This window comes from Miniopterus natalensis, chromosome 12, assembly GCF_054644295.1.
Source record: "Miniopterus natalensis isolate mMinNat1 chromosome 12, mMinNat1.hap1, whole genome shotgun sequence".
Taxonomy (NCBI): Eukaryota; Metazoa; Chordata; class Mammalia; order Chiroptera; family Miniopteridae; genus Miniopterus; species Miniopterus natalensis.
Window position 1 is genome coordinate 49,795,704 of NC_142092.1, and position 288,358 is coordinate 50,084,061.

General features: G+C 44.5%; 7 protein-coding genes and 2 pseudogenes across 9 annotated transcripts; 5 read left to right on the forward strand and 4 right to left on the reverse strand.

The window, feature by feature from the left end:
• Nucleotides 1-16,476: 16,476 nt before the first annotated feature.
• Nucleotides 16,477-67,028, forward strand: TMOD1 (tropomodulin 1). Of its 2 annotated transcripts, XM_016222967.2 has the most exons (9): nucleotides 16,477-16,639; nucleotides 33,853-34,009; nucleotides 38,896-39,015; nucleotides 47,259-47,348; nucleotides 48,222-48,352; nucleotides 50,049-50,156; nucleotides 52,296-52,439; nucleotides 59,781-59,925; nucleotides 66,123-67,028. In XM_016222967.2, the coding sequence occupies exons 1-9, from the start codon at nucleotides 16,520-16,522 to the stop codon at nucleotides 66,185-66,187; spliced, it is 1,080 nt and encodes a 359-aa protein (XP_016078453.1). In that variant the 5' UTR covers nucleotides 16,477-16,519; the 3' UTR covers nucleotides 66,188-67,028. The 2 variants fall into 2 exon arrangements, with proteins under 2 accessions (XP_016078453.1, XP_016078452.2); XM_016222966.2 differs by lacking the exon at nucleotides 66,123-67,028 and having other exon boundaries at nucleotides 59,781-60,140.
• TSTD2 (thiosulfate sulfurtransferase like domain containing 2) lies at nucleotides 66,219-84,377 on the reverse strand. Its single transcript, XM_016222965.2, has 10 exons — nucleotides 84,115-84,377; nucleotides 81,125-81,327; nucleotides 80,277-80,590; nucleotides 79,089-79,209; nucleotides 74,428-74,553; nucleotides 73,345-73,450; nucleotides 72,329-72,447; nucleotides 71,728-71,886; nucleotides 71,002-71,140; nucleotides 66,219-69,196 (listed from the first exon to the last, which is right to left on the reverse strand). The coding sequence occupies exons 2-10, from the start codon at nucleotides 81,284-81,286 to the stop codon at nucleotides 68,856-68,858; spliced, it is 1,587 nt and encodes a 528-aa protein (XP_016078451.2). The 5' UTR covers nucleotides 81,287-81,327; nucleotides 84,115-84,377; the 3' UTR covers nucleotides 66,219-68,855.
• Nucleotides 84,378-84,556: 179 nt separating this feature from the next.
• Nucleotides 84,557-120,461, forward strand: NCBP1 (nuclear cap binding protein subunit 1). The gene is made up of 23 exons (XM_087822775.1): nucleotides 84,557-84,750; nucleotides 91,380-91,468; nucleotides 92,043-92,143; nucleotides 94,154-94,310; nucleotides 94,979-95,086; nucleotides 95,421-95,542; nucleotides 96,952-97,021; nucleotides 97,509-97,724; nucleotides 100,280-100,377; nucleotides 101,077-101,140; nucleotides 103,986-104,096; nucleotides 105,080-105,144; nucleotides 106,488-106,550; nucleotides 106,795-106,869; nucleotides 108,223-108,326; nucleotides 109,351-109,473; nucleotides 110,660-110,762; nucleotides 111,582-111,675; nucleotides 112,388-112,491; nucleotides 114,363-114,477; nucleotides 117,944-118,072; nucleotides 118,647-118,760; nucleotides 119,929-120,461. Exons 1-23 carry the CDS (start codon nucleotides 84,717-84,719, stop codon nucleotides 120,040-120,042), a joined length of 2,373 nt encoding a protein of 790 aa, XP_087678901.1. The 5' UTR covers nucleotides 84,557-84,716; the 3' UTR covers nucleotides 120,043-120,461.
• XPA (XPA, DNA damage recognition and repair factor) lies at nucleotides 114,336-138,581 on the reverse strand. The gene is made up of 6 exons (XM_087822776.1): nucleotides 138,410-138,581; nucleotides 136,869-136,979; nucleotides 135,189-135,294; nucleotides 132,556-132,721; nucleotides 130,697-130,814; nucleotides 114,336-122,151 (listed from the first exon to the last, which is right to left on the reverse strand). The coding sequence occupies exons 1-6, from the start codon at nucleotides 138,579-138,581 to the stop codon at nucleotides 122,003-122,005; spliced, it is 822 nt and encodes a 273-aa protein (XP_087678902.1). The 3' UTR covers nucleotides 114,336-122,002.
• A 61,107-nt stretch (nucleotides 138,582-199,688) lies between these two features.
• On the forward strand, nucleotides 199,689-199,855 carry LOC107544898 (small ribosomal subunit protein uS14 pseudogene; annotated as a pseudogene).
• A 23,944-nt stretch (nucleotides 199,856-223,799) lies between these two features.
• Nucleotides 223,800-225,434, forward strand: LOC107544846 (melanoma-associated antigen B16 pseudogene; annotated as a pseudogene).
• Nucleotides 225,435-235,370: 9,936 nt separating this feature from the next.
• FOXE1 (forkhead box E1) lies at nucleotides 235,371-236,492 on the forward strand. The gene has a single exon (XM_087823215.1). It carries the CDS (start codon nucleotides 235,371-235,373, stop codon nucleotides 236,490-236,492), a length of 1,122 nt encoding a protein of 373 aa, XP_087679341.1.
• A 27,268-nt stretch (nucleotides 236,493-263,760) lies between these two features.
• TRMO (tRNA methyltransferase O) lies at nucleotides 263,761-275,316 on the reverse strand. 2 transcript variants are annotated; one of them, XM_016223071.2, is made up of 5 exons: nucleotides 275,142-275,316; nucleotides 270,518-270,692; nucleotides 269,527-269,684; nucleotides 266,267-266,929; nucleotides 263,761-264,189 (listed from the first exon to the last, which is right to left on the reverse strand). In XM_016223071.2, the coding sequence occupies exons 1-5, from the start codon at nucleotides 275,215-275,217 to the stop codon at nucleotides 263,930-263,932; spliced, it is 1,332 nt and encodes a 443-aa protein (XP_016078557.2). In that variant the 5' UTR covers nucleotides 275,218-275,316; the 3' UTR covers nucleotides 263,761-263,929. The 2 variants fall into 2 exon arrangements, with proteins under 2 accessions (XP_016078557.2, XP_016078558.2); XM_016223072.2 differs by lacking the exon at nucleotides 275,142-275,316 and adding an exon at nucleotides 275,039-275,104.
• Nucleotides 275,317-279,262: 3,946 nt separating this feature from the next.
• Nucleotides 279,263-287,717, reverse strand: HEMGN (hemogen). The gene is made up of 4 exons (XM_016223085.2): nucleotides 287,639-287,717; nucleotides 285,829-285,922; nucleotides 280,759-281,996; nucleotides 279,263-279,438 (listed from the first exon to the last, which is right to left on the reverse strand). The coding sequence occupies exons 1-4, from the start codon at nucleotides 287,715-287,717 to the stop codon at nucleotides 279,317-279,319; spliced, it is 1,533 nt and encodes a 510-aa protein (XP_016078571.2). The 3' UTR covers nucleotides 279,263-279,316.
• Between the last annotated feature and the right edge of the window lie 641 nt (nucleotides 287,718-288,358).

Here is a 288,358-nt window from a genome sequence, read left to right on the forward strand (position 1 = left end):
CCATCTGAGCCTCGGTTTTCTCCTCTGTACAATGGGATAATAATAGTACCCATTTCATAGGGGTTGCTGTGGAGATTAAGAGTGATGATGCAGGGAAAGCCCTCCTCCCAGTGCTTGGTAACTGCAATAATATTATTAGTGTCAGTGAAGGAAAGAGGCAGAAGCTAATGGGAGCTGAGGAAACGGAGACAGCATAGGACTCTTTCTAAAAGCTTGGATGAGAAAGGAAGGGAAAGGGAAGGTGTTAGGAGATGGAGACAGGGCACAGAGGGGAGGCAGGTGTTTCTGAGATGAGGTATGTGAGAAAGGGCAGAGAAGGACCAGGAGAGGGGAAGGGGTGAAAGGAGAATCTAAGGGGTGTGCACACGGGAGTGAGGACCTTCCTTAATAACCTGCTGGTTGTCACAGGCTCTAGAACTACGTTCCTCTAGAATCAAGCTGAGCAAAGAAAAGGTAAAATGAGGCCCGTCCTGGCTCAGATTCCTGTGTCCCCTTGGCAGACTTCAGTATCTGCAAAGGAGGGTGGTGATGGGCCATGAAGGGTAGTTTGACTCTGCCCAGGGGCCTCGTGACATTGGCCTGCTTATTTCTGAAATGACTTCATCTATTGATGACTCCTGCTGAGCCCAGTCATAATGGCATTTTCCAGTCAATGTTTTGATTTTTTCGTCTTACTAATGGACCAGCCAGGCTGCCAACATTTCTAAAGAGGCCAGTTCACTTTTTACTTAAAGCCAGAACACCAAATAGATCAATTATCTGGCTGCTAGGAGCCATTAGCAGTTTAAAGCCACAGACCTGTTTCTGCAGAAAAACATGAATCAGACAACATGATTCTGGGACCATTTTCTCTCTTTTGTGTTTTGTAAAATCCACCTTTGGTTAATCATGATAGAAGCTGACTCTCTTTGCTTTTAATGATAATGAAAAAATGAGCTCATTGGAGTCAACCTTGGATGTGTCTGGGAGGTTTTCTTCCACGTTAGGCGGTGCCAGGTCCATGTCTGATCTAAAAAACTGAACAAACTCAAGCATTTCTTTTGTTTCCCCTTTTCTTACATCCTCTTGGTTTTTTCTCAGAGATAAAGAGATTTGTGAAAGGGCTGGACATGACTGTGTATGAGGAGGAAAGTGGGAGGGGGAGTGAGAGGGAGGCTAGCGCGGCCCACGTGTCCCTGTCTCAGTTCTTCTCAGGATCCTTAGCCGAGCCACTCATCACTCCGGGACTCCTAAGGCAGTGACCCCAGGGCCGTTCCTGGAGATGACTCTGGTGCATAGGAGCTGTGGCCACTGGGGTGTTCGCTCTCCATGCCCACGGGAACCGGGGAAGCAGAAATGCCTCTCAGCCTCACTCAGCCTCCTTCATGGACTCATCTCTCCTGCCTGTCCTTAAATGTTGGTGCCACTCTCAACCCTGTTCCCTTTTCACCCCACACCCTCCTAGAATCCCACTCACTCCTGTGGCTCCAAGCACCCCTCTAAACTAACAACTCCCAAATTCATGTTTCAGGCACCATAGCTAACATCCCAAGGGCACTTCACCACCAGCAGGCCCAGACTCAGGGTTGTCATCACCCAGTCCCCCCTGGTGTTCCCCATCTTGGTCAATAGTAACACCATTCACCCAGGCACTGAGCCAGAAACCTCCCTTCCCTTTCCCCGCCTTTCTTTTGGTCAAGAGTCCTGCCAGTTCTACCTTCCTTAATACCTCTTCTGTTCATTTCTATTCCAGTCATATCCCCACCATCACTACCCCAATCCATTACTTTGCCATCTCTCCCCTGAGCTACTGTCCAAGCCCCTCAAGTCTTTGCTTCTATGCTGCTGTTAGATCTTTGTGAAACCTATCTATGAATGTGCTGTTCCCCTCCCTTGAGGGACTCCCCATTTCCTGCCAGATTCCTTAGCATTGAACACAGGACCATCTGAGGTCTGGCTCCAGGCCACTTCCCCAAACCATCTCTTGGCACCCCCACAGATTCTTGTCATGGTGCAAGCATACACGCCTTCGTAGCTCGCTGCCTGTGTCCCTGCCGGTCCTTCTGCCTGGAATGCTGTTCTCTCCCTTCTGAACATGGCGAGCTTGTAATTACCCTTTAAAGCAAAGCTCTCATTGCCTCACCTTGCGCCCACAGCCCCCTGCGTGGACCTCAGAGAAGCACCATAGTGTGCTCTCGGTGTAATCATCCACCTGCATCCTTACCTTGGACTAGACTAATAGCTCCTTGAAGACAGAGTTGTGGCTCATTTATTCCTGCTCAGAGCTCAGTCACTTGGCATAGTGCAAGCACTTCATGTTTTAATAAATGACTGACTGTTGAATGAATGAGTAAAAGATAAGCATAGGAAAGCCCTGTGATAACCATGTCAGTCACACAACATCAACCAGCATCTACACATGTTCTCCCATCCTACCAACCATCAGCCCCATAAGGGCAGAAACCACACCAGTATGTTCCCCACTGACCCTTCGGCCCCTGTCAGCCCCAGCGCAATAAATAGAACAAATCCATCCATGATCTCATTTGAAACTCTCAGTACTCCTGTAAGGAGGAAAGGCAGATCTTACTACTCCCTTTTTGTAGATAGAACAGTGAACCCCAATAAGAATTGTTCCAGGTCATCCAGTTGGGGTATATATTCCAGAAAAAACAAACATCTCCAGAGTTTGGTAAACTTGAAAAATGAGAGTCCTTGTGTTCTGTACTAGTGCTTCTCTAGCATTTGAGTCACTCGAGATCTAGTTTAAAATGCAGAGCCTGGCTCAGTAGGCCTAGGAGGGGTCTGGGAGTCTGAATTTCTAATAAGCTCCTTGTTTTTAATAAGCTTAATAATTCCCAATAAGTTCTAATGAACACCAAATAATGTGAGGCTCACCCTGCACACACATTCACACTTTGAGCACCAAAATGAGCGCTAGTTATCCTAAAGTTTCCCCGTTGCCATTGCATTAAGATAGGTTCTTATTAAAGTCTACAAATGAATTCATTTACTCCCTGACTCAAAATCAAGGTCTCTTTCTGTTCTTTGTTTTGTTTGTTTGTGGGGGGTTTTTTAATGTAGCTCGTGTGGGCACAAAGAGCATGCAGGGGCACACGGGGGAGATGCACAGACCAGGTGGAGCACTTGGGTGGCCCTGCGTGGTCGGGCACATGACGGAACAGAGGAAGACTAGGATGGTGCACGTGCTTTGTGGGAGGGGCATGCAGTGGGGCACGTGGCTGGGAGGTGGCGACAGGCAGGTTGGCAAGGAGAAGGCTAAGGAACAGCATGGGCTTCCCTCTGGAAGGGTCAGGCCTTGGACCAGTGGGATATTTCCATCTTCTTCCACCTTCCCTCCTTCTTTGTATCCTGACAGGGGTTTCAAGTTAGACTGACCAGTTCTGTCCAACACAGCACCTCCCCTAAGCACCAGAGCTCCAGGGCCTGTGTCCACTTGTCTTTTTCAGTGCACACTGCCTACAACTTTGTGGGTACAGGATGAGTGCCTGGCTCACGCTGGGGTGGAAACCCCGACACCTGCTTCAAAACCACTCAGAAGACAAGTGAGAGGGAGCAGTGAAGACAGACTTCCTCCATGCAAACCCAGGAATATTGGAAAAGCCACACTGGTTGGCAACATTGCGTGCTTTTGTTTGTGGGTTTTGTACTGCATTCCACTTATTCCATTAAAAGACTGTGAAGGGCTTAAAATAAACGTGCACAGGCAACATAACTGGTAAAAACAGAAATTTTAAAAAGAGCAGAAAACTTGAAAATTAGGGTCATGAGACTCTGAGAATCTGATGGGAGGTAAGGACTCTTGCTCCAGAAAAATGAATTTGCCCACCCACCCACCAGTCTGCATATCGTTTCAGCGGACGTGTGATCCCTCTGAAGCCTGCTCAGAAGCCCAGGCTATAAATGCCCGACACGGAGTAGAGACAGAGAACTGTACCATCAACTGAGCTGAAGGTGGCCGCTGTATTTGGAAGCTCAAATCAGCTCTGAGGTGGACCCTGACAGCCAAAGGAAAGGGGAGCCAAGATGAACTGGAGAAACGATGCTTCGTGTCTGATAAAAAAGAACACCAGTTTTTCAGGAAACAGAAATGCTTTTTTAGCCCCTGACTCTCAGAGTATATCGTCATGATGAGACACGAGATGGATGGCAGTTTAGCACAGTGGTTGACAATGTGGTCTCTGGAATTTACCTTCCTAGGTTCAAATCTGAGGCCTGCCAGTTACTGGTTGTGTAGACTCGGGTGGTTTTTAACTCCCTGTGCTTCAGTTTCCCCATCTGTGAAGTGGAATTGTCGTGAGGACTAACTTAGTCACTATATGGAAAATGCCTAAGGCAGCCCCTGTTGGCGTTCTGCGTGAGCTATGATGACCACATGCGGAGACCCCGTGGAGTAGTGACGTGAGCACAGTCAGATTGCTTGCCTGCCTGGATTCAAACCCAACTGTACTACCTATTGACTCTGTGACCTGCCCCTCCCAAAGTCATGTCTACCCAGAACCTCAGACTGTGACCTTATTTGGAGACAGGGTCTTTGCAGATATAATTAGTTAAGATGAGGTCATACTGGATTAGGGTGGGCCCTAAATCCAATGACTTGTGTCTTTATAAAAGAAGGAGGGGACATAAGCAGGGAAGAAAGCCAGTGACAACAGAGTCAAAGACAGGAGTGATGTGGGTTCAAGCCAGGGATGCCAAGGATTGTCAGCATCACCAGAGGCTGAGAGAGGGGCATGGAACAGATTCTCCCTCAGTGCCTCCAAAGGAACCAACCCTGCTGATATCTTGATTTCTAGTTTCCTGCCTTCTGAATTGCAACAAAATAAATTTCTGTTTTTTTAAGCCATCTAGTTTGTGGTGATTTGTTATGGCAACCCTAGGAAACTAATAGATTAGTGCACTTCCATTTCTTCATCTGTAAAATGGGAATAAAAAAGCATCTACTTCACAGAGTTAAGATTGCATGAAATAATCCGTGTAAAGAGCTCAGCACGATGCCTGTTACGCAGTATGGACAGAATAGTGTTTGCTGTTATGGGTCTAGTGAGATAGTGGGAAGTAATAGCCTCAAGGATGGTGTTAATAGCACTGTACTCTATTGTACGTCTACACTAAAATTTATTTACCCATTGCCCTATTGATGAACTTCTGTGTGGTTTCCAGTATTTTTGCTAAAATAGATAACCAGGTAATTTGTGTATATATTTTGGTACAATTCAGTGAGTAAACTGGTAGGATAAATTCTTAGGAGTGGATTGCCGATTCAAGGGCGTGTGTGTTTGGATAGATACGGCTTCACTTGCCTTGACAGGGTATACCAAGGTCGACTTCTCTTCTGTGCGAGAATGCTGGTCTCCCCCCATCTGGCGGACACTGGGAAGTCTCAGACTTTTATCTTTGTCAATCTGATAGAGGAGAACTGATGTCTCACTTCTCAATTGACTTTCCTATAATTATGAGTAAGCTTCTTATCTGTTCATAAACTTATTCGCCATTTGTATTCTTATGTGAATTGCCTATTCCTTTTCTCTTCCTAAATTTTCACTGGGCTGTTCATTTACCTATCATCTATCTATCTATCTATCTATCTATCTATCTATCTATCTATCTATCTATCTATCAATCATCTATCATCTGTCTATCTATCTATCATCTATCATTTATCTATTTAGCTTTCTTTCTATCCATATCTTTGTCTATTAAACAAATTAGCCCTTGTTCAATGTGCAGCAAATATTTTCCCCCTGATTTGCCATTTACCTTTAGGCATTGTTAGTGCTAGTTTTCATATTGGCTTTTCAGAAAATATAAAAATGCTCTTTATAAAGGGATGCCTGTTAATACCTGCTGTGAGGCAAGGTGATAAAGCTTGTGCTTGTAAAGTGGAAAACAAGAACAGGTGTGAGCTCCATGAGTTTTTCTAAAAGCTAATTTTATCTGCCAATGGTTTTGACTTATGACTGTCAAAACAAATAATCCCGCTAGGCGTTCATTCATTTATTCAACTAACCTGGCTTCAGCCCTGAGAGGTGCGGGGCTTTGTTTTGGACCAGGGGACACAGAGGTGCTTGCCCTTGAGCAGCCTTGAGTTTTAGGTGGGGAGTTTCGATAAGACGACGCCTCTGATGGCAGAACTCTGACGACCTCTCCCATTTGTGTTAAGACATTTGGTTGCCAGGACCCTTTTAAGTGCGTGTGGAGAAAGATGACACAGGAAAGACAGCGGCTGATGAGCGCATGGCGGCCTGAGCTGGGGGAGCCGGAGAGATGTGGGGAGGAGCTGCAGCGTGGAGCAGGGCATGGAGCAGGGCACGGAGCAGGGCACGGAGCAGGGCATGGAGCAGGGCATGGAGCAGGGCATGGAGCAGGGCACGGAGCAGGGCATGGAGCTCAGGGCATGGAGCAGGGCATGGAGCAGGGCATGGAGCTCAGGGCATGGAGTTCAGGGCATGGAGCAGGGCATGGAGCAGGGCATGGAGCAGGGCATGGAGCTCAGGGCAGGCAGGCAGGAGCTCAGTTCAAAGTCTTTCCCTGTGACCCTGCTGCTTCCAGTGACGATGCACTGGCTCAGCTGCCATGATGACCTCAAGAGATGCCAAAGAAAAACACTCTGGGCCTTTCTTGTTTAACCCATTGGAGAACTTTGACGGACCTGTGGACCTTCGACGCCCAGTGTGCCCTGGAATGGAGCTTGTAGAGGCTGCAGAGAGTGATGGAGTCACTGTGTTTAGTTTCTCTGATTTTTCAGAGGGTACTTTCCCATATGACTAAGAGCATGAGATCAGCCACGGAAAATAAGTGCACACAGGCCCGAAAACAGTCTTTTAAAGACTGCTGGTCTCTGAGTCCCCGTGCTGTCCACTCAGTGGCCCCAAACATGTTTTTCATAGTAGAATCAGGTCTTGAAGGGCCTTAAATCTCATCTTGTCAACTCCCCAATGGCCACATATCCGCTGTACTTTTCCATTTATGTGATGTTCAAAAACAGACCAAGCTAATCTATGGTTTTAAAAGTCAGAACAGTAGTTACCATTTAGGGAGATGGTTTGGAAAGGGGCTATGAGAAAGCTGGGAATGTGCTGCATCTTCATCCCAGTGGTGTTTAGATAGGTGTATGCATGTGGGAGAATTCAGCCAGCTGTCCCCTTACAATTTTCACACTGGGCTGTATGTAACCAATTCCTTATTTAAAAAGACAACTAATAGCTGCCCAGTGAAAGAGTAGGAGCCCAGAGCTGAGCTCCAGCGTGAAACCCAGCAAGACCGTCATCGCCCTTGCCTTGGCCGCTGTACTTTCATTCGTGCAGCTGAGATAGCGTCATGACTTTGGGGACCAAACCTCACACTGTTTGACTTACATTTGACTTACATTTGGGTTGTCAAGTCACTTGAGAAGCCCTAGATCTTTCTCGTGGCTGCTCAGCCCATCCAGTGCTTGTGGGGTTGACTTGTTGGGCTGTTTCCTTGTGGGACTGAGGCAGGAGCATAAAATCCAGCAAGCTGAACCTCGTCATCTTTTATCTCATTTCCTCTTCATAGCACCTATTGCGCCCTCATTTTACAAACGAATCCGTGGGACACTGAGTGACGTGCCCGAGGCTGCCGAGCCAGTAAGAACAGCCCAGGTCCGCATGACCCTGGTCCAAGCTTTCACCTGTCACCAGGCTGACCCGACAGGAGGCTCATTGGTAAAGTTGGGCTAATGACCCAGCTTGTCCCCGCTCTGAGGATAGTAGATGAAGAGACAATGTCTGTGACATCTCCCCAGGGATTTCTGTGTCTTAGCCCCCCAACATTAAATGATAAATTTTAAAAACACCATGACAGATCAAGAGAGGGACATGAGAGAAAGGAAAAACTTGATGTCTCAGTACTTTAATGGCACTTTTCGTGCCATTTTTGAACAAAGGACCCCACAGTCTTATTTTTGCACTGGACCAGCCGCGCCGGGGGAGTCGGCAAGGCAGGAGGAGCAGCGCGGGCCTCATTCGGGACTCCCTGGGGAAGCGAGAAGGCGGGGGATCGGGACCCGGGTGGCTGGGGGAGCTTGGCCCTCTCCGTCGGGCTGTCTCCCTCTCCTTGTCTGTGTGGATGGCGTCATGGGTGACAACACGCCCAGGCTACAGAGGACACGAATCTGCAAGCCTGAAAGTGATTGTTGTTTTATAAGCTGCAAACATTGGAGTGGTTATTGGTATAATGATTGCGTCACGATTTACGACCCTGTTCTAAAACATAAACATTGAGGAAGCCCCCACCAAAGCTTCCATTACCCGCTGCTACCCCCTTCACACGCTGCCCAAACCACCGTTGCCAACTGAGGGCCAGTTGCCCGTCTCCGCTGCAGATCCCTGGCCTGGGGTAGCATGTGGTTGCCCACCCTGCTCCTGGGGGACTGGCCCCAGGACTGTATTCCGGGCTGACCTGCAGTCAGGGCGCCTTGAGCGAGGCCATGAGGGGGAGCAGGCCAGGTGTGACTGCGGCTCTCGCCCACCCAGCCTGGGGGCCGAGAGGTGTGGGGCCACAGTCTCCTCTGCGGGGCGGGAAGCACAGGAGACTGTGGGGGGGCCACACTCACCAGTAAGGAGCCTGGGGCGCCCTGCGGACTGGGTACGACTTCAGGCCGCGTGGAGTGGGAGCCCAGGCTGGAAGGGCAGCCTGAGCACGGCCCGGAGGACTGGAGTCCCAGGGTGCTCAGGGGGGAGTGGGCTGAGGTGCCTCAAACCCCGGGGGGGGTTGCTGTCTGTCATAATGGGGACTATTGAGGAGGCTTTCAGCTTGAGAGCAGCACCCGAATTGATTTTCGGAATGATCACCTGGAGGCTGAGCTGAGTGAGGACAGGAAGGTAGGCGAAGGGAGGCAGGGAGACCGGTCGGGAAGCTGTGTTAACAGATTTAAAGACAAGCACCGTGAGTGGGAGAGGAGGGGCCGACACGAAGGCTGTTTAGGAGGTAGGAGTCTAGTCACAGGAGAACAAATAATGTCTGGCTCCACTCGGATGAGGCAGGGGGAGCAGCCAGGAGGTGGAATGGTGGCTGCCAGGGGCTGCGGGCGAGAGGAAGATGGGGAGCTGGTGCTTAACGGGGACAGTTTCAGTTGGGGAGATGGCTGGCGGCGATGGTTGCACAGCAATATGAATGCACTTAATGCTACAGAAATTTACACTTAAAATGATTTAAATGGTAAATTTTATGTTATGTATATTTTACAATTTAAAAAAACCTGTAATACTCAAAAGAGAGAGAGCCGGAGAGAAAGGAGTGACAGGCCTGGGAACCTACCGGAGCTGGGGGAGTGGGAAGAGGGGAGTGCAGGCTGACTCCAGGCCTCTGGCCCGGGCGGCAGAAGTGCCACCACCCAGGTGAGGACATGGTGGTGGTGGTGAGGTGGGCCCTGCTCAGGGTTGGGCACGTTGAGCCTGAGGGACTCAGGAGAAGTGCCCAGCGGGGAGCCTTAGCCGGAGAGAGACCATCTGAGTCATCAGCTTATCGCTGGTAACAGACCTCACATGGGAGATAAGAAGCCCCAGGGGAGTGTGAGAAGTGAGAAGAGGGCAGAGCCCAGGGGAACATCTGGGCAAGAAGAGTTCGTCATCAAGGAGACTGAGAGGAGGGGCCGAAAGGGAGGAGGGGAGCCGAGAGCCTGAGCTCTGCTCTTGGACTGTAAGGAGCAGGGGCTCACTCAGGGTCCCCGAGTGCTGTGAAGGGTGGGCCTCCTGAGGACTGCGGGAGGACAGGGGCCTCGTCGGAATCCAGCATGAGCCACAGCAATGCCGGCCTGAGGGAGCAGGGACCCGGCGCTTCTGGGGACATGACGTTCTCCTCTCTCAGCCCCATGAACTCACCCCCCACCTCGTGAGGACTCTCACTCCCCACACGTCTCTTACCTCATAGTCTCAGCTTCCACACGTCCACCTCCCTTCACCCCAGCTTCCCCTACCACCTGCCCCATTCTCTCTCTGTCCCAATTCAATGCTGGTATGGGTTGAACTTATCCCCCCAAAAAGGTGTACCTATAAATGTGACCTTATTTGGGGATAGGGTCTTTGCCAGATGATCAAGTTCAGATAAGGTCGTGAGAGCAGGCCTTCATCCGAGATGACTGGTGTCTTTATATAAAGGGGACATTTGGACACAGACACGTACAGAACTGGGAGACGGCCAGCTCAAGCCTCGGGACACCTGCGGCTCCCAGAGCGGGGAGAGAGGCCTGGAACAGGTTGGCCCTTCGAGCTCTCAGGAGGAACCAGCCCTGCCCACAGCTACATTTCAGACTTCTAGGCTCCAGAGCTGAGAGACATAAGTTGCTGTTGTTTAAGCCACCTAGTTTGCAGTAGGACAACCCCAGGAAACTAATACAAATGCCAGACAGTAACGGAGCTCATTTCATCCAACTCCTCCTTTTTCCGTGCCCCAGGCCACCTCACGGTCGTTCATTGGCTTGAATCAGGCACCTTTTCTGTCCAGTCTGCTGGGGGTGGTGACATAAAGCATGGCTGCCCCTCAGAGGTGCCCCTTGAAGGAGGGCAGAGGGGAGACAGCTCCCTCAGGAGCAACAGGGTCCTCTCAGGAGCTCTGTGTCCCTGAAGCCAACGGAAGGGAGAAGCGCAGGCTTCAGGGTGAGGGCTCATGGCATCACCGGTTAGCCAAAGTGTCTTCCAGCCCTGGCCAGTGTGGCTCGGTTGGTTGGAGTGTCATCTCTCACACTGAAAGGCCCTGGGTTCTATTCCCAGTCAGGGCATGTACCCAAGTTGTGGGTTTGATTCCTGGTCAGCAACTGATAGATATTTCTCTCTCACATCGGTATTTCTCTCTCTCTCTCTCCCTCTCCCTTCCTCTCTCTCTTAAAATTCAGTTAAAACATATCCTCTGGTGAGAATTAAAAAAGCAAAACACAGTGTCTACCAAAAGAGAAGAGACAAAGACAGGAGGAGATGGGATATGAAAAAAACTTTGTAAATCACCCTTTCTTCGCCCACTATCCAGACATTCACTGTGGCTGAAATAAGAAGATGGTATAACTGGAAAATATTCATTTGAACTTGTGACTCAGCTCCTCCTGACCTCAGGGAAGTGTATTCCATAAATCAAGATGCTCCTCCAGCACCTCCTCCCAAGTGTTCCCACAGTGGCGGAGGCCGGAGGAGCCATTAGCAGAAGTGACGGGACCCACTTCGGCGAGAGATTTAAAGGCTTATTTGGTTCTCCAGGAGCGTCCCTCTCCAAGCTCTCATTTCTGAAGCTTCCTGATGGATGACCTCAGCCCTTGACCCATTAATTTTTATTGTCTAACCCGCCTCGTTTTATTTCCTGGCACAGCTTGTAAATTCTGTTTTTATTTCATATGTAGCAGCAGTAGCTTAAGGCTGCTGAGAAGCAGTGTGGCCAGACGTGCTGTTAGTGTAATATACACATGAGCTTTGAAAGATTTAAGGTTTTAAATTTATTGAGCTGCCCCTTATTTTTCTCACCAACTCCTACTCAGGACCCAGTTTAGAAAGCAGGCAACGGGTGCTGTTCCGCTTCGGGTGGGCCACGCTGGGAGCCCTGGCAGCTTCATCACCCCTCCTCCCTGGCCATCCCCTCTTGGGCCCCCAGCCCTCCCAGATCTAGTCGCATCTTTCCATTTTAAAGGTGAGAAAAGAGAGGATCCAAGAAGAGAAGGGACTTGCCCAAAGTTCCAAGGACAGGAGACCAAAACCCAAATGTGCTCGTTCCCTACTAGCAGGTTCACCAGGCACAGGGCTGGACACAGGTCTACCCGAGGGAAGCTACCGTCTGATGTGTGCAGGGGAGCAGGGTTGGGGAGAGGTGGCGACTCAGGCAGCAGCCTCACAGTGGCTCCCATTTGTTGAGCCTGCCTTGACCACGCACCAGCCCCAGGCCTTGTACCTTATTTGCTTATTGCCAGTTAATCCTCACAGCACCCTAGGGGGTGAGTACTATTACCCTCCCACTATATAGAAAAACAAATCCAGTCCAGTGATTTTCAGCTTTTTATTTTAGCAGCTGAATCCTCTTTTCGAGGGAACTCTTATATGAAACCCCAAGTAAACAAATCAGGTAAAATCAGGGTTGAGCCCACTCGGCTAGTCTTTCTGTCTTAACCTGACCTCCCTACCCCTGCCCTCCCGCAAGGGCCCTGGAGAGGCTTTCTCAGAGCCTGAGATCTCCCCTGGCACAGTTTAAAGACCATTCATGTGATCTAGTTCTTGGATTTCTCCAAGAGGGATGGGTTACGTGCAAAATTTCCCAGTCCATTAATGCTCATTTTACAGATGAGCAAATGGAGGCCCAGAGGAGGAGAGTTACCACCTCAATTCTAACTCCAACTCAAGTCTTAGGAATCTCAGGCCTGTGTCCATCCATGACAACTCTTTTATTAGGAAACAAATGCCTTTTATTAACAGGTGTAACATACCATGTCTTCCAAGCCATATTTTAAGGCTGAGCTTGCAGTGGGCCCCCCTTTTCTTCCCCACTTCCAGTTCCCCCACATCACCGACCACAGGAGGAGAGTCTTGCTTTAGAGAAACCATCCTTGGGAGCCAAGTAGATGAGTGTGGCTTGAAGCCGACAGCTTGAAAGTTTACCTTAGGAGTTCTCCACTCCTCTCAGCTTATTTAATGAAATGCCTCATCGCTCTATAATATTCACAGGACACTTGACACTAGAAAGGGCCTTTTAAATCCTCTGGAATCAGATTTTTTAATTCAACAGCACCTTTGAGTGTGTAAGTGGATCATTAACTTTCTTGTGTGTGCTAAGAGAGACTTGATCCTCAGGAAATTTAATGATTGCACCCCTCAGCGTGGCCTCCCCCTGCAGGTCCCTCCTTCAGCAGACCCCATAGTTCCCATCTACTTCTCTCTTCATGCCCCCTCCCAGTTCCTTTTTTCCAAGGTGGCTTTGATATGGATTCCTTTCTCCCCTGGCCCCTCTTCCTGCCTCATCCCTCTTCTGGGGTCTGTCCATGACTTTTTCTAAGGATTTGAGTGCAAATTATCTAGGAACTGAGTCAGCTGGCAAAGATAACAAGCAGGGGAAGCTCCCTGGGTCCCAAACCTGTCCTAGTTGTTCCCATCCCTATGACCCTTCTTGAGTGAGTCTCAATGGCCCCCTCTTGTGACCCAGCGGTGAGTCTAAGGCTGTTTTCCCATCTTGGTTTTATGAGATTCCAATTCCAGGAGCAGTTTCTCAGACACATGGTTTCATGGTCAAAAAGGATAGGAAATTCTGCCTGTAACCTCCCCCTCTTGGAGATATTGGCATATGGAACATACCAGAATTTTTGAGAAGTCCTGCAGCCCAGAGTCCTGTGGAAAGTTCATGTAACCCAAACCTGTTTGAGCACCCAAAACATGTTTTGCAACCCACCTAAGAGACGCTAGTTTGGAGGTATCTCTGGGAGTTGGTTCTGAAAGATTCTAAGCCCTTGACTAGGGTTCCTCTTGGCCCTGAGATGGAGAGCTCTCCTGACTCCACTTAGGAAAAGCCAAATTAGGTTGTTCTCTGGGAGCCTTTAGGAAGGTTTTTCCATCTATACCAGACCACTGTCAGCTGCTTGTGCTTTCTTTGGAAGTAAATAGAAATGAATTGGGGGTTGGGGGCACTTATGGTCTGAACATTGCATTCTTAGGGTCTGGTTAAGGGAAGACGTCTGGTCAGGCAGAGCCATTCTTAGACAAAAGGATGGCACTGGGGGTTTCTGTATTTGGGAAGCAAGTTCTTTCTTATCAAGCCAGCTGTCACACACACTTGGATTTCTTCTACAAAATGCCCACACATGCACAAACCTACATTAATAACACGTATCTCTGCCTGCTGAAATGGAGGCTTTCTCTGTTAGCTTAGTGAACTTCAGTTTTAGTTTATTTTTATTTCTTTGTTTTTAATTAACAATTAATCCCACTTTTTTGATTGATTAGTTGGTTGTCTTTTCCTAGCTTTTATTTCTCTCTACTCTGAAAAATTCCCTAAGTCATTTCATAGATGAGTCATGGGTTTTGTTTGTTTGTTTGTTTGTTTGTTTGTTTGCATGGGAAGGGGGTGTCTAAAACACAAACTGCTATGAAAAAGATGATACTGACTGTATAAGTTTGCTAGGGCTGCCATAACAAAGTACCACACACAGAAATTTATTGTCTCAAAGTTCTAGAGGCTAGAAGTTCAACATCAAGGTGTCGGCACGGTTGGTTCCTTCCAAGGGCTGTGAGGATCTGTCCTAGCCTCTCTCCCAGCTTCTGGTGGTTTGCTGGCAACCTTTGGTGTCCTTGGCTTGTGGAAGCATCACCACAATCTCTGCCTTCATCATCTTCACATGGTGTCTCCCTGCATGCCTGTTGGTCCAAATTTCCTCTTTTTATAAGGACACCAGTCATGTTGGATTGGAGGCCACTCTTCTCCACCATGACCTCATCTAAACTTAACTAATTATATCTGCAAGGACCCTATTTCCAAGTAACGTCACATTCTTATTTGCAATGTGGTACTGGGTTGCTGAAGTACTGGAGGTTAGAACTTTAACATATGAATTTGGGGGCACCCAGTTCAACCCATAGCCGTTCTGTGCGGCGTCCCACACCGTTTAAGGAAGGCCGGGGCCGCGGCCTCACCTGTTGGCCGTCAGCCCAGAAGGAAGGCCGATGCTCAGCTCCCGGTAGGCTGAGGGTCAGGTGGGAACAGGCTCGCACAGGGATGCCAGCGGCTTCTACAGCAGGCTGGCGTTTCTTTCTACGTGGAGAAGAGCCCAGAGTCTCGTTAAGCCTGTCTCACTGGACCACCAATGGCAGGTAGAGAACTGGAATTGGGCTCATTTCAGTAAAAAACTTTCTGCCATGCGCGTGGCCCTGGGTTGGGCCCTGAGGAGAGCGGGATGGAACAGACCCAGGCCGCGCCGGGTGGAAGCCCAGGGAGTCAGGCGCAGGCCGTGCGGGGAGGTGTGGACCCAGTGCTGTGGCCAGGAGGAGCTTTGCTTGGTGAGGGGACACTGAAGCTTCACAGGGAGGGAGGTAGCATGTGAGCTGGCCTTGTCATGCTATGAGACAGTTGCAGCCAAGCCGAAGGACAGAAGGGCCTTAAGACGTCATTGGGTCTCTTAGGTTAGGCCCAAGACAGTGGGGTATAGTGGGGAGCACCTGGGGCCCAATGGTAGGGATCCTGAGTCAAACTCTAAGCCATGCCTCAGTTTCTTCATTGATAAAATGGTTTTAGTTAAAAGACTTGACCTACGGGGAGTGACATCGAGATCAAATGAGTTCACAGGTGTGAAAACATCATGGTAACAGGGAGTAGCAGCAACAGGATCCAGACATAGGTTTAGGCCTCATGCGTGCCAGGGGACGTGAGCAGCAGCCTTCTCTTGCAAAGGAGAGCAACCTGGGGCATGGCAGACCTGGACACGGGTCTCCCTGGGGCCCCCTCCCCCTCTCCAGGCCAATGACTTTCCCCCTCTGCGCCAGCTCCCTCAGGAATGAAGGAAGGGTCTGAATAAGGTGTTCTCCTCTGGCCAGGACTTAGGTGATTCTATGAAAAAGGTGTCAGCCCAGCAGGCGTGGCTCAGCGGTTGAGCATCTATCTAGGAACCAGGAGATCACAGTTCGATTCCCGGTCAGGGCACATGCCCGGGTTGCAGGCTCGATCCCCAGTCGGGGGCGTGCAGGAGGCAGCCGATCAATGACTCTCTCATCATTGATGTTTCTGTCTCTCCTTTCCTCTCTCCAAAATCAATACAGATATATATATTTTTAAAAAGGTGTTGGGATACAATGGCTGGAGCAATGAGGGTTCAGAAAGCCAACAGACCTGGGTTCCAGTGCTGGTTCTGCTGATTCTTGACATGTGATTTCTGGGAGTCTCTCAATGTCTTCATCAGCAAAATGGAGATAACAGCTAATACCTACCTCAGAGGTTAAATTAGGAAATCCTTGTGAGTTGCTTAACACGTGGCTTGACACACGGTAGGAAGAGTTAACATTACTGTTGGCTGCTGCTTGTGAGGATTGAATGACATGTTGTAGGTGAAGGGCCTGCAGGGAGCAGGCACTCAGTTAACCAGTGATACTCCCCCGCTTTTAAGAACAGCGTTGGCAGAGTTTCCAGCATTCATGTTGTCCATCGGGATGTGGGATGGAGGGTGGAGGATTGTACAGCAAAGTATTTAAACTACTTGAAGAATAAAATAGTTTTCAGGCACTCATAAGCCATTTATAATCACCTCTTTTACTCATAATTAGTGGTCATGCCAATACAATAAATTACGATTCATTCAGTCACATGCCCTCGGGACTTTTATCTTGCATGGTTTTATTATGGAATTTATTAGTCCAACTTTGTGCAGTATTCCACAATAGTAATCGTTACCCTGACGATTCATAAAACATGGCCAGGCCACCATTTGAATGACGAGCGTTTATTTTTTCTGAGAGCAAATCCAAGAAGGGTCTTTCTAAGATCATTCTCTTTCTGGTAGGTCTTAGATCAGCACAGAAATTCAGAAGACAAAGACAAGCTCTTCACAATGTCCTACAGACGAGAGCTGGAGAAGTACCGAGACCTGGATGAAGATGAAATCCTCGGAGCCCTGACGGAGGAAGAGCTCAGGACCCTGGAAAATGAGCTGGATGAGCTGGACCCTGATGTGAGTAAGGCACTAAAGGGGACCACCTTGTCACAGTTACAGGGACAGCAACTATCACCACCTGGGGGAGGGACAGGTGCAGACTTCCTGAAGCTGCCACTTCCCCTTTCCTTCTATGGCCATCACGTTGGAATAACATTGCCTTTGCAGGTGTGTGTGTGTGTGTGTGTGTGTGTGTGTGTTGTGTTGTGTTGGTCAGAGTTCTCTAACAGAACCAAGAGGATGTATATACATATAGAAAGAGATTTATTATAAGAAATTGGCTCACACGATTATGGAGGCTGACAAGGCCCAAGGTCTGCAGTCGGCAAGCTGGAGATCCAGGAGAGTGGATGGTGTAGTTTTCGTCCAAAGGCTGGCAGGCTGGACAGCCAGGAAGAGAGAGCCGGTGTTTCAGTTCTGCTCTTCTCTTTGATATCCCATAACTTAGGTACTATGATGTAAAATGAACAATACTTAAATGCTACAATATAAATTCAGTACCTATGTTACACATTAAGAGACTAAGAGGGAAGAAAACAAAGATATTTACTTAACACACACACCTGCAAATATATTTATAAGAAAATAGGAAAGAAATACTCATGATAATTATAGTCCTTGTTTCTCTAACGAGTCACATGGTTACAGCTGGTATTTATAACTACTACCTTCTTCCAGTACCTATTCTGTATTCCCTTTGTCTTTGGCAAGCACTTAGCTGGTCATGGTTCCTTGCCTGGTTGGATGACCCAAACCTTCATTCCTGAAGGGTCTGGGCCATTAGTGGTCCTGCCTGGATTGGGTTGTAGTTTTCCATTGACTTTAATCACGGGCATGGTAATAGTAAGAAAGCCCTAAGCAATCTCCTATTGCAGACATGTACTTCCTTACCTCCACTGTGGAGCAGCAGTCCGATTTCCCCTTGGTAATTAGGGTCAGTCACCCCAGCCGATACGGAAACTCCTTCTCAGCCTATTGTTCTGACGTATGAGGAGCCAAAGTGGCCGGGCGTCAGTCTTGTCTTCCAGTCGGGTGGAATCGTTGTGCCACCGGGAGGAGGCATTTCTCCCTTTGGAACTAAGTCCTCTAGGCCAGCAGAGCATAAGGTCACAGGAACAGGCAGCAAACATTTTGCTGGACGGGTGGATCCTGGCTGTGGGAAAAGCAGCTCCACGTGCTGGACGCTGGCGCGGAGCGTCTGCAGGCGCCTGGAGAACTGTGGTCCGGCCTTGCGGGGTACTGCCGCCTAGCTAGCACTGTAACTGAGTCTGCAAAAGCCCTCCCACCATCCCATCCAGGCAGCTGCTTCGGGACGGTGGGGGACCGTGTGTCATGCAATGAATTAACTAAGAAATAAAGGACTAGAAGAGCCTCTTGCACTTGTTTGATGTTTTTATCACTGCATTTCATAGTTGGCACACTTAAAATTGTATTTCATGCTCAGAATTTGCCTCTGCTGTTAGAATCACAGCATCAAAAGGCAGAGGCTCCTGGTCACGCCTGTGGTTTGGCCAGGTACCATGGAGCCATGGGCTGGGCTAGGGAGGATTCCTAGGTGGCCTGCTAGACAGGAGCCTTCATTCCACATCTCTCTCAGGGACGCAGGTCGATGACCAGCAAGGAGAAGGCAGATAGTGAATGTCACTGAATTTAGTGGATTTTCCATTTAATATATTTTTAAATTATAAATGGAACATTTTGCACCTTTTAAAAAAACTTGTCATTGCTCAACTCTAGTTTAACAGTGACCGTGAAAAAGTACACTTCTGTACCATTTCACTACCCTCCAGCAGCCAGCTGATGTAGAGGCGGTGTGGGTTGGCGGGAGAATGCGGGACTAGAGGCTAGATGGCCCAGTTCCACCCTTGGCCCTGTCTCTTACACTCCATGTGGCTTGAACCAGTTGCTGTCCTTGCCTAGGCCTTAGTGTCCCCATCCATAAAATGATGGAGTTGGTTGATTCCTTTCAGGACCAAGCTTCCATGAGCTTATCACCTCGTCTCTAGATTTGATTAAGTGGCTTCTTTGTAGATAACCCAGAATCCTTGTCTAGGGGTCCTGAGTCCCAGGCCCCATAGAATGACAACTCCTTCCAGCAGCACATGCTCGTCCTGCTGTTTGCGGCTCCTCCTGCCCAGCTGTGAGGAGATGGCTCCCCTGATGAGGTTCCTCAAGTTGATTAGAAAGCAGCATTGGTGGGAGAGCCTTGGGTTCCCCCCCTTCCCCTGCATCATGGCTCCCTCTTAGCCTGGGTTTCATTATAAAGTAGCCATGTGGGCAAGAAACAATCAAGCTTCCAGCTTTGCTGCTATAATATTATTCTGTTCTAATTCTATCCTAGATCATTGCCGCAAGAACAGCTTTAAAAAGTGAGGACAAAAGGGGCGGGGGGTTGCTACTCGTAGTCAACTCTGTAAACGTGGCTCAGCTACCTGCCAGGCACCAGGCCCTGCCCAGGCCGCTGCCAGGGGAGCTGGTAGGGATTCTGTCCGGTGGGCCAGGCGCAAAACAAACTCCGATCTAAATGGGAGCAGATGGGGGCTCAGGGAGAGGATTCATTCTTACTGGCGGGAGGCTTCACAGAGCAGGCGACATTGGAACTGGGCCCTGGGCTTTTCTAAGTCAAGAATAAAAACAAAGAATTCTGGGCCTAGTGAAGGCCATGAGCAAAGGGTCTTATACAGAAGGTAACCGGGGACAGGGAGTCTCATGGTTTCTGTGAGGGTTAGACGGGCCTGGAAGGGCTAGATAAAGCAGGGAGGGGGCTACGAAGTGGGTGGGCTTTCTCAGTAGGCCCAGGGAGCCTTTGAGGGACAATGATTTGGTGGGCTTGCTGTCTTAGCACAGATGGACTGGAGGAGATGCCGGGGAGATGAGTGAGAGGCCGAGGGGCTCATGTGGGAACCCCATTGTCCTGCCCAGCCTGGGGTGGGAGAGTTCTTTTCTGACAATAAGAAAGGGCTCCTGCCCCTCTCCACAACCCTCCCAATATGTTGCAGAATCTTTACTGTGCCCAGGGCGAAGCACAGACCGCAGTGGCCATCAAGGCCTGGCTGCCTCTGGCCTTTGGGGCTGTTGGAGTTGCCCTGAGCCACTGGACGAAAATGAGGTTAGGTTAGGCTGTGACCGCAAATCAGGCAGATTATGACAGGGTCAGATGCAAGTGCCCAAGCTGGGAGTGGGGAGGGGACAGGTGGAAGAGCCCTCTCAGAACCCAGGGTAAAGCCCCCAAAGACTGCTTGATTTCCAGCTGGGAGCTCTGTTTCACTTTTAGACTGGCAGAGAGCTCCCACAGTGCCCCCACCCTAACTTTCAGGGTATCTGGCCCCAGCAGCAAGTTCCAGGGCCTCTGTACCTCTCACGCAGCCAGCTCCCCAGAGCCCTTCTCCCAGGTGATTAACAGGAAGGGATCCTTGTGTCTGCTGGAGGGATGGAGACAACTCGCCTGGTGTCACAGGACTGGGCATGGAGACTCAGATTTCTAATAGGGAGGAAGGTAACTGTGTATTTGGATTCTGGAGTGGGGTTGGGCAATCTGAGACCTGTGCTTCTCACATCACTGTGGTTTCGAAATGAACCTTTTCAAACACCCCTTTCTTTCTAAGTTCAAGGACAAGAAAAGAGAAATAAGAGAGAGGATAGGAGATAACAGGCCAGGGGTTTTTTTTCCCCCGGCCACACAATCAACCCCTTCACCGAGATGTCTCTGTTACCTGATTTGCAAGTCAGTATGTGAGTTTTGAAAAGATCTAGTGGGCCTCCCTTCTTTCTGACAGCACAAACATTCCAGCTCACATTTCAGCCGCCCTTGGCCCGTGTTCTGAAATCACAGCACAGGGAGAGGCCAAAGGTATGCAGACCTTTGTGAGAGGCCCCGGAGCCGGCTGGCCTGGAGTGGGCACAGGGGCCGGCAGGTGTCCAACCTTCCCACTTGCAGAGCAGGAACTGAGCCCAGTGAGGGGAAGGAACTTGCTCTAGGTCACACATCCAAACAGAACTGGACCAGAACCCAGGTCGACTGGCCCTTCTCTTATACTCTGTATCCTCCTGTTTTAATTTTTGTGTCACAAGTACTTATGTGACATCTTCTATGTGCAGGCACTGTTCTAGCACAGTTCAAAAATATTAAATCATTCAACCATCACCATAATCCTATGATGCAGGCACCATTTCATCCGCATTTTACAGGCAAGAAAACTGAGAGAGGGCCCTAGCCCAGTAGCTCAGGTGGTTAGAGTGTAGTCCCAATACGCCAAGATTGCAGGTTCCATCCCTGGCGAGGGCACATATGAGAATCAACCAATGAATGCATAACTTAGTGGAACAAAACAAAATCTATGTTTCTATCTCTTTCTCTCCCTCTCTCCATCCATCCATCCCTCCCCCTCTCTCTCTCCAATCAGTAAATTAAAAAATTATACATATATATTAAAAAAACAACAACTGAGAGCTGAAGTAACTTGTTCAAGTCCCATAACTAGGTAGTGGATGAGCCATGACATTGTTCTAAGAGGTCACGTCTTAGCCACGCCACTAGAAAGCCTCTTGGGAGTCTCCAGGAAGGCAGTTTGAGGCACAGATGTGCCCTGGTTTTGTTGTTGGGGAGGGTGCTGTATATAAATCATCTTCCTTTCTTCCTGGAAACAACCCGAGATACAGATGTTCATGTTCACTCCTGGCTTTGCTCTCAGCTTGGGAATGTGCCGTTCCCTCTCCAGATCTGTCTTCCTCTCTGTAGAGTGGCTGCAGTCAGCCTTGGTGCCCTCAGACACCCTTCCAGCTCTCAGCATCCATGCCTTTTTTTTTCTTTTAAAAATTGAGGTATAATTGACATATAACATATTAGTTTTAGGTAGACAGCATAATGATTTGATACTTGTATATATTACAAAATAATCACCACCATAAGTCTAATTAACATCTTTCCCACACAGTTACAATTTTTTATCTAACCATCCACGATTTTATGAACAATTCCTGGCAGTCTTTTTAAATTATTTTATTTTATTTTTCAACTGCAATTGACATACATTCTATGTCAGCTTCAGGTGTACAACATAGTGAATAGACATTTATATAACTTATGAAGTGATCGCCTCAATAACTCCTGGCAGTCCTGTTACTTGAATTCAGGCTCACGCTTCATGGGGGTTATGTTTTCAGTGATGCAATTGTTAAGCCCAGTGTCACATGACAGAGTAGAGTACTCGGAGTTGGAAAGCAGCTATGTTTGCAGCAGAGGACTCTAGGCTTGTGCTCAGTTGAAAAAAAAGAAAGTCCCTGAAGCTTTCTATCTCTCTGCGGCCTGGAAAAACTCGAGCTTATCATGAGATTGTTGCATTTAGACTCCCTCGGGAGAGGAATGCTCCATGTGCTAAAAGTATCCGCTGCTGACCGATTCCCCAAGAGGATCTGCCCTTTCTTGTCTCTCTGGAGTTAAGTGGATGCTGCTCTGAAGCCGAGCCAACTCCTCGGTTCAGATTGCCTCTGTACCAGGCAGTGGGGGAACGGGCGGTGCACAGAGACGGCGGAGGATGGCAAGTCACACTGACTTGCACAGGGACTTACAGGAGCAATAGGTAGTTAACATCTACTGGGAATGCAATGGGCAAAGCCCTGTGTGGATTATCTCATTTAGTCCTCTGAGAGGCTTGGTCATCGGCCCCATTTTAAATATGGGGAAACTGAGACTTAGAGAGATGAAGTTCCCTGCCCAGGATGCAGTGCTGTGGTGCTGGGATTCCAGCCCGGCCGTGACCCAGTAGCCTGTCCTGTTGGCCACCACCTCCTACGCACACATGTGGGATGGGCCTGGACATTATGAGCAACTAGTTTTTTCAATTTGATTTCCTTTGAAGTTACGTTATTTTTACTATAAATACTAATCATGAAAAAAAAAAGAAAGAAACCACTAACAAAGAATTTAACTATAAATACTGCTTGTTAATGAGGCTTTGGGGAAAAGGAAGAATATTTTTTAAAGTGTTTCAGTATAAAGATCAAAATCTTCGCTGGAGAGAAGATAGTAGAGGTAACCCCAACCTCGTAAAGAAATTGGGTCCTAAGAGTTGGCTTTGAAGTCCGCCATTGGGACTGTGTGTGACACATTATAACCACAGAAACAACAATGGAAAACAACAGGCCTCCTGCAAATCCTGAAATAGTAGGAATAATAATAATAACAATTATTCTCTCTTGAGGTCTTCTTACATGCCCGGTGCTGTGCTCCGTGTTTTATGGGGATCATCTCATGAAATTTCTGCAAGGATCCTATGAGACGGATCCTCACAGGTTGGGGACAACACCACTCTAAAACAAGGAATGGATGCCCAGAGTCGCAGAGCTAGTAAGTGATGGACCAAATTCAGGCCGACCTGCCTTTCTTAGCCCATCATGTGTTGACAGTTCTGAGAACAAGGGGCGATGAACCATAGGAGGAAATTATGGAGGAGAAAACCTAGAACTGTAGAATCTCAGAGCTAGAAGGACACTTAGGGACCACTTAACACGCACGCCCCCGCATATACATACACAAAGCAAGTAAGAAACCCTGACTTCAGGAGTCCCTCTTGGACATGTGCCATTTACTCAGTGCTTCATATATCCCATCGAGTCCTCATACCAGTCCTATGAGGTAAGTATTATCATTACCGTTTCAGTGATGAAAAATCAAAATAACAACAAAAACCCTGAAGCCCAGAGAGGGGAAAGGACTTATTCAAGGTCAAACAGCAAGTCAGCCACAGAGCCGAGATGAGGACATGGAACTTCCTGTCCTGCCACATGGCTTCCCACCAGACTCCGCAAAATAGTGAAATCCTCCGTACTCATGCCCCAGATTGTAACCTGTGAGCAGGAGAACACCCTTGGCCATGAAGGAAGCAGCCAAGTTTGGCCCACAGGGCCATGGCTCCCTTCCCTTGTAACACAAACCGGCAGATTCACAAGCCCTGGGACAGAAGTAAACAGTTGAAATGGAAAGAAATAAATCTCTGCTCTAAAAATAGGCGCATATCCTTAGAAACACTGCAGGCTATTCACAGAGCCAAGGATGGGCCGGGGTGCAGGGACAGCGAGGGTGAGTGAAGCCAGGTGTCAATGTGTCCCCACCCGAGCTTCTGGCACCATGACCACCTCCCTGTACCCCCTCCCCAGCCTCCCCAGAATGCTCTCCTTTCCCCGCCATCCCCCTCCTCTCTGCTGCTGCTGGCTGGGGGACCTCTTGGACCTGGAGCCCTTCATTCAAATTGGAATCCTTTCATTTTTCAAGGCTTAACCTCCCACCCCTCCCTTGCAAAGCCTTCTCCACACCAGCCCCCCTCCAAGTCCCCAGCGCAGCACCTGCCACAGAGGATGCTGGGCTGTTTCCTTTTTGATTTTGACATTTTAATAGGAAACATTCTAAACATATCGGAGAGTATAGAATATACCTGTATTTCCATCATCCAAATTTAACAAATATAAAAATTTTACCTCATTTGATTCAAATCACCCTTAAAAAGAAAAAAAATCATTATAGATAAAGTTCAAACCCAGCCTCCCCCACACACCTAGTTTCTTCCCCATCTTCCCCACTCCAGTGAACACTTTCTACTTGAGGAGCCACAAACCAAAACCCACATCATCGGGTAGGTAATAAACACGGAGGAAGGAAGATGGACCAGTTTTCTTGAGGCATGTGGCCGTCTTGGGTCATCTTTTACTTTTCCACTCTTGAATGAGATATGTACATAAGAAAGTTTTCACTTAACCTTCCAGGAAGTAAAGCAACACCAAAGCCAGTAATAAACGATAACCGTTTTTTAGCCTCTATGTCAGAGTCAATAGAGAGTAGTGGGGAGTGAAGCAAACGGGAGAGTTTGTGTTTGACTAAAGGGCACTTCTATTCAGTTCCACCAATTGTTGACAATGTGAAAGTGGTTTATGTATCCCTCAAGTAAAAATTCAGAGGTGGGCAGTCTCAAGCTGGTATGGAGCTCAGCTCCCCAAACTTCCCCTAGTCCCAGATTCCATCCAGCTCACTTTCCTGTCATCCCTAGGGTATAGACCTCATCTTCATGGTCCAAGGTGGTGTCCATGATCTCTGCATTTCAGGCATTGCAATAGAGGAACAGGGCAAAAAGAAAGGAAAGGAGAAAAGCCATTACTCAAGTGCTTGTTTTAAGGGAGGTTACTGGACATTGCCTCTGGACACTTCTCATATCACTGGCAGGACCTTAGTTTCATGCAGGGTTCAACCTAGCTGCAAGGGAGCCTGGGAAATGTAGTCTTTAATCCGAGTGGCCATGTGCTCAGCTAAAAGAATGGAGTGCTTTTATCACTAAAGGAGTGGAGACATGTTATTGGGGACAATTTGGTTTTGCCAGTTTCACGGCCTGATGCTCTGTTTTGCCAAAAGCTCTGAGGGGTGAGAGGAGTTGGTAGGGGTTTTACCAAATCCAGACCTCCAAAGAAAACATTACAAAGGACCTACTCTCTAGCTTGGCATTTCCCCAAACCTCCGTCAGGGAACTCTGGTCCCATTTTGGACACCCCCACTCTGGCACCTTTCATAATATGTCCCTTCTTCCAAACCTGCTCGGGACAGCAGTTAGGTGGCCCGGCAAACAGCTTGAGGCAGCAGGTGTGATGTCGACCTGAAGGGTGTCCAAGTAATACCAGCCTTTTCCTAGCAGGAGCGTCAATGTCATGTGACTGGATCATTCCAATCACATTTTTCTAGCGCCCAGTGCTTGGTGCTGGGGATTCAGAGGACTAAGATGCATTCCAGCTGGCCTTTAAGGGGCACCCAGTCTCCCCAGGGAGAGAGACATGGTATAAATGTGCCCCCGGATGAATTAGGATGAGCATTATATAAGACCTGGCAAGATGCCTAGGGGAGTTTGGAAAGAGAATTGCCAGGTCAATGTGGAGAGCACTGCAAAGGCTGAACGGGGTGCCCAAGGGAAGGGCTTTGAGAGGTGAATGCAGGGGAGAGGAGGGATGGCATTCCAGACAGAGGGCACCGCCCGAGCGAAACACAGAGTGAGAGGCAAGACGTGGCTGCGGAATGCGGAGCAGCCGTGGTGGTTGGAATGGGCACACTTGAAGTCGGGAGCAAATCTGGAGGCTGAAGTGCGTTGGGTCAAATCATGAGGAGCAGTCCGTGCCTGGCTGATGAATTTGGACACGATCCTGTAGGTCAGCGGAGGCGCTGAGCGTTTGAGTGTGTTGGGGAGTTTCACGGTCAGGTGCTCGTGTTGGTGAGGTCTGGCCGGCTGATGGGAGGGAAGGGAGTAGAGGTGGAGAGGCCCAGAGAAGGGAGACCAGCCAGGAGGTTGATCTGATGGTCCTGGGAAGGCATGGCAGATGGAACGAGGGCGGTGCCATGTGATGGAGACCGTCCAGAACCCTACATCGTTGGACTCACCCAGACTCCTCCCCCTAGCAAACCAACCCCCTCGCCCTGCCAAGCCTTTGTCTGTGCCACGCTCTCCATCCCACTGTACCACCACTTTCCTCTTCCCTCTCCATCTGGCTGGTTCTATCTGGTGCCCTGGGACACAGCTCAGGTACCCCCTCCTCCCAGAAGCCCATGTGGGTGGGGAACAGAGTAAGCCCCTCTCACGTGGCTGTGTCTCCCCTCTGGCTGCGAGCCCCTGTGGAGCAGGATCACACATTCATTGCCTGAGGGCACCCAGTGCTGCACAGCAGGGAATGTGCTGAAAAGGAGGGTCAGGGGAAAGCCAGGAAGGGAAGGGTTGGCCACACCTTGTGCCATGAATGCCAGAGAGAGACAAAATGTGTTGTTACGACCAGCAGGCCCCACTATCAACAATTACAGGGCTTGGGCCACAAGGATGCCTTTGGAAGTCAGCACTAATGCCAAATGAAGTTGACTGTGTGTGGGAAGTAACGGTCCTGCAATGAGGTCATGATGGTTGAGCCAAAGGCCTGGATCTTTCTGGATAAAAAGAAGATTCCCAGTGTGTGTCTGTTGGGGGGGGGGGAGGCGTACGTTTGGAGAAAGAGGGGCTCTTAGAGGTTTGCACCTTGCTTGTCCCCTCTGTGACGGGCACGAGTGGTGCAGCCCCTCTAGCCTTCCACACTGTCAGGTTAAGTCCCCCCATATGTGAGAAGAAATCTCTGTTGAAGCCACCGAATGATTTCTAGTGGGATCTGGGAGCTGCAGGTCAGCAATGCAGAGGCTGAGCGCTCCTTATCTGGACGGGGCCCTGAGGGACTAGAGGGCTGCATTTCACGCAAGGGGAAACAGACCCGGCAGATAACCGGAAAAGAAAAGTTCTCAAGTTTGGAAAAAACCTTTTTGGAGGGCATCAAATACCTTGTGAAAGGTAAGTGGTGACTGACCGCTCTGAGATGTTGGGCCTAGCTGCGGAGGTGGGGGCGGCCGTGAGGACAGAAGTCCGTGGGAATTCCGAGGGCTTCAGCCTCCCGATTGCTCTGAGCCCAGGACAGCTCCTCCACACCTCTGGGCGTCAGTTTCTTTACCTGCACGGCAAGATTAGCTCGATCAGGAGGGGAGCTCTGGCTCTCTAACACTGGGGGAGGCAGCAGGTTGTCACAGGGTGCCACATCTGGCTTCCAGGATCTGTTCCTAGAGGAAGGCAGGCAGTGGGATGGAAAGTTTGCTGTGGCTTGGAAGTCGAGGGCCCTGGCTCTCAGTCCAGTGTGACCTCAGGCAAGGCCCTGCCCTCGCTGGCTCGAGGCTGCTCCCCGTAGCCAGTGAGGTTGTAGCACAGCCCATCCTCCTCTTAGCAGTTGTTTGGCTCAGTCACAGGGCAGGAACCCAGGACTCCTGGAGCCAGACCCAGGGGCACGTTTTACATCCCCTTGTTCTTAGACATGCCTGCTTATTTGGGAAAAGTGATCAAATTGCTTGTATTTTGTCACTGTGAAGAATCAGGTGAGGGGACATTTTATGTATGATTAGCCACCAGTCTGAAACATGCATACTGACCCTTGGGCATGCTATTTATAAACAGTGTCATCTCTACATAAGCTCAGGCTTCCTGACTGTGTGGCTAACGACCTGCTTGACTTTGGGCAAGTGGCTTCAGTTGTCTATGCCTCAGTTTCCCCAACTGAAAATAAAAGAATTGGCCCAGAGGCTCTCTAAGGGCTTTGAAGCTTTCAGCTGCCAAGAGTCTATGCTTCTTTTAGTAAATTGTGTGTGCGTGTATGTGTGTTGCCTGTGTGTGCACGTAGTATGCATGTGAGCACATCTGAACAAGCCTGCAGTGGTTCTAGCTGGAATGGCTTCTCACGTAGCCCTGACTATCTATAGCCATGATAGCTGTGCAGATACTTGATATTTGGCCTTCCTGGCACCTGTTTGCACGGTGTTGGAGCTCCTAACAGCACGGTTGAGGATTTGTCAAAGTTTCCATCATCCTTTGGACAACTGGACTCCAGAGTGTGGGTGGAAAAATTAGACTAAGATGTTAAGCTGTCGGGCTGCACAGCCCAGTTTTAATTTTACAACATTGAGAAGGAAGTCACCATTTAAAAATACATGATTAGTAGGGCACATAGGAAGAGATTGCTTAATTTCCCCCATGATTATTTCCAAGATCAAATTAAACTTTTAATGTGTTTTTAACATTAAAAAACCTTCTAAATAAAAAACCCAAGTATATACCCCTTTCTTCCTCTAGTGCAAAGCCCAATATGGGCAAGACACCCACTAAATATTTCTGGAATAAATGAATGAGTATCTTGACTTTCTCTACAGAGAATTTTAGTCTGATAGGAACCTTAGATCAGATGTGGCAAAATGGACGAACTCTTCCCTGCAGATGTGTTTTATTTGGCCTGAACATTGTTTTTAAAATATTTGGATCATGTGTCAATATTTGAAAATCATAAAGATGAGTAGGTCTAATAACATTGCCCACATTCTTACATGACAGTAAATTTCTGGAGCATTGAAAGCTCCAGTGTACCACAGTCCCCACCACTCCCAAGTATATAACAGTTATTTTTAGGCTAAGATCAGAGAGCATCTAGAAATTCCTCCTCCTTAAAACCAACACTAACTTTCCTCTCAGGATATGATAAGATCATCCAAGCATTAGTCACTGCCTTGCTCACACAAGTAAATTTCCAGTTGTAAGTAAGAATATGAAGACATGTTTCATGTAAGTAAGGACATGAAGATGCTCAGAATCCTATATACGAGAGCTTTCTCCCAAAGCAAATGTCACCCATAACCATCCTGCCCTTGGACTGAAGATGTACGTGTGATGTGTGCATGTGACTACAGATTCCCCTAATGACAACTGATGGCTGCCCTGAAGGAACCAGACTGATACTTCCCTTTGAACTAACTATAAAGAAAGCATGTGTCCAATAAATTTACTCTGTGCACATTTTAAGATTAGGAGACCACGATTTAAATTCCTTAAAGGTTAGATGGTTCTAATTACCCACAGGCACCATAAAAATGTACAACCTTTACAGGCAACATGAAAGCTAGTTATGGACTATTCTTTGCTATTCAGTAAAGCAGACCCCCTTTAAGATCTTGGTTAACTGTAAAATCTAAAGCCATATATTGTTTTCCACACATGCTGTCATTGCAACTTTTCTTTCATTTTACTCCCCTTCCCCCATTGACTACCCATCTCCCTGGGTATTCCAAATTAGAGAACTCTTTGTGGGGTCCTGGCCCTATCTGTTAGCACTCTGACCAGACGCACAATACTCGCTGCATGGATGTTTGTTGAGTAAGAAGAAATAAAGGAAGGAAGATACATTTCTACGCATCCACCAAATGCTCTCCGGTCAGAGCTCCCATGGTTGGGGGAAATCTCTCTTCACTTGCTGGATACCTGGGCCTGAGAGTCAGTTTTAGGTTCTAATAGTCATGAAAGATCCAAGTCAGTATTTTCTTACCTATTTAACTCCTCAACAACTAATTCACATAATAAGGCACATTGCATCATAAAACAGGACACCATTTTAGGCTTGACCAGCTCTCGCCGGGCCAATCTCCGCATCACTGCTGGCCACTGGCACACACAGAACCTTCTGTCCTCAGCAGTCCACAGCCATTTAGTTTAGTTATTGCACTAGCCATTTTCTAGATAACATATGCCATTTTTACTAATTTTTTTGAAATGTAATTCATATACCATAAAATTTACCTATTTATAGCGTGAACCTCAATATTTTTAGTATATTCACAGAGTTATACAACCATCGCCGCCATGAATTTTAGGACATTTTCATTACCTCGAGAAACAGATCCGTTAGCTGTGAATCCCCATTTCCCCTCAACTTACCCTACTCTAGGCAGCCACTAACTTACTTTCTGTCTCTCTAGATTTGACCCATTCTGGACATTTCATATAAATGGAATCAGACACTGTAGTCCTTTGTGACTGGCTTCTTTCACTTAGCACGATGTTTTCAAGGTTCCCTCTGTGTTGTAACATATATCAGTACTTCATTTCTTTTTATTGCCAAACAGCATTCTGTTGCCTAGATACCACCATTTATTTATCTGTTCATCATCTATGGACATTTGAGTTGTTTCCACTTTTGGGCCATTATGAATAATGCTGCTACGAACTGGAGAAGTTTTTGTGCGGGCATATGCTTTCATTTCTCTTGGATATATGCCTAGCAGTGAATTGCTGCATCGGACGATAACTGCATTTTTAAGCTTTTGAGAAACTGCCACACTGTTTTATATTCCCATTAGCAGTGAAGGGAGGTTCCGATTTCCCCACATTCTTGCCAACATTTGTTATCTGTCATTTTTATGATAACTATCCTAGTGGGTATAAAGTAGTATCTCTTTCTGTGTTTGATGTTCATTTCCCTGATGACTAATGATATTGAGCATCTTTTCATGGATGTATTGGCCATTTTTATGTCTTCTTTGGAGAAATGTCTATTCAGATCCTTTGCCCATTTTTAAATTGGGTTATGTGTCTTATATTTTGAATTGTAAGAGATCTTTATGTATTCTGGGCCAGTCCTTTGTCAGATACATAATTTGCAAAAATTTTCTCCCCATCTGTGGGTTGTCTTTTCACTCTCTTGATAGTATCTTTTAAAGCACAAGCATTTTTAATTTTGATGATGTCTAATTTATCTATTTTTCTTCTGTTGTTTATTATTTTAGTAGCATATCTAAGAAACCATTGCTTAATCCAGGGGTCACAGAGATTTATGCCTGTGTTTTCTTTTAGAAGTTTTATAGTCTTAGCTCTTGCATTTAGGCCTTTGATCCATTTTGAGTTAATTTTTGTTATACCACGTGAAGTCACATGCCATTTTTGAAAATAAATTAAAATGAGAAATAATCAGAACTTTAAAAAATATGCAGCTGTCTTTGATTTTCATTGAAAATCATGTTATGTTTCATTAAACATGTAATGGAAAAAAACTAACGCCTAATAAAGCTGACATTCTCAATATTTACTTGAAGAATTTTATAAGCTAAGAATTGTTAGAAAAGGCCTTTGACATTTTTTTAATCAATTGCTTTCAGTAAAGATTTAAACAAATGAAACCATATTTTAACAAGCTATGTAAGTAATATTTTTAAAACTATTAAAAACATCTTTATTTTCCTCCTAATTATATGGGCTCTGTTTAACACAGTGGTTCTCAATCAGGAGTGATTCTGCTCCCCAGGGGACATCTGGCAATATTTGGAGACATTTTTGTCTGTTACAACATGGGGAGGAGGTGGTACTGGCATCTACTGGACAGAGATGCTGCTAAACAGTCTACAATGCATAGAACAGCCCCCAACACAAGTAATCATCCAGCCCCAGATAGCAGTTATGCCAAGGTTGAAAACCCTACTTTAACTAGATCAGTGGCCTCTATCAGATATATCCGAGAAGAGGTGTGAGCTTACAAACCCTTTTCCTCTCATTTACAACCTCATGGTTTTCTCCCACCACAATACTGAGCCTTTCAGAGACCAGAATGTGCCCCAGAACCTTAACGTCCATCGCAACCCTTTACAGACAAAAATCTATCAGGTTTTTCCTTGTGAGGGTCGTTGGGAAAACACTTGTTTTTGTTGCTTAATTTATTTCATACTTATATGTTTTCATTTTTTGAATCTTGAGATATATTTTGATAATTCATCCCCTGTTCAACATACATATTTAGGTAACCAAACTTCCTGTTAAAATGTATTTTAGCTGATCATAGGACAATAGTTATAATAAATGGTTGTGTGCGCTAAGCACTGTTCCTGCATTATCTAATTTAATTTTCTCAACAACTATGAAAGAGTGACTAATATTCACATTTTACAGCCATAGACACTGAGACACAATGAGATGAGGCAACTGGCCCAGGATCATATGTATCATCACTACTCCAAGGCAGAGCATGCGCCTGGTGGGGGTCCACTGTGAGGGGCAGGCGTGTCACAGAGCACTTGATTACTCATTATGGGTAATCGCAGAGAGACAGTGAGGTGCTTCTCTCTCTTAGTTAAGCCACAGTTAGTGCCCTGCCATGGGACAGAAGGAATGGACACACACAGCCATAGGAGAGCCCATCGCACCTGGACATGCCCACAGATGCGTGGCTCACCTGTGACCATTGCCAGTCCTTCATATCACAGTGGACAGCGTCTGAGGACTGCTGCTTAAGGAAAACTGGGGTGTCTGTGACATCACTTATGTTCTTGACATTCACTCCCAAATCAGTCAAGGCTCATTTTTTTACCTATTAGCCCTCTTCTCATAACATGCTCCAAACCGCAAACATCTCTCCTGACTTGTAGCTTAAATCCACTCGCATGTACACCGGCACCACTCCTCGAGCCCTTAATACGCACCATGCACTGAGCGAGGCCTGCTCACCTTCAGCTCTCCCAGTCAGGGCCACACTCCGGTCCCCTGATCTCACAGCCGCTGCTCTTACTGGAACAGCACTGTGGTGTTTAAACTGTGGTGAAACGTCTTGTAAAAAATACACTGCAGTTAAACAGAAGTATTTCCTTCCTAGGCTTTATCCCTCTTTGTGCACATAGCTGTCTTCATATGTCTGATCCCATTCCCCTCTCAGGGGCTTTCAGCAAAGGAGCTGAGCTGTGGGTGACTGAAGATACGCATTTTGATGGTACAAAGATCGAAGATGGAATGGCTGTGTGGTTAGGCCGTTTTGGGGGTGCAGCAGGAAGTGAGGTGACATTCTGCTCACACCTGCCTTCCAGGTGCCCTCCACCACCTCCTTGAATGAAAGGGGGAGAAAGCAATGATTAGAACAGAACATTGCCCTCCCCCCCTAATCTAAGGAAGAACCCTGGCTGTTCTTCTAGACCTGTCCCTGAAACTCCTTGGGCAAATCTTTCCTCGTTCTGGACCTCAGTTTCCCCTTGAAGGAACAGTGTATGGACTAGACAATCTCTGAGCATCTTTGCAAGTATAAACTTGGAATCTCTAAGGTACTGGAGGCTGCATTAAAGGGAAGCCTGTGGAATTCAAATTCTCCCTAATTAGGAATCTGCTTTGTAGGAAGCCCTCACCTAGAAGCCTGCCCATGTTTGAAGGAGACACCGCGATGATTGGTTGATGCTATCTTTCTTCTGAGATCCATCTCCAGGGGCGACGTTCAAAATATTTAACAGCCAGTATGGCATGAGCACAGCCGTCAGAAGGGGAGAAGACAGCTGGCTGGGCCTTCGGGGGCTGCAGCCTGAAAGCGTGCCTTGCCCGCCTCGCCCGCCTCGCCCACCTCGCCCACCTCGCCCGCCTCGCCCGCCTCACCTCTGCTGAGCCTTCACCCGCTTGTTTTGGGGTGTCTTCTTCCTGCCTGACTCTGCACCCAGGGCCTAACTCAAACCCCTTCGCCTTCTTCTCTCCCCGATCGCTTTATACACAATAGCTATAAATATCCTCCTGCATCCAAACACCAGCTTAATCATATTTGTCACTCAGCAGATGCTCTTGGACTGTCCCTCTGTGCTCAGCCCCATGTTGGCTGACTCCTTGCCCCTCATCTTCAAAGAGCGTTAGAGGCTGAGAAATGCAGGGAGATCAAGAGACTAGCTCTGCCCCTCGTCTGCTGTGTGACCTTAGGCAAGTCCTGCCCCTACCAGGTGTCAGACTCCTTACATGTAAACGAGTGACTTGAGCCCCGTTGTCCAATGATGAGTTTCTGGAGAAATGCATGTCTTCAGCAGCTGACCGCTCTCTCTCTCTCTCTTTCTCTCTCTCTCTCTGTCACCCGGGCCACCACCTCCACTGTAGAATGCACTGCTGCCCGCAGGCCTGAGGCAGAAGGATCAGACCACCAAGGCGCCCACGGGCCCCTTTAAAAGGGAGGAGCTCTTGGATCACTTGGAAAAGCAAGCAAAGGAGTTTAAGGACCGAGAAGATCTGGTCCCCTACACAGGGGAAAAGCGAGGTACTGAATCATGTTGCTCTTATGAATATGTCACTCCCCGGGCATTGCTGAGTGCCAGCTGTGTGCCAGGCCCCATGTTGGGCCCGATGTGACTGGGCCTCCTAGCCTGCATCCCTGCCTGGCCAAAAAGCATAAACCCAACTCTGAAAGCATCGATGATGTAGATTTAGGGAAATTTCTGGATAAACCAGACCAGAGAAACTTCCCCCTTAATCTCCTTTAACTGGGATGTCCTGCTTAGTTTTGTTTTTTTTTGTTTTACAAACCTAGACACTTTTGAAGGTGAGAGAAGTAAGTATTAATCATGATATCAGGACACAAGACCTGAACTAGGCCCGTCCTGTGCAAACCAAGAACAAGAGGCACCCTGCCTCTGCCCTACCCATCGCTGCTCTCCCAGAAGTTCCTCTCTGGCAACTGCGTCATTCCTGCCTTCACCTGTCCCTCTGCCACCCGGCCCCAGCCTAAGGCAGGCTTCCTGGAGGAGTGTGGGGAGCAGAGAGGCAGTCTCCCCCCTTCCTGTTGCCCTCCAAACCGCCCTCCTGCCCTCCTCTGTCCTGCTGCCTTGCCGGAGCGCTGCGCCGCGGGCCTGCCGAGCTCTGCCCAGCCCCTGGCCTGGGCAGGCGCTCATCCCCTCTGCCTGGAGTGCGGGCCCTGCCGTGCGCCTCTGTGCTGTCTTTCTGCCCTGCGAGTGGCATGACGCTCGGAAACAGCCTGCAGCAGGGCGCGTTCGGTTGCAATCCTGGCACTACCACGTGCTAGCTGGGTGAGCTCGAGGGAACTGTTCAACCTGATGTGCCTCCATTTCCTGGTCTGTAAAATGGGGCTGATGAAAATGGTATCACCAGTTATGAAGACTGAGTTAAGATTTATATTAAATCACTTAGAAGAGCGCCTGGCTCATAGGGAGTGCTATGCAAGCATTAGCTGTTACTGTCCTTTTGGTCTCAACTGTCCTGTCTCCTGTTCCAGGGAAGCCTTTCCTGTCTCCTTGGTTCAGGACACGCAGTCCCTTCAGTTCCCCCTGGTAATTCTCCATCTCAGGAGCCTGTGGGCTTCTTTCATCACAAGTCTGATTTTATCATTCTCTCTTTATTTATCATTTGTCTCTCTCACTGGCCTGGAAGCCCCATGAGGGCAGGGACGCAGGCTGTTTTTGCTCACACGGCACCCTCAGTGCCTGGGGCAGGGCCTGGTATACAGTAGGGCTCAGTAGAGAGTTGGTGAATGAATGAGTGAGTTCAAGTTCAATAAATGTATAATGAAGCTTGTGGGCTGCTCCCTTAGCCGGGGTGGCTCAGTTGGTTGAGTGTCATCTCATACCCTGAAAGGTTCCCAGTTCAGTTCCCAGTCAGGGCACATGCCCAGGTTTCTGGTTCAATTCCCAGTCGAGGTGTGTACAGGAGGCAACTGATGGATGTTTCTCACATCGATGTTTCTCTCTCTTTCCCTCTCTTCCTTCCTCTCTCTAAAATTAATAAAAACATACTTTTCTTAAAAAGAATATAAGCCCCATGAGTACAAGGACCACAGCACTACATCCTCACCTAATAAACGCTAGCACATAGTTGACATGCAATATATATTTGTTGAATTAATTAGTTAATTGCATAATTAATTGCTTATTTTCAGTGTCTTCCATTCTACCTGCCCCTAAGAATGTGAGATGAGCCAAGGGTCCCAGCCTGTGTTTTTATCTTTGTATCCATGTTGAATTAGCACAATACCCTGCGCAGAGTATTTGCTTGATAAATAGTAAAATGAAAAAGCCAGCAGGAGTAGGCATGGTGGGGAGGACATTGAGCCATCCCAAACCCTGGTGTTGGAGCTCAGACCAGATTTTACTGAAAACTTGGAGACTCGGGGAAGCCCAGGGGCATCTGGAGACAGAACTCTGGAACGGCTGTGTAATCGGAGGCATCCTGAGGATGGTGGCTGGGCAAGAACTCGGAATGACTGGGGCCTTGACCATAAGGGCTAGGTGTGCCCCGCTGAGAATGTGGGCACGAGATGTTCTTATGCAAGGCACTTGTGCCATGAGGAGCAGTTTCTGTATAGCAAATAAAGATGATAGGATCCCTGGATTTCATGGGCCCTTAAAACTTCCAACATCCCAACTGCACATTTGAAAACGGGTAAACCGAGGCTGTGAGAGAGTCAGCAGCAGGCCTGGGTGGACAGCTGGTGGGGCATTGCTGGTGTCCGTTTCGTCAGGCACCCATAGCTCTCCCTGGGGAGGAGCTGGAGATGGGTGGGGGTGGGGAAGGGAATCTAGGCCTTACGCAACCAGTCCTGCCCCTCCAGAGAATGCCAGCGCTCCAGGCTCCCGGAGCCTGACTGCCTTCATGAAAAACCAGGCCAACCCAAGGAGAGGAGCTAGAATTTATTCTATGGCCAGGCCACATAATGACAAAGCTAAAAGGTTCATCATCATCATTGTCATCACCAGCATCAATGTCATCTCCTTAAAGTATATAAGGGTTCCCCTTTCTCCACATCCGTGCCAACACTTGTTATTTGTGGTTTGGGTTTTTACTATAGCCATCCTAATGGGTGTGAAGTGGTATCTCACTGAGGTTTTGACTTGCATTTCTCTACTGACCAAGGATGTTGAGCATCTTTTCATGTGTTGTTGGCCATATGTATATACTCTAAAGAAATGTCTATAAATCTTCGGCCCATTTTAAAATCGGGTTTTGTTGTTGTTGTTGAGTTGTAAAAGTTCTTTATATATTCTGCATACCAGACCCTATCAAATATATGACTTGTGAACATTTCCTCCTTTTCCGTATGTTGTCTTTTCACTTTATTGGTAATATCCTTTGGTGCACAAAAGTTTTAAATTTTCATGAAGTCCAATTAATCTATTTTTTTGTTGTTGTTGTCATATCTAAGAATGCATTGCCAAATCTAAGGTCATGAAGATTTACACCTGTGTTTTCTTCTAAGAGTTTTTATTTATTTATATATAGTTTTAGTTATGTTGATGCCATTTATTTCCAGTTCATTTTTATATATGCTGTGAGGTAGGGGTCCAACTTCACCCTTTTGCATGTGGATCTCCGGTTGTCCTAGCACAACTTCTTGAAGAAACTATTCTTTTTTTCATTGAGTGGACTTGGCAACCTAAAATAAATTTGCCATAGGTGTATGTATGGGTTTATTTCTGGACTCTTAAATATGTCCCATTGTTTATATATTTACCCTTATGTCAATGCCACATTGCTTTATTTTGTAGTAAGTTTTTGAATCAGTACATCTGAGTCCTACAACTTTGTTCTTTATCGAGATTGTTTTGGCTATTTGGGGCCCCTTGCAATTTTATATGAATTTGAGGATCGGCTTTTCCATTTCTGGGGGGAAAAAGGCCATTGGAATTTTGATAAAGAGTTCATTATATCTATAGATTGCTTTGTACATTATTGCCATTTAATATGGTCTTCCAGTCCATGAACTCAGGGTATTTTTTTTTTTTCATTTAGGTCTTTTTTCATTTCTTTCAGCAATGTTTTATAGTGTTGTATGCACAAGTCTTTCATCTCCGTGGTTAAATCCATTTCTAAGTATTTTATTCTTTTGGATGCTATTGTAGATTAAATTATCTTCTTAATTTCCAGTTCAGGTTGTTCATTGCTGATGCACAGAAATACCACATATTTTTATGTGTCGATCTTGCACTATGTAACATTGCTGAATTTGCTTATTAGTTTTTTTCTGGAATCTTTTGGGTTTTCTACATATAAGATGTCATCTGCAAATAGAGATTATTTTTCTTCTCCAACCTGGATGCCAGGTATTCCTTTTTCCTGTTCATTTACTCTGACTAGAACTTTCAGTACAGTGTCAAATGGCAACAATGGAAACAGGCACCCTCGTCTGGTCGCTGTTCTTAGGGGCTCATTTCCTCCTCATTTCTCCCCAGCTCACAGGCCGTCATCTCAGGGAGGCCTTCCCTGACCGCCTGACCTGAAAGAGCAGCTCCCACCTCACTCATGCCCCAGCCTCAAACTTCCTAGCCATTTGCTCTGCCTCATTTCCCCCCCACAATACCCTCTAATAGCTTCACATGCTTGTTTATTATCTATCTCCTTTCGCTAAATTGTAAATTATTCATTGCTCTTCTCCTAGCCCCTAGAAAGGTGCCTGGAACATAGGAAACACTCAATAAATATCTGTTGCGTGAATATATATGTGCAATTTTTCATGCATGGAATTAAATTATTCATGCCATTCTGCAAACTTGCTTCTGCCACATTTTGTCTTAGCGTCTTCCTTCTTAGTAAGTGGAGACCGCCATCATTTTTTTAATAAGAACTGCTGGAGCTCCATCGCCCCGGTGCCCAGAATTTCTCCAGCAGTCCCTGCTGGTGGACACGGCAGCGACCGTCCTGTGTGTGCCGCGTTGCTCCCTCCTTCAGTTATGAGTCTGACACTGTTAAAATATCACGTCCCATGAGGCAAGGAGACATTTCTTGCTCCCTTGTCCTCTTTTAATAATCTTAGTATATTTTATTTGTTTTGTTTAGAGATGTTTCTAAATTTTTCTCTCCTATGAGAACCCTTGGTTAGGATATCCCAGATCCTGGCATTCTATTTTTTTTTATTTTTATCTTTTTCCTTCTTGCAGGTCATCTAAAGTAATGACCGATGTTTTCAGTAGTGAGCAATCTAGTTTGACCAAGCAATAAAGGTATTATTTTCAAATGTGAAAGGCGCTCTGTTGGAAATCTTCCATTCCTGTTCTTGGGGAAGTTTGGCACTGGGCCCCTTCAAGGGACTCTCAGCATCGAGGGATCACAGGGCTCTGGGATGGTCACCCGGGGCTGTCGCCAGAGGTTGCCCTACTACCACCACACTCCTTGTAAAAGGCACTCATGTGTTTGCAGGAAAAGTCTGGGTCCCCAAGCAGAAGCCGATGGATCCTGTGCTGGAAAGTGTGACACTAGAGCCGGAGCTGGAGGAGGCCTTGGCGAACGCCTCAGATGCCGAACTCTGTGACATCGCAGGTGAGAGGCACTCTGGAAGCTCCCCCAGGTCCTCCAGAAGGAGTTGACCTACATCTGCAGGGAGCTTTGGACGGTTTGTTTCAACATGAACAATCTTTCTCTTTCTAACAAGGACTAGAGGAGACCAAGAATATTAAAATACAAGGTGTCCCCCAAAAATGTATACACACTTTAATAGCTGATAGTTCAATTTTGAAAATGAAATGTATTTTAACAAACACTGCCTTTATAATTATTCAAAGTGTATATATACATTTTTGGGACACCCTATAGAAATCTGTCATCAAAAACCAAAATGAGAAAAATAGAGATAAAACCACCCAAACCCACTACACCACAGGGCCATCTGTTGTTGCCTTGAAGGATGTGGAAGCATCCTGGGGGTGAGGGATGGGGGCTGCATGGGCTCTGTACCCACCCTGCATCCAATCCTGCCCACACCACCTGGGAAGAGAGAATGGGGGGCTGTGGGCAGAGGGCTGTGGGCATCTCAAGCTTGGGAGGTTCACAAGGACTGGAGCAAAGCCATCTTATTTTTCCACTTTGCGCAGCTCAGAAAAGCCCCCTATCTCATATTTGTACAACACCCTCCATCTTCATGTATATTTCACAGTCAGCCCCTAAAACTCCAGGAGGTGGCCTAATCTTTAGAGCCCTTCACCATCTCAGCATCTCTCCTTATTACGGTCCAGTCCCTGCCCACAGCCTGAGATCCATGCCCAGCAGGAGTCAGGTCTGACCACAGAAAACACTGCACATGCCCCCATCCTGCTGTGCTCCCTGCCAGTGGGATGGGTGGTCTTTTTATTCTGTAGACTTGGGGGCTATTGACCATCACCCAGATGATGAGAGGAGGGTGGATAAGATGGGGAGAGACTCAAGGCAAGTGGGAAGGGGAGAGGAAAGATGGGGTTGCCTCTAACTCTCTGGCTGCGACAGTGAGGTTGGGGAGGAGTCAAGGAAGGTTCCAGATTGCCCAGCTCCAGAAACTAAGTGGATGTTGGTGCCATTAATGAATGTGGGTATATTAGTCTGCTTGAGCTACTGTAACAAAATACCCCAGGCTGGTGGCTTAAACAATAGAAATTTATTTTCTCATAGTTCTGGAAATCAGAAGCCCAAGATCGAGGTGTCAGCAGGCTTGATTTCTTCTGAGCCCTCTCTTGTTGGCTTGCTGATGGCCACATCTCACTGTGTCTCTCTGTGCATGTGTCCCCTGTTGTCCCGTAGTATGTCTTAATCTCTTCTTATAAAGTCACCAGTCAGATTAGATTAGGGCCCACCCTAAAAGCCTGATTGTAACTTAATCACCTCTTTAAAGATCTCATCTCCAAATACAGTTACAAATTCTAAGGTACTGGGAATTAGGACTTTAACGTATGGGATTTAGAGGGATATAATAGCCCATACCAATGGGAGAGGAAAAGGCTCAGAGGAAATGCCGAGTTCAGTTGGAGACCTTTGGAGTTTGAAGTGCCGTGGGCCACCCAGGGGGGAACAGTTGTACATGAAAGTCTTGAGTTCTGCAAGGGATCCATGGTGTCGCCCTTGTGGCATCACTAGCATGGAGATGTGGGTGTCATTAGCATTGTCAAGCTCCAGGCCTTCCCTCCTATCATCTCCTCTGCCTAGATGGAGTAAGAAGCCTTTGAGAGATGAGGAATGGAAATGGGGCACCGCCAGCCACAATGGGGGCCAGTTAGCCACGAATGGACTGGGAACCAAAGGCTGAATCAAATTGGGCAGAACCTAAGACGAGAGCTAGGGAGATAGAATGAGGGTTCAGGGCTGGCCTGAGACTCAAAGGTAGGTGAGGTCAGAGGCCAGATGAGGCCACCAGTGCTGGGGGACTTGGTCTCCTGCCTCATCACATCTCTGGCTTCTGGTAGGTTTTGTGCATGAGTTGGGATGGCATTTGTCGCAGGGGATGGGAACGGGGGAGGGGACTGCTGTCATCTGCAGTGGGACCATGTGGGGAGGAGTAGTGAGAAGACGCCAATAAGCAGGAGGGGCGACGCTGGGTGCTGGTGGCCAAAGCCAGGTTGTAGGGACCAGAGGAGTGAATGTGGAGAGCCAGTGTGTAGACTGTGAGTCCAAACAGCCTTTTCCTCGGGAGGGAGAAAATTTGGGGAGGGCCAAAGGACAGTGGTGGAAGGGTGTCAGGGCTGAGAGAGAAAGATTTTCGTTTTCACTGTGAAGTACAGAAGCAGTGAGCATCCCACCCAGCTGGAAGTGGAACACTTACCTTGGGAATGTACCTGATTTGCTTTGAAGTTCAAGTTTTGTTTTGTCAAAACCACACAAGTCATATTAGATCCCACATCATGCTCATATATTTCAACCAAACGGTTTCCCTGATGGGAGAGTCCCCTTGACTTCTGGTTAATCTGAGCAGCAGGGAAGTGGGCGGGTGACACCCCTGTGCAGCTTCTCCACACTGACTCACCCTGGAGCTGTTTTTATCCTGGTCCTTCTCGTCCCATCACCCTCCGTGACATCACTCCCCTCATTAGTCAGCTCAGAAGGATTATAAAATGACTCCACTGTCAGATCCGCCAGTTTCTGTGCCAAAATAGAACTGCAATATTGGGCTAAGTTTCTGTGTTGATTTCTTGAAACTATTTCTCTTTATTTTTGTTGGCGTGGCTAATTATTATTTTCTGTTCATGATACCATACCCTTCCGATGTCTGGAAAGGAGAGGGGGAGCTGTAAGTCGACACTAGAGTCATCAGCTAACCTTGGGCGCCTGTCACTGTGTATCAGCCACTTAAATGTGGCAGTGTCTCTGAGGAAGGAGGGACTAAACATTTGCTGACCTCCAACTGCATCCCAGGTGCTGTGGGAGTTGCTTCCAAAGCCTTGCTTTTTATTTATTGATTACAACAATCCTATGAAGTGAGTTTCATTGTCCCCATTTTACAGGTGGAGAAAGCAGGCACAGCGAGGTGAAATGCCTTGCCTAGAGTCAGCCGGGGGAGCATGGGGCCACAGGAGGAAAGGCTCTGGACGCCACACTAAGGCACAGACACCTGGGATTAGGGGAGTGTTGAGAGAGGCAGGTGAAAGCAGGTGTGTGGGCAGAGAGAGGCAATGGTGTTTAAAGGATGGGGGGACATAGAAGGCAGGCCCCAGGTAAGGCCAGTGGCCAGATAGAGCTGTGGGACTGCATGGAAGATGTGGCTCCACCGAGAGACCAGCTGTTCCTCGTGCTGGATCAGAGGCCAGAATTTCAAAGATGCTGCAAGGGATGGAGGCAGCGGGGGCAGGACATCCTGTCGGAGTGCTGGGTGTGGCAAGCCCACCAGGAGCACGGGTGGGAGAGTGGGGGTGGCTTGGCCTTTCTCAAGGAGGCAATAGATGGAGCCAGGAGTGTGGATGAGTCTTTAGAGATAGAAAAAGTAGGGAGAGGAGGGCACCACTTGGAGCTTTCATGACTCAGCTCCCAGGCAGAGCGTTTCCATGAGGCTCACCTTTTCTGGTCACTCATTCACACATTCAGCAGCCATTTATCTGGCCTTCCTTCTGTGTGCCAGGCTCTGGACCAGCCCTGGGGAAAGAATCCCAAGAAAGCAGCCTGGTTCCTGCCCTCGCAGAGCCACGTAAACTAACACTGAGGCCCAATGTGAAATGATAAGTGAGAGTGTGTCATGAAGGACAAAGGACAGGGTGGGGATGGAGGCTGGGCTAGGGGCTGGGGCCAGGGAGCTAAGGCCAGAGAGGAAGCTGACCCTGAAGGAGGAAAGGCAGGGTGAGCCAGTGGAGCGCGGGGGAGGAGGCAGCCCCTCTGAGCCGCTTGCTTTGCAGATGCACATGCAGCAGGCTTGATATTTGGTGACGATAGGAACATGTAGACCCCCAGCAGATGTGTCACACTGACTCAGGTGTGACGCCGGTAAGGCAAGGCCTGTGGACTCTCATTTGTTTTCATGTTTGTGCACCATTCATTCATTCATTTGCTCGTGGAGTCGGCGTACATGGTTGAACTCCTGCCGCGTGAAGGAATCAGATGCAGTCCCTGCCCTTGTGGGCCCAGGATGTGATGAAAACAAAGCAGAGGCATGTAAATTTTAGCATGAAAAGCGTCACCACAGGGTGATGAACAGAACGCACAGGCCTCTGACAATATGAAAGTTTGGGCATGTGGCATTGGGTTGTGGCTTGGAGGCCACTGGGAGTCATCTGCAAGCATTTGGCATTATCAGTGCCTCCCCTCCCCAGGTGGGGATGTGATCCTGGCTTGCTTTTAGGGCCCCTTCAGGTGGTATAGGACCCAAGAAGGAATTGAGGGTAGGGAGACACCCTTCAGAAGGGCCAACCCCCAGGAAACCCCCAAGGGCAGCTGGCACCCCCTGGCTCTTGTGACTCTCCGAGGCAGTTGTAGGCAGAGTCCCCCGCCCCCGGCTTCTAGTGCACTTTCGTGCCTTAGACTCCTGCTCTGCGAGAGCCAGGGTGCGGCTTGTCTAGGAGCCATTCAGCTGCACCCAAGGCCTGGGCCTGAGCCAGCCTCTCCCACCTGTTCCCGGGATGCCTGCCGTCTGCCCTGAGCCAGCCCAGCAGTTGGCAGCTGGAGAGGCCCAGGATGTGCGCGTTATCTCTGCATCCTTAGTGGAATTACGGACTTTGCGAACCCTGCCAAGGCAGAGAGAGGAAAGAGAACTTGATGTTCTTTTTCAGAGTTCAAAAATAGTTCTTTTTGAGTTTTGAGGAAGATTTGACTTATTATTTTTAAAAAATCACATTCCCCAGTGCTAAATTCAGCCTTGCCAGTATCTACCAAGAATGAGGCAGCAGGCAGTGTCACTGTGCGGTTTCCCTTCGTCACTCACGCCTCCCTCCCCTGCCCTCTGCCCTCCCTCCCTCTCTCCCTCTTTCCTCCCTTCCTTCCTTCTTCCTTGGAACCCTAGTTTCCTCAGAGCTGCAGAATGGTTTTATTTCGTCTTAGACCTGCTATTGACATTTATTACCTCTGTGTTTAGAATTTCAAAGTAGAGGGGAAGTTTTAGAACTTTAAAACTGCTGGTGACCTAGTGTGTGGAGGAGTGTGTGGGAATGAATACTAACTTAGGAGCCAGACAGTCCTTGCCAAATGGTCTTTGACAAACCACTTCCCTCTCAAGCCTGCTGGAAAAGTGGAGGGCCCATAGCACCTGCCCTGGAGGCTTGTTGTAAAAAGCCAAACAGGATAAAATGATGAGATGTGGTGTGGCTGTTAAGTCCTATGTGAGGGTAAAAGATCAGCTTTCAAAACACACCCCGTTTTACAGATGAGAAAACTGAGGCCCAAAAAGCAGAAGTAACCTGGACAGGGTTACCCAGCACATTAGTACTAAAGCCAGGCTGGAGCCCAGGTCTCCTTCGTCTGGCCCCTGGCACTTTCTGTAACCTTCCTGCCTCTGCACCCCTTTCTGGACTGTTATGGGAAGCTATCATCCCAGCACAGAATGCATCTTCCATTTTCTACCGCTCTATATACTCTAAGCAAGACCAGCCAGCCACGTGAGGTCACGTCTTTCCTGGGATTCCAAACTGATTTTCCAAACCTGCAACCACAGCAGCAGCAGCCCAGGGCCACCGCGAGCCGCACCCTGTGTGGCAGCTGGAAGTGGCGGCTCCAGAAGGTGATGCACGACCACCCGATTCACCTGCCGCTGACTCAGGCCTCAGCTCCCACTGCCCACATGGCCACAGCCTAAATAAAAGCCCAGAGAGCTTTTAAAAATGCAGATGCCTCTCGCCCTTCTAGTTCTCCTCAGAGATGAGCAGGCAGGTCTAATTTTAGCAGAGAAGACTCTTAGAATGTGAGAAACAGAAGGGACTTTGAGATCATCTCGCCTTGTGGTTCCCAGCTCCCATGGAGCATCAAAACCATCCAAGGACGTTAAAAAATATACCTCCAGGGGTTCATATTAGTCAGTCTAGGGTGGAGCATGGATATTGTCTCAAAGTTCCCAGGTGAATCATATGACCTGCCATGATCTCATCTCACCCCGGCATTGGACAGAGGAGGCTGAAGCCTGGAGAGGGAGGGGACTTGCCCAAGGTCTCACAGCACTGGGGTCATAGGTAGGACTCATCCCTGACTCTTCGCTAAAAGATCTGGTGTTTTTTCTCTAACTAGAAACCATGTCTAATGAAATAGCTGGGGGGGGGGGATCATCAGCAAGTAGTATTTACCAAATGCTTATCGTATTCTGGAAGAGGTAGAAGAGAGAAAGATGATATTCTTTCCCGGCCTCTGGAAGTTCATAGTCCAGTAGGGGAAGCACACAGGTACCCAGATATCTCAAAACCATGTAGACTATATGCTGAGATAAGGACACCAGGTCCTGTGGGAGAACTAGCAGGGGAGAGGGAGGAATCCAGGAAGACTCCCTGGGGAAGGAAGTGTTATTCTAAGTCCTGAGGGATGGAGAGGTAGAGTTGTTAGGTAAAGTACAGGATGCTAAGTTAGATTTGAATTTCAGATAAACAATGGATAAGTTTTTACTCTAATTAGGTTCCAAATACTGAATGAGAACTACTTATACTAAGACATTTTTCATTGTTTACCTGAAATTCCAATTTAACTGGATGTCTTTAATTTTATGTGCTTAATCTAGCAACACTACTAGGGGCATTTCAGCAGAGGGCACTGCAGATGAAGAGAGGACCGCCAGCAGAGGGGCGGCGGTGGCAGAAGCAGGAGAATCTACTCAGCAGTGACTGTGTCCCAGAAACAGGGACAAGGCTGTTGAAGCAGGGCCAGCCCAGGGAAGGCCGGTGAAGCCAGGCTCTGGGGGTCACAAGCCACCGTCCACCCACCCCAGTGGCTGCAAGAGCCTCACGGTCCTTCCTTCCCTCTGTAGTCAGTTTTCCAGGCAGCCAGAGTAACACACAGAATCCAAGTCAGACCATCTCATGCCCTGCTCGGACCTTCAGTGGCCTCCCAGGCTGTACCTAAAGAAGACATCCAACTCCTTACCTAAACCTTGCAGGCCCTGCAGGATCCCATATTGACTATTTGAATAAAATCTACTCCCAAGCATTGTTGGGAGGATTCAGAGGGATCGTGTCAGGAGGTGTTCCTCGTCTTGAGGGCCCATTGAAACCACCTGGGGAGTTTTTAAAAATTAAGATATCTCTGCCCCAATCCCAGAGATTGTGGTTTCATTGGTCTGGGGAAGGCCTTGGGCGTCAGGAGTTTCTCAAGATTCTCCAGTGATTCCAACGCGCAACCCAACGCGAATCATGATGGACAGCGGATTCTCCCGCCCAGAGAGAGGGCTCGGCGAGCGGGGTGCTGTGTTGTCCACAACTTCATCTCTGTCTTCCGTGTCCCCCTCCCTCCTGGCCTTCCAGTCCCTGAGCCTGGGGCTTTCCCACCCGCCGCTCCCTCTGCCCAGAATGTTCCACCTCCCCCCTCTTACCTTGGCCAGCACTTAGTCATCACTCCCAGCCACGACCTTCTGTTCCGTTCTCCCAGGACACACTGAGCTTCTCCTTCACAGCACCTGCCACACGCTGCGCCTCTGTTTCTATTGATGGAAACTGCTTAGCGGCTCCATCCCCCAGCAGACCGTAAGCTACCTGGGCGGGGATCCTGTCTTTCTTCTTCCCCCCTGCCCCCCTCTACCCTGCAGCTGGACACATGATGTCGGCACTCAGTAAACGTTAAATAAGTGAATGGATGAAAGAACAACTGAGCATAGGAGTGATGCGGTCAGATTTGCTTTTCCAGAAAGACCTTTCTGGCTGCTCTGTGCTGAAACTAGGGGGGTGGGGCCAGGATGCCAGCGACTACACAGCCGTGACAATACAGCCAAGATATGATAGGGCCTCAACCAGGACAAAGGTGAACAAGTGGGAGGTGGGACAGACGAGAGGCACTGTTTAGAAGGGCGAGGACTTGGTGAAGGTGCCATGGAGTGAGGTCCCACCGTGAGGGACAGGCAGGATGACAGGATAAAGGTGATCCAGAGGAAGAGGCTGTTGCTGGGGAAGATGAGTTCTGTGTTGGCCAGACTGGGTTGGATGTGCCAGGGGGACATCCGGGGACATCTAGGAACCGGAGGCCAGGGACTAGAGAAGTCTAGGCTGGTGATAGAGAGTTGACATTTGCTTAAATAATCAAATTTAAAAGTTTTCAAGCAAGCATTTCTTGCCATTTATGGGAGCAAACATTTCGAGGGTGTGGAATGTCTGTGCTCGGGAGGCTCTTCTGCCTGAGAGGGGCGAGTCACGGCCCTCCCCGTGTCCCCGCAGCTATCCTGGGCATGCACACGCTCATGAGCAACCAGCAGTACTACCAGGCCCTGGGCAGCAGCTCCATCGTGAACAAAGAGGGACTCAACAGTGAGTACGCAGCCTGACTGCGGCAGCACCTCTCCCGCCCCCAGCGAGGACCCCGGGGAGGGAAGTCATCCCCACACTGCTTGCTCCCCCCCTCCCCCCCCCCAGCTCATGCTCCCTGGCTCCTGGCAGGACTTTTACATTTTTATGTAGCCAAATCTATGCAGCTTTTCCCTTCACTCCTCTGGGATTCGTGTCTTGTTTACAAAGGCCGTCTCCATCCCAGTATTGTAAAATCCCTCCTATATTTTCTTCTAAAGTTGTAAAAGGTTTACTTCTTATTTACAACTTCTTAATCCACCTGGAGTTTGTGTTTTGTGTGGTGTGAGATGAGATCAAATTTTCATTTCTTAATGGATATTGAATCGTTCCAACACCACTCTTTGCAAAGCGTGTCTTTCCACCGCTGGTTCGGGACTCCACCTTGCTCATAAACTTCACGCATCCGCGCGGGTCTGTCTCCGGGCACCTCTCCTGCTCCACGAGTCTCCCGTCTTTCCTGTGCCAATATTGCATTGTCTCTGCTCAGGCACGTTGTTCCAAGCTGGCGTTTGGTCCCAGAGAGAAAGGGGGGTGCCAACAGAATCACTAGCACCCCCCTCTAGATGGGTTGAATATTTCTTTCCCGCCCGGGCTTCCTTTCATCCTCACAAGAGCCGCTGGTCCCAGGCTACCAGATGAGGACACCGGGGTTCAGAGAGTTTAAGGAAGTCACCTAGTTCTTGCAGGACGTCAAGGACAGAATCCAGGCAGGGCCCACACCCCCTCCACGGGTCCCTGAGCTCCCTCGGGTCGCTTCCTTCCCGAGGGTGCCTGTGTTGAGGGAAAGTGGCCTCCGTGTTTCTGTGAGACACCCCCTTTCGTGGGCCACTCTAGGTGTCATTAAACCGACACAATACAAGCCTGTGCCCGACGAAGAACCCAACTCGACAGACGTGGAGGAAACGCTGGAGCGGATAAAGAGCAACGACCCGAAACTTGAAGAGGTGAACCTCAACAACATCCGGGTAAGGCCTGGCCCCCCTCAGCCGGGGGAGGCCGTGTGCGGGCGCTGAGCGGGCAGCAGGCTCAGCAGCACCGAGGGCGCGCCCGCCTGGGCTGCAGGGGCTCCTGGGTCAGGAAGGGGCAGAACCTCTCCGGGGGGCGGGCAGTGTTCACAAGTGTGCCCCGTGGCCCTGTTCCTTTTGGGGGGCTGACGTCAGGCCCAGATGGTCATCTGGGGCCAACCCGGCTTCAACTTGGGGAGCGCGCCGTGTCGTTCAAACCCCAGAGCTTCTCTGAGATCAAAGCGTGAGACACGCACACCTGGCTGCGCGGGACCTGAGGCTGGGAAAGCCCGGCGCCCAGGCTCGAGGGGTGGCGCGGCCCTGGGAGCCGCCACCCGAGCCTCCGCGTCACGCACATGCTCAGCCTCGTCCCGCAGCTGGGACGGGGCTGTCGGCCCAGGTACCGAAGGCCTATTCCAAGCTGCCGGCCATCTCTCTCCGGACGTTTCCCGTGTGACCACCACGGGCACGGGAGGGACAGACGGACAGGCCGTCCTACGCCGAGCAGGCTGCGGGAGGAGTTCAGAAGCAGCCAGCTGCCTGCCCACCTGCTCAGCCCGGAGGCCAATGGGATTAGTGCCGGGAGGGGGTGGCAGTAAGGCAAGAAGCAGGCCCCTCAATCCCCGGCTCCTCTTTCCTTTCTTCTCCACTTTCTTTTAAGTGACTGCCAGCCCCACGGCACAATCAGATGGGAAACCTGCGTCTGAAGTGTCCTTCTCCACCTGGCCTCCCAGGCTCTGTTCCCACGGGGAGCTAAAGTGACACTCTGAAATGAGAGATCCATTAAAACACAGCCCGGGGCCTCTCTCTGGGGCCTCCATTGCCTACCATGTGCCTAGAGGTAGACACTGGCACAGTTCAGAACTGCACAGCCTGGCAGTGAATGCCAGCTTGGAGGGCATAGGGGTGCGGGACCCGGCTCTGTGCCTGCATCGTGGGTCTCAGCCAGGGCTCACCCTCTCCGGGACTCAGTCTCCCCTCTGCACATTAGGCAGTTGGGCTAGATCAGTGTTTTTCACTAGAGGAAATTAAAAACTATAATGCCAATGCCCAGACCTACCTTCTCCTGAGATTCTGATTTTATTGCTCTGGAGCAGGCCTGAGCATCAGCATTTTGTAAGAGTTCTCCAGGAACTTCTGATGTGCAGCAAGGTTGAGACCGTCTGGGACAGATGTCTCTTAAAGAGCATCTAGGGCAACCCCCGCTCCCCCACATGCACACCTCTGTCTTCCAGAATCAGGCCCAGAGACGGGGAGAGACCTCCCCAGAGTCCCAGAGCAAATCAGAAACATTGCCCGTTGCTGGGGCAGAGGTCAAGCCCCCACCCACCCCCACAGCCCGGGCCCGAGTTCTTGGCCTAACACTCTTCTGCATCCATCGCCTTGATTCCCTTCTCCTCTGGCCTCTGTTTGCACACAGAGGGAGTGGTGAGTCCTATCTGAACTTTTCAGGGAGGATTTTCTCAATCTGTTTACCAGAAAGTTCTCTCCAAATCCCAGCCATTTGGAGCAGAGCTAGAATCCTTTGCCCCTTTAGGTTTTTGGTCAGAGACTTGCCACAAATCAGGCTGCATGTGTGAGAGAGTTACCCCCCATCAGTCTGCCCAACCTGCTCCTGGCAGGGGCTATTGGTCACTGCCCGCCTTTCTCTCTGCAGAATATCCCCGTACCTACCCTCAAGGCGTATGCAGAGGCCCTGAAAGGCAACTCGTATGTGAAGAAGTTCAGCATCGTGGGGACACGGAGCAATGACCCCGTGGCATACGTATGTACCTTTCTGTTCTGCTGCATGGAGGGTGGGTGGCACATAAATAGAAGGGTTGATGCTTATGGCCTGAGGACTGGCCATATCCCACTGATGAAGAACCTTGGGTGGTGTGGTGAGAGGCACTGGGCTAGAGCCAAGAGAGGGTGTGGGCAGAATGGTTGTTACCCAGGCACCACCTGTACAGTATCCTAATTAATCTCCACAACTCCCCCTGATCCCAGAAGTGCAGGTCTCACCACTTAGCAGGGAGCTCAGGAAACCTGCTTTGTCCAAAGTTGCAGAGTGAGTAGGAGGTAGAGCTGAGATTTAAATGCAAGTCACGTGGACCCTACAGCTGGGTCTCTCTGCATTCAGCATGTGAGGTGTGACAAGGGCCAGCCCCATACTGGGCCTCGGTTTCTCCATCTCTAAAATCATCATCTTTATCAGCAGGTCCTGATGACCAAGTTTAGCTGTTTTTCATTCATGTCTTAAAAATATTGCTGTTCAAATTAAGTTGAACTTATCATAAAGTAGCCATCCATTCTTTTTTCTTTTTAAACATTCCACACAAATGTTGATGGCACATCAACTCTGTGCCAGGCCAGCCGCTGATGTCAGCCCGTCCACACCAGCATACCCACTGCCGCATACTGAGGTGCTCTGGGCCGGCCAGTAAATCAGACTGGCAGAGCTCTGTATGTGCCCCACTGCCTGCCCCAGCTCTGCTGCTGCGCACCCTCTACCCCCAATTCCTTCACTCTGGTGCAGCAAACAGAGTTGACTCCTGGCATGACAGTGCCTCTGGGACCTGCTCAGCCACCAGCATGTCCGCTTGGATCAGCCTGCTGGACTTGCCTAGTGGTTGTTAAATATCTTGATTATCAGGCCCAGGCAGGCCTTTCCTGGGGAACAAAAGGGATGCTGTGCAGAGAATATAGACTGGGTCCCTCCCCTTAGGAGGGTCCAGCCTACTCGGGGTCACAGAGAAAGCTGACATGTCTTCCTGGGGGTATAGAGCAGGGCGAGCCGAGGAGGGAATGATGATTTCAGTAAGGAAGGCTCCCTGGGAGGTGAGCCTTGTGTGGGGTTTCAACAAGCAGGGGATGGTGGAAAGGGTCTTCCTGGCTCCGATCAGCATTTCACACAGCCGGGCCCACAGATTGTACGTCCTGGCCTATCAGCTGCTGGAGTCTCCTTTCCTCCATGACACACGGTTTCCACCAACTGCTAATTACTTCATTTCCTCCAGAGGCTCTGATTGTCATCTACACCCCTGGCCGTATTCCTCCCAAACGTGCTGGGGGCCACCTGAGCTCCTCTCCTCCCATTTGTCCTGGTCACTTGCCCAGTGGGGTGGCTTCCCAGGCTTCCCTCTCTGCTCAGTTCTGCTCAGACCAAGAGAACAATGACTTCATGGAATCCCAACAGGGAAATAGAAGAGACAAGTGAGAATATTTGGGGAGGTTGGGACCCTACCAGTCACTCAGTGGACAGTGACTGAGGACCTACTAATGTGCTGAGCACTGCAGGGTCCATGGGATGATAAGGTGGCTTTCAGCCCACCCAGGGGAGACAGGCTAATGGCAGAGACCCCATCAATATAAAACCAACCTAAACCAGGGAATACAAGTTCCGTGAAGGAGGTCATGGATAAATTCTATGAGGTTCAAGAAGACAGGCCAAGCTAGCTGGGGGTGTCAGCAAAGGCGCTCAGAGAAAGGGGCACTGAGAATGGCCTTGAAGGAAGGACAGGGTTTGGATGAGTGAAGCAGAAAGGAAAGGACATTCCAGGTGGCAGGAATAAGCAGAGGCTAAGCACTGGGAGAGCACTGGGCGTGCATGGGGAACTGAGAGTAGCCCCACCATCAGGGAGCAGCGAGAGTTGAGGCTGAAGAAGAGAGTGGGACCTGCATCCAGCAGAGGCTTTGGGGGAATAGTCCAGAGGCATGGCAGGTTGGAGAGGAGGAGAGATATAGAGCTGTGCTTGGTGAAGGAAGTGTGCAGATCATCTTGCCTGGTCCCTAGCTCGAATAGCATAAGTGAACAAGGGACTCTTGCTCCCAGCAAGGTTCCCTCAGTGGATTAGGTTCTACCCAAGAGAGGCTCCACTCAGGGTGACTCATGAGGACACTTGCTTTCCTCCTGTGGCTCAAGGCCCTTGCTGAGATGCTTAAGGAGAACACAGCGCTGAAGACACTGAATGTGGAATCCAACTTCATTTCCGGAGCTGGGATCCTGCGCCTGGTGGAAGCTCTTCCATACAACACTTCGCTGGTGGAACTGAAAATTGATAACCAGGTAAGACGAGCAAGGGTCTCCTCGTGTCCTTTGCCATAGGACACTCACTGTTCTGCACTTTCCTGCATGCTGCTGGATGAAGTAGATGCTGCTGATTGGAAAAGCTCCAGAGCCCAGCCTCAAGGGACCATGCTCACCTTCCTTTTTCATTCCCACCAAGTGTTCTTGCAGCTTTTGCTTGTGTACCCCTAGTGATGGGGAGCTCACTGCTTACCCTTCTATTATTAGTGAGGCTATCCTTTCCGATATCCATTAGAAATTAGCTCTTTAAGTCCTGTTTGTTGGGCTTAATTCTGCTCTGTTCTACATGCAGGGCACATCTGTTATACAGATCTTATAAACCATTGGAATCTTCCTCACCAGGCTAAATGTTCCATTTTCTTCAATCACCACCACCACATACACACACAATGGATGCTTGAGTCTCCTTACCATCTAGGTTATTCTCTGGGAAAATCCTAATTTGTCTTTATCCTTATGGGGCTATTGTTTCTCTATGACTTCTGTGATTCAGTCATTTATTTTCAGGGCAATTCTTTCAGTTCTGACCTTTTAAAACTATGCTAATAACCATACCTTGCATATAAGGTATCTTGTATGTTACATGTATTGAGGGTCCATTGTGGGCTAGGCTCTGTGCCATGCACCTGACACACCAACTCTGATTTTCCCAACCTCTCTGCAGGATGTGGGTATTATCTCTCCCACTTTGCGGAAGAGAAAACTGCTCAGAGAGGCTAAGACAAGCAACTTTCTCAGGGCCACCAAGTTCGCACTTTAGGTGGCAGGATTTGAATCCAGGACTCTCTAACCCCAAAACCCACATCCTTCCATTACACCACATTATTTTCAATGTTAAAATGCTTTCTTCTTAATGGTGTATGGATAGGGAACGTTTTTCCTACATGAAAATTTTTGCTGAATGGTCATATAAATGTATGCAAAGGAAAAAGATGGGAAAGAAATATAACAATTATAACTAGAGGTTATTCCTGAATGAGATATTTATCTTTATTGTAAAATATTATAAACATACAGAAAAGTGCATAAAATGTACAGTTTAACTTAAATGTACAGTTTAACAAATAATACTGGGCTTGAAACCCCTGTCTAGGTCAAGAACTAAAACATCACCAGCTTCCAGAAGACTTCTGTGGTCCCTTGTCAATCAGAACCCCTTCAAAGCTCTTCACAGTTTGCTCCCTACTTACTTTCATACCTTTCTGTCTTTGCTCTTGGTTTTCTCTCCTGCTGGAATGTCCTCCCCTCCCCCTACCACTTCTCTGCCTGGAGAACTCCTTCTCTTCCTCTGGATTCAGCTGAGGCCTCTCCCTCTCCCAGTGCTGTTCTAGGAGCCAGCTGGAACCAGCTTGTAGGAGCTGACTGCACATCTCTTCCTGTCTCCCCTTCAGTGATGGCACGTTGGAACCTTGAAATTGCCCCTAGTGGGAATATTTACACTATGGAAATTGGCCTCCCAGAGCAAGTTAGGTGGTTTTTCCCTGTGTTCTCCTAGGACCCTGGCTTCCCTGTGAGATTCTGAGAAGCTGATGCTGCGTCTGAGTCATCTCCATATCTCAGAGCCGAGCTCAGAACTTGGCCCCACAGTGGAGATTGGTAGACAGGGCTGCCCTGGGTGGTTGTGTATGTTGTTCACTGCACACGAGGTGGCAGGTGTTGAAGTCCAACCCACGTTCCACTCTCCAACAATTGGTGTGGGGCTTTGTTCCCCTGAGAGGGTACTTTTTTCTAATTCATCTGAAAAGGCTACATGAGCCTGCAGCGGCCCTGCCACGTGAATTTGCTGCATTGGGCTTCTTGCATCTCTCAAATGCCAGTGGTCTTGTTGCTGCATCGCCCATTCCCAGCTCCTCCTCACCCTCACCCCCACCTTTTATGGCCCTCCTTTGGCATTGCTGACCCTGCATTATTGGAGGCAGGAGGGGCACAGCAGATGGAACAAAGGCATAGGGCAGGCTTGGCAGCAGCCCTGGGCTAGGCCCTGGGATCAGCTGGTCATGTGACTTCAAGCCTGGCCTTGCAGGGAGTCAGGGTCTACCCAGGGCCAGCTGAAACCTGACACTGGGGCAGAATGCTTGCCTCAGGTCACTGGTGGCAGCTGTCAGGGAATGAGCTGCCCACCTTCCTTCTCACTGCTAAAGCCCAAGAGCTCAGACTTGGAGCCAGTGCTGACCTTCACCCTCACCCTGGCTGACCACCTGGTGCAATGATCACTTCCCTGAGCCTCAGCACCTCACTTGTAACTGGGGCTAAAAGAATTCCCACTTCTGAGATGATAGATTGAACTATGTGGTCGTTAACTTCTGCAATTACTCCAGAGGTGATCTAGGGAGTTCACACATTATTCTGAGTTAATTTCCTGAGAGGTACCATGAATCTGTTATATCATTTAGTGCTCACACAGACTGGGAGTGGGTATTACACCCATCCTGGTATTGTAGATGAGGAAACTGAGGCCCATGCAGGCTATGTGACCTGCCCAAGGTCATACAGTAAGTAAGTGGCAGAAGCAAGATTCGAACCCAGATTTGTGTGACTCCAAAGTCCGTGAGTTGTGCCTGTCTGGGCTCTTGAACCCTACTGTAGTTTCATGTGGACCTCGCTTGGCTTTTCTCAGCTGTCCTTTTCCTTTGGTGCGAGGCCAAAGCATTATCACCATCTACTCCCGCATCCTGGAAGCCCCCTTTATGGTTCATCTCAGCGCTTGGTGAGTGCCAGCTGCACCTCAGAGGAGTGCTGCGCACTATGTGTGAATGAGGCTCTGCTCTGCCCTCCAGGGATTCTTCACTGCATAGGAAGACACCCAAGTGCAGAAATAACCATCAGATGAGGTGCTCCAGCAAGCCACAGGCAGTGGGCCCTATGGTCCATTGGAGTGAGCAGTCTCGGTGAGGAACAGGCATCAGGGAGGGCTTCTTGGAGGAGGTGGAGTCTGAGATAAACCTGTAGGGTGGACAGTATCTCAGAAGGTGAAGTGGAGGTCATGGCATCTCAGGTGCAGGGAACCACACAAACAAAGAGAAGGAGAAGGGAAAGCCAAGAAGCCCATCCAAGCATGACTAATGGTACCCCCAGAGGAAGGCCAGAAAGGGAGTTGGGAGTCCAAGGGGCTCTGAACCGGGGTTGAGGGAAGGTGGGTTGAGGACTGCCCTGTACACTAAAGTTGTGCTCTGGGAACATGGTTTCCTGCTGGATGGGAGCAGGGAGAGGGCATCGGGGCCTGGGAGACCAGAGGGGTATTATGATCTCCTAGATGAGGGGACCTGTGGGGAAGTGCTCCCAAATGCCTGCAGTCTACAGACTGAATGGGGTCTGGCAGGAGAGGAGGCGGGAGGGGAGGAGGCCGGTCTTGGGGAGGGGGCTGTGCCACCCAGGCTCTGGGGAAGGCCATCCGTGCCTCTCACAGTGCGTCCTAGGAGGTCTGGGCATGGCGACTGCCTCTCACCAGGTGCCCCAGCCCCTAGGCTTCTGGGGAGTGTGACCGAAAGGAGGTGGTGAGTGGCATTTCATTTATCTCTCATTCTTGGTTAGTCCCCGAGGTCTTCAGAGGCTGCAGCCTTCTCCTCAGCTTGTGCCTGTAACCTGTGCCAGTGAGTCTCTGCTCTCCTTTCTCCTTATATGGCCAAGGAAAGGGACTTGGGGCATTCTACCCGGTGACACGGAGCCTCCCAGGCTGGCTCAGGACACAAATTTGGGAGTCAGGACTCTGAGGCTCTTCGTTTACTCAGCACGTCTTTCTTTATCTCCAAACACTGCTCTGTCACTGCCTGAAGTTGCCCAGAGACGGCAGTGAGGATGGGAGGGGGCAGAGGGGCGCTGACCTGGAGCTGAGGGCACTGAGAAAATGGCTAGTCCCACCCTCCTTTTACAGGTGGGGAAACTGAGGATCAGAGAAGGGATGAGACTTGCCTGAAGTCATGGATCAAGTAAGAGTCAGAGCTGGGTTGGAGCTGAGATGTCCTGCCTTTCAGATAGGCCGCGTGTATGGATGGACGGGGGAGGCCCGCTCAGCCCCAGGGCACACACCCTGCAGATGGGGTTTCTGCAGGCCCCATCCATCCCAAGCAGATCATTCCCAGTGGCGGGTCTCTGGGCCTCTAGTTCACCCTCCTCACTCCCAGCAGAGCTCCCTCCAGCAGGCCCTTCCCCAGGACCCTCAGGGCCCAGGGCACTCTCCCTGCCCCTCTGAACAGACGAAGCCTGAAAACATGACCCCCTCCCCCAGTGAAGACATGTGCAAGGTCTGGGGGTATTGGCTGGATTTACCACATTTCATTCCAATGTCTGACAGTGAGGATGTGCTTAATATTTTGATAAAAGGCTAAAGAAAGTGGAGGCACTGCTGATGCTAGATCACAATCCTGCGCACATAGCCAAACTCCATCTGCCTCCTTTCTCCAGCCCTACTTCTGCTTTCTGAGCTTTTAGAGGCCCCAGTGAGGCGAGAACTAGCACAGACTCCGGAGCAAACTTCTCCTGGTTCAAATCTGGCCTGAACCTGCCTAGGTCCGTGACTCAGGGGAAATTCCTTATACCTCTGTTCTTCATGTCCCTCACCTAGAAGGTGAAAGGTACAATAGGACGTAGTGAGGAGCAAATGAGTTAACATGTGTAAGGTGCTTATGACATTGTCTGGCATACAGTAATCCCTAAATAATAAGTATTTGAAAAGTAATTAAGAGGCCAGCTTTTTTGTCCTAATCTCGTCCACACGGCCTTCTGGTCTCAGAGTCCCCGGAGAAAAGGGAGGGTCTGGGAATGAAGCAAGTACGAAGCTTGTTAAGATGCTCGGCATTTCCTATTTTACTCCTTCGTGTTAAAATAGTGGTTCTGGTCCGAGATTAACACACCAGGAAGACTGGCCACAACTATCTAAAGGACTCCTGGATCCTCTCACACACACCTAAGAGAGACATCTGCGTGTGCCTCAGGGATAGTGCTGGTTCGAGAAGGCGGGCCTGCGGGGTCCTCCAAAGCCCTTCCAGCCCCAGGCCAAGGTCTAGTCTTGGCTCTGTCATTAAGCAAAAGGAGCCCAGTCCAGCTTCCATCTATACGTGGGCTCAGTTTACTCGTCTCTAAGCCGGAGGTGCTAGTTCCTGGCCGCCCAGCCCATCTCCTTGGGATGTAGGGAGGCCGGATGGGGGCAGTTTGCACTGGGGTGCTCTGTCCTCTGGACTGAGCGACAGGACGTATCAGCTTTGCAGAAGCGGCCCTGGCCGCCCCTCCACTCAGGAAGGACCTGTGCCTTCTCAGACTCCCATCCTGAGTTCTCACAGCGCTCTCAAGGAGAGGCCAAGCTTACCGCTACGTAGGGTGGGTGGGGGACCTGCCAGTTCCTTCTTGGGACCTCAGATGGTCTCTGTTTCGTCTACCAGGCCAAGCCACCCAGAATGCAAGGCTGGTCTGAGTCCTCCGAGTTCAGGCTGGAGTTCTCAGCACTTTCAGGAGCCTTGCCAGAGGCTGGTGGAATTTCACCAATGTCCCTCTGCCTGCTCTAGTCAGTGTCCTCAGCCCCATCTGAATCCAGGTGAGCTCTGGTGAACTCAGAATAACCTGGGAGGAGTTCTCCATCAAGATTTCAACTGCAGTTCCATGCTTGTCTCTTTGGACGCTGGGCTGATGTATCTTCTCAATCAACCCTCCTGTGCACCAACCCTGTTCCTTTGTCCTCCATCCAATTCCTTGACTTTGACCTAGAGATACTGGGTACAATGTGCTATCCAAGGGCTCACAGTCTAGGGTAGCACGTCCACAAGAACCTTCTGTGATGATGGAAATGTTCTGTATCTGCACCAGCCAACATGGTAGCCAGTGGCTGTTGCATATTTGATATGTGGCTCGTGCAAATGAGGAACTGAATTTTAAATGTTATTTAATTTTAATTATTTAAATTTAAAGTTTAAAAAAATAACCTAGTTAAAAAAATGGGCAGAATATCTGAATAGACATTTTTCCAGAAGAGACATACAGATGGCTAACAGGTACATGAAAAGATGCTCAAAATTACCAATCATCTGGGAAATACAAATCAAGGCCACAGAGAGATATCACCTCACACCTGGTAGAGTGTCTACTATAAAAAAGATAAGAAATAACATGCTTTGGCGAGGATGCGGAGAACATGGAATCCTTGTGTACTGTTGGTATGAATGTAAGTTGATGCAGCCACTATGGAAAACAGTATGCAGCTTCCTCGAAAAAATATAAAACTAGCATACGACCCAGTAACCCCACTTCTGAGAAAACAAAAACACTGCTTCGAAAAAATGTAGTGTGCACTCTCGTGTTCACTGCAGCATTATCAACAATACCAACACATGGAAGCAACCTAAGTATCCATCAGTGGACGGATGGGTAAAAAAAGATGAGTGTATTTATGTCTATATATACACAATGGAATATTATTCAACTATAAAAAAGAAGGAAATCTTGCCATTTGCAACAACATGGGTGGACCTTGAGAGCCTTATGCTCAGTGAAAGAAGTCAGAAAAAAATACCACATGATCTCACTTATATGCGGAATCTAAAAACAAAACAGACAAATAAACAAACAAAAACATCCAAGCTCATAGACCCAGAGGACAGATTGGTAGTTGCCAGGGGTGGGGTTGGGATGAGTGAAATGGGCGAAGGGGATCAAAAAGTGAAAACTTCTAGCTATAAAATAAATAAATTGTAGGGAATGTAATGTACAGCATGGCTATATTATTATAGGTAATAACACTATATTGCATATTCAACATTTTCTAAGAGTAAATCTTAAAAGGCTTTCCCTTTTCGTCTTTGCCAGATGATCACTATGGGTTTGGGGGTAGGGGCGTAACAGGCGTAGGAAGCTGACTTTAGCATTCCTGCTCCCTGTGTGACTTGGGGCAAGTCCTTTTTCCTCTCTCGGCCTCAGTTTCTTCATTTTTAAATTGAAGATGAGTGTAAATGACTGATTATGAAACCTGGCTGTACATTGGAATCACCCGGGAGTTTGAAAAACCAGACACCTGAGCCTCACTCCCAGTAATTCTGAATTAATTAGGATGGGGAATAGCTGGGCAGCAGGATTTTAAAATTTCCTTGGACTAGATGACTACAAGGTCCTTCCTGCTCAGACCTTCTGGGTGGCTGCTGTGGGCCAGTGGAAGGATCTGTCCTTGGTGTCCAGCAGCTGTGGGTTCGAATCCCAGCTCATTTCCTCTTGGTCGTGTGGCCTTTCACCGCCTCCAGGCTTCCGTTTCCCCGCCACTCAGGGTTTCTGCCGGGTACAGAAGGGTTAGGCCCTAGGCAAATGGAATGAGTGGTGACTATTGTTCTTTCCTGACCAAAGAGCCAGCCCCTGGGCAACAAGGTGGAGATGGAGATCGTGAGCATGTTGGAAAAAAACACAACGCTTCTGAAATTCGGCTACCACTTCACCCAGCAGGGGCCCCGGCTGCGGGCGTCCAACGCCATGATGAGCAACAACGACCTGGGTGAGTGGAAATGTGCCCCCACCCACCCACCTGTCGTCTTTCCACCTGTCCTGGGGGGAATGGCAGGGACATTTTCACTGATGCCTTCTTGGAGTCCTCTTGGTGAGCCTGACTCCCAACTTTCACGTTGGTTGCATTTGTTTTCTGTGTTTGTGCCTTGTCTCCTCCCTCGGCTGTGAGCAGTCTGTTTCAGGGAGCCAGGCCGGGCCCTCTCCTCCCAGCAGCAAAGCTCAGCTCAGCTCAGCCCAGGGCTGGGCCCAGAGGGCACCCTCAGCTCACTAGCTGAGTGAAATGACATGTGGAAGAACACAGGCTCACTGCGAGTCTCCTCTCCCCAACACCCTCCTCTCCCCAACACCCTCCTCTCCCCAACACCCTCCTCCCCCCAGCACCCTCCTCCCCCCAACACCCTCCTCTCCCCAACACCCTTCTCTGAACTCAAGAATTCTGTCCAGGTCACAGTCTGGCTCTGGCCCCGGATCCCAAAGCCCCCAACCAGCTCTAATACCCAAGCCCCAAACCTAGGAGACTTCTCTTCGCTTTTAAGATAAAAGTTGAAAATGTTGACTTCATAGTGAACAGGTTACAGTAATTGAATCTCAGTTAAAGGCATAGTTTGTCTTTTCTAAAGAGAAAATGAAAAAAGAAAGTGACACAGTCTTCCTTGTGAGCACACACCCAGTAAATCGGTTGAGTGAAAAGTGAGATCAATCATCAGCTTTTCCAGATGTCAGTCGTTCTCAAGCTCTATGTGTAGTTATTTACCATGTGTGCTCCTGCCGGCTGCTGAAAGGACTCGATAGAGTCTCCAAAAAGGAGCGTGTCTGAGAAGGCTGTAGGAAAATTAGAGAAGGGGAAGAAGATCAGTAGGTCTGACGCGTTACCGTAATTGATCACTGTGTTCAGCCACGAGTTCGCTAGAGCCAAGGCAGGAGGAAGACACACTAAGTCACGCATTCTTATTATAGATGAGAAGGAAGCATAATGAGCTTTAAAAAGAAATAAAGAAAGCTGCTTTCTGGGATTGAATTATGTTTTCAAAAGGACAATGTCTTCAGTGAGCTTTTGATCAAATTCAAGCCTGCTTTACACGTGGCTTTTGTTGTTTGCTTTGTTTCTAACACTCAGTAAAATGCAAAGCACCTAATGCTAGAGCACATGGTGATGAACCTGAGGCGAGGTCTTTTTTCCGTGGACAGAAGAAGGTTCCAGATGACTAGAGATGGAGGGTGCTGTGGGGGAGGGGGAGGAGACACCAAAATCAGCTGGAGGTTTAAGAAAATGCCCTGGAGGACTCTCCCAGTCCTGAGAGTCTGTGATTCCAAAATCCAGGCCCGACTCCTATCACCAGGGATCTTCCTGGGGTTATGGCAGGACCCGAGAGTGCCAGGGCTGGAAGGACTTCAGGCCCATCCCTCCATTTCCCTTATGGAGAAAGTGAAGCCTGGGATGGGCTGCCCTTCTAGGCAGTGGCCCAGTCAAGTCACACCAATAGTTAGTGACAGCAAACCCTTTTGGAGCATCTTTTGTGTGCCCAGGGTTATGCTCGGTGATGTAAGGGGTAACAGAAAGGCTAGTTCCCTGACTTAAGAACCCTTATACCTTTTAGGGGAGAAAAGACTCAAAGGTGCGCCTAAAAATTCAAGAACGCCTGAACACTGTTTCTAAATAAAGCCAGTTAAACAAAGCATCCTGGTTGGGGTGGGCCTTCAGCCAGCCTTGAAAGGAAGAGGGAGGTTGTGGGGAGGTCAGGAGGCATTCTTGATGGGAGTACTAGCACAGGCAAAGGCAAGGTGGTAGGACCCGGTGCACAGGACAGGAGAGACAGAAAGATCTAAACAGACTGAGGAGCCATTATGGGGAGTGAGACCTAGAACGAAAAACAGGAACTCACAGAGGAGGGAGGAAGGGCATTTGAAGCAGAGGGGACGGCGTGGGCAAAGGCAGGATGATTCACAGGTATACGAGGTGTTCGCAAGGAATGGGGCTCAGTAGATGTGGGGAGGCTGTGAGCCAAAGGCCCTTAATACCAACCTGAGGAGTCTGGTGATGAAAGCAGGTGGGAGGTGGCACTGTGGCAGTTTCCTGGGCAGGAGTGAACAGCTGTCCCCTCGGGGTTTCCCACAGGAGAATTCAGAGCAGAATCGGCTCATTGATTACACACTACATGCAGAGCACTAGTTGGTGATGTGGGATTTCCAGCTGTAAAAGCAAATTTGTGGCCATCTGCTAATTTTTATAAAAGAAATGCTTCTGATTCTGACAGTGCCTCAGCTTCCCTCTGTAAGACAGAATCCCTTTTTTCCAACACAGTTGTCTTATCTCGCTCTTGATGCTCCAGCGAAGCAGACAGGCTTCTGTGTTTTCCGGCTGAATATTTTTATCCTAAAATCCTCCTGCGGGGCCCGCCCAGCCACCCTAGTCGTTAGCAGTGTCTGAGCCTCTCCCATTTCCTTCTCACTCTGACCTGCCTCTGTGCTGGCTCCTGGCCCATGGCCGGGCCTCTGTGGTGCCTGGGCCTTGCCTGCGTGTGAGGCAGGTGGGCTCCTCCTGGGAGGACATTCAGTCCCCAAGGCCTGCCTGGGACCCATCCTGACTGGTGTGCCTGATCCTTCCCGCCCTGTGCACTGAGCTTTTACCAGAGTGCTCTGTGGGAGAGACAGGGGCCGGGCATGGTGGTAGCTGGGAGGAGCCCTGGATCCCCACCTACATTTCCCCATGGTGATCTCAGATGACTCCTATCTCCACACTATTTATAGCTCAGACCTAGGCTAAGCATGGCTCTCAGGTCTTATAAATCTACCGCTGAAGTTCTCTCCACTTAATGAAATCTGAATTGCAGCCTTCAAGTAAGGACAGTGTGTGTGTGGGGGGGATTAACATGTTTAAAAGCAGAAAACATCCCTTCCTGGGAAAGTCACTCTTTTTCTGTGTTCTCAGGGAAGACCTTTCTAACAGGCACCCCAGGCACAGCTCACCCCAAATCAATTTCATCATCTCCCCCGGAAACCATCTCGGGAAAGGGCATTACTTTCCTCACAGCCATTCCAACCAGAAACCTGGGCCTCTCTGCACAGCGAGGCGTCACCCCCTCGCCACCCCCTCGCGCTGGCTCATATCAAGCCCTGGTTGCATTCACCTGGCCTCCTGCAGCTTCCTCCAGCCCTCAGCTCCTCCAGGCCTGGCACGTGGCATAGCAAACATCCCGAAGCTCGTCCTGTTGTTCTGCTTAGAACCCTTCTGGGCTCCCAGTGCTCACAGCTAAACTCCTTGACATGACTCACAAGTCCCTTAACAATCGTAACTGATACTCATGATGCCCGCGGCATGCCAGGCACTGCTGTGAACACTTCCCACCTTACTCACTCCTGCAGGCTGCCAGCAACCAGCCTCGCAGGCGCTCTTGTATCCCCACTCTGTGCTAAGGAAATGAGGCCTGGAGACCTAGGTGAGGTTACCTGTAGTCAGCGGGCAGAAGTGGGCTTTTAACTGGCTGTGCAGCCCGAGCCTGTGCTCTCCACCTCCTCTCTGGGTCAGGCGCTGCCAGACTCACCTCTGGACACCCCTAATGAGCCATCCTCTTGCCATATTAGTACCAACCAGTCCAGGTAGCTAGAGTGCCTTCGAGTGACCCAGGCAAAAGCATCCCTGTAGAGGGCCATTACTCCTAATGCTCCCGCTCCCTTCCCACCATCTGCCCCTTCATCCTATAAGATTCAGCAGAATGTTACCTGCCCATCCTCAGAAGATCTGACCACTTCATAAATTATGCCTCATTCCTAATAGAGACCTGCCAGGGTACCTGTAATATTATGAAACTTATTGTTGGTATATCTTGGTCCCCAGTTAAGCAATATATTTAGTTCTGATTCTTGTGCTTGGTAATAGCATCAGTAAATGCTGTTGCTTCTACAAATAAAAGTAAAATGCTTCCCAAAGACATGAAGGAGGTGTCCAGCCTGTAGAGGGAGCTCAATCCACCATGGAGGTTGGTCTGGATGACTCAAGATTCCTTTGGGCTCTGACAATAAATGTGTCCCTGGCTGTTGCAAGGATAAGCAATATGGAGGAGTTTGCTTTAATGGAAGAAGCAGATTGAATTGAAGGGGAGATATTGGAAGACCCAGCTTCCACTCTCAGTGTTGTCACTTATTCTCCGTGACTTGGGGCATGTTATTTCCCTCTCTTGAGGAGGGAAAATCTCCATCATTAAAACAGGGGAAAAGCCCAGCTGGCGTGGCTCAGTGGTTGAGCATTGACCCACAAACCAGATCATGGTTCGATTCCCCTCAGGGCACATGCCCGGGGTTGCAGGCTCAAACCCCAGTAGGGGGCATGCAGGAGACATTGATCAATGACTCTGATCATTGATGTTTCTCTCTCTCTCCCTTTCCCTTCCTTTCTCTGAAATCAATAAAAATATATTAAAAACTCCGTTTTCTTTTTAAAAATGGAAGGAAAGAATACCTGAGTAAATGGCTGCCTCCTCCTTTGCTCATCTAGTCCCTGTGACATCAGTGCAGGGAAACTGGGACAGATCCAGCCCAGTGTACGCAGTGAGGGCATGCAGGGGGGGAAAGAAACATGGGATCCCTTTCTGTACCCTGAGACTCAGGCTGGGGACCCAGGTTCCAGTCCTGACTCTGCCTCCAAGAACCTGGCTCTTTTCTTCTCCAGGGGAAAGGAGCTAATCCTCCTTGAGAACCAGATGAGCTGTGGGTATGTAAAACCCACATAGCAGGCCCCAATTGTACTGAGGGAGGCGCTGCACTGAGGCACAAGCCTTGGTTCTCTCTGGTGCCAACTGCATTGCTTTGAGCAAAAAGCGTACCCTCTCTCTGCCCTTCTTTCCCCATTCATAACATGGGGATGGAAACAGCATGGACATTCCAGAATTGCTGGAGGGCTGCGCTGAGGTGTTGAGTGTAAAAGGTGTAAGGAGGGCCGCCCTGCTGGGCATGCTCGTACAGGTAGCGTGGACATGCCTAAAGGTCTGGTTCACCTTTGGTGAACCTCTTCTGCTCTTTGGGTTTCGTTTCTCCACATGTACCCCCAAGCTGTTGGACAGTCTGATAGTTCCAGGAATCTGGCCACAGTGTTTTCTCACCAGGAGATTGCCCGCTGATTTGCATTTATTATTATTCTAAAGGGGGTAAAGGGCTGCGTAGGAGCTCAGGCACCAGCTGAACTCTGGCTCGGATAGTGGGTGCCCTGTGTGCCCCACACCCCTCCCTGCCAGCTCCCAGCCACAACCTGAGTATTGCACCTTCCTGGGTGGTTCTACTTTATATACTCAGTGTTTGCGCAAGCTGATTCGGTTCTTGTTGCAGCATGTATGCAACAATCTGGTGGCCACAGTTCTACTCGGCTCAGCTCGGGAACTAGAAGACGTCTAAGTCTAGACAAACTTTTCCCCTCTGCTTCCTGTCTCTACCACACCAGCAGCCCTGGCTGCCACCTTCCAGCTCCACAGGCTTCTTTCTCTTGTGGCTGATCTAGCTTGCTGCTTGGTCTTCATCTGCGGACACTTAATTCATTTTGAAAATATTCCCTTGTTACAACAAAGGGAGCCCCCTTCCCTGTCCCGTCATCTTGTAAGCAAGCTAATGCCTCCAGCCTGCAAGCTCCTGGCTAGTGCTTTCTTCTTTCTTCTTCCTGGCATTTAACTACTCTGTTCTGTGATCGATGTTTGAGCTTGTAATGTCTTGTCCCTGGGAAATGTCAGGGTTAACCATAAGGGGACAGACAATCCAGGGGATTCTCAGGGCAGAAACTGTTTAGAGGCAGGAGCAGGCCAGGAGCTCTGAGAAAGCTGAGGAAGTTTCCAGCAGGGTAAGACCCTAGTCTCATTAAGATCAATTGATCTTAACTCTTATCTGAACCGAGAGAGGATCTTTAGCTGCAGGGCCTCTGTACACAAAGGAAAAACAGTGGAGCTGGATACAGGGGTTTTATGCTATGAGGTCAGTGATATAGAAGTAATTTATGAATCAATCTACCCTACAGACCCTCATCAGTGAACGCTGACAACTGGAGGTCTGTTACACAACCCACACATAACTGTCCTTTAGAAACAACTGGCTTCAGACTCTGCCGACCCACGTTAGTGAGCAGCTTTGCAGCGCTTGCTCTGAGCCACAGGGGGCTCCTGGGGCACAGGGACGAGGGGCTCACATCTCATCTCCATTCCTTTCCAGTGAGGAAGAGGAGACTCGCGGACTTGACTGGGCCCATCATTCCCAAGTGCCGGAGTGGAGTCTAGCGCGAGGCGGTGACAGCCACGCCTCTGAACTGGACATGTGCTACTGATGATCTGTGCTCTGCAGTGGAGACCAGGGGGCAGGATGCCGGCACAAAACCCTTTCGTGGTTCAGTTCTTTATGCACTAAGGTTTTAGGTTGACTAGTGGTTATAGCTGAAGTTTTATAAATTATGATTAATGTGAAGTTTTTCTTTAGTCACAGAAGTTCAGTCTGGTTATTATTTAAAAACTAAGAAGCCTCTGAACCGGCAGATGTTCCTCAAGATGATGTTACAGCAGCAGTAACTTAACCCCAAGAGCCAGTTCTGGTGGCCTTGCTATGTGGTGTTTCAGGTGTATTTATGATGCGTAACGCACGAACAAAAGCATACTCTTCCGCACAGTGTAGAAGCATTATCCAATACTTTATTACAAATTTCATCTTAGCTATTTAGCAAGCAGAACAGATTCTTTATTAACCCTCCTTTAAATTTTAAGAACCACAAGATTAAAGTTGCCAAACTGATTACCGGATCAAGAACACAATTTTTCCCCTCAAGAAAGAAAAAGACTGAGGTCACAGAGCTCTGCCAGGCGTCAAAGAGCACAAGATTTCCTTTGCTGGATATAAGGAAATGACAGAAAAGCCAAAGGGGAAATTCCAAGTTTCAAAAACCATCCTTTTCTTACCAATCCCAGGCAACAAACAGCTCCTTGAGTGTTCTTTATGACATCTGGGATTTATTTACGATGTAATACCAGAGTCAGAAAGAATTTTTTCCTTCTCCAATGCAAACCTTATGATGGATGTGAAAACCTATGGCCAAATGCTTGAAAACACCTTTCTATATTGCACAGTGGGCTAATGGCTTATGTGAGGTCAAACATTAGAGAGATAAACTTCTAGTCCACTGTGGCCATGCTGACAGACTTCAACTACCTGAGGCAGCACTATTATTAGACAAGTCACTGCTAATCTCTTAACTTTTAAGAGATTAAAAATGGTGAAGACCTAGATAGTAAAGAATTAGGAAACCCTGGCTAAACCATCACAAGATGATTATTCTGAAAAAGTAATTTTGGTACCTCTGCCGCATCCCTTTTTAACATCATGTGCACCTCTTGGGAATCCAGCAAAAATGTGAAGCCACATGCCCTTGTGCCTTTTAATGTACCACAGTGCCAGTCAAGCTAGTGTTTCTGTTGCTTGGGGAGTTACTTTTATGAGTGATTGGACAAATCTTATGACAAAGGACAGGCCAAAGAACTGACGAGCACAGACTGCTGCAGAGCACTGAGCAGAAAGGCTTTCAATGAAAGAAGAAAAGTCTTGCACACTGAACTGTAATGATGTGGACAGTGCAGGGTAACCAGAGGTGGAGCCAGGGCCTCACCACTGTGGAAGAGTGTCTACGGAGGCTGCAGATGGGCCCAGGAGTGGCACCACACTGCAGGGACAGCCATCCCCACCGGCTTCTCCTTGAAACACAACTGCAGCTGTTTTCTGCATCACTGGAAACTGCAATATAACATTAAATCTGTTGGTCTATGAATGGCTGCGTGTTTCTTGGGACCTGTGTGACAGGGACACACACCCAACAAGGCCCGGAAACCACAACAATGCTAAATGACCACACTCAGAAGGTGTCTTGTGTCACAAGGCACTCATGTAAAAACCGCCCAAATGTCAGCGTCACTGAGCTGACCTGAATCTCAAAATACTTAAAAGCTAAGTGTGGTGGGTGCTGGGGAAAGCAGAGACTATTAGGGGAAAAGCTCTGTTAGAAACCAAATCAATAAAAAATGAAGGTGGGCCACAATTTTAAGACCATCTGTTCCATCAGATGAGCTGTTGGCCTAGACCAGGGGTGGGGAGTGTCTAACCTGTGGGCCATACATGGACGGTGAAATCATTTGGTCTGGCCCTGCCAAGGCAACCAAAGACAGGGTTTAAAATTCAATAAATGTAGGAGCTTTTTTCATAGCTAATTTTTAAGTTGATAATTTTGTATGGCCACAAATGATGTTATAAATATCCAAATGGCCCTGGTTTAGACCATGAGGTAGCAATTTTTTTCTGTAAAGGACCAGATAGTAAATATTACAGGTCTTATGGGCCATAATTCTTCTGTTGTAAATACTTAATTCTGCCATAAATCATACGTAAACGAGTGGGTGTAGCTATTCCAATGAAACTTTATTTACAAAAGCAAGCAATGGGCCAAATGCCATAGTCTTCAGATCCTGGTCTAGTGTGCCCCGGCTAACAGAGACAAGGTGACAATATGGGTGGGTGGCAGGTGGCCCAAGAGGACTGGTTCTAAGGAGTCCACTTCCAGGGCCACAACTTTCATGTCTATCACTGGTACAGACAGGTTAGGTGACAAGAAAAATGACTACTACCAGCCCTGATGCATGGCACAGAAAGGGCATGACCTGGTTCCCAAGCTCAAGGCTCTATCCCTTAGCTGCTTTGGGATCCCACACGGCTCACCTTTTTCTGTGCTCTAGCATCTTGTGTCAGAATGTCTTAGGTAAGTGGTCAGCACCAACTCCCTCTTCCCTCCTCTTATGAAGTATAGGTGGCCAATATGGCGACCAGTGTGCCACGCTGGAACTGGCCAGCAACGAAGTTCCCCATTTCTCTGTTGCTGCAGCCTTGATATTCTCCAATACATGGTCACCTCACCTAGCTTTGTGAAGGCTTAAGGAAATGCTGAAGGTGCTGCTCACACAAGCAGGGCCCGTCCTCAACATTGGGCCTTGGCTCTGGACTCACGAGGGGCTGTGCCTGCTGCCGCTGTGAAAGTTCACTGGGTATGCGTGGCCGTCGGGCTGTGCACTCACATTCTTCTTTAAAGCTGTTCTGGGTAGGGCTTGAAGCGGGCCTGCTCCCTTTGTCTTGACATGTGACACAACAGGCTGTGAATCCCTGTCCTTGGCAGGAGGGGCAGGCCAAGACAAGCTGGCGGCACTGGGGAGTGGAGCAGAGTTTATACTGGTCCCATGGGGCCCCACAGTATGAACATTCTGGGGAAGCAAGAATAATCTTTGTTATAAACACACACACACAGAGAGAGAGAGAGAGAGAGAGAGAGAGAGAGATAGGCACTTCTCCAGTTCCTAAATATAACCCTCAGCTGATTAGAATCGAATAGATCCTGTTGCGCCTGGGGAAGATTTGTAAATAGTACCAAAAAAATGCTCCTCATCCCCCCTTTTGCAGGGAGTGGTTGCTCCTGGAAATTGTCTCCCTAATTCCAGCATTCACTGGTCCATATTTTCTTTCCCCACTTAGAAATCAAGTAGTAATGCTTCTCTTTCATTCTGTTCCAAAGATAGCCAAACACCCCTTTGGTCAGCGATCTTTTTCCTTTAGATCACCCCCTTTTCACTGGGAGACAACACACCTGAATGCAGATGACCCCACATCTACATTCAACTTCTGCAGCCACAACCCTCTCCCCCGGGCAGGCCTGAGGTTCTCCTGCTGTTTGTTGCTAGCAAACACTTGCCACCGGGATTCCTAAAACTCATATTTACCTACTTTATTCCTAAAACTCATATTTACCTACTTTCTTAGCGGGTTTTTCCCTGCTGACTTCTGTTACCACTGGTAACATTCTTTTTCAAATCTCTTTACCCAGCTTATCTAAGCTGCCTCTGGGCCTTCTCCCCATTATACTCCAACTAGCTCCAAAGCAGATGTGAAATAGCTTTCAGTAAGACATAGAAGACCATCCAAACGAATTAAAAGATCAAGAAGGGGAGAGGAAAATCCAACTCACATCCTATTTATTACCTGAGTAGTAATGCAATCTCAGTCTGACCCCATTCTAGAAAACTGCAGTAACCACTAGGGTTGTTGGCCCGTGACCTTTCCTACTCAAGACTGGTATCCACAGGAAAGAGCTTTTTTCTAAAGGATCATTTCCATCCTTCTTCAGTGACGGCCCTCATTTGGTACATGTTAGTGTGGACTCAGAACTACAGTCAAACCACACACTTCCTGTGGCCACCCCTGCCTCTGGCCTTGGCCCTAGGTTCAGCTCCCACCTAGGAATGCCCCACCCACCACTCAAAAGTGCATACTACATGTGCCCACAGACCACTTAAACTAAGGGTTCTTTTATTTTGTGCCATGGATTTACTTAGCAGTCTAATGAAAACTATGAACTCCTAGAAAAATATTTTTTAAATGTATAAACTACGTAGGATTACAAAGGAAACCAATTATAAAGAAATACAAAATATTAAAATATTTTTTAAAATCTGGAATACAGTAAGGTATTAGCACACTAAGTAATAAGATTTAGTGGTGGGCTATTTCCATTTTGAAGCAATGATGAACATAAATACTATTTTGTAATCTGAAAATATCGTGATTTCTGTTGACAAGGTTACAGGTACATCTAATACTACTGATGTGTTGCTTACATTCACAATTGATGAAGTGTTACATTTAGCGAAGGGTTATGAAAATAAAGGTAAATTATAATTATTTTCCCATCCAAATTCACAGAATCCCTGAATTCTACATATTAACCCCAGGTGAAGACCCCTGACTTAGCCTATTAGTTCAACACCGAGCAGGTAGAGAGAGCAAGGGACACTATCCCCATGTTAAGGACTTCCTTAGCGAGTAAGTGGTGATGCCAGGATCCCAATACAGGCCTCCTAACTCTGCTGCACCACTGAATTTCCCACTGCTGGGCAATGGTGGTGCTATGCACTCCTCCATTTTACTCTTCAGGGGATCAGTGCCGGCTTGCCTTCCAGAATGGTTCATACAGTGTACCTGATGGAGTTTAGGTTCTGGGCCTGTGCTGACCTACCTGACACTATGTCACTGTTGTAGGACAAGGCATAACGCTCATCAAAAACAAACAACTTCCCTTTGTAAAAACCGTCAGGAAACTCTTCCAGGTACTTGTGGATGCCACCCTTGAGCTGGAACACTTCCGTGCACACTCCCTATGTGTGGAAAAACAACAGATCTGAGGAGATAAGCAGAGGCCAGGAAGAAGCTCCATGGAGGAGGGGCGCAGGGCGAGGAATGCCCAAGTGTGGCTCCTGGCTCCCACTGCAGGACACTGAGAAACTGCTGACCAAGGGCTCAAGGAACCAACTGGCCAGATCTTGCCTATAGGGGGGTGGGAGGGGGATGGGTGACGAAAGCAGTCAGGGCCTTCACTCTCTAGATCCTGAGAAGCTCAACTATTTTTGCCGCCCCCTAAATATAGGAAGACACCTGTTGGGACATGTAATGTTACTGAATTTGCTCTTCTCGGGATCAAGCAAAAGTATTACGCAAAGGGAGATGTTAACTAATCTTTCCCATTTGTACCTGATGAGCCTCTAAGACTGTTAAGTGTTTTTTACATCTTAAGATTTAAGAACTTCAGATTTTGTACTTACAAAACTCTAAGCTGAAACCATACAAGGTGAAAAATAACCCCCCGGCTGGCTGGGGTGGGAGAGGGAATGAAGGGGGGGCAACGCATGCTGGGGTGGCGCCTTCTTCACCACCAGGCCTGTGGTGCCCGAGGAGGATGACTCACCTTGGCTTTGAGATAAGCTGAACCCCGCTCACAACGGATGCCCCCAGTGCAATACATCAGTACCCTCTTCTCTCTGAAAAGTTCTAGATTCTTGTCCACGTAGCTAGGGAAGTAACTGAATTTCCTGATGTCTGGGGCCAAGCAGCCCTGGAAGCGGCCCTACAGTGTGGGAGCAGAAGGAAAATGAACCAAAAGTCTACCTGGTGTGCTTTTCTCTGTGTCAAACACCCCCCACCTTCCCTTAGCAAGGAAGCACCAGCTAGCTGCTGTTCTCATCCCACACTCTGACCTTTCAACTTCAAGATCTGGAACTCAGAGGCAAGAATGGTAGGCTGCAGGTCACCTTCCCAGAGTCTCCAGGAGAACTGGAGAGGCTGCCCAAAGCAAACTTTACGAGAGTAGGGTAGGCACACAGGGACAAGAGCCCACATTATATGCCAAGATGTCTTAAATTCTTATTTTCTTAGACTTTCTCACCAGATCCTGAGTTCAAAGGCTTGGGTTTTCTCTGAAGCTGCTAGCGGTGACATGACCACAGGTGGGCACACAGTGTCCCCTTTAGGAACATGCCATACTGTGGGGACTCAATTCTGGTTCTTACTATTTTGCTTTCATAGAAGTTTCTGCAGTCCAGTAGGATAGTATCACTTTGTTCTTGATTTCCCTGAGACAAAAACTTTTCTACTTCTTTATGAAATTCATCTGGGGATAAGTGGATTCCTAAAACCAAACCAAAAATTAGTTAAAACAAAGCAAGAACAAAGAAACAAAGCCCAGTCACAGCTGGCCCAGGCTAAGGACTAGCATGTTGCTTTGTTTCTTTCTACCCAAACATTTTCTCTTTATAATTACAGTTTATGTTTCCAAATAACACTATCTGGTGATCATGATGAAATAATTTAGTAATTTCAGGTGTCCTCACTCTCCCTCCTCCTAAGATGAGCACTATAGAGACCTGGCAGTTTAGAAATAACTAGTCAAAGAGGTTTACATCCTCAGACTTGGTCTAACCCCATGACAAAAACCAGACTGTCGGGATCTAACTGCCCTGTGGGTTTGCGGGTCCATTTTATGGCCAGTCTTCTATTGTCACTACACATGAGGAGCCTAGACATTTATATGCTTGACTACAGGCTTTCTTTATAAACTGTTCTAGCCCAGGTCAAGCCCAAGTTCAAGGCAGGTGAGAGCATAAAGTTGTGGGGAAATGTTAAAATAATGGTTTTTTTTTAAATACAAAAGGGTAGGAAGAATGTATCTAAGTTTGTGTGCATGATTAAAAGAGACAGGGGAAGGGGTCCACAGCAGGAATGATATACAAGATGGAGGGCGAGGGGAGAAAGGAGATGAAATAAGACACGGAAACTAAAAAGAGAGAACCTGTCTGTTGGGGCCCTTTGCCTTCTCGACTCTCCAGGATAGGAATATTCCTGTATCTTTCGGGGTTCAGACATCTCAGTAGGTTGTGAGGGACTTTTGGTGACTCTGGCAGTGAGTAACCACACCACAGCCACCACTCATGATAAAGCTTGGTAGCACCACAGGAGCCTCATTCTGCTCAGGAATGAATTCCAACATTGTTTCGATACTGTTTTGTCCTTCTAAAAGCACACATACCAGGCTTCTTGTAGGAGATCTTATTGGGACTGATCCCCATAGGCACAATTTCTTCAAATACACCAACACGCAATTCTGGAAAACAGCAAGCTCCTCCTTTGCTGGTCTAGCCAATGAAAAACAGAGCAGAGTAGTCTTCCTCTCCATCTTCAGGTGTAAGACATTTAATGATGCTGAATTATCTGGAACAGTCTAGGCTGCAATTCCCTTTTCCCCATTAAAACAGGTTTCCTAATTTGAGACATTTTAATACTTCAGCTATTATATTATTAAAAAACAGGTGTAATTCTTTTATTTGGTACTTATTTACTGCATGCCTACCATGTGCAGAAAGTTACACTGAAACGGCATTTTTCTATAGCAATAACTGAGCGATTTCAACATGTAAGACTACATCCCAGCTTTTGTCTGGGGCAGTGACCTATGTTTACTTTTTTTTTTTTTTTTAGATATACCTTTATTGATTTCAGAGAGAGGAAAGGAGAAGGAGAGAGATAGAAACATCAATGATGAGAGAGTCATTGATTGAGCCCGCAACCCAGGCATGTGCCCTGACCAGGAATCGAACCCCAATCACCTGGATCCCAGATCGACGCTCAACCGCTGAGCCACGCCCGGCCGGGCAACCTGTGTTTACTGAAAACCATCAGCACTAACACTAGCAAGGTATTTCCCACCACCTTTATCACCTGTTATGGTAAAGCAGCTCCGCTGTAAGAGCAACCTTGTTCCCTGGGAGTGTGCTGTAAAATGCTGATCTGATCCTCCCAGGTTTACTGAAAGCGCCAGACATTCTCCCAAGTGAGCAAACACATCTAAGTTTTAGAGTTTAGATTGTGTAAGTTGTATCAACCTCATTCTTTAAGAAGGGAGACTGAGGTCCAGAGAGGGCACTAACTTGTCCAAGATCACATGGCGACTTAGTGAAGAACTGGACCAAGCATATGGCTTTGTAACCTTGTAACGGGGAAGGGTTACTGCTTATTTCTCTACATTGACCTCCTCTTCATAACCTACAGCAGGAAGAGGCACCAAGGTAGAAGCAAATAGCTCTAGAGCCATTTTCTTTTCAATCTCTCTTACCTTAAAATCATCCTTACACAGATAATCCTTAAACAACGGGCAGGAAAGCATGGCTTCCACATAGAGTCTGGTGGCCAATTTGCTTCCACCAACTGTCCCGTTGATTCCTTCTGTAGCAATGCGCACCTGAGAGAGATGGTGAGAGAAAGGGAATGCAGTGTAAATCTTCCCAGGGTAGAACAGGTGCAGGTGTGTCAATGAGTTGAACAGGAGATGCAGAGACACTGCTGTGGACACCAAAGTATTACCACACAAAGATACTTGTCGTTTTCTAAAGTGGCACTGCCCACAGTTGGAATGAGGTACTCAGCTACTGTGCTGAAAAAGAGCATGAGAGGAATGAAACTATTGGAAAGCCCCACTTGCTATGGAGCTCAAGTTGTCCAGTGGCCAAAGAACCACATTTTGAGTTTAATCCGGGTCAACAGATCTAGAATCAAAATTCAGCTTTGCCACTTACTTGCAAAGTGCCCGCAGAAAATTAATTTACTTCTTTGAACCTTAATTTCTTCATCTTGATAAAACAGTGATAAAAGAGAACCAACAAAGAAAACTGTTGCTGGGGAGACATTACCCAAGTCCTAAAACAGAGAACATACCTGAGGGCTGGGAACGGTTTGGGGAAAGCCCACCATTGCAGACCCACCCACTAAAATACAAAGTTCCAGGAGGAGTATGTGTCCGCTCTGTTCACTGTTGCATAAGCAGTGCCTAGAACAGCACCTGCCTCATAGTAGGTGTTCACTATGTATCTGTTGAACAAATGAATGTGTATCCACATCTGAGGCTCTGTGGCTTCTCAAATCTGTATTCTCTTTGAAATGCTTCACTGGTTAGGGGACTAATATTAGAGACTGGATTAAGTCCCCTACCCTAAGAGGCAATGTTCCGGGGACCCTGCAAAGTTCGTTGTTTTGGTGCTACAAAATCCTTGGGTGAGTTTGAAGATGGATCATCTTTAAAGGGAGCTGAGCTCTCTAGAGGAAAGTGCTAGAGAGAAAGTGCACCACTTGTGTCATGATATTCTCTGGAAAGAGAGGTGATTTAAAGTCCTATATTGTTACTACTATCTATGTAACAATGACACCTCCCAATACATTAGAATTTGAAAAAATTTAAAGGCTCCCCTTTTTCAGAGCCCAGAGAAAATACTTCATTGGCTGCCACACTTGATTCTTTTAGGGCATGGATATAAATGGGATTCATTTCACAAGCCCATGCCAGCTCACTGGTAATGGCTCTGCAGAGTTCCATGCTGAGCATTCTGGATCACATCCAGACTCCCTGAGAAAGAGCACTGCAGTCTAGTGAAGCCTGTTCTTGGCATGGAAGGAGAAAGTTGGAAGTATATGTCATCTCTGCTGTACAGACTACAATATCTATTACCAACTGATATATACACATTTTTTCCAATTTAACAAAGTTCTTTATTAATTAGGCTTTATTTCAAAATTGAGATAACTATAGGTATTACTAATAGTAATACAAATAATACATTTTTGCTACCTGTTATTTTAATAAACTTATGCAAAGGGTAGAGATCATTAAAAATGAATGTCCATTTCTCTGTATGTCTAACAATATTGATGGGTCAATGTTTAAAGCTTATCTTTACTATAAGTAATATTAACTATCTACTCTCCCACTAGTCCTGAAACTTCCCTCTAAAGCATGTTCAGAAAGAATTTTTTGGTTAGGTGTTTCAACTTACATATTTTTAAGGAATTACAAGGAAAAACAGAGCTGAACCAGTATAAGGGTCAGGAACTCTGCCCTAAAACTTTGACTGTGACAGAAATGATGAAGAGGTACATACTTCTACATAACTGTCTTTTGGGTAGATCAGTAGACTCTTTCCTATGTTATTTTAATCTCAGAACCCAAATAAAACAAGCACATCCACTCCCTATAGAGTTGAGGCAGAGCAATTTCTAAACTCATCCACTAAATTTTCAATGTCTGGGATTCTTCAACAGAAACCTTCAAAGTAGCTCCTCGGTGAGGAAAGCCTTAAACCTCAGAGATGAAGAGCAGTTGTTAGCACTTACTGAGCACCTACTATAACACAGAAACTTTATATTATAGTCCTGAAAGGTAGCTGTCATAATTCCCATTCAACAGAAAAGGAATCTGAAGCTCAGAGAAGTCAAGTAACTTGACAAAGGGCACAAGTTGGCAGGTGAAGGTCTGGGATTCGAAACCAGATCTTATTGGCTCTAAATCTCGTAATTTTTTTTTTTAATCCTCACCCAGGGATACTTTTTCCATTGACTTTTTAGAGAGCAGAGGACAGAAACATCAATGTGAGGCACATCGATTGGTTGCCTCCCACATGCGCCCCAACCTCGAGCCTGCAACCGAGGTACATGCCCTTGACTGGGAATTGAACCTGCGACCCTTCTGTCCAAGGGCTGACACTTCAATCACTCAGCCAAACCGGCCAGGGCCAAATTTCGTAATTTTTCCTTTCCAAAGCTTCCAAGGCATTCCCTTAAGTATCTTCAGGGAATAATGAATGTATAGCAATAGGAACAAGAAGCTTTCTTCCTTAAGCTTCCAGAATTTTCAAGTTCTCCTCTTTCCCTACCTAAATGCCAATATTCTGAAAATTTCCTGCCAGCAGAAAACTCTCAGTCAACTGGACATGTTTCATTGAAACCTAAGAATTTAGACCTAAGATCTCGGCAGGTACTGCCACCTTGTGGTTAGGAACCCTCACTGCTAGCTCGCCTTAGGTTGAGCCAAGAATAAAAATCTGCCCCTGAACCAACGAAAGGGATTGATTTCATATTTTGTACATTCAGGTTTACTGTGAGAATATCCATCTTTTAAGACGATCGCTAAGTAGAGATGGTGATAAATGTATTAATTCCACAAATGTTTACTAAGTTTTTTTTACCAGGAACTGTACTAGGAATTAGGGATACAGTGGTTGAAAAAAAATAATTTCTTGCCCTCTTAGAGCTTATAGACAGACTAAAGGTCACAGATATTAAGATAAAAGTTACAAACTGACAAATGCTATAAAAATAACTACAAGATGCTATAAGAGAGTATATTTGGAAAAATGAAACTGATGAAGGTCAAGAAAGATCTCTCTGAGAAGTGAAGACTGAGGGAAAATTAGACAGGAGAAACCAAGTGGGTATGAGAGTTTCTTGAAGGCTTTTCTTGTAAAAGGGACCAAAGACATAAAAAGACTTCATGGGCTCCAAGAAACTAAGTAAAGAATGGTATCAGGTAAGTGGAAAAGGTAAGGGGCCAAATCATGGAGGAACCTAAGGGCATGTTAAGGATTTGGGTTTTATTCTAAATGCACTAGATAGGTGCTGAAAGATTTTGAGGAGGGAGTAATACGATTTTATTGACTTTGGGCAATCATTCTGGCAGCTGTGTGCAGAATGGATTAAATGGTGGGCAAGGACAGACAAATGGAGAGTAGTCTGGAAGCTAATGAAATGGACTAGGTAAGAAAGGGTGCGGACTTGGTCTAAGGTGTGGAAGTGGATGACAGAGGGACATTTTAGAGGTACAAATGGCAGGACTGGGTGATGAATGAGGTAAATGATGCTTTCAATCACTGTCTGTTAGGAAACATGGATGTGGAAAATGTCACTGACTGATCAAATGACTGCCAAAGGGAATTAAAACCTGGGACGTGTATGGGAAAGATCAGGCATAAATAGTACAGTGTCATAAACAGAGGGGATTCCAGAGGGAACCTAATTCACTTACTTTTGAGTTTAATTTACACATATATGTATAGTTATGTAATCAATGATATTTTTTTTAAAAAAAAAAAGAAAAACCATCCATAATCCTCTCCTAAGGAAAGTCATAATTAACATTTTGATATCTACTGTCCTCTATCTTTATACAAACACACTTGTGGTTTTGTTACAAGCACACATTCATTCCTTTATTCAACATTCTCTAAATATTTATGTCTACTGTGTGCTAACCCCTGTTCTAGCACTAACAATACATCAATTAAGACAAAGTTACTGTCTTCATGAAGCTTACATTCTACAAGGGTCAGAAATAATAAATTAAACAAAGATTATACTTTCAGATAGTAGTGAATTCTTTGAAATTCTATGAGCAGAAGCGGATAGAAAGTGATGAGGCTTACAAAAAGGACCACTTCAGATTAGAGTTCTGAGGAGATAACATCTGAGCAGAGATTTGAAGTGAGGAATGAGCCATGTGAAGATCTAGGGAAAAAGCATTCTAGAGGGAAAGAAAACAGCAAATGTCAGTACCACAAAATGGTGAAGGCCCTGACATGTTCTAGGAAAATTAAGAAGAAACTTGGAATCGCACCTATATGTATAGTTCTGTAAAATGTTTTTCCAGTCACTATATCAGGAACATTTCCCTATGCCAGGGGAAATTGCCTGCTTTTGTATACAGTTTTGTTGGAACACATGCATACCTCATCCTTTTATATATTGTCTACAGATGTTTTCATGTTAAAATGACATGGTTGAGTAGTTTTAATATTCTTATAAAACACGTTAATAGCTATCCAGTATTCTACTTAAATGTCTAGTAGGAGTTCACTAATTTCTAAGAACTCAGTAAATCCTTCTGTAATGAGCACAGCCTCCAAGTTGAAAGCCAGAGGAGCTCAGTGAAGGATGGGGTGTGGGAGGTGTTACCTTGCCTGTGAGGTGCAGGTGCCGACACAGAGCTGTCTGCCAGGCACAGATCCAATGGGGATCCTCCAGGTCACGGTAGCAGTAATAAAGTAGCACCTCTCCTTCATCACTGCCCTGGCCACTGTCAAAGAAAACCACAGGGAAAGAGCATAAGCCACAACTCATAAAGTATATACCCAGGCAGTGTTGGAGGGAAGGCCTAGACGAAGCAATTCATGCCTTCTTCTCTATTTTAGAGCCTATTTCCCTTTCTCTAAACTCCTGTAACAAATGATCTGAACCATACAATTTAACTGACAATTATACAGCCTGTCTCAGATCATCTGCTAATTGTTTCACGCCCTTTTCTCTGTTTCTCTAACTAGAATGCAAATTCCCTGAAGTGGAGGACCATACAGAAATGAAAAGGCCACATTTATATAGCACTTTATAGTTCACAAGTGCTTTTACCATCATTTTATATAATTCATATAGCAATACTGTGCGGGTAGGCTGGGCAGACATTATTATTCCAATTTTAAAAGTGAGGAAATGAAGGCACAACAAATTTTAGGGACTAGCTCAAGTCTGATTCCAAGTTCAATTCTCTTTCTTCCTCCTTTTCTTTCTGATAAACAATGTGAATTTGGCACTAAATACTAGTCATAAATGTATATCAAATTTGGATATTTTCTACTCACCAAATAGTTCAGGTATTGCTTAAAATCAGAAATCTGTGCTCTAGAATTCTGTAGTATGATTTGCTAAGTTTTTCAAAGGCAGACTCAAAACCTCTAATCCTATGCCTCGGTTCTAAAAGTTAACATCCTTTATTCAGCTCAGAAAACCACATTTGGTAACAAAAAACCTTTTTGAAGCTCTGGCATTCTTCAGGGTAAAGGAATCATTAACATTTCTAGGCCTTCCAATTTCTCTTTGAAAATAATACAATTTTCTACTCTTTACTTCTCCCTAAAGAAAAGGTGCAGTATGGCTTTCAAAAAACCTGGCGACACTGCTAGCTGTGTGGGTCTATGCTACTGCATAGGCTATAATCTCCTATTACACGGGCTATCGGCCTAGCTTAGGCCCACAGAGAAATTCTGTGCCTTTAGGATCTTGACATTTTAGTGAATGGGTAGTGATATCTCACTGTGGCTGGAAAAACATTTTTTAAATTAAACCAAAAGTACACAATGAAATTCTTACCTTATCAGCTCATCAGGGCTAAAGCAACTAACATCAGGGAGCCATGTAGACACTTCATGGTTTGGAGTAAGGTACTCTTTTAGGGAGTTCCTTTTGTCGGCAGAGTTAAGACTCTTTGAGGTGCTCAATGTCACAGCCAGCTGCTTTAAAATAGAAGCAGTCTGGTGGCAAATCTCATCAGCATGTTGTGTTGCCACATGTTTGTGGATGCTGGTCTGGTCCGTGAACAGCTGCTGACAGCATTTCCACCATAGTTCTTTACATTTATAAGAAGGTGCTGGAACTTCTTTGGTTTTGACAAAAAGGGCAAATGCCTGCAATTATATTTCAAATTGTCACTGTTAAATAGCCTTAGGTTTAAGACTAATGGGAGCCTCAGTGAAATTCCTTCTATTATTTTTCCACAAGGGTTTCTAGTTTTATGTCCTACTCTTCAGTACAAGAACATAGGAGAATAACAGCTTTACTAGTAAGCATTATACCAGCTCAGGTGCCTTAGCTAGCAGCTGCCCTACTGCCTGTCTATTCTCTCTGACTAGGTCTCCCGGGTTCCTGGGATCCCTCCCATAACCCTAGGTGGGGAAAGGAATCCATCCCACCTGTCTGGGATCTGTACCCCATCAAACATGTTCAGCGCCACAATTTGCCTAAGATTCTCCTTTGCCTGGCACTGAGTGAAGATAAACGGTAATGGTCCTGACTAGACCTTACCCTGAGCACAGCAGCACTCTACTGTCTCACTATCTCTCCACTCCCTGGAGGACAACCTTGATGAGCTACTTCTGGATCTACCTGCATTAACTATACACTATACACACATGATCCCGAAACGTCAACAGCAATTTTACCTTTTTCTTTGCAAATGAGTATTTCTTCTTTGTATTGACATCTAGCTCTGCTTTGAGGCTGCTACTGGGATTGGTAAGACTTGTGTCTTTCAAATCCAAGTCTGAAAATCCTAAAACACAGGCCTCCAGGTCATCTCCTTGGTCTGGTGAAATAGAAGGCATTTGGTTTGGTTGCAGCAATGGGACAGATTCCTTTTAGTTAACTAGGAAACAACAAGGGAGAAACAACAATGTCCACGTCTTTGATTACTACTTGAAGTAAACTTGAAGCTAATCAATCATGCAAATGAGCATGGGCCCAGTAGCCCAAGCTATCCATTCATTCACTCATTCATTCAATAAATAGTATTTATTTAGCAGACACTGTTCTAGATATTGGGGATAGAAAAGTGAATGAAACAGAAAAAGGCTCCGTTTTCTTAGAGTTTACATTCCAATGGAGAGAGAAGGTAAGCAAATAATTTGATTTTTTTTTAAGTCAGATGGTAAAAGAGGTTATGAAGACAAACAGAGTAAGGAGTCAGAGTGATGGAGGGGGCCCTTTAAAACACAGAGGGTAGGTAAAGTCTGAGGCAGTAGCATTTGAGCTAAGACCTGAATTAGAGGGCAAGTCACACAAACATTTAAGCTAAGTGATACCAAAAAAGCACGGGGTACAACCACACTGTGTACTAGTAACTTTAGTTATAAACACTTTGTTCTTTTTTGTCCCCTAAATTTTTGAGCAATGCAAATTCCCTTTCTTAGAAGAAATAAATACCAAGAAAGCCCCATTTTAGTGAGCCAGAAGAAACACACAAATTGCTACTGTGGCCAAATCTGGTCAAAATGGACACAATACAACCAACATACTGCATTCTTTCTTTTATAAAGCAAATATTGCAGGTGACAAAGAGGCAACATGAAACAGAAAGAGGGAACATGAAACATCGGGAAAGGTGGGAAAGGAGAAAGGCACTGGCTTTGGATTGTGGTGTAGCCGAGTGCAAATATGTGGAGCTGGGCAAGATATTAAACTCTGAGTTCTAATTCCCTAATTTCTAAAATGAGATTGAAAAGGAATATGTAAAGTGTCTGGCAAGTCCTTAATTCCCCTACCACTCGAGGCTCATCTCAAAAACACTCTCCCTCACGTGTCCTACTCTGGCCACAATGGACTTCGCCTAGTTCCACAAATGACCCATGCCCTCCCCTGTCTCACAGTCTCCACCCATACCTTACCCACCACCTCAAAATGACCTCCCCTCACTCTAAATCCTTTTCAGGTCTCACTTTAATGTAGATCTATTCTTAACTATTCTATGTGGAGACTGTTATGTGCCTGGCACATAGAAGTGTGCTGCAGATGCAGGTCTTATTGAAACAGTTAACGCCCTTGCTCTTTTGAAGCTCATATTCTAGTAAGAGAAGAGAGACACTAAATATGTAAACAAATTTAAAAACATGAAAATATCAGTGATAAGAGCTGCTGCTTCTCAATTTCCTTTGCTAGGGATCTTCCTTACCATCTGTCACAACCTTTAAATGTTGAATTGCTTTATCTACACTCACCCTCTACGTGATCTCATCTAGTCCCAAGGACTTAAAAACTAAATTCCCTCAGAATCACTGTGCAAGGGGGGATAATATATGTGAAATTAGATTGGCCTTTAGTTGGGAATTGCTGAAGTTGGTTGATAAAGTACATGGGAATTCATTACATAATTTTCTCGACTTGTATAAATATTTGAAGCTTCCATGAAAAAAGCAAAAAGGTAAGCAATCACACATAAAGGGAAATTTATGTTTGAAATACTATACACTAACTGATTCCAAGTTTATATCTCCAGAGTGGGCCTCTCTCCGGAACTCCAAATTCACATAACCAACAGTCTACTGGATAACTTCAGCCGGAAGGCTAACAGGCTGATCAAGTGCAACTGTTCAAAATCAAACTCTTGCTCTTCCACAGTCTTCTGCACCTGTGTTAACGACATTTCTAGTCTTCCTGTTACTCAGAGAAAAAACTTGGGGCTGCTTCTTTCACGCTATCACCCAGCCCTTCAGAAAATCCTATCAACTTTCCTTTTGAAATACAATCAGATCAGATCACTTTACACCACCTTTGCAACCAGCCGCCTTCAAGTCACCATCATTTCTTGACCGAATTACTGAAGGAGACTAACTGGCCTCCTCATGGAAGAGCCAGAGAGGGTAACTATTAAAAAATTAAGTCAGCTCAGTCTCCAAAGGCTTCTCAACTTAAAATCCAAAGTCCTTACAAAGCCCTTCCCACCACCTCTCTAATCTCCTCTTGTGCTGCGGTCCCTTTGCTCACTACCTTTGAGGCTTGCCCATCCCTGAATGGGTCGCCAGCACCAAGAAAGCAGGGGTTTTCTTTTGTGCACCTCTGCATCCTCAGCATCTAGAACACTGCCTGGCACACACGAGGTGATAAATATTAGTAAACACAGTATTTGTTCAATGAAATAAAACAGTGATTGGGTAGCCAGAGAAGGCTTCATTAAGGACCTGATGCTTGAGCTGAGGCCTAAATGACAAGCAGCCATCCACGCAGATTCAGCAGCAGAGCTCTACAGGCAAAGGAAACAGGGAGTATCTTTCCTAAAGTGGGAGCAAGCTTCACGTACTGGATGCACAGGAAGAAAGAGTGGCTGGAGCACAGGGACGAGAGGGCAGAGCCCTGGAGGTGAGGGGCTGGAGTTCACAGCGCCAAGGCACAGGAGAGTTGTAAACAAACCAGTGACGTGGTCTGATTCTAGATGCGTTTTGAAAGTAGAGCCGACACGGTTTACTGACCCATTGTTTACGTAGGAAGTGAAGGAAAAGGAGGACCCAAAATCCGACTCCTATCTACTATTTTTGGATTAAGCAATCGGATGAATGGTGGGTGCCATTTACGGAAATGGCGCGCCGGCCAGACCCAATCTCTTCGCCCAGCTTTCCTGAGGAGGCAAAGGCCCGGAAGTGGCAGTTAGAGGAGCACGTACCTGCCTGTCCCGATCCTCTCTCAGATCTTTTTTCATCAAAGAATCTCCGCCTAGAATTTAACGCCGCTCACCGCCCCCGAACCTGCAGGCCCCGCCTGGAGTTCACGCCGGAACGAACGCTGGAGACGTCACCCCGCTCCGGAAGTCCTCGGGGCTATCAGCGAAAGGCACGCTGGGAAAAGTGGAGCGCCCCCTGAGGGAGGGTCTGAAGTGAGGCTGGGACTGCAGCGTCCCTCCTAGGCCGCCCGCCTCCCAGCGTGGCTCTCAGCCCCGGGCTTCGGCCGGCTGAAGAGGCGGCGCTACCTACTTGGCCCCGGAAGGACTTGAAGCAAACGGCGGGCGAGGGAAGCTGCTGAGAGGCGGAGGAAGCCCGAGGGGGCGGTTGCGCGCGGACCTGAAGCCCGTGGCCTGGGTTGCACTTAGAGCCGCTGAGTCCACCCGGCTGCCGTCCCTGGCACTTCCGGGAGCCGTCAGGAGCGAGTGCGCCTGCGCGCCGGCCACCCCGCGCGCCTCGCCGCTGTCCTCGCGCCGGCCGGCGTTCCGACGGTTCCTTCTGGGCTTCCCGCCCGGCCGCTCGGCCCGGCAGCGCAGGGGCGTGCAGCATGTCGCGGCGGCGGCACAGCGACGAGAACGACGGTGAGCGCCCTGGTCCGGCCGCCGAGGCCGCGCCCGGGGGGGGCGAGGGCTGGCTCCCTTGGTCTCTGGGTCTCGAGGGAAGACGACGGGAAGCCTTTCGCCGGAGGGAAGGCGGGCGGCCCGGCGGGCGGGCGGCCTGGAGACTCCTAAAAAGCTCCTGCTCCCCCCCGCCCCGCCCCAGCTCCTTTAGTCGTTGTCTGATTGGAGGCCTTGAGGGCCCGGGTCCCAGCGGGATGTGGTCCTTAGCCCCGCCCGGCGGGGAGGGAAGTACACCTGTGTCCGTGCGGCCGCCGCTTCGGGACCGTGACGGGGACCCGCTAGTCCCAGGGTCTCATTTTGACCCTGAAAGTGCCCCCCGGAAAGGGCTCTGGGCAGACTGCTGAGGGGAAGGAACAAAGCAGTGACAGAGATCTGATGGGTCAACGTGAGCTCCCTCCCTGCCGGAGGGGGAGAGAGCTCTTGTCCACGCCCAAGGTGTCGCTACTAAAGAGATGCGTGTTGTGAAGTTAGGCTCTGAACTCGCTGTCGTCGTAGTTCCTGGCGTGAGTCCTGGAAACCCCCTGGAGAGCTCTCAGAGATGGAGCTCAGGGGTTGCCGTCTCCGTTTGGATGGTTGTGCTCGTGCGGATCATTGTGCATCATAAGAACCAAGAATAATTTTGCTAGTTAAAAACAGAAAAAGGTGATCACATGGCGTAATCAGTCAAGAACACACATCCACCCAAAAAAGACTAATGCTATTAATATTTTAGTGTATTGGTCTATGGAAAGAATGTAGTGCAGCGGTTCAGTGGCCAGACTTTGGGATGGGGGGGGGGGGTTAAGATTAAAGCTAGGCCCTACCATTTACTTTGTGTTCTTGCCCAGATTATATCACCTTTTTAAACCTTAGTCATATAGAAGATGATACGTGTTTTGTGATGGTCAAACGAAATAATACATGTGATGAATGGCATATGATGATGTCTGTTTTATCATCTGTTAATGCTTAAGAGGTGATAAACATTGGCAGATGTCAACGATGTAAGAAAAAACAGAACAAAAAAATTTAATTGAATTCATTTTCTCCACTCAAATGTTGGTGCAGTTAGGGGTAGGTAAACCAAATCACGTGTGCTTAGTTTTAACAATGAAACATCAGATTTCTGCTAGGGCATGGCTGGAGAGGATATTCTAGTCCAGCCTTCTCATCCGACACCTGACGGTCTGGAGTTGTAGTGTGATTAACATGAAGTCAGAGCTAGCAGTGCCCAGATATCAGTGAAAGCAAGTCCGGGGTTCTCTTCACTACACAGGTATTATGCTCATAGTTTTTGTTTGTTCTTTAAACATAGGAGGCTTTTTGTATGACATTTGGGCAAAGAAAATGCAGTTTTCATATGCTTTCAATTTGATTAATCAAAAGCTAATATTACCATTACTAATATGAAACTATTACTTGGGGTTTAGAGCTGTTTAAAATTCTTCCATTTTCTTTGCTTTTCTCTACTTTTCTCCATACCTAAAGGGGGAGAAAATGTTTCCAGAGGGCAGCCTGGAGAATTGGATTTGAATATGTAGAAATGCAACTTTTGCTTTGGTTATTGGGATGCTGGCATAATTTTCTTGGAAGTTAGTTTCTTTTAATACCAGCTGGCAGCTAAATCATTGTCTATTTGGGTCTTGCTGCAGGAACCTCAGAATAAGTAAGTAAAGACAAAGTAAAATAAGGAGTTAATTAGTCAAAGTTTACTATGGCGAGTAATTTAGTAGTGGGGGGTAGTTTATACTGCCTCTTGGATACTACACCAAATCTGGAACTTTCGTAATTTGCCACAATTTGGGTAATGATTAGCTAGGGCTTACCTTAACCAGTGATCTGAATAAAGTATTTTATATACTTTTGTTTTAGTTGAGCATCTATTAATTTTTAAAAATTAAAAATATTAGAAGCTTTATTATTTTAGACTATAGTATTATAATTATAGGCTAAGTTATTATAGTCTAATAGATACATCAGAACATTTCTGGATTATTGTCAGCTCTTAGTCAGTGACTGCCATGACTTTTCATATGCTTGATAAGATATAATCATTTATTCAACAAATATTCAACAGAGCCAGGCATTGTCCTAACTACTGGCAGTACAGTAGTGGACAATATAAAGATGGAAAACAGAAAACAATCAAGTAAAATATAGTGTATCATATGGTGATAAGTTCTATGGAGAAAAATAACACTGGGTAAAGGGTAGAGACTGCTTTGAGGGAGGAGCTGCTGTATTTTCTATCGGTAGATTGCTCAGGGAAGGCCTCATTAAAAATGGCATCTTTAGTAGGTGAGGGAGCAAACTAGGTGGTTCTGTGGGGAAAAGCAGTGGTCTATAGCCCAGGGAACAAGTGTGAAGGCCTTAAGGCTAGAATAGTCCTGTCTTGTTCACAAAACAGCAAGGAGGCCAGTGTTGCTGGAGCAGAGTGAATGGGGGCGGAGGGGGGTAGGTATAGGAGGTAAGATCAGAGAAGTAGCAGAGGATCAGCTCATAGAAGTTGACTTTAAAACTGTATCTCTGTGTTGAGACTAAAGTATCCAGGATCCAGGGAAACAGGAGACTATACCAGTGAAGTTCACCTAGAGGTCAATTTATAGACAAGGAAAGGGAAGTCCTAAGTGAAAATGTGTATGGATACTGGTCCAGTGCTAAATTTAACATTTCTTAGAATCTCTTTAAGAATATTTCTGAAGCTTCTCAGTTATTAAAGGATAATAACTGTTCAATATATTGTTTTCTTTTAAGAAAGTGTTTAAATTGTACATAATCTTAGCCAAAAACCCACATTTAGACGAGGGGTGGGGAACCTTTTTCTTCCAAGGGCCATTGGGATATTTATATCATCATTTGTGAGCCATACAAAATTATCAACTCAAAAATTAGCTATGAAGAAAGCTTCTAGATTTATTGAATTTCAGGTCTTTCCTGCAGTTGCCTTGGCAAGGCCAGACCATACAATTTTGTGGGCCTAATATGGCCCATGGGCCAGACTTTGCCCAGCCCTGCTTTAGACTAATTGGTTTTTTACTTAACTATAGAAAAGTAAAATGAATACAAGTGAAGGGATTTGTTACTTTCAGGAAGAGTATAGTTTGTTTCAGAAGTGATGGTTACCTCTGCTTTAAATCTGCAAGATCAGGGTACTTTATTTTTCCCTTTTCCCTTGTAGGTTTTTGTTACTTTACTGTCTCTTTTACCTTGTTGGTTTTGGTTTTTGACTTTGTGAGTCTAAAACTTCTTATTGTATATCTACTTCTAAATAAGGATATAAGATGTAGGACAAAATATCCATATAAAACTAGAATCACCTACAGGGGAAAAATTATTTGGTGTATTAAGATCCTTTTAATAGAGACTTGTGTCTCTGTTCTATACTAGCCAAGGGTGTCTTTCGTAAAATGGCAACATGTAACTTTAATTTACATTGCAAAACTTCTACATAGTTACATTTTAATATAAAATCTGTTCTTGCTTTGGGAGCTACCATAAATATGTTTTTTGAGGGTGTGTGAAAACATTCAGTAACTCCCCAAATTTTGTTCTAAATTAGGGTGTTTTATTCTACTTCCTCATACACTTGACCAGGTTCTCTTCTGAGTTCAATATCCTGTTACTGTCCATGAGTTCATATTCTCTCCAGTATCAGGTGAGAGTGGAGCATCTCTTCTTAATACTTCCTGCCTCTTTCCATTCTCCAGAATAAGTTTTTTGATATAGTCAGTGGGAAGAAGAGAAAAAAGGTGTAGGTCAGATACAGGACTGTGTACTTGCATTATCTAGCTTTTCGGAAATCCTGCTTTCTCTCCCTACAGCGTCATTTCCTCCTTTTCGGGCTTACAACACAGCCTAGGAGGGTTGCTTTAAAGACTAGGATATGATTTCAAAGTGGTATGGGAACAAGCCAGCTCGGTAGTTAGTTTAGGGAGGTTGTGGAATAAAGGATTTGCAAAGTAGATGGGCCAGAAAGAAGAGAGCAGTGGTTTAAGGTTTAAAACAACAACAGACTGCTCTCATTCAGCTAGTTTTTCAGCCTGTACATTCCCCCAACCTTACTGGAATCCGGTTCTGAAGAACATTTAGTATGCTGCTTTCTAGAACAGAATTTTCAACACTGTTAACACTTCAGGCTGGGTTATTCTTTGTGGTTGGGAGTTGTCCTGTGCAGTGTAGAATATTTAGCAGAATCCCTGGCCTCTACCCACTGGATACCAACAACACTCCCCAAATTGGGGTGACTAAAATTGTCTGCAGAGATTGCCTAGTGGCCCTTAAGGAGCAAAATCTCACCCAGTTGAGAACCACTGCTCTAGGAGAAGGCTGTTTTTAATGTTCTTGCTAACAGCTTACATAAACATTGCATCAAATAGACAATTTTTTTTTTCAATGATTGAATCTTAGAAATAGAAGACCTTTGTATGAAAGTTGGCTCTTCAGGTGGTGGAACCTTTATAGAGCCTGTGATTTAGGTTTGATGTGTACTTAAGAATCAAGGTCACTGATCCCACAATGTCACACGTGTCTACAACTTTACACAGGAAGATGTCTCCAAGAATATATGTCCGCTGTCTCGCCGCATGCATGTATTTTTTATGACATTATCTCTTCAGATCTATATTCAGTGATTATTTAAGCCAGATCATAATGATATCTAAGGGGTGGAGGGGTCAAGGCACAGAGTGCTTTACCTGTGGCCTTTACATCTGGTCCTACCTGGACAGAAATAGATTGATCTTATTCTTTACATTCAAGTGGGGTGTGAAGATCATTTCAGTCCCTGGGGCGACTTTAACACCCCAGACTTCAGATAGCCAGGTGCTGTGTTTCATGATAATCACCATATATTTCAAGGGAAATATTCCAGTGGCAAGTAAGTGATTATGAACTCTGTAAAAATGGTTCAGCTCTTTAGGACATACAAGTCTGGAGAAGATTGAAGTTATATATAACTTGCTCCTGGGTAACCCCATATCCAACTGCAGATTTTCATTAATACAGATCCCCAGCACAGTTACAGACTGCTGCTTCCTTGTCCACATGCTGTCCTAATACAATCGTTGGAAGTAAAAAATTAAATTATATTGAGACTAGCCAGCATTGTATGTAGCAACAGCAATTATGTTCCATACTTAATATTATTTTTTAAAAATTTAAAGCCTGTGTTATTCCACAAAAGGATGTGAGTTCAGTGTGTTACGGTTTTATTTTAATCCTCACCCAAGGATATGTTTTATTGATTTTTAGAGAGAGAGAAAAGGGGGGGAAGAGGGAAACAATATGAGAGAGAAACAGCGATCAATTGCATCCCATACACACCCCAACCAGGGATCGAACCTGCAAACTTTTGGTGCATGGGATGACACTCCATCAAACTAGCCACCTGGCCGGGGCAGCATGTTACAGTTTTAAACAAAATAGTAAGAGATCATCCACAGCGAGAGTCTGAACAGTAGACAGTCCAGGGCTTAAGTTTGATTTGTAGCACAGCTTCATTCAACTTGAATTCTTTAGCAACCAAAAGGACAGATAGATGATTGGTAATGATTTCAGAATGGAAGAATTTTTTAAAGCAGCTTTAAATAATACACTTTTTAAAAACATAATAGGATCAGTAGTTAAAGCAGGGAATCATAAAACGTATACTGTTCCCCCCACCAGTTATTTGGTAGAGTGCCGAGGACTTTCTTTGAGTCTGTATGTCTGCTGATTGTAATTCCCATTGCTTGGAGTAGACTGTACCTTAGAGCTACATGGTCTACAGAACCAAAACTATTAATTGAAGAGTTAAGAGCTCTTCAATTAATAGATACTTGTAACGCTAGTGAGGAATTCTAATGTTTTATGCTCCTTTTCTCATCTACTGAAGTTTTCTCTTTATACCTAACATAAAAGCTTTCTTTTCTAATCAAGTCTTTCCGAAGCTTCAATTTGGTTTTGCACCATATTTTATCAGCTTACATAATAATTTTCATTATTACAGTGAGTGCTGCTGGCATTAATAGGTTTGAAGAATAGGCAACTGAAGAACAGTGAACAACTCAGATTTAAAGAATGGAAGTAGCAGTACCTGATGTTAGAGAGTGTTCTGTCTGCCAGTGGTTAGCACCTTTCCTGTCTATCCACAGAAATGGAGAGGGCTGCTGCATTCATCACTTGTAGGGCACCTTTCCACAAAACTTAACATAAATAATGCCTTCTAGAGTTATAGTGGTCCTGGGTATGGAGACTGTTGGTTAATCCAGCCTAGTCTGAGAAGTGGAGGGTCAGTTAATAGCTTCCACTATGTGTAAAAAGTTGGGCTTCTGGTAGAAAAGAGGCTATAGTATAGCATTTAAAAAGTTAAATATTGCCCAGCTGGGTGTGGCTCAGCGCTTGAGCATCGACCCAGGATCCAGACTATCAGGGTTCGATTCCTGGTCAGGGCACATGCCCAGGTTGTGGGCTCGATCAGTGACTCTCTCATCATTGATGTTTCTATCTCTCTCTCCCCCTCTCCTTTCCTCTCTCTGAAATCAATAAAGATATATTGGGGGGAGGGGAGTTAAATAAAATTTGTGACAGTGAACTTATCATGTAATATTAACTTTTTTACATTGTTGAAACAGGGGGACAGCCTCACAAAAGGAGAAAGACCTCTGATGCAAATGAAACTGAAGATCATTTGGAATCTTTAATATGCAAAGTAGGAGAAAAGGTATGTACCAAAATAGGCACAAACTGTGACGGGCTTAGGGCTATAGTTGACAGTGCTTTGATTAATTTCATCAGCTGAAAACTTCATGGTCTGTTTTAGGCAAAGTTTGTATTGCCATGCATCTGTATCCCAGAGTATGCATGTTAAAAACCTTTGGATGCAGATAATTGAGAATTAAATATTTTTAGCACTTTTCATAGAATATGAGTCTTAAGAGATTTTTAGGGAATAGCCTCTCAGTTTATAAATGAAGAGTCAAACAAATCCTGGATACTTAAGGTAATTTGCCCAAAGTCCTATAGTGAGTGAATAAGAGAGAGAGAATAGAGCCTGTGGTGTCCTCATTTCTAATCCTTATTCTGCTTTGACTGCTAACTTTTAAAATTTTATTCATTCTTTTTTCATAGATTTCTAAAAAAAAACCAAAAGCAGTACCTACCAGAATTGATTTATATTAAATGTGTCTTAGTGCTTTGTGTGTGTGAGACTTTAGCTTTATTTATGGTCAGCTAAAAAATTTTAACTTACTACTTGCTGAGTACTTGACAGATATGTAATATGCTGTCTTCCACAGAGTGCCTGCTCTTTGGAGAGCAACCTAGAAGGCTTGGCCGGTGTTTTGGAAGCTGATCTTCCTAACTACAAGAGCAAGATCTTAAGGCTTCTTTGTACAGTGTATGTATGCAAAAGATTTATGAATCCAGGTGATAATGTATTATCTACTCTAAATGCTTTGGGAAATGTTCAAAAGATGTGTTATGCTCTGTATGTGCTCAGCTTTCCTTCTATTGGGAAATTCGTAGGAATAAAATGACCTGTGGCCCTTTGGTTAACTCTTCAGAGATAAATAGAACTAAAATTGAGCATTTTCCTTATGTTTTGTTCCTTGGAACCTGAGACTGATTTGAGTTGACTATTTTTAAGTGTGAAGGTGGACACTTTCCCATTCAGAGATTTTCTTTTAAGCATGTACATTTAAATATATACAATAGAATTTAACTTCTATTTTTAACCAGTGCCAAACAAATTTAGAATTAGTCAAAGTAATAATCTTTGGAAGACTAAAGAAGCTTTTGAAGCTATTAATAGGCATAATCTTTCTGAGTTAGATTAGCTAGAACAAGTATCAGCATTTAATTTGTGAGGAAATTAAAGTGGGAAAAGTCTCATGGGGGATCATGAAACAGTCTCTCCTAGTGGTGGAATTAGCAATCTAGACTTCCTCGTCTCTCAGATAGACTGAATTATATGCCTTGCAAGAAGTAGCTATGACTTGTGGATTAAGGGATCTTTGTACTTTATATGAAATTATAAATTACCAGCTAGGTATTTTTAAATTTAGAAGGTGACTTTTAAGTTGTTTTTTCTGTTATTTTAAAATAATGTTTTTAATGCTTAAAGTTCATTTTTTAAATTCAAAAAATGTACATACAGATTGAAGCTGTCAGTTTTCATTTTAACCACTCATAAAGTAAAAATAATTTAGGTTATAATTTTTCAAAGAAATCCGATTAATATTCAGGAAGACATGTTCAAACTAAGAAACTACTAAGCAAAAATCATTTTGCTATAGTTATCTGTAAGATGTCTTCTGTTTTGCAAGCATTTATTAGAATGGAGTAGGTTTATGCTTAGACTCCGATGGAAGTCATGACTTTTTTAGGAGTGCAGGGCTTACTATCAATGGAAGGATTTTTTTTTTTAAAAAACCTAAATTGCCCCTAACACTCTGCTAGGTACCTTGGAAAAACAGAAAAAAATATATGAGAATGTGTTCCTGTGTGGTTTTCTTTTTGAGCTAATTTCTAAAAGCTGCCTAAATTGGAAGTAACATTTATTACTGTAGTCCTCTTCCCTTCTTTTCAAATGTCTTTACTGAAAATTAACACTTGAAATAAACTGGGATGTAAAGAAATCTTACTATATCAGAATACCATTTAAAAAATTCAATAATTGCCTGGCCGACATGGCTCAGCGGTTGAGCATCGACCTAGGATCCAGGAGATCAAGGGTTGATTCCAGGTCAGGGCACATGCCTGGGTTTCGGGCTCGATCCCCAGTGGGGGGGCCTGTGGGAAGCAGCCAATCAATGACTCTCTCATCATTGATGTTTCTTTCTCCCTCTCCCTTCCTCTCTGAAATCAACGAAGATATATTTTTTTTAAAAATTCAGTAATTTAACTTAAAAGCTTAGTTGAAGCAAGCTTTAGTTCTGAATAGTGTTTCTCAAAGTGGAATTCTGATCTTATGGCATTCATTTAGCTAAGTTTAGAAATGCTGAAACTCCCCATTAATGGTTCTGCAGTAAAGAAAATTGTTTCACCCAGTATTTCCCAGATACTTGACCATGAAAACCATTTTCTGTAGAACTGCTATTCAGTTCCACTAAACACATTGGAATAAAAACTGGTTATATTTTTTTTCAGTTTGGTAACTTCGTAATTATGGTGCTTTACTTTTTTAACTCTTGGATTAACTAATTAGAATTAAAATGAAAAATTGTGGGGGCCATGTCTACAACTCTTCTCACTATTTATGCCTTTTCTGAAGTAGTTTTGAGTACAGCTAAAAGTAACCCTGTTCCAAAGTTAATAAAATAATAAAAGGTTTATGTGATGCAAAATTCAGCAACTTAACAATGCTTTTGTTTTGGGATTTTCTTCTTGTACTGGGTTTTCAAATCAGTGCACGTCTATTACCTGAGAAGCTGACAATTTATACAACATTAGTTGGACTGCTGAATGCAAGGAATTACAACTTTGGTGGAGAATTTGTAGAAGCCATGATTCGTCAACTTAAAGAATCTTTGAAAGCAAACAATTATAATGAAGCTGTATATTTGGTAAGTTATTATTATTGTTATTATTTTGATATATTAAGGCAGAGATGGAGGGGAGAGGTGAACTACAACCAAATAATGTGTCCTTTCTCTTGAAATACAGTTCCCCACTCACCACAAGAGCTGCCTTTTTGAAACTATTCTCATTAAAGTTACCACAGGGTTCATAATCAAGTCCAATGGTTTCTTAGTCCTAGTTCATCTCCCTGTAGTATGTGATTCTTTACACTTAGCTCTTGGTTTTTGTAGCACCACAGCCAAATAGATAAGAAGATTATAGGTGGAAACCTATAAATGCACGGACTCCTGTCCTTCATAAGGCCCCAGTCACAACTACTGAGCTCTGCAGTTGTAGCACAGAAGCATGTAGACATGAGAGCATGGCTGTGTTCCAGTAAAATTTTACTTATGGACACTGAAATTTAATTTCATATAATTTATATACATCACAAAGTGTTCTTTTGGATTTCTTCAAGCATTTAAATATGTAAAAATTATTCTTAGTCCACAGGCTATGCAAAAAAACCCACAAAAACAAACAAAAAACAGCAGGCTACATTAGGCCCTTAGGCTCTAGTTTTTCAGACCTTTGGCTTGACCCTTACAAGATTGTTTATTTTGTAATATTATAAGAGACGTTTCAATTTAGTAAAAATTGTTCTCCTCAACAGGTTCGTTTTTTATCTGATCTTGTGAATTGTCACGTCATTGCAGCCCCATCAATGGTTGCTATGTTTGAAAACTTTGTAAGTGTAGCCCAGGAAGAGGAGGTACCTCAGGTAAGAAAGCTCCTCATGCTGAATCTTATCCATGTCGTACCAGGAGTTTTTCACTGGTAACCCTTATTATTAAAAAACAAGAAGTAATAGCAGATGGTCATGTTATAATTTCTTAATATCTAAAAGTTAACTAGTATACTGGTGGGTTCTTATGACATCTGTATGTTAAATGATTCTGTTTAGTAAAACTAAAATATCTAGAAAGGCTCTGAATGAGCCAGGTGTGTTACTTAAGCCCTGTTAAATAGCTTCCACAGGATTTCATTCAAGAATATAGTATGAGTGAAAATTAACTAGCATGTATTTTAAACTTACCTTTTAAAAAATTCTTTAGGTGCGACGGGATTGGTATGTGTATGCATTTCTGTCATCTTTGCCCTGGGTTGGAAAGGAGTTGTATGAGAAGAAAGATGCAGAGATGGACCGCATCTTTGCCAACACTGAAAGCTATCTTAAGTAAGGGCACAGTTCATAGTTCTCTTTGTTGTTTAAGTAGAGGATATCTTCCTGATACCATAAATGTGTTATGTTTTATCTGTTTTAGTAATACCGTTTGAATTGTGTTTCTCAAAAATAAGCTGTAGAGTTTCCTAAGGCTTTCTCTAGATAATCTCATACCCCTACTGTTGTAATTTACTGAGACCTCAGAGTAATCAAATTTGTTGTTTACTTTGAGCAAAAGAGGTGGTAACATAGCTGCTTTTAAGCTGTTTTTTACATATTGCAAAGGCATAAACCATCTTAACACTGTGGTTCCAGATATTAGTGTGCATAAGAATCACCCGTGATACTTAAATATGCTCTAAACCCAGCCCCCAGACTTACTGAATCACAGTATTTTAGAGGTTTGGACATCTGTATTATTTATTTATTTCACAAGTGGAGAACATAAGAAATATTTATTTCAGGTAGGTTTATCCTAAACCAAGTCCTTAAAACAGTGGTTCTTAACCTTTAATACTAACAATAGGTCTTATTAGTAAACTTTTGTTTAATTACCCAGTAGCTACGTAATGGTTTTGTGTCCCCTTAAGTTTTTCAGAATAATTTTTGTTACAAATTTCATTTTTTTATTTATTCATAGATACTTCTTTGGATATCGTTAATATCTACTTAGTTACAAATAAAGCTAAAAGAAGTCTAAAAACAGAAGTTTGCTTTTTTATTATATTAAGCTAACTTTAAATGTTAGATTTTACAAGAGTTTTAATATTTTTGAAAAGTTATACTGGTTTTCTTAAAAATGTGGATGTTTGCCAAAGAATAAAAATAAAAGTGTATGAACATCCCAACATTTGAATACTGGTGCATGTCCTTCCCCTTTTTTTATACACCTGGTAGTCCATTGTGCACACTGTTCTTTACGTATTTTCCCTCCTTAATACAATTTGGGATTTGTTGGGTAAACACATATAGCTCTACCTCATTCTTCTTAGCAGTTGTAGAGTACTCCGCTCTTTTAATGTGCCATAATTCCTTTAGCTTGTCCTTGGTTGGAGTATTTAGGTTATTTCCAGGTTCTTGCCGTTGTAAACAATGTTTCAGTGAAAATCCTTGTACAGAAGTGTTTGTGTACATGTGAATTTTTAGAAATGGCATTGCTGGGTTGAAGTGTCTTAATTTTAATCTTGATAGATTTAGTCAAATTACTTTCCAAAGACATTATACTCTTCCAAATCTTCTCAACAGATTATATCAATGTTTGAAACTGCATATTTGCCTACATTTTGGTAGTACAGTAAATTATCAAAAATTTTGATGGTAAAATATATTTTACTACTTAATTTTCATTTTATTAAGAAAGCAACTGAACATCTTTTCATGTTTTTAAAAACCTAAATGTAGATTTTCATTTATATCTTTAGAAGACGCCAAAAGACTCATGTGCCCATGTTACAAGTGTGGACTGCTGAGAAACCACATCCACAAGAAGAGGTAAATTGATTTCTCTCTTGTGATACAGGCACAGTCAGCTTTTGAGTAGATTCTTACCTCTGTAGTGTATTCAGATCATTCCATTTGTATACCTTAGCTAGGTTTCCACCTTTCATGTCGGGCCCCACCTCCTCATAGCCCTAGGCATATAGTGGATCTTTAAGAAATGTTAGAATGTAATTGAAGCATTCCCTGTTCTGGGCGATTCCAGATGTCATAGAGTTAACATATATATATATATATTTTTTTTTTTTTACTTAAATGCCCAATTTGAAAAAGTAAGAGGTAATAGCCCCAGACAGACTTTATAAAGTCATTGAAACAAAAACTTAGTGCATTCCTTTGTACTCTAGTTAATTGTAAGTTAAAATTAGCTCACTTCTGTACCCTGTATTTTAGAAGTAATGATTTTTGGTTTTGTCTTCTCAACATGTTATTTCTTCTAGCCTCCAAATATATATTAATTTTTAAAAATTAATGTCTTTAGTATTTAGATTGCCTGTGGGCCCAGATTCAGAAATTGAAAAAGGATCGCTGGCAGGAGCGGCACATCCTAAGACCTTATCTTGCCTTTGACAGCATCCTGTGTGAAGCATTGCAGCACAATTTGCCTCCTTTTACACCACCTCCTCACACTGAGGATTCAGTGTACCCAATGCCAAGGGTCATCTTCAGAATGTTTGATTACACAGATGATCCCGAGGTATGTGGCCAACTATAAGTTCCTGTCAAAGGGCCTGTGTTGTATTGTACTTGTGATTTAATCTTGTTTGGATTGTGCCTGTGATACATTTTAATTTTGAGTTTGTTATCTAAGAGGGTCAATGGCAATGAAGTTAACAGTTTAATTCAGTGAATTGTATCACCTCATTATGCAAGAAATTCTATTTAACATGAATATATAGATTAAGAGACAGCACAGTGTGCAATTTAAGAGAGTAGGTTTGAGCCCTGGCCAGGGGGCTCAGTTGGTTGGAGCGTTGTCCCACACACCAAAAAGGTTGTGGGTTTGATTCCCAGTCAGGGCACATACCCAGGTTGCTGGTTCAATCCCTGGTCGAGGTGCATACTGGAGGCAGCCAATCAGTGTTTATCTCTCACATCGATGTGACCCAGATCAGTTTGGTTTTAATCCTGGTTTAGTCAGATTTTAGCTGTGTGATCTTGGGTAAGTTACTTACCCCTCTATCTTAGTCTCCAAACAGAATAATAATATTAATAGTGTCTCATAAAGTTGTAAGAGGATTAAGTTGTTAATAAAGAAAATACATAGGACAGAATGTAATACATTATGAATGCTCAATGATTTTAGCTATTTTTTTTTTAAAATCCTCACCCAAAGGTATGCTTAAATAAAGTATTTTTAATTAAAACAACCCAAAGATGAGTATAAGCTGACTTTACAGTTTTTAAATATCTGTATTCTTTATTATGAAGTTAAGTTGTTGGCAGCCATTATACTTGAGCAATTAAGAAAATGTATAATTTTGATATTAGCATTTAGTATAAAAATTTACATTGTAACTGTGCTTTAATTATTTTATACCTCTGCTTTTGAATGACTGCCTTAACTTTAATATCCAAGCAATGGGTACTGAGATTACTGGATTTGTTTTGACTAGAAACTCACCTAGCTAAAGCACCATACATGTTGCTTAGTGCAGCAGTTTTCAACAGGTGTGCTGCAAGCATTTTTAAAACATGCACTATTGACTATTTTAGTCAGGGGCATTGACCTCTTTTCCCTTAAGTTGTCAGATTAAAAAATGGCAACAGCCAACACAACAATAGCTGTCCGGTATGAATGAGTCTAAATTACACCTTTTGTTTTTGGTCAGATTGGCAAAAAATACATATTTTTTGGTGTGCTGCAGAATTTTAATAATCAGTTTATGTGTGCTGTGAGATGAAAAAGTTTGAAAATTGCTGGCTTTAGTGCACCCTGGTCAGCATAGAGCAGAATTTCTCTGGCTCAGCTCAATTTACATTTTGGGCTAGATAATTCTTTGTTGTGGGGGGATGTCCTGAGAATTATGGGATGCTCAGCAGGATTCCTGGCCTCTAACTCCCTAATTGCCAGTAGTACTTAGAGGCTAAATGTCAGTTGTGGCATCCAAAAATGTCTCCAGCAATTGCCCAGATGTCCTCTTAGGGGCAAAATTGCCTCCAGTTTAGAACCATTGGCATAGAACCAGTATTACTCCCTAAGGTCAAATTTCAGTTTCCCTTTTCCTGTCTTCTCTTTTCTGTCCTGCCATAAATTGCTAATGACCAGTGAAAATTTGGAATATGTATAATCTATCTCAGAGTAAAGAGTTGTCAGATAATTGGTTACATATATTAAATTACCAACTTGTAACCCATCTGCTTATAATATATATATAGTAAAACACTTTCAGCCAACATTATGCAATGGGCTACCTAGGTATCTCTAATTAAAAGTGCAATTTACATTTAAGACTGCTAGAATCTGTGATTAGCTGTTTATTTGTGCAAGGGGAACTGGAATGGGACCTCAAATTTTGTTTCGCCTGTACTGCTTACACTTATTTGGGATTGCCTCTATAATGTGCCCATCATCCTTTGCCAGAAGACATAAAATACAAAATATTTGTTCCTCTCAAAAGGAAGAGGATTTAGGTTTTTTTCTGGCCTTTGGGGGAAAAGATGTTTATTTAAAAAAATTAGAGATTATAGAGATTGAAAGTCACCATTAAGAGTCTATAATAGTAAATAAGTAAATAAAGGTAAACTCTTTGAACCTGTTTGCTATGCATATACTTTTTTAAAAAAATGAAACAATATGTAGGTAATGTTTTCTAACCTTTTTTAAACAATATAATGTGGGTATCTTACAATGCATAGGTGATTTTGTTATGTCTGTATAGTATTTGAAACAAAATTTTCCCTCATTTATTATGGGAGTAGCCCACCCTTATGGTTTAAAAGAATAGATGAAACTGTATAGGGCTAATGATGTGCAAGAATTATTTTGTGTCATGTAAGAATTGAGTTGGGCTATGATAGTTTGGTCTCAGATGTGTAGAAGAAACACTGAGGCTGGCAGTCTCACTCTGCTGTAGATGTAAGCGAAAATGACAGTGACGTTTGCTGAAAATACAGAGCTTTCACACTTTCGAACTTTTCTCCAGCACCCAGTATAGTATCAAACATAATAATCTCCCAAATATTTGTTGAATAAGTGAAAGAAAATATCTTTTTTAGGTCTGTAGCATATACATTTGGTTTTCTTTCTAGGGCCCTGTAATGCCAGGGAGTCACTCCGTGGAAAGATTTGTAATAGAAGAGAATCTTCACTGCATCATTAAGTCTCACTGGAAGGAAAGAAAGACTTGGTAGGGCTCTTTTCATGTTACTTCTAGAGTGAAGTGGGAAAAAGGTAGCAATTTTGATAAGTTGATAAGAGCAAAACGAATGTTAAGAATATAAGAAAATCTCTCTTCCTGACACACTGTCTTGCTAAGACCAATCTATTTTGCTTTCTCAAAATAGTCTCCCTCAAAGTAGTACTTTTCTGAGTGCTTTATAGTAATGCACATGATGCCAGCTTTCTTGTGTGGACGTTTGTTAAATGCTGTGGACAAATTAACTTGAATGACAATATTTTTGGTGCAAATGTTATGGAAATAAATGAATACTAATGGTTTTGCTGTGTTTTCTAGCATTAAGACATCTAGCTTTGAAAAAGTTTACTTTTAATATTTTTTTAAACCTTGGAAAGTTTGGTTTAGATTTTAAGGTGGAAAGAAATAACTTTTGGGAATGGTCTACCCTATTAAAACTTTTTACTTAGTAGATTGAATATGCTTCCTTAGTATTGTTACTTAAACTCCTGATCTTTCAAGGAATATTTTATGCATTAAAGAGGTTTTTTTTGTGGCAGACAAAATAATTTGTGCTGTAGTGAAGTAACTGAGCTCTAGATTTCAGAAAAGATTTCCTTTCCTTATATCTAAGCAACTGCTTTGAAACTACTTATTTGATCATTCGTGTGTCTTTGTGTACTGACTGAACTTAAATTATACCTTTTATAGTGCTGCGCAGCTGGTGAGCTATCCAGGGAAGAACAAGATCCCCTTGAACTACCACATAGTTGAGGTATGCATTCCACATGAAGCTTGTTTCTCAGTTTCAGAATCTTTCTGTTGACTTGAAGTGTAATCTACTTTTGGCTGTTTTTTCTTGCTACTTGTCAGGTACTAAAAGTTAACAGAGGAGCAAGGATATTGGTGTTTGTTTTGGTGCTCTCTTAGCCATGTTAGTACAGAGAAAAGAGGAGGTTGAAACCAATAGCCAAATGGAATTTTGAGTTGCCTATAAGTTATTTATATAGTATGTCTTCATTCAGGAATACTTATGGATAATGTAAATTACATCTAGCCCTCTCAATACATTGTCCACTTAACATGTATAAGTGGCTGTAATACTTTACAATATTGTATTACCTTCTGCAGATAATCTATTTTTAACTGTTTAACTGGCCTCTTACTAGTAGTATACACCTGACAAGTATATTATTTGCTGTTTCACAAGGTAGGGTTAAGTATAAATCTTTATTCTTAGACATCAAGAGCCAGCTGTTTTGGAAGTAGGAACAGTGAATAATGCTTTTGACCCCATATTAAGTCATACAGAAGGATATTAGTAGTATATTTGAACCTTGTAAGATTTATGTCCCAACAGAGTGTTTTCACTTGACACATGGGTCAAACTGACAGTTACATATTCATTTAAGTTAAAATACTCATGAACATACTTACTTTTTATGTATATATATGTATATATCTGTATTGATTTCAGAGAGGGGGGAGAGAGAGAGAGAAACATCAATGATGAGAGTGTCATTGATCTGCTGCCTCCTGCACGCCCCCTATTGGGGATTGAGCCTGCATCTGGGGCACGTGCCCTGACCGGGAATCAAACTGGGATCTCCTGGATCATAGGTCGATGCTCAACCGCTGAGCCACACCGGCCAAGCCTACTTATGTATTAAGATCCACTTTTTTTTCATACTAGTGTGCTTTCTTAAAAGTACTGCATCTGTCCAATTTTTACAAAACTTGAGAGTAAGCATAGGCCCTGAATTTGACTCACTGGCATGTCAATTGAAGTGTAAAATATAAGTCATATCTTTAAATGTGCAAAATGTGTAGAAAGTCATCAGAATGAAGTACGGAAGTCTGGGAGACAGGAGTCAGAGAAAGGAATGCAAATCAGGCTTTAGAATTCTAGGTAGGTGGTCTACACACTACATAGGGAGGGTGGAAACAAGTTTCTGAACAAGAGGCATGGCAAAGAATCCCTGGATTATAAAAAAGGTTTGTGGACACCAGTTTCAAGTAGCAGAGTGGAATGACTTGACTATTGACTGTTTGCATCCTCAGAGTCTCATAAGGATTTTTACTTCTTAATGTATAATAATAAAGTTGATATATCTATGCCTCAGTAAATCAACTCCCATACTTCCAGAGTTGGAATTTAATTGCATGGTTCTTTGGGAGTATCAAATAAGCATTAATACCGTAAAACCTTGATATAACAGACTAATTCTAGCAAGGGGGTGTCTGTTACAGCCAAAAGTCCATTATGTAATAAAGTAGGTTTTCTGAATGTGTATGTTAAAAAATTGACACATTCGTTAGTTTACCTGTTTTTACTGTATAGACACGTTTGTGTAATTAAAATTAATAAACTGGTGACAGAATAGATTCAGCGATGTGGAAGCATGGATCAGACTGACGAATCTCAGAGGGACAGAGGAGGGCGAGTGGGTAGAGGGGGAGAGATTAACCAAAGAACTTATATGCGTATATGCACAACCCAAGGACACAGACAATGGTGTGGTAAGGGACCGGGGAGGGGGATAGGACGGGTGGAATGGGTCAAAGGGGAGAAAAAGGGACATCTATAATACTTTGAACAATAAAAAATATATAAATAAATAAATAAAAATAAGTATGTATGGAAAGTTTAATTTCACAGAGAAGTTTTCTATATGTATTACTGTAATTTTAAATTTATACTGAATAGGTCTAATAAATGCATGCATGCACATGGCTGGGTTGTGACTTAGCACACATCAGCACATTGGCCAGCACAAGTTGAGTTAAAACTGCTGCAGAAAGTCATGCCCTGGGGCAACAGATCGGTTACCTAGAGCGATGCCATGTGATCCCATGCTAATCATTCATGGAGCAATGTTTATGAGCAGTGACTCTTGGATTTAATATGTAGGCTATAGTTGTAGATACGTAATATTTATGTCAGCAAAATTACTATAGTGTTTTTTCCAACATATGGCCTATTCACTAAAATTTGTTACAAATAGCCTCATGGTTATTATGAATTAATAGCAAAAAATAACCTGTTTAATTATAAGCAAATCTTGGTTAAAAGCATTTTTAAATTAACAGGGTGTTAATTCTCACATATGACATACAGACCAGAAATTTTGTCAGTTAAATCTGGAGTCCTTTAAATCTAGGTCTAAAAAATCAGGGTTTACCATATTTGCATATTCTTAATTTGTTTGAGTTAGAGAAGAAATTTTCATTAAAGATTAAAAGGTAATTCTTCTTGCCCTGGCTGGTGTGGCTCAGTGGTTAGAGGGTTGGCCCTTGCACCAAAGGGTCTTAGTTTCAGTTCCTGGTCTAGGGCATGTACCTGGGTTGCAGGTTCAGTTTCCAGCCCTGGTCACGGTGGGTGCAGGAGGCAACCAATCAATGTGTCCTCTCACATCGATATTTCTCCCTCCCTCCACTTTCTCTAAGAAAAATCAATGGGAAAAATATCCTCCGGTGAGGATTAACAACAACAACAAAGTAATCCTTTAATTATAAATGTCATGAAATTAGAGTTTACATTTAGAATGTTGAGATCTTTCTAATAGTAGATGTGCATAGGTAGCTGTTGAATTGAGTTCTGAATCCTGACTCTTTTATAGGTGATCTTTGCAGAGCTGTTTCAACTTCCAGCACCCCCCCACATTGATGTGATGTACACAACACTTCTCATTGAACTGTGCAAACTTCAGCCTGGCTCTCTACCCCAAGTTGTATCCTTTCCTTTGTTTTTAAACTTATTCTCGTTGGCCTAGCTTTAAAAGACTATTAAATATTTCTGCTTATGGGTTTAAATCACTTCATGAAAACAGTTTGACGTTTCTTTAAAAGTTAAACATGTGTGTACCATACAGTTCAGCCATTCTACTCCTAGGTATTTACCCAAGAGAAATGGAAGCACTGTTCATGGAAACTTTATTTGTAGTAACTCCAAACTGGAAACAATCCAAATATTCATCAATACATGAGTGGATTAACAAATATTCTTTTACCTCTACAATGTAATACTGCTCTGTAATAAAAAGGAACACATTTTTTATGCCAGCAAAAACATAAATGAATTATAAAATAATTATTCCGAGTAAAAAATGCCAAACAGCCCTGACCAGGTGGCTCAGTTGGTTGGAGCATCCTCCCATGCAACGGGGTTGCAGGTTCAATTCCCTTTTGGGGTACATACCTGGGTTGCGGGTTCGGTCCCAAGTTTGGGTATGTGTAGGAGGAGGCTGATTGATGTTTCTCACATCGATGTTTCTCTCTGTCTCTCAAATCAACGGGAACATGTCCTTTGGTGAGGATTAAAAAAAAAAAAAAAAAGCCAAATAATTCATACTATATGATTCCATTTACACAAAATTCTAGAAATGCAAAGTAATCTAGTGACAGCGGACCCCAGTATTTGCTTGGCGACATAGGTGGGGATGGGGAGAAGGAAGAATGGATTGCAAAGGAGCATGGGGAAATTTTCGAGGTGATGTAAATAAATGTTCATTATCTTGATTCTATGGGTGTATATAGGGTAAATTTATTATACATTGATACCTCAAAAGCTATTTTTAAAAAGGCCAATTACATGAAAAGATGTTCAACATTATTATTCATTATATCGACTTCTAGGAGATGTTACTTATTTTTTCTATCACAACTTATTTTGAAGGAGTGTGGAGAATAGTTTTCCTTATCCTCAAATTCACAGCTTGCACAGGCAACTGAAATGTTATACATGCGTTTGGACACGATGAATACTACATGCGTAGACAGGTACAATAATAGCCTTATTTCTATACTGGTTGTTACCTGCTTCTACTCCCTGTACTCTATAAAAAGAATTTGATTTGCCTTTTTAAGAATTTCCAACTTGATTATTCTTTCTTGCCTCCCCCAAATAATTCTTTGTATAAAAATAAAACTCATGTAAATGAAAAAAAATTTTTCATAAATAAAACCCCTCATATTTGTTGTAAATATCACATTACACTTTCTGGTCTAATTTTCAGCATGAAATGAAGCCTATGGTGAGGTTTGATGCTAACCTCTATGTAGAAATAGAGTTTAATACTGTATATTATATATAAACATATATTTTTGTTTAGACACAATATCTGCTTCTAAAATAATTAGCTTCTATATAACTCCAGCTTCAAGACTGTTTATACAGAAGACCATATTGGATTTTTATTCCTGTAGTCATTGCATGCCCACTGTCTTTTGAGTGAGACCTATGTACCACCTTTATTAGCCAGTATTATTTCTTACCTCTCAGTTTCCCAAATCAGATCAGGACAGATACTGAATATTTCTCCAATTTCCATTATCTTTTATGTCTGTTATTCAAATTCCATATCTGAAAATTATCAGTAAGGGCTATTCTGTGTCATTGACCTGTTATCTTGATTAATTTCAGTGATTGAAATTATAGGTACATGAGGGATGTACTTTAAGAAAGTGTCTTCTGACTTTTTCCCCCAGTCTAATTAATAAAACTACTAGTTGTATTAGGCATCCCAGTTATGCCATTCATTCAGCAAATATTTATTGGGCTCTTAAAATTTTCATAGCATTATACAATTTGCTAAGGTGATCCCTGTCTAGTTAGATCAGATGTCTGATTAGGGGGAATGGAGGCTCCAGTGGTATATTTTGCTGTTTGTAGTGAAAGGGCATGGTGTGAAGATGAAAAATAATACTTTGGCTCTGCCATTTTTAAAATGTTTTATCTGCAATTTATTTAATCTCTTTTTTGCCACTGTTTTATTGTAAATTAATAGGAAAAATAATACACTCCACAGAAGTTATTAAATTATATAAACATATAAGGTGCCTGGCACAAAACAGGCACTCAAATCATATCTCTTATTCACTTAAAAAAGATAGGACTATTAAAAGGAATGGGATAGGAGATTGTTATTTTTTGAAGTAGAAGATGAGGTACAGGATTTGCAGAGCAAAGGGTAAGAGGCAGAAGATACCGCTATAGGCAGGGGTATATGCTTGTCATTTTACTCTATAGCATAGTTCTATTTGTCTGAAAGATTACATAAGTTCCTGGTATAAACCGTAACCGTTCATCTTTTTGTGTTCCTTCCTCCTACTTCTCTGTATAGGTTTATTAATTGGTTTTCCCATCATCTAAGTAACTTCCAGTTCCGTTGGAGCTGGGAAGATTGGTAAGTGGTATTATGTTTTAGTTTTCCTTTCTCTATAGTCTACCATAATTTAAAAAATACTGGTAATATTTAAAACTATAACATAAAAACAGCCTTCATGGTCTAAAATATTTAGTTTATTTTTTTTATATTTATATACGTAAATGAAATAATTTAGTAGAAGGAAACTGTTTGTAGCTAAGTACAAGTTAGGTATAAGTGCAGATTCTGTGTAAGAACTCATAAAACTACGTTTCCTCATTAGGTCAGATTGTCTTACTCAAGATCCTGAAAGTCCCAAACCAAAGTTTGTAAGAGAAGTTCTAGAAAAATGTATGAGGTAAGTTCTTTGTGTTTTCTCCTTAGCTTAGGTCTCCTAATTTCTGTGGGAGGATTTTTCTCTTCTCTGTATTTGTGGTATATGCCCAGAATATAATTTTTAATTTTTATTTTTTTAATATCTCTTTATTGATTTCAGAGAGAGGAAAGGAGAGGGAGAGAGAGAGATAGAAACATCAATGATGAGAGTCATTGATCGAGCCCACAACCCGGGCATGTGCCCTGACCAGGAATCGAACCCCGATTGCCTGGATCCTCGGTTGATGCTCAGCCGCTGAGCCACACCTGGCAGGGCCCAGAATATAATTTTTAAAATCCAACTACCTGCCACTCTTCCTTGTTAGTTTTAATCAAAATTAAGGCTGAAAAAATTAGGCAACCATGACATCTGGATTCTGTGTGAATTAAGCCAAAAGTGTGGGTTTTTTTATCAAATATACTTTAAATAATTTCAGATTTCAGTAAAGTAGCCAAAATAGTACAAAGAACTCCATCCTGTTCATACAGATTCCCTCATTAACATTTTACCACGTTTGTTCTAGCTCTCACTCCCGTTTCCCTCTGTATGTATGCACCACTACATTGGTCTTTTTCTGAACCCTTTGGAAACCAGCTGCAGATAACATCTCGTCACCTTTCACAATCCATTGCATAGTTCCCCAAAACAAAGACACTGCCTCACAGTCAGCATACAACCCTCCAAATCAGGAAATCAGCTCTGGTACAGCAATATTACCGTACAGTCCATGGATGCTGCTGAAATTTTGCCAACTATCCTAACAGTGTTTTTTCTTTCTGGTTCAGTCCTATCCAAGAACAGGTATAGATAGCATTTAGTTGTCATTATCTTCACATTCCTCAGTCGTGAACAATTATTCTTCTCTGTTTTTCATGCCCTTAGCAGTTTTAAAGAATCTACACCTTACTTTCTTGGGTCACCAGGCTGTGTCCTCATGACCAGACTCAAGTCTTACGTTGTTGGTGCTCTTCCCAGTGCATCCAGCCCCTGGAGATGTTAACCCTGACTACTTGGTCATGTCAGTGTCTGCTGGCTTCTCCACCTAAATTCATTTTCCCCTTTGTAATTGATTATTTTGTAGGAGACATTCTGAGGTTTACACTTGTCCTGTTCATCAATCCTCCACTTCACCTATTCTTCATCAAACCGCCACTGACAACTCCTTTTACCTGCCACCATTATGATAATTGCCAAGTGATGTTTCTTTTTCCATTATTCCTTCTTTTATGAGTTGGCATAAAAGTGTTGCAGATTGTGACTTTTTGGTTAAGCTGGATGTTAACAAAGAATGGAACTGATGAACACTATTTTCTGAGGCTCTTATTTGTATTGTAGGTTGTCTTACCATCAGCGTATATTAGATATTGTTCCTCCTACCTTCTCAGCTCTGTGTCCTGCAAACCCAACCTGCATTTACAAGTATGGAGATGAAAGTAGCAGTAAGTAATAAAGCAAATCCCTCTGTCTCTAAAAGTAACAATGCAAGTATTCGCTGATACCAGGTATTTAAGGAGGAAAAAGTTAACTCTTTCTTGCATTTATATTTTCTCTGTTTGAAAGGTCATCTGCTACTGGCCACTGTTGTTTTATTTGCCCTGTCATCATTTGAAGATTCATTGTGATCTACTTAGTTATTACTGACTTGTAAATTTTTTTCGTTTAACACTGCTTATCATATTATATTCATGACATTATGTTAAGTATTTGTAAGCATAACAAGAAGAATTTATAGCCAGAACTTACTAAAATGGAGATGTATATTTGTCATAGTGATGGAGACTACTTTATCATCTGATACCAGTTCAGGTGTGAGAACACAGGCATATATAGACTATATTTTGGCCAATGAGATTGCACTCTAAACCAGAGGGACTATAATTTGATATGCCATTTTGTGCTTTACACTTCATATTAACTGGTAGTAAACACGTGGAGTCATAGCACACGAGCATCTGGTTTATGTATGGACTCAGAAAAAGAGACAAGCAAAAAAAACCTGTCTTACGCTGGCAGCCTTTACCTTGATCAAACTGTTTCCACTATCTCAGGAAAGGAGGAGGAAAGGGGAGTTGGCAAAAATAAAAGAGAAATACCTTGATTCTCAGCTTTTCAGCTTACGGAAGCCTAGGGATTTGAGGATTGTTCAAGGACAGTTTAACTGTATTCACAGTTTCCTTCGCCCTCATCCCTGAGGAGGCTCACACCCCTTGTACTGTACATTTCAGTAAGCCAGCTGTTCTTAAGGAAGTGTTGAAGTGAGAATTATGCCTTATTTTTGGTGAAAAGCCATCGACTTACTAAATGTAACTTTCACGTGGTTTTCTTTGTACAGATTGATTAAATATTGATCTTGGAATAAAGAGTATTCTATTTTGAATGAAAAGAATTTTTTTTAATTTCCTGTTAACTATTTGTAAGAATAATCTTAAAACCTGATCTCCTGCTCCCTCATTCTGTCCTTAGATTCTCTTCCTGGACATTCGGTTGCCCTCTGTTTAGCTGTTGCCTTTAAAAGTAAAGCAACCAGTGATGAAATCTTCAGCATTCTGAAAGATGTACCAAATCCTAACCAGGATGATGATGACGGTAAGGGAATTAAATGTTTCTTGAGTGGAACTATATATAGGCCAGGTTAGAGCATAAACATAACTCTGGCAACACAAGCGCCTCTTAAATGTCATTGATGCTCTTAAAGCATTGTATTCCTTTGACCTGTTCAACTTGTCAGTTGTTGCTAGAACCCCAGGTATTTTCTCCCTTGTGTAAAAAGAGCTCCTAACATCCTTATGAAACAGCTTGCATTATGTATATAAATTAAATACAAAGTACAATATACTGCTATCATTCAAAGATTTTTAAATTAGTACTGCTTTCACTTTAGAGAGGTTCATGAACAGGAAGATTTGGTGTATTATAAAGTTGGGTGTTTTCTCCAAATTAAACTATTATTATAATAATGTTTAACACTATGTATCATGTAATTCCAATGAAAGTCCCTAGGGTTTTAAAAGGCGAGAGTGGAAAAGTTGGCAAAATAATTTGTAAGTTTACTTGAATCAATAAACGGATTAAGACAAGTGATGAGAAGGACTTGCCTTATCACATGTAAAACATATCCTGAAAACCACACTACCTAAAACAATGTGGTATTGACACACAGAGAGAAATCAGTAAAACAGATGAAAGTCTACTTCGACAACTAGGTAACCATTTTGGAAGAAAATTTTTTTGTTAGATCTGTGCATAAGATGTGCCTAGAAAAAGGGCTAATGAAAACAAAACATTAATGGTCTTTGGATTATTTTATTACTGGGATTTTGATTTTTCTAATACACAGGATTTTAGAGAAAATTAATTAGAAAGCCTAAGTCAAAAGTATGGTATTCAATTTAGACATTGTCAGACATCTTAGGACATAAACTTGAGTGTTTAGGGTTTACTGTATTTTTTGGTAATACTATATTTATCTTGCTACCATATTGAGAGATCTGAACAAGGAAATCTATGTGGTATTTGTCGAAGAAATGGATCATATAGAAGAATTAGGGAAACACGCAAGAGACAAAGAATTAAGATTATGCTTAGTTTTATAATTTGAGTATTTGAAGTCAGTGGTGGTCTTTTATTGTCTATTAGTACTCACAGTTGTTACATGAATGTCTGACTTAATATCTGGATGTGAGCATGCCACCTGTTTAGCACTCCAGGTGAGGGACCAAGGAATTGCTACACTTATACTGTTCTATTTATCTTACTGTGTAATATTTTTCAGATGAAGGATTCAGCTTTAACCCATTGAAAATAGAGGTTTTTGTGCAGACTCTGCTACATTTAGCAGCCAAATCGTTCAGCCACTCCTTTAGTGCTCTTGCAAAGTAAGTGCAACAAGAACACTCTTTCTTTAGGTTTTAGAACTTTGCTTTGAATACCAACGGTATAGTCATTTTTACCTATAACTGCTGAATATGCAGATCTTAATAATAGTATTATGATGTAACTTGATATAATGGGTTTTGTTTTGTGGTAGCTAAAGTCCTCGCCCTGCGGCTTCTATCCGTCTGCGTGTATAGTTTGCATATATACATGGAATGTATATTTTGTTTATATAAACCTTTAGAGAAACCAGCAAAAAATTTTGGGTCCTTAGAACAGGCATGTATAAGTCAAGAAGCTCCCACCATGTCTAGGCATCTTCCTAAAGGAAGTTAAGCAGAAATGAGAGTCCACTACATTTTTTAGGAGCCACCCAAAGGTTGGCATCTAAAGAAAGAGCTTTCTAACTCGTCAGACAGTCCAGAATTAGAAAGAACATATAGATATTCCTCCAGCCAAGCGGAGAATTGGCGCTCCTCACCCCATCTCAACTTTCAAGTCTATTACTTGCAGGGCTCCCACAGAAGGTGAGTCACGCAGAATATATCACCTGTGTTTGAAAATGGTTCCTTAGCCCTCATCAATTCTTAGATACACAGTAAGCTGTAGTCCTGGGCTAACAATGATGTATTGTAAATCTCTTATGATTTTGTGACAAATTCCATACATACTGTGAATCCCTAATCATTCCTCTTATAGCCTTAATGGTTAACATTCAGTTATTTTGCACTATAGATTAAGTAATACTGAAAAGGCTTTGACACATAAAAATGCTTAACAAGTAAGTTTTATGTGGTATTTTTTTCTCCCACTGCCAAAAGGTTTCATGAAGTCTTCAAAACTCTAGCTGAAAGTGATGAAGGAAAGTTACATGTTTTAAGAGTTATGTTTGAAGTCTGGAGGAACCATCCACAGGTAAAAACTATTTAATTAGACATGTTGAGGCTCTAATTTTATAGGTATAAAAACAAGGCTATTTATTACTATTGTTTTAGTTTGTAAAACATGAAATTTGTCTATAGAATGGTTTTAAAATCTATAATTTGTTAAATGCTATGAATTAATGATGTTTGATTTTTTTTTTAAGAGCAAGTATTATGATTTGGTTTAGAACAATAGTATCTTAACACATTTTAAATAGTAAGAATGTTTGTTGCTTGAAGATTCTACCAATTGGGTAGGAGATGGTTGTGTAGTCTACCCAATTTCTGCAAACACGCCCCAGATTTCTCAAATCTCAATATATTGTTTTCATACCATGAGTTATAAAGAGGTATTTAAATAAGTTTTAGAGTATATTTAAGACTTTTTATGATAAAACACTCATTTTTAAATTTTAGGATTCAGTGGAAAATAGGTTTTGAAGGTATTATCTAAATTTTTTAAGTTTGTGTTATCTTTCAGAATTGTTGGTTTTTTCTCAATCTTTATTGTTGTTATAGTATTTTTGCAGTAAGTACCAGAGCAAAGAAGAGGGCAGAATAAATCTTAAGGTCTAATGGTCAAATTAATTGTTCCATAGCCACTGAAAATGAATTTTACAACCCTCTTATTTTACTTTTGTAGCATTGGGATTATGGCATATTTATAAGTGTAATTTACTGTAATAATTCTTCCCTCATTGTAGATGATTGCTGTACTAGTAGACAAGATGATCCGTACACAGATTGTTGATTGTGCTGCAGTAGCAAATTGGATTTTCTCTTCAGAGCTATCTCGTGACTTTACTAGGTAATATGAATTATTTTACGAATTTCATATTCTCTAAGAATTGGTTTTTGTGTAGTCTTATACATCATCTCCAAATTTTGATCCAAACCAGGTTATTAATATATACTAATGGTCCAGTCTGGTAAGATTGAACTCGGCAGATAATTGGACAGTGGAAATACACACAGCCAGTCAGGTTGCAGCATCTCTTAGGGACACACATGTAAGTCCTGATTAAACCAGTCAAGAAGAAATGCTGACAAGGATCTATACTACCAGGAGAGAAGATCAGGCTGTGTCAGGGTCTCAGGTAGAAAATGGACCATGGAAAAAAATTCCAGCTCCACTGGGGACTTAGAGTGCACACTAGGAATGGGGAGAATAGTCACAGATTAAATACACATCCTTGGAGAGATGGAGGGAGGCCTGGTGGGCACCCGGATGCCTGCGAGGAAGGGAAAAAATAAAAATCCTAGATTTAATGTAGAAGATTCATTCTAGACCCATTCCCCCTAAAGGAAAGAGACGTTTCATTAAGCTTGGTTCTTATTCATGAAATTGAATCCTCAGTCTCTACAATGGATCAGGACTGGGACAGGAGTTGAAACAAAGGAAAATTACTTGCAAAGACATAAAATTTAAAAACTAAGCATTTATCCTCTTCATTGTGTCTGTTATTGACAGAGGACACTGGTCTGAAATAAACTGAGTCCTTAGGGTGTGAGGGTGTGATCTAAGGTTATCATACTGGCTACTTTGGCATTCACAAATGAAAGCTACAGAGAGACATTCTCAGATTTGCAAACTCAAAACACTGGCCACCCAAGTACGTGTTAGCCATTACCCTGAGCGATTCACTTTTGCAGCTCATTTACACCACCACTGCAGAGGGGGTTACATTATCCTCCTTATTTTACAAAGTAGATGTTTCAGAGTGCTTAAGTAGCTTGCCCAGAATCGCACAGTTAAGTGCAGAGCCAGAATTCAAACACATGCATTCATGAATAGATAAATTGTGCAAGAGCTCCTTCTGTTCTTTAACACCAAGTTCAGCCATTTCTAACTGCAAAGTCTTCTCTGACAGCCCCTTCCAGAGTAAAAGACCTACAAGGTGATCCTGGTACTTTAGCAATTTGCTTATAAGGTAGTTGACATACAAAATTTATCTCATTCTTAAAAGCCCAGTTTACAGCTATTATCAACTAATGAGTTTCTTAAATGTTCCAAGAGAATTGGCTGAGTGTGTGCTAAATAGTATAATCTGAGGCTTGAAATGGAACCTCAGGTTAGGTTTCCATTTCAAGAAAATTCCAATACTTAGTGTTTAAATAAGAGAAAACGTGATTTTGTTCTTAATGTTTTTTCTGGTTTACCATTTCACTTCAGTGAATATGTACACATTCCTTCAATGCATGTCTAGTAGGCGATGGAAATAAGTAAAATGACAAGGACTCAGTATTGCCTTCAAAAAGTTCACCTGAGTCTAATGGGTATAGATAGATGCTTAAATGTTGATGGAGATACTACTATTAATTCTGCCTAAGGAGTGGAAGGCTGTACCAGACGTTAAGAATGAGTAGGTTATAGCCCTGGCTGGTTTGGCTCAGTAGTTAAGAGTGTCAGCCCATGGGATGAAGGGTCCTGGGTTTGATTCCAGCCAAGGGCACGTACCTCAGTTGCAGCCTCAATCCCTGGCCCCGGCAACCAATTGATGTGTCTCTCAAATCAATGTTTCTTCCTCCCTCCCCCTCCACTCTCTCTGAAAAGCAATGGAAAAAATATCCTCAGGTGAGGATTTAAAAAAAAGAATGAGTAGATTATAAAAGTTGAGAGGTATTATTTTCCGTAAGCATAGTTTAGCATACAGTAACCAAATACCATTTTATTTTAAGATTGTTTGTTTGGGAAATCTTACACTCCACAATTCGTAAGATGAACAAACACGTTCTGAAGATCCAAAAAGAGCTGGAAGAAGCTAAAGAAAAACTCGCAAGGCAGCACAAACGGGTAAGTTTTGTTTCAATTCATAGAAGGTCAGAGTATTCCAGAAACTCTTGAATATTCAGAGTTCATTATTTTAATGGGAACTTATTTTTTCTGAGGCCAAGTTATGTAGAGCTGCTTGTAGAAGTGGAGGAAGAGCGTGGGGTTTGTTGCTCTCTGTTGTACTGCATGGTGAGCCTGTTTAGGAAGCCACACCCTTACTTTTCCATAGTTTACCATCTCTGAGTCAGATTCACGTTTGTCTTTCACAAAATGGGAAGAAGAGAGTGAAGGAGAACACTTGTATTTCTGTTAGTTTCTGCTGCAAGAGGGGAGGGGAGAAAGATTGTCGATGTTTTCTAGTCCACCTGTACTGTGAGGGGTGTGGCAGTCATTTCCAGGTTTATAAAATACTTCTAATTTTAATAAGTTTAGTACTTTGCCATTTTGGGGTGAAACAGTGAGCTGGCTGTATTCTGTGATTTAGTGTAATAGTGCTGGCTTTCTTCATGATGGCATTTTCCAGTGTTACACATATTTACCAGAGTAGAAGGTGAGAGCAAGTTTAATGACTTGTACAAACCTATAGCAGGTTCAGGTGCATGTATGTATGTATGTATGTGTAGGCATGTATGTATGTATGTATGTATATAAACAGTCTCTCACAGACCTAAAATACTGCAAGGTAAATGGTGTAATCCCCATCTTATACATGTATAAATTGAGGCTTAGAAAAGTTAAATAACTTGCTCAAGACTACATGGCTTGTAAGTGACAGAGCCAGGATCTGATTCAGGTCTGTCAGACGCCAGAAACTCCCTCATGCCACACCGTTTGTGGATATGTGGTGTCCAATACAGTAACCAGTAGCCTCATGTAACTTGAATTAAGTACAATTTAAAACTCATTTTCTTAGTCACACTAACCACATTTCAAGTCCTCAAAAGTCACATGAGGTCTAGTGGCTACTGTGATAGGCAGCATGGGTGTATGTAACATTTTCCTCATTGCTCAGTGGTGTATTGGGCAGTGGTGCTCTAGAACTTTGCCTTAGTATAGTGTTAGGGAACGACAAACATGTAGCCAGTTGGCCTAGAATGTAACCAGGCAGGCCCCATAACAGGTGGTGTGTGAGAGATAAAAGCAGAATTCTGTAAATACAGAGTGAGGGAGGTTCTGATAATTTTGTTTGAAGAGAAGAGGCTGTCATAGATGGTGCCTTACCGGTAGAGTGTTATCTAGAAAGAAATGGGCTTTCTACATTTGGTGAGGCCTACCTTCTTGCTCAGAGAACTGTGGTATATAACACACCTGGAGTGAGGTTCTGGCTCTTCTGCCTTTAAAACCACCACCACCTTAGTGAATGCTCTAAGTTCTTCGGGATGAGCTAGAAGGGAATTGTTAAATCTTAACAGGTTTATTGAGCACACCACTGCCAGCAGAGTTTTTAAGTCTGCTGTGAGTTATTGCATGTCAGTCATAGCCATTTCTAAATTATTACAAGGATGAGCAGCCTGTGGCTCTTGAGCTACTTAAGGGCCTGCCAAGTTTTTCTGCGTGGCCCACTAGACAACAAAAGATTAGCAAGCTACCCCTCTGTTACTGCTCAAATGGTCAGGTAGTAGTTTATTAATGACTGGAGAGCACTGTTAGTTTTTTCATCAGTCATCTTTGTTGAATAAAGAATAGCAGAATTATGAGAATACACAATCTATCCTCATTATTTTCAAGTTCTAGTTTTACAAACTCGCCTACTCACTAAAATTTATAACCTCAAAATCACTATGGGTGCTTTCCTGGTCATTGGCAGACATGCAGAGCAGTGAACATTTGGAGTTGCCCAGTGAGCCTGTTTCCCAGCTGAGGTCAAACAGGCCAACTCTCTGACTTCTTGGTTCAGTTCTCCTGTTTAAAAAAAGTGTCCTTTAAAAAAAAAAAAGCCCTAGCAAGTTTGGCTTAGAGGTTAGAGCATTGTCGGCCCGTGGACTGAAGGGTCCCAGGTTCAAATCTGGCCAAGGGCAAGTACCTCGGTTGCAGGCTCAATCCCCAGCCTGGTTGGGAGGCAACAATCAATGTGACTCTCACATCGATGTGTCTCTCTCTCCTTTACACTCTCTCTAAAAAGCAATGGAAAAAATATCCTCGGGTGAGGATTTAAAAAGTGTCCTTTCCATGGTGTTATTTAGTGCCACGTTATTTGTGCTTTCTGTTTTCACATTCTGTGCTGGCTTTTTTGTTGGTTACTTCACTGTTTAAAATGGTCCCCAGGGAGGGGGAAGGAACGGGGTGGAACGGGTCATTGGGGAGAAAGGACATCTGTAATATTTTAAACAATAATAAAACTTTAAATAAATAAATAAATAAATAAATAAATAAATAATAAAATGGTCCCCAAACATAGGACTGAAAGACTGTTCCTAAGCACAAGACTATGATGTGCCTGATGGGAAAAATACACGTTAGATAAGCTTTGTCCAGGCATGAGTTACAGTGCTGTTGGTTGTGAGTTCAGTGTTCATGAATCAACAATATACACCCAGAAAAGGGAAGAGGAAATTCACCAATCTGTGTATGAGGCTGCTCCATCAAGTACTAAAGTAACATCTGTAGTATGTGATAAAGCTATGGAAGAGTAGCTAAATTTATGGATTAAATGACCAATTTATTAAAAAGTGTATTGGACAGCCCTGGCCAGTTTTGCTTACTGGTTAGAGTGTCAGCCTACGCACCACAGGGTTGCAGGTTCCTTCCCTAACCCCAGCTGGGGCTCATGCAGGAAACAACAGGCAACCAATGTGTCTCTCTCACATTGATGTTTCCCTCCCTCCCTCCCTCCCTCTAAAAATCAATGGAAAAAAATATCCTCAGGTGACGATTAACCAAAAAAAAGTGTAGTGGACATCACTGAGAGGCTGAAAGCCAAAGAAATTTAGTCATGTTACTGAGGGTCAGGAAAATGTATTTAAACACAAACACACATAAAGCAAAGTTATAATTGATCATGTGACAAGAGGCTCTCCAAGAACCTATCCCTCTATTTTCCCTAGTAGTGGTGGTTCAGTATTAACTAATTCAGGGTTCCAAGCTGCTTCAGAAAACATAGCTATGATGAGTAACAGGAATCAAGTACGTTTTCCAGGAGCTCAAAGTTGTTTTTGTTTTGACTGGAGGAAAAATATATGACACACACTTCCTCCCTAATTGGACTATTTGTAAAAGGCACAACTTACTTCTGCTTGATAGAAAACACTCCCACTGCTATTATCCAAGACAGGTGCCACTAAATGTCTCTGGCCCTAGGACTTTTAGGGTGTGTGTGTGTGTCTGTGTGTGTCTGTGTCTGTCTGGGGTGGTGGAGTGCTTTCCCTATAGAATACAATGCTTCACATGGTATTTGACCTGACAGAAGAAAGTATCTCCCCTGCCTGATGGGGTTTAATACAGTAGAATTCTAAGTCGCATCTTCCTTTCATTCCTTTGCATCCTGTAGAGAAGTGATGATGACGACAGAAGCAGTGACAGGAAAGATGGGGCTCTTGAGGAGCAAATAGAAAGACTGCAGGAAAAAGTGGAATCTGCTCAGAGTGAACAGAAAAATCTCTTCCTTGTCATATTTCAGGTACGGTGGCTTGGGACATTGATATGTGAAAAGAAATAATACATTTCTTTAGTTTAAAAAAAATGTTATTTTTCGTTATAAAAGTAATACATGCACACTTATAAAAGTTAAAAATATAAAAATTTACAAAGGAAAATAAAAACTGAGCACTTAGAGGTAACCATGTATGCCTCCAAATTCTGTGTTGTTTGCTTAGCATTCTCCTATGAGCATGTCTCCATGCTTTAAAAAACTGGGAATGTTTATTAAATACCTACCTCTCTCATTTAATTATTCCCAATTTTTGATCATTTAGATGACTGTTTTCCTTCCTGATGAACATTTTTGTGCATAGATTCCTCATAACATTTCTGATTATGTCCTACATAATCTAGATATTAAAGGTCTTTACATATTGCCAGAAGATCTACTAACTCACATTATCACTGGTGAACCTTTCTAGACAGTATTTGTTGAATTATGAAAGTTACATACCATAAAGACAGTAGAACAAACAGCACCTTTGAGGTCTCTTGGTCAAAAGTGGGACTGTTTCTGAAGAATTCACTCTTTAACTTTGTACTCCCTCTTCCAGCGCTTTATCATGATCTTGACTGAGCACTTAGTACGATGTGAGACTGACGGGACCAGTGTATTAACACCGTGGTATAAGAACTGTATAGAGAGGCTCCAGCAGATCTTCTTACAGGTTTGTGGGAAACTTTTAATTAAATAATAAACATCACTATTCTCAGCTGCAAAGATACTCCATTTTTAAAAATCATAAAATTTTTCAGGAGGTTATATAACACCCATAAGCCATTTAGTTCATGTCCATTTGCTCCCACTATTGCTTATCAGTTTATTTAGGCTTGAATTGGTTCTGTACCAGACTCCTAATTGCCATTCTTTGCTAGAAAGCCTAGCTGTAATACAAAATGTAGAGAACAAATGCTCAGGGAACAGTAATTTCATTAACAAAGGTCCTTAAAATCTGATGTTCAAATGATAACAGTGCCCTCAGAAGCAAGGTTACATTAAAGACTGGTAGGAAAGTGGAACTAATTCTTGTATCTTCACAAACTAACAGCCCAAGTCCTCATTTATTCTAGAAAAGTTCTTTAAGCCTCCAAATAAAAATTCTCTCTAGATTTAGTTACTGTCAATTAAAACAACCCCTAGTCCTTTAGTGGTCTCTGAATATATTCAAGTTATATGGGTGCACATGGAAGAGTTTATTCATTTCCTGATACTTTTTTCCATGTATGCTCAACAAGTCACTGATTTCCAAAAAGATTAAAAAATGAAGTTTGGGTTTCTTATTTTGTGGAATGCGTAGATCACTGGCTTATTCTCTTAATTTTTTCTTTTGCAAAGAAATTATTTTAATGCTCTAACCCAAAAAAGAGAAAATGATTCCAAATATTTCTTCTTACACTTCAGGACCACGGTTTTAACAGTAGCAGTTGTGCTATTCCTATTTGTAACATTTACCACCTTTGTTTTAAAAAAAATCTTCCTAGGTCATTCCCTGTCTGGGCTACTTTTAAAGTCATACTTGTGTCTTGTCATCATTAAAGGAGAGAGACCCGGCTTAACCTAGTCTGTAATAGTGGTAGCAGCAGGCCCTGCCTTGAAACGTCAGTGCATTTACATAGAAGCTGGTTATTGAACATCCTTTCTTCCCCTCATTTCTGTCTACATTTTCTTAATGTTGGGGCTTTTCAGGGGCCTGTTATTCCCATCAGCATAACCACCACCACCCCCCACCCCCCATCCCATCATTTCACAACATGAGTGGGCTGCTGAGGGGAATGTTCTGCAAGATGCTTATGTGCTCTTTTACCTGACCTAAATATCCCCTTTTGTGTCCACAGCATCACCAAATAATCCAGCAGTACATGGTGACCCTGGAGAACCTGCTCTTCACTGCTGAATTAGACCCTCATATCCTGGCTGTGTTCCAGCAGTTCTGTGCCCTACAGGCCTAATGGTCATTTTTCCCCCTCATGTCAAGATTTTTTAAAAAATCTAATTTGTCTTATTTTTGATGGTTTGAATGCCTGCTTTCTTGTAGTATCCTTTCACTATCTAAAGGAAACAGGGAGGAGGACAGTGAATATGGCATTGGTTACCTATAATTACCCCTAAAAAGCAAATATTCCCTAATGACAATGTGACGATGACCATAGGATGTATTGTTATATATGTGACAGATACAACTTTTCTGATTGACATTTTTTCTCTTTAAGGCACAAAAGATAACTGATCTGAGGTATGTGAACACTAGAGGTCAAGCTTACAAAGTAGTAATATAGAACTGATGGGTTTATTACCAAGTAGCATAGCTTTTCACAGCTCCTGGATAACCTAACATGGCTAAAATAAAACTAAAAATATGTTTTTTAAACTTTGGTACTTCATGATTTATCATCTCAGTTTACTTTAAAACTAGTGATTTCCTTACTGAAGGTATACTTAACTCCATTTGAAATTTTCATTAAAAAAGTGTTATGAGGATTAAATATGGGTTATTATGCCCAGCTGACAGATAAAAACAGGCCTACTTGAGTAACTTACCCAAGGTCCACAGCTAGTACGTGCCATTTGAACCTAAATCCATGTCGCTCAAGGGCTCCTTATCTCCCAATGCAGTAATGCTGTTGTCAGCAGCCTAAACACCTAGTTACTTTGTTGTCATGAAGCTGGAAGTTTTTTTGTCCCAGGAAGATCTTGCACATTCAGAATCAGTTTTTATGAGCTGTAATATTTAGCATATAGCACATTTTTTTAAAAATCAAAAAATAGAGAATTAGTAATTATAGTCAAGCCTCTTTGAGTTTGACTTGTTTTAACTTTTGCCTGTCTTTAAGCATAAGCTCCAACAGCTGATTTAGAAAGAAAAATGAAAATGTATAAAATTCCTCTCTTTTCCATTTGTAGCAGTAGGATAAAAAGTTATATCCATCACTTAAATTGAAAATACCCAGTTTATCTTGATCTAAATTTCTTTTTGTCAAAAAAAATAATGCATAAACCCTGTAATCAAGCACACTGGATCAAATCCTCTTACTAGCTGTAACTACCTTGCAGTCCTTTTGAGATGATAGAGGAAATTCTGACTAGCTAAACTTGATCCAGATGTCTGGGGTGATGTCAGGTTGTAGGTTATCATTTCCTTTCCAAGTGCTAAATAAGCACAGAAGCAAGCTGTCTTCCCTCCCAGGATTAAATTAGAAACTACTTAGCACAGTGTTTTCCTGGCACATGATAAGTAATCAGTAAATGTTAGCAAGTTACGATAAACTTATCATAGTTACCTTCTTTGCTGTTTTTTCCATTTTAATCCAGATTTGAAAAGGGCTATCTAGTGACTACTACTAGGGCCTATAGTAAACCCTACAGACACAGAAAACATGATCGGACTCCCACAACTCACTCTTTATTCTTTTTGTTAATCAGGACTTGTCCCAGCAGTAGCTCCCTGCTCCCTGACTTGGAGACAGAAATAGTCCAGAAGTCCTAACCCAGCCTCTGGAGTGCAGGGGCTACCACCATCCCTGTTGTTTCTTAAGATAAGAATCTAGTGCAGCCAGCTTTTGCCTTTACTAAAAAAGCTCGTCCTCCTACTCCAATCTAAGGTTTGCCTTGGTTTCTTATTTCTCAACTTCAGCTCTCACCTAACACTTTTAAACCTACCATATCACTCAGCTCCCATCCTTGTTCCAGTAAAAATGATCACAGACCCAATATTTAGCCCACAGCCAGGACCTGCTGAACCTTAAGTGAAACTTGCTCTTAAGACATAACATACATACTTATTACTGAAGCATTATTTATACAACTGTTTCATCTATAAAGACTTTCTTTTTGGTGAATTTTGAACAAGATCAACCTAAATTTCCTTTATCTAAACCTAAAACTCTGTAAAACAGATCATTTAACTAAAAATCACATTTTCTCATACGTTAATTCCTGGCCACACACAGTACAAATCTTCCGGTACATGTCGTCATCTAGGTTTTCTTCTGGTCCATACTCATGTTGGTGGGCAACCATTTCCCTTTTCCATATACTGCTTCTTACTGCTCGCCGTAATTCTAAGGGGGGGAGAAAAAAAAGCCAGTTTTTCAGTAGTGCTGTTAAGCTGAAATCCATCAAGTGTGTGTTTAAACCAAATATGGTTTACCTTAACTTTAACAAATCAAAATTGATTATACAAACTCACCTCACCAGGTTGGCCTAACAAATCATTCATGCCATTATTGGAGTAGTATGAAATGGGAGAGTCAGAAATGGGGGGTGTGGCTTAGAGATAGAAAAAAAAATTAAGATGAGTAAAAGAACAGGATTTGTTCGAGCAACAGACTATGGAAGATAGGCTGCCACAGCAGGAAAAGGGGGTCAGCTGGGATGACCTGAGGACAAGGAGCATTTTTAAATTCCATATAAGTCAGGAACTTCTTTTCTATAAAAAGCAAGTCAAGCTTCGCTTGCAAGAAAATGAGAAAGTCAAGAACCCAGCCACTGTGCTCACGTATCATCTTAGAAAAACTCTTGCAATTAATAGTCTATTAAATTCTTTCTCCTATAAAATGAGCAGTATTTAGAAGATTGCTAATAATTATTGCAAAGTATAATCTAAATATAAGAATCACAGACTATTAAAAGCTACAAAGAACCATAGAGTTTTTATTTTACTTCATTTTATTTTTCAGGTAGTGAAACTGAGCAAAGATAGCATGTAAACCCAGGTCATTTGTTCAGTGTTTAGAAGTCTTTCCACTTGGAAATTAACAAGCTAATAACGTCTCAGTTTCTAGTTCAATAAATAAAAAGCAACAGTAACTGTTTGTAATTTTTCTGTGCTGACCAGTGATCAATCCCAGCACTGTCTTTGACAGCAGCACAACCTAAGGGACAGTATGACAAAGATCAACATCCACCAAGTAATCACACATTTTGCTCACTCCACTTGACTACCTGAATCTTTGTATTTTCAGCCTTTATTACATCATGAAGACAAGCAAATATATATACAGTGCTATGTATCAGGCACTGCTCTAAGCACTTTATAAAATACATTTAACCCTCACAATCCTTTGAAATAAGTACACCTATCAATTTTACAGATGAGAAAACTAAGGCACAGAAAAGTTACATAACTTGTGCTGTGGTTCAGACAGCTAAGCTGATGGCACAGGCAGTCTGGCTCAGGTCTATGTTCCTAACCACGCTGTGCTGCCTTTTCATTCCTCCAGTAGGAAAAGCACTTTATCTGAGATGATTCAAGCTTCAACATGCACATCTCAAGACAGTTTATAGACTAAGGAAAACCATGTTCATCCAAACCTATATCATTTCATATTCTGAAGAATGCTAATTTTTCCAGACATGAAATGCCCCTATCCTTTTATTATTTTATTTTACCTTAGGACAGTTTATAAATAAATAAATGAAATGATGAACTAACCAGAGCTATAAAGGTGCCTCATGGTTTCAGATGACAGGAAGATGTCTCCTGTTTGAGTTAATACCTACTTTTCAACTTTGTTCTGATGTATCTCCCGGCCACTTTTCCTTTCCTGCCCCACTGAGAAAATCTCAAAATCTGACTGCATTCCAATCACTGCTAAGCTAACCTCTGCCTAATTTGAGCATTATGTGAACGTAGGGAGAGAACATTATTAATACTAAAAGAATACTTAACAAAAATGTAGCTTACTAGCCATAATTTGTCATACCTTTAGTATTTACTAGACATTTCTGGGGAAAAGTGCTAAAAAATAAGCAAGTACTAAAAATCTGGTGTTTGTCATTTTCTTGCCCTTCTTTTCCTTCACGAAAACATTCCTAAAACCACTGCTAAGTGGAACAAGTAAAGCAGGCATCCGTGGTAGGGTGGGGAAGCCCAAGAAAGGTGTAAGGAGTGTCTTCCTACAGAGAAGGCAGCAACAGTGATGGGAGATTAGTTACATACAGGGGTATCTAATCTACTAGCATAGTAAGGATAATGGGAGTCAGGTTTCTCACTGTCAGAGTAAAATAAGGGAGAAAAATAGAATGAACCCTAAATTTTTGGATTGAATGGGGTTTATCAGCGTGAACTCAAGGTTTTAACTTTTATGCATGTGTGTATATGGGCAAACATAAAACTACATGTGTTTTGTTTAGAAAACAGGAAAGAGTACTCAACAAGTGATGAAGACACATCAAGGATTCAGGAGCTAGTCTGAAGACACGCCTCCCTGGCCAGGCGGCTCAGCTGGTTAGAGTGCCATCCCCTACACCAAAAAGCTGCCAGCTTGAACTTCCAGTCAGGGCGCATACCTAGGTTGCGGATTCAATCCCTGGTCAGGGAGTGTATGGGAGGCAAGTGACTGATGTCTTTCTCTGCCCCCCTCCCCCAAAAAATCAATAAAAACATATCCTTGGGTGAGGATTAAAAAAAAAGATTACTCCTGCTGGCCCAAATCCGAGCACCAAAATAATTGACAGAAATGAGCCGATTACATTGTAAAGAACAGGAATTCATGACCCCATACCAATAATAAACAAATGGGGGAAAGGATGCTGTAGAATGCTGGCTTCTAATTAGTTAAATGCAGAGTGCTGAAGTTAGAAAATGTTTGCTACAATCATACTCAAGACTGGTTCAGGAAAGAACCTTCATCCATGGATGGATGCTAAATTCTAGAGAGCAGTGTTAAGGATATTTGCAAGGTCTTACAATTTTATTTATTTATGCTTATCAAATCAAAAATAAATATTAACATCACCATTGAGGACAGGTGGACATCACATGCCTCCAGATGTGATGCCCTGAGAAAGATAGATCATTTATGTGCTATCCCTGAAATGCACAGCGTGAATCTAACCATCAAGGACAAGTCAGAAAAGCCCCAAATGAAAAAGATTTCTAAAAAGTGTTCTTCAAAAATGTCACTGTCATAAAAGAAAAAGGCTGTGGAAATGGTGTAGAATAAAAAACTTTAGAAAGACGTGGTTCCTGAGGCCAATACCTGATCCTAGACTGGATCCTGTACTAGAATGAAAAGTCATACAGTACATTATTGGATCAGCTAACAAAACCAGAATATGGGTAACAGATTAGATAAAAATATCAGCATTATACTTTGATTCCGTAAGAGAACAGTCCTATTAGGAAATACTGTAGTAAGCTAGGAGTAAAGGGTGATGGATACAACCAGTTCAAAGAGTACAGAAAAAACTGTACAGAAAAAGAATGCAAATGATGAAGCAAATGGCATAAAGCGTTAACAAAAGGTAAGCTGGGTAGAGGATATATGGGCATCCTTTGTACTATTGCAATTTTATGTAAGTTTGAAATTATTTACAAATAAAAACAAAAAAGACAGGAGCTAACTTGAAGGGGCTTCCACTGGCCAAATTTGGGACAATAAGCATCAAAATAAATGATAGACTATAACACTGATCTGATAATAAAAATTCATGAATCCAAATGGTACTAAAAATGCTTTCCTTTCCAAAGGAAGCCAAATGGTAATTATAGGAAGGATAACAAATAGAAAATCGCCATTTACATCCACCCTAATAACTGACTAATGCAAGAACCATCCCTGTGTACTAAAACCACTGGGTAAAACTTATGGAACAAGATGTTCATATAGTGTCAAAAAGTCACCCCACAGGGAAGTGTCTGAAGAAATCTGGCAGACACTGCCTTAAGCAATCAAATTGAGTAGCCCTCTCTCAGAAGAGAACTGGTACATGTGTCCTGATATGTGGCGCACTCAACCACACATCACCTAGGAAGCATTCCTACCAAAACTGTTCCACCCTAATCTAAGAGGAAACAAGCTGGGAATAAACCCAAATGGAAGGACATTCTGCAAAACAGGTGGCCTGGACTCTCAAGAGAGGGAGCCTACCCGTTTATGTTTGTTCTGTCTACTTCACCAGGAGACCATGGTGCTGTAACTATGGGTGTTTTCATTTTGGAGGGGAGCAGTGGGACCAAAAAAGCAATTTTCATTTGTACTGTGAAATGTAAAAACTGTCAATTCTTAGTTTTAAAAAATGTCAGTATCATGAAAGATAAAAAGGCTCAGGAACTAAGACTATTAGATATGCATCATCCTTAAATGGCCCCTGGATCCGACAACTAAAAAGTTGATAAAGACATTGGAACAACTGGGAAAGAGATATATATACTAGATAATAGCATTATGTTAATGTTAAACTTACTGGGTGTGATCATTTTTAGTTATGCAGAAGAATGTCACTTTTTAGGAGGTAACATGTTGACATAATGACATAATCACAGTGTCACCCTCGCCGGTTTGGCTCAGTGGTTAGAGGCTCAGCCCTTGGATTCAATTCTGGCCAAGGTCACTTACACTTGGTTGCAGGCCCAATCCCCGAACCGGGTCAGGGAGCATGTAGGAGGCAATCAACCGATGTGTCTCACATCGATCCTTCTCCCTCCCTCCCTCCCTGAAAAGCAATGGAAAAATTATCTTTGGGTGAGGATTAAAAAAAAGCATCCCAGTGTCTACAAGTGATTCTTAAATGGTTCAGCACAATACATGTGTGAAGGGGAGAAAAGCATGTATCAGCAGACTCAACATAATTAAAAATTTGTTTAAGATTAATATATTTTTCACATTACTTCACTTTAAGCAAAACTTTGGGAAGTAGAGATCAACTACCTACTGCTGAGAATGAGGAGAGGAAGGCAGAAAGGTCAGAGACTTTAGAAGAGGGGAGAGAGTTGGTAGGACTTGGGGACTGAGAAAACCTTGGAGGAAGGACGGGAGGAGACAGCCTAGCAGCACTGAAAGCCTAACTGAAGCTGGAGAAAACAGTGGTTTCCCAAGTTACAACCTCCTGGTCCCAATGGCTTAGAACTCCACCCCAAGAAAGCTGTGGGCTGCCTCACCTGGAAATCGACTCAAGTGCATAAAATGTTGTCTTGCTGCTGATATCTTCAGGGACTGCTTATCCTTTTTACCAACAAAAGCTTTCCCGTAAATCCTTGTTTCAATAAAAAATTTATTTTCTACCACTCTAAAACTTGCATTTGATTTGACTTAATATGTTAATTTTGCAAAAGAGGCAGCCTGTGTTCAAAGAAGTTGAATGCTGCTTATGAGGTATACTTAATGAGAAATAAGAAATAAAGACTTCTGAGGGAGACCAGATGCTTTTAAATCCTTGATGGGAAGGCAGGGAGTTTTGACATACCGTGCCTCTTGTTAACTAGAGAAGAAAAAAAATCACCAGGAAATGATGAAGCAACCTAAGCAGCTTCTATCTTATTTTGCCCTCCGTAAACTGAAGCAGAGTACAGGGACTTGTGTCCTTCACACTCTCCTGAGAGAAGGCCGAAAACAGTCATGTATATAACCGTACGCCCAATATGTAAAATGGCCACCAACTCAGAAGGGGCCCCAAGTGGAATTTTCTTACCCACTTCTTTTGGGGAAAAGCAAATAGTAAACAGTGAAAATTTGTTTCTTTTTTTTTTGAAGGCTAACCTCTACCAGTACTAAATAAGAGAAAGCTGAGTATAACTTTAAAGAAAAGCCTTCTCTGCCTATTTGTGGAAAGGAGGCATGCAAACCCAAAATGTTCTGTGTATTTGCACCAATGAAAAGTTCCCGTCCAAAATCAAAGCCAACACATACTGCCTTTTTTGAAATCCACTTAAGCTGAGCAGCAGTGATGCCATCATTTCTACTTACTGCCTCCTTGGATCTGAGATGTATAACAATTTGAATTTGCTGACAAAATTCTTTCTTTCACTTTACATTTGCACATACCTTATACTACTTATATTTTTAATTTTCTTCTGTAATAAAATCGATTCTTTCGCAAACTGCTAAGTAGATAATATTCTAAAAGCAGGCAATATAATCTCTTACCTTTCCATAAAGAAGTGAAATTTGTGCCAGCTTCTTTGTGGATCAGAATCAGAAGGCCAAGAGGGAACCAGGTTCCAATTTCTTTTCAACTAAAAAACTTTTAGACTTGCTTCTGTTCCTCTCTGTTCTGAGCCTTCTGAGCCAACTGCATAGTAAGCTCCTTGTTTCTAATCTCTACAGTGTCTACTCCACTGTCCGCCCTTTGTGGCCTAGTCAGGAAGGCAGGAACATATCCACCAACCTCAAAAGCAAATCAGCAAGAAGAAGCCATAATTAAAGAATGTACCACACTGGCCTCTGCACATCAAATACCAAAAAACAATGGAGTCATGTTCATACAACAGAGAGAACTTTGGTTTCATATGCAAAAGAAACAATATTCTTAGATTTGCAGGGACTTGGAAAATACACTACTCATATAACCACTTGGAAAAATTTCCTCAAAAGACATGCTTCATCCAAACAAGAAATGAACTGAATTAAAGAAACCAGCCTTAAGAGAGCTAAGAAAAAACTCAGGACAGGTTCAAACTCTTCAAGGATGAGGAAAATCCATAGCAGTTTATCTGGTGATTAAAGCAACTTAACATAGTGAGAAAAACAATTTTATAAGTTGGGTTTAAAAAAATATATATATATATGAAAATTGTGTAAATCTTAAATGTTCTATCCATACTATTTAAACTATATTACCTTAATAGAATTTTTATAGAAAACATAATGCAATACAACAGATGCCATAATCTTTTATTGTTAGTCAAATGATAAAAATTTAGTCAACTTTAGATGACATCTTGACCAACCTACAGAAATAGTATCTAAGACAAATATTACAGATAGCCTTTCTTTTCAAAATATTTCATCTCTCTGCAGGTACAAATTTCTAATTCCCTTATCTGTGTATTACTGTCTGCACTAAAATACCATCAGGAAAGGGGTTTAAGGAGGCAGCAGAGAAGAACTGAGATTCAGGTAACTGGGATTAACAAAAACCCGAGACTAACAGGTAGTTAGTTTATAAATATGCCCTCCTCTTTCATATCTCTTAAGATGCCTTTTGTTACTTTATCTTTCAAGGCTCCCCTTGATGCTGAAGAGAGAAAAGGCTAGGGCAGAACAATGAAAAGATCAAAGAAGTCTCCAAATCCTCTTAATTAGTCCTTGCAGGTAGTTTTGAAGACTAGTACAGCAGGGGCTATTTGGAGAAGATTCTTCAGTGAAATGCTCTTATGTGGCATAGCTGCTATATGAAACCTCTCTACAAAGCCATAAAAGTATGCTTACCTTACCCTCTGATTCTGGAATTGATACTTTAAGTTAACTGTAATCTATATAAAGATGTATATAAGGATGTTCATAATGGCAATACTTGTCCTGATAAACTTATGATAAACTTCATAAATGTCAACAGTGCTTCCATTTTTATAAAAAATATTTTTAAGGCATCTATGCATTGAAAAGAACTGGAAAAACAGACATGGAAATGTTAGTTATGATTGCCTCAGGGTAGCAGAATCATGGGATAGTTCTTTGTAGTTTTCTAACTTTTCTGCACTGAAATACTTTTCTGCATTGAAATGAAATACTCTTGTAATGAAAATAGGGGGAAATCCCCTCATAATAAAAAGAAACAAGGCAGCTTCTTTTTTCTTTTTGTTTGTTTTTAAGACATCTGAGCTATTTTCATGCACCCTCTAAAGCCTCTTCTAAATTCTAAAAACATAAGCAAAATTATTTGTTATGGCTAAGAGACTAATTCCATATGGATCGATATAGTATATGTATAACCCTGTATACACATAAAATACATGCTCTCTATATACTTTACACCACATGGGACTCTACAAATACTGTATGAAGAACATTTATGCCTGCTTTTTAAGACATTTTAGGGATTCTGTGATATAGCAAAAAGTGTTCTTTGTTCTCTTGCAGCATGCCATGTTCACCACTATCACAATACTTATCACACTCTATCAAGATTTTAAGTTCGCTGGTCTTTCTCTTCTGACAAACTGTGACTGCAGCATTTATACTAGCACAGTGTCTGGAACACAGCTGAGCCATTAATTATTGGATGCACTGATATGGATAGAGGGAGGGATGACACGCATACACAGATGAATACATGGACAAATAAATAGAAAGATGGGCAACAGAATGGATAGTCACATGGATAGATAGATAGATGGACAGAGAAATGAATGTGTCAATGCAGACTTTCAGTCATGAAAGCCTGGTTCCAGTCCCAACACTAGTAATTATGTAACAGGTCACTCTACCTAAGTTTTTTATTCATCTATAAAATAAAAGTGATTAGACTGACTGACATTAGGTTACTCCTAGCTGCTAAATGAGATAAGACTTAGTCATGATTTTTTCATTTCAGCAGTTAGGCTTGTTGGTGAATATTTTGCTTTTAATAACCCTCTTGGTCATATTTAAGATTAAATTGTTGTCAAATCTTTGACCAGGGATACACCCAATCCTATATAAAAACACGATTCACGTTAAGATGAGGGTTTACATGCTTTTTAGAGTTGCAATACTGTGAAGTTTGAACTCAGAGCCTCAAACACCAACCTCCTGAGGGCAAAAGAGTTTTTTCTTCAATGTATGTATGACAAAACATATTCCAATCTACTGGTGACATTACATGTTAAAAAGGAAAAAATTAGCTAAAGGTTTTTTGCAAAGCAGTAAAACAGTCCTTTATGATATAAACGTAGCCACTTACCTTTTACTTTTTTATCAAACTTCTTCTGTTTCATTTTTTCTCGATTTTTCTGTCGAACTTCTTTCGCTTCTTCTAATGCTTCCTGACTACCCCAAACTTCAAGCGCCCTCTTCACAATCTATAACACAGGATCCATATTTAAATTAGTTGTGACTCAGAATTGTAAATTAAGTTATAATTATTAAATCCATAGGCACCAAAGAATTATCTAATTCAAGTGCAATTTTATACTTATTTGAAATTTAAAATATTTAAAATATTGATAAGAAACAACTCTATTAATACCTGTATCTAAACCTATGAGACCCTCAGTAAATGTATGCTGACCTCGATTATAAATAGAAAAGTTGTCCTCTGTAATTGTTTCTCTGTCTCAGCTTTTTCACTTGAATCCACATAAGTACATGTAAATCAGGGGATTTGATGAATTTTGGCAAGCTCAACCCCCCAAAATTTACTTATCAATTAGTCACATCAGATCTAAGTATAAGGTAACCTCCAAAAATCTCCCACCACAGGAAATCAATCACTATTACTCTTCTCCTCTTGAATCAATAATAGTTGCCACCTACTTTACTAACTTCTGATCTTTAGAAGATGCTTTTTTTTTTTAAACTTTGGCAGCTGAATAAAGAAGTCTTTATTCTAGTTTTAAAACTTTGGATTATGTATCTTTACTTTTTATAAAATTTATTCATATTTAGGAGAGTAACATATACACTAAGAATTATGCTCAGGATATTGCTTGCAATATGTTAAGGGGACCAAAATATCAATCAATGTAGCAAACTCAAATTTCTTGACATAGTAAAGTGATATACTCTTATTTCAAAAGTTCTAAAACATCACATTTTCCACAATTTAACCCTCTGAAAATGTTGCATCACCAAACAATTCTAAGTCAAAAGTGGTTCAGAATTAGATGCTCAATGTAAGGAAGTTTAGGAATACCTTAATAAAGCTGCTCTACTTGCACTTCCTTTTTATGTACACACAAGCATGATATATAGCAAAAAAGTACAATAAGTGCAATGGCACTATTACAGTAAGTATAAAATAAAAACACCAAATGATAAGGAAGCATTGGCACAGTTTAATGAGCACTTTTCCATTTTTGACATATATAAAATAATAGTGAATCTTCTAATTGATAATTGTCCTATGTTCAATAAAATTCAGTGTGTTTGGTTTTACATGTGGCTTCTTAATTTTATTTAAAGATACTAGGATTTTCCATTATATTCTAATTCAAATTGCTCTGAAGTAATGCCTCATTTTTTTATATAATGGCACAAAAAGAACATTACAGTATCTGTACCATTCTGGGATAGATAAGGAGGCTGCTTGTGACTCAGGACACCCAGCCGGGGCACTCTAGCAGCCCCAGGCGCTAAGAGTATTAACTATCTTGGCACACCTGTAACACAGTGGCAGCAAGAGGAGTTGAGAAGATCTGTTCTGGAGCATACTAGAGTTATATGGATATCTGATAGGGTTTCAGATGAGTATTTCCCAAGTAGAGTTAGATTTTAGGCATTTGCAAAATTCCTCTTTTTTTTAAATTTTCGGGGGGCGGGGGCAAGAATACAGGGTCTGACTCTTAGCCCAAGCTTTTTTAGTTTCCCAACTATACTCGTAACATTACTCAATGGTAATACATTTGCTCCAAAGTGCTGTGCCAAAAAGCAAAATAAGAAAATATTATTGTCATTATGAATATGATTCATATGCAAAGCAACGAAATGCAAAGGACCTTTTTAACACTCTCTGAGCAAAAACTACACTAATTAGGATTAGCTTCCTGTTAAAACTTCACCTGTCCCAGGGTATAAAATGACTGAATGTAACTCATTAGAAACCTGTGATTTTAAGTAGAGTTTCATATCACCCCACTGTGAATGATGAGGGTTCTTCTTCACAATAAATTTAAGAGGTGGCTCTCTTTTTTCTAAGTCACAGTCTTTCAGCAGGTATTCCTGTTTTGCTTCTGTTTTAGTTATAAGTTTGTGTTTATCATCAGCATCTCTGAAAACAAATTAAGTCCATTATGTACGTTAGTTATTTAAAATAAACTAAGTTTTCAAATAGTCCAACAACCTAGGGGTATGCATGCCAAAAGGAACAAAATACTTTTCGTGTAGCTCTCACAGTTAAATGGGCAACATAAAAATTCTAACAGAAAAACACTTTTATCTTTTACATATTCTGAGAAGCTATATTAGCAGCAAATCCATGTTAATGAACATGTTAAGAACTTCTTTTCTACTTAAAGTCCCTCTCTTCCACACAGGATTTGAAATGACTCAGATATAAATGAGAACTAAGACTCATTGAGTAAGAAAATATAAAGCATGTAGTCAGGATGGGCAGGATATAAGGAAAATAAATATGCAAGGTCCACCTGCCCCAACACAGTTAAGTCTCCAGTTGGCTCTGAGCTTTTCAAAGTCAAGGTAAAAATGGAGACATAGTCAATTACATAGTTCTTCTCATTCGTTTGTTCTCTGTGTACACGCTGGGTATTGTCTGAGGCATGAGGAACACAGCAAACAAAAAGCAAAGCCTTGTTTTCATGAATCTCACATTCTAGTAAAGGAGAAGACAGTTATTAAGCAAACACAGTGACAGATTAAAGTGCTGTGAAGGAATATAAAGAGGGTAAAGAAGAGAAATTTCACATAGATTGGGTAATCAGAGAAAGACACTTATGGTAAGGGGACATTTGAGCAGAGCCCTTAAGAAGTCAGAGAACATTCTGAATAGCCAGAGAAAGAACATTCCTAGCAGAGAGAAGAGCAAATGCAAAGGCTCTAGGACAGGAGTGTGCTTTGCAACTGCAGCTCACAGCAAGAGGGTGGCTGTGGCTAGAAAGCTTAAAGTGAGTGATGGGGAGGAGTGATGAGAGAGAAAGACAGAGATAGGCAAGGACCTAGTAAGCAATGACGAAGACAACAATTTTATTCTAAATGGGTTAGGAGCCATTAAAGAGTTTTGAGTAAAAGGCTATATGGAGAAGAGACTAACAGTGCAAAAGTAGGGGGAAGAGACCAGTTTAAAGATCACTGCTGCGGTGGTTCAGGCAGAAGCTGATGGTGGCTCAGTCTAAGGTAATAGTGGGAGAGAGGGTGAGAATACAGTTTGAACATAGAACCAAATGGATTTGAACTTAAACATGGGATACTAGAGAAATAGCCAATGAAGGAAATTGGCCTTTACTGAAGTAAAGAACACTAAAGCAGAGGTACAGGTCAGGGAAGAGAGGCTTAACACTGGAAATACCTTTAAGAAGGCTAAATAATTTGGAAGTCTTAACTAAAGGAGGGGACAGGTAAACTACATTGTATAGTACTGAAATTATAATCTTGGAAGATGTTGAAACAGAATGGAGGACTGTGTTCCTAATTATGTTTAAATTTTTAAAAGTACATTTTTTACTATACAACTTTCTTTAAATTGATACATTAGTTGCTTTCATTTTCTCATAGAAATAAGATTATGTGTGCTAATTCAGTTTCCAAAAGCTATCTATACTTTAAGGAGAGTGACAATACTGTGGACCTTAACCACTGTGTGCATTAATGACACTGTGTGTCCATGGAAACAGAGTTTATAACAGATATTCCAATGGGTGCCAGGACATTTCCAGTCACCGATGTGATCATGAAACCAGAAACACCTCCATTCTCTCCATCTTCCAAGGATTCTATTCAGCAAAAGTCAATGGTGATGGCTCCCAGGATCTGTAGCAGGGATGCTGAAAAGGCGGGCCTCCAGGCAGGTTGGGAGTTGATCTAGGGCTGTAGGTATACGAAGTGGGAACAGGTACAGACAAGAGGGCAAAGTAAGATTCCAAGACAGGATGTTGGGTGTGAAAGACACCAACAAGGACTTGGCTGAGGTAAACCACAGGGAACAGGAGACCCAAGTGGAAAGGAGGATTATTCCAGGGTGATATAAAAAGAGGGTAAGGGCCAGGGGAAGAAAAAGCATGATAGAAGAATGTGATTTTTCCTCCTCTATTCTCTTCCCTGACTGTTCAGGAAAGTAAAAAATGAATGGGAAGAGATGTTCTGAGAGAACCAGGAGAGTGGCTGGGGAGCTTTTACTCCCCTCCTCTCATTAACAGCCCCAGTCCTCTGACCAAGGTGTCAGCACTCACTGAGACAAGAAAGAAATGGAGACCCTTAGAGAAGGGGTATGAACCTGCTACTGGCAGATAGTTAAAACCACCCAGGCCAGCAAAAAGAGAGAAAACTATCCATGGCAGGACCTGGGGCATTCCTATTTATGTGACCTATAATTCTGAAAAGCACAGGCTTCCTGTATTTCTTTGGCAAGATGGAAACCATAGAAATGTTAGGAAACTCCTACAGTAAAAATCGTAATTATTAAAGAACATTAAATCCAAATGGAGCAAATTGTTTTACCCTAAGCCTATATGTAAACATTAAACTTTAGCAATTGAGAACATTGTTTGAAATAAATTAAGTACCTGCAGTTATCACAAGTTGGCAAATCAAAGTGGTTCATAAGGTAAGAGTCCATAAATTCTCTACCACACTCTTCGCATGTTGCATAATCAAATTCCATAACAGGGCCTAAGGAAAAGATTAATTCTTTAAGTTTCCTTTTTTGTGACTAGAACAATACATTTTCCTCTATTTTATCAGCTTCTCGACATGTACTTTATGCCTCACACAATTTACATAAAAGACAAAACCTTGATTATGTAATCATATTTATCTAAAAAAAATTTTTAAGAGGAAAAAGGAAATAACATCAGGGTGGGAAAACCCTATCAATTCATCAAGTATTTATAAACCCAAACCATGTGTAAGATATTTGTATTAGTTTTATATTGCTAATGTAAAAAATCATTCCAAATTTAGTGGCTAAAATAAAATTTATTATCTTACAGATCTATAGTTTATAAGTCTGGTACAGGTCTCAGTGGGCTAAAGTCAAGGTGTTGGTAGGGCTACCTCCCTTTCTAGAGGTTTTAGGGGACAATCTATTACCTTGCCATTCCCAGCTGCCTGCGTTCCTTGCCTCATAACAGAAAAGAGCAACGAACAGCAAGGCAACAGAAGAGAGACAATATAGACTTTACTTTCAAATGGGAAACTTTTTCTCTCCCTCCATTTCACCCCCTACCAACAGAGAAAACTGCTTCCTCTGCATCTGTCTTAACCACTAGACTACAAACTTCTTGAGGGTATAGACTGCACTTTGCAATACAGTCTCAACACCCAGCACAAAAACTACTCTAGGTAGAGTAAAGCTAGATATTTTAAGGATTTCAAATACTCAGCTAGCTAAGGATCTTTACCCTAGGTAAAGAAAGTCTCAGCTTCGGAAAACAATAAAGACACAGAAAGAATAGAAAAGGACTATTATCTACCTTCAATATGTAACACTTCTGTTGCTGCAGCTAAAACTGGAATAGGTTTTTTAAGCTGTTATATATTACACCACTGGCTATCAAATTTATGATCGAATAAAACTTTAACTTTCTCAAAGAGTATGAAAGTATCCTCACTCAGAGGATATTATATATGGCTATATAGAAATGACTGAAACTTTAACCTTAAACTATATTTTTTTTATGCCAGATCGCCATATCTTATACTTTGTAAACTGCTTTTTTTCTCCAAACATAAAAGAATGTCCTAAATTTTATCTCTTGAGTTTTAGCCTCTCATTTCAACCTATCAAGGTAATTTTATTTTGAGTATTTTTTCTATGGGTCAATATGGCTGTCTCTGCCCATTATAAAACAACCGAATGTCAACCGTAAGTACAGCAAGTCCTCAAATAACATTTCTTTCAACATCATTTCATTGTAACATTAGTGAAATGCCAAAGGGACTTAACTGTTGTTTATATCAATTAGCCTACGATAAAACTGGTTTTGTTTTACAGCGTTTCACTTCAAGACACAGAACCTATCAATGGTGTTAAGTGACGACTTACTGTACACAAACAAGTTATATTAATCACTGCCAAATTTGTTTAATTTTTAATCTACTAGCATAACTGCCAAACGTTATCGCTCTTATAAAGCCAACCTACTCACTGCCTAACTTAATTATTTAACACCAATTTGCAAAGAATTATGGAAATTACTCAAAATGACCAACCTAGACACCTATTTTCTGAAAACACACTTTACCTGGCTGATGAACAACTTTTTCAATTATGTGTTCCTCTTCTCCTTCCTCTTCCAGAATGAAACCTCCATGTGTGTCAATTATCTTTGGGGCTACTTTTACATTAGCCATGCCTATAAAAAGTAAGTAAAAGTGGTCAAGAAGTGAACTAGGTAAGCCCATATGTTCCCTTGTGCATAACAGAAATTTTCCTTAAATTTAATATATATCAAACAAAACAAGGAATATCCACTATTACCACTTCTAGTCAATATTATATTAAAGGCCCCAGCTGGTGCAATATGACAAGAAAACAAAACAGGCATAAAGGTTGGAAAGAAGTAAAACAGTCTTTATTCACTTCAAATACCTAGCTAGCTAAGTAGATGATATGATTATGTACATAGAACAGGCACAGGAATCTACAATTAAAAGTTAAAAATAGCACGTAGGGCCCTGGCCAGTGAGGCTCAGTTGGTTGGAGTGTCCTTCCCTACTCTGAAAGGTCACGGGTTCCATTCCCAGTTGGGGCACATGCCTACATTGCAGGTTCCACCCCCGGTTGAACAGATATTGGTAAAAAAAAAAACACAACTAAACAATTGCTTTCTTATACCGTATACAAAAATAAACTCAAAATAGACTAACAACTTAAATGTAAGACCCAAGGCCATTAAATTCCTAAAAGAAACATAGGCAGTAAACTTTTTTATTGACTCTTAGTAATACTTTTTTGGCTGTCTTCTCAGACGGGGGTAAAAAAGAAAAGAAATGGAACTACATCAAACTAAAAAGTTTTTGCACAATGAAGGACACCATCTACAAAGTGTAAAGACAATCTAATGAATGGGAGAAGATATTGCCAGTGATACATCCAATGAGGGATTAATATCCAAAAAATATAAGGAACTCATACAACTTAACACCAAAAAAAACCCCAAACAATTCAATTAAAATACGGGCAGAGGACTTGAATAGACATTTCTCCAAAGAGGACATACAGATGGCCAACAGACATGTGAAAAGATGCTCAACATCACTAAATCCTCAGGGAAATGCAATTAAAACCACAATGAGATACCACGTCATGCCTGTCAGAATGGCTGCTATCTATAAATCAACCAACAAGCGAGTGCTGGCGAGGATGCGGAGAGGGAGCCCTCATGCACTGGGGGTGTGATTGCAAATTGGTTCAGCCACGAAGGAAAACAGTACGGAGGTGACTCAAAAAAATAGTAATAGAACTATATGACCCAGCACTTCCACCGCTGGGCTCCGGTGAAGCCGCGGGAAAGGATCCGAAAGGGGCGGCCGCGGGCGGGCGGCTCCCGCGGGCCGGCTGCCGGCCCAGGGCGGCGAGGCGAGGCGAGGCGAGCCGGGGCGCGCGAGGCCCGGGCTCCACCGCCGGCCGCCCTGCGGGCTGGGACAGCTCGCTCCGACCGGACCCGGCGCGGACGCCCCCGGACGGCGGGGGGTGCGCAGACGCGCGGGGACTCGCCGCCGCAACGGGCGCGGCCCCGGGTCCGCCAGGGGAGGGAAGGGGCAGCGCCGCCGGGACCCAAACCTCCGGTAGCCGCAACCTCCGTCGCCGGGTAGGGCCGGGCCGCCAGCCGGGCCTGGCGCAGCATCAGCGCCCGCTGCCGCTTCCGCTCGATGCTCGCCCGCACGGAGGCCGGCAGCTCCGCCGGCTGCTCCGAGGTCGCCGGCTCCGGCGAGGTTTCGTCGGCCGCCGCCATCTCCACTCTCAGGGGCTATTAGTGCTTAGTCCCGCGCACGCGCAGGCTCCCCGCAGCCTCTGAGAGGGAGTGCGCCTGCGCGACTTTGAGGGCGGAGGGAGGGGGCAGGCGGAGTCTGCACACCTGTGGGGGCGGGGCATCCCGGCTGCCCGCCTGACTCCCCCGAGTGTGCTACGTGGAGCAGAAGAAACATTGCCTGCTTTTCCAGAAATGCATGCTTCTTATTACAAATAACATTGACTGAAACCGGGAAACATTAAGTTCTAATTACATCCACCATTTAGGGGTAGTTTTTAGAACAATCTGGCACACCGAAGTTTCCCACTAACATTCAACGGTTAAGGTTTGAGAAGCACAACCCTGTGGTTCTAATCTATTGATTATATATTTATTTAAGCTGGGGAACCTACATAAAGCAGACAAATGTTCAGATCTACTAGTTGAACTGGAGATAGAAACCTCAAGCCATTCTTATTGCCCTTCCCCTCAGATCTCTCTTGCTCCCTATGTATTGATCTTGTGCAGGTGATAAAATCTCAGATTCTATGTAACACCAAAAGCACAAGCAGGGAAGTTAAAAATTAGATAAACTGGATAAATTGAAAACTTGTGCATTAAAGGACATTATTAAGAAAGCGAAAAGACAACTTAGAGAATGGCAGAAAATATTTGCAAATCATATATCTGAAAAACGTCTAGTAGAATATACTGGGTGTCCCCAAAAAATGTATACACACATAAAGTCAGTGTTTATTAACATACAGTTAATTTTCAAAATTAAGTTATCAGCTGTTAAAGTATGTATACATTTGGGGGGACACCCTATATAAATAACTTACAATCCACTAACAAAAAGGCAAATAACCAAGTTTTTAAATGAACAAAGGGCTTAAGTAGACACTTTTCTAAAGAAGATATACAAATGACCAACAAGCACATGAAAAGATACTCATCATTAATTTTTAAGGAAGTGCAAATCAAAAGCACAATGAGAAACCACTTCTCACCCAATAAGATGACTAGAACCAAGAAGAAAAAAAAAAAACACAGAAAATAGTAAGCTGACAAAGATGTGGAGAAATTGGAACCCTCATGTGTTGCTGGTGGGAATGTAAAATGATGCTGCAATAGAAAAGTTTGGCTATTCTTCAAGAAGTTAAACATAGAAATACCATATGAGTCAGCAATTCCACTCCTGAGTATATACCCAAAATAACTGAAAGCAGGAGTTAAAACAAAAACTTACACACAACTTTTCAGAACAGCACTATTCATAATAACTCAAAACTTGAAACTACCCAAATAGCCATCAAGTGGTTAATGGATAAACAAAATGTGGTATATCCATTCAAAGGAATATTATGCAGCCATAAAAGGAAGACAGTACTGAAACATGCTACAACATGGATAAATCTTGAAAACATGCATTCCTTTTATATGAAATATACAAATAAGCAAACTCATAGTGACAGAAAGCAGATTAGTGGTTGCCAGGGCTGAGGGAAGAGGGGACTGGGGAATGACTGCTTAATGAGTATAGGGTTTCCTTTTGGGGTAATGAAAATGTTCTGGAACTAGATAGTGGTGATAGTGGCACAATACTGAATATACTACATGTAACTAATAGTGAATTTTATTTTATAATAAATTTTAAAACAACTCAAATTGTGAATGGGCCCAGGCAGTTAATGAAAGTTAATGAACCTGGCCAGGTGTGAGACTTGGGCAAACTGGAGTGTGAGGGCGCCTCTTAAAGGGGTCAGCTACTACACAGCTCCCATGGGCAGTTGTCAAGACAGAATTTGGGCCCAGTGTTGCCAGATTGCCCAGTGCTTCAAGAAAAGCAACTGCTTCTTAAACTTTAATGTACATATTAGTCATCTGGTGATCTTGTTTAAGTGCAGATTCTGATTCAGTAGGTCTATGGTGGAACCTTAAGAATGTGCATTGCTGCCCGGCCAGCGCGGCTCAGCAGTTGAGCATCGACCTATGATCCAGGAGATCCCAGTTCAATTCCCGGTCAGGGTACATGCCCGGGTTGCGGGCTCAATCCCCAGTCGGGGGTTGTGCAGGAGGCAGCCGATCAATGACTCTCTCATCATTGATGTTTCAACTCTCTCGCTTTCCCTCTCCCTTCTTCTCTAGGAAATCAATAAAAATATATTTCTTAAAAAAGAATGTGCATTGCGAACAAGCTCCCTCATGGGACTGCAGCTCCACTAACCACACTTTGAATAGTAAGGGCCCCGCTCACAGGTTCTCAAATTTGGCAGCACATTGGAAGCATCTGGGAGTTAAAATAGCACATGCTTAGGCCCTACCCCCAGAGATTCTGATGTCATTGGTCGGGGATGGGATCTGGGCATCGGAATTTTGTAAAGCACCCTCCCTACCCCTACCCCCTTACCCCTAGATAACTCTAATGGGCAGCAAAACTTGAGAGCCAGAGGTAACCTTTTGAGAATAATTAGCCCCTAGAGCCTCCTCCCCAACCAAGCGTTCGGAGCTTGAATACTGAAGGACTCGGACTGCAGCCCGGACGCTGTACAGGCCCTAGGATTTTGTAACTCTTGACAACCTGCTGGGTCTCCTCTTACGGGTAACTCCCTCTTCCTTGGCTTTCTGACCTTTGTTAGCAAGTTTCATGTAACAGGGTCTGAATTGTTAGCTGGGGCCTCAACCAAGCTAAAACGAGACTCCTCCTCTAGAGAAAAGAAGAGTGCATGTCCCGATCTGTACACCTCCCGGTGACAGAGGCCGTGGGGCTTGCCCAGAGCGCGGCGGCATGAGTCATCTCGATGGGGGCACAAAAGGAAAATCGGCGAGGAGAACAGACGGGTGAATGTACCCTTGCCTCTCCCCATTCGCAGTCTCGGGGAAAACCTGTAACTACATCTATCCTCCTGCTTTGTGCCTCTCATCTCCCAGGCCGGCTGGATCCCGGCTGAAAGAGGGGTGATTAACAAAGCACAGAAAGCAGAGAGCCCTAACCCAGGCCTGAGGAGCAGCAGGCAGGTACAAATGGGAGCCAGGAAGGGGGGTGAGAAACTTGGCAGTGTTTCCTCACAGGGCCTCCTGTCTAAGAGCATTACTACGGTTATTCATGCTGAGATGACAGGATGTGAACATATTTGTCTTTATTATCTAGTAAATAGTACATGTGTGTGGCTTTCTTTTTTATTTTTATTTTCACCCTGATTCCCCCCAGGCTTTACCCCTTAATGTGGTCACTTTGAACATCTCTGAACATTGTTGGCATCAATTCACAATAGGAGAACATCTGGTGGGAAGCAGCATGCCAAGGGGGAAACTGTCTAGGACAAGGGTGCAGAAACACAGAAATTAGTCTGATCCTGTTGACTTAGGCTGTATTGATTTAGTAATCCAGGAAATGCAGTCTCTTTTTGCTGTGATTGACCAGGCAAACACTCCCAGAGAAACTTAGATTTCGACCTCCATGAACCAAAAGATAAAGGGATTAAGAAGAAAAAAAAATCATATTGGAAATCTGATCAATAAAATGTCTGTGTGTGTGCAAAGGGATTTAGGAAACATCTTAAAGCCTCCCAAGAATTTTCTTTCCAAAAGCAATAAGGAGTAGGAGGGTCCAAATGGTTCAGCTAAGGACAGGGCCTAGAAAAAATGACCACCAGCACTGGAATTCCAAATCCTTTGTCACTCATAGACCTTCCTTACTCTGCATTCCCCAGATCCTGAATGTGGCCCAGGGGACCTTGCTTCTTACTGCCTCTTCCAGGAAGCCTGCCCTGACTCCCTCCTCTGGCTGCCTATGAACCTTCTATGTGCTGGTGCTGTGGCACTTACCTCACCAGAGGTGATACATACCTGCTATCCTTCCTGAATTATCAGGCCCTTGATTGCTGGGACCATCTGATTCATCTCAAATCTCCAGGGCCCTAGCACAATGTCTGGCACAGAGTAGCTGCTCAGTAAATGCTTGTGGAATTAAATAGAATGATAACACTGAATAAACCTAGTTGAATGTTTCACCAGCACTGAAAACTCAAGGTCCGGAGCTGAACCCTACAACCACCTTGGTTCTGCTTATACACCTGTAGTGATAAAAAAAATACTTCAGAACAGCCTATTCCATTGTCACCTAGCTGTGGCCACTACTTACTGCAATAATAATTGCAACAATAATAACTAACACATATTGTGCTTGTGGTTTCTAAAGCATTTTAAATTTATTGATGTAATTTTCCTAACTACTCAATGAGCATTTTCACTAATCCCAGTTGATAGATGAGACAACTGAAGCACAGCGATGTTAAGTAACCTGTTCAAGGTGACAAGAACAAAAACGGTGTCTGAGCTGAGGGAGGTGTCCTCACTTTCGGGGGCTGTTCAGACCACATCTGGAGCTTGTGTCACTTCTGGACACCACCGAGGGAATTTGAGCCATGGTGTGGTCAGATTGGAGGGAAGGGCTAGAAACCCTATCATAGGATGAAAGTGCTGGGAGGGAGGCCAGTTCAGAAGGTTCATGATCAAGGGGCCACATCTCCAAAGGACTCCTGAGGCAGAGGACACAGAGGTGGGCTGCAGGCATTTATGCGCTCACTTAACTGGAGATTCGCAGCAGTCTCACTGGGCAGGATTTCCTCTTACCTCAGGTCACCAGGGTCAGGACCACATTCAACAAAAATGGCAACAGGATGAGAGCCTGACCCGAGGTCCATGCTGCTGGGACAATAAGCACCAAAGACCCTGCAGGGTAGCAAATTCAAGTCTTCGTGGGGTCCAAGCTTGTAATGAAAAAAAAAATGAAGCTAGTTGGGCACTTGCCTTTTAAATGTATAGAAATAGCTTTACTCCCACAGATAAATATGTTGAGCCTATTTTCCTGGTCTTTTCTTTTTCCTTTGGGACAAAGACCTGATAAGAAAAATGTTTTTATTTTTGTTTTTATAATTTAAAAAAACCCACACAGCATATGTGCAATGAGAAATAGTGTCACCAGTCATCCTTGTTGCTGGAGAGACACTAGGGAGCTGAGGGGGGCAGCTGTGACTGGGCAGCGGAGCCAGGCCTAGTGAAGCCAAGCCTTCTGCTTTGTTAAAGAGGAGCAGCTAAAAAGTCGGGTTTTTATATAAAACCTTCCAATTTCTGTTGACACTGATGCTTAAAAAACGACATGCAGGCTTGACTGAAATCCCTCTACAGCATCTCTGCTGTGGTCCCCTTAGCTCTGCTTATCCCGGGGACTGGAGCTCACACCTGCGAAAGCTGCCATCTCTGTCCTCGGGCTGCTCCCACTGCTAGGAATGGATTCCTCAAATTAAGCTGAAATCCATCACTTTCTGGTACACTGGCCCGACCACCCTGACCTGTCCAGCCTCTGCCAATAGTCTGGACCCTAGCCTCTAGGCAGCTCCATTCATTCATTCATGCAATCATTCATTCACTCGTTAACACACACACACACACACACAACCAGAGACTGATTGCTCAGCATCTGTTGAATCTAGTGAATCTGATGTGAGTTACCCGTGAATAGAAAATGTGTTTTCTTCATCTCTGAGTCTCTTGCAACCTCCTTCCCACATAAGGTGGAACAGAGGGAGGCCCTGGGACGCCCTAGGTGGGAACGCTGTGTTCCCCTGCCTGGGAACACTGCAGCCTCCCACTTTCGCTCCTGGATTAAGGCTGTCCAGGAAAGAAGTTCCCTTGCAGACCTTGTGCGCACCTCTCCTTCTGGGCCGCAGCCTGGCACAGTGAATAAAAACACAGTATTTACTGGCCCTGTGGCCCTGGGACAGTCGCTGATGTCCCAGCCAGCCTTTCCCTGTTAACACCTACTCCATGGACTATTTGGAGGTTATCTGTAAGTCATTTTAAGGGGCAAGTGCTACACTGACTCGAAGAAGTGGAAGGAATTTGGAGTCCCACAGGGATACGACTTTGGACAGACTATTGAATATGAGGCTCAGTTTCCTCATCTATAAAACTGCCTACTCCACAGGCCTGTCCTTTGCATTGGAAATGAGAAATAATGGCGCGTGTTGAATGTCCTGCGCTGGAGGAGCAAGGAAGGGGTAGCGGTTGTGCTGTCACTGTACCGATAACCAGTAGAGGGCGCCAAACTATCCCGCAAATGAAATGAAACCTGCCCGGGAGCGCGGCCACTAGGGCAAGGAAGGGCGATCCACCCAAGCAGGTAGGTTTGCACACACACACACACACACACACACACACACACACACACACACCCCATACTCCCTTTTTATTGGAAACTTAGAAATTACTATTGGGGGGGAGGTAGATCACCTATTAACAAAAGTAGCTTGGAGTCCCAAAGAAGGCTCTCCTAGCAGGGGTTCTTGTCCTTGCCCTAGTCTTTGTGCTGTGTGACCTTGGACAAGTCCCTACCTGTGTCTGGACCCTTTCTGAAGCCCAAGAGAGTTGGGCCAGGTGTTAAGGGACCTTCTAGCTGTCTATGTCTAAGATATGGGGACAAGTACATTTCATGAAACATGCAGGTGGTGGGGTCGGGGAGACAAAGCATCCTCTGGATGCCCTTGCTGGGCTGAGATGCGATGATTTATGCACATGCAAGGGGAGCCACGTATGCCTAATCCCGGCCTCACAAAGGCGCGTGGTTAGAGTTGGGTGGTGGCATGTTTTTCTGCAAGTGCACATGACGCTTATCATCTTTTGTGCAGGTTGCTGTCGAAGCCGCAGAGACCACCCAGCCCGACAAAGAAAGGAATTCTTGTCTGCAGTTGACAGCCCTCAGGTTGACGGCTTTCCATTTGCCTCCGAGGCTGTCACTGGCAGAACAATGGCAGCGAGCAGGGTGGCTCTCACCTGAGACGGCGCTGCCGCCAGGAGGGGGAGGAGGCCGGCCAGCATTGGGGGGAGGGCTGGGGGGGGTGTCTCTCCTCCCGGGATATGCAGGCCCTGCAATCACCCCAGCCCACAGCACACGTGCTTGGAGAGGCTGTGGAGGATTATTCTGCACGTAGATGGTTGTGTCTCACTCTACAGATTGGAAAGCAGCGAGCACTTAAGATACTACTCATTGAAAGAAATGATAATGAATTGCTGATACACACAAAATATAAATCAATCTCAAAAGAAGCCATACACAAAAGAGCACATACTATATAACTCCATTTCTATGGACTTCTAGAGCACACACTAAGCTCCGGGGATAGAAACGAGAGGAATGCTGCTTCCTTGGGAAAGGGAAAGGTTGACAGCACAGGGACATGGAGGAGCTTTCTAGGGGGTAGAATCATTCTAGGTCTTGGTTGCAAAGTACCTTTGCAAAACTCTGAACTGTACACTTAAAAGCCAATGCATTTTGTTGTTTGCAAATTATACTTCAATAACATTGATAAAACGAAATTGCAAAAAAGTTTAATGACTTTCCTCATTCTCAAAATAAATACATGTTCACACTAGAAAACTCAAAAAACAGACATGTTTAAATAAAAAAAAAAAGAAGGAAAGAAAGATCATTCATAATCCCATTATCCAGAGGTAAACATGGTTATCATTTTGGTATTGATAGTGCCACAAAAAAATGAAATCCTATAGGTTTGTAATCTGCATTATCATTAATTTATTTATGCATTGAATTGGCAATATAGGTACATAGTTAAAACTTCAAAAGGTACAAAAGGGCATAAGTTAAGAACTAAATCTCTCTCCCAGTTCCTCTCTCTGGAGCAATTGCTCCCATCATTTATTTGTATTTTCTCCTAAAGATATGTTATGTATTTACAATCATATATGCATGGTGATCCTCAAGGGAAAAAATAGTAGTTTACTGTACACCCAATTTGCGCCTGTATCAACCTATATTTTTAATATAATGTAACAACTTGAATATCTTTTCATGTCATTAAAATTCTTCTACCATGTCATTTTAAGCAGATTTTTGATTGAAGTAGAACATAAAAACAGAAATATGCAAAAATTATATCTAAAGCTCAGTGTTTTCATAAATTGAATCTACTTTTAAAGTCAGTACCAATATAAATAATAGATCATTTACCAGCATCCCCAAAACCTTTTGGACCCTCTCCTAGTTATTGTCTCCTCTACCCCAAAAGTAACCACTATTCTGACTTTTAATTTTTAATGAGTTTTGCCTGGTTTTTGAACCTCTCGAATTATCCAGTATTTATTCTTATGTCTATATTCTTTCACTCGACAGACTGTGAATGGGATTAATTCCTGTTGTAGCATGTGGCAACACTTCATAAACACTTGTTACCATATAGGATTCCTTTGTATAAATATATCACAATTGATTGATCCAATCTCCTGTTGATGGACATGTGGGTTGCTTCCAGGTTTTGGGTATCACAGCTGCTATGAACATTCTTTAGCTGTCTTTTGATGAACATATGTATACATTTCTGTTGCATATATGCTTAGGAAAGCAATTGCTGGGTCAAGGGGTCTGCATATGTTCCGCATTAGCAGAAAAAACAAATCGTCTTCAAAATGGTTACACCCACTTTCACTCTCTCCTGCCTTTGAGAGTTCCAGTCGCTCTACATTTTTACCTAAAACTCAGTGCCAAGGGCTGCGACCGTCACCCCAGATGGGCCACGCCTTTCTTACCCGTTTCCCGCAGCTCGGGGATTCCTGACTCTTTTTGCGCCAAAGACACACTGGCCCTCTGATCAAGCTTGAGGACCCCTTTCAGAATATGACATAGTAAACTACTAACTTCATCATTAACACTCTGATAATATCTAGCAGCAGGTCTAACAGTCCCTGTAACTTTGAAATTCCAAGATGAACATAAACATAAAAATGTTTATTGACCTTTAGTGGTGTTTTCCTATGAAATGCATGTCCAAGCTGTTGCCAATTTTTAAAATAACCTGTTTGTTTTCACATGTTATATAAGAACTGCCTGTGTGTTACAGGTATTAATCGTCTGTGTGCAAGTTTTTTCGTTTGTCATTAGCTTTGCCATTTTATTTTTTTAATAACAGCTATTTGTTTGTTAAATAATAGCTTTATTGAGAAATAATTTACATATCATAAAATTCTCCCTTTTAAGTGTACCGTTCAGTGGTTTTTAGTGTATTGACAGAGTCATGAAACCCTCACCACCGTCTAATTTCAGAACATTCTCATCACCCCAGAAAGAAACCTCGAACTCATTAGTAGTCACTCCCCATTTCTCCAGACCCCATCTCCTGGCGCCACTAATCTGTTTGTGTTTCTGTTCTGGAGAGACTGGTAAGATCAGCCCACTCTGTCCATACACGAACATACACGAAGTACACATGCATGTGGCCTCTCAGGGCCGGTGCGCTCGCTCAGCATGATGCCTTCGGGGCTTCTCCATGTTGTAGCCTGTGGCAGTCCTTCCTTCCTCTCTGCGGTCGGGTAATATTCCATTGTAGGGGTGCACCTAATTTTTTCATCCATTTCTCAGTTGATGGGCATGTGGGTTGTTTCCACTTTTTGGTCATTGTGAACAGTGCAGACACGTATTTCATTTCTCTTGGATAGATACCTAGGAATGGAGTTTCTGGGTCCTATGGTAACTGTTTAACATTTTGAGGAACTGCCAGACTGTTTTCCAAAGTGGCTGCATCATTTAAGATTCCCACTAGCAATGTGTGAGGTGTTTATGGTTTTTTAATACATACAATTTTTTTAATTTTACCTAGTAAAATAAAGCAATGTTTTGCTTTATGGTTTCTGTCTTTGAGCCAGTCTTACAAAGCCTTTCACCATTCCAAAAGCATAGAAATAGTGTTCTTCCTTTTTGTAATTAAAAATTGTAAACAACCATTTGGAGTCTCTATTATGCAGTGCCAGGCCCCCCTCTTTCTGCCACTTTCTGCCCGCTTGATCATTAGTGGCCACCTTCCCCAGATTCTGGCAGGCTAGTCTTCAGAGCTCTGGTTAATTAGTTCTTCAGAAGTTTTTATGGCTTTTTTCCTCTTTTCTTTTAAAGAACGTGCTCATTTGAATGAATTGTTCAGTGGCATGGACATTTTATCAGAGTTGGGAAAGGCCGTGGATGGTGGTCTGGACGCTTTATTCCGCGTGCCCCGTCTTTTCCTGCTTTCGTTTGCTTCGGAATGAACGAAGCCTGCGTTTGGGGAAATGCACAGACCAGCTGGACAGGTGGTGAAGGGAGCAGGGGGCCTCAGAGAAGTTTGGGGGTCTTTGAGGAACATCCATCAGGTTTTCTCACTTTCCCCACCACCTCAGAAGCAGCAAGTGGACTGTTTGCACGTGTAATGGTACAACCAGGCCTCGTGTTTCCAACTCCTCATAGCGTTTTTATTCTGGTTTATCCCTACTACGATCAAGGGCTCATTAGCTCCATTTTACAGATGAGGAAAATGAGCCCCCGAGCCCCTGCGAGGTAATCACGAGGCTGGGCCACGCAGAGCTGCATCTCAGCCGTCCAGGCCTGACTCGAAGCCTCGAAAGCCCCCGTTCAGGGAGAAGGAGGGTCAGAGGCCCGGGCGTGCGGCCCCGGGGAGGAATGTGCGGCTGTGGGCTTGGGTTTCAGTCCCCTTTCCAAGCGCGGCCCGCATGCCAGCGAAGGGCGTGCGCCTGTGTGCTGGGCGGGTGGCCGGGAGCCGCAGGGCCGCCTGTCATTCCTGACATTTTATAAGGACGCCAAGCGCTGAACTGTGCGGAGGCTCGCGGGCCCTCTGGTCTCCTGCGGTCCCAGCCCAGCGGCTGCGAGCGGCTGGTGGAATGAGATGCAGCCTGACGCTGGGAGCTGGGCTTCGGTTCCATGTGACATGGCTCATTAAATGGCTTACTGGGATCTGTGCGTGCGCTTCAGATTCATAAAACACCCCTCCTGTGACAACAGAGGTACACAAACTCGGCTTCGTGGGCTCACAAATAAAAATTGAAAAGATAAAGACTTTGCATGCGGGTGACACCGATTATCTCAATGTGAAGTGTCCTTTGTGGGGGATAGAAAAGATTTTCTGGTCAAATGTTTTGAGCAAATGCTACTTATTGCACGCCCCTCTTTGGAGATTCACAATGAAAATTAGTGTATTGGAGGCTCCAAGAAGTGGGGCAAGGATGAGACCTGTTGAACACTTAAAACTAAGGTTTACTTCATGTCTCTAACCACCGAATCCTTTCCTAAGTAACATTCAAGACTTGCTGCCAAATGACAGCTCCACGGGACCCGACTTAGCATAGAGCTGGAGCAAGACTAACGCGTTTGAGCCTAAACAAATGCAGGTTAAATTCTATTATAACAAACCCCAAAAGGCTGCCCAGATTCTTTTACATTTATGCTGTGCTTTTAAATGTATCAAATAATCCTTATTATAATTGTACTATTTTCAGAAATGATGTTTTTCTGATCACACAGATATTTTTATTGTGCAAGAAATTTATTTTAATATAATTTCATCTGTATTGCACATATTGAGTGACTTGGAGTCTGTATTAGTTTTCATAAAATATCTTATTTTCAATTTTTTTCAGTATTATGTCATCATTACTTTTTATTGAAGTTGCATATGTAACTTTTGTGAAAATATATAAATGGATTTTTCCTTTGGGGCATTAAAATACTTTTGAATAGAATCTTTTATTATAAGACTAATTGATAAGCCTTTTAACTTTTTAGGAAATATAGAAAAGCAGAATAAAGTCCATTATCTATTCTCTCAAATATACCACTATTAACATTTTCATCAAGTCTTTTCTTCTATGCATGTATAGTTTTCATATAGTTGAGATCCCACTCTGTAATGCTTTCTCTTACTTTATTGATTTAACATTATAGCAAGACTATTAGCATTTGTTTTTATCTTCAATGAATGTAAAAACAAAGAAAACAATTTAAGAGAAGACTCTGTCTTCCAAGAGATGTTGGTGGTTTATGATTATTTGGTGTCCAGAAGGAGTAATTAAATGTTCCTCATAGAATGCAGAGTATTGCAGGGCTGTCTTAGCTATGACCTTGAGCATCAATGAGGTTGCATCTTGGCCCCCAGGTGGTCCCCCTACAAGTCCTCCAAGCCCAAATAATCCCTTCCCTTGGTCAGACTTAAATCAAAGGGCCAAGGTTAAGAGGGATGGATGAATTCTCCATTTACATTGTGAAGAAAATGGAAATAAGTGACCTTCCCTCAACCACCAAGTTTTGCTGTTCCTTTTCTCCCAAGTTGGTGATAATATGATCAACTGCACAGTCTGACCTCAGGGTAAAATGCATACTCTAATGAGGTAGCTGAGACTCAGGGGGCTTACTGGTTTGGCCAAGACCCCTTTCAGCTCTAAGTGATAGAGCAGAGCCCCAGCCTGGCCTCTGGCCCTTCCCAGCTCTGTGCAGACCTGCATCCCTGCTTTCAGGCGGCCATAAAAAGCCATGGAAAATGTCAGACAAGCACGGCTGTCTTTGGCCATGTGGAACTGGAAGATATTTCAATCCGATGGAATTAATGGGTTTATTACAAAATCCTTCTAATTCCTCAGTCAACTCGTCTGAGCCCTGGTTCTGGGTCCTCTGTTGCTGGGTTTTCATCTGTGGCTGACAGGTGCTATGAGTACAGAATGAAAACCACATGGGGCTGGGAGGCGTCTGTGGTTTTCATAATGGCCACAGGTGCTCTGGTCTGCTGCTCTGCTCCCCCCTTTTTACACTTTGCCAGACGACAACAACAGGACCACGGAGGCTGGTTCACCTCTCTGAGGTTTTACACAACTCGGAGGACTAGCTGGCAGGCGCTTTCATTGGCCTGCCTGTGTCTCCCCGGGGAAAGTAGGACTCTCAAAAAATAGCTCCAAAACCTTGGGCCTGGAGGGTAGTTTAGGCTTAAATCTGAAAGGAAAGATTTTTTTTAAAATCGGAGTAAAGTTAAAAGAACTTTCTAACCAGGCCATGTGTGAGACTAGAGCTGGAATTTGCTGGTGACAGCCAGAGAATGGTGAGGAAGGAACCAAACTGTCTGTATTTGTTCCTTTAAAACAGATAAACATCACCATGAAAGGCATGCCCTTTTGCCGTTTGACATCATTACAAATAGATAGTTTCCCAAGTCAGAGGCTAAGAGGGCCCCAAATGGAACCTTTCGATCTTTTATTCTAATCCCTCAAGTTTTCCAGAAAGACTGGGCTGGGAGACAAATAATTTCCCAGCCTGGGTCTCAGTTTCCTCATCTATAAAATGAAGAATTTTGAACACACAACCCCTGAGGACACCCCTGAGGGTACTTCTAGTATCGTTTCTATTATTTTTATATAATTAAACTTAACAAAGAGCATTGACACTTACCTATGGCAGGCCTTGTCCCCAGCTCTCGCAGTGCCTGGGAGGAAGTTCCCTGGGCGATGAGGCCGGCCCAGGGCCTTATACCACGAAGCCAAGCCTGGCGTGTACATGGCGCTGGAGATGCAGGAGCCAGAGGAGTCCTGGAAGGGGAGCTTCCGTCCAGGTGAAGGGACAGGAAAGATGTTGTGGGAGAGGTGGCATTTTGTTGGGCCTTGAAGGGTGAGAAGGATTTCAACATGTGGAGATGGGGAGAAAGGGATTCTAGGCAGGAGAAGAACATGAGCAGAGGCAGGGAAGTTGGAGAGGGCAAGGCCGGCCGCCTAGTCACGAGATGAAGGCGCCTGGGACACAGAACCTGAGCAGGGAAGTCGTTAGGAGGCCCTGAACGCCAAGGCAAGGGGTGTGCCGTTCATTTGGTGGGTACTGGGAGCCAATGGAGACCTAAGGAGGAGATGTACCATAATTAGCATTGTACTTTAGGAATACTAATCTGGCAAAATGAGCGTGTTGTTTTTCCCCAAGTGGTAAATGGAGGTCCTGAGACTAGAACCCGCCTGGACTGATTCCCAAGCTTGTGCACATAACTCTCCATAGAAACACTCTAAACGAGCTTCAAATCCACAACTGCTGTGTTTAGACACCAGCGCCCTATCCAGAGGGAAACACTGGGAGAAAAACAGCATCTGACAGGAAGGAGTGGAGACTCACTGCTAATTCCTAGGTTAGTGGGCTGAATGGTGGTTCCCCAAAAGATATGTCCACATTCTAAGCCCTGCTACCTGTGACTATTACCTTATGTAGCAAAAAGACTAAATCACACCTTCAATGGCAAAATATGTGAATAAGTTAAGGATCCTGAGAAGAGGAACTAATCCTGGGCTAGTCGGGTAAGCCCTACATGCTATCCTTGTAAGACAGACACAGAGAACAGGAGGAAGCAATGTGACCACAGAGACTGGAGTGATATGACCACAAGTTAAAGTATGCCTGAGGCCGCCAGAAGCTGGAAGAGACAAAACATGGATTCTTCCCGAGAGCCCTGGGAAGGAGCGTGGCCCTTGGGTTTCAGACTTCTGGCATCCAGAAAACTGTGAGAGAATACATTTCTGTTGTTTTAAGCGGTGAAGCCTGTGGTAATTTGTTATAGCAGCCACACGAAACTAATACATTAGGTTACCTTTGTTAAATTTAATGAATTCATTTAAATTGGTACTACATGCATATGGTTCAAATATTTTAAAGGGTAAAGGACATATGCAGAAAAGAAAATCTCCCTCCTTTCTATGCCCATGAGCCACCAGGTTTCCTCCCCAGAGGTACCCACTATTATTGGCTTTAAATGACCACTTAATCTTGTGCGTGTGTGTGTGCATGTGTAATTACAGAATTTTGCAAATTGTCCCAAAATAATCTGGAAGGTGGCATGTGGTGATGGGGTAAATGAAAACAGACCTGTTCCTGCAGACAGGCAGACCTGGTTCAAAGGCCACCCCAGTTTCAACGCATATACAGAGACTCTCTGGGCAAGCTCCCCCACCTCAGGGGGCGTTGGTTTTCTCCTCTGTAAACGGGGATTATCCTTCATGTTTCCCACCTCTAGGACTACTATGAGGATTAAATGAGATGATGTGGGTGAAGCTCGCAGCAGACAGGCAAGAGGCTGCATAGGAAGTTCCCATCTTGTGAACTAAGTCACTGCAGTTCACGTGGCCTGCTGGGGGTGCTTCTCAGCGCAGCATTTTTCCACTTGGAAGCAGCCAGCTTGTCTTTGCTGACATGCCTAAGTGATGACTGCATTCTCGTCATTCCGGGGTTATTTCTGACTGTCGGTGGTATCTTATTTAAGTGTTGATGGAAAACCAAAGTTATATAACATCAACAAGCCAATTTTTTAAACTCCAAAGAGAAAATAGAGAGCAAAGGGGAAGCACATGTTCCTGGGCCACAAAGATTCTGGGTCTTTGCCCACGCTCTTCCATCCCCCCCAAGGACTTTTGTTCCAAATACAAAAATTCCAATGGCAACTTTGCAACGGGGTCTTCAATGTAATAGAAAAAGCACAGGAAGTAGGGGATTCAAACCCACTTATTTACACTGCAACTTGGCCAGGACTCTTCCTCTCAATGGGCCTCAGTTTCTTTTAATCTGTAGAATGAGGATAATGCTCTTTTCCCTGTCTCTGAGTTGTCATGTGGGTTACAAAGGAAGAATCAGGGACCAACTGACACATTGCCTACTTCATCCCTTATTTTACAGATGAGGAAATTGGGACCCAGAAAAGGCAAGTTACTGCCCAAGATTACCCAACATGTCAGTAGTTGAGCCGGGGCTGGAATTCACCTTTCTCTTAAGCAGACTGATAAGATGTGTGTGATAAAAACCATAATATACTATGTAAATGTCATTTGAGGTCCCTTATCTTAATGATGGCTACACCTTGGTCTCCCTGTTATTTTTTCTAAAGTTCTGTCCAAAGTGGATACAAGCCCCAATCTTCTGCCTTTTGGTCTCTGAAGAAAGGGTGTGGGTATTTGAATTACCCCCACAACTATGGGCGTCTGGCCCCAATCCCCTACTGTCCATCGGCTGCTCCTGACAACAATGACTTCACCCACCCCGCTGTGCCCCTTGAGCAGGAATGCAGGGAATTAGTCTTGTGCATAAGGCCACTTGACCTTCTGCGGGGTGACATGGTGATGGGGACAGGGTGCAGGGAACCTTTTAGTGGCAAATGATTCTTACCTGGATTGGGTAAACATTCTTTAAACCCACACATAAAATTCTCAAATATTTGTCTCCCTGACTTGGGCTTTATTCTTTCCAAGTTGTATGAAGCTGGGAAACAACTTGGGAGGTTTCTAATAAATGTTTACCACCATCCAAAACGTAATCTCTTCTTTCTTTTTACCTAGCATTAAAAACAAAACAACAAATAATACTGTCTGGAGGAACAAGGCTCTTTACATTGTGTGGGGGGAAAGTGGTATTTGAATTAGCAAGAACAGGCAGAAAGGAAATTTGGCCACATTACAGCAACAAAAAACCCCAACACTCTATTTCCCTTCTCTCGTATCTATGGAGACACCAAGAGTAAACAAATAAACAAACAGCAGGATTTAAAGGAATCAATTTGTTTTCACTTAAAACAATTAAATAGTCTAGAATGAAATGATAACCGTAGAGGGGTCCCCTGAGAACTATATACTTCCCTTTACCGGTGTATTTTTTTTAAAATATGTTTTTATTGATTTCAGAGAGAGGAAGGAGAGGGAGAGAGAGAGATAGAAACATCAATGATGAGAGTCATTGATCGGCTGCCTCCTGCACACCCGCCGCTGGGAATGGAGCCCAAAACCCAGGCGTGTGCCCTGACCAGGAATCGAACCATGATCTCCTGGTTCATAGGTCAATACTCAACCACTGAGCCACGCTGGCCAGGCTACCAGTGTATTTTATACTTTCATATGTTTTCCTGTGACTAATTAGCATCCTGTCATTTCAGCTTGAAGAACTCCTCAGCATGCTGATTCATCAGTGGCCCCATCCCCACAGTCACCTTCCTTTCTTGAATTTGTCCTACACAAAGCACCAAGATGGATTGAATCACGACTTTCTGAACTCCATAAAGAGATGCCTGTGTCTCAGATACAGGGTGGCCCGTGTCCTGGCTGCAAAGACATTATTAGTGATTTGGGGAGAGTCAGTTAGATAAACAGGTACCATCCCAAACAAAAGACCTTGTGAAATCATCTGCTTGTTTCTCCTTTATTCTACTTAACGGAAATTTCCCCACATCCTGCTTTCTGAACATGAGCAAACATGTGAAGGAGCCAGACACACAGGAGCTCAAGTCACGCAGACCTCACATCTGGCTATGGAGCAACGGCCCCGAGCCCCAGTTCCAGGGCTGGCCCTGCCACACCAGCTGAGGGACCTCAGGGAAGACATAATCTTGTCAGGTCTGTTCATGAAGTGGTAGGGCCATACCTGTCCTGTAATGGTACTGTGAGAATCTATGACATATCTATGGGGCTCCATAAAGTGTCAAGCCCAATGCACATGTGAAGGTGCTATAATCCACATTTGTTCTGCAGCATGATTCTTATAAACCCAAATGCAGTTGCTCTGCTTTCTCGGGATCGCTGATCCAACATCCTCAGACACCGGCCAAGAGTTAGGCTATAGACACCGGCCAAGAGTTAGGCTATAATTTGTAAGGCCTCCGGGCCCCTGCACCAGGTGAGCTGAACCCATGCCCCTTCCCCACAGGGAAGCAACCGCGCTCCGGTGCCCAGGGTGTTTTCTAGGCAAGTCTGCCGAGCTCCGTTGCCGTGTCTGCTCTTTCAGAGGACTAGCAAACGGAGACTCAAGGAGTTGGCCCACTGACCCCGGCCAAAAGCAATATTTAACAGCCTGACAGGAGAAATGTCCAAAAGAGTATAAATGACAGCTGCATTCACTCCAAACCATAGTCTGGGGTCGAAAGTCTCCACATTCCAGGAGCCCCTGTGTCAGTAACGACGCGAGGCATGAAGAATAGGTCTCTCTGTGACCGGTGCTCTCCATTTAAGAGTGTGGGGCCAACGAGTAGAAAAGTCGACAGAAAAAATGCCCAACAGCACTAGAAATGAAAACAAAGCACACTGAACAATAACAGTGCCTGTGATGTTTAAGCAAGCATGTATTTTCTGAAATGAAAACACTCGATGCTGGTGATGGTGAGGTAAAACTGGTTCCAGAAAAACAAAAACTACACAAGTGTCTCAAAATAAAGGGAAGGTAAAGTGAATTTTAATTGAATAATACGCGACATTTTACATCCACTAATAGTGAAAAATTTGAAAACTATACAGGAATGTGGGAAATTGCTTCTATTACATGAGAAAACACAAGACATTAAATTGCATGTACAGACCAAATACAGTTGCCCACAACTATATGCCTAAGAAAGAGAGACTGGAAGGAATATCACTCTGTGTTCCTTCTTTCCATCCCCTCTTTTCTTAGCACTTTACAGATAGGGAAATCAAGGCCAAGTAGCTGTCCCTGCTGCTGAGAATCTGTCACTACAGTTTCCATGTGGCCTGCAGGGATACTGAGGGGCAGGTTGGAGGGGCCAGCGACCATGCACCGAGAGTGTTAGGTCATAGAAGACCTGGGTGTGAGGTGAAAAGGGCTGGTCCAACACATGGCTGTGGCACATGCTTCCTAAGCAGTGGAGCCTGCTCAGGGACAGGTCCTGAGGGACAGAGGGCAGTCAGACCTGGTTCCCACCCTCATGCAGCACCTGGGAGGAAGGATGGCCTCTGCTGAAATGACCAGTGAAGGCATCAAAGAGGAAGTATCATTGGAGCTTGAAGCAGGGTGAGGACATGTGGCATGCTGGAGCCAGTTTGTGCTGATTCAGGAGAGCTGTCTGCTAAATTTTCAGGAATCCTGCATGCCGGTGCTTACACCGGCCATTATTAAAAATAAATTATATAAGCTTACAATTTTATAAATAATATTTGAAACAAAGGTAAAACTCAAAACTCATCACATCTTAAGTATTTTACTTTATTTTACTGTTATCTCTGCCCTTGAGGTTGTTTACATGTATTGTATCAGTGGTGGGAATACTATATAATGGTGTGCTACCTCGCATCTCTTCCCAACTCCTTGTTCAGTGACATCATGTCAGGAGCTTGAAACTGGCGATGGTGGTAGTACTTACACCATGGCAATGGGCAAATGCTACAAATCAGGACTTGCTTTAATGTTTTGTTGATTGGCTAGCGTTTAGACTCTGGACTAAAAAGTGATGGAGGAAATGTTAATAATGCAGATTAAATTTAAAAGTCTGTCATGTCTACAGTTTTTTATATTATGAATAGCATCAAAATATGAGGAAATTCTTCTAGTACTTGAAAACTAATCTGATTCAGCAAAAATATTATCTTGGTCATTCATGAATGAAGTCCCATTATATGTCTTTCATTATGTCATTTTTGTCTAACTCTAACTCTAACATTAATAAAAATGAAAGTATCAGTCGACATTCATGAACTTCACCCCATGATGCGAGTGACTTCTTTGCTGAGTCCTATAGTAACAAAGCATTTGTTTACAGTTTGATTTTGTGACACTGTTGTTGGTGATAGAATTATAAAAACTGATAGTGGATTTTACAAGGAATAGCAGCACTGAAATTAAAGGTGTATGGAATTTGCAATAAGGAGTATTGTATGTTATTATTATTTGTAAATGTTATGCTACACATTCTTTATGTCAAGAAAATGTATATTAAACTTACATACATGTATACCCATCTTATATGTATCTTTTCTTTTTTAAGCCTCCCCCGAGGATTTTTGTTTTCCGTTGCTTTTCAGAGAGAGTGGAAGGGAGAGAGGGGGAGAGAGAGAAACATCAATGCAAGAGAAACACATTGATTGGTTGCCTCCTGCACATGCCCCTACCCAGGCCACAGATGGAGCCTGCAACCAAGGTACAGTCCCTTGGCCAGAATCAAACCCTGAACCCTTCAGCCATGAGCCAAAGCTCTAACCACTGAGCCAAACTGGCTAGGGCTATGCATCTTTTTTAGGAGACCCTTGTTAAACATTCCAACATACCACTGGTAAGGACTCAGGCAAGAGAGACAGGGCAGAAGTGGGTAGAGAAGGTTACAGTAGGGAATGTAAAATGGGTTCTATACCAGAGTGACACTAAGCGATGAGGTGGCTGCTGTTTCCAGAGGACCAGCATCCTCACTGCCCTAGATTCCTCTGGCCCCAGTCCTTGGCCCAAACAGCATTCAGGAGGAAGGAGGAGGCCGTGGGTGGGGCAGCTCCCGACCTCCCAGTGAGTGAGCCTGGCTGGAGCTTGTACTGAGCCCCGACCACCCCAGGAGGAAATGCCTTGGGGCCATTGGAGAGAGGTGACCCTGCACATTCAAAGCACCCCAGGAGTGAGACAACCAGAACTGGGAGGGCCCAGTGATCTACTCAAAAGAGTGCCAGCTCTCTTGAGGTCAAAGAGGAGACAAGACTGGAGGTCTGTGCAGGCTGAGCTGTCTCCAGGGGCCCCTGCATGTCCAATCTGAGACTTGAGGCTTCTGCCCTTCAAAGACACACACCGCAGTCCCTGACTGCATGGTTGTTTTTTGTTTGTTTGTTTGTTTGTTTTTGTTTTGTTTTTAATCCTTACCAGAGGGTATTTTTTTCCTTTGCTTTTCAGAGAGAGTGGGGGAGAGAGAGAGGGAAGAGACACATCAATTGGTTGCCTCCTGCACCCCGAGCCTGCAACTGACATACGTGCCCTTGGCCAGAATCAAACTTGGGACCCTTCAGTCCTCAGGCTGACACTCTAACCACTGAGCCAAACCAGCTAGGGCCACCCCTGGCTGTATTGTTTTTCTGCCTGATGCTACCATTACTTTGAGTCCTAGTGAAACAGGAAACTCCAAGAAGTTCTTTACCCTTTGTTGTGCATGCCTGTCCTTATTTTCCTTTTACCATGGTTTCCTCACTACTTACTTTTCCTGTCTAGTTTATACTCTGTAGTCAGACTTCCCTGTCAAGCCCTGTCTTTATTTTTGTTCTTGATGTTGTTTGTGCCCTTTTCTCCTTAATTATTCCTAAGGTTGGCCTGTTTTATACGTTTTTCAAAGAACTGGCTTTTTGTTTTGTTGATCATCTGGACTGTTTCTTTCCCCTTGATTTGGTTGTTTGTATTTCAATAATTTCTCATTTTAATTTTATCAGTTTGTTTCTTCTACTTCCTCTGGGTTTATTTTATTCTTTTTCTAGCTTCTTGGATTGAAAGTTCAGTGGTCCCACTTCTTACTTTTAAAGTTTTCTCTTTTAATAGTGAGGACATTAAAGTTATTAATTTCCCTCTGAGTACTGCTTTGGCAACATCTGACAGATCTGATATCCACTCAGTCAACAAATATTTATTAAGTATCTATGTACCAGGAACTAAGAAATGGTGCTTTCACTGTCATACAGTTCTAAATAGTGTGATTTCCATTTGGATTTCTTTTTAACTCAAGAGTCATTTACAAGTGTATTTTTGTTTCCATGTGTATGGATTTAGGAGAAGAAGCTATCTTTCAATAATTGAATTCTAGTTGCTTTGCATTCTAGTCAATGAATATGGTTTACTTAGTGGCAGCATTTTGGAGTTCACTGAGATTTCCACTAACTATTTTTTTCTTAACATTTAAAAAATAAGTATAATACACACTCAGTAAAGTGCATACATATTAAGTATACAGCTTGATGAATTTTCAAAAAATATTTATACCTATGCCTCCATCCTATGGATCAACACATAGAACATTACAACACATAGAAGATTTCTTTCTCCCTCCTAGTCAATATACCTCAGAGGTAGGTAGCATCATGATTGGTTTTTCAATTTGTAAGTTTTTGAAATTCTTGTAAGTGAATAAGCAATTTTTTCCTATACTACTATAAACCTTCTTTGGATCAAGGTAGAATATAAAAATATATTGCCCTGTATGGCTATGTCAAATGAATTAGGACTTTAACTCACAGTAGCATTGGCCTCTCCCTCGCCGCCCCAATTAGCTCTCCAGCTCCGTAGTGTTCCAACTTAGAGGAATCCTAGACCCCAGATTGCTCAGACAGTGGCTCTTAAACTTCTGCCTCAGAATCATCTGGAGTGCTTGCTAAAAATCCATAATCCTGTCCCTGTCCCAAACGTATCGCCCTGGTTCCTCCAGGAGCAGGACCCAGGAATCTGCATTTTAGTATCTCCAGGTGATTCTGCTGCTCATTCCTGTGTGGAAACCTTCCTGGATCCCATGTTTCCAGGGGCTATGAACCAGTGAGGTGAATTATCACCATCCCAGGCAGCCCAAGTCGTTCTCTGTCCCCACCTCAGAATAGTAGTTACAATCGGGTTCTCCCCTTGCCCCATTTCCTCCTTGTCTTTGCTCCTAAAAGCCCAAGTAAAGAATGTGATGGTTTATCAGAACTATCAATAAATTTGGGTGGATCTAGTCCCTTTCCTCACTACATCCATGAGAAAACTGAGGTCAGGGAGATGGCCTCACACAGAGGCAGGGTCAGGGAAGATCCTCCAGCCTCCCTAGCTCCACAAAAAGAAAAAAGCCCTGCAGACGGAAATCCGTTAATCCCAAGTCTCCTGAGAGGATCAGTGTTCGGGAAGAGGCTTGTGTTATCATAAATGAGTCTGGCCTTTGGAATCAGACAGACTTGAAGTCGAATCCTACTCCTCTACTTGAAGCAAATAGATGGAGGTTTCTGAACCTTGGGTCCTAACCTTGAAAATAGGATTAGAGTTATGTTAGGATTAAAGCTAACATATAAGAAGTACCTGGCACATGGTATACACTGAATAAATGGATGTGATTGTTATTAAGGGAATCTAGGTCACCAAGGCAGTCCTGTCACACAGCCTGGACTATTATATAGGCTGGTGGCAGAGGTGGAAAAGGAATGTTGGCTTCCCCAGTGCTTTGCCTACTGTCCTTAGGTTCTTCCTTCCTCTTGTGACCTGCATCCTGAACTCCAAGTTCACCTGGGGGTTGTTCCACTGGACAAATATTTCCCGAGCAGCAACTGCGGGCTGGGTCCTACAGGGTTCCTACCCTTGAGGAGCACCCAACGTGATAGGCAATGAGCGTGTATATGGAGAACTACAGTATGGAAGGCAAAGTGAGAGCCTGGCTGAGGGAGTGGGGTGTGAGGTGGGCCCAGGGGCAGAGGCAGGCACAGTCAGGGAAAGCACACGGGATGAGTGCAAGCCTGCCAGTGTACAGATGGGCAAGCAGAGGGGCAGGGGCTTGGGCAAACACTCCCAGGAGCCCTGAAACCAGGCTCCCCTGCCTCTCCATCTATTTTAAAGTTTATCTTTTAGGGAACCCTGGACTGATACAGTGTCAATAAAGAGCCCAGCAGATATGCAGGAGCTTAGTATGAACTTGTAGGCATAAAGCAAACCAAATATGTTAAGCAAACTGAGAGTCATAAAGTCTTTGTATGTCTTTCTAAGCTAATATTTCACAAAGAAGGATACTTCCCACCCCCGGCAAAGTACATGTGAATTTGTGTTAATAAGCGGTGTTTACAAAGTATTTTGGTCTCAAAATCACATCCACATCCACATGGATGTCTCAGGCAAGAGCAAGAATTCCCCTGGGACAGCACTTTCCTCTTTCAAAACCAAAGCTTGAACTTGGTGTGTGGGACCAGGGACTCAGGCAGCCTGTGTTCTAGCCAATCTGTGCCTGACTTGCTCTGGGATCTGGGCAATTCCTGTCCCTCTCAGGACCTCAGCATCCCTGCCTGTGAAATGCAAACATTCGGCTAATGGTCCCCCAGGGCTCCTTCAATCCAGAGTTCTTAAATCCTGCCATCTTTTTGTGGATTTTTGTAACAGCCCTGGGAAGTAGACAACATCATGCCCATTTTACAGATGGAGAGTCACAGCTCATAAGAGGGAAAACTCAGGAATCTCCAAAGAGTCAGAGGCTGAGCCAGACCAGAATGCTGACCCCCACACCTTTTCCGAGTATAACTCCTGGAAAGCTATGCATTTCCACGTGTGCATGTACATACATGTGTGTATGTCAGGGTGCATGCTTCCACACGTGCCCCAGAGCTGCCCTGCAGTTGTTCCTGGGTGCTGCATGTGCAGACTTGCTGGCTGGGCCCGCCTGTTCCAGGCAGCTCCACCCTGTGGGGGGGGAGATGCAGGGAAGAGGGGGGGAGGGAGGGAGCTGCACCTACATTTTTGCGCTGCCCACTGACTTCAGCTGCTGTGTACTTAGCTCAGACTGAGCGACTCCATACAGGGGCAGTGGACCAGAACGCTCCCCTCCAAGCATCACGACTGACAAGCTCATCTCACAGCTGGGATTCAGGCCCATGGGAGCGTTCGTGGCCCTTCTTGCACACGCTCACAGAAGCACACACACATACGCACACACCGAAATGCCCGCTCACGCACGCACTGAGCAAATGCTTTCCCCTCTCTGACCCCCGTTTCCTCATCAGTTAAATGGCAGACAACTCTCTTTCCCTTGGATCCCCTGAGTTCAGAGACACTGAAGGTGGTTTTGCAAACTATAAAGTACTGGGAAGATCTTGCTGAGATACCGCTCCTCCAGTCTGTCCACACAAATGTCAGAGAATGGGCCCTTTTCCCTTTTCTTCAAAATAAAATAAGCCACGTGAGCTGCCGTTAAATGAGATTAATTCACTCTAGTTTTATCTTATTGCAAAATTGGTACTTTCAACCTCAGAATCACACTGTCTGGTGTGCCCTCCCCCCCCCAAATCTGGAATGGTTTGATTGCAGAGAACACCAATTCACAATTCAACGAGATGCTGATGTAACGAGGTGGTTAACAGGATGGACTCAGGAATCAAGCCCCCTCGGTTCAAATCCCAGTTCTGCCACTTGCTGTGTCATGTTGCCTCGGATGTGCTGTCAGGTGGGGTGACTATAGTACCTATTCCATTGGCTAGTTACGAGTGTCTGCACACACAGAACTCAGTAAGAATGGTTGTTGTTTTTAACTTGGAAGCAGGGTAGGTGGTGATGGACGTATTCAAGGTCACTCCAAGATTCGCTGTCAGTGCTAAGGCTGGCTTGGGGTCTCTCATGCCGGCTTCCAGTCTACACTGGTTTTGGGGGAACCCTCTGTTGTTAGAGAGAAGGGCAGCTACTCTACCCCAACTCCCTGCCCACAGCCCTGTCTGGGAAGTTTTAATGAAGGAAACTCAGGCTCTAGCTGGTTAAAAGAAAAAGGTAAGGGTCTTTTCGCCTCTCTCTGCCAGCACTAGCATCAGCTTCACTGTCATCTGTACCGGAACATGGGGGGCTTGCGGAGAGATAAGAACCTAGAGATTTATCAGGAAAGGAATAAACTCAATAAAGAATTGGTCTCCCATTTCTTCTCTGCTCTGACAAGCTGGGTGACCTAGGCAAGTCACTTTACCTCTCTGAGCCTTTGGAGACAACAACACTGGTTGCAGTTCTTACGGAGAGGATTTGATATGATCAGCAATGTCTCGCATTCCAAAGGACGTCAACAAAAAGGTATGAGGAGAGATCAAGCGTGGAGGCCCCGGCTCTAACCCACTAAGCTGCTAAGAGCCAGCAGAGGAGCTTATTGTTGAACTATTGCTCATGGGAGCAATTTTATTTGCAATACAAACACAGCACAAGAAGTCAAGACACAAAAGGTCCAGTCATGGAAGCTGTGTCTGTTCCGAAGGCGTCGCCCAGAGGGGAGGCGTGGAGAGGCTCCGCTTTGGTGAGAGTTGAGCGCGTGGGTTTTGGTGTTGGGCAGACCTGGGTTTGAGTCCCTGCTTTGCCACTCGCTACAGCAGAATGGCCTTAGGAAAGCCCCTCAGCTCTGGTAGGATGATGTAATGCGATGTAGTGAAAAGCTCCTGGCACATAGCTCAATACATGGAAGATGTTGGTCTTCGTTAGGATCCTCTTGATTTGGGGCGATAGAAATAAAGCTGACACCACCTAAGAAAGCATTTTATTGTTTTAAGTAGCCAAGAAGAGCAGGGATGAAGCTGGCCTCAGGGGAGTCTGGGGCCAGGGCCTCAGACACCAAGACACTTTCTTCTCAGCTTTTCCTCTCTGACTGTTGGCTTCATTCCATCCCGACAGCCCTGGGTTCACATCTCCATGGCTTCAGGACAGGAGTCTTTTCCTCCAGCTAAAAATACCCAAGAAAGGACACTGATTTGGCTGGGTTGGGTCCAGTGACCACAACTGGACCAATTACAGTGGCCAGGACGGTGGAGTCCTGATTGGCTCAGCCTGGGTCATGGGCCTAGGGCGTCAAGGAGCATCTTCCTAGAAGTGGCAGGGAAAGGGGTGCTGTTCAGTTTCCTGAGTCCACCACGCGGATGAGGTAGGAGAACAGTCCTCTACTCTGGGTGCCGGTGACGGCATGAAGCCACTTCTTACAAGAGCTGCATCCTCTCAGTGTGCTTTCGGTACCATGTTTATCCTAAAACCCACTCTTTGTAGAAACAGCTCCACTTAATACAGCTTAATGCTGCCTAAATCCACCATCTTCAGCTGCTGTTTGCAGAGCTTACCCGGCGCGCACGGGTGAAGCCGGGCACAGTGGCAGGCTCACTGAGGCCCAGCGTAGGTCTTTCCCGCACCGGCCCGTCGTCATCAGCCACAGCAGGACCCAGGCCTCCGTTTCCTCTACTGACCCTCGGCTGCAGATCTCAAGGAGATTGGGGGCGTTGTACTTAAAGCAAAAAAATGATGTGCTGGAAGGGACCCCAGGAACCACCTGACCCATTTCACAGGTGGGGAGACTGAAGCCGAGAGAGGGCAAAGGGCCTGCTTACCCAAGGACACAGAGTTCCTTTGGGCACTGTGTCTTCTTCATAAAACACCCTCAGCCTGTGGTTATTAATTAATATTAGGTGACTGAATGAACTGAGATTTGAATCCAGGCCTCTTGATTCTCAGATTATTATTAATATTATCAGATTTCCGTATTATTTCTGCTGTATCATTCTGTTTCCCCTTGAACCTAAAAATCTTAATTTCTAGATCTAAAGCCCTTTCCCACTCTAGGGGGATGGGTCCTTGGCCAGGAAGGGTAGGAGGGGTGTGTAGGCACTGAGATGACCAAAATGCTTGAAATCTGAGCAAAAGTGAATGAGAACTGGAACGTGGTAATTGGAACAGACTGGAGAGGAGCGGATATATACTCACCAGCTTTTTACAGTTTACGATTTGGTCCTGTGTGTGACAGGCAGGGCAAGGATTCCATTTCTAGAAACTGAAGCTCCAGGAGGGCAAGTGGCTCACTCAGCCCCCCCCCACCCCCCTCCCCTGCAAGCTGTGGAGGAGCGTGGGCCCCTCCCCAGGTGTAGCAGGTGCTCTAGTCTGGCTCACCCACCCTCTGTGGCAGATACATCGGCCCCTTGCCCACATGCCCTCGGCACCTGCCACCCTGCCTGCCTCCCTGCCGGGCCGTCACTGCCAGCACAGGCCACACACGTTAGGGAATGAACGGCCCCCTCCCTGGAAGCGGTCCTCAACCAGGGGCTGACACAAGTCGGGGGTACCTGCTGCAGCTGCGTCGCCCCTCAGGTGAGATAAAGCCCAGGCCGCCAGAGCCTCCAGCACAGCGAAGCTCCAGCTGCCCCCGGGGGCACTTGCTGGATAGGCCGGTGCCTTTCATTCCCTCCCTTCCCTGCTGCACCACGTGCTCCCCGCAGCATTCCCTGGGTCCCCCCCCAGATAAACCACTTGCACTTGGCTCTTTGTCTCCGAGTTCACTTCTAGGGCAGTGATTTTCAGCCTTTTCCATCTCGTGGCGCACATAAACTAAGTCTGCAGCACACCAAAAAATACATTATATTTTTTGCCGATCTGACAAAAAATAGGTATAATTTTGATTCATTCCCACCAGGTGGCTATTGTGTTGGCTGTTGTCATTTTTTTATTTGACAATCTAAGGGAAAAGAGGTCAGTGCCCCTGACTAAATAATTAGGTATTGCACGTTTTAAAATTTTTTGCAGCACACTGGTTGAAAATCACTGTTCTAGGGTAACCCGAATCACTGTTCTAGAGTAAGACAATCATCCTCTTAAAAAAAAAGAGAGAGAGAGAGTGGGTCAAGTGGTTAAAACCCGACAAATACAGCCTATATAAAGTAAATCCAAGTCAGGTCTGAAATGCCAGGATGCCTTCTTACCACCTGCCTGCCCCTTTCCTGGCCCCACCACCCTCACCAGTCCTGCAAGTTTCTCCACCACCCATTAAGGAGGCGATTACCTGTGAGGGTGTCCCAGGTCATGCTATGAGAACCAGCACCATGTAGGGCTGGCTCCATCCCTGAGCCCTGGGTGACAGTTCCTCATGGCTCTGACAAGGTGCCAGGACTGAGTTGGCACATGACCTGCCTTCTCAGGCAGGCAGCTGGTCTGTCCCTGTGCCACGCATGAGTCCAGCCTCATGTCATACCATTCCTGCACTGACGCCCCCTCCAGGGTGACCTGTGCCTGGGTCTGAGGACCAGAGTTTGGAGTCATGGAGCCCTGGAGCAGGAGAGACCCACGGGGACTGGCACCTTGTCTAACCTTCCCTTTGTAGGGGGGAGGGGATGAGACTTGAGGGAGCAGCAGGTCTTGTCCGAGATCATTCAGTGCATCAGGAGTGGAACAGGGCATGAGCCCAGGCTTCTTTCTTGTAGTTCCAGTTCTAAGCATTGGTTTCTTATTATCAGAGGAGAGGGGAGGACGGCAGGAGAGCAGGAGCTCTGCACTGAGGCTGGGCAGACAGCTTGAAACCTGGTTTTGCTGCCTGTTGGCTGCATGACCTTAAGCAAGTTACTCAATTCCATGTGCCTCAGTTTCCATGATAGTAAAGTCGAGGTTCTATTACTCATCCAACATGGAGCTCAGCAGAGATAATCGAGGTGGAAGGCACCTGGACATAAAAGATGCTCAATAAACATCAGGTGACTGAGTCTAGAAGGAGACCCCTCCCATTTTACAGGCCTCCACGTGGGGTAAACTCCACGTGGGTTAAACAGAAATGCCCTCGTCATCTTCATAATCCTGTCAAGAAAGTTTTCGGCATGGGCTAGCGTGGAATTTCCAGATTGTGTACTTTAGAGTGCTACTCCTATGAGAGAAAAGGGCTGCTTTAACATCCATCAAGTTTACATCCTGCAGGACTTCTCAAGACCTCTGCTGCTTTTTAAAAAAAAATTTAATTTATTGATTTTAAAGAGAAAGAGGAAGGGGGGGGAGAGAGAGAGATCATTGTGTTCCATTACTTATGCATTCACTGTTTAATTCTTGTTTGTGCCCTGACAGGGGATCGAACCGCAACTTTGGCATATTAGGATGACGCCTAAGCAACCGAGCTACCTGGCCAGGCCACGCCTCTGCTTCTTGATGTGCTTTGTGTGGGTGCAGCATTTTCTGGCCTATCTGCCCACAGGACTCTTTTGTCAGCAGCATTAAATGTCTCCCAATAGTTAGGGGCGCTCCAGGAAACAGTTTGGGAAACAGTTGCTGTCTACTGGAAAGGCCACTTGACCAAAGTCAGGAGCCTTTGGTCCTGTTATTCTATGTCTGCCACTTATTCATTGCGTGACCTTAGACATGTCCCTGACCCATATGGGCCTCACCGTCCCCATCTGTAAAATGAGAGGGGGAAAGGAAGCCCTAAGGGTGCTCGCAGTTCCAATGTGCTGGGATCTTGAGGCTCCCCTCCTCCACCACTAGCTCTCCGCTTGTAACCCCAGCACACCCAGCTTGGGCCAAGCACAGTGCTGGGAGAAGGGCAGAGGGTCCCAAGAGGGTGCTGGCAAGCAGTCCCATTGCTGATCTCACTTCTTGCCCTTGCAAGGTAGGTGGAGCGGTGCAGGGCAGGGCCACGCCAGCCCTGCCTGGACAGGAGACAGGCCTGCTCTCCTCCCCTCCCTCCTCCCGCCCACCCTGCCGGGACAGGCAGCCGCTGGGGGGATTAAGAGTGGGCCCAGCACCTATTCAAGCCATTCAGCAAGCCAGGAAGCCAAGTGTGCTCCTGCCCGCCCCCCATGGCTGGGCAGGTCCGCAGGATTACCAGCATTGTGCTGGGGACTCCCATAAAAGCAGGCCCAGCCCGACAGGAAGACCGAGTCCCCATGGGAATCCGCCTCCTGTGTGGAGGGTGGCTGGGGCAGGCTGCTGGGCTGCAGAGCTAATGCACCCATTTACCCGTGCATGGAGGCCGCCTCTGTAGCGCCCAGAGCTGCCCTTTACCTGCGCAGTGGGTGGCTCGGGGCTCCCAGGGGCACGATGGGTGCCATCCCTTACAGTGCCACCCTCACATGAAATCTCAGCCTGCAGTCTTTTCATGGGACAAGGCAGAGATCTGCACAAAAGGCAGGCAGGCAGGCAGCAGGCAGGCAGGTGAGGACAAGTTCACCTCCGTGAAGGCCTCTGGGGAGCGGGCATATTCATTTTCTCTGCCTTCTTACAGCCACCATCTAATCCTTAATCTGGACAAGCTGGATCTGGCTTTGAAGGCAGCCCAAAGACAGACAGATGCCCTCGTCAGCTCCCAAGGGCCGATGGGCCAGCTCTGACCGGACGGCAGGCTCGGCAGCAGGCTAGTCCCGTGGAAGAGACGGGCATTAACATGGGATCCTGTAGAGATTTGTGCTCCAGGTGGTGCAAAGCGCTTTGAACGTCACTCCTTCCTAATTTCAGCCCTATCTGTGTCCACCTATGCTGTTACTGACAGGGGTTTTTTATCAACTTGCTTTTTAAGTTGAAATAACTTCTTTAGCCCTCTGCTAAGCAATAATATCTGTGAAGTCATGGTCTTATGTGCTAGAATTTCCTAATACAATAAAAATAATTTCCCACCCTGGCCGGTGTGCCTCAATTGGGCATTGGCGCACGCACCAAAAGGTTGCGGGTCCAATTCCCAGTCAAGGGCACATGCCCAGGCTGCAGGCTCGATCCCCAGTAGGGGGCGCACTACCCCTCTCCCTCTCTCTGAAATCAATAAAGATATAATTTTTTTTAAAAAGATATCACCTTTCCCATGTTTCTGTTCAACATTCTTTTTCAGCTTGTATTCCAACCAGGAAATTATTCTTCCAAACCAAAGAAACAGATAATGACTCTCACCGTTGTCCTTCCACCGCAGAAAACAGTCAGAGCAGGCTGCCAGCTGGAGAAGGAAATCCGCCTCCAGGTGCACACTGAAGGCAGGGTGCTGGGACCTTGAAGAGTGAACGGAAGGAACAGGCTTCTCTAGGAATAAATTAACAAAGGCTTGCACTTGTCACAGATGCTGAGTAATGTCACAGACAAGCCCAAAGAAGTTTTCAAATATTAACAAAGGCCATGAGTCAGGAAAGCATCGCCCTCCTGCAGACAGCACAGAACAGGAGTCCAGAGGAAGACATGTGGACTTGGGACAAGGAATGGGCCCGAGCAAACCCAGAATGGACCTGAGCAAGGCCCTTCCTTAAGCAAGTGGTTCTTGCTCTTTGGAGACTGGGACACGCTCTCAGGTAGCAGGGTTTCTGGAGGCCTGCCTGAGGGATCGCAGTGTACTCCCAAGCGTGCAGGATTTCCTTGCCTGTCCCTCAGCATTGTGATATCGTTGAACAGAATCAATGGCTCTCCAGGCTGTATTTCCTTACATGCCCACATGCAGAGCTCTTGTGTGTAACCCCATGTTGAGATAACCTCTTACTACTTGTGCTGTTTCTCACCCACAGCAAGTGGTACCCCAACTATCCTCAATCTCATAATCCCTCCAGTTCAATCTTCCAACCACTTCGGTAATCACTGTGGCTGAAACTGAGTTTGCACTTTGTGGCATTCCAGTGTACACTGCTGGGAACTGCAGCCTCAGCCCAGAGGAAGCCCGTGAGACCGTCTGGCAAGGAAGGTGTTTATGTCAGAGCCCACTGGTAGTGTGCCATGTTTACACTTAGGCAAAATAAATATATAAAAATATTTGTGGTTCTTATTGAATAATGTGCCTTATTTTTTAGTGGGCCTTAAACTTTTTAAATCAAGGTATTATGTGCATACAGTGAAGTACTGGAAATATCCTGTACCTTGACCTTGGTATATGCATATATATTCCTTTATGTCTGGCTTCTATTGCTCAACATGTATTTGAGATTCATTCATGTTGTTGCTTATATCAATAGCTTGTTCTGTGTTATTGCAGAGAAGTATTCCATTGTGTGAATATATCACAACTTGTTTATGGACACTGGGTCATCTCCAGTTTAGGGATATTATGACTAATGCTGCTATGAATAGTCTTATAGGTACTTGTCTTCTGGTGAACTATACTTCTCTTTGATTTATATTTGAGAGTGGAATGGTTGGATCATAGGATGAGTGCATATTTAACTCTAGTTTGCATGACTAGAATGACAGGGCAGCACCTAGGAATGCGAGCTCACATGGAAACAGGGCACCACGTTCAAAAAGTGCCTTTAATTCCATCATCCTATATGTGCTCTAATGGCTCCTGGGAGCTAGGAGGGCAGACAGTGTATCTGCAATTTACAGATGCAGAGGCCAAGGCCCAGAGAAGTGAAGAGACTGTCTCAAGGCCACATCACTGCTGATTGGCAGAGCTGGGGTTCAGTGAGGCTCCAAGAACAGGTCTCCAGACGTGCTGGCTCTGCTCGGTCCAAATGCCTCCTTTGCCCTACAAGGAGTTCATGCCCACCTCTCTTATCTCTCCAAGCACACCCAGCCTTTCCGGGAAGGATGCCTCTCTCACACTTCTTGGGAAGCCCCAGCCCTACCTGCTCAGGGCTGGTCTGTGAAAGATGTCCCTCCATGTGACAGGCCCTGACCCTGCAGACACTACACCCCACCTAAGCTAGCTGAGAACAGTCCCCTAAAGGAGAGGACTTGAGGATGGGATTGTGGGGTTCGGCTCTAGCACCATGCAGAGACCCAGGGCTGAGGGCAACCCTGGGGCCCAGTTAGGGCATGGCCAAGATGCTGTCCACTCCGCAGTGCTGACCAGTCTCCTGCTGTTGAGAAGAGACGGGACCCCCAGGGAGATGAGCGTGGCCTTCCCATCTCCCACCCTTGTCAACTAGTGGCTGAGGGGACTGGAAACATTTAGTCACCTGAGGGACCTAGGAGGGAAGGAGACAGGAGGGCTGGTTGTCCCTGCTCATCTCCTCACCCCAGGCCCTCTGGTGCCTCTGGAGTCCTAGGTCACCTCCTGCTCTCTTTCACCTTGTTCTAGCCCCTCACTGTTCTTCTGGAGTCACTTTCTCCCCCCCATCCCTGTTCCCTGTTTATCCCCTCCCCCTCCTTCCTCCTTCCTCCTTCCTCCTTCCTTCTTCCTCCCTCCTCTTCACTCACTGGTTGTGCAACCACTTGCGAGTTTCCTAAACTCTCTGAGTGAAAGCACTGACCTCGCAGGGCGGCTGTAAATCTCGGTGGGCGGTCGGTAGAGAGAAGATGCCCAGCCACAGGCGCTCCCCTGGGCCATTCCCTTTTCCCGGCGAGGAGGAGGGGTGGGGACACACATTAGCTCCCTTTGCCTCCCCCAGCAGAGCCCCATCAACACCCATTGCAGAAAGGCTTGAGGCTTGACTGTCCTTCACCTGAGGGAACAGACCCTGGCCAGTCTGGTTGCATCCAGCAGGGCGGTAGGGTGACAGATGATGTTTGGTGAAAATTTCTGGGAGGAGTCGTGATTTACCAGAACCCTACTGTGTGCCAGGCTTCGGGGTAAGCATTTTGACATGCATTATCACGTGTGGTGTGGTCTTTGTGAGAACCCTATGAAACAGGTACTATTATTTGTGTACTAATTAACATTTGAGTAGAGAGATTCAGAGAGGTAGAGACTTGCCTTGGGTCACACAGCTATTAAGCCATGCAAATAGGCCAGTCTGACCCTAAATGCTATGCTTTTTAACTTTTTACTATGGGAAATTTTAAACATATAGAAGAGTAGACAGAATAGTATAATGAACCCCCATGCGCCTGGCACCCAGCTTCATTGACTAACTCTTGGCCCATCTCGCTTCATCCCTCCCCACATCCAGATCAACCTTTCTTTAGTTTGAAGCATAGCTCAGATATTATATAGTTTTATCCATATTTCAGTATGTGCCTTTAAGAGATAAAGTTAATTTTTAAAACATAACCAAAATACACCCTACCCGGTTTGGCTCAGTGGTTAGGGTGTTGGCCCACAGACTGAAGGGTTCCAGGTTCGATTCCAGCCAAGGGCACGTACCTCAGTTGCAGGCTCGATCCCTGGCCCCAGGAGGCAACCAATCGATATGTCTCTTTCACATGGGTGTGTGTGTTTTTTCTCTCCTCCTTCCACTGTCTCTGAAAAGCAATGGAAAAAATATCAAGTGAGGATTAAAAAAAAAAAAAGAAAACATAACCAAAATACCCTTACTATGCTATAAAACTTGGCAATAATTTACAATTACCTAGCTATAACACAGAATTCTCATTTCCAATCCTGTCACGCTTTTCTGCTCTCCCCTTCTGCCGCTCTTAATAAAAACAATGATACCTCTTCCACTGCAAAGCCCTGCCACACACACTATCTCATTCGGTGCTCAGAGCGGCCCTTGGAGGACTTGCCTCATTTTTGAAATGAGGAAACTGAGGCTCAAAGAGGTGAATGGACTTGTCCAAGGTCACACAGTGGGTTAAAGACAGAATTAGGCCCTGTCCCAGGCCCTGCATCACCCCCATCTTGTTCTCTTTAACCCAGGGTGACTCACTACAGGAGATTTCAACCATCAAGCTCAGAGGACCTATGGGGGCCTGGAGGAGTTGACTGAGAGACCCTCCGCTCAGTGGTGACAGGCTGGACAGTGTGCGTCCCCAGCTGAGAAGGTACAGCCACACTCCTTTTTCTGGGAAACAACAGAACTAATTCCTCTGCTCAGGTTTATTTGCTTTCAGTAGCTCCCCAAAGCCCAGGCAGCGCTGGGGCTTACCACCCAGCCCCCCGAGTGGCATGCCTTAAGCCCCCTGCACTATGGCAGATTGGATGGTGAAGCCCAAAGGGCAGGCACAATAGCCAGATCACTCAGCCAACCTTATCCTAATTCTACTTTCTGCCTAAATGCAGGAGAAGGGCAAAGGTCTCTCTGTTTTTCTTCTGGAAACCTCCTTGCCTAGCCAGCCCTGCACATGCAGAGAATGCCAAGGATTCCATTCTAAATCCCATGGCTTTTATGGCTAATTCTTCCATTAGTCTGCAGGCTACAGAACAAACCTCTTAGCCTGGCATTCAAGGCTTGCAGTCTGCACTGATGCAGCCTATCACAGAGACTAAGGGGACCACGGAACAATTTCAGGGGAGACAAACACTTTATACAAGCCAATTCCTGAAATTCTGCAGTTAGAGCTTCACTTCTTTAGCTTCACACTATGCTCTCTGTTTAAAGGCTAGCAGTGTCCCTGCCAGCAGTGTTTATTAAATCTCCTTCCAGATGCCAAATTTAATGTTCTAATAATACCACTTGCTACTCTTTGCCCATCCAGATTGGCATTTCATTTCTCCAGGCCTTACTCATGCTACTTTCTCTGCCTGGAACCTCACTTCTTCCGTCATCCACTAACTTCCGGGGTGCCTCAGGACTCAGCCGAGGCACTAGCTCCTCTGGGGAACTTTGGGAACCCTCCCTCCTCCCACAACCTTCCCACCCTCCGACCTGGGCGCAGGGCTCTTTCATGGGTTGAACTTGACCGCAGCACTTACCTCGCAGTATTGTAACCAGCACACTGCGAACTCCTCAAGGGCAGGGATCAGTTTATTCATCTCAATCTTCCCCAGGCCTGAACATAGGGCACATGGTGGGATCTCAGCTTGACGAGCTTGCTGTAAAACATCTCACTGAACCCTCGCTGCAGCCCTGTGGGTTAGGCTGCTCCTCGCATTTTAGAAAAGTGGAGACTGAGAGGCACAGAGGCAAAGTGGCATGTCCCAGGCACTCACATCTGCCTCTGGGCCATCCGGAAACCCAGGGCAGAGGAGCTGGGACGACTCGAGGCAGGAGGCAGTGCCTCTGGGCACTTTGGAGCCAGCAGCTATGCTCAGACACCTCTCGCACAACTCCCTGCTGCCACAAATTCCTCATCCTGGCCTCAGAGCTCCTACAACCCTCCCAAGCCCACCTCTCCAACCTCACCCTTACAACTCCCTCTTAGGTCCCCTGCTCCCATCTCACCTGCCTACTCACTCATCTCTGGGTTCACTGGGGTCTTCAGAACCCTGCACTTGGTACCCCAATTCCATCCCTATCACATCCTGACACCCATGGTCAGTGCAGCTGGGTAAAGAGGTGGGGCAGATGTTCACAGGAGCCATCCAACATCAGGGTGACAAGGAAGTGCAGTGCTCAAAACAAGCAGATGGATCAGCATTTCCCACACTGTGGGCATCCTGAGAGATATTCACAACTATTTTTCCACAAAAGAGCCTCGTGGGCAATAATATAACGATAATGCCTGGTGGGTACTGAATGCTCCCATCTCAGGCACTGTGCAGAGCATTTTGCATGCAATGCTGCATTTCACCCTCAGTGCTAAAAGGCAGGCCCCATTTCTTCTCTGAACTACAAATGAGGGCACTGCAGTTCAGAGAGGCTGGTGAACTTCCCCGTGGTCACACAGCTAGACGGTAGAATGAGGGTTCAAAACCCACCTAGCCTGTGCTCTTAGCCACATTGGGAGCTTTCCTTTGTCAGGCTCTGCACTGCCCCTTGAAGAAATTCAGCATGTAATTAGCATGTTAAATATCCTGAGGGGTCTTATTTAACTAAATATTTCCCATGCTTGTTTGAGGCTAGAACAACCCCCTCTTTTGTTTTACTGAATCCTACTCACATCCCACAGAATATAACATTTCACTGAAATAGTTTGGGAAGTGCTGCTCTGGCAAATATCAGCTCCTATTAATAACAACCTGAGAGCACGGGGCAGTGGAGTTGAAGGAAGCCTGGAGAACTCTGGGCACAGCCTCTTCGTTGCACTTGTGGGGTTCTGAGGCTCAGGCAAAGGCACGTGCTCTCCCCACCTCACAGTCCATGAGTGGAGGGAGCAGGTCTCTGACTCCCTCCTCAGGCCCAAGAATGGCCTTTCCTCGAGGCAGGCTGGTGGGGCTGGCAGTCGGAAAACCTTTCAGCGATGGAATTTGCACGCCGTCCTGTAGAGGCCGCACCGGCTTCAGGAGACGGAAACTACTGGAAGAAGCACCATTCTACTGGGAAAAAAATCAAAAGATCTGAGGATCACAAAGCAGGATGGTTCTGCAGATCACGTAAAGTTTAACTCCTCCAACACAAAGACCCAGAGAGGGAAAGGGACTTGTCCAAGGCCACGCATCAAGTTCAAAGCACAGCTGGAACTAGAATTCAGCCTCCTGCCTCCTGCCTCCTGCCTCCTGCCTCCTGCCTCCTGCCTCCTGCCTCCTGCCTCCTGCCTCCTGCCTCCTGCTCTGACGGGCCTTTCCTGCAACTGCTGATACATATGTCTGTCTCCCCAGCTTGACCAGAGGCCCCTCAAGAGCAAAGTGTCCAATTCATGCCTGATCTCCTGTCTCCTAACATTTAGAGCTGAAGAAATATTAAGTGAAGAAATAAAACAATTTTTACCAAAAACTCTGTTTCTCAGCTTGGTCATTTACATGGTATGAGATTAACTTTTGGCTGTTTCTGAAATGATTGTACCCTCAAAGGAGAAACATTTGCTACCAAAGAATAATAGTGATATTATATTATGCTTAATACATATGTGTGTGTATAAACACACACACACATCAAACACTGCTCTAAGCATTTTACCTACATTAACTTATTTAAATCTTACAGTGACCATAAAGGTAGGTATTATTATTATCAACACTACTTTGTAGATGAGAAAAAATACTGCACAAAGAGGTTAAGTAACTTATGCAAAGTAACACAACTAATAAATATTAGAATCAGGGTTGAACCCAGGCGCTCTAACACCACGGCCATGTTCTTAACCACTGCACTGAAGCCATCTCTTGGAGGTGCTACCTTTATCAAACATGTGCTGTGTACCAGGCACTATGCACAGCATCACTTACATTACCTGCAACACTCAGAGCAAAGCCCTGACATAAATATTAGCTTCCATTCTACAGCTAGAAAAATGGAGGCTCAGAGGTATAAGAGGACTTACTTGTCTAAAGTCACACAGCTAGGGAGCGACAGAATTGCGGTTTAAAGCCATTGATTCTAGTGATATGCCGTGGTCATCGCTCATGGTTAATGGCTTAAAATGCCATATGCAATTCAGTCAAAACTTAAATAAAAGCCAATGCACTGTCATCTTCAATAATACCATGTGAAATAGTTTTCTTCCAACATAGAGGTATTTTCCTTTTATTGGTTGGTTTTGTTCCAAGGTTTAGTCAGTCGTTATTTCATTTGTTCACGAAAATACTTATTGGATCACACACACAGTAGGCAGCACCTGGTATGCGGGACAGGGCAGTAAACATGACAGACACTATGTCTACTAACCTTGTCTTCATAAAGCTTACATTCTGGTAATACTGATCATCATTAAACAATTAATTAGCTGATTAAAGTGGCAGTAATTGCTACAAATGAGAGGTAGAGCTACACTGTGATTAGCTTGCTCAGAATAGAAAATTCCGGTTAATCTGCTTAATGTCTTGAAAGTTATTATTAAAATTAACTTTCCTATAGCTCCTATGGCAGTTATTTTTAAAAAGAGCAGGAAGAAAGAAGTTCTTGTTTATCTGAAGAAATAAAAAAGAATCATTGATCAACACATAATCCTGGAAAACAAGACTACTTAAGAGTAAATTAGAGAGAAAATAGTCAAGAGATACTCAACAAGCACGTCTTCTGAGCGCCCAGTCTATGATGGGATTCTCTGAGGGGCTTTCCCAGCCGTGCCAGTCAGGAGGAGCTATTACCCCAATTTAAGGAGGAGGAATTGAAGGCAGAGTGAGTGGTTAACCAGTTCTCTGAAGGTAGCTCACACTGCTACCAAGTGGGGCCAGGATTTGAGCCCAGGTTGATCTGACAGAAATGCTCGGAACCCTTCTCTGAACCACACTGTATTTTCTAATCTTTAAAGCCGATCAGCCAGGAGTTGAAACTCTGGACTCTGACATCATAGGAATGCAGTCTTCTTGTCAATGCCATCTCTCCTCCATGGGGCCCCGGAGGAGAAACACTGCATTTTCTGGGAACAAAGAGAATCAAAAAGAGAAGATCACGTATGATGCAAACCACACTTCTCAGAGAAATTGTTAATTACTGGAATGATTGCATTCCTTTCCCCTGAGATACAGGTTTCCTGAACAAAAAGCTTTAATATTTTGCTTATGCAAATGGAGAAACCACTCTCTATCTCTCTAATAAGATGCCCAAGTCGGGTCTTTTCTCTGTCTTTCTGTGACTTAAGCCAACGTTTCCCTTTTCTAAGGAAATCCCACCTCTTGGTGCAGCTAAACCCTGCCCAGAGTTCCTGGCCCCAATTTCAGGAGTAAGAGCGTTTTGTACGAATCCAGTTTTCTCGTAGTTGGAAAGGGAGAATGGGGCTTCACTTTGCATTGGAAGAAAAAAGGGCTGATCTTTTCTGGACTCATCCTCTAGCCTGGGGACAATCTTCATCTGATCACCTGCACGGGCCCAACTCCACAATTGCCACTTTCCACCAACGACGAACACTTTGGAGCATTTTCCAACATCGAGAACGAGTCCAGCGTTGGACCAGAGAAGTGTAGACCGTGCCTTGGCCAAGGTGCCTTCCTGGAGGCCTGCTCTTGAAAGCGTACTGCTCCCCACCCCCCCAGCCCGCCCCACCGCGGGCTGTGGGAACCTGAATGTCCACTGAGCTGCTGCTCTTGAAGCAGACATTCTGCCTTGTCGAGAGTGAGCAGGGAAGAGGGCACCTGGACAGGCGTGTACGAACAGCCCTCCCTCCGAAGGAGCTTGCCTTTCAGGTTTCCTAAGAGCCAGTGTGCCCATGGATTGTATAATGAGGAGGGATTTGTTTGCTGAAGGATCTTTTCGGCTTTATTGCTTAACTCCAAGGTGAGAAGGGGGTGGGGGTAAGATAAGGTTTGTTCTCCTTTGCTTTCCTTTGCCTTCCCAAATAGTCCAAATATAAGCCTCGTCTGCAGCTGCCCTGAAACAGCAGCCAAGGTAGTTTTAAAAATAGGGAACAAAAGTTCTAGTCCTGGATTAGCCCCCTAACCTCCTATGTGTCCAGGGGCAAACCCTCGCCTTTCTCTGGGCTAGAACCCCCGCCCTGTTCAATGAGAAGGTGAGCACCACTGTGTGCGCCTCAACTCCCACACCCGGGCAGTGGGCACTGCAGCAAACATCTAACTCCACTCTCCTGGTGGTTAGAAAGATCAACATGGAATAACGCAAAGTAAACTAGATCTGAGAAATTAAGGCTTAATTTTCTTTTTAATCCTCCCCAGAGGATAGTTTTTTCCATTGCTTTTTCAGAGAGAGAGAGAGAGAGAGAGAGACATTGATTGGTTGCCTCCTACATGTCGCCAGGGCAGGGGATCGGGCCCAGGACCCCTTTCCCTTGAGAGTAACATCTTCCCTTGAGAGTAATATCTTCCCTTGAGAGTAACATCTTCCGCAGTTTTGTACAGTTATCAAAACTAAGAAGCTAACGCTGGCACAAAACTGTTAACTAAGCTACAGACTTCACTGAGACTTCACCAGTTTTTCTACTCATGTCTACTTTTTTTATTCCAAAACCCAATACAGGGTAGACATTACATTTCGTGGTCCTGTCTCCTTACTCTCCTCCAATCTATGAGTTTCTTGGTCTTCCCTTTTCTTTCATGACCTTGACATTTTGAAGCTCTTTGGGCATTTTGTAGAATGTTCTCAGCTTAGGTTTGTCTGCTGTTTTCTCATGAGATGACAGAGCTAATGAGTTTTTAGGAAGACTGTCACAAAGATGAAGCTCCCTCCTTTTTGCATCACACCGGGGATGTGATACAACACGGTGATTACTGGTGATGTTAAATTTGATAGCTTGGTTTAGATGGCATTTGCCAGGATTTTCCATTATAACGTTACAATTTTCCCCTTTCCAAACTCTACTCAGAGAAGAGGGTGACTGAGCCCAGCCTGTACTACACCCTGAGTTCAAGAGATGAGAAATTAAGCTCCACCTCCCAGGGGAGGAATATCAAAGAGTCTGTAGATACATGTTAAAACCGGCACATTTGGTGGGAGGTCCTTTCAAGGCTATACAAACATCCTATTTCTCCTTAAAGTTTGGCCCATCGTTTTTATCCCTGGATCTTGAGATTACTGTGGTGTTCAAATGGTCTTTTTCTCATTCCTTCTATATTTATTATTTGGAATTCTTCTGTACGAAAGACTTGGCTCTTCTTCCATATTTATTTATTCGATTTTTAATTTATTTTATCAATATGGACTCATTGTTTTATTTTTATTCCTTGGGTTATAATCCAATATTACATGTATTTACTTTAGCCACTGGAAGCTCTTCCAGGTTGACTCTTCTGTCCTTTTGACATGCCCATCTTTTTTTTTTTTTTTTAATGCATCCTTTCTAGCACTACTTTAGGCTCTATACCCTCTTGTATTTTCCCTGACTCAGTCCTAGAACCAGCCACTTCTGCAAGGACCCCTGGCTCCTTTTACTAGAGAATGGCATTTAGGAACCAAGATCTGGACTCTGAGTGTGCTCACTGCTGCTGGGGTGTCACTGTTTCTAAGTCCTCTCCGCAAAGAGAGAAAGGAAATATAGATGTATGCTAACCCATGTATTACGCATATCTATATTTGTTCCTACATCTATTTGTATATATATTTTAATAGACATGGATTCATTTGATACCTCCAATTCTAATCTACCCCCACAGAGTTCATTCCAGTCTTTCCCCCATGCTCATGTGTGACCTACAATTTATTTACTTATTTGTTTGACCCTAATATCCATGTAGTTTCAGAACACTAACCTCTACTCCTATGAGAAGCACATCCACCAACTAGAATACAGTGTTTATAAACACTTCTTTTTGTCTTTAGCCAAATATAATTTTTCATATTTAAAAGGCCTAGATTCAAACCCCAGCTCTGCCACTCATTGGCTGTGTCAATATAAAGCACACACTCAACCTCTTTCATCTCAGTTACTCATCTATAAAACGAGAATGATAAACTCTGTCCTATCTGCTCTGTCCTACCTCCCTGATGGGGAGGGAAGAATTAGAGGAGATAAAGTATATAAAGGGGTTGAAGAATTTTCTAGCACTCCTCACATTTCAAATAGTATCATAACATCACAGTCCCTGAGTCACAGGTTGGGGCCCTGCACAGGGCAGCTCCTATTCTCTGAGTCTTGTCCTGCTCTAAGGCACATACAAGGGTCACAAGTGTCCACTCCTTTCTGCATCCAACTCAGTGAGTCTGATCCAGGCCAAGCTGGGAGGGAGCCTGGTCTCTGGCTAAATAAACACAGACACTAAGAGCACCTGAGCTCTTGGAAGCTCTCACTACCTGTTGGAGCATTTCAGCCCAACCGGCCTGGCCAGAAGAAAAGCTCTCCATAGCCGCATACCTTCCTGGGGTGCCCCTCCCTTTGTTGGGAAGATCCTCAACATCCTAGGATGGAAAGCTTTGTTCCCACTTTGTTTTGGAGACTGCCATGGCCTCTGCCCTTCTCTGTTCTTCCGTTTTCCTATCTGTGAAGTGAGGGTGTTGAATTAGATCACAAGTCACCAACTGGTAGCTGGATCCAGCAGGCATGTGCCACATTGGGCCCATGGGATACTTTCAGTATGTTTTTAAAAAATCTAATAGCCCCTCTTTTTGAGAGCAGTTTTAGGTGAAAAATTGAATGGAAAGTAGAGAGTTCCCATAAGCCTCCTCTCCCTACTTCCACTCCAACAGCTTTATTATTAACTTCTTGCATCAGCATGGTATGTTTGCTGCAATTGTTGAACCAACATGACACATTAATATTAATCAAAGCCCATAATTTATATTAGTTGCACTCCTTGTGTTACACAGTTCTGTGAGTTGTGACAGAGTATAATGTCCTGAATTCACTATTACAGCAGCATAAGAAATTTCACTTCCCTAAAAATCCCATGTTTCACCTCATCATACGCTCCCCTTCCCCCTGACCCCGGCAGCCACTGATCTATTCATTGTCTCTATCGTTTTGCCTTTTCTAGAATGTCACATGCTTGGGATCATACAGTATGTAGCCTTTTCAGCCTGGCTTCTCTCACTTAGCAATATGCACTTAAGGTTCTCCCATGTCTTTTCATGGCTTGATAGTCCACATCTTTTTATTGCTAAATGATATTACATTGTATGGCTGTACCACAGATTCTTTATCCACTCACCAGGATGATTTTAAACTGGAATTATTTGCCAATAATTAAGAATAGAAGGCATTATATTGAAATCCATATTCTCGGCTTCTCTTAAAAAATAGGAAGATTTGATAACACTGGGTCTATCTTCCCAGATGGCAACACTTGGCTGGAATTGAACAGCAGCAGGCTTCTTTGGATGGGGGATGGGTCACCTGCTCATTACAGTCCCCTCCTGTCCTCTTTATGTACCCTGCCAGGTCCTGGTAAGCATTTAGACCAAGCTTTGCCTCTTATTAGTGGAGTGACTTCAGGCAAATATGCTGATTGTTTTCCATTTGAGCCATTTCCTGTCCCTCAATCCTACCTCCACCCTTTTCTGTCCTGCTCTGTGTCCTGTGCCACTGACCCTGCAGACTGCATCTTCCAGGATCCTTTGCTGGCTGGCTTCCAGCTGGGTTTGGCTGTAGGGCCACTGGCATGGAGTCAGAGGAGGAGAGGAAAGAGGGACCACTATATATTTTCATTGCACTCTCCCTCACCCGGCTTGGGCACCAACTATTGGGCTGTTGCTGCAGCTCTCCAAGACTATGGCTCTTTCTGGGCAACGCTCCCCTATAGTCTCAACCTTTTCTGGGCTCTGGTAACTCCATGCCCTCTCTTTTCCCCTTCCCACTGTGGCTAGCCTCTGGGTCTCTCAACATCTTTCATTTTTTCCTTTAACCTGGTCCTTAGACTGGGCTACTGCCACCTGTATTTTGGAAGTTGTCATAAAGACTAAAGGATATCATACATGCACAGTACCTAGAACACAGTAGGACCTCAGTGATGGGCTGGCTCTGCCCTTCTGCCTTATTTCACATATTCTCTACATGTGTTATATCTTCTCTCAGCCCTCTTGGAACTTATTCCAGGTGATTATAAAAATGACATCTAAGAATCATTCTATTTGGGATTTTTAGAAAGCAAAAGGCCCAGAAACATGAAATTCTAAATCTTTGTACATGTATCTGTGTGTCTCAGCATTCAATGCATTGCTGTACTGAAGATGGTAGGTACTTAAGAAACATTAGTTGATTTAATGATTTAAAATGTAGATGGTTGAAGCTGGGATGCTTATCACCTCCCTCCTACTCTTAATAGGCACTCTGACACTTAGGAAACCTCCAGAGCCCCCAACAGCCTACATGTGGTCCAGAAGGGACGTGTTATCCTCATTTTATGGATAGGAAAACCAAGCCTTTGTGAGGTTAGGCAACTTGTCCAAGGTCACAGAGGTCTCTCGATTTGGAATCACGAACTTCCTGTCTATCTGTGACTGGAAAGGAAGGGGGTCTCTTTGAGCATGCCTTCCAGTAATGCTCCTCTCAAACTCAGAAGCCAGGTTCCAGTGAGGGGAAGAATCTTGCCCGGGGCACACCACAGAGGTTCTCCAACTCTTTCCTTTGGCTCTTCTCATTCTTCTATGTGCCTTAGACTCAAAAAGGAAATAGAGCCGTGGCCAGGTAGCTCAGTTGGTTGGAGCATCGTCCCAGTACACCAAGGTTGCAGGTTTGATCCTTGGTCAGAGCACATACAAGAATCAACCAATGAATGCATAAATAAGTGGACCAACAAGCCATTCATTCTCTCTCTCTCTCTCTCATTCAATAAATAAAAGTTTTATTAAGGAGAGGAAACAGATATAAGACAGAGAGTACTCAGGAATAACAAAAGGAGACAAATGACCCTCAATAAATCTAATTCCCCCAGAGTGTGACTAGGAGAAGTCTCCAGGCCCAGGGTTCTACCTGCCTGAAAGACTCAAGGCTGGCATGTCTCCCAGGAGGCTGCCCCGGCTGCCCAGATGCTGCCCAAGAGCTCACAGATGGCTTCAAGCCCCAGAGCCCCAGGGTGGAGCCAAGCGTGGGGATCCCAGGGCACCTGGCTGCACACAATGCCCTCTCCAGCACTGCTTCTGACCCAGCTGTCATAGGTGAGTGGATGCTCACGCAGGTGCTGAGAAAGGTGGCCTGGGCTCCAGGGACACTTGACTCGTCTCTCAGTGGAGCCAAGGACATGCTCCAGTGACACCATGGCTATTTCCTCTGGGGGCACACTGCTTCTCAGGATCCTGCCTTTGGCCCTTCCTAAGTGGCCTGTGAAAGTAAGTCGAGGGGTCCTGCTCTGATCTGAGCATCCAGAGGGAGCTGGGTGAGTCACAGATAAACTCTACTCAACAAACATTTGCCAACTACCTGCTCTCTGTCAGACTCTGCTCTGGGAACTAGAGATTCTGCACTGAACTTGCACAGTATTTGCCTTTTACAAACAAAGCAGAGAATGGCAGGTCCCTAGAAGAGGGATTCCAGAGTCACACTGCCTGGTCCAATCTCAGCCTAGCCCTACAATGCTGGGTGATCTTGAGCAAGTTGCTTAACCTGTCTAATCTCAGTTTCCTTCCTCCAAGAGCTACTCTAAGACCAGTAATGTAATAAGTGATAAAATAAGACAATGGTCTTGGAAGTACACTGCAGACAGAACAGGGAGAAATTATTGCTAGTGTTTCATAATTTCATCATGAAATTTATCCAGCATCTTCCAAGTACCAAGTGTCTGCTCAGCATCACATGTAATTATTCCAACAACCCTGGTACAGCTGTATCACTATCTATATTTCAGAGATGAGAAATGGAGGCTCAGGGAGGGGCTGTGACTTACCTATGGTCACACGGACTGTAAATGACAGAGCTGGATTGGAACCCAGATCATTCAGATTCCAGAGCCTGTTCTCTCTGCTCGGCCTTCCACAGCTTCCTCCTTCCTCTTTGGTCTTTCATTCAGCAGTGACTTACTGGCCCCTTTCTACCTGCCAGTCAGTGTGCTAGGCTCCAAAGGTACTAAGGGAGCAAAACTGACCTGGCACTTCCCTTCAGAGCCTCGAGATTTAGTAGAGAGGGAAGCAATGAGGGGTAATTACAAGCATAATAACTGTCACCAAGGGGGGGGGGGGTCAGAGCCCTGTGGGCGTGTGAAGCTTATTGTGGAATCAAACAAGGCCTGCGGGAGAAAGTGATCTGTGAGATAACATCTGAAGGCCGACGGAGAGTTGGCCAGACAAGAAGGCAGGGGGAGGGGATCACATGGAATCTGGAGCCACAGGTGGCCAAGGAACAGAAAGAGAACAAGCCCACAGGCAGCAGGAGGACACGGTACAAGGATCAGCTGAAGCGGGGGCAGGAGCCTTCTAAGGCATGCCAAAGAGGTGGGGCCTGAGAGTCGAGTCCATAGGGCCTCATACCCTTCATCTTAAATCTTGTGGCTTCCTCATCTACCCAGTGACTAGCTGGATCAGCAGCTGAGGAGCTAGTAGGGACAGGGGCCAAGGGAGCTGAGAGTGCCCTGACAAGCTGAGGTCAGCACACAGCGCAGAAGGGACAGGGAGAGGCAGAGCCAGGGCAGCACCAGGGACAGCTCTCAGTGGCTCTCAGGCCTCACCGCAGTCAGAGATCATTCACTCTTGTTCATTCATTCATTCATTCGTTCATTCAACAAATATTGAGTGCCTTGTTGTAAGGTCACTGTTTGGGGTATTGGTAGATACATCAGAAATTAAAAAGACAAAATTCCCTCTCCTCCTTGAGATTACTTTCTAGCAGAGGAAGACAAAAAATAAACATAAGAAATATGAATTGTGCATTATAGTATAAGGTGACAAGTGAACGGAAAGAATACAAGGAAGGAGGATCAGAGTGTAAGAGAGAAGGGGAGTGGTTGTAACTTTAAGTAGGACAATCAGAGAAGGCTTTACCACAAAAATGACATATTGGACAAATAAGCAAAGGAGGTGACCGAAGGGTCAAGGGCATCCCAGGGGAGGAGTGTTTCAGGCAGAAGGAACAGCAGGTGCGAAATCCCTGAGGAGGAGAATGCCAGGTATGTTGGAGGCTCTGTGAGGAGGCTGGGGTAGGAGGTAGGCGGGGACAACTCAGAGAGACCAGGGAGGGAGTCAGAGGAGGAGGGCCATCCTAAGGAGGTGGCTTTCACTCTGGGTGAATGAGGAGCCGCTGGGGAATTTGGAGCAGAGAGGTGACGTTATTTGACTTACATTTTCACAGGCTCCCTCTGGCTGCTGGATATTCTATTATGGGGGTAAGAACGGAGGCAGAGGGACCTTTTGGAGGCTATTGCTACTTCAGACAAGATAAGTTTAAAGTTGTGTTCGGTATAGAAAGGGTTAACAGTACCAGCAAAGGAGCAACCAAAGCTGTGCTGGTGGGGAAATGGGGGGAAGGGGAGGGCAGAATAGAGAGGAACTGGGAAAACCCACACCCCTGTTTCCCAGATGAGAAGAAGCCTGAAGAGGAAGACAGGTACAGAGGAATCCATGCCCTCAAGGGAGGCCAATGCTCCATCCTGCCTTCCAAAACATACATTTTCTAGGCCCTTCTTCCGTGGCTCCTGACTATCGCATGAATCTCCTTCATTGAGCCTCGCTTCCTCCAACCTACCCTCCAGCTGCCCTTACGGTGCTCTTCCTACATGCATCCTGGACACCACCCTTCTGCTGCACAAACACTGTCAGTGGCTCCCTTGGTCTGCAGGGTATAGTCATGCTTCCAGTTCCCCTGTGATCTGGCACCACTCTAGCTTCCCAGCCTCACCTCTCAGCATTTCCCATCACACCCTCAGGATTCTAGCCATTCAACTCCCACCTTTTCCCAAACAGGCCTCAAGCTTTTCTTGCCTTTGCTTACAATGCTACTTCACTTGATACATCTTTACCATGAAGGTCGTCCTCCAGGAAGCCTTCCCAAGCTGGATCGCTCTTCCCTAAGAACTTAAACAGCCATGGACCAGCTACCTTATTTATACCAATGGCCCAGAGAAGGGGAGTGGTGAAGGAAAGCTGAGTGAGTCTACAGTCAGCACTCGAGCAGAACGGCCAGCGTGTGAGTCCTGACGTTCCCATCCAGAAAAGAACAGGGCCAAGCATCCCAGGCTGGCCCGAGGCATGTTCAACCATGATCCTTCAAGGCAGAGTATGGAGGGAGCCAACTATAGATTATTGGCCAAGTATGCCCTTGAGCACAGGCTAAGGCGTGGGGGGGGGGGGTCGTCAAGGAGCAGCTCCCCCCTCTTGTATCCAGAAAGCTTCCAAGCTGGTGGCCTCAGTGGAGAAGGTAGAGTAGAACCCAACAGCACAAAGGAAAACTGCCTATTGTATCATATCTAACCAAGCAATTTTAGCTGTCTTTTGGATGAAAAAAAAAAGAGGGGAAAAAAACACACCAAATATAACCCTGCCAGGCTTTGCTTGATGGTGTCTACAAGGGGCCCTTAGAAACAGACAGGCTTGTGGATCAAAATATAATACTCATCACTTAAATAGCTTTATTTCTCCACAGCTACACTAAGTCCCTAGCCTCCCACACAAGGGAGAGGGTAACAGACATCACTGCTCCTTGAGGAGGACAATACCCCAGACTGAGGTCATCTTGGGCCCCAGCTCAGACCCAAACGCAGAAGTGGGAACCCACCATCAGGGGTGTGAGCTGCTGGGTGGGGAGGTATGTCTTCTGAGGTCTTGGGCTCATCCTCAAGTCCCATCTTAACCTAACTCTGGGGCCTGAAAGGGAAATATTTGGATACCTACTGGGGCTAAGGAATGAATCTCAAAGGATCTCAATTGCCCACCACTCTCAGCTCCTTTTTGAGCTTCCATTTCCTTTGCTCAGTCTCTGCCATATGATGTAGCTACCCCTGCAGGGCCTCACCATGTGGTAGTTGTTGAAAAGGCCACCCTCCTACCCCCAGCCCATCCTCAACACCTACAACCCACCCACAAGGTCTCTCCTGAAAGGTCAGAGAACAATGGAAATGTAGCCATAAAGCTTGACTACAAATAGAACACTTCCAAGAATCTGCAACAAAGATATATCAACCCTCCACACTGGGATCTCTTCATGTTTCTGATCTTGAAAACCACTTCCCTTTCCTTTCTCAGAGAGGAACCCTACTGTCAGTTTTTCACCAGAGGAGCTCCACCAATTAGGAAAAGCTCAAGCCCGATCACAGGGATGGGACTAACCCAAAGTCAAGGTGATTCACAGTATGCAGTAACCCTCTGGTGGTATCTCTCCCAAAGTCTGAGTCTAGAATAACCACGAAGGGCCCTGCAGAACAACAAGGGTGGGCTTGGGCACTCAAAGGATGGTCCTCATCAATATGTCTCCACCAATATGAGCTCAATAGCCTTACCCATTCTTCCCACAGTCTTCCAAACTGTAATGTGCGGAACACACACACACACACACACACACACACACACACGAAGCTAAATAGGGTAATTCCCAAAGCCAGGATTGGCTCTAGACTATCAGAAGACAAGCATTTTTTGAAATCCATGTAACCTGCATGGATTCCTCTGCCCATAAGATCCATCTTACATCATTATGCAAAGCAGTGTCATGTCCCTCTTTCTGCTCAAACCAGTTAGAATTAATTTCTACCACTTGAAACTGAGAGAGTCCCAAGGAACGCACCCCATCTCTCTGCGTTGGTAAAGAAGCTTTCAGCTACAAACAACAAAAATGTATTGTCTCACAAAACAGAAATTCTAGAAGTGAGATGGCCCTCAGGGTGGGTTGATTCAGAGGTTCCATGGTGTCTTCAAGGTTTTTTCAAGTTCCCCACTCTGCTTAGATATGAGATGACCACAGTGATTTCTGGTATCACATCCATATGAAATCATCCACATGATATCAATCTGAGGAAGGAGGGGGACCAGCTTTTACTACCTCTGCTCCTCAGGGGTAATGCAAGGAAACTTTCTCCCAAGTCTCCAACAGGCATCTCCTATGCTTCATTGGCCAAAATTGGATCACATGCCTTCCTCGACCAATAAATTGGGGCAGGGACAATGGCAAGTGAAATGGAATTTTCCTTAGACCAGTTGGTCTCCTCTCTGACACCGGGGGTGGGTCAGAGTCCCCAGAGGCAGATGGCTGTGGCTGTGTAATGGAGCTACCTCAACCACATTAGGGTTCTGTTAGAAGGAAACAGAGGAGAGCGGGCGCTGGGCAGGCAGCCATGTGCACTGCACTGTATCCAATGGCTATCTAGCCCCGGCTTTCCTTAATCTTGGGCCACATTAAATCCTTAGGCAGGACGCTTTCTCCCACCAGTCTCTGTGAGAGGATGGTGCTGGGTGAAGACATGCACACACCTTGCCCAGAACCAACCTTTATGCGCTGATGTCTGCTCTTCTAGTCACTGTAAGGAAGGCTCTTGTGCCTGATGTGGGGCTGAATCGGAGCGAGGTGGGGCTGGAGGCTGGAGTGCCAGTTAGGAAGTCCACAGGCTGGCAGCCCGGGACCTGCGAAACGAGGAGACAGCCCAGCCAGCAGTGCCAGAGCCTGAGTCACCAGCAGGTTTTTGGCATGAAGGCTGAAGGGTAGGAGGGTGTGCCAAAGGAAGACATCAGGACCCGGGGCCTCTCGGTGAGGGCAAGGCAGGGAGACAAGGCTCTGAGTGAGGGGTGAGGGAGGAGGTCCCCAAAGCCATCCCTGTCCCTTGCCCTGAATGGCGCTGGGCAGGCCCCTCTCCAGGCCTGCCCCTGGCGTCAGGTCAGTGCAGTGGGCACTTCTTGGGTGGCGGAGCAGGAAGCTTGAGCTTGCCGGTGCCGCTCGCTGCCTGTCCCCCATCCGCACGCCACCCTTCGCTCTCCAGATACGCTGCGCTCTTTCTTGCCTTCAAGCCTTTGCCTGTGCGGTTCCCCCGTCAAGAAAAGGCCTTTTCCTGCGTAGAGTGCCCCACCTCATCCTTCTTGTGCGGAGCCTCTGGAGCCCCCCCCAGGGGCGAGGGGCGAGGGGCGAGGGGCAGCGCCCTCCTTCGCTCCCACCAGCTGTCCTCTGTATCCGTCTGTATCTCCGACCCTTCACCGCGGGCCTGGAAGGCAGGCAGGATGGAGATTCTCATTTTCATTTTACAGGTGAGGGAACCAAAGCTCAGAGACGTGAAGACTCTTGCCCAAGGTCACCCAGCTGGCAAATGTTGGAGCCCGGATCGGACCTCAGTTAGACTCCGGCCCCCTCTTGTCCTCCAGTGCCATGTAGCCTCTCGCTAGAGGGCCTGACACCTGCTACCCGACGCACTGGCCGCTCCAACCGTGTTCCTGTGGAGTGTTTCTCCAGCTTCTGCTTCACTACCGTTCCCTGAAGCAGTACAACCCATCCTTAGATGGCTCGTCCCTGTCCTGAGGCCGTAGGAGTCATGTGACACAGGCATGACGTCCCCTCTGCCATACCGAGGCCAGTTAGCTTGCAGCCTCTGCTCCAGAAGAGACTAGAAAATGAGGTCATCTCACTCCTAAAGCAAACATGGCTTTGGGCAAGTTCTTTTCTTCTCTGAGCCTCCATGTGCAGCTCTGTCAAATGGGGTAGCAGCCCCTCCCTGGCTGACGGCGTGAGGATGACTCGAGGCGCCCCAGCCAGGGTGCAGCCCGCGGGAGCACCTGCTGAGCGTCGGCTCCTGCAGCTTCACTGAGCAGCTCTGGGTGAGCTTGTCAACAAAAACACCATAATAACGCAGCTAATGCTGCTAATACTGTTTCTGAATACCCGCTCTGGGCCAGTCCTCACAGTAACCTGTGAGGAAGGTGTCCTTCCCCTCCCCCTTCCCGTTTGCAGATGAAGAAACTGACAATTAGGCAGCAAGCAGGGGTGACAAGCCCAAGGTCACTCAGTAAGTCAAGACAAAGGCTGGCACCCAGGTCTGCCTGAAGCAAAATTTTGTTCCCTAATGCCAAGCTATGAGCCAGGGTTTGGGAGCCTTTGGGTGCACCTTCCATCCCAGCACAGAGACCACCGCCAGAGCCCTGAACCACGATTACTGTGCTTGGTAGGGCGGAGGAGCACTGGGTAGAGCTCCAGAGCCCTGAGTTCTGCTCCCCTCTCTGCTGCAAAACAGCTCCATGATCCTAGGCCTCAATTTCTCCATCTGTATAACGGGAGTGCTGGAAGTCAAAATTCTCGAGATCTTTCTAATTCTCCGAGATTGTGCAGACAGTAGCAGGAACTCAGGGGAGAAAAATTGCCCTAAATGGGAACAGTGTGCTGTGTTCCTCCACCCTTTAATAACCACTAATTAGTTAATCCCTATAGCAGCAGGGTGAGTTATCAGGTATCATTATCCTCAATTTACAAGCAGGAGGTTGAATGAGAGAGGGATTGGCCCCAGGCTCAGGGCAGGGATGAGATCAGTGAAAAGACACTACAAATTGCTCCAGAATTGGGGGAGGGGGCAGTAGGGGAATGGGAGAGGCCTCAAGGGAGAGAAACCACATAGGAATGTATTTCTGATCTGCATGGAATTGAGGTCCCTTGGAGGGCATCTAAGCCAGATCTCTCCTGCTCAGATGGGCAGACAGAGGCCCAGAGAAGGGAAGAGACTAGTTCAAGGTCACACAGCCAGAATTGCAGACCAGGAGCACACAATGCCATGAATTCTCAGCTGAGGATGCTTGGATGGGGGCTGGGAGGGAATGATTCCTAAGAACTGGGCTCCCCTGTAGCCCTCCCCGAATTCCTAGAGAAAGCAGCCAGCAGTAAACCCCCAGGGATTATGTGTGTACTAATGGCCTGTGACAAAGGGAGCAGGATAAGCTCCCTGCTCTGCAGACTAAACAAGGTACAAGAAGCCAAGTCAAACAAAAGCCCAGATTTTGCATTGGCCTGGCTGGTGGGCTAGAAGCCGCCCAGCCTCTTGGGAGGCCAGGCTCTGTGCCATGGCCCAGAATCTTCTCCGGTGGCCTTTCCCCCCTTTGCCACCAAGGGCCGGATGGGAACATGTCCACAACACCTGACCATCCCTGTCTGCAGCATAGAACACACTTTCATCACGCTGCCCGCGAGAAGAAAGAAACCGGGCACCAGAGAGGGGAAGGCCTCCTGACTCCCTGCTCTAGCACAGCCTCCCCAATTTTTCCTTAGTGTTGAGAGACATGAACACTGGAATGGACGGAAACACCACACTCCAATTTCTACCCAAAGTATCATCCTACCTGATATCTCAATGAGTCCACAAGCACAGGCTTTGGTGGCCGAGAGGCCTCGGTTCTAATCCTGCTTCTGCCTCTTTCTACCCCCATGGCTTTGGCAAATTACTTCACCCCTCTCAGCTGCAGTTTGCTTATCTCCAAAATGCAAGAACTGATGGCACCCCCCTCATAGAGTTATTGGGATGGTTAAATGAATCAATGGATGCAGAGCGTTTTGGTGTGTATGCGGCATATGGCAAGCGCCCAATCACTGCTGTTGCTGTGAGCAACTGTGGCACCAGAATGCCAACGGCTCAGGGCAGGGCCCTCAAGCTCTCTAAGCATCACAGTCTTCTCTTTAAAATGAGCTGCCGAGAACACTTCTTCCAGCCCCAGGGCTCTGTGGTCTCTACCACCAGCTTTCCCCAACCCAAATGAAACTGTGGGCTCCAGAGTCAGGGAAGTCACTTCCCCGTTCCCTTTCTAGGCCAGGCTGCTGGCCCCACCCCCGGGCCCCACACACCTGCTCCAGGATGTTCTGGGTGCGAGTCCCCACAACAGGCAGTCTGTCCATTCTCAGAGGTGCTGCTGAGTCACTCCTGGTGCTGTTTCAAAGATTTGCGTGACTGCAAATTATGAGACCTTGGGTCTTGGAGAGCTGGGGGCAACTTGGAGATTAGGGCTGAGGAAGAGAGTCAGGAATATTTGGGGATGCACTGGAGAGCATCACGTCCTTCTTCCATGGACAGAACCTCTATGCCTTGTTTCAGGTAAAAACAGCTCGAGATACGGCATCCTCCTATCTCCATGGGACTTGGGAGTCGGTCTCAATCAACCCCCTCAGCCATGTGTCCCAGAGGCCCTCTCCCCAGTCCTAACTGCACAGGGGTTGTTCTGGCTGTTTCTAAACACAGGTTCTTTCCTTACATTATAGCTCTCAAGTCTGCAAAATAAGAATGGTCTGACTTCAGGCCTGGGGCCATTTCTCACCCCTCCTCTTCTGGTTCCCGAGAGGAGCAAGAAGAGATCTGTCTCTTGGGGATTAAGGCGATACTGTTCTCTACCGGCAAGGAAGGTGGCAACAGGACACGTGAGCAGATTACTTACCTGCCCCTGCTTACCTGACTCTGTGTTAAGTTTAAGCCCCTGGAGGGTTTGTGTAATACTGCTTAGAAATCTTAAAAAATAGAGACCCTATTTGTGGGATTATAGGGTGTGGAGACATTCTCGCTTTTCACGTCGAGGCTTCGGATGGCTGCCAACCCCGTTCAGTCCTGCCAGTTGCTGAGCCCTGCTTTGCACAAAAGCGATTTATTCCAGTCTATTAAAAATGAGTCACACCCCAGGAGCCCCTTATCTTTAGAGCACATTCTACCATTGACCAGTCAGGAATCAAAGGAAAGTTTCCAGGCACAAGTGTAGCTGGGAAAATGCTGGGCTGCATTAAAGGTCCTGCTCCTGCAGTGCCTGCTGTGTGACCTTAGGCAGGTCACCTTTCCTCTCTGGGCTTCCATCTCTTTAACTGTAACCGAAACAATAACCTCAAGCCACATCTGTTGTTCATGGTTAGATGAAGATGCTTTCTGAAATGTATATAGTGGCACAAATTCAGGGGCTTATTATTGTCAAATCTTATACTTTGACAAAAGTAAAACCTTTTTTAAAATGATGTGTTTACATGATAAGCATTTTACAGTTTAGTTGAAACATTTGGGAATAATTAGAAGAAAGGACATAGAAAAGTTATCAAAGTGATTATTAACTCCAGGAAAAACAAAAAGAAGTGCAAGAAAGGAAACACAGTATTTTAGTAGGCTTAGCATTAAATGATATTTACATAGTCATACTAATGAAAACGCTAAATACTGACTGAACCAAACATGGTGATAGTATAGTGAGGGGAGGAGGGACAGTTGGGGAAGGTTGTTAAGAGGGTAAACCCTCTTCTATAAAAACAGGAAATCACTTGATAATGTCTGAAATTGGTAAGTTTAGAAGTAACAGTTTAAGCGTATCAATTAGAAATGCAGATGTAAGTAGCAGAGGGAAGAGCTAAAGGACTGGAAAGTGGATGCCCGGAGGAAGCAGTTCTGGGGAGTAAGAAAGGATGAGAGCTATTTGCATTATAAGCAAAATGTTTAGTGTTATTTGACTTTTTGAGTTGTGTGCCTATATTCTTGGATTAAAATGGAAATTAATTAAAAAACAAAACTAGAAGCAAGTCACAGCTACAAGGAGGTTCCAGGTTAAAAGAGAACTTTCTAATACCTAAAGAGAACTTTCTATTCAAAAGTGGAACTGGCTGCCCCTACAGAGAGTGAGTTCCCTGTCATCAGAAATATTTAATCAGAAACTATATGCCCATCTGTCAGAAATAAGGTAGAGGGCTCCAGCTCTGGCTGGGAAGCTGGGCTAAATAAACACCGGGCTCCCTTTCAACTCTAAAATCCTGTCCAATTCTATGCATCTGTGGAGGTTGGGATGTTATTGTCCCTTGTCTCCTAAATAGATCATTTATCTGTGCATTTAATAAGCATTTGCTTAGTACCTATTTGGTTTCTGGTGCTGCACCAGGTCCTCATTGGGGAGAGGGGAGCCAAGATGGATATGACACAGTGTCTGCCTATAAGAATCATTAAAGCTCAGTACTGGAGAGCTCATCAGCATTTATCTGATCCAACCTCTCATTATAGAGAGAAGAAAACTGAGGCCCAGAGAGAGGCAGACACTTGCACAATGTCACATAGCATTAGTGGCAGAGTGAAGCTCACATTTAGCCCTCTTGATTCCTGTGCTAGTACTCTTTTCCTCGCAATGTCTCCTCTGAAGAGCTCTTCCTCAATAATAGTTCTAACAAAAATGAAGCTGATTATTCATGGTTTTTACTGATCTTCATAGACATCATTGTTCATTGTGCAATGAATCTTATTATAATTTAATTGTAGCAAGATTTGGCTTCCTGGATATCTGCTTCAAAGGAACATGTGGTGAGCTTTCTGGAGACACCCAGTCAAAGTTCACTGAACCCAAACGTCCTAGATTTAAAACAACAGAAATAAAACTAATTAGTATTGCTTTGTCTCACCATCTCGTGAGATTCGTGAGAATTTTTCGGTAGAGCGTTATGGACTATGTCATGGGTAAAATCCCAAATCATTTTGTGGAGTCTGTTATTGTTCCAACAGCTATGAGAGAGCCAATATCTGCATGTACCAACATCTCTTTGTAGTATCACTTCCTGGATTCTTTTTGCTTGATTTGATAGTTCTGTCTTTGTGGGACTTTGAAAAAAGTCCCACATCTCATTGAATTTCAGTTTTCCCTATCCATTTTTTTGTTTTATAAATAAGAGTCAACATGGGTATTAGACAAGACTAGTGGTTCTCAACCATGGCAATTTTGCTCCCACCCCCAGGGGACATTTGGCAATGTCTGGAGACATTTTTGGTTGTCACAACTGGGGTGGGGTGCTACTGGCACCTAGTGGGGTAGAGGCCAGCACTGCTGCTAAACATCCTATAGGCACAGAGAAACCCCTCCCAACACAGCATTATCTGGTCCAAAATGTCAATAGTGCAGCTGTTGAGAAATCCTAGGCTAGACTCTTTGGCTACAAGTGACAGGAACCCAATTCTGACTTGTTTAAGCAAAAGAAGAGGAGAAAAATAATAAAAGAACAGGGGTTATCAGAAGGATATTATCATTGCTTTTAAAAAATGTAAGAGCTCAAAATAACCTCAGGATGGGTACACCTTGGCAACTAGGATAAGTAATTCAGCTCCCATCTGGAGTGCCTCTCCCTTCTGTCTGCCTCCCTTCTGCTATTTTTCCATGGGACACAGGACTAGCCAACTTAGCTATAAGCTCATGTCCTCATAGCTTCACAATCAGAGAGGTTTAAAATGTCCTTTCCTTTCCCAGATCCACTATGACAAATCCCAGGGAAGGATTCTGGTTGGTCAAGCTTGGGTCACATGTTAATCCCCTGAACCAATGTCTAAGGTCAAAGAGAGTGACATACTATACAATGAATGGCTTAGCCTGTGCTATATGCCCACTGTGGCCAGAGGGATAAATTCTGTTTCCTGAAGTGGGTGAAGGGGTTCTAGATGGACACAAACAATAGGCACCAAAGCATGGAAGAATACATCTGGATGCTATTCTTGGTTCTGCCTAACTTACTGTGTGGCCTTAGATAAGTCCCTTTCCCTTTCTGGACCCATTTCACACCTGTACAATGAAAGAGTGGACCAGAAGTCAAAGGGATCTCCCTTCTCTCCTAACATTTTATAACTTTCAGTTAGTTGTTAAGTATTATTCATCACCACAACAAGGATGACATTTGAAAATACTTGCTTTGAGATTACTGGCTCAGGATATAATATCTAGTCTAGAAATTTTTCATATTTAGTTTAGTTTTCTGCTCTTTCCCAACTTTCTAATGTTGATGAAAACAGCACCAACTAAAATGCTTTACCATCTACTCATATTTTCAAAATGCTCCATGTATTTCTTTCCATTTCTCAATTATTTCATAATATTCAACCCTTGTGGGGAAAATTTGTTTTCCCCACTTATATATTGTTTTTCTTTTTTAAAAAATAAATTACTGGTGATTAGCTTTAAACATAAATAAATGAGTGGAATCCACTTTAAACTTGGCATATAAATTTTATCTTATTCTTATTATAAAATGTATACAATAAAAAGAACTAGATGGTACTGGGAAATCCCCAACAACATGGAAGAAAAGACAAAGATTTCAATAACACCAATTAATCATTCATTCAACAAATATTTCATGAATGCCTACTATGTGCAAGACACGATTTAGTGATCTGCCCCTGTGTAACAGATCTGCCCTTAACCAGTTGGGTCACTATGTACATGATTTCTCTGAGCTTCAATATTCTCATCTGTGAAATGGTCATAATAATTCCTGCCCAGTCTACCTTTAGAGTTAGACATAAGGATCAAATGAGAAAATACATCTGAAAGCTATTTATAACTACTGAGTTGGTTTACACATGTAAAAAGTTATTTCTAAATGTTTCAGGGTTGATTTTTAAAAAACTTTTTTGTATTTTCTCTGGGTTATTTCAGATATAATTAGGTATTGATCCTACTCATGAATTTCCTGTAGGTGCAGAATCCAAGAGGAGAAATGTTGCTGCTGCTCATGTCTGAGAATATTTAGAAGTTAAATGTTTTGATTTTTAAATGGTTCATTTTCTTTGATACTATACTGAAAGTTGTACTGGAGGCACTACTGGAAATAACATAAGTTCCACTTAAGCAAACAATACTAAATTGATACAAATTAAATGAATTAACCCTGTATAATATTGGTATAAGAGGAAAGAACTAACAACTTAGAACAAAATAGGGAAAAAAAAAATTCAAACCAATGTCATCCCAATAAATTCAATAAAAAGGAAATTTAAAAAAACAAAGTCTAAGCAACGTTAAATTCAGTTTTATACCTACTAAATTTGCAAAAGTGTTTAAAAATAACTCTCAGTGTTGTTGTGGTTATTAAAAAAACACATACACTGATGTTGGAATACAAACTGCTCACTTCCTTGGCAAGCAAATTGACAGCATACATCAAAAGCCAAAAAATAATTCTACTCTTGGAAATTGACCTTAAGGGAAGAAAGGCTTTGTGAACAAAAACATATAGTATTACTCATAAATAACCAAAAAGTGCAAACCACCACCACAGCAGAGAGACAGCATGTTGCATCCACTGGATGAAATATTTTACAGCCGTTAACAACAATCATTGTGGGTAGGCGGCCATGGCGCTCTTAGCCCCGTCCATGAAGCCCCTTGAGTCCTGTTGGACAGTTTCTTCATAATCAGGGGAAGGACAAGCTCTCAGAACAGACCCTTCCTCGAGTGTTCAAGCACGTTAAGGCCAAGCTCTCCAAGATGTTCCTAATGAAGGTGTTCAGCTTCAGCCAGAGCCCACAAGATACCATGTGGCAGTGGGTTGGCAGGAGGTGGCAATCGGCCCTCTAACATTGCAGGAGCTTGGTAGGATACTGTTCACTCTGCTTGCATGAGGCTTTTCACATTCTGCTGGTCTTAAAGCGACTATGGACACCTGGAGCAGGGCTGTGTCTCCCGCAGCCAGGAAAAGCCATGTGTAGGAACTCTGGTTGACAGTCCCGGCAAAGCTCATCCTTCCAGCCATTCCCAAAAACATCACACATATGAGCAAAGCTGTCTTGGATCCTCCAGGAGTGACCTCAGTAAATGCCACCCAAAGAAGATGAATCACTCAGCTGATCCAAATGTCTGACCCACAAAATTATGAGACATAATAAAATGGTTATTTTATAATGGTTGTTTTAAGCCACTAAGTTTGGGTTATTCAATAGGCAGCAATACATAACCAGCACATCATTTTGGAGGGTGCTTGAGAATAAAGGCATAATTCCAGAAACAGGTAAGTAAAGCGAATCAAGCACTTATCTTGCCTTGCCTTTATGAACTATACTTCAGAGTAACCAAAGAGTTGATGGGCTCAAGCCTTCCTCATAGAAGGATTACAGCTAATAAATGAGGAAGGGATATCAGAATTAGAATATCACCATTTTAAAACTCCTGATGAAATAAGATTTAGTCATTGATGATCCAATGACTGCTAAAGTTCTTAGGTGAAAGGCCAGCAAGAACATTATAATGAATGGATCAGGCTGAAAATACCTCAATCCAATGATCAATATCTTGATAAGTCAAGATGAGAGAAAAACAGATATTATGTACCTCCTGATGTGAGGCAACAAGAAGTACACAGCACCAACTCTGAAACTTTCCTGCCTCTAAATCAAACCTGAACTTGAGAGCGCTTCTAAATTTCATCCCGGGAACCAGAGAAACATATTAAATGATCCCCTGGGGATGTGATCAGCAAAACCAAAGACATGGATAATAATGTTTGAGCATTGATTAGGTACTTGATGAAATCATTTGAAATGTTTACGTGTGATAGATTATAGATCATTTTTTAAAGACCCTTTATCTTTTAGAGGTACAAGATACATGTATCCCAGGTGATCTGCGATTTCCTTCAAAATAATCCAGCAGCAAGGGGTTAGGAGTAGATAGGGTGTAAATGAAGCAAGATTGGCCATATGTTGATATTATTAAAAGCTACCTGGTGGGGATGTGGAGATTTAGTATACTAATATCTCTATTTTTACATATAATTCAAATTTTCACTTTAAATTTTTTAGAAATAATAGCTCTAGGCAAAAACACTGTGGGGAAGTTTTTCCAGTGATGCATCTTTGAGTGATCTGAGTGCAAGAGAGTCAGTCTTTACCTCTCCCCTCTCACCAAATGCCCCTGCACTTAGAGAACTAGAAACCTAAAGAGGCGTCTAAAGTCACATTTTAAGGATGCATAATGGAGGGGAATTTGGAGAGGGAACAAAATTATTAAGGAGGATTATACTGTCACCACTTGACACAATAGGGATTGCTGCTTTTAACTGCTTTAAACAAGTCTTACTTCATACCAGAGCTTCGACTCAAGAAGGCGTCGCCATGGGAAGTGGATCCTGCCCAGATCAAATCTTCCTTCCTGGCTGGGTCTTTGAGTGCGTGCTCCTTCCCTACACGGCAAGAGAATGGAGGTGGTTCTTAGGATGCACTTGAAATTCTTTTTTCGTCCTCATAGTGTCCTTGCAGCCAGCTGTCTTGGAAGTCCCAGGAATAAAGGCGCCTCTGGATCAAGTGGCCATCCTGCCTGAGGGGCTGGGGGACCAGGTCAAGTTTCTGCCTTTCTCTGGGTCTCTGTTTCCTCCAGATGCAACGAGAAGCAGTATAGCACAAGGTCAGCCAGTGGGCTCTGGACACAGCCGGTTCTTCCAGTCCCCAGCTCTGAGACCTTTTGCCCTGTTGCACCCCTGAAAGCAATATGGGTCACTAGCAGCTTTACTGGAGCCACCAGCAAAAATTCGGCCAGAGTTCACACCCTTTTTTCGTCTGCTCAAACTGACAGTCTGATCTGGAAATACGGCCTCAATATGGGCCACCAGTTTCCATTAGTACTCAAAGGATACAGGCTTCATCAAGTTGGACTGAGTGTTCTTCCTTGAATAGATTATTCAAGGCACCTACCTGATGAAAGAAACAATGCTAGCTAGCTCTTTGAACACAGAAATTTTCTTATAATCTAAAAAAAGTAGGTATGATCATTTCCAGCTCACATTGTTGCTAAAAAGGCAAAATTAGATAATGTATGTAAAGTACTCTGTACGAGTCTTAGCACACAGTCAGCTCTCATTACATGGGTATTACTATTATTTATGTCCCCATAAAATGTGGATTGGCTCTAACGATTGATAACAATTCTCCTAATTTTAATGTTTGAGGAATTATTCATTTATACAACAAGCATTTCTTGCCAAGCCCTACACCATGTGCCAAGGGGGACAAAACTGACATGGGAGTTGGGGACTAAGCTCAGCATAGAAGGCAAAAACTCCACATAATCAAAAATTACTTCAAAAATTCTTCCACCATCAACTGACTTCCCAATCATCTGCTTCTCCATTCAGAGATGCTGTCAGAGGCACCGCTAGAGGGGAGCTACATGGTCTGGGCCGTGGAGTAATAGTGGCTGAGTGAACGCGGCATCCTGTCTCCTCCCAGGGGAAATGTTGGCCTTTTTATTCTACATAAATCTTCAACTGATGTGATGAGGCCCATCTACATTAGGGAGGGCAATCTGCTTTACTCAGTCTAAAGATTTAAATGTAAATCTCACACAAAAACACCCTCACAGAAACATTAGAATGATGTTTGACCAAATATCTGGGCACCCTCGGGCCCAGTCAAGTTGACACATAAATTAACCATCACACTGCCCATGTTTGTACTTTTATGATGGAATTGGGACCCAGCAGTAACACTTTAATTATAATATCTAATGAGAAAAGAGAGGGAGACCTAATCTCAAAGTGTTAACTGAAGATGAAATATCACAGCCCTGTAAGAAGCAAGCTTTCAGAAGTTTGAGTAAAAAAGTCTGTGGGAGAACAGAAACATCCCACACACGCAGTAGTATGGGCACAATAGAATCAAAAGAAACTTCCCCTTAACACTCAGCCCCATAGTAACACTGCAATCAGTCGTTAGTGCCAGCAAGAAATGAAATCTATCGCATTGAACGCATTAGTTTAGGTTTTGATGCTTTTTGTAATACTGTAATTTGTAAATTTGTTTTGGTTTTATTATTTATAAGGAGGTTACACCTAGTTTTATGTCAGTACACATTTAAGTCACATTAAGCTAAAATATATTTAAGTTGATTCTGGGGGGGTCATGAGATGTTTGTCCTTTTAAATGGGTCCATTAGATTATTCTTAGTTTGAAAAACACCTATATAATGTAAAAGTTTTTTTAGCCCTTTTTAAGGAATATATGCTTTGAACTACATCTTTTAGAAGTGTTTTTACAACAAATTGAAAAAAGTGTGCACTATGTGCTACACTGGATTTGAAAAACACAGGGTGGAGCAAAAGTAGGTTTACAGTTGTGAGTATGCAAAATGGAGTTTATTCTTGTATTATTATTTATTAATGAGTGTATTATTTTCCACATGAACAACTGCAAACCTACTTTTACCCCACCCTGTGTTGCACATCACATCTCTCAGATACACACAAAGCATTTTCAAAAATAAAAGGCTCTGAGAAATACAACAGAAAATGTCAAATATTATTTCACTCAGTGTTTCTCAAGCTTATTTGAGCAAAGAATACTTCTACTGCAGCAACTATTAATATCTTGAGGAACAGCTTTCTTTGAAAATCACTCATCTCTACCTAGAATACGGATATTCTGTTCAACATTTTTGTGCCAAAGACCACTCTAGCAGTCTAGTGAAGCATACGGACACTTTCTTAGAATGATGCAAACACAATATAAAGGATTTCACATGTATAAAACAAAATATAAATGATTACAAAGAAAATTAATTATACTGAAATACAGTTTTCACAATAATTTTAAAATAAGAGATTAGATCTCATATCAAGTGTTCTTACCACAGTAAAATAATTTTTTAAAAACCTCTATATGAATGTTCATAGCAGCACTATTCACAATACCCAAAAGGTAGTTGCAACCCAAATGTCCATCAAATAATGAATGGATTAAAAAAATACAGGATATCCATACAATGGAATATTATTCATACACAAAAAGGAATGAAATACTGATTCATGTTACAACATAATGAACCTCAAAAACATTATGCTAAATAAAAGAAGCCAGTCATAAAGGACTACCTGGTGTATGATTCCATTTATTCCACATTCCATATTCCATTATGAAATGTCCAGAATAGGTAAATATATAGAGACAGAAAACAGATTAGTGGTTGCCAGGGGCTCAGAAATGGAAAGTGACTTCTTAATGTATATGGGGTTTCCTTTTGGGGTGATGAAAATATTCTGCAACCACAGCGGTGATGGTTCACAATATTGTGAGTGTATTAAGTGCCACTGAATTACACATTTTAAAGTGGTTAAAACGGTGAATTTTATGTTTTGAGTACTTTATCACAATTTAAAGAACCACAATGAGATACTTTGTACACCTATTAAAATGATTAAAATCTAATAAACTAAAGGCCTAACCATACCAAATGTTGGCAAGGATGTGGAGGAACTAGAACTCTCCACCATATATCACTGGTGGGAATGTATGTTACAATCACTTTTGAAAACAGTTTAGTGGTTTCTTTAAAAGTTTACCATACACCAACTACCATATATATGATCCAGCCATTCTTTTCCTAGGTATTCCAAGAGAAATGAAAGAACATGCCCACATAAAAAACTTGTACACAAATGTTCATAGCCCAAAACTGGCAACGACCGAAGTCCACCAGCAGAGGAATGGATAAACAAATCGTGGGATCTCATACAATGGAACACTACTCAGCAATATAAAAAGAATGAGTTATTGACACATGTAACAATCTGGAAGAATCTCAAAAGAATTATACTGAGTGATAAGAAGACAGACTAAAATGAGTACATTCTGTACGATTCCATTTATATAAAATTTTAGGAATTGCAAATTAAGCTATGGTGACACAAGCAGATCAGTGGTTGCCTGGTGACTATGTATTAGTAAAAAGGGACAGGAATGAGAGGTTTCAAAAGGACATCAGGCAACTTTTGTGAGTAAGGGATATTCATTATCATGATTGCAGTAAAAGCTTCATAGGATATATACATATGCTAAAACCTATAAAATTGTACACTTTAAATATGTGGAGTTTATTGTATTTTAATTGTATCTCAATGACACTTAAAAACATTTTTAAAGTGTATGTGATAAGAGATCTCTAGGGAAGAAAATGCAAAGTTTATATTTTCTATTAGATTGTGCAACTGTAATTTTTGTCTTTAAAAAATGTAATCTTGCTCCAAAAGATGAAAGTTATGTCTAAAAAATTGACTAATGTGTTATGCACTCAATGTGTTCTATTGATTGCTCTACTGATGACTATATTGGTCAGAATAGGTTAGATTAAGCTGCAGTAACAAACAGCCCAAATGAGAGTTGCTTAATACCACCAAGGTTTATTTCTCACTCACTCTACACATCTATAACAGCTGATAGGTGGTTATTTTTATGGTAGTTTCCCTGAGACCCATGCCAATAAAGCTCTGACATCCTGGAATGTGGCCTCCTTGGTCATTGCAGCTGGAGAAGAGAGAACTAAGGAGTCAAGCACCTGCAATTCAATGCTCCAGTCCACAAGTGCCAATAAATCATATTTATTGGCAAAAAATAGTCTTGTGACCATGCTTTACTTCAAGAGGGTAGGGGAGTATATGACTCCATGTACCCAGAAGTAGAGAAGTGGATACTGGCAAACATTACTAATTTTAATCTACTATAATTACCCATGAAACTAAAAGTTATTTCCACACTAACTTATGAAAAAGGAATTGAAACTGAATGTGCTCAAAGAATGTGAACTGTGTGAGCCAAAGTTTCCACCCAGAAGAGGCAAGACAATTGTAGACTCATCCACACTCAGAAGTTCCTGGTTCTCTCAATATGGTCCCTGAAGGGAAAGCCAAAGTTCCAGATAACCCAGGGACCGCTGGGTGGCAGTTCTACTTGAGTTTTAAAAGTCTCTTAGCTGCCTAGAAATCAGCTCTTTTACACTTGCTATGCATACAATCAAATACCTCCACTACTCACTCCTTTAGTATCTGCTCCCTATGCCCAGGTACTGAAGAAACCCATCAGTTGGGACCTACATGCAAGAGGTTTAAACAAGGAGCTATGGGAACACAGAAGAGGGAGCAATGAATATTTTTTAAATGTTTCAAATTCTGATATAGCCTTCAGTGTGTGTGCGAGCTTTTATTTATGATGCAAATTGTAGTCTCCACATTGCCAACTCTGCCTTTACCAGCTCTGTGGTGATAGTCGAATCCCTTCACCTTTCTGAGGCTCAGTTTCCTCACCTGTAAAAGGGGAATAATAAGGCTTACCTCCCAGAATTGTTGAGAGAACAAAAGTGAGATCATGTCTAAGGCACGCTTTGTAAACTGTAAAGTTTTGTGTCAGTCCAAGTTATCATCATCACCACCATCATCAGGGCTGTCTTGCACTGTCTAGAGGGGGGGCCCAGGGTTGGGGAAGGCCCAGAAGAGAGAGGGGCTCCTAGTCTGACCCCAAGACCCTGCTGGAGTCAGGGCCTCTCTCTAATTAACTCTTCCTGGCAGAAGTTCCCTGCTGGACATGTTTGCCTACCAGCGAAAAGCCAGGGGAGGCTTCCAGGGGCCGCCCACTGGCCCTGACACACCGGGGAGGAATGATGACTCACCTGCCCTCTAACAGCCTCGCTGACAGGCCTCTTGGCCCAGCCCCTAGGCAGAGGCTGTGGAGGGCTGGCAAGGGTGCAGGGGGCCGTTTGGCTTTTAAGAAGAGGAAGAAAGATGGGAATAGGGAGGGGAAGTAAAAGGAGAGATAAAGGTAAAAGAAAGGCACGAAAAGGCAAAAGAAAGAAAGAAGAACAAGAAAGTGCAATGTGGTCCCAGGGGCTGGGGGGAGGAAATCGGGAGGCGGCGTTCCATGGGTGTAGTTCGTTTCGCGAGACGAAAAGGCTGTGGAGTTTGGTTACACAGCTACGGGCCCGTACTTAGCTCTACTGAGCTGCACACTTGAAAATGGTTAAGGGGGTAAATTTTACGTTGTGTTTTTTACCACAATTAAAAACTGAATTAAAAATGATTTTTTAAAGGGAAGGAGGGAGGGAGGAAGGAAAGGGAGAAGGAGGGAGGGGAGAAAGCAGGAGAGAGGAGGGAGGAGAGACAAAGGGAGGAAGGGACAGGCTGGGAGGGGGGAAGGAGGAAGGAAAGGGGGGAGGGAGGGAAGGAAACAGGAAGGGAGGAAGGAAGGAGAAGGAGGGATGGAGGGGAAATCTCTAAAGATGAAGAAGGGAATAAGGGGAAATTTTAAATGGAAAGCAGGGAGAGGAAGGAGGAAAGGAGCGCCTCCGGCCACTACCAGCCCGGCCCCGGCGGCCCCGCCCCGCGGTCTCCCCTCGACGGCCCCGGGCGCAGCGGCGGAAACCCGGGGGCGGGGCCGCTGGCGTGACGTCATCGTGCCGCGCCGCCTCCTCGCCTTCCGGTCCCGCGTCCGGGCGTTGCGCAATCGCGGGCCTCGCAGGTGGCTGGCCTCGCTGGCGGTTGCCGCTCTCCTTGGGTGGCTGCGAGTCCCCTGGCCCCTGGCCCTCCGCCCGGCCAGCCCCAAGGGCGGCGGGAGCGCGATAATTGCCCACAGACGCTGCACTTATCTGGGCGGGTTGTGCAAGGCGCGCGGGAGGGAGGGCCCCGGGCTGCGGCTCTCACGCCTCAGCGGCCAGGCATGCGCGCGGGGGCGAGGCGCGCGGGGGTCCCCGGGGGCGCCTCCGGGGTTCCCGCTGAGGACGCCGCCCCCTCTGTGGAGAGACCCGCCGTTTGACTGTAGGATCGAGTCTGGGGCTGGGAGGACCTGGGTTCCCAGCCCGGCCCTGGCACCTGCTTGGCTTCTGTGCCCAAGGCTCCTCCGCAGTAGTGGTTGGGAGGATTAGAAATGGTGCCGGGGAGGCCTGGAGCGGCCCAGGCACGCGTCAGGTGCGTGGTGAGTGTCGGCCATTATTTCCTCTTACCCCGCGTGCTGAAGTCTGTGTGCTAGGCTCACCCACCCGGCCCACACTCTACCAATCGAGACCTGAGTTCAAGTTTTGTCTGCCACCGACTCGCAGGATGGCCCTGGGAAACGCCTTCCCCTTCTGGTCTTCAGTTTCCTCAAATTGGATGATGAAGCCCCAGCCTCACCAGTCTGTTGGGGGGATTAAATGAGGTAACCCTTGAGAAAAAGTGAGGGGCATAGCCCTTTGGAGCTCTGCCAACCACTGCCCTTGAAACATTCCTTCCCTTGGCTTCCATGACAACAGATCCTGCAGGTTTTCTTCCTGCCTCTGGCTACTCCGCACTCTCCACCCTCCCCGGGCCAAAGAGGAACTTCGGAGCCATCCTTAAGCTGCCTGCTCTCCCGTCCTCCTATCCAAATAATCACTGAGCCCTGGCTTTTCTTCCTCTTTAATGCCCCTCAGTCTGTCTTTCCCATTCCTACTGCCCCAGCCCTGGCCACTGTCATGTCGCTCACTTGGGGAGCTGCAACAGCCTCCTAACTTGTGATTCTGTTCCCAGTCTTGCCCCCTCCGATCCATTACCTACACTGAAACCGGAATAACCTTCCTAAAACAGAAATCTTACGCGGCTCCACATGTTAACTTGCCAGCCTAACCGCATGAAACCTGCTTCTGTTCTCAGTGCCCTACCTCTGGGCCTCCTCTCCTGCTGTTCCCTCCGTCTGGAACACATACTCCCTCTTTATTTGGCTCACTCCTGCTTGTTCTACAGATTCCCACCTAGACACTTCCTTTGCATTGCTTCCCCTGACCTGCCCAACCCCTAACTAGCTTAGGCACCCCTCCTGTTTGCTCTTAAAGTGGGAATACACGAACTCTTCTCTTGTGGTGAATTTATTTTGATACAAACTTTCTAGAAAGCAAAAGGAAATATGTGTCAAAAAATTTTAATATGCCCATATCCTTCAACCCAGCAATTCCTCTTTTCAGAAATTTAAGAAAACCTGAAAGATGTACTCCAGTGTTTAAGGACAATGACACTCATCAGAGTGAAAAGCACAAACAACCTAAAAGGTCCAATAAAGGATTGGTTAAATATACCCATGCAATGGGACACTAAGCAGCTATTACAAATGTAGATGAGTAGGGAAAATCATTCACAATATAATGTCAGATGGAAAAGAGTTGCAAAAAAAAAAGGTATGTCCAGGATGGATCTAATTTTTTAATTAAAATTCACTTAGAAAAAAAGTACCTGGAAGGACATATACCAAAATGTTACGAGTGTCATCTCTAGGTGATGGGATTTTGGTAGATTTTCATTTTTCTTCATTTTACTTATCTGTGTTTTCTCCCATAATCCTGTATTTGCTCTCTAATTATGTGATTCTTTAAATTAAAAAACGAAATAAATGTCTGTTGACTGGTTGGATATTTTTATCCAGAGGCCTGAGCCAACCTGGCTGGGATAGCTGGGCCTTTTGGAGCTCCTCACCAACTTGAGAGGCGGCGTGAGGGGTGGGGGGTGGGGAGAGGCTAAACAGTAGGACAAAAGGCCTCTCACCTGTGCCCGAATCAAACCCACAGCAACGTCGGGGACGGGAAGACAGTTGTATTGGTAGAAATGGACACTGGAGGAATTTTCATTCTTTGAAGAACTTGGCTTGGGAATTTCTAGACTGGTAGTATTCAGTGAGACCTTGGAAGTGTTCAAATTCCACCCCCTCATCTTGGAATCAGGGAACCGAAACCCCAAAGATGATTGGCAACTTGCCAGACCTGCCAGATCTCACAAGAAGGTAACGGCAGAGCTGGAGTTGGAACGTGTTTCCTCACTCCCTAGTCCCTACTCATTCCAGTATATGTTCCCACCCCATCCCCAGAAATTGACCCCAAGATTCCCTACACACACGCGCGCAGGCAACCTGCTTGATTTCCATCCAAAGCTCATCCAGAAAGCAGACTGTCCTTGGATTCGTTTAACTTTTGACCATGGGAATCTCTCATGCTAATCCTTGAGAAGTTGACCCACCTAAATCTCCCACCAAGCTCTGTTCTAAAGAATATCCAACACTGCAATGATTATATTCCAAAGTCCACTGATTTATCTGTGGCAAGCCCTTTTCCATAAGGTAATCCCTTTTTTAAAATGTTTATATTTTTGCCCAGCCGGGCGTGGCTCAGCGGTTGAGCGTCGACCTAGGATCCAGGCGATCAGGGTTCGATTCCTTGTCAGGGCACATGCCTGGGTTGTGGGCTGCAGCTGATCAATGACTCTCTCATCACTGATGTTTCTATCTCTCTCTCTCTCCCTCTCCCTTCCTCTCTCTGAAATCAATAAAGATATATTTTAAAAAATAAAAATGTTTATTTTTTTTTCTCCCAATAGCTATACAATGTAGCTATTACAGCAGGTCCTCAAATAACATTGTTTCATTCAATGTCATTTCAATATAACATTGATGAGATCCCTTAGGAACCTCACTCTTGTTTATATCAATTAGATTTTGGTAAAATTGGTTTCATCATACATCGTTTCATTTAAAGTCACAGGACATATCAATGACTTTAAGTGAGGACTTACTATACTGTGCTTTTGCCCTATGATGAAACTGAGAGTCAAGGAGGTTAAACAGCTTTCTCAAGATCACAACCATAAGTGCCACCGCAAGGATTCAAACTCCCACTCTCAGTAGCCTCTGTCCTGTACCAGTGTGGACCTGTGTCCCTGGTCTACATTGCCACGCCAGAGCGGATGTCCCTTTTTATAGTCTGCTGAGAGGCATTTTTAAGGCTTACAGAAAATCAGAGGTAGAGACCTTAGAGGTCCTCATTTCACCTTTTGTTTCATTCTTCAAACAAACCATGATGTACAGAGTGGTTTACACCATGAACTGTGGACAAAGGACCTAAACTTAACACCTGGCTCTGCCACTTACTAATCGTGACTTTGAGCAAGTTACTTAATCTCTCTCTGCCTCAGATTCCTCACCTGCAGAGCGTGGATAATAATTAACTCATAGAATTGTTACAAGGATTAAATGAGTTACAACATTAAAGTACATAAAACAGTGCTTGACACACATTATCATTACTATACTATTATTACTACTAATGAGAGTTTATGATGCACCAGGTGTTAAAATAATGAATGGGAAAACAAAGATGACATAGACATTGTCCTCTCTTCAGGGTACTCGTGGTATGGAAGGAGAGTGCAGAAACCATATATAATTACAATTTAATAATGTGGTAAACTCAATAACATAGACTTGTGTGGACAGTCTAAGAGTGGATGTGACTTGTCCCAGGAAGCAGCAGAATCAGAACTTGAGCTCAAGTATCCTGAGCTGCTTTCTAGACCACTTCATGGATTAGAAATTTGCCATTGGCATATGTCCATGTGGCCCAAAGTCTTTCCATATAGCACCAGAAAAAGGCTACCAAGGCCATGGCTGCCTCAGCTGAAGATGTTACTAATGTGTAGGGATAGTCAATAAACATTTGCTGAATGAGTCAATGAGTCGAAGGCGTTGGTGAGAAGACGACCAACTTTCCCCTCAGCTCTCACCCCCTCAACATGCAGATATGAGGCCATGGCATAGGACAAAGCAGTGATGAGCCCTGGCAGACAGCTGGCCACACCCTCTTCATCCTCAAAAAGGGTGGATCACTGGGGCACCACCAGTCACTGGCTCCTCCTTTGCCACAGCTGTTTCTGATGCCTTCAAGGGAAATTTTTACTTCATTCAGTGTAATCACTTCCACAATTATATGTTATTTGTATATGACCAACTCTATACAGAGGAAGGTGAATCAGCCCAAATCCCTGCCCTCAGGGAGCTTGCATTCCAGTAGAAGAAATAAACCATGACAAATTGCTATCCTGCAAGGTAGAACATGCTGGAGCCTCAAGAAAAGGACAGACCAAAGATCACCAGAATCCACATCAAAAGAGCCTCATGGTAGTGTGGCAGTCTGAATAATAGCCCCAAAGACGTCCATGTTCTAATCCCTGGGATCTGAGAGTATTACTTTATGTGGCAAAGGGTCTTTGCAGGTGTGAATAAATTAAGGATTATCTGGGGTGGGCCCTAAATGTAATCACAAGTATCCTTATAAGAGGCAGGCAAAGGGAGATTTGACTAGAGAAGTGATGCTGGAAACAAGAGGTTAGAATAATTCCAGAAAGGGGTCATGAGCCAAGGAATGTAGGCCATCTCCAGAAGCTAGAAAGAAAAAAAAAGAGATGGATTCTCCCCTAGAGCCTCCTGAAGGAATCAGCTCTGCTGCTACTTTGAATTTAGCCCAATAAAAGCGATTTTGGACTTCTGGCCTCCAGAAATACAAGGTGTCCTGAAAAATGTATACACACTTTAATAGCTGATAGCTCAATTTTGGAAATGAAATATATTTTAATAAACACTGCCTTTATAATTATTCAAAGTGTATGTATACATTTTTGGGGGACACCCTACACAAGAGAATAAATTTGGGTTGTTTTAAGCCACCAAATCTGTGGTGATTTGTTTCAGCAACCATGGAAAACTAATATAGGCAGATTGCTGACTGTTAGGCACTCTATCTGGGTGTTATACATGAACTCTGGAGCCAGACTGCCAGGGTTCAATTCCTGGCTCCAACAATTTTCATCTGTGTAGCTCCAGTCAACTTAACTCTCTGGGTTTCAGTTCCCTCATCTATAGGAGAGAGAGAATATTTAGTCCCTCCCCGCCCCCCCATGGGAATGGCACGAGGAACGATGTGTATTAGATATTACTAATTCCATTATCTGGCTCCCCTTTCCTTCCATGGGATTCTACGCTTCCTGCCCCTTGAAGGTGGCCCCCCCTGACTGGTTCTGGCCAATGAAATGTGAGCAGCGAAAAGTCCCTGTGGGACCTGGGCCACAGGTGCCTGTGTGCAAGTCACAAGCTCTCTCAGGCGCAGTGGCCTGATGAGGGTCCCTTTCAATACACACTGTCTAGGACTCTGAGCATTCTGTGACAAGATGAACAGTAAACAAGAGAGGAGGAGAGGAGATTTAAAAGGGGTCATGGGGACAGTGTGAAACACACGGTGTGTGTGTGGTATTGAGTCCCCAGAGCACATATGCACACCACGAAACGTGGCACTGGGGTGAACTTTGTTATTATAATAGTTCATTAATTAATCATGGCGAATGATACTGGGCTTCCATCTAAAGTTTCCTTTTAGAATAAATGTTTTTTTTAAAAGTTAGTTGCTTGAAATAAAAATACTGATTAAATAAATATTTAATATCCTCATACGGCAAAAAATCATAAAGAGGGACTCAAAAAACTAAAACATGAACAACTTCCCCGGCACAATGAAAAGAACGTGTGCTTTTGAATCAGGCCAGGGGTTGAATCCAGTTCCTCCACCTGCTGACAGTGTGACCTCAGTCGAGTTACTCAAGCTCTCTGAGATTTTTCCTTATTGGTTTTTAATGAGGATCATCATTCTACTTCATAGGGTGGGTGTGAGGATTCTGACTGACTTTCACTATTGCTGACCTTGTATCCTTTCTTCTTATTGTTGCCTGTGGGTCTTGACCCAATTTGTAAATTGGTGACTAATCCAACCCACATCCCCAGAAGGCATGTCCAGGCTCTGGGGAGACAGAACGCAGTCAGGGCAGCTTCCTGCCCTCCAGGAGCTCCTAGTCTAATGGCGCAACTGACACAGACTCAAAGACCCACAGTCCACAGCCCAAGTGCTGTGGAGACAAGCAGATTTGGTGGCACAGATGCACTGAGATGGCTCTGAGGAGAGCCATGAGTGCCAGGGATTGGTCTGGAGCCATGAGTAAGCTCTCAACAGGCAGATGTGGGCAGGGAATGTATACTAGGTTACCTCACCTCTTTGAGCCTCAGTTTCCTCTTTTGTAAAATACAAATAATACCACCTACCTTTTCAAGTACTACTTTGAGGATTAAGTGGGATAAAGTCTAAGAAGAACCTACCACAGTGTCTAGTTCATACTAGGCATTGGATAAATGGAGGCAATTACTTTACTATTATGCTGGATTCATAAAGCCCCAGTGGGTGGCCCCCTCTGTAATAGAATTATCTTCTCCTTCCCTGTGACTCACCTCCAGGAGCTGGCCCAGAGACTCGGATGTCCCAGGCTCCTGGGCAGGTTGGAACTATCAAGCTCCCTAGAATAAAGTCTTTATTCAGAAAAGATTAATGTTCAGGAGAGATCACCTTGTCCTATGCCCCCTTTTTGCAAACACAACTCTTGGTCCCCAAGAGAGGGAACATGATTTTTCCCCCAGTGTCAGAGTTGGGCTTCAAGTCCAGATTTCCATCATCTAAGAAAAGAAAGACCGTACCTCTGAGTCACCCGGGTCCTCTCTGCCTCGTCACCAAAAGCCTGCTATGCAGGAGCCCAGAGACCTGTTTGGAAGAAGCAGGGGTGTGGGGTGCTACAGACCTGGGTTTAAGTCTACCCAGCTGCCGTCTGAACCAGGGTGACAGCCCTTTCCCACTCCAGGCCTCAGTGTCCTAAGACTGGGTGGGGTGGGCTGATACTCCCACCTGTGGTTGACTATCAAAAAAAACCACCAGGACAGCACAGACCAATCAGGGCAGACACTGGCAGGATCAGATCCTGGTGGTCCCCTCCTGGCAGTTACACATCAAAGAACTTCCAGTCAACCCCCATGAAGTTCTATGCCTCATGCAAAGTGAAAATCAGTCAGCCACGCATCTCCCTCCCCTTCCCTCCACCTCCCCTCAAGTCCCTAGCACTGTGTCTGATACATGCTGTCTCCACCTCAAGGTCAAATGTGTGTCCTGCAAGTTCCTCTTCCTGAGGAAGGTCCACATTCCCAATGTAGAGGCACAGACCTCGTGATTTTTTTAAAGCTTTATTGAAGTATGATTTATATACCATAAAATTCAGCTATTTTAAGTGTACGATTCAATGATTTATAACATAAATTTACTTAGCTGTACAACCATCATCATAGTCCAGTTTGGAAACATGCCCATCTCTCTCCATTTCCATCCTCAGCCCCAGGCAACCATGAACCTGCCTTCTGTTTCTATAGATTTGCTTTTTCTGGGCATTTCAGATGAACGGGCTCACATAAAATGTGCTCTTTTGTTTCTGGCTTCTTTCACTTAGCGTAATTTTTTTGGAGGCCCACTCATGTTGTGGCATGTGTCAGTATTTTATTCCTACCTCATTCATTTAATATCCCTGGCACCTACCAGTGCCAAACACATAGTAGGTGCTCAGTAAGGGGCTGAACAATCTCACACAATGACCGGAGGCCCTTCCAAACTGAGGGCAGCTACACGTAACCAAAGAAATTCTAGTCAACCCCCAAGCCTCTGTGGACGAGGTTCTGATCCCCACGCTTGCTGTCAATGATGTGAATACAGCAACTTATTTTTTAACCCGTGAATGTCCACCAGTTGAACTGTCATGCCCTCAGCTTCAAAGCTGTGCTTCAGCATCCCATCCACTTATTTCGAGTCTGCCCTTATTTGCCCCTCACCCTGGCTCAGAAAGCCATGGTGACTCACTGTTCTGCAATTAACTCTCCTTCAGCCCTGAATTGCCTGAACTAGTTGGAGAAGAACAACTCTAAATATAACTAGTCTCCAACTTTTTTCCTGCTGACTTGAGAGAGAGAGAAAGAGGGAGAGAGAGAGGTATATTAATGTGTGGTTCCACTTGTTTATGCATTCATTGGTGGATTCTTGTGTGTGCCCTGACCAGGGATCGAACCTGCAACCTTGGCGTATCAGGACCATGCTCTAACCAACTGAGCTCCACGGCCAGGGCCCAACTAGTCTCCAACTTTTATTATAGAACTGTCTATCCCTTCTCCTTCCAAGTCTGTCAATTTTTTCTTCATATATTTAAGGACTCTATTTTCAGGTGTGTAGATGTTTATAATTGTTACATAATCTAATGCTTAAGGATGGATTGAATTTTTATCAATATATATTGTCCTTCTTTGTCTCTTGCAACCTTTTTCTCTTAAAATTTATTTTGTTTCCAAAAGCATAAGGAAGAAATGCAAAAATAAACAAGTGGGACTGCATCAAACTAATAAGCTTCTGCACAGCAAAGGAAACCATCAACAAAATGAAAAGGTAATCTACCAAATGGGAGAAAATATTTGCAAAGCATGTAACTGATAAGGAGCTACATCCTAAATATATAAGGAACTCATACAACTCAATAGCAAAAAAACAACCTAATTTTTTAAACGGGCAAAGGACCTGAGTAGACATTTTCCCAAAGAAGACATACAAATGGCATATGAAAAGATGCTCAACATCACTAATCACTAGGGAAATGCAAATCAAAATGACAGTGAAATATCACTTCACGTCTGTTAGGATGACTATTATCAAAAAATCAAAAGATAACGTGTTGGTGAGGGTGTGGAGAAAAGGGAAGCCTTGTGCAGTATTGCTGGGATTGTAAAGTGGTATAGTCGAGTACGGAAAACAGTATGGAGGTTCCTTAAAAAACTACAAATAGAACTACCAGATGATCCAGCATTCCCGCCTCTGGGTAGATACTTGAAGGAAATAAAAATACTATCTCGAAGAGATATCTGCAGTCTCTTGTACACTGCAGCATTATTCACAATAGCCAAGATGTGGGAAACAACTAGAATGTCCATGCACAGATAAGTGGGTAAAGAAAATTTGCATATATACATATATATATATATATATATATATATATAGACAAACATGAGCAGAGCAAGGATGATGGGTCAGGTACAGAAACTCACCAGGGCAGGAAGCCCTGGATGCCTACCAAGGGGCAAAACTGGGAAGCAAGAACCTTGTTCCCAGGGTAACTTATCCTTCCCCAGCATATTGCTGGTCATGCAGTTCAGACCCCTGGCCTTTTCCTCCCTAAAGATAACACCTAGGCCTCAGTTGTACTTCAGTCCAGGCCCAGAAAAGCAGCAAAACCAGACAAGTGACACCTTGGATGCCTCAGGACCAGCTACATTGACTAAAGACCCGCCCTGGCACTGACCAATCAGTGGAGACCAGGACCCTGAAAGAGCACCCCTGGAAGGCTGATGAATATTCTATTGAGACCCTCCCCTGAGACCTCCCCCAAGATTTCCACATGCAAGAAAGAGACAAATAGCTCAGGAGGAAGGACACAGTGCACACTCCCCCCCCCCCAGGGGACCACACCAGTGCCATTCCCTTCCCCCTTCTTCCCTCCGAGGGGACCCCAGGAGACTTGCAACCAGGGGAGCAATGGGCAGTGGCAGCTCATCCTGGGCTTACCCCCTGAACCTGTCTCCATGGTCCTCTTTCCTTTGACTCCTCAGGGAGCCACAGCAGCCCAGCCTGGGCTCTCCTATTGCTGCTTCTAGGCACCTTCCTTGTTTCACTGTCCAAAGTATAGTTTTGCTGCCATCACAGACCCAATACCCTTTGGTTCAGTGCTCTGTAGCCCTTCCCTTTGGATATCTCCATCCCCAACCCATTTTCCTTAAATAAATTCAATTTTTCTTATTCACCGTCTGAGATGGGAGATGGCTATTTAGCCTGCCTGAGCACCACTGACTTTAACCTTTCATATATATGTGAAATACATATATGTAATACATATACATAATATATACATATACATATGTATTATATATTAAAGAAAAAATGTGTATTATTCAACCTTAAAAAAGGAAATCATGCTGTTTACAACAACATGGATAAATCTGAAGAACATGCTAAGTGAAATAAGCTAGCACAGAAAGACAAATATCGCATGATCCTACTTATACGTAGAAGCTAAAAAATAAACAACAAAAAAGTAGAACTCATACTAACAGAGAGTAGAATGGTAGTTACCAGAGGCTGGGTGTAGGAGGGGAAAGGCGAGATATTATCAAATATTTTTTTAAGTCTATTTTTGTCTCCGGTTCCCAGCTCAGACCTCCTAAACCTTTGGAATTTCCTGAGTGTTGGGGTTGATATGAGTGTCTTTTATTATTCAGAACAAGCTCCTTTCAACCATACCTGGGTTTATATGAACCAGGTCACCCTTGCTGGCCCCAAATAGCTTCAAGGGGGGGTTACAAGGAAGAACAGGCAGATTAGAGGGTTGAAACTTTCAGCACTACCTTCCCAACCCTGACCTGGAAGGGGGTAAAGGGGGAGACAGGCTGGAGGTTAATGATTTAATCAATGGTCAATGATTTAACCAATTGCATGTATCGAAATGTCCATTAAAAGCCCCTAAAAATGGATTTGGAGAGCTTCTGAGCTGGTAAACATGTCAAGGTGGGTACAAACTCCAATTCTGTGGGGGCAGACACTCCTCTCTACGCAGGACCCTATGTACCTCCTCATCTGGCTGTACATATAAATAAGTTTATTATGTACTTTTATGTATTGATATGTGTATTTATCTGTGTGCATTATGTATTTATGTACCTTATGTGTTTATTATGTGTCGAGTATAGCATTCTCAGGAATTTTGTGAGTTGTTCTAGCGAATTACTGCACCTAGGGGAGGAGTGGGGTTGTGAGAACCCCTGACTTTGTAGCCAAATCAGGCAGAAGTGGAGGGAATGGGGAGGGAACCCACTCACCTTGCAACTGGTGTCTGAGTGAGTACCATCCTGTGGGACTGAGCCCTTAACCTATGGAGTCAGTGTTAGAACTGAATTGAATTGTGGGGCACTTAGTTGGAAAAGACACCACATTTTTGGTGTCAGGGGAGGAAAAGAAAACCCTTCTCATTTTGCAGGTGGGAACCCCGAGACTTGGAGAGGGAAGGCGATCACCCACAGTCATGTCACTGGCACCCTCTGAGCCGGGAGGTCCGCTGAGCCAGGCTTTAGTCCTAAACTTGCCATCGCCTCTCTCAGCTTCCACGCATCAGGCCGTATAGAGAGGGAATCCCTGCTGTCGTCCCTCACAGAGTGGCTTCCGGAGGCCATTCAGATGGTGGCCGTGGAACCACTCTGTGAGCTGGGAGACGAGAGTTGGAATACAAAAAGGCCACGTCCCAGCTTCACTGCGCATTACAGGGTGACCAGGAATGAGCTACCCTCTCCGGATTTGCGTCCTCGACTACAAAGTGGGGGAAACAGCACTGACCAGCGAGGATTTAATTATATTTCCAATGTCAGGCACTCAGTGCACACCCTCACACGGAGGCTCTAGTGAATAGTATCTCCTAATAATAGCAGAATGTTACATACAGGAGCTCACTAGCCAGAGTGGGGTTTGCTTTTTTTAACCAAAGGACAGGAAGACATAGGGTCAAAGCCAAGCTGATATCAGGGGATGTGATTTACATGGAAATAAGTAAATTCTGAATAAACAAAGCTGGCCACGCCAGGTGTGAAAAGTAAGATCCTGAGGCTCTGGTATTTTTAGAAGCCATTTTGCCTGTGATTCTTGTTTCATTTCCCTAGTTCTCTGTGGGGATGGGTTTTTAAATAATTTGACTGCTGATCTTCAAACAAATCTTCATTCAAGGTGATCAACAAATGCCCTCCATTCATTTTCATTCATTCAATTATCTGTCCATTTGGCAGACATTTACTCAGCACTTGCTTTGGGCCAGGCACTGCAGTAAGTGTTGGTGGCACAGTCGCCACCCAGACCCCTTCCTGGCACCAGGGAGATTCTAGTCTAGTCCAGAAAACAGAAAACTCAATCACCAGTTACAGGAAGGAGCCGGCTTCCCTGAAGAGGTGGCACATGAGGAATTCCCCCCATGAGGGGTAAGGTAGAGAGGTGAGAGTGGATGAGCACTGACCTAGGATCCAGGGGATCTTGGTTTGATTCTGGGTCAGGGCTCACGCCCAGGTTTCAGGCTCAATACCCAGCGGGAGGCGTGCGGGAAGCAGGCTGTCAAAGACTCTCTCATCATTGATGTTTCTATCTCTCCCTCCCTCTCCCTTCCTCTCCCTGAAATCAGTAAAAATATTTTTAAAAATAAATAAATAAATAAATAAATAGGCAAAAGATCTGAATATACACCACATCAAGAAAAGATGTAGAGTGGGCCAGTGACATCATACATACATGTTTCAAAATTTCAAATTTTTAAATTAAATAATCTATATCAAATATACATAAAATTCTGCTAATTCATTTATAGATTCAATAAAATCCCAACAGGACACTGATTAAATAAATGTAACATATACATGTTAATAAAATACTAGGCAGACTTTAAAATGATGCTTTTGAAAAATATTTAAGTACACAAAAAGTTGTTTATACATTTTGTTCAATGTCAGATTATACAGCGTATGTGTAGCAAATGGCTGTTTATGTAAAATCTAGACCAATTGAGATAAGTTTCTATAGAAGGTTAAGTATCAGAAAGGTTAATTTAGCTGAGTGATTCTTAACCTTCACTGTGCACCAGAATCACCTAGGAGAACTTTAAAAATATACAGATGGCCCAGCCGGCAGTGGCTCAGTGGTTGAGCGTCGGCCTAGGATCCAGGAGATCTTGGTTCGATTCCCAGTCAGGGCACATGCCCAGGTTGCGGGCTCGATCCCTAGTCAGGGTGTGCAGGAGGCAGCTGATCAATGACTCTCTCATCATTGATGTTTCTACCTCTCTCTCCCTTTCTTTCCCTAAAACCATTGAAGATATAAAAAATAATAAATAAATAAATAAATAAATAATAAATAAAAATAAAAATATACACATGCCCAGATTCACACCAAAAGTTTACATTTCAACTGGCCTGAGATGAGGTTTGAGCATCAGTAGATTTTAAAACCTTACCTGGTGATTTTGACATTCAGGTCTGAGAGTCAATGATCTCGATTTACAAAGAGAAGCAGAGATAGATGAACAGAGAGTAGGAAGATAGTTAAGTGATAGATATTTAGATGGATGGATAAATAGATGATGATGATAGATAGATAGATGATAGATAGATAGATGATAGATAAAACATAGACAGTAGATCTGAAGGTCTGAAGGAAGAGAACAGGGCTTGGGGGGCAATAAAGAGGGAATTTGGAAATGACACAGCCAGATCAGAAATGAGCCATAACTCAGTCCCAGTCCCTAACTGAACAAAGTAGAGAATGAATGAATGTGGAAAAATAAAATAAAAAGTGACTGTGTCTAGCTATGAAATTTATGAGTTGCCTATTCTTTTATTTATTATATTTATTTAGAATCCATACCCCCCCCTACTTGCTTCACAAGGATATCTGTGATGTCTTAAAAGTTAAAGGACAAGGAATGCTTGGTTATGGGTAAGCAGTTTCCTTCAAGAGTGATGAAATGTTCTGTAACTAGATAGTGGCAATGGTTATACAGCATGTCGATGTACTAAAGGTCACTAATGATAAATTCATGTTATGTGTATTTTACCACAATAAAAAATACATTTAAAAAGATTGATTAAAGACTAAGACGAGAAACAATTAAAAGGAGCACAGGGTGTTATTGGGCAATTGGAATGAGTTAATTATTGCCTCCAGTGCTGAATTTGTTCCAAGTTTCCTTGCAGTTAAGGCAAAAGAAGAAATCTGGCAGGTTGCTGGGTTTTCTGTACACATTCAGGGCTCTTTGTATAGCAGGGTCCCCTACTCATTTAATTTTGCCCACTCCCTGTATCACATACCCATGGAGTGCAGAAGTGAAAGTGGGAGACCTCTGGAAGGTCTGATTCGGCTAAGAAAGGGGGATTTGCCGTGGCTGGGACAGGCAAGTCAGAGCTCAGCTCCTTCCCCACTGGAGTGCATGCATCTGCTCAGAGCCTGTCATCAAACTGCTCCCGAAGAATAGCAGCTCCTGACACTGCATGGCCTCGGTCTCGGCCTCCACTGGTGGGTCTAACTGGCTGTTTGTTCAGCCTGAGCTGGGCAGAATCAGCCCTGACAGTGATGGCCTGGTGGGTATTATGTAAAGGGGTGGGGGAACCCAGCTTACCTGCCTGTAAACAGACAAAGCAGATGATTTGACAGGCAAAACAGAGCCAGCCTCTTCACTCCCAGGCAGCCAAGGGGCTATTCAAAGCCAGGGCCTGGAAGATTTTCATGAGGTGCTGACATACGAAGCTGGAATGCAGCAGGAACAAGGCAGAACTGACTGACACCCCATGCAGTCAGGCATGGCGAGCGACTCAGGGCATCCAAACTGGGCCTTCAGCAGCTTTGATTAGGCCCCACCCATGTGTGAAAGAGAGTGCGCTTTGGAGGGGGGCAACTTTCAGGCCTGGGCCTTCAGCAAACCTCACCTTTGCCAACACCCTTATTATTGTTCAACTGAGGAAAACCCTCCAGGCCTTTCTCCTGGAAGCACAGAACTTGGATGCAGAGAGCCGAGTACTTGGGCTCTAGTCACTGATCATGAGGCCAACATCAGGGGCTGGTAGGGGCACAGAGGAACACCGCAGGTCAGGAGCCAGCTATGGGCTTCAACCTGAGACACTCATTTCACCTTCACAGGAGCACTATAAGGTAAAATACCCTGTTATCTCTATTTTGCACACAAGAAAAGTCTTCAAAAGAGTAACTTGCCCAAAATCACATAGCTGGGAAATGGCAGACCTGGGATTTGAACCCAGGTCTCCTCAGCATCCAAACCCATGTTCTTTCTATGTAAATTGAGCCAGTTCCCAAGACCCACAAGGTCCCGGAATCACACCGTTTTCATTCAAAGTGGTTTTGGTACTTTCCAGCTCTGTGACCCTGGTTGTATTTATATCCCTTCCCTTCTTGGGGCCTCCACATCCCCATTTGCAAAATGAAGTGCTTGTGAAAACTGAGTGAGACAGGCAGATGACGGTGCTCACTGTTCACTGGTGTTAGGTCAGCATCACTAAGCTTCATCACCACACTTTGCACTGTTCTCAAAAGCCACCCCCACCCCTGAAGGAGGTTGCTGGGCCTATAGGAATGACACTTTATCTGGTCCCCTCTCAGGACTCAAAGCGCATTCTCTGCCCAGTGTCATGAACAACTGGAGAGCAGAACAGCACCCAACTTGTCTACCCCCAAAATAGTCAGCAAAGAGTCTGGCTTTCAGTAGGGATTCAATGAATACTGTTGAATGAATGAAAACATGAATGAGTGGTTTGCCACAAGACACATCACATGTTGTGATGTAAAGAGATGGGCATTAGAGGGCCTGGTTCTGGCTTTGCCACTAATTCACTATGCCCTTGGGGCACTCACTGGCTCTGTCTGGACCTCAGTGACCCCATTTATAAAATGAGGGGGTGAACTGGGTACTTCCTAGTAGCCTAAGTCAGCTCTGATTTTATAAGGTTAAGGGGAAAGAAAGATCACACTTTCTGCAGCCCACCCTTCCCATAAAAAGCTGAAGCTATATTATGGTCACATTTGAGATAGGGAATATTCTAAATGAATGGTGGATCTGTAACCCCTGATTCAATCAGAAGCAGACAAGCAACAGTCTCAACAGTCAGATCCTTTCGTCTATGAAACGGAGACTCGTTCATGTGTGTACAAAGCTTTCTAGCTTACAAAGGACTTTTCCTCCTTTCTCTCATTTTAACCTCAGCACAGACCTATGAGTGGGACAGGACAGATGTCACCATGCCTTTTAGTGACCAACAAAACTGAGGTCGCAGGGATGAGATGACTTGTCAGGGGGTGGTGAGTGTGGGAGTGTATGGGAGAAAAGCACCAGAGCTAAGATGTGAATCCATAACCAATTCCTTACCCCAAATTTGCCTCCTTTCCTTTACACTGCTTATTTGTACACAGTCAATGAGAAGGAAATAAACTAATTCAACCAAAGCAGATTTGGAGGGTCCCAAGTTTACCACCTGGGTGGAAAAGTGCCCAGCAAGACAGATTATTTTAAAGTCAACTTTGGGGCAAAAAGGTGTAGTGCACTGATACCAGGTGGGCTTGTGGCCATGGAGAGTCAACTGTAGAGGGAGACAAGAGTCCAAGCCCAAGCCCAGGCCCAGGCATCTATGCCATCTCAGTGCATCAGCTAAAAGGATGACCTTACATGCAACCTCTGAACCCGGAAATACTGAAATACTGTGATGCCCTATAGATAAATAACCTCTGCTGGAGCCCCCACCCTCACTCTTACCCCTGTCCCCTTCCCCTGGGATCTTAGCCCTTCCTGGTTGTCTCATCCCTTCCCTTGGGATTCCCTGGAACACCTTAAGATTCTGCAATTAAAGGGTTAAAGCCTCAGCCATCAGGGCTGAGGGGTGCTGTCCCAGCAGGCTTGCATTCTGATTGGGCCCCTGTTCCAGCGCATACGTTGTGATTGGTCAATAACTCTGACTGACTGGTTTGGTGTTTTTTTCTTAACTGCTTGATTGAGGTATGACAGAACAAAAAACTGCACATATTTAATGTACACATTTTGGTGAGTTAGAAATATGCATACACCAGTGATACTATCACTACAATCAAGGTAACATACTTATCCATCATCTCCAAAAGATCCACTGTGTGTGTGTGTGTGTGTGTGTGTGTGTGTGTGTGTGTGTGTGTGTAAGGACATTTAACATGAGATCTACCCTCTTAACAGAAATTTAAGTGCACAACACCATATTGATAACTTTGGGCACTATGTCCTACAGCAGATCTCTACAACTTATTCATTTATCTTGTATAGTTGTAACTCTATACTGTTTTGTTTTTCATTGATTTCAGAGAGAGGAAGGGAGAGGGAGAGAGAGATAGAAACATCAATGAGAGTCACTGATCGTCTGCCTCCTGCAGGTCCCCTACTGGGGATCAAGCCCGCAACCCAGGTATGTGCCCTGACCAGGAATCGAACCGAGATCTCCTGGATCTTAGATTGATGTTCAACCGCTGAGCCATGCTGGCTGGGCTATACTTATTCTTAAATCTGTTTAATATTACTCCATCTGCCTAGAGAGACCATGGGGAATCTCTTAGTGCTTCTCAATCATTTTGAGTATGAAGAGACTTTTTAAATAATTTGCAGTTTTCACAACATGAACACATACATGTAAAGTAGATATACTCTTTAGTAGCACTGATTGAGAAATTTCATGTCCAAAAACTAAAACTTCAGTAACATCTTTTAAAGAATTTGCATTTTATTTATGGCACAGCTTTATATATATTTGAAAAGTAGTCATAAGTATACATGCAAGACCTGTGGGGGACTTAATAGACCATGCCTTGTGCTCATATGGAGGGAAGCATATTTTGCAGTCTTCTCTTCCATGGGGTAAAAACTACTACTAATCTAGCCAACCAAATCTTCCCCTTCAACTTGACAGCTGAAGAAACTGAAACTGGGGAGGAGACTGGACCTTCTCAAACCCCTTCATGACTTGGAGCTAAAACTTGAAGCAGCTTCACATCCAAGATCTATTGTGTCTAAGGGTGTTATGAGGGTGCTGACTGGGAAGAGGACATTGTGGACCAGGTCTCCACTGACTCTTCCATTACAGGGCAGAAATCATTCATGGAGGTAGCCAGGCAAAGACCTACTGGTCAACCTCAGTCAGTGGCCATTCAAGCCTGTTAGACTTGGGGAAGAGGGAGGTTTTGCAACACTGCTCACTCTCCAAGAACCTAGGCTACCACAATTTGAGACCTGACTGATCAGAGGACCTGTGCTTCTTACTGCCCACTACAACTCACTCAAAGAGGTTTTGTGGGTCCTAGAGGCAAAGAACACTGTAAGACAGAGTTGGAAGTGTAATAACGCCTTAATATACTAGGGTACTGCTAAGAAATACCATGGGCTTTCGCAGGAAACAGAGGGGATTCAAATCCATCTCATGGCCTTGGCCAAGTTTTACTTAACTTTTCAGATCTCAATTTCTAAATCTGTAAAATGGGACTGTTATAAGGATTGATTAAATCAACTGGCAGATGTATAGCTACTATTCAAAGCTTGATACAGGTATATTGCTCAATAAATGTTTAGTTTCCCAGCACCATCAGGAAAATTCAAACTCCTCCATTCAGCAGAACTATAGCCTGGCAATTGGTTTAAGCAGCACTGTATTGTTCTGAAAAATAATTCTTTCCAGTCCCTTAATTCCATTTTTCTTCTCTCCATCTTTCCGACCCTTTGCTCTTTCATTTCTTCTTCTCCCCCATTTTCCTATATTCAGCACTACTCCAAAGCAGCTTTATGCTCAGATGGGTCAGTTCTGCTAGCCACACCCAGCCAAGCTGCACCCAAATTCCTGACCCATTGAAACTGAGAGATAATAAATGTTTGTTGTTTTAAGCCACTAATTTTGGGATAATTTGTTACATGGCAATAGATAATAATTATATTATTAGTCATAAGGGAAATACAAATTAAAGCTACAATGAGATACCACTACACACTCACTAAAAAGGGCAAAATTTAAAAGACTGAACACATCTCAATCTGAGGCGCGGTGGATTCTACTCAGCCAAGGGAAGAGCCTCAGTGCTGCGGGAAGTCAGGCAGTGGTTCCCCCAAACTCCCACTGCCTTCCTGTTCACACTCCTGATTACCACCACCCACAAGAGTCGTCAGGAGAATCCACAATGCTCACCTGCTCAACCCCTTCAGACGCACAGTGAGACCCAGAGCCTGGAGTTTGCACAGGAATCCAAAGCTCTGGAGGAGGCCTGTCTTCCCATCCTCCGAAGCCTGGCGATTCCAAGGAAGCTCTGATGCTGGTATTCCTGGTGCCCCTGAGAGTCCTCAGAGTTTCCACTCCTCCTCCGTTACCACCACCTCATCAAGCAAACCTTGTGAGGGCTCCAGTAGCCAAGAGAAAGAGGGCAGCAACTCAGAGGCAGGGCCTGACCCTGAGTATGTGACCATAGATGCTCTAGATGAAAATGTGGCTTCATTGGTGAATTTCCTGCTGCTCATGTATCGAATGAGCCAATAATCAAGGCAGATATGTTGAAGACTGTCAGCAAAGAGTAGGAAGACCACTTCACTGAGATCTTCCTGAGAGCCTCTGAGGGCATGGACATAATCTTTGGCCTTGATGTGAAGGAAGTGGATTCCACCAACCACTGCTATACTGTCATCAAAATGGGCCTCACCTATGATGGGATGCTGCATGGTGGAAAGGGCGGGCCCAAGACAGGCATCCTGACACTTATCCTGGGTGCCATCTTCATGAAGGGCAACTGTGCCACTGAACAGGAAGCCTGGGAAGTTCTGAGTGTGATGGGGTTATATTCTGGGAGGAAGCACTACATCTCTGAAGAGCCCAGGAAGCTCATCACCAAATATTTTGTGGAGGAGGAATACCTGAAGTACCAGCAGGTGGCCAGCAGTGTGATCCTGCACAATCTGAACTCCTGTGGGACCCGAGAGCCCTCACTGAAACCACCAAGATACAAGTCCTAGTGTTTCTTGCCAAGGTTCATGGGACTGACCCAAGTTCTTTCCCATCTCAGTATGAGAAGGCGCTGCAAGCTGGAGAGCCCCAGCCAGGGTTTTGGCCCCGGCTATCGACTCCCGAGGCCACCGCCAGTTCTAAGCCTAGCAGCTCCTCCCCCACCTAGGGATGTCAGGGGTAGTCTCCTCATGCATTGTTTGAAGAGGCAGTTCGTGTTCATAGAATTTAGGTCTGCCATGGGGCTAAAAGGAACACAGTGTGTATGCCTGTGTTCCTCGTTTAATGTGTAACTTAAAAATCTATTATTTTGTTTGTTGACATATGTATTATTCAAATATTGGCTTTTTAGAATAGATTTAATTAGCTTCAAAATCTTCAAGTTTATTAATGATATTGGTCACCCATGTAATGCTCTAAGGAGCTTTCACAGTAAGAGTTTTGTTGTTTTGGAAAAAAAATGCAAAACCATCCATCTTATCTTGTCATCTGAAAAAAGACAAGAAATGAGCTTTCAGAAATTTGGGGTCAATGAAGAAAAACAGGAGAAAATCTAAATGATATTCAAACCTTGGCTTTCTTACCCTTTTTAGCTCATTGTGTAAAATTAAGTGATACATACATGTATTTGCCAAGCTCTTTCAAGAAATAAATCGTAATAAATTTTAAAAAATAAAAAATAAAAAAAAAGACTGAATATATCAAGTGTTGGTAAGGAGGTAAAGCAACCAGAACTCACATATACCACCAGAGAAAAAAAAGAAATACAACAACTTTGTGAGAAGAGTTTGGCAATTTCTTAAAAATTTAAACAGACACCTACCATCTGACCCAGACTTTTCTCTCCTAGGTATTTTACCCAAGAGAAATGAAAACATATGTCCACACAAAAACTTGTGCACAACTATTCAAAGCAGCTTTGTTTGTAACAGTCCCAAATGGAAACGACCCAAATGTCCATCAACAAGTGAGTGGATAAACAAATTGTGGTGTATCCGTATAATGGAAGGTTAGCAAAAAATAAAAAGGACTTGACTACTGATATCACAGCATGCATGAGAATCAAAATAATTATGCTGAGTGAAAGCAGCCAGGCAAAAACAATACAGTGTTATTCCATTTTATAAAATTCTATAAAATGCAAACTAGTCTAACATGATATAACTAGATCAGTGATTGCAGGTAGTGGGGGTGTGGGGGGGTTGCATTAATCACAAGAGGCATGAGGAAAATTTTAGAGGTAATTGAGGTTAATTATCTTGATTGTGGTGAGTTTTAAGATGTCCTTGGAGACAGTTTGGTAGCACTATATTAAGAACCATAAAAATGTTCCTAGCCCCATAAATCTCACTCTTAGAAATTTGTCTTAAGGATATTTGGAAACAAATAAAAAGCTCTTTATACAAACACATTCATAGCAGCATCACCTTATCAAAGATAATGGAAATTACCTAATTGTGCAGCTACTGTGAAAGAGTTAAATCAACACTAGGCCTTTTCATTCACAATTACAGATGAAAAATGGGAAGTAAATGGCAACATGTAGTTATGTTTACAAAACAATGCAAATGCACTATGTACAAAGACTCCAGAATTGTACATACACTATGGTTACACCTATATAAACATATATGCATCTGTGTGTGTAAGAACACAAAAAAGAAAAAATAGAACATAGAAAAATCTAGTAGATGAATGATAGGTAATTGGCATGTGGGTGACTTTTCTTCTTCCTGCTTTGTCACCTGTAATGTTACAATGTTTTCCTAACAGTTTTTAAAATGTCTTCTTGTTGGTTTTGGCTCAGTCTCCCAACCTGGTGATTGTTCCAATTCTGGTAATTGTCAGCTACCAGCATCCGCACCTCAGTATGGTCAGCCGCAAGCTTGCCGTCTATGTCTTCTTCTAAATCAGTGATAAAATGCTGTCCAGTGCTAGGGTGTGGTGTGAAGGACACACTCTTTTCTTCTCTTGGTGGATATCTTCCGTTGCTGTTAGTCTGTTTAGGTTTTTTCAACACCATAAATGACAGAAACCAGTTCCCAAGGGAGGAGTACCAGGTGGACAGCAAAGTGAACCTGGAGGAAGATGTGGAGCTGCTTATCTACACTTTGACCATTTTACTCACTCATTGGGGAAATCCAATGTGAATAATCCCTGCAAGCAATTGCTGACAGTCAGAGGCAGTTCTACAAACCACATATAGGAAATAGGAGGCAGTCTATGCGAGAGTTAGAACTTTGAAAAAGGAAGCAATAGAAGCATTGCAAGGTGTCCTTGGATACAATTTGGTAGCACTATATTAAGAACCATAAAATATTCTGGGCCCCATAAATCTCACTTTTAAAACTTTATCTTAAAGCTATTTCAAAATAAAAAGTTCTTTATACACACACATTCATAACAGCATCACCTATACCAAAGATATTGGAAATTGCTTAATTGCCCAGCTGTCATGAAAGGGTAGAGGCTTCACTATTGTTATTCTACTGACCCAGAGCGAAGTTCTAGCAGTCCATTTGGTCCCACCACCTGGGGCCAGTTTGGCCTGACCAGGACTCAGGGAAGACAGAGAACCCACATACACCACCCACCAGAGTGAGGCTCCCTAAGGGACCCCAGCATTAGTCTCTCACCTCTTCCCTACTCCTGGAGTATGTCCAAACCCACATCAGGAGGGCAAGTCCAGATTCCCTGGCCTGCCCTGTGGATCCTGGAGTCCTACCCTACTAGATGGTAGCATATGGATGGCTTCAGAATGGAAGACTATGCCTCTGACTATGCCCAGTCCAATGCTAAAGCTTTCCCCAATGTTCCTTCCAAAATGTCGGTGCAGATCTGCCTGAGCAGAAAACCAGAGCTGCATGCAGACCCAAGGCCCTAAGTTTCTAAGACACTAGGGAGGCAGGCTGCCCCTGTAACACCCTTAGACCCCCGCCCAGTGGGGCCAAGCTGGCCAAACTGTCCCTCTAAGATGGCCCCAGGATCATCCCAGAGGCCTTGTACCTGAATCTTGGATAAAAGATGTTCTGAGTCTGAAACTTCCCTCATGCCCTCCTTATTACCTATGAGACCTCTGCTTCTGGGCTCTTTTGCAGCTGCCCACCTGTCTAGATGGGATATCCAGTCATCACGCCTTCCACATCCAGTGCTCTGCCTGTTCTCCGGATGTACCCCAATGCCCAGTTAGTGACAGACCTGAGACTTGCCCCCAGATCTCCTGAAAATGTTAGTGTATTTAATGTATGTAAAGTGCTTAAAACAGTGTCTGCACATAGAAGAGATTTTGTGTTTGCAGTTAATATTAGTAGTCCTCACAACTCTCTTATCACATCAGTATTACCCCCATTTTATAGATTCAAAAGTTGAGGCTCTGAATAGATAGGTGATCAAAGGTTACACAACTAGAAAGAGGCAGACAAAAAAACTGACCCAGGACTGGGTGACTCTAAGTAACTGCGTCTCATAGCAGGGCCACATCGTGCCTTGGGCCAAGCCCTATGCTGATGACTCAGGTGCCCAGTTGCACGAAGCCCTACTTCCTGTCATTCGGGAGCTCCCAAACAACAGAGACAGTCCCATAACCAAATCGTTATACCACAAAATGTGCGACAAGTGCCAAAATCCAAACACGCTGAGGCATGCTCAAAGAGAGTGTTTGACCTACTCAGGCAGATCAGGGAGGACTTCCCAGAAGAGGAAACATTTGAGGGGCAGGGAGCTTTTCTGGGCTGAGAGTATGAACTTATGCAAGAGAACTGGAGAACATTTGGTGGGGAGTCCTTTGAAGCTAAAGGCAGAGAAGACTAAGGGAGAGAGGAAGGGTGAGAAGGGGCTGCATTGTGTAGGGAGGGCCCTGAGTGCCAGGCCAGGGAAAGTACACTTGATTTTGCCTTGGATGAACGGGAGCCACTGAAGGCTCTTGAGCAGCCAAGTGGCCCAGTTTGTGCAGAGACAGGCAACCAGAGCACCCTGCTGGGGAGGACAGTTTGGAGCCTGAGACTTGTTCAGAAGGCTGGCACAGTGCAACCCTGGGCCGCCCACCAATCCCTGGGCCGGACTCCACAAAGCAGAGGGAGTTGAGGGCTCCCAAAGGCCCTTGGGCAGAATGGCCTGAGGATCTTGACTCCACCTGCCCCAGTGTCCCCCTGGGTTGATGTGAGTCTGCCCTGGCCTTGCCACTGTCCACACGAGCCTCCAGGAGGGAAGAGGCTGATATGGCACTTGGGTCTTGGCTGAAGTTTAAAGCCAGCTCCCTTGCCACCCACAGGCTCTCTTCAGTAGTGGGGAGAAGTGTCCAGAAAGCAGGACACGTGCAACACACTGAGGCCAAAAGATGGACGATGAGCCCAAGAGACACACACAGCCTTGAGAAAGAGTGACCCCCGCAAAAAAAACCGAAGGAAAGGGGCCAGAAAAGAGCTGAGCCACCCTGCTGGGAGTCCTGGGTACAAGTGTGTGCAGACTCTCAGCACCGTTTTGGGCCTCACGCCCTGGGCTAAGCAACCAGGCAGGCCAGCCCCGGATCTTCTGGGACTGCCAGGGGCACTGTGGCAAGCTCCAATGGAACTCATCCCCTTCTCACCCGAGCCCAGGGAACTCAGTGCGAGGTCCCTGCAGTGCCAGCTGGGCTAGGAGGAGTCAAGGGTCCCAGAGGAGTGGGGTCCACCAGAGCCTTGTCTGGGCAGGGGGGACAAGTCACTGTCTTCCTGTGCCTCAGGAGGTTGAACTGGAATCCAGGCTAGGGTATTTCCCCTTTGAGGGGTCCCTTGCCTGTAAACCCTTAACTCCAGTGCACCCACAATCTTCCGTGCAAATTCCGGGCTTCTTGGAGTGACAAAGATGTGCAAAGAGCTCAGCAAACTCCAGAAACCCGGGCGCTCGACGATTCTAGACGGCGGTCCTGCGCCTAGGGTCCCAGAATTTAATGGATGTGCGCCCGCCCGCGGCCGGGGCTTTCCCAAGGGAGTCGGTCGCCTACCCCGAGCGCTCTCCCAGCCCGTGGCCCGGCTAGGTGGGAGCGCACGAGAGTCGCGCCTCGCGCCCCACGGCCTCGGGCTCGGGCACGCCCGCTGCGCCCGCCGGCGCGGAGTCACCGCGAGCAGGGCCAGGCCCGGGGCCGGCTCGGGCTCTGCGGAGGCCGCGGCCCGCCGCGCGCGCGCTCGGACAAGCTCAAGCTCTCCGGGCGCCTGGCTCTTCGCCGCCGCCACTGCGCTCCCCGCCGGCTCCGAGGCTCCGCTCCCGCTCCCGGCTCGGGGACTCGCAGGGCTGCGAGACGGCACCGGCGCCCGCATTGGGAGCCGAGGAAAACTCGAGGTGCTCCCTCAGGGTGAATGCGAGGCTGGTGGTGGGAAGCAGGAGGCTCTCCTCTCTGGGACCCAGGTCCTCCGCCCGATCCCCGACCCCGGGGTGATGATAATGCTCCGTTCACGGCGCTTAAGTGAACCAATGGTGGTGAGAAAGCCCCCGAAGTCCGGGTGCCCCGACCAGCTCCCGGGGTCCCCGCGCCGCGCAGGGAGCAGAAAGAAGCCAAATCCTAACCTACCCCACCCCCTCCGGGCCGCAGAAAACATTTTCCGAATCAACCGCTACTTCTCCCAGGCGGAGGCATCTCACCCCTGCCCATGCGCGGGCACGACTTGAATTTTCCCCAGCTTGTCTTTTTTCCGCACCCAAGTTCGCCCTGAAAACAATTTAAAAGACGAAGAAAATGGGTTGGCGATGCGCCCCACTTCATCCTCTGGACTCCCTGGAAGAGGGACAACAGGTCAGGCACTCCCCCCCTAAACAGACGGGAAACTGAGGCCTAGGGAGGGCGGCGGATGGCTCGAGGCCGCTGGGCCAGGACCGAGCCAGCTAGAATCGGAGCCCTCACCGGCGCCGCGGCGGCGCAGGCAGTGCTGTGCCACGGGGACCCCTCCCTGGCAGTGTATTGCTCTGATGCTCTCTGAGGCCGTACAGCCACTGGCCCTGACTGACTGACTGTCCCAGAGGAACCCAGACAGTCGCTGTGTTGCCCCTGTACCAAGATTCTTGGATCTGATTTGCAAGCAATGGGGACAGGAGTTTCTATTGTCACACAGGGTAAGGCGAGTGGCCCAGCCAGGCCATTAAGCACAAGCAAGGCTCTGAGAACTCAGGAAAAAAGGAGCGGCTGCTGGCCAGGAGGTAAGGAGCTCCAAGACCTGTTTCCCTTTCAATGCAGAACCTGCTCTGCAAGACCTTAAACCAGTCCCTTGCCAATCTGGACCTCATGTCCTTCCAGCTCCAATTTCCAAGGTTTCCTTAAGGAGGAGAGCTGGTTACCTCTGAATGTGCATGAAAGGGCATTTGGGTCAAGGGATAGGGAGGAATTTTCCATGACCTCCTGGATCCCCTCCTTCATATTTACAAACCCTTCAAGGCACTTCAAACTTTGGGAAAGAAGTCCTAAAGCTCCCAGCAGCTTCTACAAATCACCAATACCCGCCCTCCCCACAACCAAATTGCACATAAAATAGCCTTCGAAGGGGCAGGTTAATTCACAGGGTGCGGGGGATACACGCAGGACTGAAGGTAGACACAAAGCAGACTTAAGTCGCCCACCACTGCCAACCCACCCCTGCTGGACAGGAGAATGATTTCCAAGGGGCTGGAACCAATCCGCACCTTTCAAATGGTTCTCAGTGGGGTCAGTTACCCCTACAAACATCAAGTAGCACCTCACCAGAGAAGAGGGGAAGATCTGACCAGAGAAAAGCAAGGAAATGCCCAGGCACAGAAGGGATCTTTTCATATAGTTTTGATCCAAACGGGTAAACTGTCCCAGTTCACTCATCAAATCCTTTAATTAAAAATTTACATCGTGGATTCATAGAATCTTCAAAGTATAGAATTTTGAAATGCATCATTAGAATAAAACATTTATGAACTAGAATCCTCAGGAACTTTTTGTTCAGGAAAATCTTAGAATCTAGGGAATTCTAATGTCTGGATGCTAACTGTGTTTTTTTTATATATATGTATGTTATTGATTTCAGAGAGAGGAAGGGAAAGGGAGAGAGATAGAAACATCAATGATGAGCCAGTCATTGATTGGCTGCCTCCTGCACACCCCGACTGGAGATCTAGCTGGCAACCCAGGCATGTGCCCTGACCAGGAATCGAACCTCGATCTCCCGGATCCTAGGTAGGTGCTCAAGCGCTGAGCCATGCGGGCTGGTCTGGATGTTAACTCTTAGGCTGCTCGTTAGCAGCGCTGTTTAAGAAGGAGGGATCGGAATTCTAGAAGAATGAGACTGCAGGCAAGAAACCTCCAGGATCAAGAAATCCTGAGACATGAAGGCTTCTAACCTTAGTCACTGGAGTTTAAAAGTACAGAATCGTAAACTCATGGGAACTAATCAAAGTCGTGACCGATCAAAATCAATGTCACGAACATTACGAGAATTATTAGAATTAGACTCTTTGAGTTAAAGACTAGTGGATCCAGTACTAACACTTTGAGCTTAAGGAAGAAGAGAGTTGTGGATCTATAGGAACCAAATCTTCCAATCAGAAATTCCCAGACAGAAATTCAAATTAAGTAATATATATCTTAGAACTGCAAAAATATCTAAAATCTTGAGAAGTGGTATCATATTTTCGGGCACAAAAATCTTAGTCCCAGAGTCTTAAAATATGAGGAATACACTTTTACACTTTGCCCAGAAGCTTAAATTCACAAGCATATAGTCACAGTGACAGAATTTAGACTTCTGGTCATGGAATCTTAGAACTATAGAATGTGAAGTCTTTGATTTTTATGGAATCACGTTAGGATAGGGATCCAAAATTTAAAATCTGGAAATCTTACTCTTAGAATTTTGGAAATATAGAGAACCACAAAATCAAGTATTATAAGATTGATATGATGTAACCCGGTTAAAATAAAAAAGAAATTAAACTTTTCCCCCCTTTGGAAAAACAACTGGGTTAAACATAGATTTTTTTTTTCCAGGTCTGTGTTACTTCGTAAGAAGGAAGCCGGGAGTTCTGCCGGGCGAGCGGAGCCCCTGCCGTCCTCCAGCGCCCTCCGCTGAGAAAGGCGGTGGCGCGGAGCGAGGCTCTGGGCTCGGCCTCCGTCTGCCGAAGGCCGCTGCCCAGCGCCCGCCGGGGCTGAGCCGCCCCAGCTCGCCGCCCCGAGGAACAGGACTGACCCCCACCCCGAAGTCCAGGCAGTGCCGCTCCCTCCCAGGAAAGCTGCGTCCCAGCAAAAGCCTCTGGAGTCCGCACCAAAGCCCGGAATCCTAAGATAGAAGGGGCCCCCGAACGCCGCCCCCGCCCCCATTCACAGAGCATAAAACTGAGGTCCTGCGACACCGAAGGGACATCCTCAAGGTCTTTTCGCGAAAGACTGCGCGGCGAAGCTGGCAGGCGGGGCAGCCGCTGCGGGGCGTCTCGGGAGGGGTCCGAGGCTCGCCCTGCCTCCGGGGCCCGCGGGGACAAACTCGGAAACCCGACACCGCGAAGCAAAAGGGTCCCGCGGGCCCGCCCCTTCCCCGGGACGCGCGGGCTCCGAGCGCCCCCAGGCCATCGCCTCCCGCTCAGCTGCCCGCGGGGTCTCGGGAGGCACTGGCGCCCTTCCTGACCCCGGCGAACTGGAGGGGTGACCACGAGAGGGCAGAGCCCGGCCTTCACCCTCTAAGCTGCGCCACACACACGGGGGTCTCGAGTCACCGAAAGACAGGTGATTGCGGGTCGAGGGCGGTCCTTCCTCCGAAGGACCCAGAGATGCGCACCCTCCGCGCAGCCGAGGAGTCTAGGACCCACGGAGAGAAAGTGGCTGCCTCCGGCACGGACGGGCGGCGCAGCCCCAACAGACGGCGGTGAGGCTCCGCTAGCGGCTGAGTCGCGCCGGGGCTACGACGAGTCGGCTCCCCTCTCGGGTCTAGGAATCGTCGCCTGAAAGGAGCGGGCCTGGAGGGGAACGGGCCAGCAGCCTTGACGAGGGTCTGCAAGTCATCCCTGAGAGACCTGGGGAGCCGGTCGCCTGAAACATCTTCTCCCTCCCGACCCCCACCAACAAGAGTCCAGCGCCGCCTTGCGGGTCCTCACCCCCTGGGGACGCAGTACGGCAAACCCCTCCTTTCACCTGCGGTCTCAGCCTCTGCAGAGGCTGGGGAAGTCCGGAAGCGCTGAGCTCCGGCGCCAAGATCTCCCCAGACAGTCCCTGGCCTCTCCCGGACTCAGTCTCCCCCTCGGCGTGCACGGGAGGCCGGGCCGAGGGATCTCCAAGCACCCTCCCCGCTCTGACGTTTGGGGCTCCCGCCCGCCGCCACAGCTGCTCCTACCTGGGGTGCTGCATCGGGGCCCAGGGGGCGGGCAGTTGGGGGGCGGGCGGGGAACGGGCGCCGCCCCAAGCTTCCTGGCGCCTTTAAGGAGAAGAAGCCGGTGGAGGGAGGAGCCGGTCCCGGTTTGTTCAGGGGAGAGTCTCGCCAGCGGTCTCGGTGGCGGAGGCCAACGCTGCGGAAAGGGAGTCGCCGGCCGCCCGGCCCGCCCCGCGCCGAGGCCTCGACGCTGGCGCCTCGCCTCCCTGCCCTCCTCGCGACCCGCAGCCCGGGCGCCAGGGCGCGGCCTAGCGACCCCCGTCAGAGTGCACAAGCCCTCACTCAGTGCCCTTCTCCCGGCCTTCGGGGCCGTAGCACGACCTCGACGGTTATCCTCTGACCAGCGGGAAACCCAGAGCAGCTGCAGGCGCCTCGGCTCCAGGACCACTTCCAGACCCCTTGCCCGCCTGGCACCAGCGCCCAAAGGACCATTCGGCCCGCGACGGGGGCCTCGTCCCGGTCGCCTCGCCGCTGCCGGCGCCTGGCCTCGAGCTCCAGAACACGAGCAGTGCCGTCGGTGGGCGGGACACTCCTGAGCCTCTGCCCCGACCGCGCCAGCCCCGAAACCGCGGGTGCCAAGCCTCCGGCGCTCCCCTGCCGGGAAAGTCGTGCCCCCGGTGCCAGCCCGCGGGGCCCCCGAGCGCTCTGGGCGGAGGGGCCGGCGTGCGTTCCCGTGGCCCTGCGCGCCGGGGCTGCGGCTCTCGGGCCCACCCCCGATCCTCGACAGGAGCGCTCGGCGGGGACGCGACGGCTGCACCATGACAGCCGAAAGCGGGCCGCCGCCGCCGCCGCCGCAGCCGGAGGCCCTGGCGGCCGTGAAGGAGGAGCGCGGTGAGGCGGCGGCCGGGGTCCCGGCGGAGGCGGCGGGCCGCGGCGCGGGCGGGCGGCGGCGGAAGCGCCCCCTGCAGCGCGGGAAGCCGCCCTACAGCTACATCGCGCTCATCGCCATGGCCATCGCGCACGCGCCCGAGCGCCGCCTCACGCTGGGCGGCATCTACAAGTTCATCACCGAGCGCTTCCCCTTCTACCGCGACAACCCCAAGAAGTGGCAGAACAGCATCCGCCACAACCTCACGCTCAACGACTGCTTCCTCAAGATCCCGCGCGAGGCCGGCCGCCCGGGCAAGGGCAACTACTGGGCGCTCGACCCCAACGCCGAGGACATGTTCGAGAGCGGCAGCTTCCTGCGCCGCCGCAAGCGCTTCAAGCGCTCGGACCTCTCCACGTACCCCGCCTACATGCACGACGCCGCCGCCGCCGCCGCGGCCGCAGCCGCAGCCGCCGCCGCCGCCGCCATCTTCCCGGGCGCCGTGCCCGCCGCGCGCCCGCCCTACCCGGGCGCCGTCTATGCCGGCTATGCCCCGCCGCCGCTCGCCGCGCCGCCGCCCGTCTACTACCCCGCCGCGTCGCCCGGCCCGTGCCGCGTCTTCGGCCTGGTGCCCGAGCGGCCGCTCAGCCCAGAGCTGGGCCCCGCGCCGTCGGGACCCGCGGGCTCCTGCGCCTTTGCCTCCGCCAGCGCCTCGGCCGCCACCACCGGCTACCAGCCCGCAGGCTGCGCGGGCGCCCGACCCGCCAACCCCGCCGCCTACGCGGCCGCCTACGCGGGCCCCGACGGCGCTTACCCGCAGGGGGCCGGCGGCGCCCTCTTCGCGGCGGCCGGCCGGTTGGCTGGGCCCGCCTCGCCCCCCGCAGGGGGCGGCAGTGGCGGCGTCGAGCCCGCCGTGGACTTCTACGGGCGCACCTCGCCTGGCCAGTTCGGAGCGCTGGCGCCCTGCTACAACCCCGGTGGGCAGCTCGGAGGGGGCAGTGCAGGTGCCTACCATGCGCGCCACGTGGCCGCCTATCCGGGCGGGGTGGATCGTTTCGTGTCCGCCATGTGAGCCCAGCATACGGTCGAAAACTCGTAGATGCCTCGGCTGTTTACATGAACTAAGTATCCCCAAGACCCGAGGACAGGACTGGAGAGAGGGCCGAACGGAGAGCTGCACAGAAGGGACGGCGGACGGGAGCGCCGCGGCCGCCGAGCGCAGCGCGTGCACCTGGCTCACTTTGTCAGTGGCAGTGGGGAGAGGCAGCCTCAGCCCACTGACTGGGACAAAGGACCCTCAGTCCGGGGAAGCTCCTAAAGACATGCCTCTCAGGGGCGCGGCGTAGTGTCTACACCAGACTCTAGGATCCGAATCGTGGGAAATCACATGACTTCACTCTTCCCTGTACTTCGGGAAATGGGCCTTTTTACAGGGGTTTCGCCTCTTGTGCCTTTAACTATGTTACTGCAATAAAAGGCTCCAATAGCGTCTTCCTGCTTAAGGTGAGGAAGACAAGTTTGCAAAAGAAGTCGGTTTTTGTTGTTTCCTTTTGTTTTTCAGTTGGAGAAATCGCTCTGCTTCGCTTGGCCTAGGGATGGTTTTCCCTGCCTCAGAACAGGAGAGCCGGCTGCGTCTGGACTGTGCCTCAGCCCCACAGTATGACTCAGTCCTGTCACCCATACCCCGGTCTCCCCATCTGTTGTATAAGAGGGCTGCAGGATTCATATGATCTTTAAGGGCCCTATCACGGTGGATGCTGCCCTGCATATTTGGCAGCATCCATGGGCCACCCAGGGCCTAAACTAACCCTATTCCAGGGAATCAGAACAGAGTTCATGGCAAGCGTCTAATCTAAAGTCTCTGGATTAGCTCCAGGCAGTGATTAGATCATAATTTCTTGAATCTTTTGAGCATGATGTGCTGATCATTTGGCAGCTGTTTCATCTGGGTCCTAAACCTGATTTTCCAATGAGGCAGGTAGAAATACATCTGTCCATTGTCCGCTCTTTCTTTTCATCAAGCAGCCCTGGACTCAGTGGATGAACTGAAGTTCAGAGATGACAAGGATTCAGGGGAGCCCATTGGTGACAGCTTTCAGTGTATGGGGTTGGCTGCTCAATCCCTAGCACCCTCTGCCATACCTCAGCAGTCTCTGCCGGGCAAAAAGGAAGGTGAAAAATTGAGGTGGTCGGTGAAGTAAGCTTTAGAAAGAAGCTGGACTTTTTGTTTTGTATCCGTTTGTTTGTTTTGAGCAGCAAGCTAACCAAAGGCAGAAAATCCAACAACTTTCCCACCCTTCTCTTGAGAAATCTTGTAAATTTCTATTCTGGAGTAAAATGTCCAGCGTTAAATATTTCAGCAGCTCAGGCACAGCTTTCAGATAAACCTGAGTGTTCAGAGGAACTGTTTTAATAAAAATCTTCAAGCAAGTGAGTTCTGGCAAGAGAAACTCAGCCTCTTCCTGCATAACTTGCTAAGGAAGGGTTCGGGAGGGATGTAAGAAAGAAGACTGAAAAACACTGGTACTTTTTATTTTTTATTTTGGGGATTGATTGTGTTGTACTCTTCACAGATTTGTGAATGTGCTTCAGTCCAGGCGGGTATCTGTCTAATTCAGTGTTGTCCAATAGAAGTAGAATGCAAGCTACATGTGTAATTTAAATTTTTCTATTAGTCACATTAATAAAAAGGAACAAGATTAACTAATAATATTTTGTATTTAACCCAATATATCCAAATTATCGTTTCAACATATAATCAATATAAACATTATTGAGATGTTTTACGTTTTTCATACTAAGTCTCCAAAATCGGGAGTGTATTTTACACTTATAGCTCATCTAAATTTGGACTAGCCACATGCCCAGTGCTCGATGGCACTGTGTGACTGATGATACTGTACTGGACAGTATGGTCTAGATGGTGGTCTTTTTAACTTTGGTGGTGCTAAATGAGCACCTGGAGGCAGGAGGCAGCTGGAGCACTGACCCTTCTGCCAGTGGGTCCGGGTTCAAATCCTAACCTTGTGACCTTGGAAAAGTCTAGGTGTTGGGCGTCATCTGCATATGGACCCTTGCTGGCATGAAATTCAAAGATTCTCCATGCACAGCTAGACAGTTAGGCTCTCCCAGGCAGAAGTCAGGATGCCTTGCCGAGTTGGAAGCCCTGAAATTGAGAGTCCTCCAGCCAAGGGTTTTGTCCTTGGCTGGTAACAGCCCAGCCAGGGGATTGGGGCTGGAAAATGATGGTATGTGTCTGGTTAGGACAGGAGTGTACCCTTTCTCTGTTGCTGTTTAATTACCAAGTCCAGTGCTTTCACAGCGCCAATAACCTTACACCAGTCCGCTCTCCTCTAGTGTCCTCACTTGTGAATGGGAATGTGTGACCCCCCACCTCACAGAGTCCTCCTAAAGTTAAGCAACACTGGAGCGGTGAAAAAACCTCTCTGTAAACTGTAAAGCACCGGGCACAGGAGGGAGGAAAGGCTTTAAAATAAAACAGTGCCACCTTACCCCAAGAGAGATGGGGTGGGAAAGCGCAGGTGTCTTCGCTCCCCACGCTCCTTGTCAACTAGGACTACAAGTGAGATTATGTCAAAAACGAGGGTCTGTCCCAGAAATAGGGGACGCAGCCAGGAAGGAACGTGGTGTGTACTGTGGGCGCGGGGAGAGACAAAGGGACCCTGGAGAGTTGGGATCAAGGTGTTGACAGAGCGTCAGCGGTCTTGGCCTCCCACCGCCTGGCAACACCCAAAGCTCGCGTGCCACCCAGGCAGGCCTGGCTAGAAAGGACGCTGCTGCACGGGAGAGCGAGGGTCCTCTCTGGCGTCTGCCACCCCGGGGGGTCTCGTGCAGACCCTCCAGTCCATGTGACTAGGATACTGAGAACATTTCACTGCAGTGTCTCGGAACATTCCAACTCCAAGAATCCCTAAACCGTGGAACAGTACCTCCCGGTTCCCCACCCGGGGACTCGGACGGGAGGCGCGTTTCTCTTTATTATTATTTTTTCTTCTTGTTATGAAGCCAGAAAAATCATTTGCCCCTCTCTGAGCCCTGCACCCCAGCGTCGTGTGGAGGCGCCCCCAGGCCCTGGATAATTAGATGCGTTCTTACCTAATTGCCCAAGGCTCGTTAGAATTCGCCCCAGAGCTGTAACATTTATTTTCTTTCAAATTAACTTTGCTTGCAATTAAGCTTAGGAAACCAGCAACAAAAGCAGAATTGGCCCGAGGTCGTTTACCACGAAAACGGATTAGGGCGCCTTCCTCCCGGGTTTAAGGGGAAAGAATCCGATGCAGACGGCAGAGGCGCAGGGAAGCGGACGCTGCTGGCAGCCGTTGATGGCGAAAGTGCCGGCCCTCCTCCCCATCTCGGCGATTCGTGTGCCCAGGAGAGTGAGGGTAACTTTGTTAAAATGAACTCGGGCGATTAGAACTGAACTAAACACCCATGACGTGAAGCAGCGGTGTGCCGTTACAGTTTACTCAGCATATTCATACATAATCTCATTTACTAAGAACCTTGTGAGAATTTTCTTTTATTAAAATTACTTCTCTTTTTAATACAAAATTGGCACGCATTCACTTATTTTAAAAAAATTTAGGAAGAAAGAAAGAAAAAAACATCAAAGGAACACATAGTTCACCCAGAGAAAGCACAGTAAACACCTCAGTGAGTACTTTTTCTAGTTTCTGTTTTTCCTGTGCAGGAGGCCTGAGCCGGAACTTTGTCATTGAAATGCTGTGAGATCTTTTTAATTTTTTTCCCAATCACAGTTGAAATGCTGTGAGAACTTGAACAAGTTTCTTCCTGTACTGGCGAGGCCCCGGGTCCCCTTTCACCCTCACATTCTCTAACTCCAATTTTCTTGGTCATTTGAACCCAGGATGCACTTTTCCAAGGGCCGGGGAGAGGCTTGGAGAGAGGCTTAGAGTTGAGGCGCGCCCTCCCAGCCACTTTATACAGAGACCGAGGCCCTGAGGCCTTGCAACTCTAAGTGTGGGCCATAGAGCAGCTGCAGGGACATCCCCTGGGAGCTGGCTAGAAATGCAGAGTCTCAGGCCCACCCCAGATTTACTGGACCAGAACCTGCATTTCAACAAGCCCCCCAGGTGATGCACATGCCCTAGGCAAAGAGGCAGAACTTTAGAGAAATGGGGGGAGGGGATGTGTTATGTTGTTGAAATCAGAGATCCAGAATAACTTCCAGGAGTCCCCTGTTTCTGACCCAGAACCTCAATACAGTGCTACCTTGTGGCGCTGTCTGCATAGAAGGGGGGGGGGGGGGCCAAGGCTGGGCTGGAGCACGTCACCTCCTGCCTTAGGTGTATTTTGTGAGTCTTGGAATCCAAGCCCTCAGAATGCATCTCACCTCTGTTCCCAGCCCTACAGTGACTATGACAATGACACTTGAGAGTATATTTGAAAGCATCTTGAAAACTGGGGTGCCAGTTAGAGCCAGGGCAGGAACCCAGGTCCCTGAGGCACTTTGGGGACCTTGTCTTGTGGTCTTTGTACCCTCCCTAAGCAGCAGTCATTTGCCCAAGCGTGGAATACACTTGGCCCTTAAGCATTCAGCTCCAGCCCCAAGTCTGCAGTCGTTGGGGGTTTAGGAGAAAAGTAAAGCTCTCTTCTCGGGACACAATAGCCAGCAAGAAGGGGCCCCATCTCCAAGTCCTTCTGGGGTGAGGGATCCTCTAGTAGAACATTTTAAGTGTCCCTTGGACAGTCCAAAATCCTGGGCACCTGAACCAGCCCTCCCCTTCCCCCAATGCACACACCTTTCTGGAGAATTTGGTTTCTGTGCTCATTCTGTTCCTGAGAAGTGCTGACTTCTGGGCGGGGGTTGGCATGACAGATAACTGGAGGGGGGGACAATGGAGGGCTGGAAATGTCCCGGATTAAAAACAGTTCAGACAAGGGATATGTACTATAAAGAATGGGGCCAGAGCCCAGATCAGGGAAGCATTTTTCCTAGAATTACATAGAAACTCCCCAGGAGACCAAGACTCTCACCTCAGTGCTTACATGAGTTCTCAACAATAGGAATAAATAGGAGCATCATGAGTGTGTGTGTAGCTTCTGGAGCTAAAGAAGGGGCACGTGGCTTAACCAAGCTCTCACAGCTAAGTGCCCAAGCCAGACTAGAACCTGTGCCTCCCCCAGGGAGACTGCATTTGACTCCCATCTTCATAAAAGGCACATGGACATGGAAGTAACCACATGGGGGGAGGTGAAAGTGCAGGGTGGGGGTGCAGGGCAGCTGGGAGGAATTCCATCAACCGGTTTAATAAACAGTTTAGAACAACTTAGAGGGAAAGGCAGTGTGGGCTAGTGACTCTCAGCTCAAACTGAGCAGAGAGCTAAAGAAAAAATGGGGTGGACAGGTGGGAAGGGGGAAGGAGAGGAGATCCTGAATGAGTTTGCCACTGGTCCTTCCCTGACCCTGTCCTCTTTTGGCAGGGCTCCTGGAGTGGCCCTCACTGCTCCCAGGAGAGGATGGCTGCTCCCTAGAATTGCCTGTGCCCCTCTGTCAGCCCCCTGCAGCCCCTCTTCTGAGAGCTGAGGCTCAGATTTCCAGCTCACCCTGAAGGGTTAACCTGGGCACACAGTCAGGGATCAACTGTCAGCCCCTCCCAGGTGAGGAAGGGATTGGAAAGCTGGAATCAGGGTGGATCTCAGCTTTGGTGTAAAGAACCAGCTTATCTTGATATCTGAGTGTGGGCAGAGCAGAACCCAGCCGTGGTTTTTCAGGCTTGGAGGCACTCAGCAATGAGAGATAAAGTGTGAGAACCACAGCCGCACAGAGCCCAGCCCTCGCCTCTGCTGTCAGCCCCCAGCAGCCAGCCAGGACCTCCCCATGGGCTCTCCTGCCTCCTCCCTCCATTTTTCCCCATGGCCACTCTCCGAAGCTGAGCTCAGCCCTGGCGAGCAGGCTCCCTGCTGTCTGCAGCAGAAAGCCCAAGCTACTCACCTGGTACTCAGGACCCTCCATGATCCCTGTGCCAACCCTGTTCCCAGCCTCCCGTCCCATAGCTGCCCCTCCTGCACCTCGAGGCTCCAGCCAACTTGCTGTTCCCCAGACATCTCTCTGTGCTCCTGTCACCATGAATTTGCTCCAACTATTACCTCTCCAGGAACCACCTCACCCCATCTTGCATATCCAAGGCTCCCCAGTGGGAGGCTCCATCATCTCTCTCCTGGATCACAGCACCGGCCTCTTAACAGGGCTGGCTCCCTGCTCCCCTCCACCACTCCCCTCAGTCATGTCCTGCACAGCAGCTGGTGTGTGACCCAGCTCAAACATCAACAGATCCCGTCACTCTTCACAGAAGTCCAGACCTCAGGGCCAGAGAGTGAGATTAGGAGCATGGCATGTCTGTGGGCAGCCTTGTGAAGGGTTCTTTTTCTTTCTTTTTATGGGGGGGGGGAGAGCGAGCGCAGGAGCGAGAGAGATTCGTTGTTTCACTTATTTATGATTCACTGTTTGATTCCTGTGTGTGCCCTTGCTGGAGCTCAAACCTGCAACCTTAGCATATCAGGATGGCGCTCTAACTAACTGAGCTACCCGGCCAGGGTGTGAAGGGTTTCTTACACGTTGAGAAAAGTATATTTAATATGAGCCTTTCCTTCCATGAAACACTTTCCTTTTACCCTAAATTTTCATCAGAGCCTCATACAACTATTCAACGTTGGATAAAGTGGGGTCTGCTCACATTTTCCCTGCACTCGTGCTCAGAAGAAAGAACAATGTCCTATCGTGGGGACGGGACATGGAGGCTTGACAGTAGAGCTGAGAGTGACCAGATGGAGCACGTTGAGGACAAGGTACAGTGGGCAACTCTGAACAGAAATAAAACAATACACCCTCTTTCTGGCATATTCGAGAAAGTGTGCCAGACGCTGCGAGCTGTCTACTCTGCCATCTTCTCTCCTTTTTCTTTGCTCTGATTTTGTCCAGGGTTTCAGTGGGTCATGTGTTTCAGGGGAAGTCTTACCCCTTGGGGTACTCCTGGCTCAGTCTGAACTTGTTCAAGGTAAATGTGGCGATGATTCCATCAGTCTTGCCAATGATTATTTAGAAATAGGCACAGGATACTTTCCAGGCCAATGAGATGCCAGAAAAGCCTGCTGGAGGCTTCTGGGAAGCATTTCTTTGTTCTTACAAAGAGGGGAAGACAAATGGCTCTTTCCTTCCTCTGAGTGTTGTTGAGTGTGACTCCTGGAAGTGTGGCAGCCATGCTGGACCCTGAGGGTGCCAGCCTCAGAGAAGGAATGAACCTGCCGAGGACGGCCAAGCAGAAAGGCAGGAAGAACCTGGATGCCTGTTGCCACCACTGAGCTGCTGAGCGAGCCAACCCTTGAACGATTCATTATACTGTGGGCCCCTACTGTTAACAATAACAAACATCCTCCAAGTTTAAGCCTCTCTTCCTTGAGCTTTCTGTTACTTGCAGCCAAGTGCATCCTAACTGATACAGAACATGACCCTTACAGGGAAGAAAAGGAATTGATTCTTGGCTTATTCCCTTTGATATTTCCTTTGCCATTCTTATAAACAAGCCTGCAGCTGGAAGGTTACTAGTCTGACACCTCGTTTAATCGAAGGAGAAACCAAGGACCAGGGAAGGTAGCTCCTCGGCTGCGGTGAGCTAGCCTCTTCGCCCGTGCAGGGCTCTCCCCCCCACAGCTGCTCCTCCTCAGCTCCCAGTGGCTCAGCAGAACCCCGACCTCATCGGAGGGTGGCTGTGCTCAGGGTGTGCAAAGCACTTCCACACACGTTACCCTTGGGTCCTCACAACTGCCCTGGGAAGCAGCAGGTTTCAGCTGTGTTTGTTCAGATGAGGAAACTGAGGGCCGAGAAGATGAGCTCATCACAGGACCTTTGCATGTGAGGGACTCAACCCAGATGTAACAAAGTCCACAGCACAATGAATCTGAGGATTTTTCCTCCATGGATCTGGAAATCGGAAGACTTGTGTGTATGTTTTGACTGGAGCTCCAGAGAAATCCTCTCTCTTTGGGCCTCTGAGCTGGGTGGATCCTGCACACGCCGTGGACTTATCTCCACAGAGCGTGTGAGGCTTAAAGATAATGTTCTGAAGTGTGTGGATTTGGTTGCTTCAGATCCTACAAAGCAGGATGTTTAGTTCCAAAGCTGAAGGAGTCTGGCTGTTGTTTAAGACAAGCCCATCATGGGGCCATGCTTCCTGTCACCCCACCCCGACCCTCCCGGCTTCTGCCAGCATTGGTCCCACCAAAGAGAAGCTACAGGAGCAGGCCCACAGGTTACAGAACACCTGAGAGAGGCTGTGAGCACTTGGGTAATTTCCAAATTAATTGTAGGAGAAACCTAACAAAACAATCTGCATGCTAAGCGTCCTGGGAGCTGTGCTGTGAGACTGACAGCCTGGAATCCAGCAAGTACAATGCCGCCAACCACAGACAGGAGGGCCCTTCCTCCTTGGGGGCGGAGGGCTGACTTCCTTCCAACAGGGGCTCGTCTGGACCTGCAGCTGCCCGATAGGAGAGCAAAATCCCAGAACTGAAACAGTCTTTCCACCCAAATCCCAAACTACAATGAACATACACAGCTTTCCTGAAACACTACTGCCAGGTTGGCCAGCCCAGGGAGTTATACGCCCCAGCGGACACCTCGCTTCTTTGCAAGAGACTTTCAGGTCTCACTGAAGATTTCCTTCTGAATACACACTCAGAAAGCCTGAGCTGTCCCCGTTGTCCTAGTAGACTACACACAAACGCATGAAATAAACCTGGAATCTATGATATATTATTAATAAAGGTCAAATCTTACCTTTGTTTGGTTCTTTCCTGTTGTCTGAGAGGCTGCCTGCCTTCATCAGAAAAGCACTGGTTTGAGTTCTGGGTCTGGTATCTGGGGAAGTCTCAGCCTCAACTTCCCCAGCAATAAAGTGGGTACAACACTGCCTTCCCTGTCTAGGAACAATCGCAATGGCTAACATTCAGTGAACTATGTGGCAAGTACTTGTTTAGTGCTTTTCAGTCTCCAAAAATCTCCCCTGGGAGGCAGTGACCACGAACTAGGATATGGTGGGAGAAGAGTTTGAAGCCGCCACTTGAGTGTCAGAACTTCCAGGTGATAACACTTTGCATCAGGAGGCTCCTGATTCTCAGGGAGGCACTAGGCTGGAAGTCGAAACACTCAGGGATGCACCCTCCCTAGCCACTACTTTTGTGTGTGAATCCCTTGCCTTTGGTAGTTTCCTCTGTATACTGGGTAGGTGTGTGTGGCTGGGGGCAATCAGATGGCCTCCAGTGTCCCTTTAGCCTAAAGTTTGGTGAGTTTGAGTCCCCCTCTGAACATGAACAGGAGTATGGAATAGCATAATGTGAAAGTTTTTATAAACTGTAGTGTGATAGTTTATTTCCAAGATCTTCTTCCAAATGAATGAGATGGAGGTGTCACTGTGCTCACATTTCTGGCATGAAGAACTGCAGCCCAAAGGGTGGCCACCAGCAAAGGGCCATCTAGCGTGTAGCCCACGCTAGACTCTTGGGGCCAGACTCTGATCCGATGCTCTTGCTGTTACACTGCACGAATTTTTACAAATGAATGGATGCCCTCAGCACATTATTGATCCAGGTGTCATGCTGTGCCCGGCACTGTGTCCTGCCTGCAGTGGGTGCTCACAGCGTGCAGACCTAGGGAAGTGGCTTGGCAGCAAGAAGCGTGAGCGCCCCGCTAGAGTAGAGCTCAGTTGGTTGCATCATCCTGTGCACCAAAAGGTTGCCAGTTCGATTCCTGGTCAGGGCACATACCTGGGCTGCAGGTTCGATCCCCAGTTGGGGCACATACAGAAGGCAAGGGATCAATGTTTCTCTCTCACATTGATGTCTCTCTCTCTCTCTCTCTCTTTCTCAAAGCATGTCTTTAGATAAGGATTTTTTAAAAAAAAATAGCATGAGAGTCAACACCCATCTTGGTTACCCAGCCTGAGTCCAGGGGGACTGAAGACTAGCACCGACCCAGATCTGTGTCCAACCTTATAGATTGCTCAGACCCCGGGTGCCCAGGGATATCTTGGGTCTCCAAGCCCCTGCCCTCTGTCCTATTGTTTATTCTGCAAATGGAGCATTATGGTTGTCCTAGGCCTGACGTGCCTCACACCCCATCTGTCCTTCCCACCTGCTCCATACAGTCACACAGTGTGGTGGCAGCTTCTGACACGGCTCCCAATGATCCCCTCCTGGTATCCACAGCCTGTATAACGCCTCACACTGAGTGTGGGTTGGACCTCTAGTGACTTGCTTGTAATGAACAGGATATGGCAAAGGTGATAACGTGTCCCTCTTGTGATCAGCTATCACTTTCACCTTACTAGCACTCTCTCTCATTTGCTCTAATGAAGCAGGCTGCCAAGTTGTAAGATGCTGTGTGGAGAGGCCCCGATGGCAAGGAACCAAGGGACTTATGAGGAACTGAGCCCTTAGTTCAACAGGCCATAAAGAACAAATCCTGCCAGCAACTGCATGAGTGAACTAGAAAGTGGATCCTCCCTGGTTGCACCGTGAAATGACTGCAGGCTTGGGAGAGACGCTGAAACAGAAGACCTGTGAGATAATAAATGTTGTTTTAAGCTACTACGTTTTGGGACAATTTGTTATGCAGCAGTAGGCAAGTGATACACAGGAAGCACTCTTACTTATACAGTCCCTGGTCAGGCTGTCCCAGCTTAGCCAGCAGATACACACACACACACACACACACACACACACACACACACACACACACACACTGGTGTCTCCTCCCCTTGGGGTGGAAGATTTGGGTCCTTCTGCTAGGACAGCAGAGACTTGTTGAAGGGGCCCTGAAGCCTGAGGATCCCCTGAGCTTTTTGCACTCCTGGCACTCAGAGAGAGTGAAAAGACTGGGGAGACCTCCTGAGATAATAGGAGGAAGGAGGGAGAGGAGAGCTGACCCCCAAGGAGCCTAGGTCTATGCTTAGGGCCTCTGGTTATCCAGCCAAGTGACCCTGAGTGTCCCTCCACTACTTCCACAGAGAGGATCCAAGTTTCACAATGTCCAAATCTACCTTGTAGCCTTTGAAAAAATGACTGTGCAGTATCAATAAATGCAGATTCAATCCACTTTCTTTTGGCCTTTATGTCTGACATTAATATTAGAATCAACTGCTCCAAAAAGAAGTGAGTAACATGCATTACAACCTTAAGTAAGAGGCTTACTTTGGAGACCTCAGCCAACCCGGACCTGGGCTCAGGTTTTCTCAGAGTTGTGACCATGACTTATTTCTGCTTCAAGTTGTGCTTGGACACTGTTTGAGAGAGAGGCATGTTTTCTAACATTCCTTTCTTCTCCATATTGAGAGCAAATACTCCAAGAAGAATCCAGAAATTACCTGACCCCACGGTAAGATCTTTCTGACTGTGCCGTAGAAAATTATGCAAGTTCTGCCATATTTTTAAGTAGCGCTGTGAGTTCAAAAAAGAAACAGCACAGGGGCCAGCTAGGGACACCAGGATGGGTGGCAGCATGTGTGAAGGTGGCTTAGACAGTGCTATGCTCACTGTGAGTCAGGAGTGTCAGCAGAATGCCATAATAATTAATTTTATTCGAGACTGCATTAAAAGAAGTAGAATGCTCAGAGTAAGGAGGTGATGGCCCTGCCTGACTTTGCCCAGCAAAGTCACAGGCTATACGATAATCATACAAAAGTTATATTTCTATGTACTAATAATGAAAATGCATACATCACCTGGGGGGTTGGGGATGGAGGAGGGGATAAGGGGATAAATGGTGATGGACAGAGATTTAACTTGGGGTGGTGAACACACAATGCACTGTACAAATGATATGTTGTAGAATTTTGCCCCTGAAACCTATGTAATTTTGTTAACCAGTGTTACCCCAATAAATTCAATAAAAAGAAATAAAAATGTAGGCATTGAAATTAAAAATACAACACCACTTACAATCACTTAAAAAACTGAGATGTAAATTTAACAAAACATGTACAGAACTTGTATACTGAGAACTATAAAATGCTGATGTAAGAAATAAAAAAAAAAATCTAAACAAATGGAGAGACATATCATGTTCATTGTTGGAAAACTCAACATTTGAAGATATCAATGCTCCCCAAATTGACATAGGGGATTAATGTGATTCCTATCAAAATCCCAGCAAGAGCTTCTGTTGATATAGACAAGATTATTCTAAAATTTATGTAAAGGCAATGAATGGAATTAGAATAAACAAGTTTGAAAAATAAAAAGTATACCTTAGTCATTTGGGGCTGCTATAACAAAATACCATAGACTGGATGGCTTATAAACAATTTTCAAAAATTTAAAGATTTTCTTATTGATTTTTAGAGAGAGAGGAAGAGAAAGGGAGAGAGAGAAACTTCAATGTGAGAGTGAAACACCAATCAGCCGCCTCTTGCAAGGGATCTAGCCCGCAACCCAGGCATATTCCCTGACCGGGAATCAAACCGGCAATCTATTATCTAACCAACTGAGCAACACCAGCCAGGGCAACAATAAAAATTTATTTCTTACAGTTCTGGAAGCTGGAAGTCTCAGATCAGAGTGCTGGCATGGTCAGGTTCCGGTGGGGGCCGTCTTCCAGACTGCAGACTGCTGACTTCTCATTGCATCCTCACATGGTGGAGAGAAGATGCGAGAACTCTCCAGGGTCCTTTTATAAGGTCACTAATATCATTCATGACCTAATTACCTCCAAAGACCCCACACCTCCTAATACCCTCACATTGGGGTTAGGATTTCAACATATGAATTTTGAAGGGACAAAAACATTTAGCCCATTGCAAAATGAGAGGAATCATTTACCCAGTTTTTAAGACTTCTTATATACTGCAGTAATCAAGACTGTGGATTGGCTGAGGAACAGACTGTACCAATGAAAAAGAATGGAGAACCCCAAAATAATAATAATATTATTTATACAAGAATAATTTAAAATGGATTATGAACTGAAACATAGAATGTAAAACTATAAAACTTTTAGAGAAAAAAACATGGTAGAAAATCTTTGGGATGTAGGACTAAGCAGGCAAAAACTTCTTAGACTTGACACCAAAAAAAAATCTATAAAATTAAAAATTGCTAAATAGGACTTAAAATTAAAAACAGTTGTCTGTGACAGACCCTATTAACAGGAGTAAAAGACAAGCTGCAAACTGGGACAAAATATTTTCAAACCACAATTTGACAAAATGCTTACATCTAGAATATACACATATATCCTCCAAACTTAACAGTACAAAAACAAACAATCCAACTATAAAATAAGCAAAAGATATACTGCACTGAAGAGGATATACCCATGGCAAATAAACATGTGAAAAGATGAGTAACATCATTAGCCATCAGGGAATTGCAAATTAAAACCACAATGAAATATCACTGCATGCCTACCTCAATGACTAAAATGAAAAACAATAGTGACAACACCAAATGCTGACAAGGAGCCAGATAAACTGAATCACTCATACACTGCTGGTGGGAATGTAAAATGTACTGCCACTCTGGAAAACAATTTGGCAGTTTCTTGTAAAGCTAAACATGCAACAACCACAGGACTCAGCGATTGCACTCCTGGGCATTTATCCCAGAGAAATAAAGACTTTTGTTCACACTAAAGTGTAATAGCCAAAAAAAAAAAAAGGAACCAAATTGGAAAAAACTCAGATGTCTTTCAAAGGGTAAATAGCTAAACAAACATCCATATTATGGAATACTACATAGCAAAAAAAGAACGAGTTATCAATAAACACAACTTGGATGAACCTCTAAGTATTATGCTGAGTGAAAAAAAAGCCAATCCAATAGGTTACATGCTGTACGATTCCATTGTATAATATTCTTGAAACAATTATAGTAATGAAGTTCAGCTTAGTGGTTGCCAAGGGTTAAAGAGAGGGTGCAGGTGGGAGTGAAGCGGGTGTAGATATAAAAGCACAACATGAGGGAGACTTGTGGTGATTTAAATGCTCTTGACTATATCAATGTTGCTCTCTCAGTTGTGTTGTTATACTATTGTTTTACAAGATGTTACTAATGGAGGAAATGGTACACAGGATCTCTCTGTATTATTTCTTACATGTGCACGTGAATCTACAATTATCTAAAAATATTATGTTTTAATATAAAATATGTCAGGTTAATAAAATAAACCTTGTATAGCTGTAATACTATCAGACAAATACACTTCATGGTGGGGAGGGGGACCCTCACTAGAAGTATGGTGGGTCACTTTGTAATAAAAACTTTTCAATCACCAGGAAGACAATGATTCTAAACTTGTATGCACCAAACAACATAGCTTTAAAATACAGAAAGCAAAAGTTGGCAATACTAAGAGAGATTTTAAGAAATACATCATCAATGTGAACACATCAATGTGAACACATCAATGTGAACAAAAATATCAGCCAATATAGGAAATACTTAAATAGCTCAATTAATAAGCCAAAGGTCATTTATGGACTATGGTACCCAACAATAGGAAAAAACACATTCTAGCCTCCCAACTTCTAGTCCAGTTCTCATTTTTCTACACCTGGTTCTGTGACAGAGCTTCCTTTAAGTTCCATTCTCCTGTGCATGAATGGTTTGTTAGATGTTTCAGGTGAAGGTTGCTGAACCCAGGACTGCCAGGGTATGCAACTCCAGGGTCACCATGCACACAACTGTCACCTGGAAGAAAACTTCTGAAAAAAGAAATTTGTCATTGGGTTCAGGACAAAACGATGGTCTATGACAAAAAAATAATTATACAGGAGTTTAAAAAGTTAAAACTTCTAAATCTGAACCATCTTCCAACATCTAGTCCATCTCTTTAGAATAACCATTGTCATGGCCCAAATTTTACCCTTTACAAAACATCTTCACTTCCAAGGTCCCAGCTCAGTGCAAAGGGTCCTGGGAAATGGAGTCACTGGCTAGCCAGCCACTTACCAGTGATGACTCAACACTGTGCAAGCAGGTGGACCCATCTTGGTGGACACCTAGCTGCCTGAGGTCCTGTAAGATACTGTCCGCTCACATCTCAGGTGTCTATTTTCACCCCCAGAATATCTTCTCCATAGCACCCTATCATCCAGGCCAGCTAACCACGCCTCTGAGGTAGCCAAAAAGGAGCAGAGTAGGGAAACTCTTGTCTACAATGGGTTCTCAAATCAGCATGCCCACCTCACCCCTCCCACCCTTCGTCATTAGACAAATGGTAAGAGCAAGAGTGGAGGAAGGACGTACTTAGGATAACCCACCAAGTCAGGGGCAGTACAGACTCTGAGCTGCCTGCACTAGGCTGGCAGCAGTGGGTCCCATCCACCCACCTTCCATGGAAGCAGCCCAGAAAATGAGTGCTGATGCCAACACCCTGCTCCTGACACCTTTCCTTGGATCTAGGCCTTTTCAAAAGGAGCATTTCAAATAGAAGCCATCAACACTTACAGAGGGTGGGTCTTAATCCATAGGGGATCATTAGCTTCACCCAAGTGATGGCACATCCATCAGCACCTCCCATTCTCCCACCAATTATCTATCTGCTAATTACCTGGGATTATGAATTGACACGGAGCGACATGGTCATTAATCACATATTTGCACGGCTTATTCATGTTAGTGGGGCTGCTCAGTCTCACCCAGTCAAATTGGACACGCCCACAATGCTGCACAACACATTTACATCGACTTGGCTGTCAGCAGCCAATAAAGGACTGCAGGATGTGTTTACTTCCAAAGGGACTTGGCTCTTGGCAAAGCTTTCTTGCAGGCACGCTGGGTATCTTGGCTTTCTGGCAGTACCGACCTCGGCTTAACTCAGAGCACGCATTCAATCATTTGTCACACATTTATTAGCTCAAGCATGGTAGTAGGCAAGGCACTGTCCCCAGGAGGTTTTACATAGATGAATGAGACACTGTTCCTACAACTTCAGAGGTTTATTTCCAGTCAAGGAAACATGCAAGCAGAGAGAGCTAAGAGCCATGAGAGAGGGAAAAGCACTACGCTGTGGGAATGCAACATCAGGAGAGATGTTTGGTCTGAGAAATCAGGGAAGGTGGCACAGAGGAGGTGACATTTTCAGCATGGAGCCAGATAGAGAAAGGAATTCCAGGCTGAAGGAACTGCAACAGCAAGGGCACCGAGATGTGTGAGGAGAATGGGAAGTGATCTAGTGTGGATGGCACACGTGCCACAGGTGGGAAGGAGGTGGCCTGCTAGACTGGGTCACATCATGGAGAAATGGACTGTTCTGCTAGGTTTGGAAACGCTTCTTCTGGGTATGAGGAATAAGAAAGGAATTTTGTTTTGGTGTGTGGCATGGGTGGGCATGTTTTCATACACTTTTTATTGAAATATAACATACACAAAATGCAAATATTTTCACAAACTGACCACACCTATGTAAACAGCAGCCCGATAAAAATACAAATCATTCCTAAAACCCCTTTGCACTCTTTCAGAATCTCCTCAATCCCAAGGGAAACTGCTATCCTGACTTTAACACCACAAATTAGTTTTCCCTATTTTTTGTATTTGGCTTCTTTCACTCAGCATAATGTTTCAAGGCTCATCTATGCTGCTATACATAAACTCAGTTTGTTCTTTATCATTGCTAATATCGCATTTCAAGAATGTATCACAGTTATTAATGAGCATGTGTAGTTTCCAGTTGGGGGCTGTCAACCTTCTTGCACGATGATCTTTGGTGCTTTCATGGATGTACATCTGTTGGGTACACATCTAGGAATGAAAATGCAGGATCGTAAGGTATGCACATAACTACTTGAATAGACACTGGTAGTTTTCCAAAGTTTTTTGTCCATTTACACACTCACCAGGAATGCATGGGAGTTCTGGTTGCTCTATCCTCACCAACACTTGATATTGGCGGTCTTTTTATGTTTTAAGCTTGTTTGTTTGGAGGGGAGGGACACAATCCCACTTAGGTTGAAGGACAGTCGCTCTGGCAGCAGCATGGGGTGTGGGGGTTGGGAAAGGGAGACGGCATAAAGGGATCAGTCACGAGGCCAGGCAGCAAGGCCCAGGAGAGGGGTCACGAAACCGGTGGCAATACAATTGCTATAAAAAAGGCTGACTTTTTTTTTTTAAGGCACTGTCTATGCTGTACACCTGAAACGAATACAAAATAATATTGAATGCAAACTGTAATTGAAAAATAAAGTTTTAAAAAAATAAGACCCACGGGAGGCACTGTAGGGGTGAATTACACAGGGCAAGGACACAAAATAGAAGTGGACTTAAGGTGGAGACGGAGGACAGTTTCCGTATGGGTGGCTGGCTGGGTGAGGGGTGTCATGTTTGAAGGCAGGAGAAAACATCCTAGTTCGGTGCACACTGTGTTTGAGATGTCGGGTGATGAGATGGAGATAATCCAATAAACTGTTGGTTATACGGGTCTGTTGCTAAGGAATGAGGTCAAGGCTGAAGACACTGAGCTAGGAGTTACCATCACAGAGGTAAGGGTTAAAGCCAGGGGTGCGGTTGAGATTTCCCAGGGGGGTGGTGTGGAGTGAAAGAGAGGAGAGTTGAAGACCAGCCGCCTACTTTTAGGGGAGGAGGGGATGAGAGACAACATCGCTTCTCTCTGAAATGCTGGCAGGGGCTGTGAAGCGTGAGTCAGACCCTCTGAGCCCCAGCAGCAGCCTGGGGTCCATCTCACCAGCCACAGTTTTCTCCTGAATGAACTTGCATCACCAACCTCAAAGCTGCATTGCAAAATCCGCATCAGATTGCTAACCTCTGGCGGCGTCCTAGGGACAATGGGCACCAAAGACTCACCGCATCTTGGGCCTTGGAGTCGTCCTCCCCACCTCCACACCACCTCTGCCAAGTAGTTCTCCAGCGCCCCAGGCAGGGAACTCAGAGCTTCCCACGGCAGCCCATTCCACCCGGAGCCAGCGAGGATGTCAGAAAACCCTTCTTACAAATGCAGTCTTGCGATGCTGGAAGTCAAAAGAAAAGATAACGACCCTGGGTGGAGTGAGATGCAAGGTCTCGGCACTCTGGAAAATCTGTTTCTGTTCATCTACCTGCCAGCAGCTTCCCTTTGGGCCCGGGTCATGGCGCTGGCCTCCCCACAGGAAGCTGCGGTGATTTCACCGCCATTCGCACACTGGATGGGAATGTGGTCATGGCTGCAGGCGCTCCTCCAGCTTCATCACGCAGTGAGTGCTGCCCTGGCCCCAGGCCAGGCTCTCAGGACTGAAGCGTGCATGCTCCAGCGCAGACCCACCGGGCTGGACACGCGGGAAGAACCAGTGGCTGCCAGCTGAGAGCGAGCCCCCTGCGAGCAAGGTGGGCACAATGCCATCCCGTTCAGCTTTCCCCCCTAAGTATTTGCCTGCACCCGGCCCCGTGTGGCTCTCTGGAGAAGAGGGAAGACAGACTGGACTATGAAATGGCTCCCACCCTTGGGGACATTGGTGGAAGCAACAGGCATGCAAGAAGGGAAAGTGGTTGGAACTTTTTTTTTTCCTGTCTTTAGGTTTCCAAAATACCCACCTAAATAGCCTCTGCATGATCTGCAACATGGAGATAGGGTGTCTGAAAAGACATCAGAGGAAAACTGTCCTTGAGCCTCAATGGAAAGGGCCTTATCCGCCACTGTTAACGACTGACACAGCATAAAACCCCAAAGTGTTCACCTGTTTGCCAACTAAAAAGACACATTGCTTTCTCCTGACTACAAGACATCCATCCCAATAGGAGACCTCAGACTGAGAATTCTTAGGAATTTTCCAGAATCTGCAGACTGTGGAAGTGGGTAGCTTCTATCCAAGATGACAGAACAAGATCGATTTTCTGATTCTACAGAGTCCTTTTGCTTTCCCTGTTTTCCCACTCCACTTGCCTACTGTTATAAATTGACACCCTCTATTTTCTTTAATATTTCCACTGTCTTCATCCTGGTGCTTTTGACTTCCGATGGTCGTGAGGATTGCCTGACCCACAAGCATGGAATCCCACCGAGCCCGGTACTTGACCAGGGGACTTGCTTCACAGCGAGCAAGGAATGGGAATAAACTCACGGCCACGGGACGCACTGCTTGATATCACATATTGCACCTGGAGGCAGCCAGCCTCACAGAAGGCTGAAATGCCCTCTCAAAGCACACTCAGCCTGGCTGGAGTGGCTCAGTTGGTTATCATTCTGTGCACCAAAAGGTTGCTGGTTTGATTCCCAGTCAGGGCACATACCTAGGTTGCGGGTTTGTTTGATCCCTTGTCGAGGCACGTACAGGAGGCAACTGATCAATGTTTCTCACATCAATGTTTTTCTTGTTCTCTCTCACCCTTCCTCTCTAAAATCAATGGAAACATGTCCTTGGGTGAAAATTAAAAAAAGAAAGAAAAAGAGACTTTCTATGTCACTCAAGAAATGACTTATCAAGGGGTTCAAGGGAGAGCCTAGACCAAAAGTAGCCAGAAAACACCCTAAAGATTTACTTGGACAAGAAGTTGGGTAGATGTCTCCAGAGGAACTCTATAGAGATGTCTATAGTTCATGGCTTGTTGCCAATTACACGCTGTCTCCTCCTGTAAAGTCCTATAGCCACTTGGAAACTGGAAATTCCACACCTTCAGTAAATCAGGAACACTACCTGAATACCTCTTGGAAGCTTTCCTCCCTTGACCAGGCATTAAACAGGCACGAGAAGCCCAGAGTTCATGGTTTGGGGTACAGCAAAGGTAGAGCTTACCTCTCAAGGTCCTCAAATCCATAAAACTGTTAAGTTGATAGAGACCCAACCATGGCCCCTTACCCAGTCCACCTTTCTCTTTCAGCCACCCATGTTTCAGAGATGGCTAGGCCAAGGTTGCTTAGCTTTTCAAAAGAAGCCGTTAGGCTGGTAGGGAGACAAGCCAATCACAAACTCAGTCCCCATTCTGGATAGTCCTTTTTCCGCCTCCTCAGCTTTAAGCAAGGAAGGACAGAAGGCCCTGAGATATTGGTCATCGTTCACATAAGGCCCATGGTCCAAGGAAAAGAACAGACAAAACTTTTACCTCCTCACACCCATCCTCATGGATCAAGTATGGCAAAGTGGGACTGCATGGTAGGGGGAATAGGAGAGGCAGTCCAGAATCACTCCAAGTCAAACAATGGCAGGATATGACCCAAGCAATGAGAGTGGAGTTGTGTCCCATCAAACTCCAGCCATGAAAGGGCAGTGCCCCAGAGGGAGAAAACAGAGAGAAGTGTGTCTACGGAGTATCACCAGAGGGGAGCATCTTGGAATTTCCACTTTCAGTATAAGATGTTGGAGATTAATTTAGGGATCCCGTCAAGGGCCAGAGGCCAAGAAGACTGTCACTCCTAAGGCACAATTGGAAGATGTTCTGAGAGCAAGTGAGCTGGGAGATGCACAGAAACTGAATGAGTGAGTGGTCAAGGGGCTCCAATGACCAAGGAATGCCTTCCAACCCAAAAGTGTTGGTTTCCCAAGATCTGGAATGGCCAAGTCTTAAAGAACTGCTTGCTGATTGAGACTCACATTGGAGGTAGAGCTGCAGAGCCAGCCTCAGGGTTTTCCCATTGAAGTGTCCCTTGCCTCAGATGGCCTGCCTACTCCATTTCCTTGAATCCATAAATTTTAGGAGTTGATATCTTAATGATACCATGTTGTCCAATTCAGGAACATTGCAGATCTCTTCATGTATTTAAATCTTCATTTTCCCTCAGCATTGTAATTTTCTGTGTACAGATATTATACATATTTTGGTAAATTTTATCCAAGTATTTCATATTTTTATGTAAATGGAATTTTTATTTAAATTCCCAATTGTTCATTGCTAATATACAGAGATAAACTGTTTTTGACTTTATATTCTGTGACTTTGTTAAACTCATTAATTCTACTGGCTTTTTTGTTGATTCTTTAGCATTTTCTACATAGACATGTCATCTGTAAACAAGGGCAATTATATTTCTTCCTTTCCAATCTGTATGCCTTTTTTTTTCTTCTTGCATTACTGCATTAGCTAGAAACTCCAGCATAATACTGAATAGAAGTGGTGTGGACATCCTTGTCTTTTTTTTTTTTTTTTAAACATATCTTTATTGATTTCAGAGAATGGAAAGGAGGGGGAGAGAGAGAGGTAGAAACATCAATGATGAGAGAGTCATTGATCGGCTGCCTAGTCCGCAACCCGGGCATGTGCCCTGACCGGGAATCGAACCCGATCACCTGGATCCTAGGTCGATGCCCAACCACTGAGCCACGCCCGGCCGGCTGACATCCTTGTCTTGATCCTAGAGTAGAAAAGTTCAGTTGTTCACCATTAGGTATGATGTTGGCTGTAGGCTTTTTGTGGATGCCCTTTATCAGACTGATGAAGTTCCCTTGTATTCCTAGTTTTCTGAGACAAATGCTTTTTCTGCATCTATTGAGATGATCATATGGTTATTTTTTTTTAATGTGTAAATATGGTGAACTGCATTGACTGACTTAATGTCAAACCAACCCCACATTCCTGTGATAAATCCTACTTTGTCATGATGTATTCTCTCAGCCTCAATCCCTCCCCCAACCCAGGGAAAGCCTGAATCTCCAAATCTATTGACAGCCCTACTCCACTCCCACACACACAAGCTCTGCTCTGCAACCTGTCCTTCCTCCTAGCCTGCCCCACCCCCACCTCAGCATAACTTCCTTACCCAATGGGCATAGCTGATCTCCAGCTCCAAGCCTCCTCTTTCCTGCTGAATGAGCTCAGAGTTCCCATTCTGACAGTGGGAGTGCCAGCCCTGGGGATGCAGGGAAAGTGATCCCTACCAGTCACACAGACCATGAGCTCACTAAATGCATGTAGACAGAGAACCAGTGGGTGGAGCTGATGAGTGAGTGGATCCTGCAAGCACAGACCCATCCATTAGTCCAGATTGGACAAACTGCACAGCTTTGGCGAGTACTGGGCTAAGGTGCTCTCGGAGGCTCAGCCCTCTGCCAGCAACACCATGCGCATGGGTGCCTGTCTTCTGCCCAGAGGCACAATGTGTTATCCAAAACCCTGTCTCTGGATGAACAGAAAACGGCAGCGCACCCTTGGGGACAAACTGCCCAGGCCCAGACAGTTTACTTGCCCCAAACCAGCTCAGTTCCACAGCCAATGTGTGAACTGGGTGGGTTCTGGTTCGGGAATCCACACATGATGTTCCAGGAAAAAGTAAAAATGTCTTTATTTACCACCAAAAAAAAAAATTATTTGGGGGATGGGGGAGGAAGGAGGATATATAGTTATGTATTTAGATATATAAATCTAACTTAAGTTAGAATATTTTACTGTCCTTATGTACCATGTATAAAAACATATGTTCATGATTAGAAAAAAATCCCCAATATACTGAAGAGAATAAAATGAAAAGTTCCCTTCCCCAATGAGCCCCCAAAGATCACCTCCCAGAGGCAATGAATGTTAGCATATTTTTGTTTACCCTTCTAGAAATTCTCTATATATGTGTAATATGGATTTGTATAACCTTGTTTTACACATATGAATAGGGCATCATAAGACATACTATTTATATTGTATTTATATTGTATTTTCTCATATAGATACATGACTAAATCCTTTTAAAAAATAGTCCCTGACTTAGAAACATGTGATAACCCCAAAACTTAATTTGTGAATAACCTTTCAAGAAGGAACTCAAAACACCTTTTCAGAGAAATAATGTTCTACATCAGGGTCAACAAATTTTTTCTGTCAAGGGTCAGGTAGTAAAATATTTTCAGTTTTGTCTCTGAATATTTTCAGTCTCTGTCATATGTTCTCTGGAATTTTTTGGTTTTGTTGATGATCTTCTTTAAACATAAAGACCAATCTTAGTTCTTAGTCTGTACAAAAGCAGTCTGTGGGTCCAACTTGGCCTTCATACTATAGTTTGCTGACCTGTTTTAAATAGTGGTTAGGCCCCCAGCTTAGGTCCCAAAAGCAAAATTAACCCATAATATGTTGCTAAGATACCAAATTAGATAATATATTTAAAATTGCTTTTTAAACCATGTCTATACTTGTGTGAAGAATTATTACAGTTCTTCAGTGTTTAGCATGTGGGTAATTTATTTATTTTTATTTTTAATCCTTACCAGAGGATATTTTTTTGCATTGCTTTTCAGAGAGAGTGGAAGGAGGAGAGGGAGAGGGAGAGGGAGAGGGAGAGGGGGAGAGAGGGAGAGAGGGAGAGAGGGAGAGAGGGAGAGAGGGAGAGAGGGAGAGAGGGAGAGAGGGAGAGAGGGAGAGAGGGAGAGAGGGAGAGAGGGAGAGAGGGAGAGAGGGAGAGAGGGAGAGAGGGAGAAATGTCACTGTGAGACACATCAATTGGTTGCCTCCAACATGCACGGATCAAGCCTGCAACTGAGGTACATGCCCTTGGCCAGAACTGAACCCGGGACTCTTCAGTCTGCAGGCTGATGCTCTAATCACTGAGCAAACCAGCTAGGGCATGTGGATAAGTTTTTAAAATAAAAATTGTTAATACTAAATAAAAACATTTTATATATTTTGAATTTCATAAAGAATTAGTGAAGAATCTGAACGGAATTCTCAAGTAATTTACCAGGCAGAAGAGGTAGATAACACTATTGTATCTGATCCTACCTTTTGCATCACACAACATAAACACACACTGACTCAAATTTGGTTTGTGTGGTGTGAATTCACAGGCCAAGTGGCCCCATACATCAAAAAACAGAGTGTATCACTAAGTTTTTGCTACCCGTAGGCACTAAAAAGGCTTTTCTTACGCTTGTTATGCACAGTCACACGCACTGACCCAAACCTTGAATCCTTGGTGAATTGCACCTGCTGGAAGCTATAAAGGCAGAGAAGGGGCAGAGTGGAATAGAGAGGATGCTCAAGAGTCATTTCTAACTATCTAGATTAGGAACCTTATTTTTCTCAATGAAAAAAATTCTCTATTACAGTTCATTCAGCTTTAATCCTTATGACCTGCCCCTTTTCTGTCACAGAGGTTGAACTCACCTTATTATATTTTTCACACCATTATTACAATTTTATTTTCTTATTAAAAGTGCAGAGATTTTCCTGGAATGTCTGGGCTGAAACCATGAAAGTAGATAGAAGAGAAAGGGCACTAAAGAGGATCATGTGTGAGAAAGGGACTGAGCTGGTGACTGCATGCATGGGCAGTGGAGGCGGTTTGTGTACATGTGCAACCCCAGGAGATAAAGTCGGGTGGGAAGAAGCTGCCTTGGGCCTGTGGCATAATGTCAATTGGGTCCTTAAGGTGGGGGCACTTTGTGATATCTGCCTTAGCAAAACATCCTATAACTTGCTGAAAGCAGTCCTTTTAAAAAATATATACATTACATACATTTCTGTAATACAAAAAAGAAAACAGAGGCATCTATATACATTGGATTTTAGGGACCCCTTGATTCTCCTGAGTCTGCTTGTCCAGCTAGGTAGCTGGAGCAGAGTGGCAGAGAAAGAGTGTTAATGATTATAGGCCCCATAAAATGTTACCTAAGTTTACTGACTATTAAAGAATTTAGAAAATATTCTCCCAAGCATTATCCTTGTAACAGCTCTGTAAGGTCAGGGAATTGGAGATGGATGCAGTGACTTGCCCCAGATCACACAGCTAGCACAAGGCAGAGCAGAAACCAGCACTTGAAGCTTCTGAGGCCAAACTCAGTGTTCTCCACATCTCCCACCCTGCTTCCCAGGAGCTTCCATGCATATCTGGTGGGAATGGGCGTTTCTACCTTTATTCCTGTCTGTTCTTCAGTTAGTGGTCGGATTCCCATGAACATCACTCTAAGTAAAGTGTCCTGTGCTTAGTAAACATATGGAATGGCTGACCCTCAAATAAACTAGCATGGTTTGCTGAGCATCTACCTCTGCACTGGCAGAGGCAGTTGAGCCAAGCTGGGGAGGGAGCCAACTCTGGGGTCAGAATGGGTGGGTTGACATCCTCAATGCATGCTGACCAGCTGTGTGAGTTCGAGCGTGTGACTTAACCTCTCTGATCAGTGTATGAAAAGCACATAGCCCAGTGCCAAAGACATCATAAAAGTTCCATAACTGACACAGATTTCATTATTATTGAGCTCTTGTCTGCCTTCTTTGGGACCATATCATAAAAAGAAAACTATCACAAGAGGAAAATTCATGTTGACTTCATTTTTTTCTTTTTCAAAGAAAAAAGTCACAAACATGTAAACAGAATGAATGCCTTGTACACACACGCTTGTAGGTTTGGCTAATGAGTCTTCCTGGTTGTGTCTAGACTCTGCATGCTGGAATAATGCACTGCACCCCTGAAGCCAAGCTCCAACTTAAAAATTTTTTAAATGTCACTCATCCTTCTAATCTCTTCCTATATGTGATAGGCAAGCATCAACATCTCTTGTGGAAATTACTGTTCTGGAAAGCTGGGGTAGGAGGGCAGAAAACCTAAATTACCTTAATAGCTTGAACTCCTGGAGTGTATCTCCAAGCTAGTGAAAACAAACAGCTATCAAGGGCTCCACCTACAGGCACCAAAAAGGAAAGACCGCATTTAAGGTAGATACCATTTTTGCATAGAGAATTGTGACCCTTTCTTTTGAAAAAGTTTCCAAGATGAAAAAAATAAACAACTTGCTTAAAACTATTTCGATTTCTGAGGGATGGAAGTTAAGGACCTAGAGATCCAAAATTCCTCACAAAAGGACACTGGGGGACTCAAGGATTGGGGAGGAGAGAGGTTTCCAAAATGTTATATGAGAAACAGTTGAAGAAAACAGGTGTTCACATAAGAGAGGACTGAAGGATGGGAAGCTGGAATGAAATTAGCCTGATGCTATGTGGTCCCAGTAGAGGGTGGAGTTATCAGAGAACAGACTTTATCTCATATAAAAGAAGGATATTTTAATAATGAGCACTGTCCATATATAAGGAGGACAGAGGTGAAGGATCTTCACTGAGGGTTTTAAGCAAAGGCTAGAAGGTCAAACACTAAGAATATTGAAGAGACTGGTGAGCTGGCAGAGAACTAAGCTCGATTCCATTTAGGATTTTAGTTTTAAAAGTTTGAGAATATATATTAAAACCCCAAACAACTGAATAGTCCTCTTGCTAGAAGGCTGATTGGTATTGTCCTCACACTTATTTTTTCCATATTAAATAACATTTTGTGCTTCAAGCTCTGATTCAGTCTCAAAATCATTTTAAGAGAAAAACATCAGCCAAAATTTAGGATAGATTATACCAATGTCAACTTCCAAGTTTTAACATTATACTATAGTTATGTAGGATGTTATCACAACTAGAAGCTGGGTGAAGGGTACTTGGGGCTTTGCACTATTTTTGCAACTTCTTGTGACTCTATTATGATCTCAAAATAAAAATCTTTTAAAAATGAAATGAAAGATACTGCCCCAAGAGGTCCTAAGTAACCTCAAGGCAACCCAGTTTGATTCATGAGTGCTGTGTCATCAGCCACAAATGACTCTGTGCAAGAATGTGCAGGCAGCAGGGCTCATTTCAAAACATGATCAATCATTTATAAAGATTTACAATTGTGATTAGGAAAGTCTATGTCATGCTTACAGGCGTCTAATTTGGTTACACGGATCATAAACCTTGTTATCTGAGATCACATCAATAAAATCACCTATAGGCAATATATTCTTACAACTGCTTCCTACGCGATAGGTGCTACACAGGAACCAGGTACATACAGACTTAATTACTATATTTATCTAACTGTAATGCAATAATGTCCTTATGTCTTCTTCCTCCACTATGATTTGCAAAAACTGCATCTTATTCATCTCTTTTTATCACCAAAACCTAACCCAATAGACAGTCATAGAATAAATAAGAAACCAGTAATTGAGTTATTTTCTTAGACCTCTGGGGGTGATTTTCTTTTCTTATACTAAGAAATCTGAGACTCTATTTTGGAATTGGGATTAAATATATATACTTATGTCTGTGTGTGTCTGTGTGTGTAAGCGTGAGACAGTCGCTGAAGCACAGGGGTTTAATCTCTGAAGATCTTTATAATCACTTGTTTTTGGTTTGTTAGTTTCCTAAGATATAGTAACTCAGTTTGATTTAGGATAACATAGAGAGGTCAGGCTTTTCCAAACAGGAAAACCCATATGCATTGTTGAACAGGTCCTCTCAGCTTGAAAGCCCCTGCTAAAATGATCTCTGCCCAATTTTATCAAGTGCCAAGAACAATCAGCTTCTTTCAGAAATCACTGAGACAGCATCATTTTGGATTCTTCAATATTAACAAATCAAGAAACATATGACAATTTCTTTAAGTTTTATCTCTTGATTTATTAAAATACATTTTTCAAATAAATATTATGAACAACTAAAATCAATCAAAGCAGTGAGACCACAAAGTGTTGCTTTTAGCTTGTACGAAAAATCTACCAGTCATAACCAAAGTCAAAAAGGCTGTCTTAAAGATGTGATGGAAGCTACTTACAATCCCAGAGACACCAAGGACTCTGCAGGGTCAGTTATCTGAACAGGCTCAGAAGCCGGCTTGATCCTTAGAACCTCTGCAAAGCCATCACCAAACCAGCAAGTGATGTGTGCTATGTCTACAGTGAAGTAGAAAAGGCGGTCCTGGCAGAGCTTCCGTCGATATGCAGACCGAGGGTCGGCTGACAACACAGCCTCGATGGCACGCCTGGCTTCCTCTGCTGACTGAAAATACTTAAACGAAGCCTGACCAACATCTGCAATGAGAACACCACAACTTAATGCTCAAAATTACACAGGTCAAATTTTATTACAGTGAACCTCACTGGGGAGGTTACTTGGTTCCTTGATTATCACTTGAAATGAAGAGGGTTCAGAAACCTATCCAGTCATTAGAGTATCACCTTCAAGTGGTATTTAGATTGATACCTTTTCCTTCAGGAAGCCTTCAAATGTCATTTAACTTAGGTATTCCCCCAAATTTTCACTTCCCCTAATAGGAGAGCTGAGCTTTCATTTTCTGGCAACCTAAATGTCACTTTTCTATGTTCAATGTAGACTTCAATTCCTTGTCATTTTTTTTTAGGAGAAATGGAGGCAGGATCAGGGAAATACGCGACAGTCCCAGCATTCTCAGAAAGCCAAAAGAGAGAACTAAACCCACACAGGCCCAGAGCACTAGCTATAGGCAAGGGAGGGTGCAGTTAAGTAGCACCACATTCTCTAAGGAACAGGACATGAGAGAGTCCTTGTGAAAACCATGAAACAGATAAAGTTCAATGCTATCACTGAGAACAGGCCACCCCATTCCACCCAGGTGTGTATTTCAGGCAAATAGATGTTTACCCTGCCAAATGGCAAAACTTCCTGCATTTATAGCATTGTAAAAATAGACATATAAAAAATTAACTGTGACCTAATTTTTAATAACTACAACATAACATACATCCAAATGAAGGCTAGGCCCTTCCAGAAAGGCATGTGCTTTAAACAATGTTGTCCCTGTTCAAAATATCATCTCGAGTGGTTGTGGGTTTCTATCCTTTTGAAAGTAAATTCAATTTTTAGAAAACAGCCAAGATTCATTCTGGGCCATATCCAATTAATAAGTTGATAAGTAAAGCCATGAAGTTCAATTTCTGGTCAAAAACCAAGGACCAATTACACAATGCTAAGATTACTTTGTTGCATGGTTCATAAAATGAACCACTCAAAACAGCAAAGTTCCAAAAACATACACAAAAGGGGGAAAGGGGGGGGGGGGGGGAGGGAGGGAAAAATAGGAAGAAAAAGGAAAAAGAAAAAAGAAAGAAAATAAAAACATCATACACTTCAGTAACAGTGTATCTGATAGAAGCTCCAGGCCTTTGCCCAGCTGCTCATTTGGCATAGATGCCTTCCCTCACTTCCCTGCCTATTTATCCTTCTGGGCTCAGCTCAAATATCTTTTCCTCTAGGAAGCCTTCCCAGATTTTCTCCTTGCTACCCAAGTTAGAACCCTTCTCTCCCTCATGTTCCCACAGCACTTATTCCAGTGCCAATCTCCCTCCCCCCATTTCAATATCTTTCATCTTTCCTATACTCTGAACTTTTTGAATCATTTCTTATTTCTATACCAGCTCTAAGTTCTGCTGTCTATTATAAATCAATCCCTGTTTTATAGTCATATTTGGTAATTTCTTTTTCACCATTTTTAACCAAGAAAGTACAACACTGTAGTTTGAAAAAGAGAAAACTTTCCAAAGTAGGAAGCATTCAACAATAATCACAAGACAAGGGGTAAGTATAAATATAAAGTATCTTCCAGGCAGCACTGCTTTGTTCTACCACAAAAATCCTTTTACAACTGAACTTCTTCCTCCCCATCAACTGTATAAAGTGATAAAACAACTTTCATCAACAAAATTTTTTAAATAAAGAGATCAATTTAAAAATCAAATGCTTTGTTTAAACATAAAGCCTTAGGAAAGAATGAGAAGCACAACTCTCCAGTGGCAGACAAACTCTGACATCTCCTTCATAGCTGGTTACTTCTTACTGGAACCACTGCACCCACCTCTTAACAGCCCTGTCCTTCATTCTAGATGGCTGCTTGGGATCTGCTGTGGGCTGGAGAAACCACGTAACAATGTTTTTGAAGAACCACATGTTAAAGTAAACAGGCTCCAAGTAAAAGCCCTGTGGCCTTTTCTGCAATAAAGTGCATGTCTCTAGTGCTGGGACTTTATGGGGACAATTTCTATGCTAAGAAACTTTGCCCCCAGAAATATCAAATTTGGCTAAATCTCCTAGTAAAAGCTCATCTCCCACTCAGAAATAAGAAATGGAAAGTACCTGGTTCACCTCCTGAACTGAGGTGCTCAAGGTCCATCTCTGCGTGAGGAGTAAACCGGACTTCCAAGGTGGCCACAGGGGCTTCTCGCACCCAGGCGGGAACCACACTGTGGTGGGCTGCATCAGCCATCCTGGGAGGGCGGTGAAGAGCCACGGGCTGCACTTCCGCACTGTTTCCTTGGAGGACCACTGCTTCTTTCCCTCTCCTTGGCCTCTTATCTGAACCCTCCCCTGAAAAGTTCTTCTCCAGGTGATATGGGCTAATTTGCTCCTCTGTCACACTCAGTCCCTGATCACTTCTTGATTCTAAACTCAAGTCTGCTATTTCCCTGTGCTTAGGCGAGCTTCGCTGGATTCTGGCTGTGTCACCACGTTGCATGTCATTTTCTCCTGAAGTTCTGTCTTCGGGACATTTAGGTTCCTCCTTTGTGCGACTGCAGGGCTGTGGCTCATCATATCCTGAGAGCTGTTGCTGGGCACAGCTGTCAGTCTCGCCATCAGAGCGGGACATGGTTTTTGGTTCGTATTCATTATTCTGTACATTACACTCCCCTAAAGTGTCAATCAAATGTTGTGGCGAGTCATAATCAGCTATGTACGGCTTTATGTCCAGTACAGGTGTGCCATGAATCATGTCAATTCCAGAAAGGTATATAGCTCCACCTATAACATGAAAAATACCTCTTAGAAATAATAAAAATGAAGAATAGTGCAAACAGCTGGAGAACCAGAATCATCTCTCTATGCTTCACCAAGCTTGCTCACAAGTCTCTTATGTGCCAGGCTCTCTCATACCCGGTGCTGAAATACACTGGAAACCCACCCTCTTCTTTACCCATCAAACTCCTACTTGCTTTTCAAGGCTCTTCCAGACATAAGCGTTCTTTCCCTTGGGTTCCAGAGGAACCTGTATACAGACTTCTCCTAGAGCTCTTTTCACGTGGTCTGGCAATAACCTGCTTAGAATCTCTCTCTAGACAGTGAGCACTTGAGCCCTTCAGCACAGGGCGGAGCCCACTCATCTTTGTATCACTGGGGCTTCTAACTCTGAGCCAGGCATATCGGTGTCTTCAATGTATCTCTGTGGGACTGTGGAGGTTTCCACTGTGGCAGATAGACTCTAAGGTGGCCCCCATGATGCCTCCTCCTGGTGTTCACAGCTTCATACAATCCCGTCTTCTTAAGTGTGACTTGATATCACTCCAGTGACTATATCTTATTATCTAAGATTCTTGGGCTTGCTGGCAGACTCACGCAAGAGATTCTCCCTGTGGGCTTCACGAAGTAAGCAGCAGCTCAGGGAAAGCCCAGGTAGCAAGGAACTGCAGGTGCTGTCTAGGAGCTGAGGGTAGCCACCAGCTAGAAGCTAGGGACCCTCAGTCCCACAACCTGAGTGAGCCTGGAAGTGAATTCTTCCACAGTCAAGCCTCCAGGTAAGAACTCATCCCACTGACACCTTAATTACAGCCTGGTGAGACCCTAAGCTGAGGACCCAGCTCCTGACCCACAAAAACATGTTTCAAATACATAATAAATGGGTGTTGTTTAAACTGATAAGTGTATAATTTGTAATGCAGTAACTGAAATTTAACGCTCCATCAAGACTCAAACAATTAAGCAGAATACAAGTCACCATTACCAAATATTAAGAATAGGTCTTCTGCTATCTCACTTACACAGCTGCTATCCAGTTCCTACTACTGGTGTAAAGTCTACTAACTTGATCCTTGGGAAACTGGCCAAATGAAAATCAAAAAACTGCATGTGATCACATTTGATTCTGTCTCCATTTAAGAAAAGCATGACTAACAGAGAACTTTGATTTCTACCATTGTGCTTACTGTGAGTGAGCCTTGGAACTTTGTTAAGATGATTTTGCATTTTCTAAGTGATTATGCCTAACAATGTCTACAGAAGAAAGGCACTCTATGAGTTCATGGGATTTGGAGTCAGACAAAACCCCTGGCTAGATGCTACTAGATAAATTATGTAACATCAAAAAACATCAGTGCCCTAATCCACAAAATGGAGATTGCTAAACTATCAAACCCACAGAGCCACTGTGAGATAATGTACATGAATGCTCTTTATAAACTATAAACACCACACAAACACTAGGAGTCACTATTTTATTTAGTAAGAGTATCAATAAGTACTACTGTGCTGGCCTTTCACCTTTCTGATTTGAATGTTAAGTTCTTCTGTAGGGCAGGGATTTTTATCTAATTTGTTTACCACTATATCCCCAGCATCTAGAACAATGCCTGGCACATGTTCAGTGCTCAGAAAATATGTGTGGGTTGTACGAATGATCATAAAATGTTCTAGTACTGTTGGTTAGTCATCACAAATTGATAAAACTCAAGTTGGATCAGCTACAGAATTTTTCCAGAAAACCTGCCCAAGGCCTGGTTGAATACAATCCAGCAGGGGAGTTCAAGAGCTGGGAAAGAACAAGCAAAATAACTGCTCTCATCTTTTTAGCACCCAATAGTCTAAAAAGTACTCTTACAGCTTTTGTCCCATAAGATCCTCAAAAAAATCATGTGGTGTTCCAGAGGACAGATTCTTCTTTGCCCACTGGACAAATAAGCAAGCTGAAGCCTGGAATGGTCTCCCGAATTTCAGTCTACTGCTGTTTCATCTTCTGCCTCTCTAATAAATGTGCTGATTAGGTCAGAGTGATTCAAGAAAGAGATGCTTGCTTTACAAAAACATGTGGCTCAGTAACTAGGTTATACATAAACATGGAGTTAAAACTAATCCGGTATTCTACACAGGTATTTCCAAAATCTGACAGATGTTCGATCCTATAATGTGGTTCATCCCAGACCTTCTGCCACACATCACAGTTGATGGATACACTGCAGCCACAATGCATGGTCACTTCTTCAAGGCTGCAAGGAAGCACACCACCATCCTATATGCTTACCACATGTGCACGTACAACCAGTTACTGTGTGTGAAATTTTGAAAGCATACAATTATTTTTTCATCATTTTGGATTTATTGCATTCTAAGAGAAAATGTGGTTACTAATTTAATGATTATGAAATCTTATGTTATTTTTAAATAATTTAAACTTTGATAAATGTAACAATATAAATAAGCTCTGAGCATCCTCTGAGAGTCTATTTCAACATGTTTCTGACACCATTGGTACTTGTCTGAATAACAGCCAGTGCTGAATACTATGATGATTTTTTATAAGATTTCTTTTTAAGAAAAAAAAAAGTAAAAGTAAAAATGACGTGTGTTACCTTCTACCTTTTCCAGCTTGGCCAGGGTCAGTCCTATTGCATTGGGACGATGTGGGCTCCTTGTGGAGAAAACTCCGGTCTTCGCACCATTCAACCTAGGAGGCTGAACTTTTGCCTTACAGCTCAAATGACCATTTTTGTGAAAAACAAACAAAATCCTATTGAAAAAACCCCAAACAAATGAGTAAGAAAAAAAGCACAAGTTAATTTATCATAAAGAGTTGAGGGGGGGGAAAAACTTTAATCCCCACAAATTAAAACAGAAAGAATGTTTTTTAATGGTATTAAAATGCAATCTGTGGGGGGAAAAATAATACCATTCCCGTTTTGTGACGAAGGCAGTCTTATCTCTGTATCCTTTGTCCTTAATACAATGACTGGCACATGGTAAGAACTTAAGACACTTCCCAAGTGGCTGAATAAACAATATTTACCAGGTAAGTGCCTGCTATATGCCAGGCAGTATGATAGACATATTTATACTAATTTCATTTAATCTTAACTATCCTAAGAAGTATCATTTATCCCCCATTTTAAGGATGAGGAAATTGAAGCTCAGAAATGTTAAATAACTGGAGTAGGCCTTCCTACACAAGATCAAAAGCAAGAATCTATGAAGAAAAACAATAACGGATTTGACTACAAAATATCCTAGGAGAAAATGTTTACTGTGTGTAGAGGACAGAATGACTACCCATAGGCAGAGCTGAGAAGGTCTATAGATTTCAGCTCAACAGAAAGGTGTGGATCACAATTTGAACCAAATGGAACCTGCCCTCTCAGTGGAACCCAAGCTTCCCTCCGGGTGTCCAAGTCATAGAGACAATCACGTGCACGAATACAGTATAGGAATTGCATGCAATAGACAAGGGTGGTCTGGATGGCAGGCTCCAAGGCTGCCTCCATCAGTAGTTGTATATCAACTGCTATACTTTTTATGCAGCGGCAAGCTCTGGCCCAAAGTACCACTTCTAAGTGTAAAACAACTTACCAAACATGAGAAAACTGTTCCAAGCCCATCAAGGAATGTTCGGGATTATTAAAGATGGTCTTTCTAATTCTCAAACAAGCCCTTGAATGGCGACAAATGGATGGCTGCCTTGGAGTACCATTCTTGGCTAAGAAACAGGATTCCAAGTAGCCAATTGGCTCAGTTAAAAGATTCCCTACAGAAGAAAATTAGATAAGAAATCATTAGTCAAAAGGTCATCAAAAATAAACATGTTTTCTTAATGCATTGATTTCATAGTCTTAAAATCAACTAGGTGTGATACAACTATGGAACATGATTCTTACAGTTTTCATAAATCCACCATATAAATATCCTCATCCTTACATATACATTTTTATATCCCAGTGATTTTGAACTGGTGTGCCGCAAGAATTTTTAAAACATGCAACACCTGACTATTTAGTCAGGGGCACTGACCTCTTTTCCCTTAGATTGTCAAATTAAAAAATGACAACAGACAACACAACAACAGCCATGTGAATGAATCAAAAGTATACCTATTTTTTGGTCAGACTGGCAAAAAATATATTTTTTGGTGTACCACAGAATGTTAATAATTAGTTTATGTGTGCCATGAGATGAAAAAGGTTGCAAATTGCTATTATACTGGAAAGAGCACAAGTCTAAGAAATAAAGAAGGAAAGGAATGGGACGTTGCTAGAAGACCTACCATGACCATAATTCAAGTTCTCTGCTACCATTAGCAAGTTATGACTTTGGTCAGGGCTAAGCGGATATTTCAAGTAGAGAAGAACATACACAAAGTCAAATGAGAAATACTATTGGATATGCAGGGAACAAGCTGTTTTGATTGGCTAGAGTGTGAAATACCAGGGAAAGAATAATGAAAGGAGACAGTGGCTGTATTTAAGTAAAGATGCTGTCAGTTGAAAACAACAAATGAAACTAGTTTAATTAAGCAATAACACAAATGCATGGGATCATACTACTAAAATATCTACAGGGAGGGTAGATTTCAGGCTAGGCTTGACCTAGTTGCTCTCTGCCCCTCTAGAACACTCCACATGGACAGATTTTCTGTTTTGTTTACTGCTATGTTCTCACTGCCTAGTTGTACTTGCCTACAAGAGGGTAGGTGCTCAAATAATTCATGTTGCATAGAAAAAAGATTATGTAAGTCTTAACTAATTAAAATAGAAAATGACAAAAGAGGAATACGTGTAACATAATTCTATTTATGAAAATGTGTTTATGTATTTACCTATTTAAATATGTTCACATATATATCTAGAGAGCTATCTGGAAGGACAGTCACCAAATGCTAACACTGGTTAAAATGGATGGAGAGAGATCAGGATTTTTATATTTAACTTTGTAATTTCTATAATATTTGAAATTTTTCAATTATCACAAATCATAAACTTTTTTTAATGCAGTAACTCCTTTCAAAAGAAGAGAATATTGGCAAGGTACAATCACTATATAGGTTTAAGGTATCCTCAACTACCATTTTGAATTTACAGAAACTTTTTTTTTCACATTTCATGAAGGCTTTATTACTTCTCTTAAAAGATTATATAAAGCCACTCTAAACTCTCATTTTATGTTCACCTTCCATTAAATCTATCCTACCATCACAGGTGGTAGGACCATAGGTCTGGAGCTGTTCCTTGCAGCACCTTTCATTACTTTTCACTTTAAAACAAAATTGATACATATAAAATAAATATATGTAATACATATGTAAGTAATAAAGCATAATATTGAAATCCTGTGTACTCACCACCCAGCCCACGAACTAGAGTTTTACCAACAACCCGTCTTTTTGCATTGCTTCTCTCCTACCCCACGCCCCTTCTCTCCCCTTGAGATAAAGAGGAGCCTGACTATGGTCTTATCATTCACTTCCTCTTTTAATATGGTTTTATCATATGCATATACATAAACAAACATATTTATTTTGCCTTTGAGAGCTATAAAAATTGGTTGAAAACTGTGTTACCTTCTCAGACTGGCTTTGTCCCTCTTAATATTATGATTCTAAGATCCATGCATATTGCATTTTTTTTTGCATATGTTTTTGATGACTTAACATTTTTTCCAAGTATGTATACAGGCATTCTTATTTTTTGGATCTTCATCTATGCTCTATGGAACAGATATAGTAAATATCTTAAAGATGAAGAAACTGAGGTCAAACAAGTCTCTGGTGTTCATTCAAGTATCATGAGGAAAAATGGCCAAAAAGGACTCCTAAACTAATTAGCTGGGATCCCTGTGTCCTGTTTTTATTTGTTTAACAAACATTTTCCAAGCATCTACAATTGCCTGACATTGTGCTAAGTTTGGGAGAAAGATACAAAACAAGAACTCTTATCACAGTGGAGTTAACAGTTGGCTGGGGAGATTCTCACAACATCTCACAATGTTTCATTATCATTGCCTGCAGTAATAATCAAAGACTTCTGTCCCTATCTGATTGAAGCCTACAAGTTTAACTGAGCTACCACTTCATTTAATCAGTCTATACTGGTTTTTTACAGATTACACATATGCTATGATAAATATTAACTGTAACCAATTAGATATATTCCACTCCTCTTTGTGCATCTCTATTAAGAACATATGCAAGATAACACTGGTTTATCAAGGGACTGAGAATATACTCAGTAACTACGTTGTAGGAGTCCCTCAACTACATAACTCTTAAAATTTGGGACCACTCTCAACGCATCAAACATTCACTAATAATCCAGTGGGAACCTACCATATTCTAATATGTCTGAACCTTCTGGAATTTATTTATATATTCTCTGTGTCCTGTTCTTGAGATTATATAAATGCTATGAAATACAAATGCTCAATACTTTCCAAATATAAGTGCTACTTGAACGCTCTACTTGAAGTGGAGGTCTGAGAATTTCCACCCAGGGAAATCCTGCTCTCCTTCCTCTTGCCTCGAATCTCAAAACAACAACAACAACAAACCATTAAGCACCTGCCATTTGATATGTGCTGTGCCTGGGTGCAGACATAAATAAGCAGCAGCTCTTGCCCACAAGGGTATCCAGTATAGTGACAGAGATGGACAATCAAAATTAAATCAAACTGCCTTACATGCAGGAAAGGGATAAGCACAGGTATGCCAGGGTAGTACTGGCATGAGAATCATATGGAAATGGGGTGAAGTGACTCCCTAAAGTATCATGGGAGGGTTAGCGCTAGTATCAGAAGAAAAAAAGAACAAAAACCACACTGGGCCACTACACTAGCTATGTGACCTTGGGCAAAACTGCTTACCTCTCTGAATCCCAGTTTCCTCACCTATAAAACAAGGATAATGATACCTATATTGGAAAGTTATAAAATGACTAGAATATGTAAAGCACCTAGTATGATAGAAGGTGCTCAGCAAGGAGCGGTTTTTAAAGCCCTTGCTCAGGTTTTTCCATCCTTTTAACAATATTACAACTATATTAACTGTGTAATAAGGAAAAAAACAGTAAGTTATTAATGTAGAGGTTTTTGAACACAGTGTTTATTTACAAGTCTTGTGCACACAAAAAATTCAGGTCCTTTCCACCTCTTGCCAGTCCCCCCCCTCCTCAAAACACACTACACTAATCCTCCAGACTCTGAGTTCCTTATGGCATGCTACTAACTTTAACTTCTCATGTTTCCCACTATTAACAGATGGTGCATGTCTTAGCCTGGTTTTCAAGGTTCTCTACAACCTGCTCTTCCCTGCCTGTCAAAATACTAGACCTGTAATCTGGCAGTGCGCAACTTTTTTAAAAAAATGAGCACAACCTTTGACCATGTAACAGTGCTTTTAGGAAATTTAAGTCAAACATTTAGAACATACACAAAGATTTTAGTTTCAAGAACTTCCATTTATAACAATGAAAACTGGCAATAACCTAAATGCCCAGCAATAGGGAACTTGTTAGAGGGCATCTATAAAACAAAATAGTGTAACCTCTTAAAATTAAAATTGCCATGGATTTTTATGAATCTTAAGTTTTTTAAAAAGTTTCTAAACAGTGGGATCGTAAATCAACTCATTTCTAGGGTGTATGCAGTAAAACAAGTATGGAAGGTAGACACAGATATCCACAGTGGTTTTCTCTACTTGCTTCCTCTAGTTTCTAAAGTTAATATATTTTGCTCTACATAAAGAGGTGAAAATAAAAAGAAGTAAACTCATTTCCATTGTTCCGGGCCCAGCTTAAACCGATTTCCTCCCCCTGGCCTTTCCCCGTGCCCTCCTCGCTTCCTACAGCACAGGATGCTTTCCGCTGTGGCATTTATTAATTCCTCACCGCATAACACCGGCGGTACATACCCTGCCTCACCTACGTGAACGAAAACTCCCTAAAAGAAGGCCCGTTACACTGGACACGGCTACTTCAGCCACCGCGCCAGGACTAGGCGGACCCCAGCTACCGAGAAACATGAGATGACGTCATCCCGGCGCTTAGAAACGTCACGTGGCAGACGCAGCACGTGACCCACAACCTCACAGTAAGTATGACGCACCTCAACCCAGGGTCTCGGGTTTCACGTTCCTCTCTACAGGGAAGTGGGCTGCCCACACCTAGGCCTCTTCCGAGTACGAAACCGCCAGCCTCTCAGAAGTTACCTGTCTCCAGAGCCGGCTTCACGCACCCGCACGGGGTCGCTGTGGGGCAAGGCCCTGGTTTCTCCAAGGCGCGCATGGCTACTGGTCACAGAGGTGCCCAGATGCGTTCCAACCTTCCGCTTCCGGTCTCCAAGCCCGGCGCCTGCGCAGTAGCCGCACCAGCAAGGCGGTGCTGGCGTCCGGCGCAGGCGCGGCGAGCCGCGCGCGCGGCGTGCGTTGGCGGCCCGGAGGGTGCTGTTGCGGCGCGGAGGTGGGTGTCACCCTGTTCCTCGCCCGAGCTGGTGTCCCAGCTGTCCCGCGGGGTCCCGCTGCGGTTGCCAGCCCTTCAGGGCGGTCGGCGACTCCGAGTTCCCGCTCTTTCCGCGGGGGGGGGGGCACATCGATGATTTGAAAGATGTCTGTCTCGAAATAAGCAACCTACATATCCAACCCATGACGCCAGTTTTTAAAGAAAAAGAATATGTATGTGCAGCCCCCACGCAGCAAGATGATCGGATGTTAGGAAATGTTTAAAATTCTCCTTGGGTGGTGGGAATACCGGTACATTTATACTTGTATGTATGCTCCCATTTTTCCATAATGATTTGTCAGAAAGGAACCCAAGTAAACCTTATTTCAAATAAAACGGATGGAGAACCCCATATCGGATTAGGGGTTTAGACGTGGAAACTGTTTCTTGTGCCCCCCCTACCTTAAGGGAGCTAAAGTGAGAATGAAACAGTCAACCTGTCATTGACATTGAAGGGATTATGGTCGTTTCCGGGCAGCTCTGAAAAGCTGAGCGCCAACGAGGATCCTTTTTTCATCCCATGCGATGAGCAGTTATCCCTGCATGGAGAGCCTGTCCTTTTACCCACTTGTAACATCTCTCATCCATTTTTAGTTTCTCTGTGCATATTTCTGTTTCTGGACTTTTTATCCTGTTGGTTCAACATGGTGTGGTGGTGGTGGGGTGGAGACCTATTGCCTGCAACATAAATTAATCAGAAGCATCCGAGTCCACAGATTTAAAAGCTTACCAACCATAAAAAAATTTTTTTAAAAAGCTGTTTCTAAACCTACACTAGTATAAAAGAACAAGCAGAAAGAGCCAAGGGTTTAAAGAGAACGTTTACCAAAAAAGGCACTTTAAAATTTGATCATTATATGTGTGCTCTGATAGGTCTTCTCCACATGACAATTTGGAAAATAATGCTATTATTCTGTTTCCAGTTGGAAACAGCTCTGTGTCGCTGAAGAAACGTTTGAGAATCCCTGAGCTACATGCACATTGAAAAGGTAGGGTGGTAATAGCTGTATTTGCCACTAGATGGTGGTGATGTGGAAAGGGACAGTCTTCCTTAATTTGAAGACAGACTGGTGTAGAAAATGAGAGGTATTTTAATTTGCCTTCCTGGCCTTAGATATCGTATCTAATGACAGTCACACACAAAAATACATTAATTACCAAGTGTGACAAGTACTGGAATGCAGAGCAGACTTGGAGACACTGATGGAGTAGATTGCTACCTCTTTTAAAGTTAAAATTTCTCAACAACAACAGCAAAAAGATAAAATTTCCCTTTATGGAAAACAGGAACTTAAATATGTAGTACTTTTAATATATGACTTGAGATTTTTATTATCCTGTCTAGAGTTATATATGATTATTTGTAGTTTGTAAAACAACCCTTTCTCTGGAGGTAGGACCTAAGAATCTGCCTTTAAAAAAAAAACCTAAATGATTCTAATACAGGTGGTTATCAGCCTATACTTTGAGAAACACTTCTCACTATAACGACTCTTAATCTTTCATTTGGGTGGAGGATCTATGGAAATCAAGTGAAGTTTTGGACCTTCTCACACATTTTATTTTTAAAGAACCACCATTGTACTTACCACGATAGGAGGGCAGCACCAACTAGGGCTAGATTGTTACAAAACTTTAATTCTGACTGTGATCTCAAGGCTCTAGGCCAAGAAAAGAACTAGAAAATATTTACATGCTCACTGGTGTTTGAATGAGAAGAGTGAGAAAGCAGAGGTTGCATGTATATAGGGAGTAGCGTAAAGGGGGTAGGCATGCCCTAGCTGGTTTGGCTCAGTGGTTAGTGTTGGCCTGCAGACTGAAGGGTCCTGGGTTCAATTCTGGCCAAGGACACATACCTCAGTTGCCAGCTCAATCCCCAGCCCTGGTTGGGGTATGCTGGAGGCAACCAACGACATTAGTGTTTCCCTCTCTCCCCCTCCCTTCCACCCTCTAAAAAAATCAATGGGAGGATTAACAAAAAATAAAAATAAAATACCCTAAATGCAATGTTGTATCCTAGCTTGGATCCTGAAGCAGAAAAAGGACATTAGTAGAAAAACTAAGGAAATTCAAATAATATCTGTAGTTCACTTACTAGTAATGTAACAGTCTTAAGTTTTGATAAATGGACCATGGTTATGTAAGATGTTAATAATAGGGTAAACTGGATGAAAGGTATACAGGAACATCTGTGCTATCTTTACTTTTCTGTAATTCTAAAACTCCTCAAAAAGTTATTTAAAGCAAAAGTGATTAAAAAATAAATATACTGCCCTGCTGGGCGTGGCTCAGCGGTTGAGCATTGACCTAGGATTAGTGCGATCTGGGTTCCATTCCCGGTCAGGGCACATGCCCGGGTTGCGGGCTCGACCCCCAGTCGGGGGTGCGCAGGAGGCAGCCGATCAATGACTCTCTCATCATTAATGTTTCTATCTCTCTCCCTCTCCTTTCCTCTCTCTGAAATCAATAAAGATATATTTAAAAATAAATAAACAAACAAACAAACCTATGTCTGGATGGCACCATAGGTAGGTGACTAGAAGCCCCGGGGAGGTGTCTCAGCATCTGTAATTTGGAAATCCTCCCCAGTGGTCTGATATACCATGAAGGTTGAAAACCACAGCTCCACACCTGAATGCTTGAGAGACTGGGTGTCTTGTCCTTCACTGTAGCCTAGTGCCAAGCACAACCCCTACATGGAAAGCTTATGCAATTATGCCCTTGCTGAACCAAACTTTCAGACCTCTTTCGGCCCAGAATAGTTCCTGCTCCTGCCCCCAGTTTCTTCTCAGTGTCAGTTAATCCTGACCATTATCACGATAGATATTCCTAAAATACTAAAACTGCCACTTCATTGTTCAAGAGTCTTACTTAGTTCCCCATTCCCTAAAAATAAGTGATATACTTCTTAGTTAAGTATGCAAAATTCTGTACACTCTAATAATACAAGATTTTTAGCTTACTGGTCTGTTCCACCTGGACCCTGCATTAACTGTACATCTTGAAAGCTTGAATTCACTCCTCTGTCACATACATTAATAATACTGTTATCTTCACCTATAATACAAATCTCTATCTTTCAAGACTCCATGTAATTTTTCAGGTCACTCCATCAAAAAGTGAGCATTTCCTTTATTGTATCTACTGTTCAAATGATACACCGGCATTTACTTTTGTGCATGTGATTATTTGTTTTCTCTTTTAGTCCCCCATGAGACTAGATTAGACCCCTGGTGGGCAAGGACTATGTGCTATAAGTCTAACCCTCAAAATGCTTGCCATGATGTGTTCCACGCAGTTAGTATGCAATAATGATTTAATGTACATTTTGTACAAATACAATATATAAAAAGTAAAAATAGAACATCAAAACTCAAATACACAAGTAGACTATATTCAGCACTCCAAAATATCTTTGGAGCCCCAGAATGATAAGAATTGTTAAAATTAACTTAAAAAGCCAACTAAAAGCCTGAATAAAATTTTGAAGTTATTACATTATTAGTTCAACAAAGTTTACAAGAAAACTATGTACTCACCCAAACTTCAAGTGTTCAAACATTAATTTTTCTGCTCTTAAGAATTAATAAAAAAATTAATTAGGGGAAAATTAATTATTCAGCCCTCCCCTTTCCCATTTTTATCTCTTCCCACCACTATTCTCACCCCAATATACAGATACATATACATACACACATGCGCACACACACACTGCAGGTTATTGTCTTATGTGGTAGAGCCTGAAAAAACACATTAGTTCTCTCTTTCAGATATGGCCTACACATGGAAAAAAAACACGCTATTAAAATATTAATGAATATTGTAGATTTCTACAATATTTTGAGAAAAATTGCATGTAATAAGATGTGTATTTGTTGCACAACTGTTATGATTGAGCATTGTTAAAACAAATGTAACTATAGACATCATTTTCTGGGTGAATCTCTTGAGGAACATTTGGAATTGCTGGTATCTCTGGTCCTTCGACTTTCGGTTTTTCTTTCATTTCTGCAAGATCAAATAAAATACAAAAATAGGTTCAATAAATGGTATTGGGACAATTGACTATCCATTTGAAGAAAAACAAAACTCTACCTCATACCTTGCACAAATACAAATTTCAGATGAATTAAAGATTTAAATATTAAAATACCATAAATGTTGTAGAAACAATAGAATGTTCCTATAATCTTAGGACTATAAAGGCCTTTCTAAGCAGAACACAGACCAGTAACCATAAATGAAAAGACTGACAGGTTTGAACAACTAAAATTAAAATTAAAATTTTGTCATATACAAGACAGAAACCACTATAAACAAAGTTAAACCACAAACAACATCTGGGAAAGTATTTACAACTTATGTAGGTAAAGGTTTAATAACTATCATCTAGAGAGATTTTTTTTAATCAACCAAAAAAGATGGATATTCCAAATTTAAAATGGAACAGGGATTCAAACAAGCAATCCTCAAAAGAAAAAATTCAAATTCAAAAAAAGTGGAAATTAAAACAATTAGGTTTTTTAAACCTAGAAGATAGGCAAAGATTTTTTAAAACATTACTTGGAACCCTACTAACCCATGGTTTTGTTGCACTCTTCTTTTAGGAAAAAGAGCGAACTATCAAAGGGATTTCTTTAGAAAATAATTCCTTGGAGAGAACTATGGTCTGACAGTAGCAGTCCATTTTCATATAGTATACTCTACAGTATTGTACAAAGAGCATCAAGATTCACAGCTATGTCCCTGAGGCAAGTCAAATTGAAGAAAGGTCACATTATTTTCAAAATGCTATGCTTTGGAGAAAGCTTTTCAGGAACAAATATTGAAACAGAATGGGTTTTTGGTAAACGTATAAATCCTAGTAACAGGGATCATATTAACACCTTTGTATCTCCCTCGGTACCTCATGAATTCACTTGCCTTTTGTTTGTCAAGAAATTTTAATTTTGGGGATAAACTTTATTCAAGTTTTCTTGTAAATCTAAACTTAATTATCCTTTAAAATATATTGCACACAATTATCCTATATTGAGTTCATTTTTTTCACTGGCTAAATCTTCCCCAAATGGATAGTGTGTACAAGTACCTACTATACACACTTATATTTTCAGTTATTTTCTTTTAATTCTTTGGAAATGTGCCAAACAGACATCAGTTAAATGAAAAACTAGCCATTGACATGAATGATACCCCTTGAGATAACTGGAGATAACCTAGGATTGTCAAAGGTGGCTATAAATCACCACTCTGAGGGGATAACCTATTTAGTGCTCTAATTGTAAATGGGAGCATATCATTGACTTGTCCCCTATAAACAATCCCTACCTCGAGGAAAAGTATAAACATCCTTAGCATCTTCCTGGTGTGCTTTAGGATCCTGGCCTTGGGGCTCATCTGCTTCTTGGTTTGGTTCTGGAAAGCATTCTTTGGGCACATTCTTATTTTTATATGTCTTAGTAGAGAGATCTTCAGGCCCAGGTGTCTCTTGGTATCTTTCAGGTGCACAGTCTTCAGGCCCAGGTGTGTCTTCGTATATTTCAGGTGCACAGTCTTCAGGCCCAGGTGTTTCTTGATAAATGTATATCTCAGATGGATGTTCTTCATGAGCAGGTGTTTCTTGGAATGTTTTATGAGAGAGGGTTTTAGGCACATCAATTTCTTCATATGCTTTATGAGAAAAGTGTTCAGGTTCAACTGTGTCTTGGTATGTTTTTGTAGAAAGGTCGTTAGGCACAGCTACTTCTTGTTGTATTTTAGGAAGAAAGCTTTCAGTCCCAACTATTCCTTGACCTGGTTCAGTACTGTCTTCCTTGGGTTCAGCTCTTTTTTGGTGTGTTTCAAAAGCATAGTCTTTAGGCACATCTGGTTTGGGATATGCTTCAAGAGAGCATCCTTTCATGCCAGTTATGTCTTCATATGTTTTAGAAGGAAGGGCTTTGACTATAGATGTTTCTTGGCACATTTTAGGAGAGAGGTCTTCAGGTTCAGCCATATCATGGCACATTTTGGAAGAATGGTCTTGAATTACAGCTATTTCTTGGCACATTTTAGGAGAGAGGTCTTCAAGTTCAGCCATATCATGGCACATTTTGGAAGAATGGTCTTGAATTACAGCTATTTCTTGGCACATTTTAGGAGAGAGGTCTTCAGGTTCAGCCATATCACGGCACAGTTTGGAAGAATGGTCTTGAATTACAGCTATTTCATGGCACATTTTAGGAGAGAGGTCTTCAGGTTCAGCCATACCTTGGCCTATTTCAGAAGGGTGGTTTTGTACTGTTGTTTCTTGGCACTCAGAAGAATTTCCCTGATGTATAATGCTTTCTTCACCTATTGCAGAAAATTTTTTCTCAGGTACAACTCTTTGGGGGGAGGCTGCCAAAGGGAGAGCTTCAGTTACACTCTTAGGTAATTCATTTTCTTTCTCTGTAGGCATCAGTGCTTTCTCCATCATTTCCTTTTCTAATTGTGACTGAGGCTCCATCTTCAGTTCTGTATTTTGCTGTTTCTTTCTGCCTCTTTGATTTCCTTTTCCTGTTCTCTGCCGCTTGTATTTTTTCTCTCTGTGGAGTGATCAGAATTAGTGTCAGCAACAGGATTACAGAATTCAGATAAATGCGTGGAAATAGCAGTCCAGGTCTCCCACTGCCTTGTTGCACAACCTTTGAACAAGTCACTTAATCTCTTTGGGCCTCAGCCTCCTTGTTTGCCAAATGAAGGAGCAGGGCTAGATGTTCTCAATTGTCAGGAGAGGAAATGTCCCTCAGGGACTTTGTGTCTCTGATGCCTTGCTCACCTGGAAGTGTAGTGTGTGTGTGTGTGAGAGCATATACTTAAAGTTTGGTTATGCAAAAATGTATAACTGATGTTATAAGTGAATAGATTGGCATTCTGGCTTATACACTAGTCTCTTTGGGTTTAGCCTGCTTGAGTTAACCCCACTATGCCCTGGGTAAACTTGTACATTTGTGTTTCTAGATCCTCAGTCCAGGCTCCACTCCTTGTCTCTGCAGCCTGCAGGTGGATGATGTGTATGGCTTGCTTATCTAATATAGTGTCTTATGTGAAGAATGCTAAGTCGTTATAATAAACATCAAATGAGATATACTGCAAGCTGGGTCAAAAGCTGCAAATAACATTTCTTAAGGTTAACAAGCCTGTTGGAAAGGCAGGAGTGGCCATGTCACGCCTACTCTGAAGTAATAGCTAGATTGAAGACTAAAGATGAAAGGATGTGCATAGAAATTGCAGCCAATGACAAATTGTTGGGTACTACAAATATAACCAAATACAGATGGCTAATACAGATGGGCTCAGGCAAGAGAAAAGGTACTATAAATAAACATAAACACTTTACCATTTTTCTAAACCTATTGAAATTCTGTCCCATGCTACCTGCTCCACGGAGCCTTCTCTTACAGGCTGCAGGGCTGAAATGCTCTCCCTGCTTAGTCTTCTATTGATTCATTAGGAGGATCATGCTTAAGGCAAGGAACAGAGGCTGCCTCAATCTGTAGTTATTTCTGGAGAAACCTTATTTGTTTAATAAACTAGATATTCTTTAGTGATAAAACCAGTGTCTTTTATATCTTTGTAGTGCTCATGGCTCCTTGCACACCTTAAAAATGTATATGTATCCTATTTTGTGGGCTTGAAAATTTTCATAATAAAAAAAAATTAAAGATTGCCTCACCAAAACCAGTTTAAAGTCAATATACAAAAGGTATACATGTAATAGGACATTCAAAATATTAAAATAAATTAGAAGAAAAGATCATCTAAAAATGTTGATATGGCACCACAACATTTTGAAGTATAACTCCAAGTAACCAAGGTAACAAGATAAATTATAAAATCCTTATTGTCAAATTATCTGAATTCTTCAGGAGAAACATTTTCCTAGATACTAAGTCCTAAATAATCTGTTGTGTGGCTCTCTGAATGAGGAAATCTGAGTGATACAATGGTCCATGTTCTTCCTGGTAGTTTAAAAAAGGTTCTGTCATTTATCAACTATGTGATCACAGGCAAGTCACTTCACCCTGGTTTCCTCATAGGTTAAATGGAGTATACAGTGTCTCCCCAACTTCATGTGGTTGTTGTAAGAATGTATATAATAGCTTACAGGAATGAACTATCCAAATATAAAGTAGCACTCTTGTATTCATCTAGGAAACTTATAGTGCTTCCTATGTGCCAGGCACTGTTTTAAGTAATTTCCTTATTCTGTTGTAAGGAGTAGGGAAACTTCACATCAGCTTTTGAGGTGGATACTATTACCTCCATTTTGCAGATGACAAAACTGAGGCCCAGAGAGAGGGAGTGAATCATCAAGATCAAATGGCTACGAAGCAGGGGAGCCAGGCATCTACTCTAGTCATCATGGCTTTAGCAGCCAAGCTCTTGCCATTGCACCTGCTGCTTCTCTCTGGAAGTACTAAGGTTTCACCGTGTGGTATGCTGTAGTGAGAACAGCTCTCAGTACAGAAATGTGTCACCAGAGCAAGATCAGCCACCTGCCAAGAGGCTCACCAAGGTGTCATCTCCTTCAGTGACTTCCTCAGCCTTGGCATCCCAGCCCTGCAAGCACAGAAACCCAATTCTATCAGCACACTAAGACTAGCTCCATTTATCAGGGGCAGAGCTCATCAACCAGCTCAAATAGACTGATATGTAAACCCAAAGACCCATTTTTCAGTGAACAGTGAGAAATGCAAAGTCACACAGCAAAGAATACTTGGATTGGCAACAAATGCACTTTTTCTTTGTAGCGAATACTTGGGAAGCCAACTACTGATCAGAAGGTTGCTTGGGGAATTAGTATAGAATTAGGGGAGCTATTTGGAAACTTTTCAACAGAGTCACCTGTCACAGGACCCAAGTACAGATGTTTCTGCTAAAGCATAATGAATACATACATTCCTGGAACACCTCACTTTCTGAAAAATCATGCGCTAAAAGTAACATTGTTTATTGGGGAAAAAATAGAGTTGAGGCAAACAACTCAAAAGCCTATGCAACTTTTTAACAGTAGCAGAAACAATAATTGGTACTTGAGATAACTTGGCTATTCCAGACGGGTGGCTTATCGTGACTGGAGGCTGCCTCAGGGGACAGTAAAAAATGCACAAAAGCAACAGTGTGAATGCAGGTTTGCAGGTGCTGAGATCATGCAAATAAGGGTGGCACTCGGAGCCAGCTGGGCTGCATTAAGCTGGACACGGGGAAGTGCAACCTGCTACCCTTCTCTTGGGGAACAGCCCTGGAGCAGGCTGGAAAGGGCCCTGCCTGTACAGCAGCCACGCTGAAGGCTTTCCTTTCCTGCTAAAGGTTTTAATCCTAGTCCCACCATTCTGGCTCCTTTCAGTAGGAAAAATCATGAATTAACACAACTTTCACATTAGTATACTGACATCATTCTTCTATTTGCCAATCATATGTGTGCTAATTGGTATCATAGCAGAAAATAAAATAGTCGATATCGGAGATACATGCCCTTTCTTAAGAAGAGTGCTTAGATCCGTGGTTCTCAACTGGAGGTGAGGGGCATTCTGCGCCCTCTCCACCTGCCCCAGGAAACAGTTGACAATGACATTTCTGGTTGTCATGACTTGGGGGAAAATAGGAGTGCTACTGGCCAGAGATGCAGCCAAACATCCTCAATGCACAGGACAGCCTCTCACACAAAGAAGTATCCTGCCCACAGCATCAATAGCGCCGAGGGACAGAAACCCTGGCTTCGATGGATACTGTGCTCCTTGGCTCTTTGGCCTCCCTTTTCCATCTCCAAGCAAGCAATACCTTTGTTTTCACAGTCATATTCTAAATGGATGCAGTTTGTTGTCTCCTAATTTACAGTCTTACTCACGTACTCCCTCCCTGAGATGACAGACAGGAGACTTAGACTGGAGATTTAAAAACTCCCAAACTGTCCTGTCACATCCCTCTTACAGTGTTTTGGTTTCCTCCATGGAGAGTTAATCACACTCATTCGATAAGGATTACTAATAGGAAGCTCGAAGAACAAGCTCAGAGATTTCCTCAATGGTGTCTCCTACTCCCAACAGCAAGATTATTGCGTGTTTATTTTACCAGAGTGGTTGAACACCAGGCCTCTCTACAGCATGATTCGATTGCCTGCTGTTTTAATTAAAAGAGACCAGAGATAAAATTCTGTTTCCACCACTTTACTAGCTGTGTGACTCCAAGCAAGAGATTGAACCCGTTGGCCACTTGGTTTCCTTTTTTTTTTGGTAAATAGGGAGGGATAAGAGCTTTCAATTTGCAGAATTGTTGGAATGATAAAACACACTGCGTGAAAGTGCCAGGCAGTACTTGGCACATAACATTTGCTGGATAAATGTCAGCTCTTTTTTCCCTTGCAAGGATACATACCCAAATTGCCATTGTGAAGTCTGCTTTTCTTGTGCTTCAGCTTTTCTTTTCCTGAGTTGTTCTCTGTTTCGCAGACTCCAAGTTCCAATGACTTCTGTAGGATCAAAATGAAAGTTATAGGAGATAGTGATGGACTGTGACATTTATCAGCAAGAGGTCCGCAGCAAAGTGGTAGAAGCCCTATGCTGGGTGTCTACCTTCTAGCTTTTTGAGGACCAGGCTCTACCTTATTTCTCCTTGTACCTCCAAAGAATGCCTGGGAGCAAACAGTGCACCTTAAAAAATGAAAAGGTCAGTATTTGTATGTAACTATGCTACCAACCTACTAATTTCTTCATAATAATTTTTACATATTGTACAAGCATAAAATAAAAGAAAAAAAATCAGCCATGCTCTGCCATCCTTAACATTATAACTTGCTTTCACTTGGTTCCTCACACCCATCCAGTTCCTATATTACACACAATTGTAATGAGAGCATAGCACGATTTTATCATTTATTAACCTAACATTTTATCAGAAATATTTTCCATGATCTGGTGATCATAATTGCAGCTTTAATGACTGCATGGCGCTTCCTCAGGTTGATGCATTTTCATTTACCCAGTCGTTCTACTTGCACTGAACATTTAGGGAGTTGCCAGTTATTTTTTTGCCATTGTAAATCAAACTATTATAAGCATACTCATGCATATAGCTTTCTTTTCTTCTTTTGGATTTTTCCCACAAGATGGTGTTTCTCCAAGTTCTTTGGAATATTAAAGGTGTCATAAGAAAGGTTTTGTTGCCATCCAAGTTTGAGAAAAGTTAATGGGTCTTTGATGTGGAATTTCTCCAAACCTGTGGAGTGATGCAATTTTGCACTGGGACCCCCAAAAGATAGAGCGTGCTCCTTTCCTTTTGTTCTTAGCACAGAAGTCATTAATGATGAACTTGGATGGGGAAAAATTATACCTTTATTTTTACCAATCTCTAATTAAAATGACCATTTCCTTCAATTATGAATGTAGGTAACAAACCACGGTAGTTTTAGCAGTATGTGACTTTGTCACCAAAAGAAATTACAGATTTTTTTCACATCACATTACAGTTGTTCCAGATACCTTAAAATATCATTTATTTGAGAGAATAAATTTGATTTCATACAATCATTATTAGGCCCACCATTGGATCTTGTTATTTCATGCATCTATAAGTAAGCACATATGCTACAATATCCCAGTTTTTCATTTTCGACAACTGCATCTTGTTTCCTTTGCAAGCCTATGTATTTACTTTTATGTATTTAAAATATTTACTCTAAGAAGGAATCTAGGGTTTCATCAAAATACCAATGGGACCCATGGCACAAAAATGTTTAAAAAACACTGTCTCAAGGCCTAGGATTCTGCAAAACATTTTGAGAAATGCTGCTTTAGGACAGACCCACTGAGTAAAACTAGTGAACCAAAAGAATAAGCCCCCCCATGTTCTGGCTACCTATTGCTGTATCTATCCAAAAGCTCCACCAAATTTACACTACGTAGAGGTATAAGGGCTGTTTTACCACAACCATCCAGTATTGGGTATTTTCACCATCTTTCATTTAAATGTATTCTTATTAATAATTTACTTAATATTTCCTTGTGTTTCTCTGGCTTATTAGAATCTTAGCACTAGAAGTCACCTCAGGAAGATATACAACCCCGATTCTTCCCACCTGTGATTATAAGAATGTACTCAGTCTTGCCCGTTTTTGGCCAGATCCATAAAAAAGAGGAAACTAATCATAGCCCCAATTCTTCCCAGCAGCCACAGCCTCTTCCATTACCTGGCACGCGGGTCTTCTCTTGATGAGAATCAGTTTTCTGATGGGGTGTCAGGTGAGATTGGTTCCTTCCCAAATCCATCTTGCTGCAATAGCTCCCTGCTATTTGGTCTGACTTCCTCAAGCTGCTTTTTAAAAAATATCAAAAGCAATTAACAGTTTAAAACAACACACACATATGCACAGTTCACTTGTCACTTGACTTCCCGCCTAAAGTTTTATCGGGGTGGCCCACAGGGCTGGCTGCGTCTCCTGTCGTTATCACGGGGCACAGGTGTGAGCAGGGCCGGCTGCTGGCCCCGCTCCCCCCCAGCGCGGCTGCTGGGTCCCCAGAGCCCAGGGCCAGCCCGGCCTGGCACAGCCCCCAGGACAGCAGCCATCCTCTGTCTGCCAAGAAGCGCCGAGCCTGAGAGTCTGTTTTACATACGGGGGTGGCGAAGTGTAGAAAGAACAGTGAGTGGGTCTAGGATCTAACCAGGTCCATGTCCTAGACCGAGTCACCCATCCCTTTCTGTGGCTCTTTCCTTATTTGCAAAGTGGGTAAATGTAATTCATGACTCATGCACCTCATACAGCTCTTGGGAAAGTGAAAAAAATAAATGTGAAAATTATGAAGAGTGCCATACAGAAGTGAAAATAATCTTGTATTTTTTTTTTTTTTTGCATGTGGCATTTTTTTCCTCCTTAATATGCTGCAAACGAATGTAGTCTTGCCGTATATGC

Excerpts from the sequence above, each read along its gene's own strand:
- FOXE1 (XM_087823215.1), top strand. The coding sequence starts at position 235,371 with ATGACAGCCGAAAGCGGGCCGCCGCCGCCGCCGCCGCAGCCGGAGGCC.
- TSTD2 (XM_016222965.2), bottom strand. The coding sequence starts at position 81,286 with ATGCCTTCTATTTCACCAGACCAAGGAGATGACCTGGAGGCCTGTGTT. Across the intron at positions 79,210-80,276 it reads AGCCCTGATGAGCTGATAAG|TGGCCAGGGCAGTGATGAAG; the intron begins GTAAGAATTTCA and ends TTTCTTTGACAG. Across the intron at positions 69,197-71,001 it reads CAACAGTGACATAGTGTCAG|AATGTTCATACTGTGGGGCC; the intron begins GTAGGTCAGCAC and ends TTGCTTCCCCAG.
- TMOD1 (XM_016222966.2), top strand. The coding sequence starts at position 16,520 with ATGTCCTACAGACGAGAGCTGGAGAAGTACCGAGACCTGGATGAAGAT. Across the intron at positions 34,010-38,895 it reads CTACACAGGGGAAAAGCGAG|GAAAAGTCTGGGTCCCCAAG; the intron begins GTACTGAATCAT and ends ATGTGTTTGCAG. Across the intron at positions 50,157-52,295 it reads GCAATGACCCCGTGGCATAC|GCCCTTGCTGAGATGCTTAA; the intron begins GTATGTACCTTT and ends CTGTGGCTCAAG.
- XPA (XM_087822776.1), bottom strand. The coding sequence starts at position 138,581 with ATGGCGGCGGCCGACGAAACCTCGCCGGAGCCGGCGACCTCGGAGCAG. Across the intron at positions 132,722-135,188 it reads CCAACTTGTGATAACTGCAG|AGATGCTGATGATAAACACA; the intron begins GTACTTAATTTA and ends ATTTGTTTTCAG. Across the intron at positions 130,815-132,555 it reads AACTCTACTTAAAATCACAG|ATTGTGAAGAGGGCGCTTGA; the intron begins GTTTCTAATGAG and ends CCTGTGTTATAG.
- TRMO (XM_016223071.2), bottom strand. The coding sequence starts at position 275,217 with ATGCGCGCCTTGGAGAAACCAGGGCCTTGCCCCACAGCGACCCCGTGC. Across the intron at positions 270,693-275,141 it reads GAAGCCGGCTCTGGAGACAG|GGAATCTTTTAACTGAGCCA; the intron begins GTAACTTCTGAG and ends TTTCTTCTGTAG. Across the intron at positions 266,930-269,526 it reads CAAGCTGGAAAAGGTAGAAG|GTGGAGCTATATACCTTTCT; the intron begins GTAACACACGTC and ends TTCATGTTATAG.
- NCBP1 (XM_087822775.1), top strand. The coding sequence starts at position 84,717 with ATGTCGCGGCGGCGGCACAGCGACGAGAACGACG. Across the intron at positions 95,543-96,951 it reads AACACTGAAAGCTATCTTAA|AAGACGCCAAAAGACTCATG; the intron begins GTAAGGGCACAG and ends TTATATCTTTAG. Across the intron at positions 108,327-109,350 it reads GTATGGAGATGAAAGTAGCA|ATTCTCTTCCTGGACATTCG; the intron begins GTAAGTAATAAA and ends TTCTGTCCTTAG.
- HEMGN (XM_016223085.2), bottom strand. The coding sequence starts at position 287,717 with ATGGATTTGGGAAGGAACCAATCTCACCTGACACCCCATCAGAAAACT. Across the intron at positions 281,997-285,828 it reads ACTTCACAATGGCAATTTGG|AGAGAAAAAATACAAGCGGC; the intron begins GTATGTATCCTT and ends ATCACTCCACAG. Across the intron at positions 279,439-280,758 it reads TGTTTATACTTTTCCTCGAG|AAATGAAAGAAAAACCGAAA; the intron begins GTAGGGATTGTT and ends TTGATCTTGCAG.